The sequence below is a fragment of the Rhyacophila brunnea genome, unplaced genomic scaffold, assembly GCF_057557595.1.
Source record: "Rhyacophila brunnea isolate RB1 unplaced genomic scaffold, BYU_Rbru_1.0 scaffold_23, whole genome shotgun sequence".
NCBI lineage: Eukaryota > Metazoa > Arthropoda > Insecta > Trichoptera > Rhyacophilidae > Rhyacophila > Rhyacophila brunnea.
Window position 1 is genome coordinate 23,664,855 of NW_028232893.1, and position 243,793 is coordinate 23,908,647.

The 243,793-nt window shown below is 34.9% G+C and overlaps 4 protein-coding genes across 6 annotated transcripts; 2 read left to right on the forward strand and 2 right to left on the reverse strand.

Moving 5' to 3' along the window:
• Positions 1-35,467: 35,467 nt before the first annotated feature.
• Rilpl (Rab interacting lysosomal protein like) lies at positions 35,468-47,715 on the forward strand. The gene is made up of 7 exons (XM_085950218.1): positions 35,468-35,862; positions 38,522-38,797; positions 40,907-40,981; positions 43,627-43,725; positions 44,473-44,564; positions 46,184-46,345; positions 46,596-47,715. The coding sequence occupies exons 1-7, from the start codon at positions 35,560-35,562 to the stop codon at positions 46,699-46,701; spliced, it is 1,113 nt and encodes a 370-aa protein (XP_085806344.1). The 5' UTR covers positions 35,468-35,559; the 3' UTR covers positions 46,702-47,715.
• A 23,025-nt stretch (positions 47,716-70,740) lies between these two features.
• On the reverse strand, positions 70,741-124,053 carry LOC147069750 (alpha-tocopherol transfer protein-like). 2 transcript variants are annotated; one of them, XM_085950640.1, is made up of 6 exons: positions 123,766-124,053; positions 84,131-84,456; positions 77,428-77,552; positions 74,737-74,833; positions 73,085-73,226; positions 70,741-71,128 (listed from the first exon to the last, which is right to left on the reverse strand). In XM_085950640.1, the coding sequence occupies exons 2-6, from the start codon at positions 84,421-84,423 to the stop codon at positions 70,880-70,882; spliced, it is 906 nt and encodes a 301-aa protein (XP_085806766.1). In that variant the 5' UTR covers positions 84,424-84,456; positions 123,766-124,053; the 3' UTR covers positions 70,741-70,879. The 2 variants fall into 2 exon arrangements, with proteins under 2 accessions (XP_085806766.1, XP_085806765.1); XM_085950639.1 differs by lacking the exon at positions 123,766-124,053 and adding an exon at positions 110,415-110,542.
• Deaf1 (deformed epidermal autoregulatory factor 1) lies at positions 94,358-96,114 on the reverse strand. The gene has a single exon (XM_085950634.1). It carries the CDS (start codon positions 95,988-95,990, stop codon positions 94,671-94,673), a length of 1,320 nt encoding a protein of 439 aa, XP_085806760.1. The 5' UTR covers positions 95,991-96,114; the 3' UTR covers positions 94,358-94,670.
• Positions 123,630-242,564, forward strand: LOC147069752 (retinaldehyde-binding protein 1-like). Of its 2 annotated transcripts, none has more exons than XM_085950637.1 (5): positions 123,630-123,860; positions 196,549-196,654; positions 232,895-233,086; positions 235,640-235,892; positions 241,252-242,564. In XM_085950637.1, exons 1-5 carry the CDS (start codon positions 123,854-123,856, stop codon positions 241,609-241,611), a joined length of 918 nt encoding a protein of 305 aa, XP_085806763.1. In that variant the 5' UTR covers positions 123,630-123,853; the 3' UTR covers positions 241,612-242,564. The 2 variants fall into 2 exon arrangements, with proteins under 2 accessions (XP_085806763.1, XP_085806764.1); XM_085950638.1 differs by lacking the exon at positions 123,630-123,860 and adding an exon at positions 147,126-147,406.
• The last annotated feature ends 1,229 nt before the right edge of the window (positions 242,565-243,793 follow it).

A 243,793-nucleotide genomic window follows, 5' to 3' on the forward strand; every position in this document is an offset into this window, starting at 1 on the left:
TAAAGTGTAAACCGACAAGAACCGTGTTTTATTTAGATATCAATTTTAATACTATTTATACAATGACATTATTAATGGACAACGCACTCAATACAGTAGCTAGCAAGTAAATTCGCACATTTATAGGTAGACGTCACGCAATTTCCATTATGCGATATCGCGCATCGAGAATTTATGGCAATATCACCTTTATTGTAATGGCGTTAGAACAGTGTTTCTAGTGTCAATGTTCATTTGGGCGAATCCGTTCGAACAAAACCATCCGGCAGACCCGACAAAAAGCAATGGCGTTGGAACAGATTATGCCATTCGGCAGACCCGACAATAAAGGAGTGTCATTTTATTTCCAGATGCTTCGTCCATATTAATGTCATTGGATTCGAACCACCGATTGTTGGGTTATCAGCCGAACGCACTACCATTACCCCACAATATGATACTCCAATCGTGACGATTATACAGTATAATATTACAGTTTAGAATTGTACCGTCGCTCAAGATCGCCTACGGCGCCATTTTTATGGGAATAGCGGCTTATGGCGCCAGTGCCTGGTGCCCGCGCATTCCCAAGAGTGTCAAACTTAGAATCTCTCTTTTAAGAGGACAGCGCAGCGCGCTCCTGTCCATTACCAAGGCCTACCGTACGACATCAACCGACGCGCTCCAGGTCCTGGCCGGTATTCTCCCACTTGACCTGCACATTCAGGTCAGCGGCGCTTCAGTGTTGCTCCTCAAAGGTGAGGAGGCCGACGTTGGTGATTTTCATCTCGTCCCCCCCCCTCGACGAGCCGGCGAGGGATTAGCACTACTGAAGCGCAAAATTAGACTCATGTCGCTAGATGCGGCCATTAAGACCTGGCAGCGAAAGTGGTACGAATCCACCAAGGGCCGGCACACATACAGCTTTTTTCCAGACATTCAGTGGCGAATGGAGATAACCAAGTATTTGACTCCAGACCATTACACCAGTCAATTTGTGACTGGTCATGGTGGTTTCGCTGGCAGGCTCTTTGAGCTTGGACTTGTAAGCCATCCGACATGTCCATGCGGATGGGAGGTACAGGATGCCAATCACATCCTATGGGAGTGTCTGAGTATGTGCTCCGAACGGGAGGAAATGCTCAGGTCGGTCCAACCAGCTGTTGGACCCATCGGCCCGTCCGACCTGGTTGCTACTAAGGCCAACTATCTTGCATTCAAAAAATTTGCGGCGTCTTACTACGGGCGTGAAGATCTCTTCACATAAATTTTGCTGCCTGTATGATTAGCTTCGTTCTTTGTTATATTAAAATAGTAGCTTCTTTTTCTTTAAAGTAAATTCCATGTGCTTTTTCTCTCCCTGGCACTTTGCATTAGAGTAAACTCAGTAAACTCAGTCAGAGCTCACTTTGAGCGTAGCAACCTAAGTCTTGGGCATCTTCTCCCAGGACACTCCCAGGCCAATTTTTAGATGCTTCACATCACCAATTGATGGGTCCCGTGATACTCTCGATTAAGACCGAGGGTGGTACGGGGCGGGTTTTGGTGGAGGGAATTTAACTTCAATGCCTAGGCATCGAATTTATTATTGTCGGCCATTTGCAATTCCTTACGTAAACAAACGATTAAACGTCAGAGTTAGGGATTCCAATCCCGGGATCCCGGGATCCCAAGCTATTTTCGATACTTATGAATCCCGGGATTGATAAACATAATCCCGGGATTTCGGGATTGATTTTTTATCAGTTTTTATGGAACATAAAATAAAAGCGAAAATATAACAGAAAAAATACTTTTAATAAAAAATAACTACATTAGAAATAAACTCAGTTTGAATGAAGTTTGATTTATGCCCATGTGTAAGTTGCCGATTCATTTTATTTTTTAAATTATTAAAAATGAGAAAGATTGGAAAAAAACAATGCTTCGCACTTTTAACAAAGTAATACCACCATGATCTCATACGTTTTACGGAAATTTCATATTTGGCTGACTAATTAGATTTATGAAGCGGAAAGGCCATAAGTAGGTACGCCATGATTATTTGCTTTACTATTTTAAGTCTCGCTTATCCATTCGTTAAGTCTTTACTATCAGAAACAGTAATCTCGTATTAAATTTACATTATTATTTATATATATATTTATTATTATTTACTCCATTAAACTTATGTAATTCCAAGTTTGAACTTATACAATATTAACAATAAATGTCTTAAATATTATTAATTATACTAGATTTATTTTTGACCGATTTTATCAATGTTATGTGTAAATATAAAAATTTTATATTAACAATGGAAAAAAATGCCAATCCCGGGACCAGTCCCGGGATCCCGGGATTATCAAATTGTAATCCCGAAATCCCGGGATCAGAATTTTGGCTCGGGATTGGATTACCTAGTCAGAGTGACAGTTAGTACTTTAAAAATAAAAACAACGAGAAACCATTAATTAATTAATTTAGTAATATAAGTTAAAGTGTATAGAAATAAACCAACGGCGTTCCAATATATCTAGTTTATCACAGGTTTTTGTTTTGTTACGCCAAAGAAGTATAACTTCTAACGCGCGTACATAAGTATGTATACACACACCGATTTTCTTGGTTTGTGAAAATGAGTAGGTACTTCAGGTAGCAATCTAAATGAAATTTTAACATCATATATAAATCGGTACCTGACTTAATACGCCAATCAAACTTTATATTTTACTAGCTACGTAATTAGATTTTTCAACATAAAGCAATATTAATACTATCAACTGAAGGTACTTGATGGAATTTGAATTTAAATTCTAATGGATATATGGTCATTGTGTGTTTACCTCTGGTGAGTGTACACGGCGCCTGAAGATGCCGTGAGGCGAACCCCGGGTCGCAAAAAAAACGACTTAAATGGAATAGTACAAAACTTAAATCCATTAGAATATAAAGCAATATGTTTTGTTATTCAAGTTGTGCGTGCAAGTTCACGTAAGTTACAACAGAAAATATTGGAGTGATCCGTGACGTCGGTTAGTAAATAAAGTAATAAATACTTTAGTTTAGAATACAAAAACCGATCGCCTACCTTAACTCAATTTGGAGAGCACTTATGAGCAGGTATTAATAAGGCCAATTGTTACAATTTGTCGCAATTAAGCATGTCAGTCGTAGCATAGTGGTAATGCACAGAGGGCGATACCCAAAACACGCAGGTTCGATCCTGCCGGGTGTCTTACTTTTTTCAAAAAAAGATTTTTTCTATTAGCTACATATATTTTGTCATGAGTGTTTTCAGAATTATGCATGTTCAATAATTAGAATGGTACATTCTTAAAATCTTGTGAATTATTCGTTGAATAAAAAAATGGCTACATAATTAAAAATATAGAATCTATTTTGGATTTTCTGAAAATTATTCGAAATAATTACAAGATAAAAAGAGCTTTTTATATACCACGTTTTTAAATATTCTGTTGAATCATATAAACTTGACAATTCTGTGTATTAATAATTTAGGACAAATAAGGCAATAAAATTGTCAACAAATCATTTTTTTGCTATTTTGCAACAAACAAACACATATAGAATACTGAAATGTCATTTTGATTTCCATAGTAACGCACGTATATATTTAGTTGCTAGGACCACCCCATTAGAAACCAATAATAGTGGATTGTATTACGGATTTCTTAATGATGATAAAGAAATAGTTAATAAGTAAGTATACCTATATAACTCATTGGGAAGTAGGTGAGTCACACTGAGTGAGGAAAATAGATAATATCTTAAGAATTTATAAAACAGCGTCCACTCAAACACTCACGCAAGTGGAATACATCGATAGTCGAAGAAATTTGTTTGAATACGGCTTATCCTTATCCAGTGACGTCCCTAGACAAAATGCTGCCCGTAGGCAGCGCCAAAATACCGTCCCATTTTTTAAATATAGTATTTTTTATCATCCTTTCATGACTCCAATATCTAAGAAATGTGTTGTATGGATACATTACTAAAATATATATATATATAAGTACAACTAAAACTAATTGAAATGCCATCTCCACTTCAATAGACAGTATTGCGAGTCCTCGGTTTCAGATACATTTAAAAATACACCTGACAACTTTCAAAAGTCGCGAGTGACCGGCAAAAATATTTGGATAAATTAATTAGGTAAGCATGTACCTACATATAATTCAAATATAATTCGCAAATCTGTACGTGTCATTGCTGGTCATCAAGGACGTGACGTCCAAAGACAGCGGAAGTAAACTAGACAAAAAAATTACAGACCTGTTAAACCTTATATGTTGATTAATACATTTTATTTCCAAGTAGTGAGCTGATTTTTTTAATGGAAAGATATTTCCGTTATTGCTAAGTTTGGGTAATTATTTCTATATACCTATACCTAATGATTCTCCTCGATTTGCCGCCCTTCGAGTAACTGCCGACCCAAGCGATGCTCAATTTGCCTACCTCCACGGGACGTCACTGTCCGTACCAATATATTTTCAATCTCAGGGCCCAAAGAGGTCAGTTCGTAAGTGAACGTTAGTGAAATATGTAAATTCAACTAAAATTTGCATTGCTTATCCCTTATCCGGATGGGTTAAAGTTATTTGTAAATACATGTAAATTATTTAATGCATTCAAACGATTCACACCGATGTTACATTACGGGTTTAACTGGGTGTGTATGCCGTTTTGGAAATTTCCTCGTAACCTCGTCAGAAAACTCTACTTTGATTCTAGCGTATATTTAAATGGCATTTTCAGATAGGTGTGGTATATCCTACGTAATTATATACATTAAAATAATTACAAGATAAAAAGGTACAGTTCGTTTATGAGGAATACAGAGGAAAACACATTTTGAAAATACCCGATATACAGGATTATTTGTTAGGTTAACCTAACCAAACCAAACCTAACCTAACCTAACCCAACCTAACCCAACCTAAGCTAACCTAAACTAACAAATAATCCAGTATATCGGGTATTTTCAAAATGTGTTTTCCACTGTATTCCTCATAACCGAACTGTACCGATAAAAATAACTTTTTATATACCACGTTTTTAAATTTTATGTTGAATCATATATACTTGACAATTATATTATGTATTCATAATTTAGGACAAATAACGCAATTGTCAACAAATATTTTTTTTGCTATTTTGCAACAAACAGACAAAAATATAGAATACTGAAATGTCATTTTGATTTCCATAGTAACGCACGTATATATCTATTAATAATTTATATTACACTATATTTGCTCCCATTGGAGGCAGTAGTGAGCAGCTAGTAGGTATTGTATCTTAGTGATACGCTAACTTAATTAGGTAGAAACAATATAAAAAAAATGTCTAATTTAATAGAATTAACGTTTTTATGGCCAGTAATAAAACTTTAATCGTTTGTAGAGGTGCGATTTGATTTGAGCTGGATAGTAACCCTTACCCAAAAGCCAAAGGATACTAAGGATAAGTATCATACACATTGACTCATACCATTGCCGACTGAAGAGAAAGCCGATACATTCACGACTGGTCCTACCTTTCCGCCCCTCCCGTTGTCTATGGATGACCTGTCATTGCCTATCATTGTCTATAGAGTGCTCATACTCACGCGTCTCTAGTGTTCACTTATATATTATATGAGTTAAATAATAATAAATAATACACTAGCATTAATACACCTTCTACAAAAATGTAATGCATAGATCAATGCTACATATTTTTTGGAAATCGATATTACCACCGGTTTTTGTGTGAAGGACTAGTCTGACTTTGATAGCTGATGAATAACAAGAATGTATATTATTTATAAATAACGTGAGGAAGCTGGAAACGTCTCCAGCTATCCTCATAAATTCGGAGGGGGACCTAGAAAAGCTGGCCAAAGGATAACGGCGATATTATGGACATGGATTTTTTTTTCACTTATAATATTCATTTATGTTTTCTGTTTTCTTCATATTACGTTTCACAAAACACACACATTAACACTACGATGTTATTACCCATTTAGTAAATATACCATTATAGATATTATCGTAAGCAACTTAGTGTCACTAATTATTATCTTTACATCGAATACTTATAATCCAATTAGTCACCTACGTTACGTACAATGCTTTTTGATAATCTACTTTGAGCACTGTAATACTTATAATATACACAATTATCATCGGAATCTAAATCATTTATTTACTGGCACTAATTTGCTAATAAATAAAAATAATAAACTATTTATGGCATACCCTTATACTTTTGGCCTAAACACATTCAATAAGACTTTTGTAAAATATGCCTAATCTTATTATATATTATCAAAACACACGTGGACTTCGCTCGAAAACTAACGAATTTTCCAGTAACGTTATGAGTAACGCCTACGACATCATAGGTGTCACTGAAAGTTGGTTGCAACCAGATATCTTTGATGTCGAAATCACTGACAACAGGTACGATGTGTTCCGCTGCGACCGTAGCTTCACTAACTCTGAAAAATCCAAGGGCGGTGGTGTTTTTCTGTGCACCATGCGTACCCTCAACGCTGTTCGTCAATGTTCCTGGCAACCTGAGAACATTGAATGTATTTGGGTAACTATTACCTCCAAATCACTCGGAACTCCTTACAACCTTCACGTCGCATGCGTATACATCCCAGGGGGGACCTCTTACCACTCACAAAAATTATCTATCTTTTTTCAATCGATCTGCAGACTGACTGTAGAATATGCTGCTGATCGTTTCCTCATCATCGGTGACTTTAATATACCCTCTTTATCTTGGACGAAACATATTCACTCACAATATTTCTCGCCATCTCAAACAAATAACTTTACAGAATCTCTGGTTGTCGACAGTATTTCGCTAGCTGGACTCAACCAATATAACGGTCAAACTAATATCCAAAATCGAGCCTTAGACCTAGTTTTGTCAAACAATGACGTAATAGTGCGTCACTCAAATGACCCATTAGTCCCAGAGGATTCATATCATCCAGCTCTCGAGATCGATCTTCCTTATACTGTGCTAACTCCCGGAATTAAGTTAAATCAAAAACAAACACTCGCATTTAGACGGGGCGACTATGCATCCATTAATAACTATTTATCTTCTGTCAACTGGTCTCAATGTCTTAGCACACCTCACATTGATGACGCCGTAGAACGTTTTTATAACATTCTCAACAAAAGTATCGAGCTACATATTCCTAAAAAAGCTACAAAAAATTCAGCATTTCCTCGATGGTATTCGACACCTCTTATCAAAATTATTAAAGAAAAGGACAAGTACCATAAAAAATGGAAAACTCATGGTGACTATCTAGATTATGAATCTTTTAGTATATTACGGAAAAGGCAAAAGAAATTGCAGACAGAGTGCTATAAAAATTTCATCACAATATCCGAACGCTCCATTAAGTCCCACCCTAAATATTTTTGGACCTTCGTCAAAAACAAGCGAAAATTTCATACAATCCCCAAAAACATCCATTACAACGGCGTCACTGCTTCAGATGACATTGAAGTCACCGAATTATTTTCTACATATTTCTTGACAACTTTCAATTCTGATCCCAATCTAGATCCATGCCTATCCAGCATCAACTCAAAAAACAACATCGCCGCGACGTCAAATATAATCATCACCGAAAACATCGTCCTGAAATACCTTAAAACCATTGATGTAAGCAAAGGCACAGGAAGCGATAATATTCCCCCAGTTTACCTAATCAACTGCGCAGATGAGCTTGCATACCCCTTATCCATAATCTTCAAAAAATCTCTCCGAGACGGTACATTTCCGCACAAGTGGAAAGAAGCGTTTGTGATCCCAATTTTCAAAAACGGCTCCACTTCGAGAGCAGAAAACTACAGACCAATCTCGATACTATCAGTACTCAGTAAACTTTTCGAACGTATAGTATATGATCAACTTTACCCTGCTATATGTAAAAACATTAGCGAAAAACAACACGGTTTCATGCAACGCAGGTCGGTGGTAACAAATCTTGCTATATTCTCTAGTTATCTTCTTAATTCCATGGATAAAAAATCGCAAGTAGATACCATCTACACCGATTTTTCTAAGGCCTTTGATAGAGTTAATCATACTATCCTGATCCAGAAACTAGAACTACTTGGTATTCACGGAGATCTACTCCGCTGGCTTACTTCATACATTCACAACCGATGCCAAGCCGTAGTTATTGGTGGACACCGCTCAAACTTTATCTCTATTCCCTCAGGCGTTCCCCAGGGTTCTCATCTGGGGCCACTTTTATTCAACTCATATATCAATGACATTGGCAAGTGTTTTCAACACGCAAACTATATTTTATATGCAGACGATCTAAAGCTATACACGGAGGTGAATAGCCTTGCTGACTGCCATAGACTGCAAGAAGACATAGAACGCCTAACATCATATTGTGTCCAGAATCTCCTTACTCTAAATGCTTCCAAGTGTCAATCTATTTATTTTACAAGAAACCGTACACCAATAAAATTTCAGTATGAAATTAATTCCGCGCCAATCCCATTCACTCCGGTAGTCAGAGACCTGGGTGTCCTATTGGATATAAAACTAAACTTTAATGCTCATATTGATCACATTGCACAAAAATCCTCAAAAGCATTAGGTTTTGTTTTGCGTACAGGTAAGCCATTTACCAACACACACGTCATAAAACTACTTTATTTCTCCTACGTACGCAGCATCTTAGAGTTTGCTTCTACTATTTGGTCACCCACCTATAAATCACAAAAAATCAGACTTGAAAAAGTACAAAAACGATTCATCAAGCACCTAAGATATCACAAATCATCACCTCCAACCCAAGTAACACAACATAATTCCACCAGCACACATAACTACAACATCAACTCCCTGGAATCACGACGCACTGTCCACGACATTAAATTCCTACACCAAATCATACATAACGCCATTGACTCGATCGAAATAGTGCAGTCCAGCATATGTTTAAATGTACCCCAGAAACGCACGCGCTCTCAAAAATTATTCCATATACCTAAACACAACACTAACTACGCTAGTAATGCTGTATTCGTTAGAATAATGACTACGTACAATAATTTTTTCAGCGATACAGACATTTTACACCTAACATTTGACACATTCACAAAAACAATTTGTGAAAAAACATACAAAACTAACTTCACACTACCGCAATAAATACCAAAGCCTACTCCCACGCACTCTCACCCATATATACACACGCACGTAAACACATACCTTATATTATATACTTATTTTAAAGTTGTTTCTTCTATCTCACTTTGTTTTAGTTTAATATAAATGTAATAATAAATGTGGAAACCCATTATTGGTCCTTGTATATTATGTAAAAAGTTGTAATATGTACTTTCAATGTCGACTGTGAGGTTTCCCAAATAAAATAAAATAAAATAAAATAAAATAAATAAATAACACCGATAGTTAATATATTTGATGTGAGAATTTTTTTATAATTCAATTTGAAACGAGAAAGGGCGAATCAATATGTCAAGCAATCTGGAATCTGATTTTGACAGCTGAAAAGTGGACCACTCGTTGCTTGTGCAAAAATTTATGCTCGGGCTTTATTAATCTAAAGATGGCGGTGCTCAACACAAATTGAATAACAATGTGTACTTGCCAGACCCAAGATTCGAACCTGGGACGCACGACGCTATAGGCCAGTGGTAGCAAACCTATGACACGCGTGTCACTAGTGGCACGCGAGATGATTTTGCATGGCACGCGTTTGAAGAAAAAAATACATAATATAATAATAATAAAATGACTAATAAATAGCATTGTATAAAAATTAGCAGGCAAATACTCTTCAAGAATAAGCATTACGTTTAATTTAAATGTATAATTGCATAGGTCGGTCCTTAGACTTTATATGTTACACATAATATTATCGCACTAACTTCATTAGGCGGCGGGAAATGCCGCTCCGCGAACCTCTAATATTGATCGATTTACAATGCTTGCGACCACTGTAGCGCGAGAATGCCCCATCTGATTCGAGCAATTCTGTCGTAAATTTGTGCATAAATGACAAATCTAATTATTATATTAACAAACAATTTCATTTTTACCCACAAAAAATGACTGCACCAAATTTAATAAGAAACAAAAAATCCTGGCAGGCGGTTTCAAAATTGGTAGACCGAAATGTATGGCGTAATTGAAAAAAGTGATAAAGCTATTTATATGTGAGCTATGTTCTGTGAGTGGTATCTAAAACACCATTTAAAAAAAAAAGAATTTTAAAAAACTATTTTTCCCATAACTGCTGGCACTTCAGATAGTTGAGAAATAATATTAGTTAAATTTTGGCACGTGTACGTAAAAAGGTTCGCCAACCCTGCTATAGGTCGTAAAAATATCGTGACTAGGCGATGCGCGGATTGTGCAAATGACGCGTGCCGAACGAAATATAATTTGTCATAAAAATTCGACATGCGTCCTTTTTATGTTATGTTTATTATTATATTCGTAATAATAATAGTATATTCATTGACATGTTTTCTTTTTCAAGTACATGCGGAACGTTTTTTAGTCATCTTTACACGATTTAAAAATATATTCCTCCGACGCCATCACAAAACAAATTGACGTGCTCACACCTCGACTGCCAGTCTTCCATTGGCGACGACTGCGAAATTTCGTTCCACATAGTTCTGAAAATTATTTACCGTTTCACTTAAGTACGCCCTTAATATAATATAGTAGTGGGTATTTTTTTGTCAAAAATCCTGATTGAATCGGAGGATTTTTTTGTTTTTGAAAGGACAACATTAAAAAAACTCTCGACTTTTAATAAAAATATTCGTAGGGGGGCCTTGCTTGATTTTTCCATAAGACGTCAATATTTCTAGCTAGGCCACTGATTTTTGTGAATTGCATTGCTCAATGACTGTATATGTCATGCTTAATATAAAATGTAAGCAACGTACGTCAATGGAATACTTATGGTTTACAATACCTACGCAATAATGTATCTCTATTTTACTGACCGCAAATATTTGATTGTCCCTATCTATATGACGATATATTATTTTGTAAGAATTTTATAAATTACAAATAAAACAATAATAATATAGTAATACAATAATTAACACATGCTATTAGAGTATAGTGATAGAATTAAATATAAATTTATTATAAATTTTGAGTTTAATAATTCCACACTTCGTAATGGACAGGATATAACCTCGCCCCAAAACCAAAAGGGCACTTGTGCATAAAATGAGTTTTGAGTAAAACGCATTTTAAGCGTTTTTGGAGTGAAAAAAAATCGTGGAGAGGTTATTACTTAATATTTTGAAATGAAATTTGGAACACATATGACCTAATTACTTAAGATTGAAATGCTTTTTTTTTTTTATAATTTGTCAATTTTTGATTTTTAAGAGGTTTTATGTCACATGTTACCTTTTTCCTATATGCATTTATGAATAGCTTTATCTTCTTCTTTTGATTTGCGAGCGTCCGCTTTACGCTTATATTGTTCTTCCAAAATTTTCTTCTTAGTTTTCTTTGTCTAATTTTTCTTTTTCTTAGTCTAATTAGTCTTCACAAATTTCACAAGTGCCCTTTTTTTGCAACAAAATTATTTTTTTTTGTACAAAGGCCCTTACTCACTTTTAAATAATTACACTTGTTACCTTTTTCCTATATTATTTTTGTAAACATTGCATAATAGTTCCTAAAATAGTGTACATGTTACCCTTTTCCTATATATTAAATGAAGATCAGTTTACAAAAATACACAAGTAACCTTTATTTTCTTTGCTCAATTGTGAATTCATGGGTTTTGCTTCACAAATGCCGTTTTGCCCGTAAAGTAGAGAAAAAAATTACGAAGAAAACTGCATTCATAACTCAAAACCGTCAAAATTGCACATGTGCCCTTTTGCTTTTGGGGCGACGATAATATTCAACGAAAAATCCAATGTGAATCGTCATGACGTTACGCTGATCTCATTCTTGTGAATAAAACATTTATTATGTACCTACTGTATAATACAGTGCTTCTCAAACTGGGGACGGGGCCCAATATTTCAGTATTTGAAAAAAAATCATACAAATGTGATCAGAGGTCGATTTTCACGCGATCACAATACTTTTTCCGATGTGGATAAATAATCTATCAATTATAAATTATTTTACAAAATTTATATTGACCAATGTGTTCTACCCGTGCTCACGTATGGCTGCGAGACGTAGACCCTCAACACGAGAGATGTCCAAAGGCTAAGAGTCGCACAGCGAGGCATGGAGAGGTGTATGTGTATGTTGGGCATCACGCGAAAGGACCGTAAGATAAACGAATGGGTTAGGAAGCAGACAGGAGTACGCGATGTAATAGACGTTGCCAAACAGCTGAAATGGAGATGGGCGGGGCACATTGCTCGCCGAAAGGACGGCCGCTGGACAAATGCCGTCATCTAGTGATACCCAAAGGGCACAAAACGGTCACAGGGTCGCCCTAAAAGCCGCTGGATTGACGAACTGGTAAAGTTCAGTGGAAATACGTGGCAGCGAATGACACAGGATCGAGACAGTTGGAAGAAGCTTGGGGAGGCCTTCATCCAGCAGTGGATTGACCCCGGCTGATGATGATGATATTGACCTCATTGCGACAACATACCTATGCGAAACAGCATTTTCATCATTACTGGTAATACAAAATAAACACAGGGAGTGTTTTTCAACTGTGACTTTGGAGCAAACCTTGCGAATTATCATTATTTCAAACATTGTAGGTACCTACCGGATATTGATCTATTATGTTAAAATATACAATCATTACCCTCTCATTAAATTGTGTTTGTAGGCTGGTAAATTTTTGCTTTACAAGAATTGTTCTATTATTTTTAATAAAAAAATGTACCTATAATAATAATTAAGGGAATGGGACAACTGGACTCCGGACAATTGGACGCCGCACTGTCGTAGACACATATACAGAACATAGACGAGGGATTTGAATCAGTTTCTATCTACTACTTAGTAGTTTTAATTCATTTTACTCTCAACATAATGCATTGTTTATTGCGGATTGAGAATTACCATGCCTAAGGCTTTATATAAAATAAAAAAAACTCTTTTTTCGTTGGAACTTAAACATATGCACGATTAAATCATTATTTACGTTTGCATATTAACATTCTCACCAACTATTAAATCATAATATAATCATTTAAATATAAATAATAATAATAAATATATTTTTTAAAGTACCTATAAGTAGGTACCTAACGTCTGTTTATTTTCGAATTCCGTGGCGTCGAGTTGTCCCGGCGCCAAATCGTCCTAGACCCATAATTAATGGTAAATAAAGTACTGTTGGTTATTAAAGACTAAAAATTTTGGCCTTGGATTTTTATTTTCTGATTTCGGAAACCGCGGTATGAAAAAGTTTGAGAAGCACTGATCTAATATTATAATAATATTGAAAAAACTTCCAAGGGTTATTAGTTTAATTTTGTTGTCATTTCTTCGTGGGTCCATTTAGAATCCTTCAATACCATATTATCCTCTCTATTATAATACCTACTTCCAGTGGCGAAGGGTGGAGGTAGGCTGTGGAGATCCGACAAAAGTAATGCACACTTTGTCAGTCATAGGTACTTATTTGTTTTCATTGAACTAAGAATAGAAATTACAGATGGTTTTTAAAATTCAAATAAACCCTGCCTAAACGTGTGTAAAATTATGTACGATTATTTAAAATGGCTGGATGTATGGCTGCGAGACGTGGACCCTGAACACGAGAGATGTCCAAAGGCTAAGAGTCGCACAGCGAGGCATGGAGAGGTGTATGTTGGGCATCACGCGAAAGGACCGTAAGAGAAACGAATGGGTTAGGAAGCAGACAAGAGTACGCGATATAATAGACGTTGCCAAACAGCTGAAATGGAGATGGGCGGGGCATATTTCTCACCGAAAGGACGGCCGCTGGACAAATGCCGTCATCCAGTGGTACCCAAGGGGCACGAAACGGCCACATGGTAGCCCTAAAAGCCGCTGGATTGTCGAACTGGTGAAGCTCGGCAGAAATACGTGGCAGCGAACGACACAGGACCGAGAGAGTTAGAAGAAACTTGGGGAGGCCATCATCCAGCAGTGGATTGACCCCGGCTGATGATTTAATATTTAAGATATTTTTTAGAAAGTAGAATATGGTTCAAATGAATTTAAAAAAAACTAACCAATATCATCTGGCATCTTCAATCTGTATTCTAAGTTCAATAAAAATAAAAAAAGTAACAAAGTTTGGTGTACACTATTTATGTCGGAACTCCACATCCTACCTCCACCCTTCGCCACTGAAAGGTAGAAATAACAGCGACAAAATTTTCTTTATTCACGTGATTCAAAATTATCACGTGTTAAGCGTCAATTACATTGAGCTACTTTACGAGCTGTTTGTTGGCGAATTTAAAAGCGGACGATTCAGCTACTGCGATTGTGATGATGACATACAAAACTTTCCATTTGCTGAGAAGCCACAAGCCAGTGACTATTTTGACAGAACGTATGTAGTTCGTTTTTTTTAACGGGAGGTTGCTACTACGCTCTACTGCGCAGACGCAGTAGGCCCACACGCCGGCGTGTAGCGTATAAAGTTGACCGGCTTTCAACTTTTCACGGTAAATTGTTTACAATCTGCTTGTTAGCTTATTCGATGATTACACTGGGCGTCTTTACAGGCAGATTGTAAATTCGCCAACAAACAGCTCGTAAAGTAGCTCAATGTAATTACGCATAACATAATATTGATTAAAACTATCTGTAGCTGTCCAGGAGCGCTCCGAGCTCCGACACCACTACACGTCTCTAGGACGATTCGACGCCGGGACAATTGGGCGCCACGCAATCGAATGAAATTCGAAAACAAATAGACGTTCATGAATTATAATTATAGTGTACTTTTAAAATATATATTTAATATTATTATTTATATTGAAATTATTATATTATTATTTAAAACTTGGTGAGAATTTAAATATGCACATGTAAATAATGATTTAATTGTGCATATGTTTAAGTTCCAACGAGTAGAGAGTTCTTTAATTTTTATATAAAGCCTGAAACATGATAATTCTTAATTCGCAAAAAAAAACATTATGTTAAGAGCAAAATTAACAAAAAGAAATTGATTAAAACTCCTCGTCTACCTTCTGTATAAAATCGTAACTAACGTCTATATATTTCATTCGACAGTGCGGCGCCCAATTATTGTCCTGGCGTCCAGTTCTCCCATTCCCCACTACACCACTGCCTATATCTAACAAAGGATTAAAGAGATAAAGTAGTAAAAAAAGTAAAAAAATTTAGCTCAACAGAAATGAGAGCAGAATAAAAATATTCAAGTATGGAAGTCGTAGGCATGTGGGTACTTATTTTATACACTTCAAGATTTAGTCAACCGTTCACGAACTTCTTATCAAATTCAAATGTGGGACAAAATAGATTCAAAATGGCGTAGCTTGGGGTTTCTTTTTGTTTGTTCGCCCCTGGTGTTTATTCAGAGATAGTTCCGTGACAGTGATGCTCCCTTGGGAGTTTACACGGATTCGAGGGAACATGTTGATGGAATTTATAATAGAAACCATAAACAATCGATTGATGGAAAATATTTGTAATAATGAGACAGGCGCACACGCAACGAGGGGATTTTCCAGGTTTACCCCCTCCTCTAAAGGAACAAAAATAATCTAAATTATGTATGTGTAGGTGTATTATAATAATGTTATGTTTTTGGCAGTGGCGAAGACTCCATACTAGGCGATTATTTAATTAAAGCCCACCTATATTATCAATATTTTTTCGGACACGCTTGTCGTGGTGACGTATGGTTAATGCTATCCTCATCCTGGGACCAACCACTACAAATCGGTGAAAATCCCAGCATTCTCTGCCCACATTACGAGTCGGGCTTACTAATGTTATAATACACGTACAATGATATTGATACTATGTAGGTAGTTCTGGTAGTTACCACTAGGGATTGCCGAACTATTTTCGATACCTATGAATCCCGGGATTGGTAAACATAATCCCGAAACTTTCGGGATTAATTTTTTTATCAATTTTTATGGAAAATAAAATAAAAACGAAAATATAACAGAAAAAATACGTTTAGTAACATATAACTACATTAGAAATAAATTGAGTTTGAATGAAGTTTGATTTATTACCCATGTGTTGCCAATTCATTTTATTTTTTCACATAAATTAATAAAAATGAAAAAGATTGGAAAAAACAATGCTTCGCACTTAACAAAGTGTTTCCACCATGATCTCATACGTTTTACGATAATTTCATATTTGGCTGACTAATTAGCCACAGCTTCCTTACGCAATCGTAACAACATCAGAAAAAACTAACACTTCTTTCTTTGGTATTACTTTGGGCATATTATTCAGAATAACGTTTTATTTACTTAAATCTTTAATTTTTTATATTGTATTCATTGTCAACACAATATGTCATTTTTTATTTTAATTGAACATGTATTTGTTATCTTTTCATAAATAAATAAAACTGTTTTACTCTTATCTTCTTGGCTACGTGTTAAAACTGTGAACTAACATGCTCCGCCAATTTTTAACCGCACTTCCATTATAAACTAACAAGCTCCTCCCATTTAGTAAACAACAGCGCCTAGAAGCGTAGCCAAGAAGATGTTTTCGCACAGTACATTATTATTTATATTACAATATTATTTACTCCATTAAACCTATGTTTTTCCAATATTGAACGTACACAATATTAACAATAAATGTCTTAAATTGTATAAATTTAATTGTACTAGATTTATTTTTGACCGATTTCATCAATGTTTTTTGTATATATAAAAATTTAATATTAACTTACTATCGAAAAAATGCCAATCCCGGGACCAATCCCGGGATCGTCAAATTGTAATCCCGAAGTTCCGGGATTACATCCAAGTATGGTTAAACCTTATACTTTAACCTTTCGGTTTTTCTTTCAGATTCTGTCGCTTTATACCAGGTCTAAAACACAAAATCAATTGCCGTGTTCGTGAATTAATATCATCTGTTGAAAAAAATAATGGACGCGATTAACTTCATTCCCTTTATTACACGATATCGTCATAAATTGAATAATATAGAATCTATATAATTTTGAAAACATTTCTGAGAAAATATAAATATTTTTTAATAATGACAAGATAAAAAGAACTTTTTATATACTTACCACGTTTTAAAATTTTCTGTTGAATCATATAAACTTGACAATTATATGTATTAATAAATATAGAATACTGAAATGTCATTTTGACATTTAATATTGATTTCCATAGTAACGCACGTATATATTAATAATTTAGTTGCTAGGACCCACTTAGCAACCAATAATAGTGAGTAGTAAATATTACGCTTAACGATTTTTTTTCGAAACATACAAAACAGAATTAACTGAAAAAGAATTAATTCAATTCTGCTTAAGAGGGGACATGCTCAGCGTAGGTCAAAATGGAGCTTTTGTTCTATTTTAAAAGCATGATCCTGGACATACCTTAAACGTTGTAGATAATCTATTTATATAATTTTGAAGCCTTATTATTCTTTATATTTATTTTAAACATTTGATGACTGCATAAAGTATTTTTATTACATAAAATAGTATTCTTTTAAACCTCTCGCTCTAATGTTTTAGAATATAGTCATATTTCAGTACATAAATGTGCAGTGGTGTTAAGATTTTTTACATCTATTAATTTTTAAACGCATTTATAAAACCATCAGTATAATTTGTATCGACATTATTATAGTGAAATATTTACGATAAAAAATAATATTGATAATCTCTGTGATCCCAAATTTGACAAGAATTGGGCATTTTATTATTCAAAAAATGGGCAAGATTAACACATTTGAAGATAATTATAAAGATACTCATTATATGCTATGTCTTTGACCATTCAAGTGTAATAAACATCCTACGAATATTGATTGCTATATAATAATTATTGACCTAAGAATAAGGTAGTGTTTTTTTGAAATACGCCATTTCTTTTGGCATTCCTCAGTGGTTAAGCTACAACATACGGCCGTAGCCATAAATTGACAAACTATAATTGAAGTAGGGGGTAAAATGATGTTAACGCGCGTGTTTGAACATGTACCTAACCGATTTTTTTTAACGGTATAACCAAATACGTATGTACCTACTCGTCTACCCATATTGGTAATAAATTGAACCACAAAAAACAGAGTATTTCAAATTTTATTCAAAATATGAAATACTTATTGAGGTATCATAACTTAATGTAAATAAATATTTATATACACGATGGCCGCCTGAATAATGTCTTCAAAAGTAACCTTCCACTGTGCCTAAAGCGCAAAGTGTTCAACCTGTGTGTGCTTCCCGTGATCACATATGCGTGTGAAACATGATCCCTAAGTAAAAGAGAGATCCAGAAACTTAGAGTAGCACAACGTGGTATGGAGAGGTGCATGCTGAGCATAACGCGAAAGGACAACAAGAGGAATGAGAGGATAAGGAAGCAGATAAGGGTTTGCGATGTAAAAGAGTTTATTAAAAGCCTTAAATGGAGATGGGCTGGACACAAAGCTCGAAGAAGAGACATTCGTTGGACAAATCTAGTCATCCAGTGGTATCCAAGAAGTACAAAACGTCCGCAAGGTAGACCTAGAAGCCGCTGGATCGATGAAGTGATAAAGATCAGCGGAAGTACGTGGCAACGCAATGCACAGGAACGAGAGAAGTGGAAGCAGCTTGAAGAGGCCTTCATCCAGCAGTGGATAGATTCAGGCTGATGATGATGATGATACACGATGTTCATTAAAATATCGGGGTGAGTTTTGGTAATGGTCAAGAAGTAAAATATTGAAATAATTATAATGGTTACATGTAAATTTTACGTAAAACATTTCACCGTGGCACAGTTCTTCGTGACTATACGGTATCCAATTTTATTAGATTCAATATGAACATTAATTCAAGTTTCATAGCTGATATCGGCAAAATTCATGAATAATTCAAAAATGAAAACTTAACCTAACCTAAAAAATAATCCAGTATATCGGCTATTTTCAAAATTTGTTTGCTGCTGGCTTCCTGTAAAGTGTAAACCGGCAAGAACCGTGTTTTATTTAGATATCAATTTTATGTGAATACTATTTTATACAATGACATTATTAATGGACAACGCACGCAATACAGTAGCTAGCAAGTCAATTTGCACATGTATAGGTAGACGTCACGCAATTTCCATTATGCGATATCACGCATCTGGAATTAATAGCAATATCACCTTTATTGTAATGGCGTTAGAACAGTGTTTCTAGTGTCAATGTTCATTTGATCGAACTCATTCGAACCTAACCATTCTGCAGGCCCGGCAAAAAGGTTCGGGAATTTATAGCAATATCACCTTTATTGTAATGGAGTTAGAACATATTATGCCATTCGGCAGATCCGACAAAAAAGTGAGTGTCATTTTTTTCCAGATGCTTGGTCCATATTAATGTCATTGTATTTATACGACCCAAAGTGGTTGGACAGTCTTTAATATACGGCCATATATTTCCGATACAACATTTCTCGGTGAAGTGTGATACGGCGAACTGCATACGTACAAGTTTCCGGACACGAATCATAACATGGATAGCACTTTGTTTCTGGTGACGTCACTGAAAAGCTATTATGTATAATGTTATCGTTTTGGCTTGTTAAACATATTAGCGATAATGATTTGCGAGAGATAATTCGATTCTAAAATAATCCAAGCATGGATTATGAATTGTACCCTTAGACTACTAATATAGATTGTACCTATACAACCTTATGCTGAAGCAATAAAAATTAACACTTAGTTATCGACATTATACAAAGCTATCTATTAATAGATAAATAGCCACAATCATAGACAGTGACGTCCCTAGACAAAATGCCGCCCCTAGGCAGTGCCAAAATGCCGCCACATTTTTTTATACAGTACTTTTTATCATCCTTTCATGACTCCAATATCTAAGAAATGTGTTGTATGGATACATTACTAACAAGATGTATACCACTAAATCTAATTTATATGCCATCTCTGCTTCAATAGACAATATTGCGAGTTTACGGTTTCAGATAGGTACATTTAAAAATACACCTGACAACTTCCAAAACTCACGAGTGACTGGCAAACATATTTAGATAAATTTTAAAGTAGGTATGCACGTGTCATTGCTGTTCACCAAGAACGTGACGTCCAAGGACAACGGAAGTAAACTAGACATCGCGAACCCAACAAAAAATATAGTCCTGTTAAAACTATTATAGTAGGTGTAAGTACCTAATTAATATATTTTGTTTCCAACCAGTGAGTTGAATTTTTGAATGGAAATATATTTCCGTCATTACTAAGTTTAGGTAGCTTTCTATGTATACCTAATGATTCTCCTCGATTTGCCGCCCTTTGGGAAACTGCCGCCCCCAAGCGACGCTCAATCTGCCTACCCCCACTGGACGTCACTGATCATAGAGAAGAAAACAATGTAGGATTATTCTTCAAAGTGCCTTCCTCCGTCGATCATAAGAACTTTTATTGCAGTGATTTTTCGTTGCCTTCCATAACTCGCTCTTTTGTCAAAGGCCTACTTGCATATATATAACCTTAAAATGGAGACAAGTATCTTTCCATAAAGGTGACTCCCGATTCATAAGAGTGGTACTAAGTTATCAGTGGAGAACTACAACCCGGTAGCTATTCTCTCTGCACCAGCAAAAGTTCTTGAGATGATCACAGCATTATTTCTCTAAAAATTGAGTCATTTATAATGAATAAACAGCATGGATTTAGAGCAGGCCGAACCAATATGATGGTATTCACTGATTATGTGTCATCAGCGCTGGATAGAGACCGCCAGGTTGACCGTTCCTATATTGACTTCTCGAAAGCGTTCGATAGAGTCGACCATGGCATCCAGCCCAACAGCTGGTCGAACCGACTTGAACAGCTCTTCCCTTTCCGTACACATTTTAGGATATTCCCAGACGATGTGGTTTGCATCCTGTTTCTCTGTCACATGGACACATTGAACGGGTAACAAGACAAAGCTCAAAGAGCCTGCTAGCGAAGCTGTCAAGGATTGACTGGTTTAATGATCTGGAGTCAAAGCGGTTATTTTCATTCGCCATTTGATACTTGGAAAAAACATATACATGTGTGTGCCTACCTTCCAATCATCAATTATTAATTATTGTGTTCCATATTGATTTAAAATTTTCTGGAGTAATATTACTTTCAACACCTTTATGAATTTTCTTTACGCTAATTGGTGGTTCTGTGGTCGCCGCGAGCCCGTAAACAAATTGTATTTTAAATTTGTTGCTTAATGATAAATTATGTCATTGTTGAAAAGTTTCAAACTTTGTGAAAACATTTGAAAATAAACTTTAATAATTGCCAGTCGTGGAAAAGTTTTTTCTGCAAAGTTTTCCGTTTGACGTTATGAAGGCACGATTAAATTTATAAATAATTTTATTTTCCAGTTTGACTTACTCAACCGCATGGAAAGAAAATTAGGTCGTGGCATTTTATAAAACATGGTCAAATAACAAAAAACAAGCACATCGGTCACGTAATACCTATCAGAAGAGGGATGTTTCTTTCCAGCGCATCTATTCTATATACAAGACTAGGGAATCCAATCCCGAGCCAAAATTCTGATCCCGGGATTTCGGAATTACAATTTGACAATCCCGGGACTGGTCCCGGGATTGGCATTTTTTCCATTGTTAATATAACAATTTTATATTTACAAATAACATTGATAAAATCGGTCAAAAATAAATCTAGTATAATTTATACTATTTAAGACATTTATTGTTAATATTGTATACTTTCAATCTTAGAAATACACAAGTTTAATAGAGTAAATAGTATTGTAATATAAATAATAATGTGAATTTAATATGATATTGCTATTTCTGATAGTAAAGACATAATGAATGGATTAGCGAGATTTAAAATAGTAAAGCAAATAATCATGGCGTACTTATGGCCTTTCCGCATCATAAATCTAATTTTTCGACCATGTCCGATCCTAATAGGATCATATGGGCCTCCACAGAGTAGAGGTTTGTATTAACAGATTTTGTTTTTTTTTTTACGAGAAATGGATGTCAGCCACTTGCTCAACCTGCAAAATCTAATTAGTCAGCCAAATATGAAACTGCCGTAAAACGTGTGATATCATGGTGGAATTACTTTGTTAAAAGTGCGAAGCATTGTTTTTGTCCAATCTTTCTCATTTTTAATAATTCATGTGAAAAAATAAAATGAATCGGCAACCTACACATGGGTATAAATCAAACTTCATTCAAACTCAGTTTATATCTAATGTAGTTATTTTTTATTAAAAGTATTTTTTCTGTTTTATTTTCGCTTTTATTTTATTTTCCATAAAACTTGATAAAAAAATCAATCCCGAAATCCCGGGATTATGTTTATCAATCCTGGGATTCATAGGTATCGAAAATAGCTCGGGATCCCGGGATCCCGAGATTGGAATCCCTACACAAGACTTCTATAGACCATCGGCAGCTATCGAGGGTAGTAGTAAGCATGGCCCCCACATCCTGAAGCGGGCCCCCCTACCTATCGCTAAGGGTAAAGTTAATGTGACGCGCTGCTGTAGCGTTATCCAAATGGTGTATTTTTAGCGATTGTTTATATTTTTAATTTATGTCTCGTTTATTTTAATTTTATTTGAATGATGGAATTGTTGAGTACGGGCACACAGTAAAAATTGCATCGTACAACCAAATAGTTTGAATTATTAATATCATATCAAAATAGCGCTGCAGGCGCAAAGAGCAGAGCAAATTTGTGATGTGTTTATCTCACTTATCTGGTCAGCTCGCTACGCCGGGCCCTTCCTGAGCCCGGGCCCCCAGGCTAGAGTCCTGTCAGCCCGCCCCTTATGGGGGCCATGGTAGTAAGTATTAGCACTTATTGTAACAGTTACAATAAGTTAGCCGTCTAAACAGTCAAAACAACTTACTGTCTGACGCTCTAAATTATTAATCACATCCAAAAGAGGTGCTGTTAAAACATAGCACTTATTGTAACAATTATGACTAACTTATTATAATTGTTACAATAATTGCTAATACTTTGATACTTTCCTACCCTAGATAGCGGCCGAAAGCAGTCTTGTGTATATAATAGATGTGCTGAAGGGAGATGTTTCTTTCCAGCGAATCTATTATATACACAAGATTGCTATAGGCCGCTATCGGCAGCTATCGAGGGTAGTTTTTCATTTTTTGTATCGTAGTATTGGCACTTATTGTAACAACTACAATAAGTTAGTTGCAATTGTTACAATAAGTGCTATGTTTTAACAGCACCTCTCTTGGCTGTGTTAAATTGTTGAGCGAGATAGACAGTTTTGACTGTTTAGACGGCTAACTTATTGTAATTGTTACAATAAGTGTTAATAATTCGATACAAACCTACGTAGATAGCTGCCGTAGCGGGCGAAAGCGGTCTTGTGTATATAATAGATGCGCTGGGCTATATTCCCTTTAGCTGTATATGGCCGCACGGCTTAAGCGTCGGCCTATATCACCGTGAGTCCCAGGTTAGAATCCTGGGTCTGGCAAAGTACACGTCATATTGTTTTTCGATATGTGTATGAGTCAGAGTATGTACCTAGGTACTCTAGGTTAAGCAAGTGGCTTACATCCATTTATTGTAAAAACATAATCTGTTAATACAAACCTCCACTCTGTGGAGGCCCATTATGATCCTATTAGGATCCACTGACGTCCCTAGGTAAAATGCCGCCCCTAGGCAGCGCCAAAATGCCGCTCCATTTTTTATACAGTATTTTTATCATCCTTTCATGAGTCCAATATAATGATTCTAAGAAATGTGTTGTATGGATACATTACTAACAACATAATCAGACTGTAATTATTTGCAAATCTGCACGTGTCGTTTCTAGTTACCATGGACGTTGAAGGGCAACGAAAGTAAACTAGATATCGCGAACCCGACAAAACCAATGAGCTGATTTTTTTAATGGAAACGTGTTTTCGTTATTAGGTAGCTATTTCTATATATTCCAAATGATTGATATATTAATATTTTGTAGTTGTGATCCTTATCGTCACAACTACAAAATAAAAGGAGACGACAGTCTCTGGCTAGATAGGAGTAGAGTATAAAAGAACAGAGCATGAGACAAAGGCAAGGCCATGAGTTGCGTGCATCCTTTTCAAGCTGAACAAAATTACTTCCGTAACCTCGCAACTGACAACTGTAAAAAAAATTGAATTAGAAATACCAAAAGGAATTGCACGGCTGAAGGCACGTGCAATCTATGATTAAAAGATGTAGTTATTACAGTCCTGGACGCCACACGGTCTTGATACCGTGAAAGATTACAATTATATAGCAGTGTGGAATAAAGGGGAAATAATAAATGAAAGAGCAATTTATGTACTTGACCGAACTATATTATAGCGAAAACAAGAATATTACATTAAAAGGTTATAAAGGAAATACTATAATAACGGCAAGCAGCTAAGTTTTAAAAGAAACATTGGAAGATAAGTGAATCAAATAATAATAGTTTTACAATACCAAACTTGGAACGAACACAGAGGCCTCAAGCACTGCGGCTGCAATCGTGCTGCTTTAAGTGACGTCCATTATAAATGTTGGTAAAACCAAAGCAGAGCACGACTATCCTGTATGACAGACCGAATCAAAAAAGCCCTGTTGCTACTTTCACACCTCGCGACGTCCGCTGCGGCCGGAAATTCTAACAGCGACATCTGTGGAATCGCGGACGCTCCATGACTTGACCATAAATATTCGACGGGGTTGCCAGAGTATGAATGTTGGTTATGGTCATTTTGAACATAACATGATTCTCCTCGATTTGCCGCCCTTCGAGTAACTGCCGCCCCCAAGCGACGCTCAATTTTCCTACCCCCACGGACGTCACTGTTAGGATCAAACACGGTCGGAAGAAATCTGACCCTGAGGGTAGAGTCATCATCATCAACTGGGATCAATCCACTGCTGGATGAAGGCCTCCCCAAGCTTCTTCCAACTCTCTCGGTCCTGTGTCTTTCGCTGCGACGTATTTCCACCGAACTTTACCAGTTCGTCAATCCTGTGGCCGTTTCGTGCCCCTTTGGTACCACTGGATGACGGCATTTGTCCTGCGGCCGTCCTTTCGGCGAGCTATGAGCCCCGCCCATCTCCATTTCAGCTGTTTGGCAACGTCTATTACATCGCGTACTCCTGTCTGCTTCCTAACCCATTTGTTTCTCTTACGGTCCTTTCGCGTGATGCCCAACATACACCTCTCCATGTCTCGCTGTGCGACTCTTAGCTTTTGGACATCTCTCGTGTTGAGGGTCCACGTCTCGCAGCCATACGTGAGCACGGGTAGCACACATTGGTTGAACACCTTACGCTTAAGACATAATGGTAGGTCACTCTTGACATAGACTTAGACGAGTAATATAATATATATATATGGGGGAAGGGAGGGAGACAATATGATCCCCTGGGAGACTTGTTCACCCACCAAGAACTCGTAATTGTATTAAAAAATTCTTTCAATATTGGTAACACTGACTGCCCGCCATATACCATAGACGTCAGAGTATATTCAGAGCTGTCGAAATCAATTGAGTAATGCTTCAAATACACTCTATGACGATCGGTCATATATATGTCGAAAAACCCGTTTCTTATGTTGGCGTCCTGTGTCATAGGGTGTCACAGAGTGTAAATACGATGTCATAGCTGTCATACAATATATATGTATAAATGTCGGAATGGCATAGATTTGATCATAGACACTAAAACGCTCTTAGCATATATGTGCCCGATCGTCATATAGTCTATTTGAGCCTTTAAGAACACGTCTGACCGAACTCTTTTTGACAATTTAGACAAGTTTTTTCAAAATCTTTGGACTTCAATATCTGCTTTTTACATAACGGTGAGTGACTGCTGCATTTATTCAGTCTATATGTATATATTCAAGATTTATTTTCTGTTAGTAGTTGTTTTAATTTCATTTGAAGTTACCGTTTTAAATAAATAATTTTGATTTTACTAGTATTGGGGACACTTGATCACTTTCACTATAGGACACTAGATCCCTAGGGATCACATCTCCCATAGTTAGTTTCTATAGGCTATTGAGGCAGAATATATGGCCAGGGAACATAAAAGGGACAAAGAAAATAGAATGGAAATCAGAAAAGCAAAAATAAGTTTAAAAACTAAGAAAAATTTGAAATAAATTCAAAATTCCTCGAGTTCATCAGAAGATGATGTTCCCATTGCTCCATCGCCTGATTCACTTTACAACCTAGGTGACGAGTCCTCGAAGCTGATTTTTCAACAGAGTGCGAATCAGACGGCGATGATGACTTTGAGCTTACTGCAGTTGATTGGATAATTAATTGTCAACTTTATTTCACACAAAAGAAGCTACATCGTTACGTTGGGCAGATTCAGCAACAGACTGCAAAGAGATTAAAAGTGAAATTTGCCAGAAAACGTGACCACAAGACATTTAAATGGCCTGCAGTCGAACACATAGGTGATGTAGCAAGATATCAGATTGCAAAGAATCTACTTAAACCAATTTTTAAGTCTATGAGCAAGCGAATTCATTTTTCCGCAAGTCTCTTCGCAATTTTAGTGTTGAATGATGTGCCTTCATTTAATTATTAAAAGCATAAATTATTATGTAGAGTTTAAGGTCAATAAAATATTTACTTTTAATAACTAGAGGTATTATTTATGATTATGACTATCATGAATATGTGGGATCCAGTGGCGAAGGGTGGAGGTAGGCTGTTAAGATTCGCTATAAATAGTGCACACCAAACTTTGTTAGTCATATGTATTTGTTTTTATTGAACTAAGACTACAATTTACAGATGGTATTAGTTAGTTTTTTTAAATCAATTAAACCCTGCCTAAACGAAACCATAATAGATTTGGTCTAATTTGGGCAATACGACAAAATTGTGTACAATTTTTCATTCATAGTTATTTGTTTTCGTTGGATTAAAACTACATATTACACATATTTTTGGTTCTTTTTTTTGATTCATTAAGCCCTGCGTAAACCAAACTATAATAAATAAAAAATATTATTCTATCTATAAAATACTCAAAGTTATGTATGATTCAATTGCATAATTTTAGATATTTTATAGATAGACATGTATTTTTTGACTAATATCTATTATGGCTTGGTTTCTCAGAGTTTAATTGAATTTTAAAATCTAACCTACACTATCTGTAAATTGTAGTCTTATTTCAATGAAAACAAATATGTATGTCTGAAAAAGTTTAATGTGCACTATTTATGGCGGATCTTAACAGCCTACCTCCACCCTTCGCCACTGGTGGGATCCCCCCTAATTCAGTGCTCGAAATAGAAAATCTTACGAACCGGAGCGCTGGATAATCATTCAAAAATATCAAATTATGTTAAATATTTTTCGGATATCATAAGGGCGATATGACTAATAATCCGGGTTTCATTTATACTTGAAGGGACTCTGCGCTAACACACATTACCCCCCCCCCCCCCAATACAACATTAAAATGTAGTTTTTTTTTATTAAATGGGTACCTACTTATTTTTGCAAAATCACTTATTTTTCGTCAATTTTCTTAGAATTGGGCTCTTATATTCAAAATTCTAGAAGCTCGTACATTTGTGTATTTCTTCGCTGCAAGGTTCTTTTGTGATTTCAAATTATTTTTCAGGTTCCGGAAACCTACTAATTTAATGTCCTGGACTTGTAGCCCCTTTAGCTTTTTTGTAAACACATCTGAAGTCCGAAGAGCCTATATTATATTATAGACCTTGTATGACTAATCATTAATCCCACGAATCAGTTCTTACTACTTTAAAAACTACATACCTACATACAATATTATTTCAATAACATGAAACGGAACGCAATTTTCAAAGAAGCCACGAGCCGGAACGGTATCTTTTAGAATTTCACGAACAGGAACGGCGCTTCGGTGCGTTCCGGTCTATTTCGAGCTCTGCCCTAATTAAATCTCCCATATGTAGTGATCAAGTCACCCTCATTGAGGGTGACTTGATCACTTTTCCCTTACCTGACAATTTGTTAAATATATATTTTTAAAACCAATTATCCACATTTTGTGAATTATAAACGAATACCTAGATAAATTTTGCAACTAATAGGTTATAAAGAATTACTACAATCACAGTAGGAGAAAAGTTATAACAACAAATATAAAACGGGGATCAAGTCTCCCTCCCTTCCCCTGCTGTTGTATTTTGATTATAATATTATTCCATCATGAAATTGACAATTATTATTAACAGTATTAAAATTAAAGTGAAGAGAAATTTACACACAGCCATGTTGTAGCTATTACGTACCTATCAAAATTTATTTATGAATTCTGAGTAATTCTGTAAATATTAAAATTCTGCAAATATCATTTTCAATAAGGCTCAACATAATACGAAATATTATTCAAATGTGGAAATGAAATAAATTCAAATAAATTCACGGCGCAAATAATGTCAGTATTGAAATGCTAACGCGGTAAGAAGGTTGGAGCTTCGAGAAAATTGAATTTCCAGTCGCCACTCTCGAGTTTATTTTCTGTACAATTTATTTATTCTAGGGTGTAGGGACCGATTACAAGATCAACTTGATTGGATCGCTGCATGAATGTGTAAACGCGTGTGCGCATCTCATTATGAGTGTCCTAATCATAATTTCAAATTAAATTAATAGTAGAGGATTAAAGGAGTGGCGAATGGTGGAGGTGGGCTGTTAAGATCCGCCATAAATAGTGCACATTAAACTTTGTCAGTCATGCGTATTTGTTTTTATTGAACTAACACTACAATTATTTACAGATGTTGTTGGTTAGTTTTTAAAAATCAATTAAACCCTGCCCAAACTAAACCATAAAAGTTTTGGCATGTTTTGGGCGATACGACAAAATTGTCCACACTTTTCATTCATACTTATTTATTTTCATTGGATTAAAAATACATAATATTACATATTATTACAATATTACATATTATTACATACTATTACAATATTGTTGGTTCATTTTTTAATTTAATTAAGCACACAACCTATATTATTCTCATCATCAGTGGCGCGACAACCCGGTGTAGGTCTTGGCCTCATCCAACAGCTCCCTCCACCTTTCCCTATCCAGTGTGGCCGCTTTCCATTTCGGTACCCCCAGAATACGGCAGTCACTGGTAGCTCCATGCAACCAGCGAATCTTTAGCCTGCCTCTTCTTCTACGCCCTGTTGGATTGCTGGACATCACTCTCTTTGCTGGTTCATTGTCATTCATACGGTGCACATGACCTAGCCATCGCAGTCTCCCAATCTTAATTGATTGAACTGCGCTGCAATCTTCGTACAGCCCGTAGTGATCAGCATTATATCTTCTAAAAAATCTCTCTAAAAAATATTATTCTATCTATAAAATATCCAAAGTCATGTATGATTTAATTGCATAATTTTACATAAGTATTTTATAGATAGACGAGTATTTTTTGACTATTATCTATTATGGCTTGGTTATCGCAGGATTTGATTGATTTTTTTTAACTTACCAACACCATCTGCAAAGTGTAGTCTTATTTAAATAAAAACAAATACTTGTGACTGACAAAGTTTAGAGTGCACTATTTATGGCGGATCTTAACAGCCTACCTCCACCCTTCGCCACTAGTATATATACATGTAGGTACATAAAAGTCAAAATAAGTTTGTTTGATTTCCTTTTCCTTCTTGGCCCCAACTGATACCAACATAATATAAGATTAGCACCAACATAATACAACAGATAAAGATTGCATATTATTTTGGATTCGATTTTACTTCGATGTTCTTTTATTTGATTTAGCTGTCAGAATTATTTTCATTTTGATAATATGTTATTTGAATAGATACATATATTTTAATATTGAAGAAGTATTATTGTTTTGTTAATTAAGATAAATGTAAATCGATTCATGAAGCGGCCTCGTGCGAAGCCGGGCACTTCAGTTAGTTTTTTACCCCTTTTTTACCACCGCTGTGTGCAAGGCGCGAGACAGATTGGTTTAACAAATAAATTCAATACACCCTCTCTTTTCTGAGGTTGGGTTTATAACAGCGCTCGAAATGGAAAAGTTTACGAACCGGAGCGCTCGACAATTTTCTGAAGATATTAACGTAGTTATCAAATTGTGGAGGGCGGCACCGCATTTCGTGGCTTAAGAACCTCCGTGATTGGTACGAGTGCAGCTCCACTGAATTGTTTCGGGTAGCAGACGACAAAGATAAGATCGCCTTGATGGTGGCCGACCTCCGCTAGGGGATGGCACAATAAGAAGAAGAATCAAATTGTATGTGTATTTTATAAAAATAGATGTTAGATTTTCTATTATATTGCCCTTTATTCTAGCTCAGATGGTCAAATTATTTTTCCACGAGACGGAGCAATAATTTTACCGATTTCATGAACCGGATGCTCCGGTGCGCTCCGATCCATTTCGAGCCCTGGTTTATAACTGAAACAGCTGCCAATATAAATAAATTAATCAAATTTTAATGCCATTCTAATAGATTTCTATTACGTAAACGTCGTAAACACTAGTTAAACGGATACATACGTATTATTAAACTAAGCTTTAGAGTGGAAATGGTGATGTCTACCTTTATATTACATTTTTTGGATCCACGCGATGGGTTAATGCCGCTTATGGTACGTTATGTAGTCTCCTATTTCCTCTTTTTATCGTTCTCAAAGAGGATGTATTGTGTCATTACAAACGACCCTCTTCAAACATGTTAGGTTTTCAACACACGTGGAAATCCCACGTACGTACGAAATCAATCGTAGGTTTATGTACATATGTCTGTATGAAAAATATAATACCTACAACTTTACTATCTATCTATTGTACCTTAAGAAACTTACCTACGTATATTATCTATGGTACCTATTTATAACATACATTCTACCAGTGGCGAAGGGTGGAGATGGGCTGTTAAGATTCGACATAAATAGTGCATACTAAACTTTGCCAGTCAAACGTATTTGTTTTTATTGAACCAAGACTACAATGTATAGGTAGGTATATTAAATAGTGTTTGTTGGTTTTTAAAATTAAATAAAACCCTGCCAAATCCAAGCCATAGTAGATAATAGTAAAAAACATTCGTTTAAGTAAAAAACATCTAAAATTATGTCAATAAACCGTACATAATTTTAGATATTTTATAGATAGAATAATATTTTTTTATCGATTACGGTTTGGTATAGTTTGTTGACAGTACCTAAGTTGTTAGCTAATCTCAAAATGGACTTTCAGTTGAATTCAGCATTACAAAACCTAACCTATCCTAACCTAATAGTGTTATATTATATAATGTTATAATTTTATTATATTATGTCCAATTATAACTAATAAAACCATCCGTATTAAATTTACCTTTTCTACTGTCATGTTGACAGTTTAAGAATTCCATACCCTGCCGAATTTATGCACTCTGCAGATAATTTGCCTAATTCATGAATTAGGCAACATTTTGCCGATTTCATGTAATACGCAATTTCACACATTCGGTGTAACATATGCATGGCTTAATGAAATAAAAAAAAACTAATCAACACCACCTGTAGGATGTACTTATTCATAATTCAACGAAAACAAATAAGTATGACTGAAAAAGTGTACCTACACTATTTTTGCTGGATCGCCCATAGTATTCCTAAACTATTAAGGTTTGGTGTAGACAGAGTTTAATTGAATTCAAAATAAATAACCAGCACCATCTGAAAATAATTGTATTCTTAGTTACGAATACATATCTATAACACATGTTGTTTGTTAAGCCCTGCCTAAACCAAAATGAATTTCCCGACTCGTTTTCTTCTGGGTATGCTATCAATGCAATCCCTGTCTACCCGAAGAGTGATTGTTCTTTTAAAGCATTTCTTTTTACTTCTTCGTGGGTTCATTTACAATCCGCATATACTGGCAAATATTAATTTTCATGTTCCCACCAATATCACTCGCAGCTCCACGGTCTTCAAGATACCTCGTCGCAGGACAGATGTTATGTTTCATGATGCTGTGTATCGTGCAATTAGCTTATTTGATGGCACCATAAAGGTTGATTTGTTTTTTATTAATTATATAATATTTGTAGACGTTTTAAATAGGATACATTTATAATTGTATATATTATCATATTTCTTTAATATTTACACATGCTGTCTTTTCCACTTTCTTGTCATATTAGTTGTTATTTGTAATTAAGATATTTTTTATATATTTGTATGTATTATGTATTATGGCGCATTGGCCAAAAGCTGTAATGCCGTAATACTCTTTTTTATAAATAAATAAACATAAACATAATAGATAAAAAATATTGTTATATCTATAAAATATCTAAAGTTATGAATGATTTAGTTGCATAATTTTAAATATTTTTGGATAGACGAGTATTTTTTGACTATTAGATATCTATTTTGGCTTTCGGTTTGGGTTCGCAGGGTTTCATTGAATTTTAAAAACTAACCAATACCATCTGTAATTGTAGTCTTATTTCAATGAAAACAAACACCTACGTATGACTGACAAAGTTTAGTGTGCAATATTTATGTCGAATCTTAAAAGCCTACCTCCACCTCTCGCCACTACATTCTACGTATTTATACCAGTTTAAATAATGAAGATTTAAAAACAAAAGAAAAACACTGATTTATATTTTGCCCTGTTGATAATATGGATGTAGGGCATTTTAGTTTCACCGTTTTCCTAAAACGTGAATATTATACCCAACTCGTAGCGTGGTTTTATCGGACTGATTACGTTCAAGGATTTAGAAGCGGAAGGTTATAGGTTCACAATGCAGTTCATTCCTCAATCATTTGCATATGGATTGTTTTGTATTTTGGTCTGTTATCAACCTGTCTCAAGGTAGTGAGCTGTCAAACAGAGTAATGACATTATCGTAGGGCGGCAAATTTCATAATAAGTACTTTTTTTTTGTTTAGTGTCATTCCATTTTCAAAAAAATCGATAACACATTTCATACAGAACCTTGCAAGTGACATTGAAATAATTACAAGATAAAAAGGACTTTTTATATACAACGTTTTTAATTTTTCTGTTGAATCATATAAACTTGACTTGACTAGCTTAAACGATCAAAAAATTTGTACTTGATAGAAATAACACTGAAATGTCATATTGATTTCCATAGTAACGCACGTATATATTAATAATTTAGTTTCTAGGACCCCAGACCCCTAGCAACCAATAATAGTGGATTGGATTACGGATTTCTTCCGTAATAACTTTTCACACAAAACAGAATTAACTGAAAATGAATTCAATTCTACTTAAAGATGACTAAAAGTATTAAAAATGCATTGGCATCGTGTTCTGATATATTCTAAGAGTTTCAAATGTCTAGCTAGTCGGGAAGTTAGTTAAAAATCGATTGCAAGATGTGTACCGGACAAATAAAAATACGACCTAATAAAAACGTTGTAAAATCGTATGGATACTATCCATGGCTTTATCCAACTGACTTTAGGTATGCTTACATACTGCAGTCTGCAATTTAGAAGAGATCTTTATTTAGCTACCAATTTTTTTCGACTTATACGAGGTATAAATGAGAACTCTGCCATTCTGGGCAGTATCCAACTGTGTGTCCCTGATAACTATCTTAGAAAATAGAGAACATCAGTTGTTTATTCTCCCAAGGTGCAGAACTAACCTGCCACTGGTAATGCCAATAATTGGGAGGGCGATAACTGTGTTCAACCAAATTGCTTCGGGTGTTGATATATTCCACTTGCGTGAGTTGAGTTTAGATAGACATTATTTTATAAATTCTTAAAATAGGGCTTCCTTAGCAAACTCGGTGTACTTCTTTGAACTTCTATAGATGTTTAATTATTGTATTGTCACTGCTTTTGTATGTTTAAATTATAAATATTCTCTTTTTATATTTTCATTTTTATCGTCATTAACTTATAATGTCTAATGTCCACAATATGCTAAAAATATATAAATTGAAATCGAACATTGAAAATGATATTTTAAACATTCTAATCAGATTTTAATGGACTATTCGGGATATTATGGACGAGTCCCATGATGGCCGCGTGGCTTAAGCGTCAGCCTATAGTGTCGTGGGTCCCAAGTTCGAATCCTGGGTTTGGCAAGTAGGTACACATATTATTATTATTGTTTTTCGATTTGTTTATGATTCAGAGTATGGACCTAATAGCTTGAGCAAGTGGCTGACATCTATTTCTCATAAAAACAAAATCTGTTAATAGAAACCTCTATTCTGTGGAGGCCCATATGATCTTATTAGGATCAGACACGGTCAAATAATAATAAATAAATTCTGACGTCTTTAATTCTAAGCAATTTATATGTGGGTCTATTAATTCACTAAACAGATTAATAATATACGGGAGAGCCAGTCGCCATTGAGTAAGTCTTTGATCTTTATATTGGTTTACGACTTAATGACGGTAATAATTAGAAAATAAATATTGCCAATATTAAATTCGCATTTCATTTAGGTGACAAAATTCAATGCATATTATGTTACAGACGTAGATATTGAAAATTTGACATACCTAATTCACTTTAATTCTATTCCATATTTATCCGCACTCGATAATAATTAAATCTTCTAACAGCGTCACCCAGAAAGTAACCCACTTCCCTTATTTTTGTGTTTCCTGGTCATATTGATTTTCAATATGCAATAAACTGAAGTTTATTTGATATTTCTCCACACTGGATAATCGTACTTTCTTACAGCCACACCCAAAAGGTAATCCACTTCCCTTATTTATGTGTTTTCTGATTCTAAGCAATAATTTATATATATTTAGGTTATCACCTTCAAAACCAATCCATTTATACCACAACATTTTTTATAATCCCTCATAGGAGCATTATTAGCCCACAGGTTTCTATATAATTTGGAATAAGACAAATAAAATGATTTCACCGTTTCTACCTTTATTAAAACCATTATATCGTTAAAGCTTCATATATTATGAAAATATTATTAATTTATTATACCTAGGTACATCTTTTTCCGTGGATCTTGGTTTATGGATAATTTTGTTAGAAATATTATCATTTTAAAATAATTAAAAATATTATACTTACATACAGTCTGAAATGAAATTCAAAAAATACATTTTAAGTTTCTCACTCTTAAAATTATCCAAACAATATTTTTCGAGAGCATTGTGCAATTTTTTTTTTAATAAAAACTTTAATGGCCAGTAACTAAAGCAATTTTTGACGCAACACTTCACGCAGCAGCCTAATATAAACAAACAAGCAATCAAATGTAATGGCAATGGCGCCCAAGTGACATCTGACATCTGTGACATAAGGAAGTTTCCCAGACAGTCGTAAATAGTAATTTTTGAAAGCGAATTTATGCCTCTCCATCGGCGGTACGCCAAGATGTCTGATGCGGAGATCGGCGACGACGTTACCGTGGTGGACGTGTACGACATCGCATCGGAAATAGGCAAAGAGTGCGAAATAATCATCGACAAATTCGGGGCGGACGCCATAACTTCGCTCCTGCCGAAAGTGATCAACGCTCTCGAATTATTGGAGAACTTGGCCACCCGCAATGAGAGAGAAAATTCTGCCCTCCAAGATCTGCACGATAAAATCTCCCAGCTGGAAAATGATAAAATGGAAAAGGCCGAATATAGGCAACGCTTCGAGAAGGTATTTACATTTCGCTCAATATTTTGGTGACATTTAGAATTGCGTCTCTGTTACAAAGGTCATCTTTTCTGTATCAATGCTGCTTTTCTTTACTTCATTTTTTACTTGTCTTTTATGTCATGGAATATGCGCAATAAAAATACGTAGGTTTTATTTTCCTATTCCTTCCGACATTGAAGTACTGATCATAGGAAGTTACGAATGTATTATTTATAAACATTGTATCATAACATCCCGGTTTTTGTCCAAAATTTATTAATAATGAAGCATAATTTATTCGCTATGTACAGGATGTAATATATAATCTCGATTCACGTCATTTAGGGTTGCTATTTGGGTTTTTCCAGACACATCCCTGTTTTTTTTTTGTGAAATGCAAAAATGTATCTGACAGGAAACTGTCATATTATAAAACAGTTGAATCTCGATTTTACGTGCCTGGAATTTACGTTTTCTTGTTATTTGCATGTCGTTTCTGCAGTCCCAATTTTAGTACATTTAGTATTTTTTTACTATTATCTACTATTCGCAGGGTTTAATTGAACTTTAAAAATTAAGCGACACCATCTGTAAATTGTTGTCTTATTTCAATGAAAACATGTACGTATGACTGACATAGTTTAATGTGCACTATTTATGGCGGATCTTAACAGCCTACTTCCACCCTTCACCACTGTGACACAGAGAATACAACATATACTTAATTATATATTTGACAAATACATCTTCGTTTTTTTGTTAAAAATTCTTAATCAATACCTACCTAACCTTATATTACGATTTTTTAAATATTATTTGAAAACGTTACTTACCGATAATTAGAAATATGTTATTATGTTAATCACAGGTTCAATAATGTCAAATTATCAAAATATACTGTTGAATTGATCTTAATGCCTGCGCTCCATTGGCGAGCCAAAAGTCCGAGGACAATAAATCGTCCGATTTGTCTATGCTCTGCTACTGATCAACGAACGAATAAAAAAGTCGAGCTGTCAAAAGTTGTGATTATCCTAATGTCTTCCGATAATCCTACAATTTTGTGTTATTTATATGTAGACTTGTATAAAATACTAGAGCAATGAAAACAACACAAGTTTTATGTTTTCTTTTATGAATTTCATAAATACAAATAAAAAAATAATTGATAGATCTCTCATTTTCTAATGTGTAAATTATCAAATCAATCAATAAACAATTACAGATTTTTTTTCGGTCCGAATGATTGCGTATTAATGTCAAATCGAATTTACGTAGTGATCGACGGACGAAGTCTGGCCACTCGTAGAGTAAAATATCAAACATGTTTAAAATCCAACGAGCCTGGTCTGCAGATTAAAAAGTCCGCAGATCAGGGGTGCTCCACGCGAAAAAAAAGTCCGAAGACTGTAAATCGTCTGACTTGCGTGCCAATGGAGCGCTGGCATAAAGATTTTTGATGAAGATAGTTTAATGTCATTACTTGAGTCTGGTATTTTCAATTCTTTTATTTTTGGGTAAGTATGTCTTGAAAAAAATAATGTCAAGCATAAAAAGGCAGTGTACTATGACAACCAAGTGCGCAAACAGCTATAAATATACTAAATCCGCGTTGTTATCCCGCTTCGCGGCACCACTACTGGTTTTGTTTTCACAAAGCGCCAAATGTATGCAGTTTTAGACATTTCGAAGTAAATTAAGTAGCCTGTTCGACGATAAATTTATTATATCCAATCAACTAACACAATAATTCAATAATTGTACTCATTTTATTACAACGTTTTTATTAGCTCGTATTCTTATTTGTCCGGTGGTTGTTTGTCCGGTACAAATCTTGCAATCGATTTTTAAATAACTTCCCGACTAGCTAGACATTTGAAACTTTTAGAATATATCAGAACACGATGCCAATGCATTTTTTTAATACTTTTAGCCATCTTTAAGTAGAATTGAATTCATTTTCAGTTAATTCTGTTTTGTATGAAAAGTTATTTTGGAAGAAATCCGTAATCCAATCCACTATTATTGGTTGCTATTATTGGGGTCCTAGCAACTAAATTATTAATATATACGTGCGCTACTATGGAAATCAAAATGACATTTCAGTATTATTTCTATCAAGTACAATTTTTTTTGATCGTTTAAGCTAGTCAAGTCATGTTTATATGATTCAAAAGAAAATTTAAAAACGTTGTGTATAAAAAATTCTTTTTATCGTGTAATTATTTATTGATAAATTTCAAATATTATTACAGCTATATTTGTGTTTTTAAAAAAATTATACAAAACGCACAGATAATCCGTGGGCACACCAGCGTTCAAAAACACACAAAAATTAAAATATTATTTATTATTTACGTCACTTGCAATAATATAGTACCTAGGTATCTATAGAATATACTTTCTTCGATTTTTTTGATACTTGGGCCACAACATGGGTCTTCAAAACTTCTAAAGATTGGATAATTAAACAAAAATTCCAAAAAATATTAATTCACTGAAATACTTATACCTACTTATTTATTTTTCAAAGGAATCATAATATTTGGTTTAATTCATTATACATTTGTTATGAAAAGTAGTATCAAGTATGTAGCCCTGCAATTTTTTGCATTACCGTTAAGTTTTCTCTTTATATGAAAAATGAATTACATGAAATAAATGATATCGTAATTTTCAGGAGTTGGAAATGATAGAGGAGCAATGGCGAGTGGAATCCGCAGAGCTGGTCTCCGCGGTGTCTCGCTTGCAGGAGGAAAACCGACGGCTCTCCAAAGAGAAAGAGGGGGGTGCCGGTGTGCCCGGCGATGGCAAGATCGACGGAGAGGTCGAAACTGGAGGTGGCGGAGGTGGGGAACAGCTGTGGCTGAGGATGGGCGAGGCCAATGAACAGCAGAGAGTGGCTCTGCGCGAAAAAGACGGCGCTATTATGGAAAAGCAGAAAGTCATAGAAGGGGTATGTTTTACATAATATGTAATTGAAGTCTATTAAAATCAAAGATGTGGAAAAAACCTTCTAGAGATTTTTTTTAATTGGCTATACGATCCTGTGCGGGTTTTGGCCGCGAATTGCGATCAAATATTATAACCAAAGATTTTGACTAAATAGAAGTAGCTTTATACGTTATTTCATTTGAAATTATTCAGTAAACGCGTGAAGCATTGTTAAGTTTGTAAATTTCACAAATATTAACATCGCTCAGTTAGTATTTCGATCTTCTAACACATGCAATGATTGCCATTTTTTATGTTCTCATACGACTGTAGTTATAAATGGTTTTACGCTAATTTTACAGGATTTTTCAACTATGTATCTAGTATTATAAACTGCTTATTTACTCATCGAGACGGATTGTCTTTTTACTTGTCCTGCAAATTGGCAAATAAATGTCATAGCAGTAGTGTGAAGTCACGTGTATTGTACGACAACATCTTCTTGGCTTCGTGAAGGAAGGCGCTGTTGTCGACTAAATGGGAGGAGCTTGTTAGTTTATAATGGAAGTGCGGTTAAAAATGGGAGGAGCATGTTAGTTCACAGTTTAAACACGTAGCCAAGAAGATGTTGTCATAGAGTAGCTAACATAATCGGTGGACCAGTGGTACTTCTTTGCTTCAATTACATACATTTAGGCTCCATTTCATAATGCTTATTCTTATTATAGCAGTGGCGAAGAGCAGAGGTAGGCTGTTAAGATCCGACATAAATAGTGCACATTAAACTTTGTCAGTCATAAGTATTTGTTTTATTTAACTAAGACTGCAATTTACACGTGCTGTTGGTTAGTTCTTAAAAATTAACCAAACCAAAATAGTTTTGGTGCGATTTGGGCGATCAGATAAAAATTGTGAACACTTACTTTTACATTCATACTTATTTGTTTATAATAAGAATACGCAATATTACACATGCTGTTGGTTAGTTTTTTAAAATTCATTAAGCCCTGCCTAAACCAAACCATAATAGACAACAAATATTATTACTATATCTATAAAATATCTAAGATGAGAGAGAGTGTATGATTTAATAGCATAATTTTAGATATTTTATAGATAGTATTTTTTTGACTATTATCTATTATAGCTTGGTTTTCGCAGGGCTTAATTGAATTATAAAAACTAACCAACACCATATTCTGTAAATTGTAGTGTTATTTCAATGAAAACAAATACGTATGACTGACAAAGTTTCATCATTATCAGCCTGAATCTATCCACTGCTGGATGAAGGCCTCTCCAAAGCTGATTCCACTTCTATCGGTCTTGTGCGTTGCACTGCCATGTACTTCTGCAGAACTTTATCATTTCATCGATCCAGCAACGTCTAGGTCTACCTTGCAGACGTTTTATACCTCTTGGATACCTCTGGATGACTAAATTTGAACAATGATTGTCCCTTCTTCGAGCTATGTGTCCAGCCCATCTCCATTTGAGGCTTTTAAGGCTATACTTCAGCTGAGGCATGGTCTAAAAAGATCGTGACTAGGCGATGCGCGGATTGTGAAAATGACGCGAGCCGAACAAAATATAATTGGTCATAAAAATTCAACATGCGTCCATTTAATGTTATGTTTATTGTTATATTAGTAATAATAATAGTATATTCATTGACATGTTTTCTTTTTTAAGTATATGTGTAACGTTTTTTAGTCATATTTATACGATTTAAGAATATATTCCTCCGATGCCATCACAAAACAAATTGACGTGCTCAAACCTCGACTGTCGGTCTCCCATTGGTCGATTGGACGATTTCGTCACACCTACTGTTCAAAAATATTTGCCGTTTCACTTATGTATGCTCTTAACGAACTCTATCACATCGCAAACCCTTGTCTGCGTACTTATCCAGTCATTAGTTTACTGTGCACTATTTATGTCAGATCTTAACTGCCTACCTCCACCCTTCGCCACTGTATTATAGTCATACTGCTTGCTGCCATTACTGTTTGCGACTTCGAAAACTTTGTGATTGAAATACATCATTACTATATAAATTTTAATGAAGTTATTTAAATTCAACCTAAAATAGGATGTAATTAATAATAAACGATTTATTAATTTCCAGCTAACGACTCAGGTGAAACGGTTGGCTGCCTCTAGTCGCGAAGTGCGGCGCAAACAAAAATGCTTATTACTACAGGTGATTCTTATGCAAATTACTTCCAAAATATTTAGGATAAAACCATAATTGAATATGAGATAATTTTAATGTGTTAGTGTTGGGCCAATCGAAGACAATAAAAAATTGATAAAAACTCTGACGCTTAGCCCTTCGGTATATATCAGTGTTCTTCACCCTTTTACCACCCGCGACCCGGTGAACATAGGAGAAATATTCCGCAGACCGGTATTAGCCAGAAACGATAACCATTGTAGATGGAATTTTATTTATTGAATCAAAATTACAACTTTTGGTTAGTGCCACGTCTGCTGCTTTTTTTTTGTAAGCAAATTTGATATACTGTCGAACTTGCTTATTACGAGGAAGATGGGACCGACTGAATTTGCTCCTCATAAGCATTACTCGTTATATCAGAGAATAGGTATTTTTAAATGGGTGGTCACATAACACAAAATGTCGCAAATCAAACAATAATACACAATTAGAATTTTTCCCCGAAGCAAGCATGGCATTCATAAACTACGAAAGAAGTTGTTTATTGTAATGAATGCTGGTAGGTACCTACCGACTTCAGCTTGGATTTTTTACATGAATTTGCGTGGATACTTTTTCAATGATGTCGGTGAAAACACCAATTAGGTACTTAGACACTTAAATAGTGTCGTAAACGTAATCCAATCCCGGCGGCATCGGTCTACGGTCGGATTTTATTGCTTAGGGTCTAAAATGTTTTTAAACGATCGACACATTAACAGTTTTAAGAAAATTTTTGATGATATTTTTGCTCGGTATATCCGATAAGTAGCTCGTTATAAAAGTGATTAATTTATGGAGAAAATCATAAAGTAAAATGTGAACGAATGTTTCCTCATTACATCCGAGAATCGACATGGATGAAAAATTCTTTTCACATAAATAGGAAGTCGAAAAAATTTCCAATAATCTGATCTTTATGAGCTACTGAGCAACATTCAAAAATTCTCCCAGCATTTCATCTAGTGCGAATTCCCCGAATCGTGTAGCGATATAGTCGGTTGATAGCATGGTGAAAGTTTCCGCGGACCGGTAATAAATTCTTGCGGACCGGTGCCTATCCGCGGACCACCGGTTGAAAAACACTGGTCTATATCGAGTGCTTAAAATCAGACAACGTTATCTACAAAAAAGTGTTTTTTTTTTTTTGAGGTAACGTTATTTTACATTTACGGCTACATGATAGTCAAACAACGCTATGTCAATCTTTTCTAATTTCTTATTAAATCGTCAGTAAAGTTTAACGTTAACTACATAAGTTACCCTTGTTTTCATGTTTTTTTAAAACTATCCCTATAAATTTTAACATCATCATAAGCAAGATAAATGTACAATACACAATAAATTATAAAATATTAATATTAGGTTTTAAATAAACATTTCCCTTGTTGAGTTAAAAGAATCTAAAATAACGATTTTTGGCTCTCCTGTAAAGTTGCACTTTTGTAGATAGTGTTGTTTGACACTAAGCCCTCGATATGACGAAGCTGTCACAATTCAATTTTCTGATATTGGTAGGCTACAATGGGTAAATCATGCGTACCATATGAATGATCATGAATCAATGAAGACAGTAATATTTAGCAAGAAGTGAAAGCCAAAAATTCACTGACTCTTCAACGGAGCTATTAATGATCACCAGCAGGCTATTCCAACATAACACTTGACTCTGATGATAAATATGATATGTCGTATTCCACGTTAATTATCACGGGGTATGAAGTATTAGGAGTAATATTTTTTAATACATGCCCCAGAGAGCGATTATATCTTGAGATGCAGATTCGGAAAATTAATATTCACATCGTGACACTAGCATCACCGCGCCTCGCGGTTAAGTTACAGTTGTCATATTACACGCCCGCAAACTGTCGAATGCCATTGATTATGGGAAATATTTTCAACAATAGGCCGAGAATAGGTATTGAAAGTAATCGCAAAGTACAAAATCTCATAGATACCGACTAATACAATAATTGAGTTGTTATGCTTTTTCTACACTCGCGTTTGTTTTTTATGCCGATTCAAATATGAATTACGTCACCTAGTTGTTTCAAACGCGCAGTTTTATTGAACTAAGACTACAATTTACATGTGTTAGTTAGTTTTTAAAAACCTTTGCACAATGTAATATATGTATATTGTTAATGCTATATATAACATGTACAACAATAATTTATTATTTACTTACCAGTATAAAGCACATACATAATTGTAGCTCTTTAATTAGATTAACAAAATGTTAAGTGACTTGGCGGCATAGGCAACAGGTTTTTAGTGTTAACTTGAAGTTTAGATAACCGCCTTGTATACAAAATTGATCTGAGTAGTTAGTGTCTCTGATATTTCAGATTAAAAAAAATAATGGAAATGTGTTATTGTGTTAACTTTCTTTATATCAGCGCATATCGAAAGTTAGTCAACATCAGGGCGATCTTCAGTTTATTGGCTGTTGCCCAGAACAGTTCTTAAACCATGAGATTGCGGCATCTTCCTCTGCCACGTTATGCGTTCGATCTTACCTGTGTTGTTATACTTTAGGCCATGTACTTGATACTCTATGGTTCTTCCTGCACTTATTGTATCATTTTTTAAACACATTATCAATTTGCTCATGAAAATAATTTCAGATGCGTGTTTTATGTGGTCAAAGGGCAGAACTCGAGGCGACAGCTCAAAACCGACAGCGGGAATTGGAAGTCTTGAGAAAGGCATTCGCTGAAGATAAAGTAAGTCTCATATTCTATTTACTATAGTGTCAGTATAACTTGTAAACCTTGTAAATTCACATTTTTTTAAGTAACAGTAAATCACAAAGTATATTATGGTGTATGTCGTGTACTATCAATGTGACGTCACAGTAAGCTGCCGCTATGGTAAACAGTGTGTACCTAATGTCGTTTTTTTGGTGTTTAAATGTTATCAGACTGATCCGCCCATCCCGTACCACATTTTGAACCTTTAAACGAACATTGTTAGTTAGCAAAATCTGTCGAAATCATCAGAACAACAATGAGGTCACCTCACATTGTACTGCACTGCATCGACACCTGCATGACTCAATGAAGGTTTTTTTATAATTGTCTACATGCTTACACATTTTCGACACTATGTATTTTCTATAAGAATGCCTAGAGGCCCCATGACAGTAGTGTATTTAGTAATAGAAGTGAAATGATCACAAACACCCAGGCTTTGAGAAAATCTATTGTGTCGTCACTGGGGATCGAACCCGGAGCTCCCAGATGAAAGGCCAGCGCCTTACGCACTGCACAATGAGAGTCGCATTTCATGTCACGTTTCCATTAGACGGCCAATGGTCACAGCCACGGCTGTCAGCTGTTTTCGGATTTGACAATAAATGCTCCAATGCTAAAAATATTTTAAAACCTATAGTTTTGGCAATATGGATGTTTTAAATGAAATATATAGAATAGTACGCTTAACCGAGATAAAACTATTGGAATTGATTTCAGAATGGGAGTGGCAACGGTGCACAGATGGCCGAACTGATCAAGGAGAGAGATGACCTCAGAAAACAGGTTGAAGCGTTGCAAAAAAAGATTAGGTGAATTGATTGTCTTTTAAAGTTATAATTACACGTAAAGTTTGAGACTTTCACGGTTGGTTTTTGTCATAATAGATTCTTGGGTTTCCACCGCGTGTACTTCTTCCTTCTTTCCTCGCCGTTTCGGGCTCGTTGCAAAGGCCAATATCAAGAGATATGTGTTATGATGAAGTGTAGTGTAGATGTGAGGAATGCCAAACGGAATCCGATTAGCTAAGAGCAGCAAACATTGCTCAGAAAAAGTATATAGGCCAAACGTCTCGAATGGTAAAGAAGCGTGTGAGTGAACACGAGAGGGCATACCGACATAAACACTACACCATGTCAGCAATTGCCGAGCACTCGATGGATACAGGACACAAATTTAACTTCAAAACCAAAGTACTGGGTCAGAATAAATGATATTTTTCACGATTGCTAAAGGAGGCCATTGAAATCCATAGAAACCCTGAAAATATTAATAGGGATGATGGGTGACGGTTAAAAACATCATGGCTTCCGGCACTGTTAGCAAAATCCGATATTCGATCGGGTATCTCTGGTCGTAACGATTGACATATTACTCTGAGCAACGTTTGCTCTTAGCTAATCGGATTATTCCTTTTGGTATCTGACGTTTGCATTCATACACCTACTACACTACACTTCATCATAATACATATCTCTTGATAATGGCCTCTGCAACGAGCCCGAAACGTCGAGGAAAGAAGGAAGAAGTACACGCGGTGGAAACCTAAGAATCTATTACGATATTACATGTAAATTTTTTACTGTATTGTGTCGTTTCGAGAAAACGTTTGTTGGTTCACAAAAGAAAATCATAGGGTGAATGTTTTACCACTGTCTGTAGTTTGAACATGGTCATCGATGGTTAGCAGAAAGACAGCTGATAGTTATTGCTCTGGAGATTGTAATACACGTCCTAACTGGGGCCACTATTTCTTTTTTCGATACCTCCGTGACCAAGGTATGTTGATTGTCTGGTTGGTTTAAACTACAAACTTGTAAGATGATCACTTAAATTATAATAAAGAATATAGGGATGTTAAAAAAGTATCTTTCTTTAATTACTTTCATTAATACTTTTTTTCGATACGATATTAATCTTTTAAAATATTTTTTTGAAAAAATTACTATTATTGATTCTTTGATGGCTCTATATTGAAACTTTTGTTTCAATATGACATCCATAGCTGCAATTCATTTCACATTTCGCTGGCAATGTTTCAATGTGCCAATTTTCAAAATAAATAAAAATTTGTGACCACCAATTTTACCACAATAAAAACAATCCACAAATGCCATTGAGTGCTGTAATACTAAAAGATTATAAGACTCCCTCTAGTATAATTCAAACCTTTTGCTTATATCCTTGTTTCTAGTGTAGTCAAATTTAACAAAAACGTCGATTCACCTTCCATGTTGTGGGTGGTTTATATGTCCCTTCACGACTGAAAATTGTGGGAATGGTGATAAAAGCAACGCTACATGTCGTATGATAACGTGCAGAACATACTGACTGAAAAGCCGTTGAACTTCTTGGTTATGCAGACGAGTTAACACACCAACTTTGGCAGTTCTTCCGATTAAATTATATTGGTCTCTCCGATTACTTTCAGTGACGATGCAAAAGCGGATGACGTATTGGACTCGAGTAGTGCCGATGACGGTGGAACAAGTCTGACTTGTGAAGAAGAAACAGACCCGCCTGTTCAGGGACCGATGCCTTACGAACCCGACGATGCGCCGTGGAAGAGACAACCCTCAGGAATCAGGAAGTTGTGAGTATTTTACAAATTTATAATTTTTCCAAAAAAACCTTTTCATACATGAAAGTGAAGCATACTAAGGCTGATGATTAAATTAGCTACAAGTCATTTCACATTGCAGTCAATTGCATATTTAACTTCGATTTACTCAATGCGATTACCAGAACACTTGGGTTCTTTAAATCCTCAGCTCCTTAATTATGTAACACCTTATGATAGTCGAGTTGAAATGTGAGTTCATATTTGTTTTTATTTATTTTAGTTTTCGGAAGTTGTTCTCCGAGTACGACGTCAGCGTCGGATCATTTCCAGGCCGCTCCTTCTCATCACTCGCGACCAAAATGGCCGCCTCCACAGCAGACAAGTGAGCGCCCCCGGCAGACCGCAGACAGTATCCCGCGCACGTCCCGCTCATCAACATCCACGGCGCCGTCCGAGGAAGAATGCTCGTGCGAGAGAAGCACAATTAGTTCAACCAAGCCAAAAACTCTAGAGAAACAATCACTGTCGAATACCGACAGGGCACTGAATATTTTAGATTTGGATAGTATAACCTTTAAAGGAAAACTAGAAACAGAATGTCAGACCGCAAGTTGTGAGAACTCGTCTAAAATTGACGATGTATCTCTGGAATATTTGGATGCCGTTGAAGAATCACTGTCATATGATTATGAAGATATATCAGAATACGTTAATGATATTGAAGATACGGAGTGCTCTCAAACTCTGACAGATGATTCCGAATATGAGTTTCTATCTTTGGAATACACTGGAAATGTTGAATCAATTACGGAATACGATAGTAATTTTGAATCACATGAAAACGTTATATCGAATCAATTGAACGTCATGTCTGTTTCTGCTCATAATGCTGTTAACTGTAGTTCTGTAGTATTCAATAGGGTTTCATCGACGTCTAGCGTGGTGACCTCGAAATCCGTGTTTGTCAGTAGCCTGCCGGATTACGGCGACATCTGTAGGTTCTGTTTAAAGCGCAAGCCGGACGTTTCGTCTTCCGTGACGGGGAATAATCTAGAGTTAGATTTAGCGACTGAAATATATAATGTATCAATTATTGAGACTAGTCGTAAGGAGGCAGCGGACATTTTGAATGTGAAGGGTGCCATTGTGATTAAGGGAACGTGCGAGACGGAGTTTTTTGTTTGCGTCGTGGCCGCTCTGGAATGTCTGATCGCCCTGTGGCTCAGGCATTTTGATCACTGTCCTTGATTCAATTGTGTTAGTCTATTCTGTACATATTTTAATATTTTTTTATTATTTAAACATTTTGTCTCATTTCATTCCATTGAGATATAAATCCACAGTGAGATAAATTATATGAGACAAGATTGAATTCCGTTCTAAATAAATTATGTAACTTCAATAACAAAAAATGCTACATTCTTAAATCTTATGTATGTATTATATTCATTAGTAGCTTGTTTAAAAATTATTAGCAAGTATTGAAAACCTCCTTCTACAGAGATAGAGCCTAAGGCCATCCGCTCACGCAGAAACTAAAATCTGATGAACTGGTTGCTGATGGAACTCATAAACTGGCCAGTGACTGATGCTTCGCAGACGGCGTTACTGAAGCCTAATAATCTCATAACCTCAAACTGTCAAACCCATTGTCTTTCCTACTTCATTCTAAGCTTTTTCCGTAATATCTTTACGGGAATATTCTGGCAGTCTGTAGATAACACCTCACAGGCATAGTTGTTGGTAAATTTCAACGTGGTTGGTGTTGTATAGATTATTTATTTTGTAAAGCACATTGGCCGATCTGCGATCATTCATTTTTCAGGGGATTCAAAACACATTTTTGCTTGCCTGGCGAGGGCTTTTACTACTAATCAACATACCAAAATGCTAACTTTGCAGGCATTACCTAAAATAACTATCCAATCTGAGGTGTTTTAAAATTAATTAAAATAATTTTATTGCTAGTTACTATCATTGTTATTTTAATCAAGGTATAAAATTACTAACTTGATTCATAGATGGTGTCAGGATTACTTCAAATCCAGTTTTGATATCTTTATACTTGCTAATAACACTAAATATATTATTATACCTGCAAAAATAAAGCATTTTTCATTGAAAAATGGCAAAGTAATATGAATTATATTATATCATGATGTGTTTATGTGACCGTCTCAAGAAGTGAAATTTTAATTGGTAATTTAAAGGTGTATTAATGAGACAATTTTTTTTATTGTAGTTTTTATAATATAATATGAGTGTCTCACTCTAATGAAAATTTGTGCGATCCTCTTATTCTTTGGTATTTGTTCTCAACTCATAACTATCGAAAAATAATCTCACTGTGGAAACGTCTCTTCATTGTTTCATTCATTCCAACGCATAATGCCAAATCTACAGCAAAAAACATAGACAATTCAAGCTGTAGATTTGACATTAGAGTGTGTTCTTTATTTAAAATTTAATAATTAATGTACTTATGATCGATGTGAGTTAGGCAATATTTTGTTTGGTGCTTTTATTTTTTAATAAGTGTAGCTTTAGGCTTCTCGTATAAGCGATTCATGTTTTTGTATTAAGCTTAATTGCTATTGTTGTTCGCTTATTGTCATACAAGTATTATTGAAGCGTAGATTACTTATATTGGCCACTAAAAATGAAATTGCTGATATACAAAAAATATGTTTTTGACCTACGGTGACGGAAGAAAAATATGTAATGTCACATTGCTCATCAGAATTTGAAACTATAGTGTTAAATGATAAAAGTTTAAATCTTTTTATCCAATTTCAAACGGACAGTCTGGATTTACTTTACCAATATAACTGAAATAAAATGCCTGTTCTTTCCCTGATAATAAATATGAAGTAGCTGCTCAATTCTAACGACTATTGTCTTCTTCTTTAAGTGCCGTCAATCATCAAAGTGGTCTCCGTCTTTGAGACCGTTGACTGGAGTAATGTGGTTATGTTCTTATAAAACCATATCCTTATGATATATGAGTTGCCTAGAGTCACAACATAACTCACATTTTGCAATCTTGTCATTTTTTAGTTAAATATACCAAATGATGAATTATTATAAAAATTGTAATTCTTTAAGGCTATACCTCAGTTGAGGCACGGTCTAAAAAGATCGTGGCTAGGCGATGCGCAGATTGCCGGTCGCGGGTGCAAATGACGCATGCCAAACGAAATATAATTTGTCATATAAATCCAACATGCATTCATTTAATGTTCTATTAGTAACAATAATAATATATTCATTGACATGTTTTCTTTTTTAAGTAAATGGGTAACGTTTTTAGTCATCTTTACACGATTAAAGAATTAATACGCCCGTCGCCATCACGAAACAAATTGACGTGTGCCCAACTCGACGTTCTCTCTCAGAATGCCAGCGAGTAGTGAGCGAGTCCAAAATTTCGTCGCGCCCATAGTTGAAAATTATTTGCCGTTTCACTGATGTATCGCCTTAACAGATTTAGAGATATGGCCTAATCGATGGATCCTCATTCAGAGGAGAAGAGGTGATACGACAGTGGGTTGAAGTCAAAGCTTTGGTAAAAAAAGAAGTTTGAAAACCACTATAATTAGCGCTTCTTTATTCGACAACCACATTTGGAGTGCAATATCCTATTAATTATCAGGGCAAAAACAGGTGATTATGATAAATTCAGCCGACTATCTTGATATATCGAATCAAGTATACCTTATCAATCATATATTTTATGATTCGTAATCTATTATATTATGTAATGTTGTCTATCTATTTTGATATGGTATAAATAATTGTCTATGGAATGGACAAAACTCAAATATTTACTAAAGGAACGCTATCCTAAATCAGACTGAATCGAAGACGTGATGAACATAAAAATAAATTAAAACTCAAAATTTTTTTTAAACGCTTATTGATGTTTTTGGAAATATTTTATAGAATACGTTAATGACAAAAAATGGGATTTATGAATACAACGGGGTACGGTATTATAGTCAATTTTAATACATTATTGTTTTGTTGACACGGTCGAATTGTATATTATTAAAGATAAAATGGTAGTACATAATAGTACCGACTAGTGGTTACATAGAGTTAATTTTTCCTGTATAAACAAAATGACATCTCAATAGTTATTAAAACAATTTACACATACAAATAAAATAGAAATACTGTAAGTTTTTATAAATCAAAAAGTCTTTTTGCTAACAGCTGTTACATTGCAAATGTACATCGTTGACCAAAAAGTTCCGGTACTAGTTTTTAAATTACTTGTAGTGACTAAAATTTTTCGTCAATCTTTCCTTGGAACTTTTCAGCCAATCCTACAGAAAAGTATATTATTATTATTATTATCAATTGAATAGATAGTTAAAATACACTTCTTATAGAAAACAAAAAATTCCTAACTAATGAAATAACATAAAAAATATTCATTTTAATATATCTACATTCCATTTTATATAATATATTAATTATATTATATTGTTTAAATCTGCAAACCTTCTATGTCCAAATTAGTAAGCATTTATAAATAATACAAAATTATATAGTATCTGTCTTAGGTGGCTTGCACACAGACATTCGAGGCAACTGCAACTTAATACGATTTCAGATATCGTAATAAAATTGCTTTTCTTATCACGCATACAGACACAATTTATAAACGTCAGTCAACCAAAAATATCAAATACATATTGGGAAATATTCAGTGTCAATTGAGAATATTATTCTGACAGGTTTGCAGTTGCCGGTGGTTGGATGGTTTTTTTTTCAACAAGTATTATTGAGTCACTATGTGAGCATCAGTGCATTAAGTTACATGTGTTTTTTGAATGTCAACTAAATCTAATAGACAAGGATGTTGCATTGGAGTCGTTTCAAGTTTGTATGTGCGAGGGAGCTTGGTATTTGTAATTAATTGGAATGTGCTATCCATTTAAAAATCAAGCTTGAAATTGAACTTTAAAACCTATGAATATACAATCAAGATGGGATTTAATTAATTATATAGACCTCATTATCTCATTTTAATGTGATCGTAATATGTACTTCCAATTTACGCAGTAATCATATCAGAGTTATTACAAACCCTCGATGATGACATGCCTATCACTAACTGATATTTAGTTAACTATTTCTTTATTCAACGAATAATTCACAATATTTTAAGAATGTAACATTGTAATTATTGAACATACATAATTTTGAAAAACACTTTCTGAGAAAAAATATTATAACCAATAGAAAAAATCTTTTTGAAATAAGTAAGCCACCCCGGCAGGGAATCGAACCCTGCACCTCCTGGGTTTACGCCCCGTCCGCGCATTACCTCTATGCTACAAGGCGACGTACTAATTGCGACAAATTTTAACTATTGGCCTTTTTAATACCCACTCATCAGCGTTCTTCTAAATCAAGCTACTTTGGCAATCGGTTTTTGTTTATTTAGAAAACCGCAATCCGTAATCGCAATTAGTACGTCGCCTTGTAGCATAGAGGTAATGTGCGGACGGGGCGTAAACCCAGGAGATGCAGGGTTCGATTCCCTGCCGGGATGGCTTACTTTTTTCAAAAAGATTTTTTCTATTGGTTATAATATATTTTCTCAGAAAGTGTTTTTTAAAATTATGTATGATATTTAGTTATTCAGAGACTTACAAATAAGTGGAAAATCTAACTAAGTACTTCAATTAAAGACAATATATAACAATTAAATCCGTGAAACTGTCACTACAAGATTGATTTCGACTAATAGCATTTTTAATTGGATGATGACGTGTATTCAAATTGAAATAAGTTTTAGCCTAAAAATGGACATAGCAGCTTTGAATAGTAAGAGCCGAACCACACCGGGCGACTCTGGTCTCCTCGTGCGATTTACTCGGGCGACTTGCCGGCGACCATAGAGGCAGCCAATAATAAAAATAATAATGAATGTACACGCAAGTATGCAAAAAAATACGCTCTCAAAAAACTGCATGCAATCGGTCTGGTTTCGGCGACTGGTCTCGAGACCAAAGTCGCCCGGTGTGGCTCGGCACTAAGACAATAATGTGATCAGTATCCCTTCGTAAGCACTTGTCTTGGAAGAATGAGTTAGCAGGTTTCAATAGTAACAATAAATAAATAAAAATGTTAACTAATTATTATTTATTTGCATTTTATAAGAAAGTTATAGCTAAATTACATGAACAGTTTCGATGATACGCATAAATATGATTCAGATAAGAATTGGATCATTGCAATGCTTGTTGTGAATGGCCCATAACATACATAATAAATGTTTATGTTGCTAGTGTTAAAGATTATAAGTCGACTAAAAAAATCTATGGTCAAACTGTCCAAACAGGTTAAAAGTGACGTAAATTTATAATACTGACATTTATTATGTATTGATCTCGTCATTCATGTAATTTGGCCATTATAATCTTAATATACCCACTTTTAAGTATTATTTTGATATTATTACATCTTAAAATAACTAAATAAACTATAAAATCTCAAAATATAAGTATAAATTAGATATGATAAAATTAGTTATGTTCATTCATTTTCATTTTATTACCTAAATGTTTTCATACCAGTGAAGCTAGTGTGTAGTTTTTTAATTTTTGGTCATTACCCATTCTCTCAAAGCACTGATTTCATGTACTGGGGCCTTATGTTATAACTTGTGACATGAAGTCACCCGACGACATGACGTAATTGTGACGTAACCTCAATACACGCATCGAGGCGAGCCGCCCAAGCACACGGCTCACCATAGATATTATTATGCTGAAACACCTATTTGTGTATGGGGACAATGAATAACGCCAGTATTTGAGTAGCGTTAATTACTCGAATGCTATTATCACTCCGGTAGTACGTCACAATGATGTCATATGACGTCATGTCGACCGGGCGACTTCAACTCGCAAGTTACAACATAAGGCCCCTGAATCCAAACACATATATATTGTTATAGATTGCAAAGCCATGTCATTTAGACCGAGTTTTAAATCGATTCGAACCCACAACCCGCAGAACAAATGTCAAGCGTTATTGACAATATTATTATGTGGATGAACATTGTAACATGTTCCACTATAATTAGACCGCGGCACGAAACTGTGAATTTCGAACGTAGTGCTAATAATAATTATTGCTCATACTTTGAATGCAATGTGGTAAACTGTAAAAAATACTGCAACGTGAAGATCTCTTCACTTAGATTGTTCGGCAGTTTTATATTAGCTTTTGTTACTTACTACAATTTTTAATATTGCCTCTACATGCTCATCTCTCCCATGGGTACTCTTAATTCAGTTAAAGCACATTTGAGTGCATGGCGACCTTAGTCTTGGGTAACTGCTCCTGAGGCATTCCCAGTCATAAAGAAAATAATGCTTCACATCGAACCGTAGGGTCTCGTGATACGCCCGATGTGGTTTGGTGAGGCCATTAACTTCAATGTAAAAAATAATGATTGTTTCATATTGAAATAAACGGTAATACGTTAATTAATTTAAATCAAATATGCAATAGAAAATCTTTATTTACTGTAAACAGATTACTGTGTTGCTTTCAAAGTTAATCAATAACTAGCACTACCATCGTAAGTTGTACTTCAGTGCTGCGACCTGACTATAAATGGCGTTGTACTGTAAGAAATTGTTATATGGTATGTACACCCATTTTATGGGTAAAATCATGTTACATAATTCCACGCCGTAAACATGAAGATACCATGTAAAAAGTTATTACATATTTAGTGCCAAATGCATAGCAATCCTTACGTACCGAAGTGGCCTTAAGAATACACGATACAGTACTCTCTCACTAATCCGCCGCTCGATTATCCGACAACTACTATAATCCGCCGTTATTTTACCACGTTTTTCTTAGCTCGTATTCTTGTTTGTCCGGTGGTTGTTTATCCAGTACAAATTTTGCAATCGATTTTTAACTAACTTCCCGACTAGCTAGACATTAAACTTTTAGAATATATCAGAACACGATGCCAATGCATTTTTTTAATACTTTTAGCCATCTTTAAGTAGAATTGAATTCATTTTCAGTTAATTCTGTTTTGTATGAAAAGTTATTTCGGAAGAAATCCGTAATCCAATCCACTATTATTGGTTGCTAAGGGGGTGGTACTAGCAACTAAATTATTAATATATACGTGCGTTACTATGGAAATCAAAATGACATTTCAGTATTCTATATTTGTTTGTTGCAAAATAGCAAAAAAATGATTTGTTGACAATTGCCTTATTTGTCCTAAATTATTAATACATAGAATTATTGTCAAGTTTATATGATTCAACAGAAAATTTACAAATGTTGTATGTAAAAAGTTCTTTTTATTTTGTAATTATTACTGGTTGAAAGCACAAAATCAAGCTCTATAATTCGCCGGTATTCGTATGTCAAATTCAGTAGTCTGCCGCGTGTCATGTTGTCATGTGAGCTAGAATTTTGATGGATGCAATAAGCAGAGAAGGGGACATTTCCAAAACTTTAAAGGAAATTAACATAAAAAACGTCGTATTTAACGTAGTTGATGCATGGATCAACCTACTGGGACTTTGCTAGTACATACAAAATTCCCAATAAAAACTATTTTTACGAAATACCTGTTTTAATTTTGACTATATTTTGTATGTGTGCACTATAATCCGCCGCTTTCACTAATTGGACACTTGTCTGGTTTTTGGGGTGGCGGATTACTGAGAGAGTACTGTATTATATATTTTTTTTAATTTTTTGTCGACTTAATTGATTCTTTTTCAAGCCGACATAAATATTCATTGGTTTGATTTGTTTTTTTCAAAATCTTTGCTATTTGTGTTTAAAATTACTTTCCGGCACATGAAAATGTCTACCATGGAATCAACGCCATGCCGTTTAGCGAGGTGTCGCACGTCTGATGAATCTGACATACAATTGGACAAACATCTTGCAGAGTAATATATTAAAATAGTTGAGGCATTTGCAATAATTTAGGTTAACGGATCGAATTTCAAAGTAAATCAAAATACAAAACAGCTTATCAATCTTTAAATATTATTACGACATGATATCTATAAAAAAACAGACAATTACTGCTTTTATGTCTTCGATATTTTGATTCAAATTTTTGATGCTTTATTTTCATTGCGTTATAAAATAACATCTGAAAAAATAAGAACGTCTTAGTTAGGCTAACTTAACAGTGACATCTCTGCATTTGGCCCTATGTATTTAGATACTGATAAAGTAAGTTGTATTCAGAATGATGGAGAAGCTGGGTAGAAGAGAGGCGTAAGTGCTAAACTAAAGGTTTAAGAAAAGTGCATTGAAACATTTTGATATTGTTTTTTTATATAATATAATATGACGTATCGGTGTATTTACATTTTGACCGATAACTGCACATATTACAGTCATAGGATCGAAACGATTTTTGTAAATATGGTAAAGAAGATTTAGAGAATTGTGAAAACATTCACGATTGAACGCCCCAATTTTACATAGCCCTCTCTTCTATTCATCTCTAAAGTTTATTGTTGAATTTAATTAACTATTTTTTTTATTCAACGAATAATTCACAAGATTTAAGAATGTAACATTCTTTTTATTGTACATACACAATACACAAAGCCGATCGTCAATAGTAACTCAATTTGGAAAGTGCTTCAGAGTATTGTAAGAGCCATTAGTTAAAATTTGTCGCAATTAGATATGATACCTATAGGATTGTGGTCAATGTGCGTGGGTGCGAAACCCGAGAGACGCAGGCTCCATTCCTGCTAGGTGTCGTATTTTTTGAAAAAAAAAAGGTTTTTTCTATTGTTTATATATTTTCTCAGAAGTGTTTTCAAAATTATGTATATTATTGAATTGTTTAAGGATACTGAATGGCAATTGAAAAAATCTATATAATATCTATTCCAGTCTAAAGCCTCAATGACATTGAGCTACTTTACAAGCTACTTGTTGGCGAATTTACAATCTGCTTGTAAACTCACCCAGTGTCATCATCGAACAAGCTAACAAGCAGATTGTAAACAATCTACTGAGAAAAGTTGAAAGCCGGTCAACTTAACACGCTACTACTTAATACCACGAAATACTTAATACATCCTGTCAAAACAGTACCAAAAATGACGGTTGATCATCATCACAATCGCACTAGCTAAATCGCCCGCTTTTAAATTTGCCAACAAGCAGCTTGTAAAGTAGCTCAATGTCATTGAGGCTGAACTATGTAGTCAATTTTTTTTGATTTTTGTTTAGTTGGGACCAATTTTTCCACTTCTATTTGTGAAAAACTTTGTATACATGTATGTATACCTATTCACTTACTTTTACTAGATTTGTTTTTAGAAATCCAACAGTTTTGAACAAAGAATTAATATAATTTTCAAATGTTTACTATTGACTGAATTTAAATTATAATCGATGAGAGTTTTCTACTATTCCATTTAGAATCAGTTTCAGTGACATAGTTTCGGATGTCGGCATCATCAGGCTCCATGTGTACAAAGTGTGACAAAGATATTACTATTTATAAGTTTGTTACTGTTTATACTAAATTAACTATATACATAGTGTTAAATTAACAATATAAATTAACACAATCGTAGGTATACATATTGCCTGAAGATACTGAAACAAGAAACCTGGGTTATCACAACTGATTCTTATGGAATAATACAAAACGGAGCAATCGGAATTTACTGTAAAATGATATTTACTTTAATAGATTTTGATGAAGTTATCATTTTTTTCAGTGAGTGAAAAATTTTCCTTTTATGACCGAATTTTCAAATTACATATTACTAAATTATGGGTAAAACGAATGTCCCTAAGATTTCATACTATTTACCTATTACATATTCTAAATTCGAGAACAAGACCTCATGTATTGAAAATTGTTACATAATTAATAATAACATGGGGTTACTGCAAAAAGTTGATAAGTCTCGAAATCATGTTATGGAGTAAATGCAATTTGAAGTTTGACTCTTGGTCGTACACTCACGGCTGAGGATTGTGACCGCTTTAATTTTGCCATCCTTTGAGTGACCAAGACTTTCCATCCTTCTCGATCTTCCGCTTCTCTCAGGGCAGAATGAATTGTGCCCCCAGTCAGCTCTTTCACTTGGTCGCTCCAGCGCGCAGACGCTCTTCCTCTGCTTCGCCTTCCCTGGAGGCCACCCAAAACCACCAGTCTCTCCAGTTTGACATGCCCTCCAAAATCACGCAAAATACTAATTTCTTTCTGCTTTATGTGCATGTTCTAAATATCGGATGACCTAGAGTTTTTTTCTAGCATACATATTTATATATATATGTTACGCCGAATATGCGAAATTGACTATTACATGAAATGGGCAGAATTTTGCCTAAATCATGAAAAATGCAAGCCCTGAGCTGAGTGTGTGAATTCGGCAGTAATATTTCTGCCTAGTTCATGCATTGGGCAAATTAGATAGTAGCGCTACAGTAGTGTTTTTTTCAACTAATCAAACTAACCAAATGTGTCAAATGTCATTGATTATATAAAAATATACCAATCAATAACTACAATGACGTTCATATCCATTTACTATGCCCAAAAAATCTAGAACTATAATATGATAACGGAAGAATTTTATTAAAAGATATTTTCGCGATTTGATTCGTGCTTGGGTATCAATCGTGCAATGATCGATTATTTGTTTGTGATAGTATGATTTGATAGTTTGTTGACACTTGTTAGCTAACATCAAAATGGACATTCAGTTGAATTCAGAATTGCAAAACATAACCTAACCTAATAATAATAATATTATATTATGTCCAATTATAACTAATAAAATCATTTGTATTAAATTTACTTTTTCTACTGTCATGTTGACAGTTTAAGAATTCCATACCCTGGCGAATTCACGCACTCGGCAGATAATTTACCTAATTCATGAATAAGGCAACGGGCTTGACTATTACATGAATTAGGCAAAATTTTGCCCATTTCATGTAATAGTCAATTTAGCACATTCGGCGTAACATATACACATAATCCGTTGTTAACTCTAAAACTTACCAACTTTTGGCTGCAACCCCACGAATTATAATGTAGAATTTACATTCACTCTTTTAACATTGTTATACATTTAATCAACTTAGTCACCAGTGCACATGTATTCCTTCAATTCTCAGCTCCATTCTTCTTAACATAGGTACATTGTAATTACAATTTTTATTAATTTTGAATTACACTGGTTTTGTTATAGTTTTTGACTTGCCAAAATCGAAGAAACTAATAGTTATTGTTTTCATACATTGTTGTACTTAATTAATTTTTATTGTTTTAATTATAATAATCACTTCGAAATAGCGTTAAGTGCCATTGTTTCATTTAAATCATTTATTACTGCAATGTATTATTTTATATTGTGACATGTGTCTTTTTTTTTTACACTTATATTATTTTACAGAGAATGTGATTTTAATTATGTACAGTCTATTATTGCCAGTGCAATATTGAGAAGTTGTTAATTTGCTGAGAAGTATTTTTTTATCTAATTTCTGGAAGTGTAGAAGTCTGTTTTATCGTGTCAGCAGATTTCTACTTCCGTCGACATAATAATATTACACTTATCTTTAAAACAGATACGTATGTACAAAATCAATTTATTTAAATGTTAGATGAAATAAATGGTAATAATTTGAATGAAATATGCAATCTGCGAAGCCATCTCTTTCAATTGCCTTAAGTTCCGCATCCTTCTTACCTTTACTTTATGACCTACATCCAGTGGCGGCTCGTGGATAAGATATCTGGGGGTGCTGCGGTTGATTAAAAATAAAAAAAATGTTTATTTGGATTATATTTTACTATTAACATCAAAATTAAATATAAATTATTAATTATGTTAATAAGTAATTAAAATAAATAACTTTGCATAAATTGCTTGCAGAAATAAATTTTAACAATGTTAATAAATCATTAAAGCTATATTTCTTTCCTCCGCTGTTGCACGCGTGCGCGTGCTCACGTAAGAACGCAGAAACAGCGAAATACTGTCGGGCCGGCAGTACCGATCAAGCTCTCATCTGCGTGCCCCGCTCTCCGCACCCCACCTTCGCCCATTCGAGCATATTCGTTTGAAAATGGTACTGCAGTACCGCGGTGTATGATAATTATTGGATGTATCGGTGTGCGGGCAAGCTTAATTCACGCTTAAATAATATTGATATTTTCATATAATATACATAAATTTATGTGTATTACATTTTTCTCAATTTGCTTGGGGGAGCTGCAGTTCCGCAGTGCATATGGACGAGCCGCCACTGCCTACATCTAAAACGATATATAAAAATTTGATTTACTGAACTGTTTGGCCATGTGACAGACAGGTACATAATAAGATTTATATTTTTTATTTAGTTTTTCATATTATGAATTAATTAATTTACTGGTAAATTTAGGTAAGGAACGGTTGGATGGTAAAATATGTAATATGTAATTAAATTAATGTACTATATTGTATCAAGACAAAGATTTAATGTGAGAAGTAGAAAAAGGCATCTATTATGATTAAATATTATATATATCAATGATTTTACACAATATATGATAAAACATTATTATTATGAATATCGTAGTTTATATTATGAAAATGTTTGGAAATATATATATAAAAAATGGTAAATATTAATTAATTTCTTGTTTTATTTTTGATTATTTTTTACCCTTCACTTACATTTACACACTCTCGGGTCCAGATTTCGATAGTGTTGTGGTCAATCTGCTGGTGTACACATCGGGCATGTCTAATTTCGAGAAGGCTGTGATCTACTGTCCGGTGTCAAAGCTGGCAGTGAACAACCACACTCACCCATTCAACATGAACAAACATATTTGAGTACACGGCTTGTCAGCAACCATCACAAAGAAATATTTATTTCCCATACGTCGAGAAAATTATATGTTTCGGTTTTGTTTTAGATACTCACTGTCAACTATTAGTAAATAACAGGCACTCATTGTCAACTATTAGTAAAGTTATTCTCCTACCTGACCTCTCGAACCCTTATAGGAGAAAGGCATTGATGTAGACCAGTGGTGGCCAAACCGTGGCGCATTGCATCTTTGCCCTTACTTATTCTTTTGAGGTAGCCATTTCCCAGAGCTAAGAAAATTTGCAAAAAGTTATATAATATGTCGCTTTGGATCGACATACGTGAACAAGCTTTTTCATCCATAAAATCGATTAAAAGAAAAACAGGGTTGCGAATAACTGATTCAAATTTGAAGAATTCTCTGCTGCTCTCAGTAACAAATTTAACACCAAACATTGAAAGTTAATTTTTAAACGCATTTATAAAACCATTAGTATAATTTATGACGAGATAATTTTTGTAAAATATTCACGATAAAAAATTATATTGATAATCTCTGTGATCCCAAATTTGACCAGAATTAGGCTTTTTATTATTCAAAAAATGGGCAAGATTAACACATTTGAAGATGATTCTAAATATATTTATTATAAGCTATGTCTTTGACCATTCAAGTGTGATAAACATCTTATGAATAATGATTAAATAATGATTTAAAGGCATAGTTAGTTATAATACTATTGACATGAAATGCGCGCGAGCGAGGTAGCACTTGAATAGAATTATATTTTAATTTATTTGTCTATGCATGCGAATGACATCATCTTTTGTATGAAGAATATAGGTCATAAATTTTCTGTAGCAGCATATTATTCCCTCGGAAATGTGGTGAGGTGACTGAGGTGACGCAGTTTACAATTAAAAAATCATTTTTATTCATTTTATCTTTACAAGAATATTATAACATAACATAAAAACAACTCATAAATTTAAAATGTGTTTAAAATTTTATAATAAATGGGATATTTCGAAAAGCCCAGCTCAGTGTATATTTAGCGATTCTATTGAAGCCGATATTTCAAATACTAATATGGAGTTAAGTTTTAGTTCCAGTTTAGTATGAGACTTATGTCGCATACGCACGCCAACCGCTCTATATAGTATTCCAAATACTAGTAAGCATTTTGGAACAACTTTTGATACTAAGTATTTTTTTATACTGGTAGTAAGTATACGTAGTCTTCAAAATCAACCAGTTTTCCCACCTCTACTACCAAGTATAACAAATGCGGCGATACATTCTTCTTAGAACAGGTTGTAGGGCTTTTCCATCTGGTATAGACCCATATATCCTACACCACCTTTCTTTCGAATACATCGATGCCCACACTCAATGGCCTCCGTGAGAGTCTAACATTTTGACCTGTAGGTAGAGGGGATACTGGACTTTAGCTGAGTTTGTAGCACCCGTTTGCTATTATGGCTATGTTTTACATCTCCACCAATGACATTTCTTTGTGACTGAGCTTAAACGAGCGTAAGTCGCACCCTCGCAACTAAACTGCCACAACATCGCTGTAGGATTGGTTTGTCGAATAGACCAAATGTAAAATGTTCAGGAAATGAAAAACAAATTACATTATCCTATATTCTGCATAACAAGGTCGATTCCGACAAAAACGGATATTCGACAAACCAATCCTATAGCGACGACAATCCAAAAAACGTTAAACAGAGAAAATCAGCTTTGAAATTTTTACCTTTCGCATTTTTGTACTGTGTTTAGATATTGAATGAAGTTTTGACTTGAATTTGATGACTTAGAGATATGAAATTTTCAGTACATATTATACTATGAACGATAGACAATGAAACATAGTAATTAACTCAAACACGTAAATTTGGACTTGTGGCGGTTTAGTTGCGAGGGTGCGATGTAACCAATGCTGTATTTGATACTCTTCTTCATCTCTTCAATATCAAATCGTTTGATAAATGGGAATAAAAACAAATGAATTCTCTTTTCAGATACTTTATTTTCTTCTTTGAATACCTTCATACATTTGATGGTCCTGTTATCACAATATCTTTATTTAATACAACATTGTCGTACACATTCATCATTTTATGATTTTACATCACTAATACTGCAATATTCATTTCATTACACTTACATAGTACGTATTGAATAAAAATAAATAACAGTTGGGATTTCTGGCATTGGAGTTTTGCATTTTGGAGTATTGAGAAGCACCCAAAGATGGTAGAATTTCAGAAACATATTTGCTTTATTAAGAACCTTTTTGGTAAAATCCAAAAACAGTTTACCACATATTTCGAAAAGTCACAATATAATATGAATACGTGTATTAATTAAGGCTCTAAGTACCAAAAAGTAGTATTGCCTGTAGCTACAAAATACTGAGTCATTGCAGGAAAATTGCATGAAGCAGACTTTTTGAAAAATGTGTTTTCACAGTGTGAAGCGATCTCGGCAGCTTCCATAATTTTAGGAATTAAGAACTCGCGAGTGTCAACACACCGTTGTCAGCCATTTTATATTTAATGCCGTTGACCAATGCAGTGGTACTTACTCCATTATAAATAAAACACGCCAACGGACTTACAACGTCGCCAGATTTAAATATTTTGCTGTATTATTTTGACTCGCTTGACACTTAGAGTACTTAGACCATAGTTGACGTTATTGGCATTGGAATGTAGAACATTTTTCTATAAAAATGTCAGTTTTTATTTTTTTGGTACTTAGCGCCTTAATTAATACACGTATTCAATTATGGTAGGTAACAATAATTCTAATTTATAAGGATTTTAAGGAAGGACACACCAATAGCGAAGGGTGGAGGTAGGCTGTTAATATCCGCCATAAATAGTGCACATTACACTTTGTTAGCCATAAATGTATTTATTTTTATTTGGGAAACCCTGCATTAGATGATCCCAGTAGCATTACACTCCTCTGTAGAAGGTCAATTTAAGTAACATTTTGCTTTAATCATGTTTAGAATACACAAAAAGAATAAATTCCTTTAAGTTGGGCTGTCTATAAAATAACTATCTTCAAAGAAATGGTGGATAGTGTGACTGTGGTACTTCTCAATAGGTAGATATATTTGTTGTCTATTAATGAAATCTATTTACACATAGAGGAAATCTTGAAAACCTTCAATTTGAGCAGACAATCTATTCCTAACTAAAGATTAATAGAACTTTAAAAAATAATTATTGTAGAATTTAATTTATGCCTTTACATTGTAGTGAAATGTGTCCAGAAACTTGTGCGTAACTAGTTCGCCGTTTCACACTTCACTGGGAAATGTTGTATCGGAAATATATGGCCGTATATTAAAGACCGTCCAACCTCTTTGGGTCGTATAGTACTGACATAAAATTCATGTCTAAATAAAACACAGTTCTTGTCAGTTTACACTTTACAGGAAGCCAGCAGCAAACAAATTTTGAAAATAGCCGATATACTAGATTATTTTTATGTTAGGTTAAGTTTTCATTTTTGAATTCATTAATTTTGTAAAAATCAGCCATGAAAACTGAATTATTGTTCGTATTGAATCTAATAAAATTGGAGACCGTATAAGAACCGCACGGCAAACTGTGCCACGGTGAAATGTTTAATATACAATTTAAATAGCGAATTAAATAGAAGCAATTCATAAATTGTGTACCTTGGGTTATGCCGCGTTTTAATATGGCGATTTTTGTCATTCAACTGCATATTGAATGTCAGTGGATAAGTGGGAATCATATTTTAAGTTAAAGTCCTTTCTACCATTATCAATTCAACAGTGAATCATCATTCAAGTTATCTGTTTGTCAAAATTAGCCGCCAGACAATTGCTAATTGACAATTGAATGAAAAAAATCACCAGATGAGAATGCGACATTTTGCATGCCATATTTTGTCATGTTCACAAACTTCACCCTAGATAACTTACATATCAAGTGCCAGATGCATAGTTATAAGAAAATACTCTTAAGTACTTCTTAACTTAATTATGCTGGCGATTAGTGACTCGCGCTGCCACACATTTATTGGTAAAATAGTGAATTAAATAATAAGTTATAATATTATATATTATACAGAAATCAAGCAAATATGGTATATGTCGCCCGTATATGAAATTGATTATTTGTGACAAAGGGTTTACGGTTAAGGGTTGTAGAAAATGTAACATCACAGAACCAACAAAATATAATTAATTTATTTCTAAAGATAAAATAATAAACAAGAACATGGGTGTACGGTTTTGTGATGACAGTTCAGGGAAGGGGGTCAAAATACCCAAAACTGTGCAACATCATGAATGGATAATTGTATCAAGTACTGATTATAGACACAAACAAACAGATTACTTAAATATATTTGCTTAAATTCTGTCGACTATTTAATTATTTGACAGTTCACACTTGTGTTTGTGTTAAATTTTTCCGCAAAATGAATAGCGGTGTTAATTAATTGCCTGATTTCAGCCTCTATAATACCACTCAAGTACACAACTATGACAATGCATCTGGCCCTAAATAATACTTATATCTAATGCAGTGGAGAACGGTGGAGACATGCTGCGGAAATCCAACATAAATAGTGCACACTAAACTTTGTCAGTCATACTTATTTGTTTTCATTGAATTAAGAATACTAATTGCAGATGGTAATGGTTAGTTTTTAAAATTCAATTAAACCCTGCCTAAACTAAACCCACTATTACTGTTAAGTTTTCGTTCCGACGAATTAAAAATTTTGGCACAGAAATGCGTGTTGCGGATTTGCTCCAACTGCGAGACAACGCCATCATTTTTTCAAATGACAACGCAGTTATATTTGAATTAATACTCTCAGCCTTATTACTGAATTAAAAAAAAATACCTAGATGAAACAATTTTTATGTCACCAATAATTTATCAATGTATATATATATATTCTGCTCAATTTAGATTTTAATAAACCTCTGATAATTAAGCTGAAAAAAAATATATACTTAGTCATATTTTAGTTCATCGATTAAAACAGTGTTTTTCCATCTTTCTGAATAACTTAGCACACTAATTAGGATTTTACGACACACCAAAATTGTTAAATTGAAAAAATTCGCTTGAAATAATAACACATTTGCACTTATTATAGTTTTCAGTTGGGAAACACTGCATTAGTTCTTGGCTATGCCAAAAAGTGTCCTTGCGGTTTTTTGTATTTCACTGATGGTTTCACTTAAGGCTATACCTCAGTTGAGGCACGGTCTAAAAAGATCGTGGCTAGGCGATGCAGGTCGCGGGTGCAAATTGTGGGTGCATTTAATGTTCTGTTTATTGTTCTATCAGTAACAATAATAATATATTCATTGACATGTTTTCTTTTTAAAATAAATGGGTAACGTTTTTAGTTATCTTTATACGATTTAAGAATTAATACGCCCGTCGCCATCACGAAACAAATTGACGTGTTTCCAGCTCGACGTTCTCTCTCCGAATGGCAGCGAGGCCAAAATTTCGTCGCGCCTATAGTTGAAAATTATTTGCCGTTTCACTGAATATCATATTCACCTTAATACTACTTAGTGACATTTAATAAATTCTTTGAATTGCTTGAATCGAATTTTGATTCACGACGCTCCATATTACATAATATACCCTAAACCTACACTAATACCCTCATACCTTTTATACTTAGAGAGCATGGTATGTCCATTTCAATATACCTTTCTTTAGAAGAGCGAGGATTTCTAGGGATACATTTATTCATTCTACAATGATACATAAATACTGATTTAATTGGTAAACGGCTAAGCAATGTATTTAACACTATTTATGTAATGTTAATTTCAAATGTTAACAGAATGTTAATAGTTGGCAGACTAAGATGAAACTTAAGTAATTAATGACATATTAGGCATCTCTGGGTTGCGGTAGCGTGTAGGCCAATAAAGTCATTGGCCTAGGGTTCGAATCCCGGGTCTGGAAAATTCACATTTTAAATGTTTGCTTGGATCCAGAATATGAACCTAATAGGTTGAGCAAGTGTCTAACATTTATTTCTTGTAAAACAAAAGTCTGTGGAGGCCCATATGCTCCGTTTAAGATTAAACATGGTAATTTACAATTTTTATTACTGGATTTGGACGCCGAGACAACTGGGCGATATACAACTGGGTGCCTTGATGATTTGAACCAGGAAGAATACAAAAGTTGCTACGTGAACGTATAATAAAGCGAGATTAATTGTTGTTGCAGTCTCATGACGATGGTCGAACCGCAGACTATTGTTGCACAACAATAGTTGAAAATGAAATAATGATTTGCAAAATTGTGCAACGGTTTCGGCATAATATTTGATTGGAGTAATATATCAAAGAACCTTCAATGCAACAATCAAGAAGATTGCGCAATATTTGGTCTAATCAAAATAATATGTTCATTGGAATACATTGTGCAAGTTGTGAAACTATACCAAAGATACGAGTCTTTGTAACAGTTGGAAACCTTTATTCATTATTGATTGATACTTTATATACATTTATGAATTTATTTGCGCATTTTGTTCATCTGTGCGGCACCCAGTTGTCTGTTACCCGTTTGTCCCGACGTACAATTATTGGCGGTGCCAAATTATCATGGACTGGCTTAAATAAATCACATTGACACTAAGAATTATAAATATAGAAATCAGATACAATTACGATACATTATTGGCATGAATATCAAATGCAGGTCTGATTATCACATAAAAAGATAAAAAAAAACTGTGTCAATTTTGTTCTCAGTCTGTCAACTGTCATAATAATAATTATAAAATACTTTTTCTATATTACAATAGGTATACTGGACCGAAATAGAACTATCTAAGTTCAACATTATTAATATATTAATTCTTTAATTCTGTCTTATATCAATGGGTATTTTAAACAGTAATGAAATGGTTAATGAGCTGCTAAGAGATAAAGGGACACAAGCGCATATTATATGAAATAGTTAAATAAATTATCTTCTAAGCAGCGGCGCGTTTATTTGACACAACCGATTTATCAGAAAATTTAAAAGGGTGCCTCCGAAAGTCCGATGAGTTAAAACCAGTCACAAAGTTATTAAATTATATTGAAATTTAAAAAAAATGTATATTTCACACAGTTATCGTATGCGTATATCAGTACATTAGGCCTCTATGTAACTAAACACGTCACTGCCACTAAGACTAAGTCATGTACAGAATGCCGAGTTACATTAAATCGAAATATAATCAAAATGATATGCATAGACTAAAATAGAATGACAGCTATAAAATTATTAATTAGTGACTTAATGTCATGCTCCGCTATCATTATTGTTACTATTTTTTAAATTTCGATTTCACATACGAAAACTATAAAACATAAATTGAATCAACCGACGCATTGCGGATACAGTATACCTCAGTGTTCTTCAACCAGTAGTCCGCGGACTGGCGCCAGTCCGCAAGAATTTATTACCTGTCCGTGAAAGCTTTCACCATGCTATCAACCGACTATATCACTACACGATTCGGGGAATTCGCACTAGATGAAATGCTGGGAGAATTTTTAAATGCTGCTAATAATAACCAGAAAGTCATATTCAACATTATAAGCCAACATTTAAGCTGAAAACTTTAATAAATATTTCTCTGAAAATTAAGATCTATGTAAAGGCGGACCTCTAACCTCTGGATTAATAATCCCTTTTTGGAAGATATTAACTCATGCACACTATTGATCCTCGTGAGAAAGAAAAGCTGATCAAGCTATCTTCTGATGTCACTTTAGTGTCCAGACATAAAATGCAATCATTGTCTCAATTTTGGATATCCCTTGATAAAGAATAATATCCACCTCCGAATTATAAAGATCAGTCGTCACCGTTCAGGCAAAAGTCACCAACCCTAAAATATAGTTTTGAGATATCGCAATTTGAAAGTTTGAAAATGCAGGAAAAATCAGATTTTAATGTTTTTAAGGTTTTATCTACATTAAATTATTTTCTCATGTCTTCTTAATAATTTATTTAAGGTAATTTTACTTTTTGATGCTAATTAAAACATCCGGAAGGTTTTGAAGGAGGCAAGGTAGCTCAATTACAGGATCAGTAAAAGTCACCATCCATAGTATAGTGACTTTTGCTTGTATATTTATAACGAAGGATTTTTTTTTTTATATGGTCAATAATGTCTATTCACCTATAATGACTTTTGCTTGTTAAGATTTTATCGAAAGTCATTTAGTGAAAAACAAATAATTCGGATTTAAGCAAAATTTTACTAACTAATGTACCGTGGTGAGTTTTGCATCTTAAAGAACATAATTTTACGCTTCAGGTGACATACTCAACTCAAAACTGCCATTTTCAGGGTTGGTGACTTTTGCCTGAACGGTGACGAGATTATTGGTAATTTTTTTGACTTCCTATTTATGTGAAAAGAATTTTTCATCTATGTCAGTAATAAAAACCAAATAGAGAAAACGAATGGATGTTAATGCAGCGTTTCGTCTCTCAGAAACAATGCTGCAACCACATATATCAAATTTGCTTACAATAAAGCAGCAGCAGGTGTGGCACTAACCAAAAGTTGTAATTTTAAAACATTAGATTTAATAAATAAAATTCTATCTATAATGGTTATTATTTATGGCTAATACCGGTCCGCGAAATATTTCTCCTATGTTCACCAAACCACGGATGTTAAAAGGTTGAAGAACACTGATATACCGAGTAAGACATTTGTAGCCCTATGTTGTAACTTGTGACATGAAGTCATCCGACGACATGACGTAATTGTGACGTATGCTCAATACACGCATCAAGGCGAGCCGCCCAATGCACATGGCTCACCATAGATATTATTATGCTGAAACACCTATTTGTGTATGGGGACAATGAATAATGCCAGTATTAGAGTAGCGTTAATTTCTTGAAAACTATTGACTCACTCCGGTAGTACGTCACAATGATGTTATATGTCACCGGGCGACTTCAACTCACAAGTTACAATATAAGGCCCCTGGTAGGTATACTGGATTTGTATATTTTTTTATTGACATGGCAAGAAATTCATAAATTGTGCTGAGATGTCGACTGTTTATGAAAGTAATTGTCATCGTTGTTCATAATATAATAAGACGTATTTAATACTGTTAGCCTTTTGTGTTTGTGTATTTAATCAATACTCAAAATATTTCAAATGCTTATAAGGTAACCATAGCTTTTTGGCTGTTGTATGTGTGGATACTTGTAAGTTGCGATTTATATGTTAGCTGTCACTAGTCCTACTCGCATGTTCTTATATGCACAATGTTTGTTCACATATTTTTCGCTATTCGCTAATCAGCTAATAAATGATAAAATAGCGTATAACGATTTGTGACATTCCATTTTTAGGCATTCAATAGTAATTTTTTTACCCGTGTTTTAGGAAAAGCCACGTTAAGACCACTCACATAACTTGCATTGTTACGAAAACATTAAAAATATACTAGACATACTTGTAGTCTAATTCTATAATTAGGAATGCTTAAAATTCTCTTTAGAACAGTTTTCATTTGTGCCTACAAGTTTGACTACAAAACAATGAATCTTTTTTAAATTCTAATGGATTTAAGTTTTGTACTATTCCATTTGAGTCGTTTTTTGCGACCCAGGTTTCGCCTTTCGGCATCTTCAGACACTGTGTACACTAACCAAAAGGCAAATAAACACTGACAACGAATACTATTAACTCTAACTTATATAACAAATCAATACAATAAAGATTTATTATACGCTTATCGAGTGTATTATAATTAATAAGATAAGGGGTTTTTACAAATACTTCAACTGAGGCGTCTAATTCCAAAATCCGTATATTTATTTACTATATCTTCTTCTTCAACCATGTCCGATCCTAATAGGATCATATGGGCCTCCACAGAGTAGAGATTTGTATTAACAGATTTTGTTTTTTACGACAAATGGATGTCAGCCACTTGCTCAACCTATTAGGTCCATATCCTGACTCACACACAAATTGAAAAACAATATGTGTACTTGCCAGACCCAGGATTCGAAACTGAGACCCACGGGGTGATAGTCCAACGCTTAAGCCGCACGGCCACCGTGGGTGTCAAAGTAGATACAATAAAGTAGGTAAAAACTCCATTATCAACCTATCAAGTCAAGGGTCACAATAAAAAAATATAACAAACAAATTATGAATAGTTGAAGTGTTTGTAGAAACCCCTTATCTTATTAATTATAATACACTCGATAAGCGTATATTAAATCTTTATTGTATTGATTGGTTATATAAATTAGAGTTAATAGTATTCGTTGTCAGTGTCTATTTGCCTTTTGGTGAGTGTACACAGTGCCCGAAGATGCGGAAAGGCTAAACCTGGGTCACAAAAAAACGACTCAAATGAAATAGTAGAAAACTTAAATCCATTAGAATTTAAATTCAAATTCCGTCAAGTAACTTCGGTCAATAGTATTAATAGAATATTTTTTATATATAAATTTGGGATGAAAAAACTAACTGCATGGAAATCATATTTTACATATTGTATATCAATTGTGTCCCTTGAATCTCCAGCCTTCCATTATTTTAACTTAAAAAAAATAAAAAAATAGGAATATATTATATATAAACAAAAGTCCCTTATTCATAAAAAAAATATGTATAAATTAATCTATATTTAAATCCTGGAAGTTTCTTTCAACGTTATTTTTCTTCTTGGAGTCTTTGGAACACAGGTGCCTCTGTTTCTCTTCTGCGTCAAAGTACGGCTTCAGGGCGATCAGCTTTTGGGTGTTTAACTTGTTCAACGTCTGCGTATCGGGAAGATCTCCGCCTATATCCGCTGGAAGACATCGTTTCGGTAACACTTCTTTGTAGAACTTTTCCATGTCCACATCGGGCGGGTGAAGAACCATCTGGAAACCATGAAAATTTAATTGTATTCATTCATTTAATTATTCCCACGGTGGAGTAGCACCACTGCACAAACTGGCAAAATTTGTGCAAAACTGTCTTATCCAGAGCATCAATTCTAACACTTCGATACAAACCTACCCTAGATAGCTGCCATAGCGGCCGAAAGCAGTCTTGTGTATAGAATAAATGCATAGAAGCGGTATTGTGACTATATCGAAGATATTGAAGAAAACCTTATAGAGATGGACTCTAAGCCAGTGGCTCTTAACCTTTTTGGAGGTACTGACCCCCACCAGTTTCATATGCGCATTCACCGAACCCTTCTTAATTGGAAAAATAAAATATGATTTTTTTCAAATTCAAAACATAGGTATATATTTTACTGGTGCACAAAAAGCCAAACCCCTGAGACTGACTCACCGAACCCCTGGGGTTCGATCGAACCGAGGTTAAGAACCACTGCTCTAAACATATAAAAGTGAATCAAAAAGTCCCCATTGCATCTATTCTATACATAAGACTGCTATCGGCAGCTATCGAGGGTAGTTTTTCATATTTTTGTATCAAAATATTAGCACTTATTGTAACAATAAGTTCTATGTTTTAACAGCACCTCTCTTGACTTTGCTAAATTTTAGAGCGAGATAGACAGTTTTGACTGCTTAGACGGCTAACTTATTGTAACAATTATAATACTTCAATACAAACATATGATAAACTACCCTCGTTAACCGCCGATAGTAGTTTTGTGTATAGAATAGATGCGCATGTCTCTCTTGTTAAACCGAGCGCATTGACATCTGATAAATTCTGAGAATGTACCGCAATAAAATTTACTTAGGTCGGTCAGGATATATATAGTGACATTGAACATTATGGAGATGGCGTATATCTGTGATTATTTTGTCATATGGCAGTGGTGATTATTTGTTTATTAATTGAATTAGCGTTTCCGTGATAGAAATCCATTATAAACAAAGTTTATAATGGATTATAATTGATTATAAACAAAGTTTATAATGGATTATAATCGATTATAAACAAAGTTTATAATCGAGTTATTTATGTTGGCAACTGTTTCGAGCTACGAATCTATTTTCTGAAAGAATATAGATTTATCTTAGTGTCGTTTTGAAGATGGGTTCATAGCCCGAAATAGCTGTTAATCCTCCCTCACCTTGCAGCGGCGCTACACATTACATGGCGCGACACGTGGCGATGGACCAAGGCAAGCGGCAACGTATGCAATTTGCCATATTACACTTCACCGTGAAATGTTGTATCGGAAATATATGGCCGTATATTAAAGACCATCCAACCTCTTTGGGTTGTATAGTACTGACATAAAAATGTCTAAATAAAACACGGTTATTGTTGGTTTATACTTTACAAGAAGCCAGCAGCAAACAAATTTTGAAAATAGCCGAAATACTGGATTATTTGTTAGGTTTGGTTAGGTTTTCATTCTTTAATTCATGAATTTTGCCAAAATCAGCAATGAAAATTGAATTAATGTTCATATTGAATCTAATAAAATTGAAAACCGCATAGTATACAGTCATCTCTTTCCGATAGAAAGCTCACGGCTAACTGTGCTATGGTGAAATGTTTGACGTACAATTTACATGTAACTGGTCAATTTTATGCCAGAGCAAAACTAATATTTTATATATTGGGGAATAAAAACATGGCAGCTTGATATCTATAACTGTCATTGTTTTCACAGTTTGTTTACAATTTACATGTAAATCACGACCTTGTGCTAGCCCGCCCTATGCCACAATGCTAGAATGTGACAGGGTGAAGTAAGTAAGTAACGAAAAACTTTATTTTAATACAATTATCGAGATTATTTTCATTGTGGTAGTATATTTTTACGATGTCACACAATTTGAAGTTCAACCCCTGGAGATATCCTGAAGAGGAGAAGAAAAGGGTTATGCAATAAGGTCTACCTTCTTTATTAGTTCACCCTTCAAGAACGGCCTGACGAAGGCCATTATCTTGTCGAAGTAGGAGACGACGTTGAGTATGTGTACGGCGACAATTCTGGAAGGCATTCCTTCTTGGACGTACTGTAAATGTTTTGCCGAACCTCTGAAATAATGAAAACAATCAAGTTAAGGCGATACTTCAGTGAAACGGCAAATAATTTTCAACTATAGGCGCGACGAAATTTTGGACTCGCTGGCACTCGAAGTGTGAATACGTCAATTTGTTTCGTGATGGCGACGGGGGTATTAATTCTTAAATCGTGTAAAGATGACTAAAAAACGTTACCCATTTACTTTAAAAAGAAAACATGTCAATGAATATATTATTATTGTTACTAATAGAACAATAAAAAGAACATTAAATGGATTTATATGACAAATTATATTTTGGTCGGCATGCGTCATTTGCACCCGCGACCCGCAATCCGCGCATCGCCTAGACACGATCTTTTTAGACCATGCCTCAATTGAGGTATAGCCTTAACATTCAGAGATGCGTAACAAATAGGAATTAATATTATTCAACATACATAATTTGAAAACATCTCATGCATATACACACTAGAAAAAATCCTTTTTAGAAAAAAATACGATACCCGACAGGACTGGAACCTGTTACCACTGGATTCGCGCCAGTGTGTTTTTCCAATGAATGATTTAATGGCATAATTTTAGATATTTTATAGATAGAAGAATATTTTTTGATTATTATTTACTATGGCTCAGATTAGGCAGTGTTTAACTGAATTTAAATTATTACAAGATAAAAAGAACTTTTTATATACAACGTTTTTAAATTTTCTGTTGAATCATATAAACTTGACTTGACTAGCTTAAACAATCAAAAAAAATTGTATTTGATAGAAATAATACTGAAATGTCATTTTGATACACATATTGATTTCCATAGTAACACACGTATATATTAATAATTTCCTAGCAACCAATAATAGTGGATTGGATTACGGATTTCTTCCGAAATAACTTTTCATACAAAACAGAATTAACTGAAAATGAATTTAATTCTACTTAAAGATGGCTAAAAGTATTAAAAAAATGCATTGGCATCGTGTTCTGATGTATTCTAAAAGTTTCAAATGTCTAGCTAGTCGGGAAGTTAATTAAACATCGATTGCAAGATTTGTACTGGACAAACAACTACCGGACAAATAAGAATACGACCTAATAAAAACGTTGTAAAAATTAACAAACACTATCTACACATTGTAGTCTTAATTCAATGAAAACAAATACGTTTGATTGACAAAGTTTAGTGTGCACTATTTGTGTTACAGTCTACCTCCACCCTTTGCCACTGACTGATACAGATACATAATTGGTTATTATCTGTGGGCGGTATAAGGTACATGGAAACCTAAGGTAGTGCCAGGCTTAAAAGCCACCTCATTAATATTTTGCATGTGAGATAAATTGCCTTAAGAATATAGCAATAGCTATGTTCCGGATTTTTGTCAGTAGGATTGTGAAAAATGCCTTTTTTTAAAGATTTTGATACTTTCTGACGAAACAATCAGCTCATCTGCTACATAAAAAACCGCCACTGGTGATTATTACAACTAAGTAGTTTACTTGAATATGGAAAGACATCTTACCCCAAGGGAACTCTGGTCAAATGACTTAGCTTCACGCCTTTCATGTCTAAAAGAAAAATCAGTCCTTTGTGAGGCCCATTTTCATAAATATCAGCATCTGTAAAGGATATTAAAAAAAGTTAGGCACAGATAGATGTTTAAAAAGGCTCATTTACACACTTTTGCACGACAAATTATTAATTGATATTAATACTATCAATTTTCAATTTATTTATTTTTAACATATTGTGGACATTACAAATTATAAGTTTAAGACGTTCACAACATGACATTTAGAAACAAAGAAATATAAAACAGTATTACATAAAAAAAGAGATAGATAGTATGTTATTAAACAGTAGAAATGTGTAAAAACAAAAAATATAAATTAGATAGGTACAAGGAAGTACACCGGATGAGTTAAGCAGACCCTATTTTAAGAATTTATAAAACAACGTCCACCTATACTCATTCTCACGTAGGCGGAATATATCAACACCCAAAGCAACTTCGTTGAACATAGTTATCGCCCTCCCAATTGGCATTACCAGTGGCAGGTTGGTTCTGCACCTTGGGAGAATAAACAACTGATGGTCTCTATTTCTAAGATAGTTATCAGGGACACACAGGTCAACACTGCCCAGAATGGCAGAGTTCTCATTTATACCTCGTATAAGTCGAAAATCGACTATCAACTATTAACTATCGACCGAAGGTACTTGATGGAATTTGAATTTAAATTCTAATGGATTTAAGTTTTGTACTATTCCATTTGAGTCGTTTTTGCGACCCGGGTTCGAATGAAACATTAAAATCGAAGCATTTCGGGATACTGTTTTGTAGACTAACCATAATACGATTTTAGAAAGTGAGAAATATATTCATCTAACTAAGTAGGTACTTATAATTCAAAAAGACTAACTGTTAACAAAAAAACATTAATTATGTAATAATAATTTTTAATTACTCTTAACTGAACATAACTTCTTATTAAAAAGTTATTAATATTTATCACTTCTTCTTCGTCGTGTCGGGTCTTCAATAGCTACAATGTGTCTCTCCAGAAGTTGGCGAAGGCAACACCATTTTCCTTGGCTTGTAGGATCTCGTCGAAATTGCAGTTTACTGGGCAAGACTTGCATGAAAAAAGGTGCTCCATGCTTTGCATTTCACCGCACTCATAGGTTTGGCGATTGGAGTACCCCCACTTCACCATGTTGTCTCGAGTGCGCCCTACCATCGTTCGCAGTCTGTTTAGGGCTTTCCATGTACGGTACCCGAGACTGGCTCCGGATGGGAGATGTGCAAAATAAGGCTAAAATCCAGAAGAAGCTTTATGGCGTCAACCCGTCCCATCCGAAGAAGATAGACTATCTGCATGGGAGGCGAACCTTGCCTCTGAGGGTCTCGAAGATTGGGTAAAGCCAGCAGAGCATCTCCCACCCGGAGCCAGTCTCGAGTACCGTATATTTATCACTAGTGTGAGCTCTCTTTAAAAATTCAATACAATTTAGTTTACAATCAACTTCATTACAAAAAAAAAGCTTTTACAGTTGATTGAGCCATTCTACCTCTTTCTTCAGCCCATAATGTTATTCATTATTGAGAATATCTTTTCATAACACTGAAAACAAACACCTTCTTCTTATTGTGCCATTCCCTAGCGGAGGTCGGCCACCATCAAGGCGATCTTATCGTTGTCGTCTGCTACCCGGAACAGTTCGGTGGAGCTGCACTCGTACCAATCACAGAGGTTGTTAAGCCACGAAATGCGGCGCCGTTCTCTGCTACGCTTCCCATTGATCTTTCCTTGAATGACGAGTTGGGGAATGCTGTATTTTTGTCCTCTCATAATGTGGCCGAGGTATTGTAGTTTCCTGGTTTTGATACTACGTAGAACTTCTCGGTCCTTCCCCATTCGATTGAGAACTTCAACATTTGTCACCCGGTCAGTCCAAGGAATTTTGAGGATGCGTCTATACAGCCACATCTCGAAAGCTTCAAGTCTCCGTGAAATCTCTTGGTTTAGCGTCCATACTTCCATACCATAGAAAAGAATTGAGAGCACATAACAACGTACCATACGCAGTCTCATACCTAGGTTAAGATCTCGATTGCTAAGGAGGCGTCTCATTTTGAGAAAGGCGCTCCTTGAGATCTCAATTCTAGTTTTTATTTCCTGAGACTGGTCCCATTTCTCATTGACCCATGTACCTAAATATTTATAATGGGTCACACGTTCGATTGGTTTGCTGTTAATGACAAAATTTGTGTTGGTGTCTGGTGTCGCTGTTTTTGATACTAGTAAATAGTTTTGTTTTCTTGAGGTTCATTTTTAAACCATAAGAATTACTGACCTCATTAACACAAACACTGACTCGAGTAAATTATCTACACAATCTGACAGAGCTCAACTAAAATTGTGCATGTGCGGCGGTAGAATGTCTATTTGGCACTTTTATTTTTTTTCCAAATAACCAAGGATAAACTGGACTGGACGTCAGGACTATCTTCAAATCGGGACAGTCCCAGTATGGTAAGCTTACTTAAAAACCTCCGTGACTGATACGAGTGCAGTTTCACTGAATTGTTCCGGGTAGCAGAATGATAGAGCAAAAGATAGGGGATGAAATGCATAATAAGAAGATCACTGTCCATGTATTCTTATTCTTTTGCTGCTACTGTGAATAGATTTAAATTTAATGTACCAACCGATAGTCATGCAGAAAACTCTGCAGCCAGGATTATAGTTGTACTTATCGGGCGAGAAATCGTGAAGTCGATGAAACATGATTGTATATCCTTCATCAGTCTTTTCTGGAAGGATCATGTATTCCCTGTGTAAAAAAAGAATGAAAATTGGATAAGTTGTCGTGGAATTTTGGGTACTGTTCGGTTAGTTATCAGGAATACAGCGGAAAACACATTTTGAAAATAACCGATAAACTGGATTATTTGTTAGTTTGGGTTAGGTTACTGATACACCCCTGTTACAGGCGGGCTTCTCCCGGTGTAAAATAATCATTTAGTAGCTTAAGTCGAAACGTAACCCTGACCTCTAGAAACGGCTTCATAAAACATCTAATCTGATTCCTTGCTCAACCACGTAAGTATTTCTTTTTAATTTAAAAAGTAAAAATGATGATGGATGAAAGAGATAATTTTAAGACTAAATATAAGGATTTAAATATAATAAATTTTGCCGCGCATTGTGCGTGAAATCCTCGCGCGCCGGCGCCAGGGTCAGGCTCGTGATTCGCCGAATCAAAGATCACGCGATAAAATTTGGCCAATCACGAGAGTCCTTTTTTTGCTGGATGGCGTCGGTACGAGGAATTTAAAAAGAAAAGAAAAAAGGATGTTAGTAAGCGTCCCCTTTCCGATAGGTACGGACCTGACGACTACAACTGTAAAAATCCCAAATATAATTTGTAAAACTAAAAATTAAGAAAATGTAAAATATAAACAATATCACGTTACGAGCACGAAGGACTGTGTTTTATTTACACTCCAACCGTTTGAATTTCTTTTTTTTGTGAATCCGGGGTTCGATGGACTCCTGAGCTAGCCGCTGGAACCCCGAGGATCTCAATGGCGCCTGGCAACATGGGGCGTGAAGAATCGCATTAATTCTTCCGAACCCGCGAAATAAAATTTACGCCCGCGAACGCTAAATAAAAGTTTATGATCCAGGAGCCGGAACAACCAAGAAATGGTTAACTAAAAAGCGGACTCCGACGTAACCCTTATCGAAGAAGAAGTGCTGTCTCCAACATCAAACCGGGAGGGCCCTCTGGTGTTCGAAGACAGTCCACATACGGCGCTGACCGCGCCTAGCGTTGTGCTGGAGACCGTAGCACCAGCGCGTCTCCAGTACGACGAATGGCTGCACAAATCCCACCTATGGAGACCAGACACATCATCGACGGTATCCAGCGAGGAGGGCTCGTAGAGGCCACGGCCCACTCGCGACGAAAAACGGCGAGCAAAATGCCGATTTTCCTAGGGTATCACTAACATGTCGTGTACCCTAGTCGACCACGGGATGTTCGGTGAGGAGAGAAAAAGGAAACGCGAGGCTAGGGAGCCTCACAAGAGGGCTGAGAAGGCGCGCAAGCTGAGATGAATCGAAGAAGCTGTACGGGCGCAGGCTCGACCACGAGGAGATGAAGCAGGACCAGTCGCCAACCCTCTAGTCAAGGGTGAACGCCGAGTTGCTGTTGGAAGTTTCAGTGTAAACAGTGTAGTTAAAAGTGAAGATAATAATCGTAAATATCCGGAAATTCTTCTAATTACGGATAAAAAGTTAATTAAGGACCCACTTTCTGAGCCCTATAATCTTAAGTTCGTTAGTAAGAAAAATGTACATTCTAGTTTTAAAAATAACGCTCCGCAAAGTGACGCCAATTCTTTCCGTTCAAATAAAGTAAATATGAATGAATTCGAAAACATTAACATTGAAAATCGCAAACAATTTTATAAACGGGAAAGACGATATTCTACAGTAGCGCGAAACCTGTTTCAAAGTTACGCCGTGTTAATAATTTGAATCCAAAGAGAAACGAGGAAAATAGTACACTACCGTCCCTATTATTTCTTTACAAATTACCAATCGTAAATTTAACACAGCGAAAACGGAACGGGAATAATAAGGCGTCACTCGACAAAGTGTTAGTTGTTATGTTAAATTTTAATAATAAGTTAAAATTAGGTATAAAAGGATGAAAGTAGAGATTGTATGCTTGTGATAAAAAAAAAAAAAAAAAAAAAATGAGTCAATAAGCCGTAAATTTCTCAACGGGGTTTCAATAATAAAAAAAAAAAATAATAATAATAAAACGTGAGAGGCACCGTAAATCGGCGCGGCGCGCCTTGGAATAGGATGTCGGGCGCGTAAAACAAAACAACATTTTTTTTTTTTAATAAAATGGGTTTCACTAAAAATAAAGTTAATTACACAGTTTTAAGTGTACTGATTCAGAAATAAATATAATGAGAGGGTGGAATATTTCAATTTTTAATATCAATGTGATTTATACAGTCAATACAATGTTGCAAAATAATTATGGGTATTAGGGTAAAATATTAAATGTGATAGTAAGTACCATAAGTACAATGGGAAGATTTTATATAAAATTAGTAGCTATTTAATGTATGGGGTAGGAGTAATTAATAAAGTAAATTCGAATAAATTTAAAGTACAGGAAGTCTAATGAACGAATAAATTACTAAAGAAAGAAAAAGAATAAATACAGATGAAGACAATTTGGAAGCACAAAGGGAGCCACCTCTCGAAGTAAGCGCATCCAAAGGCAGCGTAGCCGAAAATTCATGATACCAAAGCTTGATGGTGTGGAGAGTGCGCACTCTCCTTTCTCGCGCAGGTTCATGGAGAGACTAGGGACGTGACGCCTGAAAGATAGTGAAACAACAAGAGGTACTTCCGAAGTGTAACCATCTATAAAAAAAAAAAAAAGAAAGGGAAAAGGATACTTATTGTAAACATCCATCCTATTACCTGTGGGAGAGCCGTGTCGCCGTCAACGAGCCTGGCCGTTGTACCGCTATACGATGCCTTGCCCGCAGTAATAGGAACAGATGGAGACACAGTACCTGTCCATCTATGAGGTGATACTCCAGAGACCAGCAGATCAGTGGAAAACTTTCCACAGGAAGATATCCGCTGCTCGGAACGAGCCTGGCTCAATAGTAACGCCACTACCACGCCCTGGTTGCAAAGGCAGACGACGCCAAACGAGGTACGCTCCTATTGCACCAGAAGAAGAAAAACGTAACACGAAACTATAATTCCGAACGAGGGCTAAACGTCTACAAATGTAGCCTCTCGGAATACAAAAAACTGGACAGCCCAAGAGTCAAAGACTATAGCTCCGCGACCCCTCCGCTGACTAATAAAAACGAATAAAATAACAAGAAAACCTAATTAAAACAAAGTAACACAAAATAAATGTACTACACTGAAATTAAATCAAACTCTGACCTATTCAAAAGTATCGCGAAAGCATTGCTTTGAGCTGAAAATAATAATCCAAAATAAATATAGAAAATAATAAAAATAGAGCTAAAGTATAGAGTTTTATGTTAGAATAGTTAGATTGTAGTTGAATTCTTTTATAAACTGTTTATCATGCCATGTACTTAACGGATGAACAAGGAATTGGATGGGTGGCCGATGAGATCAGGGCGTACCTTTCGACTTTAATCCAGATGGGGCGAATTGATACACCCCTGTTACAGGCGGGCTTCTCCCGGTGTAAAATAATCATTTAGTAGCTTAAGTCGAAACGTAACCCTGACCTCTAGAAACGGCTTCATAAAACATCTAATCTGATTCCTTGCTCAACCACGTAAGTATTTCTTTTTAATTTAAAAAGTAAAAATGATGATGGATGAAAGAGATAATTTTAAGACTAAATATAAGGATTTAAATATAATAAATTTTGCCGCGCATTGTGCGTGAAATCCTCGCGCGCCGGCGCCAGGGTCAGGCTCGTGATTCGCCGAATCAAAGATCACGCGATAAAATTTGGCCAATCACGAGAGTCCTTTTTTTGCTGGATGGCGTCGGTACGAGGAATTTAAAAAGAAAAGAAAAAAGGATGTTAGTAAGCGTCCCCTTTCCGATAGGTACGGACCTGACGACTACAACTGTAAAAATCCCAAATATAATTTGTAAAACTAAAAATTAAGAAAATGTAAAATATAAACAATATCACGTTACGAGCACGAAGGACTGTGTTTTATTTACACTCCAACCGTTTGAATTTCTTTTTTTTGTGAATCCGGGGTTCGATGGACACCTGAGCTAGCCGCTGGAACCCCGGGAGTCTCATTACGTTTGGTTAGGTTAACCTAACAAATAATCCAGTTTATTGGCTATTTTCAAAATGTGTTTTCCGCTGTATTCCTGATAACCGAATAGTACCAAATTTTGTTCACATTATTATATACAAATAAAATACATTACAGGTTAGGTATTTAGCGGGTCTAGTGGTTGAGGGACGAGACCGCTGTGATTGGAGATGACCGGGAGGTGTAGATGGAGAGTCGTCATGAGGAGAGATGAGAAGTAGAGATTTGGTGGTTACTCCGATGGATGGAGGAGCGAGTTTTATTTTCAGCGTAAACAGCGTTATGTTACGATACTTATGATACTGTTCCAAGGTCCGAGGTCGGTGGAATAGAATGTTATGCGGAGCGACTGACACGAAGCTTACTGATTGGCCTTACCGGAGGTTAAGATTGATACTAAATAGGCTTAGGATTTTTAGCTGCTAAAAAATGAATAATAGGTACCTAAAATATGTAGATATAATTGGAAAATATCCTCACTGTTCTGGCAGAAGACACTAATTTAAAAAAAATGACATATTGAGTTAGTTATACCAAAATGTTCCTTATTTCAAACTTTACCGTCTGGAAACCTTCTTAATAAATAAACAGTCTTTACTTTAAAGTCATCCTTTTTACGATTACTTAATAAACTCACATGATAGACCATTTCAAACATTTTAACAACTTCAAAGTCAAATTACTCAAAACTAGTATACCCCAGTTAGTGTGTTCTGCCAGAACAGAGACGATATGTTATTAAAAATTCGTAATTATGTGCTAAAATATTTCAACAGTTATATTTATTATTTATTCACAAACAGAAAACGCTTTATTACAATAAATAATAAAATAATGCTTCAAATTTTCCAAAGTGAATCTTTGACGATTTGATACTACCAAATTTTTATACATGGAAAAACTTCTTACCACTTCTACAGATGTTATTATTGAGTATGTAAATGAAACATTTATCACCCACGGTGGCCGCGCGGCTTAAGCGTTGGACTATTACGCCGTAGGTCCCAGGTTCGAATCCTGGGTCTGGCAAGTACACATATTGTTTTTCAATTTGTGTCTGTCAGGGTATGGACCTAATAGGTTGAGCAAGTGGCTGACATCCATTTCTCGTAAAATAACAAAATCTGTTAATACAAACCTCTACTCTGTGGAGTGATCCTATTAGGATTCGGACATGGTCGGAAAGTAAAACTATTTCTGAAGTAGAAAAAATTTAAACATCTGAGGCATCTGATGGATTTTTAAAAATAGCTTTATTATTCTGCAGCGTTTGAAGTCAAGTATTTTTACTTAAAACACTTTAATTTTGTACTTATTTTTATTCCAATTGGTCCAGGAACATTTTCTTATTTTAGCAGCAGTATTGTTTAAAATATTAATTTGCTCTACTAGTGACTTTGTAGATGATTCTAACATTGCAATTATTGTGTTTATTAATTTTGTGTTTGTGTGAAAATATGTGCTTAAACCTAAAATATGTAAAAATATGTAATTATCCAAAAATATTTAAAAATAGGTGCTAACAAATAGGGCAATTGTTTCAAAGTTGTCTGAAACAGATAAATATTTTTGATATTTTGTTATGGGGCCTGGCCACTCAAAAAAGATATTTAAATACCTAAGAATCCTAAGCCTACTGATGAAGTTTGCAATTGAGAAATCTGCTTGTCTCCGCATTATTGCAGTTTGAACGTTTCGATCCCATCGAATAATGTCACGCGTGAAGAATATGCTGACTGTAGATGCGACGATTGTGCGATAGTTTAAATCAGTACTCCGCAACCGGTGTGCCGCGAGACGATGCTAGGTGTGCCGCGGTGCAATAGCCAACTTTGCGTACATGGCTGGTAATATATTTGAGCACCTGCATGAACTTAATAAAATAATGCAAGGTCAGAATGAAAATATATTGACGTACTCTGATAAATTAGAAGAATTCAAAAATAAACTCAAACTTTTGCAGAAGGAGTTAAGACAAGGATCTCTACAAATGTTCCAAAGGACCTACCAGACCACAATTGAAAATAAGCAATCAATTTTGGATCCCTCTCAAAGACATTTAACTTTGCTGCAAAAGAAATATCATCAGTACTTTCATACAATCAACGCGACTGGATACGAAACCCTTTTGTAACCAATGCCGAAAATTCTATAGAAGCGCTTTTCCTATAAATTCGAGAGGAATTTGTTGAATTGATTAACGACGGGATGCTAAAACTGAACTTCGCCGGTGTTCCATTGGCTATTTTCTGGATATCGGGATTTTCGGGCCGCCAAAGATCTTGACTTGGGGTCCCCCTTCAGGATGTGGGGTCCATGTTTTGGTGTATAAATTGCTTTACGTGTGGTGTGCCGCGGAATTCTGGGAAGACCTTTGGTGTGCCGTAGGTGGGAAAAGGTTGCGGAGCACTGGTTTAAATGACTTGCTAATTCTTACACTGTTGAAATAATGCTGACATGGTCCGAAGTTATTGACCGCTACAGGTTCACAGAAAAGATTTTTGGTAATAGACATACTTATATTATTAATGAATTCACTTACTGTATCTCCTGACATTGCATTAATAGTTCTGACGAAGCATCTCTGTCATCAAACTGCTCCGGCGTCTTATCCCTGACGCTGTAGTACGCCTTGATGCATCTCTTAGTGTCTTCCATCACCAGCTGGCAGGAATTATGGAACACGAGGAGTTGCTTGTCACTGATGTCCTTAGGAATGTTCTTCGACGGGTCGAGGGTCTGCAGCCATTGCTTCAACTCTGCGATGTCTGATTTTTTGAATAACGGATTGTCTATGAAGCATTTCTCGTAGTCGAAGCCTAGATCGACGGCCATTTTGAAGCTTTTTGTCTACTTATTGATTGGCCGCTGAAATAAATAATTCAAGAATAAATAAATAATCTTTCAAGTATCAGATACCAACTTACAACACGGCAGTGGCGAAGGGTGGAAGTAGGCTGTTGATTCGACATAAATAGTGCACACTAAACTTTGTCAGTCAAATGTATTTGTTTTCATTGAACTAAAAGACTACAATTTACAAATGGTGTTGGTTATTTTTTAAAAATCAATTAAACCTTGCCTCAACAAACCATACTAGTTTGGATAATGTTATGGGCGATTCAACAAAAAGGTGCAAACTTTTTCATTCATACTTATTTGTTTTCGTTGAATTAAGAATACTTTTGCATATGTTAATTAGTTTTTTTTTTTAAATTGAATAAGCCCTGCCTTAACCAAACCATAGTGTGTCAAAATTTTACCAACCCCTGCGCATCTATTCTATACACAAGACTGCTATTGAGGGTAGTTTTTTATATTTTTGCATGAAAGTATTAGCACTTATTGTGACAATAAAATTACAATAAGTTAGTTGTAATTGTTATAATAAGTGCTATGTTTTAACAGCACCTATTTTGGCTGTGCTAAATTTTAGAGCGAGATAGACAGTTTTGACAGCTAACTTATTGTAATTGTTTACAATAAGTGATAATACTTTGATACAAACAACTACCCTCGATAGCTGCCGATAGCAGTCTTATGTATAAAATAGATGCGTTGCAGTATATCATACAGTTTTAGTCGTTAGGTCAGATTATCTCAAATTTCATGTTGGCCTTAGAAAAAGTACCGGTCTAGTTAACTTATTCCTTTTTGTAAATATAATGATAGAAAATGTCTAGATTGGAGGCCATATTTAGTAATGGTACTACTTTTCCAAGATAGCTGCTGAAAGTGTAAACATCTACCCTTCCACTATGTCCTACGGCAGTGTTTATGTCAGGTTATTCCGAATTGGTCACATAATATTCTGATTTTGTTTTTCAGAAAGAATTCTTTTCAGACTGCGGCAACATCAACAAAACACTAATGTCATGTGAGTTATTGCAAGTATTAGGCCTGTTTCACACGGAACACCGAAGTGTCCAGCCACTTGACACTACAGTGGCTATTGCAGCCACCGAATAGTTTTGCCACGTTTTTGCATGAGTCACATTTTCTTTAATGTATATTTTCGCATCATAAATTAGAAATACAAATAATGGAGACATAACAACTGGCTGCGGTAATAAAAAGTGTCTCCGTGGCTCGAGGTGATAGCCGCCGATGGGCTGAACGCGCACATTCATTTATGTGTAAATGCAGCCTCTCGAGATACCTTGCTTTTCCCTCCACCACCCGCCACGTCTCCACACCCGTTATGCAGGCGTATACCGTGGCGTAACGAACGATAGGCGCTGTTCAAATTTGTGCCGAAAGTGTCCCAGGAGCAACTTCCCAAGACCTTGGTTGGCGTGCACTAGAGTGTGCGTGATCCCTAATTCCATATAATGTATTACGGTCAATTCTCGATGAGAAAAGACCTTCTCGCTCGCCGTATTATGCCGCAAACTTTTTAAAAGCTGAGAAATTTTCCCTCGTAGATACCAAGTCGCAATGGCCGACCGGTCCAACTGAGGGTCGGACCGACTTGAGAAGCTCTTCCCTTTCAACCGACATATAGGGACACTCCCAGAGGATGTGATCGGCATCCTGCAATTCGCCACATAAGCAAGTCGGAGATTCTATTAGGCCAAGCTGACAGAGCTTGGAGGCAAAACCACCGTGTCCGGTTAAGAACTGAGAAGTCCAATGGTCTGGAGTCAATCTGGTTATCTCCATGCGCCACTTAATATTAGGAAAGAACAAATGCGTTTGTCTGCCCTTGGAAGAAGTGGTCCATCGCCCCTGCCACACACGCAGCGCCGTGTCATACGCCAGGTTGCGTACAATAACTTTTCGAGCGCACCGGCTCATGGATCCAAGACCTAAAGGCGGCGATATAAAGATACTGCCAACCTCCGCCCCCAGACCCCCAAGCAAGGCGGTCGTGGCACCACGGACCTGAATGTGCAGGTCTAACGGAAGCACTCCAGCAAGGACAGGCAACGCGTCTGTAGAAGTCGTCTTATAAGCCTTAGTGAGGGCAAGTAATGCTGAGCGTTGACCGCTGAGAAGAGTTTTCCGGATGGACAATAACTTACATCTATGATACCACGTGCTGGCGGCATATCCAGCGATACTCATAAAGATTGCATCATAAGCTATTTTAAGAGATCTGAACTTAAGACCCCAATTACTTCCAGTAAGCCAGGAGACCCGATGGTAAGCTGCTTTGGCTTTAGCCACCGAAGTTTTGGCGTGGTGCATAAATGATACTCGAGATACCGGTGTCTCGTGAGAAACACCTCTTAAAGTTGTCGCAGTCTATCAATAGAATTGTGAAAACATGTAAAAAAAAAAAAAAAATTGAAACACCAGATAAAATAAGTTTTTGGTTTTATTATTTTAAAAAATAGTTTCAATCACTCAACTACATGGATACATTATTTCAAAACTGCATTGTTTTTGTTTGACATGATTTAATTTATATACGATATATTAACATTGAATAATGTAAGGTATATAGACACCAAGAATTGCATAATTTAAAGGAGGGTGTGTAGTGCTACTGGGGACATCTACTGACGGAATTATAAAATAACAGATAATTTACGTTTAAGTCTTCTAATTATTCAATACATAATAGCGCCTGTACACGTGCATGGATTACACCAATATTGTGAATTTTAAACTATCACAATAATAACTGTTTACACGTAAAAGTGCTGATTGTCTCTCCAATCTCATTCTTCGAGCGTAAGCAAGACGCGACGTTGTCATCGTATGGTGCTATTTGACAGATTCAGATAAGTTCGTAGATAATCGGTACACGTCAAAATATTCTATGCGGTGTAGTTCGTATTTCTTCCAGCAGGTTCGCCACTATCGTTCTAAAGGGCCTAGAGTTTATATGGAAATTAGAGGTACCTTTTTTCTCTCATTTTGATGATGTGTTTAGGCTCTATCACTATTATAGAAGACGCATTTCTTCTACAACTTTGATACAATATACTCTAATAAGGATAAATATTCAGTTAATTGTATTAAATTGTATGTTCCATAATTCCCCACCAGATGTCATTCGCAACACTTTATTTGCCTTAACCTTTTCTATGCCTCACAATATTACTATGGTGGTATCTGACAGGCTGCAGATTTTTAACGACATACGTTGAATGTAGAGCAAACCTTTTACTAAAATCCGTGTAATATCAATAATTTGTGGCTTAGTATTTCATAATTATTCAAGCAGAACTGTGTTTAATTTTTTAGATTATGCAAATTAATCGACAGTGGCTAGTAATTTTAGTTTAAAGTCGGACGAGATAACTTGTGAAATTTGTATGTGCGGCCTGTCGATCACGGCCTCATAGAGCGAGAAAACTCGCTGAAGGCATAGAGCCGGTTAAGTCACTTTAATGGAATAATATCGTCGGTCCCTATTAAAAAAGTCGGATCTGAAATTTTGTGATTTTCGGATTATTACGTAAAAGTTATTTAAACACTTTAAACATTTATACCACAATCACAGTTTTTTTTGTTTGTTTGAAAAATTTCGAGATACTCAAGTTAAAAATGACGGATCTACCGAGAGTGTCCGAATAACAATGTCGGTTCTTACCAACCGACATTGTTGGCTGGGTGTGGGTGAGCAAGATGCGTCGGATCTGACAGTTGCTTTTATGTTCACCGGACAGACGGATGTTTTTATAAACGTTTAGAAAAATTTCTATAACCCGTATTTTTATTCATTATGGTAAACAATAGGTCACAAAGGATATTTGATGAAACATCTTTGATTGCTCGTACTAAAAAATAGCATTTTGCAGATCCGACTTTTTTAATAGGGACCACCGATATCAGACAATCCTAATGCAATAAATAAATTTTACAATAAATTTACATAGAAAATTCTGAATTACTGAATAAAGTTTTTCTTGAATTACAGCTCACATAAATACAATTACGCAAACATAAATGGTACCATGATTACCGCAGACAATTTTATGGACTTTGCACATGGCAAGCACAAAGGATCCTTTAATTACAGAATTACAAGTACTTATTTACATTTTTTTTTTACAAAAGACCATGTACTCAATAAAAGCTATTACCAATTAAAATTTTATCATAGACAAGCAAATCAAGTTATTTAGTACACCAAGTAATGTATTAATTCTTGATAAGGAAATCACAATATGTTATCGAAAATCTCGCAAGCTCTTTACACTGTGGCATAGGTATATGAATAATTTAAACAATGTTTGTATTTACAATGAGCGAGTTCGAATCCCACGCTCCGTTCAATATTTTTTTTAAGATTATTTCTATCTATATATTTACATGCTTTTGAGGTTTTTCCAAATTATATAATATTACAGTCGAACTTGGTTATTACGAGGAAGATGGGACCGACTGAATTTGCTTGTTATAAGCGTTACTCGTTATATCAGAGAATAGGTATTTTTAAATGAGCGGTCACATAACACAAAGTCAAAAAAAAAAATAAAAAATCTGAAAACTATCGCGAAAATCCCCGAAACAAGCATGGCATTCATAAACTACAAAAGAAGTTGTTTATTGTCATAGAGATATTAAATAAAAAGAGGGGCAAGGAATCGGCTTTCTCATACAACTGAATGAAGCAGGCCAACAATAGCCGATAACTTACGAGAAATAGCGACGCTTTACTTTACTACGAGGATTTACTTTGGTCATTATAATGTACTCATATAATATAATGTTAACGTGGAAATATTGCCGCAAATTGATTACCAGGCTGCCTCACCATACTTTCATATAACCTGCCGCCCCTAGTTTATTGTAATGAACGCTGGTAGGTACCTACTGACTTCACAAACCTTGGATTTTTTACTTATTTCAACCATATGCGTGGACACTTTATTAATATTGTCGGCGAAAACACCAATTAGGTAGGTACTTATAAACTTAACTAGTGTCATAAGTGTAATGCGAACCCGGCGGCATCCTGTCCGGTCGGATTTTATTGCTTAGGGTCGAAATGTTTTTAAACGTTTGACACATTAACAGTTTTAAGAAAAATTTTTGATGATATTTTTGCTCGGTATATCTGATAAGTTGCTCGTTATAACAATGAATAAATGTATGGAGAAAATCATAAACTAAAATTTCAACAAATGTTTCCACATTACATCCGAGATCTCGCTATATCCGTGATCGTAATAACCGAGTTGGACTGTATATTCAATAATAAAAATCTAATACTCTTAAATTATTCGCATCATTATAGGATGTCATAAATAAATTTGGTTGACACCTAGTGCCACCTAGGATCATGTAAATAATATTATTGAACTAAGAAATTGGTTGCATTTCATTAGTGAAATTTGAAACTCTCAGATAGCGTAGTTATAAGAAATGATTCGTATCGAGGCAGAGTCGAATCGGCAGCTTAACGGATAAGAGCACTCACCCGGAGCATGAAAGATGTGAGTTTGAATCCAACTACTACTTAATAATGTTCATAATTGAAAAAAAAATTACGTGTTTACATTTGCGGGCTGAAGACGATTTCTTTGGTGCAGTGGAAATGGTCAGGAATATCGTAAGGATGTGAAGAAAACGATGTCTGCCACAAAATGGTTACAATTTGTAATTTTTCTAGATACGCCAAGAATGGATGACAGTGGCTTCGACCAGAAAGAATGGGAGAAAGGGAAATTTATATTCTGGAGTGGAAGAGATTCCACGTTGCCATAGTGACTATTTATTTTTAAAGAATTGACTGAATTGGTAATATTTATAGTACATAATGGATAGGACTCGTCTTCCAGATGCCGCCCAATAGTGTTATGTTCCACATTCATATGGTACACAGACTGCATCGTCGTCACAGACTCATCAGCTTTCAGCGGATCTATGCTCTGCAGCAATGCTACAAAAATGTTATAAGCGCTTCACGATTCAACCACAGGAAATGACACACAATTTTACTTAGTTTATGCTCAGGCTGGAATTGATAGAACGAACTTGAAGTGAGTAATGAGAATAATTCTTATAAAAATATTATGATATAAAAGATGACGGAATTTCAGGGTGGTCACGATCCTCAGCCATGAGGGAACAACCAAGAGAGTTACAAGAAACTGAACCAATATTTAAAATGCATCTCGGACAAAAACACTGAGAAGACTAGTTTGTCATGTATGACTCGGAAAACTGGTGGTTGACCAGAACGAAAAAGACATACAAATGACTTACTTTCAACACCAATGGAAGGAGAGTATACTCAAGTGTAAGCGACAGTAGTTTGCACCAGGTTTTCAGACTATAGTAATACAGAGCAAAGCAAAACCTGCCAAATTATATGTCCGATCCTAATAGGATCATATTATGGGCCTCCACAGAGTAGAGGTTTGTATTAACAGATTTTGTTTTTTACGAGAAATGGATGTCAGCCACTTGCTCAACCTATTAGGTCCATACCCTGACTCACACACAAATTGAAAAACAATATGTGTTCTTGCCAGACCCAGGATTCGAACCTGGGACCCACGGCGTGATAGTCCAACGCTTAAGCCGCGCGGCATAAAAATATAGTGCATTTAATGGCTCTAATGACTAACCAACCAACTCAAGTATCTTTTTTGTAGATATTTCTTAGTATCTACGACAGTTGACGATGTATTTTAGATGTTATTTTTAGTTGGAAAAAGTTTTGTGTGTTTTAAATGCAAAATGAAGGTTTTAAAGACATTTCAACCTGCAATACAAACTTGATAATCAATATAGAATGAATTTATTTGATATTAGCGAAAAATAAAATAGTATGTATTGTATTTTGATAGTTTTAATAGTACATAATAGGACGAATCATCCAAAACTTTCAGTCAATTTGCATATTATAATAATTAATTAAACAATTAAATTTAGAACATTATTTACAATATACATTGGAAAACGCCAAGACTCTAAAAGACATTAGTTTTTTAAGAGACTAAGGAAAATTATATTATATACAACAGTTAGAAGTTAACTCTTTGATAAAATAGATGCCGTTGAATGAATTATAACTACTACATACATAAAATACCTATGTACATTTTAAACATTTTATGCATGATGATGTTTGAATCTATACGTTTAAATAATATTAGTATGAACTGGGATCACTCAAGTGGAATATATTAATTACATTACCATGAACGATCCTTTAAGGAATCATATAAGCCTCCACAGTGTGGATGTAGGCTCTGCATGTGCTCAACCTATTAGGTCCCGTGTCCAAAAACTTGTACGTATGCAGTTCACAGTATCACACTCCACCGTGAAATGTTGTATCGAAAATATATGGCCGTATACTAAAGACCGTCCAACCATAGTACTGACATAAAATTCATGTCTCAATAAAACACGGTTCTTATCGGTTTACACTTTACAGGAAGCCAGCAGCAAACAAATTTTGAAAATAGCCGATATACTGGATTATTTAGGTTAGGTTTACATTCTTACATTCCGATAAGAAAGCTCACGGCGAACTGTGCTACGGTGAAATGTTTTACGTACAATTTACATGTAACCATTATGTCCATACTCTGTTTCCACCATTATGGTTAGTTACAGACAGGACAGGTCACCGCTCATTCGAATACGATATAATATGTCTATTTTACCTTTGATTTCAGATAGATTCGAATCTTTCAAATTAAACTTTCTCAAAACATATCTACAACATATATGCACAACTGAATCATATACAGGTAGCCCACATTCATTATTACATCACAATTGATTTTCAATATTTTGTTAGTTGGACACTAGTTTTGATATGTCCCACATTTCAAGAATCGAGTGGAATCACGCGCTTGCGATCTTTCTCACTCCCTACCATATAAAAAAAGTAATCAGCGCAAGTGAAACAAAAGTAAACCGACAAGTCAAGCAAAGGTAAACTAGATTCTTTTTTGTAACATGGAACAAAATGAATGTTATTTATTCAGTTTATTGCAAGGTTATATTTTATATTATGTGTGTTTATTTTCATATTTACATTTTTTAAATCCCCCGTTGACAACAAAAATTCGTTTATCGCAGTACAAAACGTACCCCCAGCGATCAACAGCACGCACAGATGTGCATCACATTATGTATAAATCTATGGGCATATACAATTAGCACTGAAATTAGTAGAAGACAATTTTTTCATGAGATTTAGCCATCTTAGTAAAATGTCTCATGACAATGAAGTTTGAACGTTAACATATCGCTTACAATATTATTATTTGTAACAGTGAACTAAAAATATTTGGAATAACTAGCAATACTTATTATAAGTATTTGAAAATGATACTAATGTTATCATGTTAACTAGCAGAACGGCCTCTAATTGCAGGTTGTTTCTACTAGTAATTAGTTGGTTGTTGGACCCTTGAAACTAGCCACGTGAACTTTCGAAAATAAAACAACAAAATCATAATATACTTAAGTACAATTATTTAGCTAATAACATAAAGGAGACTCCATTTGGTCTTTGACGTTAGCGAAATAATTGAATATGCCTGGGAAATAACTCATAATGCACTTAAACTTCAGCGGAAAACTGACCAAACATCATTTGTGATCTAATTCTAAGGGCCCTATGCATAGTCATAATGTAAATAAGTGGGCTTATATGTTAGCCGGCTCTGACATCAAAACTCGTCTCGTGTGCCGAACAAACCTTCCGAGAACTGAGATCCAGTGTTGCTTGTGAAAACGGCGCACACCTTGTGACATAGAAATTTGAATGCGATAATCGGCGAGCCGGTATAGGAATCACCAATTCGTATTTGTTTGCATGTGACTTCGACCCTTCGACTCGGAGCCCGAGAAGGATGCTGACTTGTCGATTGCAACAGCCAGATGTTTTTTTCAAACGAAACAGTTGCATTTGGCCAATCTGCGGAGCTCCATTTGGCAACGTGTGTTTTGTTATTTGTGTTGAATAACGATGAGGTCACATCAACGTATTCGACATGATTTAAGGCGAGATGAGTTTTGATGTGTGAGCCGGCTTATGAAATCAAGTGAATATAGATTTGAATTTATTTAAGTACTCATTTTCAACAAAGCACAATAATTGTATTGGGTACTGATTATTTACACAAATATTATGACTATCTGTATTAAAAGTGTCTCATTATATTAATTAAAGTATTGAGACCTGTTTGGCATTTTTGTAAGCATGCGACATCTGACATACAGTACACTCTCAGTTATCCGCCGCTCGATTATCCGACAACTACTATAATCTGCCGTTATTTTTACTAGTTTAAAGCACAAAATCAAGCTCTATAATTTGCCGGTATTCGATTGTCAAATTCAGTAATGTCCGCCGCGTACAAATATACAACGCAGAAGAGACGGGAAACTTCACCTTCGTAAAACGTACGTTCATCGCGAAGAAAGTAATGTACCAGGGAGGAAAGTGCCCAAGAACCGCATCACAATTATACCGTGCTCCAATGCAACCGTGACACACAAACTGAAGCATTTGGTCATAAGGAAAGCCAGGAATCCTAAGCCATTCAAGAATATCTGCCTCACTGAACAACGGGTTGTGTTAAGTGATTTACTGTTTAATATTTAGTTAATAAACTTAGTTTATAAATATGTATAATTTAGTAAATACTTGATTTTGATTATAAATAAAAACGTAAGTAATTTGGTAATACAAATTTCTCAAAAAATTACGAAATACCTGTTTTAATTTTTAACATATTTTGTATGTACTTATGCACTATAATTCGCCACTTTCACTAATTGAACACTTGTCTGGTTTTTGGGGTGGCGGATTACTGAGAGAGAACTGTATATCATTGTAACATAATTTGTATTTGTTGACATAGGAACGAATTATCATCATTTTATATAAACTGGAGTCTCCTTACAGATAAATAGCTAGGCTCAATATAATTAGCAAAAATAACACGGTCAGTTTTGCAGGCCCAATGATAATTTAGAAATAAACTATGAAATAATAAAATTTTTAATAAATTTACATAAATTTAGAAAACATTATTTTACTGTAGTGATTACTAATTGGCTTAAAACTCGCTGTAAGACAAAGTATTATCCTCAACTACACTATCAGGCTTGACTAAAGTGGGCTGCACTTTAATCAAGCCCTGGTGGGTCAGTCATTGGTGCTGATTATCCACTATCAGCATTATGGACTGGCTGTTGGAGTGTTCCGCGACGGCCACTCCTCGTACGCACTCGATCTGGTGCGCCCCCCAGTCCTTCCTCTGGCAATAGGTACTGCAGTACGGAGTCCTCCGGCATAGCGAGCATTCAGCGGAAGCTTCCCGGTCGCAGTTTGCGCATTTTTTCGAGCTGGTCTCCACGCTTTGGAGCTGTTGGCTTTGTTCCACTTCCACGTCGATTAATGCTGAATTTCTGTCCTGCTGTAAACGTTCTGACTGTCGTCCCGCCATCGATCTGACGTCACTGACGCAGCGTTTTAGTTCAGACGAGAATCTAACTAATTGCTGGCTTAATTCGGAGAGCCGTTTTAATACGGGGTTTATATTTATGTCCATTAGCCCAGGGCTCGGCACGGAGTTATCGAGTAATTGATATTCGGTAGTAGCATCGAGGCCATCGGCTAGACTCTGCCAAGCTTCCTCTTTTGTTGTATGAGCGGAAGAGCTCAAATGAAGCGGGTCGTTGTCGCTTTCGTCAGCGCTAGTATTTCGTGTCGATTTACGCCTTTTATGTTCACCGTCGCTTTGACCTTCCAAAGCTTGCCTTCTCCGTCTTTTATACGGGGTGAATAACCGAACGGGTCCCGTAGCTATTTCATCGTCGCAGCAAGCTCCGCAAGTACAGCTTGTCGCATGAGGCGTTAAGAATCCTTCATCGACGAGTGTCTGGATACTTCTGCCTCCGAAGCGGATAGATCGCTTCCAATCTTTACTGGAGCCTCTCCCGCAGTAGTTTTCAAATTCACTCGGAGTATACCACACTTGTCCCAGTTTTATACACCGTCCGCGTCCTCCGGAGCCGAATCTTGACTTGTGGAGTTCCGCTGAAGTATTCTTGCAACGCACCGGCAGCACTGACATATTGGCGGTCTCGGACCATGATGACTGCGGTGGAGAATTAGGCTCCGCGGGGCCTTGTTGGATGACAATATGCGTAGCCTTGATGTCGTCGCCGATGACTTGAGCCCTCGAAATGAACCCATTGTCGACGCACAGATGCGGCAAATGTTCCGATGTGATAACGTTGAAGGTCGACCCGGCGACCAAGGATCCCACGGGAAGAGAAACGGGCACGGTCACTATTTCGTTGGAGTCGGCGGTCAGTCTTCCGTTTCGCGTTGACAGCGAGCCGGAGGCGCCGACCAAAACAACTCCGCCATTGTTTCGGGCGCTGTCGTGTTCGCTCGCCGCGAGATGTTCGGCTTCGGAAATGTCCGGCAGAATTACATTATCCGATGAATCGGTCACGTCCATGGCGATTTGGCGATAGGAAAACGCAATCTTTACTGCGGTGAGCTACGAATTGATACAATATGGCGAGCTAAATGCCCGCTGACGTCTGCGAAAAGAGGTGACTAGGCGACGGGCCGCTCCGTGATTGTAGTTCTGCGCTAACTTGTTATAATATAGACGTCGGGCGAAGCTGTGCGCGACGGCCTACGAAATCGCGGGATTTTCAAATTTTATTCGTGCCATAGAATCGGAAAAATTTTAAAATTGCACCGACTTTTCCTCAATTGAGTCAATAATATCATTCATTGATAAGAAAATAATCGCTTTTTTACGAAAGTGACGTAAAAATAATGTTGAACATTTTCCACTCTCAGTGTTCTGAGAGTAAAAAATATTTAACAATAATTGATTGAGGGATACTTGAACATACATCGATTACATCAGATAAAATTTATTAATATTTTTATTACACGTATAAAGAACACTGGCTATTTTACAACTGGTAATATTGCAAAAATAATATAATAACCTACGTTACCAATGACATTATTGTCTTTTACTGAAAGAATATTAGTATTAGAGTACCTACCTACGTACTAAAAAAAACAGGAATCATCTTCATAATTAATTGAATTTAATATTAGATAATACAATACATAATATATAGCTTTCAAAGCAAAAAAAGAGTCAAGCAAGTAAAAATACCTCCTAGCCTAGATTAAAAACTCACAACATTTTTGTCTATGGTATTGATGCTTTTGTGAATTATTGACGTTGTCTATTCCAATATACACCGCTAACACCGGGAGATTTAAACGTTATGTCAATATAATTATTGAAAATAAATAATAACTAATTATTATAAAATAATATTGCTGTTGAAAATTAAGCTGCCCATGGGATAGTGGCAGAATGTTCGCCTCGATATGTGATTCGAATCTCGTGTCTGACAAAACACAATTATTGAAGACCTGAGAATGAGAACTGGACAAAGATAATAAGAATAATAGTGAATTTTACAGGAGAGCCTATAAACTGATTTTAAATAATTACAAGATAAAAAGAACTTTTTATATACAACGTTTTTAAATTTTCTGTTGAATCATATAAACTTGACTTGACTAGCTTAAACGATCAAAAAAATTGTACTTGATAGAAATAATACTGAAATGTCATTTTGACATGTCATATTGATTTCCATAGTAACGCACGTATATATTAATAATTTAGTTGCTAGGACCCCAGACCCCTAGCAACCAATAATGATGTCGAAATAATTTTTCATACAAAACAGAATTAACTGGAAATGAGTTCAATTCTACTTAAAGATGTCTAAAAGTATTAAAAATGCAATGGCGTCGTGTTTTGATATATTATAAAAGTTAAAAATATCTAACTAGTCGACGAGTCTAACTAGTCGAAAGAACCACCGGACAAATAAGAATACGAGCTAAGAAAAACGTTGTAAAATATGTGTGATTCTATCATTCAAAAAGTGAATGTAACATGATAGTTAAAATGGTTTTGAAAAGTGGTTTTCTTTTTAATAAGAAATTACCGAAAAACCAAAGAGACTGGACTGTCTATGGACTGGACTCTCTTTTTGCGAAAAACCGTTTTTAGACTTTTTGGTTTTTGTCCTGTTGTCGTTCTCAGGTCTTCAATTAAGTATTATTTTTCAATTCAAACTCATCACAAAATAGGAATGTAATGCCAATAGAGTGGAAATTAAAATTTGAAGCCGACAAATCGGGTTACCTAAAAACAAAAAAAGAATTCGAATAGGTATTAGGTAGGTAGGTATTTTATTACGTAATTCATTTATTTTATTCGTTGGTAAATATACCTACTAGGTACACTTAACATAATACCGCATTTAAAACGAGCTATTTTCGTTCTTACTTCGAATTTTAAACGGTTTTAAATCGTAGGTACATAAGACCTACATATTTAATTATACGTTCGCATAATTATAATACATATTACGCTCTGATTTGGTTATATAGTCTCAACCTGTATGAAAAATACAATACCTATAAATTATCATACAAGTCATTAAACAATAAACCGGTTATAAAATTTTGGTACACTTCACTATTATATTTGACATCAAAATACACACACATCCCACACGATATGTTATATAATATCAAACGCAATAGCATCACCATCCAGTCACGGTCGATTCAATGTTGGTTTTGAGGCTTGAAGGTCTCCCCTAGCTCCTTCCACTCTTCTCAGATCGCTGAGGTACATAATGTCGATTTTCACCAATACAGCTGGTTTCAGGACGTCTATAATATTGTGAGCATTATTAGTGTCCCTTTCGTTTGGTCAGCAGAAGGGCAGACCTGGTATCATGGGCCCCATAAGGCTGACAAGGGGCCCGGCGTGATCTTGGTAAAATCGCGGCCAAAAACGGTTATTCGGTAATATTTCCCAATTAGTTATCCCTACAGAAATTTTATCCCAAGTTTAATAATGAAGATCGTAAAATTTTACATTAAAAAATTTTACGTATTTATCGTAAATTAAACAGTTTTACTACAATTTGAGAAACAAATATTAGCAATCTAAAAAATGACATTTGTAAAATAGATATGGACAGAAAAAGTGACATCCGCAGTGACGGCCCCTGGGGGTAGGCAGATTGAGCGTCGCTTGGGGGCGGCAGTTATTCGAAAGGCGGCAAATCGAGGAGAATCATTAGGTATACCTATGTAGAAATAGCTGATACCCGCCGATTGATTGATATTTTATAGATAGAATAATATTTTTATCTATTATGGTTTGGTTTAGGCAGGGATTAATGAATTTGTAGTTGAAAAGTAGTTGAAGTAGCTGAAGTAGTTGAACATAACCAATAACATGTGTAGGTACTATGTATTCTTAATTCAACGAAAACAAAGAAAGTCTAAGAAATGAAAAAATATGCACAATTTTGTCTGATCGCACAAAGCATACCAACACTATTATGGTTTGGTAAGGCAGGGTTTAATTGATTTTTGAATTGAACTAACACCATATTAATAAAGAGTGTAGTCTTAGTTCAATAAAAAGAAATACGTATGACTGACAAAGTTTCATGGGTTTCAAAGAGGCATGGACTAAAAAGATCGTGGCTAGGCGATGCGCGGATTGCGGGTCGCGGGTGCAAATGACAAATGCCGATTGAAATATAATTTGTCATATAAATCCAACATGCGTCCATTTAATGTTATGTTTATTGTTTTATTAGTAACAATAATCATATATTCATTGACATGTTTTCTTTTTCAAGTAAATGGGTAACGTTTTTAGTCATCTTTACACGATTTAAGAATTAATACCCCCGTCGCCATCACGAAACGAATTGACGTGTTCCCAGCTCTCTCTCCGAATGCCAGCGAGTCCAAAATTTCGTTGCGCCTATAGTTGAAAATTATTTGCCGTTTCACTGAGGTATCGTCTAAACAGCCCACCTCCGACATTCGCCACCGGATACGGTCATTTCTTTCCGAAAAGAATCTCACGGCGAACTGTGTCACGGTGAAATGTTTTATGTACAATTTACACGTAACTCTGTTTCTAACTACAATATAACAACGTGCATTAATGGGTCATTATGAAAATAGTTTTCTTTTAATCTGATTACTGATTACAGTCTGGTAAATGGTTGCATTATCGTAAACAGCGGATAGGCAATTTAATATCGATTTTCGTTAGCGGTTGTTAACAACTTACTCGCGGGGCGACGTCGATTGTTGACATGTCAACATTCACACAACATGATACATTGACTAGTTAATTGTTAATATGTATAATGGTTTTCAAAGATGGTGTTTGTTAATTTTACAATACGTAAGATATAGGCCTGTTTCAGACGGGACACCGGTGTCGCGCTCGATATAATATAGGAGGCCTTTGTATTCGAATAAAGGGGTCTTTGTATTATGTTTATGAACGCCCCAGAGCTAATGAGTCAACGCGTGTCCGGTACACTTTTCCGTCGACCGCTACATTCTCAAGCCGCCGATACACTTGTTTTTATTACCGCAGCCAGTTTTATGTTCTAATTTATAACGCGAAATTATGCGTTGACTCATTAGCTCTGGGCGTTCATAAACATAAAACAAAGGCCCCTTTATTCGAATACAAAGGCCTTATATATTATATCGAGCGCGACACCGGTGTCGTGCTCGATATAATATAGGAAACCTTTGTATTTGAATAAAGGGGCCTTAGTATTATGTCTATGAATGCCCCAGAGCTAACGAGTCAACGCGTTATAAATTAGAACATAAAACTGGCTGCGGTAATAAAAACAACTACTATATCGGCGGCTTGAGAATATAGCGGCCGACGGAAAAGTGTACCGGACACGCGTTGACTCATTAGCTCTGGGGAGTTCATAAACATAATACAAAGGCCCTTTTATTCGAATACAAAGGCCTCCTTTATTAATACGAGCGCGACACCGGTGTCCCGTCTGAAACAGGCCATAAACTATTTTTCTTTATTCAATGAATATTGTTATTCATCAGCTTGACGATTCAATTCAATTCAATTAATTTTTTTAAACATATTGTGGACATTACAAATTATAAGTTTAAGACGTTCACAACATGGCTTGAAACATTATTATAAAGAAGAAGAATGAAAATATTAAAAGAGAACATAATATAAACATACAAAAGTAGTGAAAATTCAATCACACATCTATAGAAGTTCAAAGAAGTACACCGAGTTTGCTAAGGTGACCCTATTTTAAGAATTTATAAAATAGCGTCCATCTAAACTCACCTAACGCAAGTGGAATATATTGCATCCATACACTTCATCATAACACATATCTCTTGATAATGGGCTCTGCAACGAGCCCTAAACGTCGAGGATAGAAGGAAGAAGTAGACGCGGTGGAAACCCAAAAATCTATTACGATAATTTTGTATCGTGAAGCATTGTGGTCGAATAATTGGGGTAACGATGCGCTGCACAGTTTGAATATCACTGATATATGGGATAAACCACCACTAATGCGTCAATTACATTGAGCTTCTTTACGAGCTGTTTGTTGGCGAATTTATAATCTGCCTGTAAAGTCGCCCAGTGTAATCATCGAACAAGCTAACATGTTTTGGCAAAATTTGCCAACAAACAGCTCGTAAAGAAGCTCAATGTAATTGACGTTTTAGGAAACGTTGGCAAATAGTACCTACTTTTAGACGTGCTAAAAAATTAACACTTTTATGTTAATAACAAAACAAACACGAGTTTTATTAAGCAACAACAAAAACATGAAGGAAAAAAAACTATCAAAGGTAAAAGTGTTCGGTAAATACCTTCTTTGTAATGTATATTTATAAGGTCAATATTATTTATTAAAAAAAACGAAATAAAAACACAATTCATATTTTCAATGACTGTGCGTGGATCGATGTCACAGTGTTGACTTATAAAAAATGATAGTCATACTAAACCCAGCTCACGGTCATGCAGCCGTATTAAATTAAGTGCATCTGTAGACGTCATATATGCCTACATGAAATATAATATATTCGGAATCATTATATGATCTGATATTATACTGAATACCTACTCGAAGAAAGGCTTGACTTGGCACTGAAAAAGGCATTCACAGCACTAGAAGCCTCTGCCTAAAGAATGGGTTTACAAATAAACGAAGGAAAAACTAAATACATGCCTGTCTATGTCACACCACGAGAAGTCGCACCAAAGTTAGATATTGGTGCATACAAGTTTGATACGGTCGACAGTTTCATATACATTGGTTCTCTTGTAACTCGACATAATGATATTACAGATGAAATCAACAAGAGAATCATGTCTGCGAATAAATGCTACTTTGGTCTGTTAAGACATTTTAATTCCCGCATACTATCTCGCCGAACTAAAAGCACTCTTTACAATTGTAAAGCCAGTGCTCACCTACGCATTGGAAACCTGGACATTAACTCTGCGAAATGAACGAGCCCTGAACATCTTTGAAAGAAAAATTATCCGCCGTATATATGGACCGATCAGGGATGGCACCAATTGGAGGAGAAGATATAATGCTGAGCTCTACGGGCTGTACGAAGATTGCAGCGCAGTTCAATCAATTAAGATTGGGAGACTGCGATGGCTAGGTCATGTGCACCGTATGAATGACAATGAACCGGCAAAGTGAGTGATGTCCAGAAATCCAATAGGACGTAGAAGAAGAGGGAGGCCAAAGATTCGCTGGTTGGATGGAGCTGCCAGTGACTGCCGTATTCTGGGGGTACCAAATTGGAAAGCGGCCACACTGGATAGGGACAGGTGGAGGGAGCTGTTTGAGGAGGCCAGGACCCACACCGGGTTGTCGCGCCCCTGATGATGATGATGACCCACTCGAAGAAGAGAAAGCCTACTAAAGATTTAGAATAGTGATGAGCAACCTTCCTTTTTAACAAAATAATTCCAAAATAAATAAGATATTTGTCGCACAAGAATCGCAACTATTTAATTCAGCGGTTTGCAAACTTTATCTTACTACGCCTCCCTTTAAAAAAATCTAGTCTTAGCGCCTCCCCCCTCCCTTTATTCCATTAAATAATACAGACACATTTTTACGCCTACAAATTAATGTACTAATACAAAAAATGAAAAAAACTTAATTAAGAAAATAAACAAGGTTTTACTACATATTTATTTATAATTTTGATTGATGTGCTTCCTTATTTATTAGCACAAAGTGCTCCTTTTCTACTCAATGGGTATGCATTGATTTATTCACTCAATTTTACCCAAATAGTAGGGCTCGAAATGGAACGGAGCGCACCGGTGCGCCGTTCCGGTTCATGAAATCCCGAAAATTATCGCTCCGTCTCGTGGAAAAAATAAGTTGGCCATATGAGCTAGATAAATTATCTATTAGCTAGGCTAATCCATATAACAAAAAAATCGAACACTAATTTTTATAACATATACATAAAATTGATAACTATGTTAATATTTTCAGAAAAAATATTGAGTGCTCCGGTTCGTAACATTTTCCGTTTCGAAGACTGCCAAATAGACAAATCTAGCAATAAAGTTATCGTTTCTAAACAAATTTGTCTCTTCAATATGATTTGACCATTTTCTATATTTTTTTTCATGATATAGCTAGCGCACTTCACAATAGTATAGAAGTGAGGTATAATAAAATTAGTCTCCATATCTTCAGACAGGTTTGCAAACAACCTAAATTTTATAGGATTGTTTTTTTATGTAGTTTATAACTAGCGGCCGTTTTATGAACAATGCACTTGCAAACTGCAAACATGTGGCTAATTTGTGTTAAATTTTTCGCGCCTCCGTCACCGACAGTCCGTGCGTCCCCCCTACCTCCCAGTTTGAAAGTAGCTGATGTAATTCAATTCAAACCGGGGAAACTTTTGGAATATTTTCTAATATCTACCCCTTCGGATGTTAATCTGTCTTCAGGTAGGGGCTTCCAAAAATTTAACAAAATGCCCCAAGAGTTCCGTTATCCAAAAAGGTTTAAAACCACTGGTTTAAATGCATTTTTAGATAGGTATATATATTATAAGCAAATACGTTGAAGAAACCTGTCTCTATATCGACTATAGACGCATGGTATGGACTCAAAGTAGATTAGTCTATAGTCTATGATGAAGTCAAAGTTGTTGTATGTGTTGGCATGCACTTATCTGTAGGTATACATATTATAATCCACCGTATCCTTATCTATACCCACTTATCCTATAAAGATAATGAACTACCAGCAAAAATCCGGGGATAAGCATTAGATGTGTGTATAGATAACCATGTTAAGAAAATCAACTTCAAAATTAAATATGCAATATTATAATAATGTCACATCACTGTCCGCTTTCATACCAAGTCCCTTTTACGCATAAAAAAGGTTTCGTATCTATATGAACCATTGATATACTACTGGATGAATCATATGCTTCTTAAAATGACGCCCGATTTTCAGCGACTCGGCCAGTGTTAAAACTTACTGTTTTAATATCAGCGGACTTAACTCGATATAAGCTCACTTAATATTTGTCTCGAAAGCGACCTGGCAATAATTATGAGTAAGCCCGATCTAGCTTGCATCTTACTCTAACTAATAGTCAGCGCATGAAGACTTGCTCTGTCCGCTCAGACATGAATTTTTGGTAGCTTGCAAGCTTTGGGTTGCAGACACCCTTAGGGTCACTACACGATTGGTTTATATAAATATTTTTCTAGTATTCAAATTTCATTACTAAGGTGCATGGTTGCAACATCAGTCCGTGCAGCATCGCTTCGGGAAAAGGAAGTGTGGCACTAAAATCTTTGCATTCTGACATGTTTATAGCGCCATGGAAGGCGGCCGTGCACGGATCGTGGCTGCATATACATGGCGGATGGAGATGGGGTAATTAAATCGTGTTTTAATTACATTCGGGATTTTGGCTATCGGTGTTTCAGCCATTCGGAATTCCGGTCTTTGTGATAAAATGTCCGCCAGATCTTTTTAAAATTTAAAATGTATTATATAATAATAATATTGCATACGATTGCTGCAACCAATTAAGCAATGAGAATATAAAATAATAAAAATGTTAATTAGTTAAGTTAAGTCTTGTAATCGTAAAATGTTAACGTAGGATGTTATTTCACAAACCTTTTCTAATTCCACAGTAAGTGTGATTTCAACGGCAACCTTGACGATTGTTGACAAATAATAGAAACCTCAATTTATATACAATTAATACAATCGGCCAAGGGTACTAGATGGAATTAAAATTTACATCGATATATGTACATTCAGAATTTAGTGATATTAGTCAATTAAATTGCAAGAACTAACTGATTTAATTTACGAGTATGTAGGTATATGGCAATATTTAAAACTATCAAAACACATTACGAAGGTTTTGTGATTTGTAAACATTTAATAAGCTCGCCGATTCATCCAAATTTTCTATTGTAGTAATAGTGTCAGAAAAATAAGACGAAAAACTAATATACTCGTACGTAGAGTTGGGTTTCGGGAATTCTCGAGAAATTTTCGAGATTTTCCATCCCGAATCTCGAGAATTGAAATTTTAACATTTCGGGAAATCCCGGATCTCGAGAATCTTTTCTCGGGATTCGGGATTTCTTTATTATCAAATATTAATTGAAAAAACGAGAAAAAAAGTGTACAGGAAACACAAAACGTTCAAAGACTGATCGAGGCATTTAACACAATTAAGCCAACGTTTTATACCCACGGTGGCCGCACGGCTTAAGCGTTGGACTATAACGCCGTGGGTCCCAGGTTCAAATCCTGGGTCTGGCAAGGACACGTATTGTTTTTTAATTTGCGTGTGAGTCACGGTATGGACCTAATAAGTTGAGCAAGTGGCTGATATACATTCCTCGTAAAAACAAAATTTGTTAATACAAATCTCTATTCTGTGGAAGCACATATTATGATCCTATTAGGATCGGAAATAGTCGAAAAAAAAGCCAACCTCGACTCAAAATGAGCGCAATTTTTGCAAATGCAGCGTTTGACAGTCTGTTTTTTGAATTTTTATTTTAATAAATAATGATTTTAATTATTTTTGTTTTCCTCCTTCTATTTTGTTACGTAAATAAAAAAAATCATATTTTTTTAGAATTTGTTTGTTTTTACACTGATTTTATGATTTTTACTAGTTTTTTTTTAAATTTCCCGATATCTTGAGAATTCTCGAGAATTCTTTTCTGGAAATCCCGAATTTCGAGAATTCAAAATTTCATCATTCCGGGAAATACTCAACTCTACTCGTGCGGTCGTACGCCATGCCCAGCAAAGCCGAGCTCGTTATGTCCGAGAGGGAATTTCTCCATGGGGTAATCTCGAGAACAGTCACAGTAGGGACTGTAGTGAATCGAAAGTTTTTTTGCACATTTTTGATGTACCGTAATAACATATTTAGAAATTCGGACCCTTAACCCTTTCGCTACTAAGAATATTATTTAACTAGGTGGGATACGTCATATAGGCCAGCTATTTTTGGAATAAAATAAATAAGTTTAATATAAATACGAAAAACGCATGTTTCTCGAGTTTTTCAGTGAACATTTTCAGACTAATATGATACATATTTTTAATTGAGTCAGTATTTATATTATCATGAAAATATATATGGATAAATCGAAAATATACGCGATGTTGACTCTTATTGCATTACTCATTAAGCCGCGAGTTATCTCGCTTGTGGCGTGACAGTAGGTACGAAATTTGGCGAGTTAGCTCTTACATGTCACTTTATTATTTATGGCCTGCTGATTTTCAGTATGTAAACATGTTTATCCAAACGCAATCATTGTCGAGGTTTTATTGTATATGGCAGTGGTTTTAAACTGTATCGTGTCGCGGCGCCCTCGTGTGATTGGGGAGCCCTTTGTTCTTCATTCGGTTTATCAAATTTAATGTCGATATCAAACTATACACCTAATCTGTACCTATCTATTAAGTAGGCTCAAAGTCCCGCCCTATATGATAGTTAGCCTCAAAATTGATGTAGAGTTATTATATTACCTACTGGCCACGATCCAAACCTGGGTCTCAGAATGATAATGGTTAGATGCCATGTACCTGATTTTAGTCCTATTATGTGGTGGACGAGGTAAGCGAGGCCCTGGTAGAAAAAGAACATCCTGACTTAAGACGATACATCAGTGAAACGGCAAATAATTTTCAACTATAGGCGCGACGAAATTTTGAACTCGCTGGCATTCGGAGAGAGAACGTCGAGCTGTGAACACGTCAATTTGTTTCGTGATGGCGAGGGGGGTATTAATTCTTAAATCGTGTAAGGATTGCTAAAAAACGTTACCCATTTACTTGAAAAAGAAAACATCTCAATGAATATATTATTATTGTTACTAATAGAACAATAAACAGAACATCAAATGGACGCATGTTGGATTTATATGACAAATTATATTTCGTTCGGCACGCGTCATTTGCGCAATCCGCGTATCGCCTAGCCACGATCTTTTTAGACCATGCCTCAACTGAGGTATAGCCTTAAATAGTGTGAATTAGAGATGGGAAAACTGGTTGATTTTGAAGACTAAGTATACTTACTACCAGTATAACAAAATAATTAGTATAGAAACTTGTTCCAAAATACTTACTAGTATTTGGAATACTATATGGAGCGTTTGGCGTGCGTATGCGACAAAAGTTTCATACTCAACTGAAACTAAAACCATCTCCATATTAGTATTTGAAATACGTATCGGCTCAGGGAACTCAGACTGTGTATCGGCTTCAATAGAATCGCTAAAAATACGCTGAGCTCTGCTTGTCGAAAAGTACCATTTATTATAAAATTTTAAACACATTTTCAATTTATGAGTTGTTTTTCTGTTAGATTACAATATTCTTTTTAATAAAAATGAAAAAAAGTGTTTTTTTTTTTAATTTTAAACATGTTTTGAGCGGTCATATAACACGCCTAAGCCTGGGCGTCATCTCACCACTGTGCTGCGACATAAAATTTATGACCTATTATTCATACATTAAAACGAAATAGACTAATAAATTAAAATATACCTATATTCAAGTGCTATCTTGTTCGCGCGTATTTAATGTCAATAGTGTTGAAAGTCTACCAACTGGCGAGTGCACAGAACAGCGACTCGCGATGATATCATCACAAGTTTTTTGGAATAAATTTATTGGGCCACACATACTGAGTATGGGTAGTTTCATCCGAAACTTGAGTACACAAACTGGTGACAGTATTTTCAAATCACCTCTAGTGTGAATTATTGAATGTTTCAAACAGCTTGCGAAGTCCTAGGCCGCGGCGCACAGTTTGAGTACCACTGGCTATGGTCACAATCGATAATTTTTTAATCTAGTCTTATCGGATAATAAATATATATCGGATAATGAAAGTAATCTATTTAAATACGCAATGATAACGATATTACTTATAATACATTGACAATACTCTGAAGATCAGTATGGCATATCAATAATACAACTTACAATGAATATGCACCTACTGGCATTGAAATTGGACATTGGGAAATTGAATTTTGAACTTAGTACGGTGCATATAACATGCTGTTACGTCATTATGGTAATATTCAAGTAGATATCTTATAAATGGGAAAATTAAACAACAGATAGGCAGGTAAGATGGTGTCAGATTCTTCTGGCAGTGTAGGCTATTCATTTGGGTATTGCTATAGTTGCTTTCAAATGACATTTATACCGTTCCAAAGTGATTTCGTCGTGGCCGCAATGCCAGAGGGATTTTTCCGTCCTCTATTTCTGGAATGGGACAACTGGGCACCAGGACAATTGGGGGCCGCACTGTCGAATGAAATAAATAGACGTTCTTTGCGATTTTATACAAAAAGTAGACGAGGAATTTTAATCAGTTTCTATCTACTTCTTTTTAAATTCATTTTGCTCTTAACTTAATGATTTTTATTGCGGATTGAGAATTATCATGCCTGATCATATATAAAAATATTCGTTGGAATTTATACATAATAATAAGCACAATTTAATTATTATTTACGTGTGCATATTTATATGCTCACCAAGTATTAAATAATAATATAAATATGTAATTATATTAAATATATAGGTACCTATTTAAAAAATACCTCTATTAAATAATCTATAATTCCGTCTATAATTCACGGACGTCTATTTATTTTCAAATTTCATTCGATTGCGTGGCGCCCAGGGGGCCTTATGTTAGAACTTGCGAGTTGAAGTCGCCCGGTCGACATGACGTCATATGATATCATTGTGACGTACTACCGGAGTGATAATACGAGTATCATTCGAGAAATTAACGCTACTAAAATACTGGCGTTATCCATTATCCCCATACACAAATAGGTGTTTCAGCATAATAATATCTATGGTGAGCAGTGTGCGTTGGGCGGCTTGCCTCGACCGTGTATTGGCTTACGTCACAATTACGTCATGTCGTCGGGTGACTTTATATCACCAGTTATAACATAGGCATGCAGTTGTCCGGCATCCAAGATCCTCTATTTCATAGTATTGTTGTCATAAGGTAACTGTAGAGCAGTGAATTTCAACCTTTTTTGGTTGGCGGAGCCCTTTGAGCATTCTGTAAGATCTTGAGGAGCCCTACCTGGATGATACATTAAGATCCAGAAGGGTAGATAATAATATATACCTACATAATATACATCTGTAAGAAGTGAGATACGTAAGCAAAGGGCCACCGATGATCAGGCTCAAATTACCGCCCCTTGCTATCTGTTTGTAGCTTCAAATGTTGTCCTATCTAATTTCATTACCTTCTCCATTTTATTATTTCTGCTAGGCTATTTTACAGATATATGCATAAGTATTTTTTTTACTATTCTAATACTTTACATATTCATACATTAAAAGAATATTTCGCACCCTTGCAACTAAACCGCCACAAGTACAAATTTATGTGTTTTGAGTTAATTACTACATTTCATTGTCTATCGTTCATAGTGTATGTACAGAAAATTTCATATCTCTGTCATCAAATTTGTTACGCCGAATGTGCGAAATTGACTATTACATGAAATGGGCAAAAATTTGCCTAATTCATGTAATAGTCAAGCCCGTTGCCTTATTCATGAATTAGGTAAATTATCTGCCGAGTGCGTAAATTCGCCAGGGTATGGAATTCTTAAACTGTCAACATGACAGTAGAAAAAGTAAATTTAATACGGATGGTTTTATTAGTTATAATTTGATATAATATAATATTATTATTATTATGTTAGGTTAGGTTAGGTTTTGTAATTCTGAATTCAACTGAATGTCCATTTTGAGGTTAGCTAACAAGTGTCAACAAACTATCAAATCATACTATCACAAACAAACAATCGACCATTGCACGATTGATACCCAAGCACGAATCAAATCGCGAAAATACCTATTAATAAAATTCTTCCGTCGTCATATTATAGTTCTAGATTTTTTTGGGCATAGTAAATGGATATTAACGTCATTGTAGTTATTGATTGGTATATTTTTTATATAATCAATGACATTTGACACATTTGGTTAGTTTGATTAGTTGCAAAAAACACCACCGGAGCGCGACCATCTATTTTGACCAATGCATGAGCATTTGACACATTTGGTTTAGTTGCAAAAAATACCACCGTAGCGCTACTATCTAATTTGTCCAGTGCATGAACTAGGCAGAAAAATTACTGCCGAAACCACGCACTTGGCAGATATTTTGCCTAATTCATGAATAAGGCAACGGGCTTGCATCACGATTTAGGCAAAATTTTGCCCATTTCATGTAATAGTCAATTTCGCACATTCGGCGTAACACATATAATATCACAGAACAGATTAATTCTGAATTCCCTGGTATATACATAGGTACCTAATATGTAGTATTATCTAATTGTAGTATAAGGTATTCAGCGAGATAGTAAGAATTTTATTACCTATATCTATCTATAGACAGAATATTAGTACTGCGCACTGGTAAGCAACGTAAACAAAAACAAACACTTTACACTACACAGGTTATTGTAACCTCGCGACTGTCTCGAGTGAATGTCCAATGTAAACTAACTGACTTGAATTTCGGTAGGTACAGTCGATATGAATTTCACAACTGCAAGAATTATGCATATTGATTAAAAAAATCTTGATTCTTGCATAATCAAATAAGTATATTAATAAACTAGTAGCTTGTTGAGATCCCCAAACTAGATGTTATACATAATCCAGTGCTTCCCGAACTTTTTCATACCACGTATGATTTGGTAATTATTACTGTACATACATGTGTCGCTACATTTCAAAATCAGCCAAGTCCACCTTTAGGTATTTTTGACTTTTTTGTGAATTGCTGAAGAACTACTGCTTTATAACATTTCTGCATTATCGAAATGTGGAATTTATTAATTAATAGACGATGACGCAGACGATGCGCTGCTGCTGGTCCAGGTCGACAGCAGGGCGAAGATTGAGAGCACTGTTGGCGAAGCCTTAGCATCAATTGAGGCTTGTGGTAGATTAACTAGACTATCATTCGCACCTTCTAAGACAGAAGCCATTGTCCTCAAAGGACCAAGACGACTTAGCTGTTCGAGACCACCCACAGTCCGATTCGGTGACACGAGAGTGAAAGTGTCGAAGATCGTCACCTATCTAGGCGTCAAAATGGACACAATGTTAAATTTCCAACACCATGCCGAAACCCAAGTCCATAAGGCTGGGGTGGCCTTCCAGAGGGTCGGCCGCATGGCTGGTGAAGGATGGGGCTTAAAAGTAAGGGCGCTCAAGATTGCCTACGGCGCCATTTTTATGGGAATCGCGGCTTATGCCGCCAGTGCTTGGTGCCCGCGCATTCCCAAAAGTGTCAAACTTAGAATCTCTCTTTTAAGATGACAGCGCATCGCGCTTCTGTCCATTACCAAACCCTACCGTACTACCTCAACTGACGCGCTCCCGGTCAAAAATCATCTTCAAATGTGTTAATCTTGCCGATTTTTTGAATAATAAAATGCCTAATTCTTGTCAAATTTGGGATCACAGAGATTATCAATATAATTTTTTATCGTGAATATTTTACAAAAATTATCTCGTAATAAATTATACTAATGGTTTCATAAATGCGTTTAAAAATTAATAAATGTAAAAAATCTTAACACCACTGCACAGTTATGTACCGAAATATGACTATATTCTAAAACATTAGAGCGAGAGGTTTAAAAGAATACTATTTTATGTAACAAAAATACTTTATGCAGTCATCAAATGTTTAAAATAACTATAAAGGATAATAAGGCTTCAAAATTATATAAATAGATTATCTACAACGTTTAAGGAGTGTCCAGGATCATGGTTTGAAAATACAATAAAAACTCAATTTTTACCTTCGACGAGCATGTCCCCCCTTAAGGGCGAGGAGGCCGAAGTTGGTGATTTTCACCTCGTCCTTCCTCCTCGGCTAGCTGGCGAAGGAGTAGCATTATTGAAGCGCAGAATTAGACTTATGTCGCTCGATGCGGCCATTAAGACCTGGCAGCGAAAGTGGGACGAATCGACCAAGGGCCGGCACACATATACGTTTTTCCAGACATACAGTGGCGAATGGAGATAACCAAATATCTGACTCCAGACCATTACACCAGTCAATTTGTGACTGGTCATGGTGGATTCGCTGGCAAGCTCTTCGAGCTTGGACTTGCAAGCCGTCCGACATGTTCATGCGGAGGGGAAATACAGGATGCCAACCACATCCTATGGGAGTGTCTGAGTATGTGCTCCGAATGGGAGGAAATGCTCAGGTCGGTCCAACTAGCTGTTGGACCCATCGGCCCGTCCGACCTGGTTGCTACTAAGGCCAATTATCTTGCTTTCAAAAAATTTGCGGCGTCTTACTACGGGCGTGAAGATCTCTTCACATAAATATTGCTGCCTGTATGATTAGCTTCGTTCTTTGATTTAATAAACAAGTAGCTTCACTTTCTTTCTAGTAATTTCCATGTGCTTTTTCTCTCCCTGGCACTTTGCATTATAGTAAACTCAGTAAACTCAGTCAGAGCTCACTTTGAGCGTAGCAACCTAAGTCTTGGGCACTTTCTCCCAGGACACTCCCTGGCCAATTCTTAGATGCTTCACATCACCAATTGACGGGTCCCGTGATACTCTCGATTAAGACCGAGGGTGGTACGGGGCGGGTTTGGTGGAGGGAATTTAACTTCAATGTACATACATGTGTCGCTACATTTCAAAATCAGCCAAGTCCACCTTTAGGTGAATTAGTGAATTGCTGAAGAACTACTGCTTTCTAACATTTCTGCATTATCAAAATTTGGAATTTATTAATTGTAAATATTCTATGGGGGGCAAATGGTTGGCTAGGGCCTCAATGAAATGCACTAATGCCAATAGGTATACTTCTTTTAAGTGTTGAGACGCTACCCTACAGATAGCCAACAAATCCTCATCTGGTAAAGTTCGGTGGAAATACGTGGCAGCGAACGACACAGGACCGAGAGAGTTGGAAGAAGCTTGGGGAGGCCTTCATCAAGTAGTGGATTGACCCCGGCTGATGATGATGAAATATTCTATACTCGAAATAATATAAACTTTCACCCTTGTGGCACTGGCGGTTAGACGCCGTTCGCGTGCCAGCACGTCAGTGGCGTCTAACAGATTTATTATTTTTTTGATGTTATTACGATTGCGTAAGGTAGCAAAAATGGTTATTTATTATCCGCTAGCATCCGGCGATTCCCCCTGTGACATGTGTAGCCTGTGTAGGTACATACACGTCACTAACATAATGATTTTGTACACATACAAATTGATTATGATTGATAAAAAAAATCAATCCCGGAAGTTTCGGGATTATGTTTACTAATCCCGGGATTAATAGGTATCGAAAATTGTCCGGGATCCCGGGATTGGATTCCCTACTTGTAATTACAATATAGGTAGAGCATGCCTGATCTCAAAAGACATCGCGTCCCAGTGATACATAATATTATCATAAATGTATATAAAGTACACCCTCAGTAATCTGCCGCTCGATTATCCGACAACTACTATAATCCGCCGTTATTTTTACTGGTTGAAAGCACAAAATCAAGCTCTATAATTCGCCGGTGTTCGATTGTCAAATTCAGTAGTCCGCCGCGTACAAGTTAGTATAGAACGCAGATGAGACAGATTTATTTTTTGGAAACTTCTTTGTAAAACGTACGTTCATCGCGAAGAAAGTAATGCAAAAGGGAGGAAAGTATCCAAGGACCGCATCACAAATTATGCCGTGCTCCAATGCAACCGGGACACACAAACTGAAGCTTTTGGTCATAGGGAAAGCCAGGAATCCTAAGCCATTCAAGAATATCCGCCTCACTGAACAACTGGTTGTCACAAGTGATTTACTGTTTAATATTTAGTTAATAAACTTGTTTACAAATAATTACAAGATAGACATTTTTTTTATATTCCACGTTTTTAAATTTTCTGTTGAATCATATAAACTTGACAATTCTATGTATTAATAAAAACTTTTTATTGTACTTGATAGAAATACTGAATAAATATTATAGAACACAGAAATGTCATTTGGACATTTCATATTGATTTCCATAGTAACGCACGTAATTCCACGTTTTTAAATTTTCTGTTGAATCATATAAACTTGACAATACTATGTATTAATAAAAACTTTTTATTGTACTTGACAGAAATACTGAATAAATATTATAAAATACAGAAATGTCATTTTGACATTTCATATTGATTTCCATAGTAACGCACGTATATATTAATAATTTAGTTGCTAGGACCCCCTGAGCAACCAATAATAGTGAGTAGTAAATATTACTTTTAACGATTTTTTCCGAAACATAGAAAACAGAATTAACTCAAAATGAATTCAATTCTGCTTAAAGATGGCCAAAATTGCACTTGAAGCGAATTATCTGATCTTATATCAATTAATTATTCTTCATGAACTGCCCACATAACATGACGCGTGTCCGGAAACTTGTACGTATGCAGTTCGCCGTATCACACTTCACCGCGAAATGTTCAATTCAATTTATTTTTTATCATATTGTGGAAATTACAAATTATAACTTTAAGACGTTCACAACATGATGTGAAACATTATTATAAAGAAAAAGTAGGCATGAAAACTACAAAAATGAAAATACGAGTATAATAATTACAAGATAAAAAGAACTTTTTATATACCACGTTTTTAAATTTTCTGTTGAATCATATAAACTTGACAATTATATGTAGGTATTAATAATTTAGGACAAATAAGGCAATTGTCAACAAATCATTTTTTTGCTATTTTGCAACATACAAACAAACAAATATATAATACTGAAATGTCATTTAGATTTCCATAGTAACGCACGTATATATTAATAATTTTGTTGCTAGGACCACCCACTTAGCAACCAATAATAGTGGATTGGATTACGGATTTCTTCCGAAATAACTTTTCATACAAAACAGAATTGACTGAAAATGAATTCAATTCTGCTTAAATATGGCTAAAAGTATTAAAAGAATGCATTGGCATCGTGTTCTGATATATTCTAAAAGTTTCAAATGTCTAGCTAGTTGGGAAGTTAGTTAAAAATCGATTGCAAGATTTGTACTGGATAAACAACCACCGGACAAACAAGAATACGAGCTAAAAAAACGTGGTAAAAAGAGAACACATACAAAAGCAGTGAAAATACAATTATACATCTATAGAACTTCAAAGAAGTACACCTAGTTCGCTAAGGAGACCCTATTTTAAGATTTTATAAAATAGCGTCCAACTAAACTCACCCTCACGGAAGTGGAATATATCAACACCCGAAGCAATTTGGTTGAACATAGTTATCGCCCTCCCAATTGGCATTGCCAGTGGCAGGTTGGTTCTGCACCATGATAGAAATGATGCTCTCTATTTCTAAGATAGTTATGACACACATGTCAACAATGCCCAGAATGGCAGAGTTCTCATTTATACTTACCTCGTATAAGTCGAAAAAAATACGTAGCTAAATACAGATCTCTTCTACATTGCAGCTGTATCGGAAATATATGAGCAAGTGGCTGACATCCATTTCTCGTGAAAAACAAAATCTGTCAATACAAACCTCCACTCTGTGGAGGCCCATATGATCCTATCAGGATCGGACATGGTCGAAAAAAAAAAAAAAAAAAAAATATTAAAGACCGTCCAACCTCTTTGGGTCGTATAGTACTCACATACAACTCATATTTAAATAAAACATGGTTCTGGTCGGTTTACACTTTACAGGAAGCCAGGAGTAAACAATTTTTGGTAAAATAGCCGATATATTAGATTATTTGTTAGGTTAGGTTAGGTTTTCATGAATTTTGCCAAAACAGCTATGAAAATTGAATTAATGTTCATATTGAATCTAATAAAATTGGGGACCATATACCTAGTATACGGTCATCTCTTTCTGATAGAAAACTCACGGCGAACTGTGCCATGGTGAAATGTTGTCAAAATTCATGAATTCAATAATGAAAACCTAACCTAATCTAACCTAACAAATAATCCAGTATATCGGCTATTTTCAAAATGTGTTTACTGCTGGCTTCCTGTAAAGTAAATTGACAAGAACCGTGTTTTTTAGATATGAATTATATCTCAGTAGGTACTAATACGACCCAAAGAGGTTAGACGGTCTTTAATAAACGATCATATAATTATTTCCGATACAACATTTTACGGTGAAGTGTGCATACGTACAAATTTCCGGACACGCTTAAATATACCATTCTCTTTTTAAAATTACAATCTCGCAGTCGTGTTACCATTTGAATTAATTCCAATGCCAAACAACGATAATGGAACTAGTATTAGGTATGCAATACAATTAAGTATATCCACAAAAAATAGTACTCAAGATGTATTCAAGTTTAATGCAATTAAACACCGAAAAAAGAACGAAGCTCACGAAAAAAAATTGAATAACAAACATGTAAAATATATTTGTGCATAACTACATACAAGTATACTTACATAATATTTTATGCTTCTATTGGGAATATACCTAATATTATTATGAAAATTACACATGGCCGAATAGTTATGTACCTAAGTATAAAAAGGCTTGTTAGTAAAGTAAGTTATATAATGTTGTAAGTATAATATTATCTAGTCACTAATGATATTGACTCGAGATCATTACGAAGGCATTTTTTTTACTGCCAATCCTTGATAGAAGGCTATGGATGTTATGTGTAGTGTGTGCCAAACTTTTTTACTTCACGGCACACTGGTGAATGGGAGTTGTTCCGCGGCACACCAAATAAAAATGCTTTAAAAAAGGAAATGTATCTTATTAATATGAATAAAGGAAATCATGGTGTAGGACGTAGGTAACAAATTTTTTTAACATTTTAATATTTTATCAACATAATATATAAAAGGTGGTAATAATTATATTAGTGAGAAGGACGCAATTGATTTTTAGAAAGAATTCTGTCAAAACGCGGCTCTAAATTAGATAAACAAACACGTGACTTCTCATTTCCATCTGTAAAGTGTCAATTACGTTGAGCTACTTTACGAGCTATTTGTTGGCGAATTTACAATCTGCCTGTAAAGTCGCCCAGTGTAATCATTGAACAAGCTAACAAGCAGATTGTAAATACACTACCGAGAAAAGTTGAAAGCCGGTCAACTTTACACGCCACACCCCGGCATGTGGGCCCACTGCGTCTGCGCAGTAGAGCGCAGTAGCAACCTCCCGATAAAAAAACGAACTACGTTCTGTCAAAATAGTCGCTGGCTTGTGGTTTCTCAGCGAATGGAAAGTTTTGTGTGTCATCATCATAATCGCAGTAGCTGAATCGCACGCTATTAAATTCGCCAACAAACAGCTCGTAAAGTAGCTCAATGTAATTGACGCTTAACCGTTCTCGTTTTTTTTTGGTTTCATTTTCATTTCCACGAGCGCTGAAAAACCAAATTCACAAATATACAACGATCCAAACGGCAACAGAGATTTAATTGTTGTTGTAGCCAATTGAGGATATTGACTCCAAAGCGATATCCAAAATGCTTATAACTCTAGGTCAGAAAATGAGGCTTTGTGCACAGGGTCGTTTTTTAGATCTATTAAAATTTCCTCCTCTGTTAGTGTCAGGTATGTACCGTCGAATCTAGCCAATGGATTGATGACCCACTGGTACATTTGATAATCAAGTGATGGAAAATGATACAGAAAGGAATTCTAATGTCCTCTGCACTTCTCGCAACATTTTAAATTTGTTTGAGGAAGCGTCTACACTTGGGAAGCAATCAAGCTGTGAGTTTTTAACTTTTCTGGTCCACAGGTCTAACTTGTCAGCGAAAGAATTTAATGTTCATGTAATTGTAATGATATTTTCGTTCGCTACTTGCAAGCTTAAATTTAAAATGTTTAATTTCTCATCACTATTCCTCTGTGTCGCGTCGACCACTATGCACTAAGGTGACAAATATTTATTTGTATATTATGTAGAATCTGTACGACATTGTAGATGTTGAATTTATTTTAAATTGAAGAAAATTTAAATGAATAGGCATTATTTAAAATGAATAATTTTAAGGCTTCTTCCTTCGTGGCACACCCTGATGCAGCACACTAGTGTGCCGCGGCACACAGTTTGGCAGACACTGTGTCACACGAAAACAATCAGCAATCAGTAATCTTATGAGATCCTGAACTACCTACTACCTATACAAAGTAGGTATATGACGTCTTATTACGATATTATGACGTGTGTAGGAATAATTGACGTGCTGAGGATTCTACGAATGTACCAAGTACACCGGTAAGTCCAGCACCGCGATTTCCTAACTATCGACTCGTGTGTCACCAGACGACATGACGTAATTGTGACGTCAGCCAATACACGCTTGAGGCATGCCGCCCAGCGTACAGTGCTCACCGTAGATATTATTATGATGAAAACCTATATGTGTATGGTGACAATGAATAATGCCGCTGTCTGACCAGCGTTATTTTCTCGAATGCTATTATCACTCCGGTAGTACGTCACAATGATGTCATATGACGTCATGTCGACCGGGAAGCTTGCACTCGCAAGTAAGAACATAGGGCCGCAGCGCTTGAAATAGAATGGATTATGAACTGGAGTGGTTGATGATAAAATTTACAGAAGTATGTACCCTATACTTCTACTGTAGGGCGAAGGGGTGTACTTTGTATTGAATATCGTACCCCCAGATTATGCGTATAAATGCATTATAATCTCTGCTTCTTCCTCGGGAACATTTCAATTAACACGTGTTTTTTAATTTACAATAAAACATCGTTATACAGGTTACAGCGTACCCAATAAAAACAAAAAAAAAAACTTAATACATAACAATCAACCTTGATCTTATTTCTATGAGTCTGTCCGATAGCGATTTCGGTTTCTTTAGGCGTAAAACCCACTTAACGGAGCGAGTGAGGCTCTCGCGCCAAATTTCACAAGTGGCGTGTAAATCATCGAAAATACAACGTAATCGAATACGCGAGCGCACACTGGATTTGACGACGCTTTGTGCCCGCCTGCCCCATGAGTCACCGTTGGTGGCTTTTCAGCCGGACGAATTAACGAAAATACAACGTAGTCCATTCATTGAACACGGCGAGCAAAATCACGCTCTGGAAGCGTCGTCGATAGAAGCCGTCGTCGTCGGCGAGAAGAAAAGTTGAAAGCCGGTCTACTTTACACGCTATATGCTGGCGTGTGGCATGCGTCTGCGCACGTCCTGTCAAAATAGTGGCTTCTGAGCGAGTGGAAAATTTTGTGTGTCATCATCACAATTGTACTAGCTCACTCACCCGCTTTTAAATTCGCCAACAAGCATTTTGTAAAGTAGCTCAATGTCATCGAGGCTTTAGTTCAATAAAAACAAATACGTATAACCAGCAAAGTACATAATATCCAACCCACCCACATATTGTGGTGATCGCAGTGGTAAAATTAATAGTGTCTATTATTGGAATTGTGTGTAGTGTTCAAATATTTGCATCGCCATGCAAAAAAACATTAGAATATAAAATTTATGTAGATTGGACTTTGTAACTCCAGACATTTTTTTTATTAAATCACTATGCCATGCGTCAGTTTTCATTTCGTTCGTTATGTAGGTAGGTACCTATTTTCTATTAATGTATTAGGTCTGCAGCAGTGATGCCAACCGTACTATAATTATAGTACAATACTATCATTTTAATTCTGAATACACCAAAATACTATAATTTTAAAGGATTCAAGGCGAAAAATGTTCCTGTACTATATATTTTTTAGTAATACTATAATTTTAACGCCTTTGTACTATAATCAGCATAGAAAAAGATGGCAACACTGGTCTGCAGTAGCTTACTGAACAACAAATTTACTACTCCAGTTTTATTAATGGCTTTATGAGTATAAACAGGAGTGAGTCTAGTACAGAGGTAAGGCCCCCAGAGGCGCCAGATTTGAATGATTATGAGGATCTATGGCTAAGACCAGTGTTTCCCAACCTTATTTGTGCCATGCCCCACTTCAACACTTCAAAAATTTCATAGTTAACTAATAAATTCTGAAAAAAATGAATTGCTTAAAAAAAACATGCAAATAGAATACAACGCTCTTGTCCGGTACAAATCTTGCAATCGATTTTTAAGTAACTTCCCGACTAGCTAGACATTTGAAACTTTTAGAATATATCAGAACACGATGCCAGTGCATTTTTTAATACTTTTAGCCATCTTTAAGTAGAATTGAATTCGTTTTCAGTTAAAATTCTGTTTTGTATGAAAAGTTATTTCGATACCATTATTGGTTGCTAGGGGTCCTAGCAACAAAATTATTAAATAATATATACGTGCGTTACTATAGAAATCAATATGAAATGACATTTCATTATTCAGTATTTCTATCAAGTACAAATTTATTTGATCGTTTAAGCTAGTCAAGTCAAGTTTATATGATTCAACAGAAAATTTAAAAACGTTGTATATAAAAAGTTATTTTTAGCTTGTAATTATTTAATTTAAATTTCGTAAGTAATGTACTTATGTATTTTATATTAGATGTACAACTCGCAAGAAAATTAGTATGATCCTTGTGTTTGATGTGAGCTGCAAAGAGTTTTAATGTGAGGTACTAATTTGGTAAATTTTAATCTTAAATCTCCACAGTTTGTGATGTCAAAACGATTTCTTTTTTTTGAGTAACAAATCATTTACAGCGCTAAAGCGCCGCATTCAACTAACTATTATGATGTGAATGGCAACAGTAATTTTCTCGGAAAGTCATGGTTGCAACATAAAAAAATGTACCAAATATTAATGATTTGCACATTGCCCTCCAAAACATTCAAATTGCCCCCCGGTTGGGCGTACGCCCCACGTCGTTGAGAAACACTGGTTAAGACGGATAAAGCAAGAAACCGAGGACATAGGAACGAGTCATGGTGAGGCCTTCATCGTGCAATGGATCCACGCTCTTTGATAAAAATATAAACCAATACCTACTTAATTTTGATATATTGTCTTTAATATGGTCGGTATCAGTGGCGAGGGGTGGAGGTAGGCTGTTAAGATTCGACATAAATAGTAAATAGTGCACACTAAACTTTGTCAGTCATACTTATTTGTTTTCATTGATCTATGAATACAATTTGCGGATGGTGCTGGTTAGTTTTTAAAATTCATTAAACCCTGCCTCAGCCAAATCATAATTGATAAAAAATATTGTTCTATCTATAAAATATCTAGAATTGTGTATGGTTAAAACTTTAGAGGCATAATTTTAGATATTTTATAGATAAACGAATATTTTTTGACTCCCATCTACTGGCTTGGATAGGGCAGGGTTTAATTGAATTTTAAAAACTAACAAGCACTATATATACATTGTAGCATGGCCCCCCACAAGGGGGGGCTGACGGGGCTCTAGCCTGGGGGCCCGGCGTGGCGGATCGAGCAACCAAGTGAGATAAACACAAATCATAAAATTGCACTAATAGTAAAAAAAATGTCGCTATTTCACTTCAAGCATGATAACATTTTAAAATATATGATTGTGTGAAGCAATTTTTGATTATTGTTTGTCGATATTTGACAACTCAATAATAATTATTCAAGTGGGTGTATTAAAAATACAAAAAAATCTATAAAAAATACCTTAGCGATAGGTAGAGGGCCCCGCCATAGATCCTAGACTGGGGGCCCGCTTCAGGTTGTGGGGGCCATGCATTGTAGTATTATTATATAAACACATAATATTCAATAAATACAAATACGTTTGATTGACAAAGTTTAGTGCGCACTATTTGTGTCGGATCTTAACAGCCTACCTCCACCGTTTGCCACATGTACATTAATGCATTTTACAGTTGTCGTGCAAAAAATTCCTGCAATTGTCATTATTTGTGCAATATGGTGTTATCATAATATAGAAAAAAATCATTAGCAGGTAGGTATTGATAACATAAATAGATTAATTAATAAAAATAATATGACAAACGATTACATAAAACATCAAAATGTTGATTGTACATAAATCTGTAGTGATAATTTGATAACTGATCGAACTGGCGTTTTAGTGGAAGACCAGAAGTGCTATGAATAACGGTGAGAAACAAACATTAATTTATTATTGTTTTCGCGAAATGTAGAGCCTGAACCCACTAAGACGACACGTCGCAGCGTTTCCCCCCTTTATACACCGCGCGGGGCATGCTCCACCTGCTGGCTTCTGAAAGGTCGACAGGCGTGCGGGGGGTCGAACGCATCCACGACCGCCGTTATGTCACTGCGTGGTGTATAGAGAGGAAAAAACACTGCAACGTGTCGGGGTAGTGGGCTTTGGCTCTTAAAAGTAGTACTTACATATTATTATATGTACTGATTTATTAGTTAAATGTATATTTTAATCCTAACTTTCTTTAATCACACGGCTATACTATATACTAGATAAAATCAGACGTTTTCAAACTTTTCCGTCCCCCGGCACCCGTAGTGCATAAATATTATTATTGATATGACTGCGCTCAAACAATATGAATTAGTAGAATGAGTTAGCCTAGTGGCGCAAAAAATTAAAAATATTATCGAAAAAAGTTTGCCAACTGAATTGATTGGGTGTTAAATATATTTTACAATACCGTTGGTATTTAATTTATTTGTAATCTTAAATATTATATCTACCTACCAGTGGTGAAGGGTGGAGGTAGGCTGTCAAGATCCGCCATAAATAGTGCACATTAAACTTTATAAGTCGTAGGTATTTATACTGAACTAAGACATATTTTGAACTAAGACTACAATTTACAAAAGGTGTTGGTTAATTAAAAAAAATCAATTAAACCCTGCATAAACCAAACCATAATAGTTTTGGTATATTTTGGGCAATATGACAAAATTGTGCATACTTATTCATTCATACTTATTTGTTTTCGTTGGATTATGAATACATACAAGTATTACACATATTGTTGGTTATTTGTGTAAAATTCATTGATCCCTTTTTAAAAATCAATTAAAACCTGCCTAAACCAAACTGTTTTTTGTGTTAAATATAAAGTTAGTGATAATTATTTTTTAGTTATTTGAGTAGAACATAATATTATGGTTAATTATGTTGTGTTGAAATTTGGTAGCCGTACTGAGAAGCAACACGGATGTTATAAATAACGTTTCGTAGTTAAGTTGATAATAATAAAATCGAGATCGGCTTCATTTTACCGAAAAATAGGCGCTCTCTATATAAATTATTACCTTCTCTGAGGTCGCAGGTCACTTGACCTAGGTATGTAAACGGGGGTTATGACTTGAAAAAGATTGGGAATCCGTGTTATATCACTTTCGCCCTTACCTGATTTTGATTTTAACCATTACCTTCCTACCTAATAAATAAGAAAATGTAATTTTAATAAATATTCTATCGTTAGATAATAAAACAAAAGATTGATATTTAAAAAAAAGCACACAACTCTCCTTACATACCTACTTCAGGGCGTGTAATTTATTGTATCTTTTTAATCTAACATTATTTACTTGTGTATGTAACTTGTGACACATGCAAGAAAAATAAAGGACTATTTTTTTCCTTTGATTTGACAGGCGAAAAGATAATGACACCATCTGTCGAAATAAGTTTCGCGAAATGTCAAAAATTTGTAAGTACACAATAGTTTTTATACTCAGGTTGTATTTTACTTGTAATACAAAAATGTGATAAGAAATACACAACAATGCATTAGATTAAATAATGTAGTACAAAATAACTTACGTTTGAAGCGAATGCGGAGGAATATTTCACCGGAACAACTCCTTTACGACGAATTCATTTTTATTTAGAAATTTACACTTGACGCATCATGGAAGGTAAGTTTAATGCTGGTTTATATTTTAAAGATATTGTTTGAATGCATGCAGGATAAATTCGGTTAGTTTTATTTGGGTATTGATCGTTTTGACCTTATTAACCGGTGAATATTCTTGTCTGTGTATGGTAATTTGGTTGAGATAGGTCATTGTGTAAGTAGGTATCGTGTATATGTGCCGTTAAAATTTGTACAATGTATTGACGTTTGTATGAAAGTAACGGAATTACGTACAACGACATCTATTAAACGAAGTTGTAAGCTTGAAGTAAAAATATTTTGTAGTCGTATAACTAATAAATTTAAAGGATTGTCGATAGATGTCATAAAATTTTATAATAAAATCTCAATTCAAAAAATATTATATGAATATTGCAGACATTGTTTGTTCCTTATTACTGTAATCCTGTAATAATGGAAAAAAAACAATATTTTTTAAAATTTTGTCCCGAACTTATTGCTTAAATTAAGGAAGATGTTTTTTAAAATTTTCTCTCGAATATTAGCATATTATTATAGGCAGGGTTCGAACTGGACTAGGGTGCCGTTCCGGTTCATGACAAAATTTTCCCAAATTATCGCATCGTCTCGTGGAAAAAATAATTTGATCATTTGAGCTAAATAGTCCACATAACAAAAAATCTAACACACTTATTTTTATAGAAATATATACGTACCTACTTACATATTTAGATAATTATGTAACTATTTTCGTAAAATTATTAAGCGCTCTGGTTCATAAAATTATCCATTTCAAGCGCTGATTATAGGCCTTTCAGCCCTCGAAATTCTAAATTACCATGCATACTACATATCTACCTAGGTATCTAATTTTATGTATATTTTATAAAAACAAGTGTGTTTTTTTCGACCATGTCCGATCCTAATAAGATCATATGGGCCTCCACAGAGTGGAGGTTTGTATTAACAGGTTTTTTTTTGTTTTTATGAGACATGGATGTCAACCACTTGCTCAAACTACTAGGTCATACTCTGACCGATACACAAATTGAAAAAAAATATGTGTAGGTACTTACCAGACCCAGGATTCGAACCTGGGACCCACGGGGCTATAAGCCGATGCTTAAGTCCCGCACCCATCGCCTATAGCAGGGATAGTGAACCAAAGGCACGCGAATGTTTTACAAATAAATTAAAAAATAATGACGATATAACCATGCGTATTTTCTTAGGTTTTTAATATTATTTTTACGAATGATACTTACCTATCGATGCGCAAACGAAAACAACGAAATGCGTAAATGATAAATCGCATTGTATAAAAAATAGCATGGAAATAAAGAATAAGCATCACGTTTTTATAAAATGAATGTAAATATATAATTTTATAGGTCGGTCTTTACGCTTTATGCGTCACACATAATATTATCGCACATACCTCATTAGGCGGCGGAAGAAGCCGTGTCGTGAACCTCTGATTTTGATCGAATTACAATGCTTGAAACCAATGAGGCAAATAAAATGTTTGAAAATATTCAAACAACCAACCTGATGAAATTTATTGACAGTCATTCAAATACAAATAGTTGATTGTTATTTAGCCTCAAACATAATCGCTAAAAACGGAAGAGAAAAAGACGAATATATTATGAAGGAAACGTGGTAAAAATGCTTCCACGATCTCTTTGACCATGGAAAAAATTATTCAAAGAATAAAAGATATAAAAAGGCTAGAAACACGGCGACAGATAGAATCTCAAGAACTCAATTGTAATTTTCCAACTTAACAGAATTCTTAAAAACATATTTTTTTCATTTTCCAGTCAGACAGTCGAAAAATAATATTTGGGAAATTTTGGCACGCGTACATAAAAAGGTTCGCCAACCCTGTCCTATAGCCTATCTACCTCATTCGGTCAAATTATTTTTTTCACGAGACGGAGCAATAATTTTGCCATTTTATGCTCAGGAACACGGCGCTCCGGTCATTTCGAGGCTACTAGCTTTCCATATCTAGGAATGTCCAAACACAAACCGAACATTGTGTAAATTTGAGACAGCCGTGAGATTCAAACCCATGGCGTAAGAGGCGATCGTTATGCCACTACTCCACTGCGGACACAAAATAACTACAAACCGGAAATTGTCCGATATATCCAGGAAAGTTTTTGGAAGTCGTGAAAAAATATTGTTCCAATATTAACTAATACTCACAGTCTGTTCGGATCCATAACCAATTCCACAACTTAACTATACTCTGTGTATCTCTAACCAGAGTTGTATCTCTTCAGTCGGTCACACTTGGCTTTGTTGCATCACTATTGATCCAGGGCTCGAAATGGACCGGAGCGCACTGTAGCGCCGTTCCTGTTCGTGAAACGATAAAATTATCGCTCCGTCTCAGATAGGCCATATAATAGAAAAACGAACACACTTATTTTTATGAGATACACATAAAAATTGATAAATATACTAATAACCAGGAAACTGTCGAGCGCTCCGGTTCGTAAACTTTTCCATTTCGAGCTCTGTACCCGTCTCTGACGGAGTGCTTGCCAACTAGGGTTCCATTATGGGAATCAAAAGATCCATTGCACCTACCATTACCATCACCTTGTACATTTTGTCTTCATGTCATTTATTACGAAACATTCTTGAATATAATATATTTAGTTTATGTGTATCTACTGCACGCCATGTTGTTTATTTTTCCTGCGTTTTTTTTGAATCGGCGATCGACCAACAATAATAGGTATAACAATGGAACCTCCGGAACCACTTAATTTTTAAGGGGTTCCGGTTTCAGTTCGAGTTTCGAAAAATTCAGAATCCTGTTTCTATTCCATTTCTGCAAAGAGCATGCATATCCGATGTTTGAAACCGTCAGTGACGTCCCTAAACAAAATGCCGCCCCTAGGCAGCGCCAAAACGCCGCTCCATTTTTTATTCAGTATTTTTATACAATATTATCCTTTCATAAATAACTCTAATATCTAAGATGTTGTATGGATACATTTTAGATACTAACAAAATATATAGATACTGTCACCAAAAGAAAAAGAAAGGCCCTGGTGCCCGACAGTTTCAAATTCCAGATCAGCGATTTAATCAAAAACACCATTGCCCCTGACGAATGTTTAGAATCTCTGACAAAGCTAAGTAAACAATAACACCCTCGTCGAGCGAAAAAAAAATTGTACCTGCCGACGAGAGCGTCATCCGGTCGAGGTGACAGAAAAATCACCGTTAGGTTTTGACTTGACCCAAAGATTCCCTTCGTACCTCTCCCCGCTGTCTCACCACCGATAGGGTCGTTGCAGATAAATGAGACAGTATTCATTCTCCTGCCAAAGTGGAAGCGGACATCCGGGGTTGCACCTTCGGTGCGGCCCAGGGTCTTTACGATGTAAACTGTAAAGTCGCGCTCGTTTCATTATTATAAATCAGTGAATTCCTTTTGTGTAAGCGGCCCGATAGTAATCCCTATAACCACCTAAAAACCATGTGTCGCGTCCTCGATAAAACGCCTTCGCGCCAATTCGGCTAATGTGTTTAAACACGTGTTCCCATATAATGACTGTGCTATAGCTAAATCTAAGACTCCTGTGCAAGTGTAATTAATGATGTAATCCAACCAATGTCCGAAAAGTTAATGTAATTAAACGTCCCTGCGCAGGGAAATTGTTAAATCAAAGACGTGTTTTATCTTGAATTATATGTCCTGATGTCCACACAACCCTCAATCAAGGTGATACTCGTGAAGAACGCTGCCAGCATACATGTGAGTCCTCCACCTTTTCTTCTCGGTATCATTCTGTCGCCCATGCGTGAGGCGAACGAAGTCAATGCGACTTCGGGAACCACGACCCTGAGAAACCCAAGTGTGTGACATCAAACCCATATTTTTGTGAATTTTAAAAATAAATTCTCTGGCGCCCTATTAAGAACCCTAAACAAGCATACAAATATAAACTCGCCCACGCTACATACCGATAAAACATAGTGAAAATGAAGAGACAAAGTAATCCAATAAGAACAATTTCGCGCGTAAACCAAACAAGATAAAAATCAAAACCAGGGGCGTTCAACCTAATACACAGTGCTTTAAGAAAAAATTATTGCGAGCTGCCAAAAATTAAAACGACGTTAATGTCCATGATGAGAAATCAGTGCAACGAAACCCGAAAATGCCACGAACGTGGGTTCTCACAGAACGGACGTTCCTACGATGCTGCAGCCACCCCGTCTACTGGCAGCTGCCGGGGACCACCGACACCGGAGGTCCTGGAAAAGTCCAGGGTATAACCTGCCTGTCAAGGTCGCCCCCCTCTGCCCGACGACCCCTAGCACGAGAACTCAGCCCTGTCTTCGCATCCCCGCGTCAATCTTGCGACGGCGTCGCCGGACCCGAGCACACGTCCAAATTGCACCTCCCGCCGAACGACACCTGATCTCCGCAACCCTCCGCCTACCCCTGAATAGGCAACCCAGCCCCGACCACTGCAGCAGTCCGAAGAAGCCGATCATGTGACGACACCCTACCGAAACCGGCTACCCCCCCAGAACCGTTGGCACTTGCTGAGGGTATCTCGCAAGACGAACTAGAAACCTCGACGACACCCACCCCGTAACCACAAAACGTGCCCCATGATAACCCTATCAATGTATTACCAACGCAAACCCGCCTAACTCGCGCGCTGTATTAAAAAAAATTTCTTTGCCCTACAACCACATTCCATTCGCTTTACATGATCGCTGATATAAAATTTGAAACAAATTGGAGTAGGGAGGTTTGTCACCAAAAGAAAAAGAAAGGCCCTGGTGCCCGACAGTTTCAAATTCCAGATCAGCGATTTAATCAAAAACACCATTGCCCCTGACGAATGTTTAGAATCTCTGACAAAGCTAAGTAAACAATAACACCCTCGTCGAGCGAAAAAAAAATTGTACCTGCCGACGAGAGCGTCATCCGGTCGAGGTGACAGAAAAATCACCGTTAGGTTTTGACTTGACCCAAAGATTCCCTTCGTACCTCTCCCCGCTGTCTCACCACCGATAGGGTCGTTGCAGATAAATGAGACAGTATTCATTCTCCTGCCAAAGTGGAAGCGGACATCCGGGGTTGCACCTTCGGTGCGGCCCAGGGTCTTTACGATGTAAACTGTAAAGTCGCGCTCGTTTCATTATTATAAATCAGTGAATTCCTTTTGTGTAAGCGGCCCGATAGTAATCCCTATAACCACCTAAAAACCATGTGTCGCGTCCTCGATAAAACGCCTTCGCGCCAATTCGGCTAATGTGTTTAAACACGTGTTCCCATATAATGACTGTGCTATAGCTAAATCTAAGACTCCTGTGCAAGTGTAATTAATGATGTAATCCAACCAATGTCCGAAAAGTTAATGTAATTAAACGTCCCTGCGCAGGGAAATTGTTAAATCAAAGACGTGTTTTATCTTGAATTATATGTCCTGATGTCCACACAACCCTCAATCAAGGTGATACTCGTGAAGAACGCTGCCAGCATACATGTGAGTCCTCCACCCTTTCTTCTCGGTATCAATACTTACCACTAAAATATACAAAATTAAATTTATAAATATTTTTTACGAAAAGTGGGTTTTGTTACCTTGTATCACTCCCCTCCATTTTGGTATGTGTGAAATTTCTCAACTGTCACTTTGTGTTTTGTTTTCTTTTTTATCGTCTGTATTTGGGATGAAGGTGGATAATTAAGGCACCGGAATTGTGATGGAAGCGGCGAGTTTATTTACGTTTATTATACTATATGGTTACATTTTTTAATAATTTAATTCTACGGAGGGCGAAATGTACGCGTTCGCGATTTTGCTGCTTGTCGCGATCTGCGCGCCATCTTGAAAAATCATTCCCAACGGTTTTTTTTCTTGGGCGACGTTGCATATCTCCAACGGTCAAAGACAATGTTGCCGGCCGACTTTTAACATTATTTATTTTCGTAATCAGCGCTTTATTATTTGTTGGCTTTGATACCGATTCGGGCGTCTCCAGATACACAAAGACATCCCCAAATGGGGACCATACGGGGGTGTCACACTTGGTAATACAGTCTTACATATCACGAACCAGAAAAAAATACAGTCCTGTTAAACATTTTATGTTAATTAATAGATTTTGTTTCCAACCAGTGAGCTGATATTTTAATGAAAAGATATTTTCGTTATTACTAAGTTTTAGTAGCTATTTATATAGAACCTACACGAAATAATTATCCTCTATTTGCCGCCCTTCGTGTAACTGCCGCCCCCAAACGACGCTCAATCTGCCTACCCCCACGAGACGTCACTGGAAACCGTTTACTTACAGATTATTTTTGAATTTTTGATGATTTTATTAGAGAATCATTAGAAACAGAAAGAATGGTTCTCGAATGTCGTTAAATTGGGTTCATATACTGATAAATTAATTCAAATATAATCTATTTTTACGTCCGGGGTCAAGTAGTTGGTATTAATTCCTTGTAATATATGCTAGTGTTATTATTGTCTACTCATTTTTCTATGCAATGTGGAAACTGTCGACCAATCAAAGTTTAATATCCAAAAAATAATACGGGTATATACTATTGTAGGATGTACCCACTTAGAGTATAATATGTTTTATAACTTTGAACTTTTTATTACACTGTTCTTTTATTACACTTATTCACTTGTAATTGGACGTATTTCTGCAAAAAAGATACAACCCACACGTGTAGCATGTTGAGAAAATTCAATATTTGAGTTAGGATTGATTTAAAATGATGTGTGATTATTTGATTTTATTAAAGTATCCCATCAGATAATTAAATGAAATAATCACAAATCATATATTTTAAATCAATCATCCCTCAAATATTGAATTTACTCGATATGTAACACGTGTGGATTGGATCTTGTTTGCAGAAATACGTCCAATTATATATCTAGTACTAAAGAAGTAAGAAATACATAATATATGTAAAAAATATATTTTTAGAATATATTATGTACTTACCTACATCATTTTCATCCTAGAGCCGGAGTGCAAAGTTATAACGCATATACCTACTCTACATTGTACACCATTGAAAATAACTAAAAAAAAGAAAACCAACGTCGTGTCAGGCGTGTCTTCATTGCCTTGTTTTAGCCCCATCGCACAAATAAACTTGTCTCGATTGCAACACGTCGTATTTGTCAATGTGATTTTGTTGTCGTTCACAAAACACATGTAACTTAATGTAGCTACATATCTCTCTTCTTGGTAGCACACTCATGACTGAGAATCGTGACCACTTTATAATTTTGCCATCCTTTGAGCGACCAAGGCTTTCCATCCTTATCGATCTTCCGCTTCTCTCAGGGCAGAATGAATGGTGTCCCCAGTCAGCTCTTTCACTTGGTCGCTTCAACGCACAGACGCTCTTCCTCTGCTTCGCCTTCCCTGAAAGCCACTCAAAACCACCAGTCTCTCCAGGTTGTCCGGTCCGCGCCTGACAATATGTCCAAAAAACTGCAGAATGCGTCTCAGACATATTGTCGCGAGACGTTCCTTTATCTGCAGTCTCTGGATGATTGACTGGTTCGTCCTGTGTTCTGTCCAAGAAATACGAAGCATTCGGCGCCAACGCAACATCTCAAAGACATCAATTGCCTTCCGATCCCGTCCATGACTCGACTCCGTATAAAAATATAGAGAGCACTAATGTTTGCAAAGGCATCATTTTTGTGGACATCGAAATTCCCCGATCCTTTTGCAAACCTTTTGCAATCTGTCTGCGCCTTCTTATATCCACCTTTTCCACTAATGGTCGATCCCAGATATACAAAATTATCCACTGTTTCCAAGTTTTGGAGTGTACTAGCTGTTGGTAGAAGGTTAACCGGATCGACAACCATTAACTTTGTCTCATTCCTATTAATAAGGAGGCCGTATTTGCGACTCTCTTCCTTTACCCGGTGTAGCAGCTCTGTGAGTTCTCTTTCATCAGCAGCGATTAGTGTGGTATCATCTGCGAATCTTAAGTGGTTTATTTTCTGGCCACCGATTGTTATTCCGCCCTGACAATGATCTAGGGCTCTCCGGATTATATAATTAGAGCCATATTTTTCGTATAAAAAATCTGCTTGTCGCATGTAACAAATTTCACCTCTCACGGGCCGGGCCGCAAGTAGACTAGCAAAATTTTATATAGGTGCATGTGCAGATACCATTTTTCATTCGGCATTTCGGCTAGCCGACCAACCTCATTGTCCGGCATGTTCTATCCTGTGCGCGTGGAAGAGTGTTATGGATCTGTAACTACCCTATCTATGATATCTCCCCAATGACAAAAAATTGTCTTTTGTTCAATTCATCGACACTCTAAGTTACTAATAATGTACTCTTGTTAAGGATATTCGATCGGTGTGATTTCGACTATAACAATGTACCTACTCAATATTATATTATTGATCAACCCCAATTTATCCACCCTATCTAGCTGTATTACTACACACATATATACCCTTGTACATGAACTAAGCGTCACTAATTTTACTTACTTACTATTTCATATTAATACTATTGTAAATCATTTCATCGATCCAGCGGCCTCTAGGTCTACCTTGCGGAAGTTTTGTACTTCTTGGATACCACTGGATGACTAGATTTGTCCAACGATTGTTTCTTGTTCGAGCTATGTGTCCAGCCCATCTCCATTTAAGGCTTTTAATAAATTCTATTACATCGCAAACCATTGTCTGCTTCCTTGTCCACTCATTCCTCTTTTTGTCCTTTCACGTTATGCCCAGCATGTACCTCTCCATACCACATTGTGCTACTCTAAGTTTTTGGATCTCTCTTTTACTTAGGGTCCATGTTTCACACGCATATGTGATCACGGGAAGCACACAATGGTTGAACACTTTGCGCTTTAGGCACAGTGGAAGGTCACTTCTGAAGACATTATTCAGGCGGCCAAAAGCACTCCAGCCTAGCTTTATTCTGCGAACAATTTCATCAAATATACATCCATCTATAGACACTTGTTGTCCCAGATAGATGTAGCTTTCCATCTGTTCGAGCTGAGTGCCATTGATGAAGATCTCTTTTTGGCCTGCAAAGCAGTTGAACATGACTTTCGTCCTTGTTACATTCATTTGCAAACCTACTTTGTTACTTACTTCAGCGAGTTCCTGCATTCTGCTTTGGAGGTCTTCTGAGTCTTGCGAGATGATCCTTGGATTCATTCAACTCGGACCATTCAACTTGTTCAAACATAATTCAGCTATGATCGCCAAGTTGTTTCACTGCGGATCGAACTCTATTGAGTTCTTTCCCTTTTATTTATACATCATGTAATTGTAAATTGAGTATTGACGAATAAACATCACTGAGGATTAACATGCATCGAGTCTTATTACTGACATAAACCTTCCACTGGACCACGTGAATGATCGTGGGTCGAGAGAGTTGCAACCATTGCCGGCGGTTTTGATTTATGACCATGTTCCAATCGAGACGATTTTGTATGTGCTACCGAACTTAAGCAGCCGAATTCGACAACTTAGCGATATACCCGTAGTTTAATTTTAATTTTATTGTATTTAGCTATTCCTAAATTTTTATTATTTATTCATTAATAATATACAGGTGAACAACGAAGTTATGAATAATAAACTGAAATTACCACACAATGGTCATCGGATGAGTGAGTGTTGTCACAGACAAAATGTAGGCATATCTATTTTGATTTGTGATTGAAAATATAATATATGGTAATTTTTTGAACTGGAAATTTTCCGACCTTTGCCGCATGGGGTCGTTTCTATTAGGTATATATTATTAGGTATTGTCTAGCAAAAGATTCGATAAAATATTTTTTTGATATTTCATATTAATTTTTATTATCAGAGTAGCAGATTAAAAAAAATCATATATGTATTGATACCCACTCTCCCGGTTACCCCTCAAAGAGTAGGAATGTCCGATAATGTTTATGGGCCGTATGTATGAGATTCTGAAATTCTTTATAGGCTACTTAACCGATTTTCCACCATATAGCGTATAACACTGTTTGTGACGTAAGCAATCTGAGGTCACACGTCATTCAAAATGGCTGCTTTATATGCCACTCTCAAATGTCATTTTAATAATGCATTCATTACAACAAACGTTTGCCTGAGGCCCTCGTTCATTTTGTAGACTCTGTAAAACATTTGCCTAGTCGTGCTGTTTATTCATTTTATTCATTCATTTATTCTTATTCCGTTTTGACATCTCATAATAGAAGTGATTGAAATGAAGTTAGTCATAATATAACTGTATGTATTGCCACCAAATGGAAATGTTTACTGGGAATACTTTATCCTTTCGTACAGTAGAATTATAAAATAAATGTGATAAAATAACTGATAAATTATTTAAAATTCATAATAATTAATTTATAATTATTAAATTTATATGGTACCATTCGCACACTTTCAGATACATTTACAATTTTAAATTAATGATCGGTGAATGAAATTTTATAAGTTTGCCATTATATGGACGCCATGACACATTATGACGTCACATCGTGACGTCGCTAACCAACGGATTACATTTGCACTCATGCACACAAATGAGCAGTATTTAGCCTATAAAGTGTTTGGGAATCTCATGCATACGACCCTATGTCGATACGAACGAGGCACTAAATTACGGAGTTTATTGAAAAAAACATACGAGATTTGCTATGTTATGTTAGATGCAGTATACTTTGCTTTTACTGGTTTTAAGATAATTACCCCCCCCCCCCTGGACAAAAACCCCCATATAAAAATAAAAAAGCCCTTTAACTAAAATTTCATATCTACAACATATAGATACATTATAGATACAAAAAAATAATTTAACCTACACAGAAAAATATGGATACAAATTAAAAATTGTACTAACATTTAATATGCACATTTTAAAATAAGAATTATTTTGTTCGACTGAGGTATAAATGAGAACTCTGCAATTCAGGGCAGTGTTGATCTGTGTGTCCATCTTAGAAATATAGAGCATCAGTTGTTTATTCTCCCAAGGTGCAAAACCAATCTGCCCGTGGTATTGCCAATTGGGAGGGCGATAACAACTATGTTCAACCGAATGACTTCGGGTGTAGATATCTTCCACTTGCGTGAGAGTGAGTTTAGGTGGACGCTATTTTATAAATTCTTAAAATAGGGCCTCTTTAGCAATACTTCGCTCGGTATACTTCTTTGAACTTCTATAGATGTATAATTGTATTTTCACTGCGTTTGTGTGTTTATATTATGTTCCCTTTTTACAACATTTTTCTTAGCTCGTATTCTTATTTGTCCGGTACAAATCTTGCAATCGATTTTTAACTAACTTCCCGACTAGTTAGACATTTGAAACTTTTAGAATATATAGGAACACGATGTCAATGCATTTTTTTAAATACTTTTAGCCATCTTTAAGTAGAATTGAATTCATTTTCAGTTAATTCTGCTTTATATGAAAAGTTATTTCGACACCATTATTGGTCGCTAGACGTGCGTTACTATGGAAATCAATATGACATGTCAAGTACAATTTTTTTTGATCGTTTAAGCTAGTCAAGTCAAGTTTATATGGTTCAACAAAAAATTTAAAACCGTTGTATATAAAAAGTTCTTTTTATCTTGTAATTATTATATTTTCATTTTAATCGCTTTTATTACTTTTTTATTCATTTTTATAATAATGTTTCTTGTCATGTTGTGAACGTCTTAAACTTATAATTTGTAATGTCCACAATATGTTAAAAAATGAATAAAATAAAATAAAAATTGAAATTCTATTGCGACTACTTCGCCGTGAGAATAAGGGTGTTTAGTGAAGCTACGGGGGGTGGTGGCATAAATGTAAAATCTTGGAAGGGTCGGGTCGCATGGTATCAACATGCTCCAACAAGGAAGCGAACATTGATAAGAATATATCGTCTCTGTTCTGGAACAGAAGACACTAACTGGAGAATACTAGTTTTGAGTAATTTGACTTTGAAGTTGTTAAAATGTTTGAAATGGTCTATCATGTCAGTTTATTAAGTAATCGTAAAAATTATGACTTTAAAATAAAGACTGTTTATTTATTAAGAAGGTTTCTAGACGGTAAAGTTTGAAATAAGGAACATTTTGGTATAACTAACTCAATATGTAATTTTTTCGAATTTGTGTCTTCTGCCAGAACAGTGACGATATTTACTTATTTAAAAATTGTCGATCCCGTTCAATAGAACTGGATTTCACCCAACACCTTGAAAGACAGTAGAAACGTCAAGTTATAACAGTTAGAAGTACAAAAAATCACATGGTATCTAATAATTAATGTAATAGCCTCGCCATCTTTTAATAATTAAGCTTATCTGACAATACAACCTACTTTACGACCCTGAGTGATGTTTTATCATATTAATTTTGTTTAATAGTTGTTTGCAAATGGTCTGGTCTGTCTACGGCGCGGATGTGCGATATTTCATGCGATGAATATTTATACTCCGTACGTCGAATTGACACGTGCCATAATAATATTATGCCACTCTTTTTTCTATTGTTTCAATTTATACTGCAATATCTCGATGCAGTAATGATTCACACGACGTCGGCTAGTAACTAAGCCGATCGCCAATATAGTAGCTCAATTTGGAAAGCGCTTCAGTGAGTATTAAAAGCCATTAGTTAAAATTTGTCGAAATAAAAGTATGACTCCTTTAGCATAGTGGTATATGTGCGTGGACGCGATACCCGAGAGATACAGGTTCGATTCCTGCTTTTTTCAAAAAAAGATTTTTCATATTGGTTATAATATTATATTTTCTCAGAAGTGTTGTCAAAATTATCTATGTTCAAAATAATATGTTTGTTTGATTTCCTTTTTTTTCTTGCCCCCAACTGACACCAACATAATATAATATAAAAAAATGTTCAAAACATGGTACATTCACGTACGGATTATTACAGCCATTGAACGCCTTAGATTTTTATGACCTGCCTTTGAGAACGAAATATATAATACTACGCAGCGTATTTGTAGATAGATTGATATATATCGCACCCCCAGTAAAATACTGTAGTAAGTCAAAAATTGGCATTTTGCAGGAGAGCCATTTGAAGTTTCAAATATTCTTTGTAAATACAGGAAAAGTCTGAATGTAAAAATTATTACTCATTTTTATGGAAAAACATGATCTATTTTCAACTGTATTCATCATTTTTCTCTAAAGCATATACAAACGGAGATATTTGAATATTTCTGAGTTACGACTGTATTTTATTAGGATATTTGACAATTTCATGGTAAAATTTGAATCAACTCAATACTTTCTATGTAAATTTCCCTACCATCACTCTAATAATTTCAACTAATTTGTTGGGCACTGTAAAGGAAGGTTTTCAAAATATTAAGTTATGGTACAATCTTTAAAGATTTATTGAAAAAATACAATTATTAGTTCAAAACAACAAAAAAATACTTAATTATTTAATTTAATGGGAAAATAAATTTTTTACATACGATTTTTAATTTTTAAACATCACTTGGAAGAGAAGCAAAAAATCATAATAAAATTCATGATGTTTAGCGGTGCAGAGGAAAGCAAATCCTTCTTTTTAATTGTCGTTATTTTTGGCCACTCTTGATATGCTTTGGATATATTGAGACCATCCATTGGTAACGGTTTGCCTATTTGCTGTTGTCGAACATTCAATTTCCTACATTCTTCATGATAACTGGTTTTTAAAAAAATAATGTATGGATAGTCTCTGTCTACTTTTATAACTTTAATCTTCTGCCACAAAACTTTTTCTCCATTTTCATCCGTGTTGTAATTTTTACCGATTTCATCTGCTAGTTTTTTCACGTTGAGAAAATTATTTGTCGTCATGGGTTTAACTATGTATGGTTGTCCTGTTTTCTTACTTGTTTGTACAATGGTAATCATTTGGCTGGGCACAAATATTGGTCCACTTTTTAGAGCCCTGGTTTTCTGCTGCTCAATTGTAGAATGGACGATATCGCCTTCATTTTGTTTATGCCCGGTGACCAAAAACTTATGAGAGATCGTTGTATTTTTTTGTGAATTCCCGGTGGCATATAAATACATTGCTGTAATGTATTTATTTTTATTCTGCCCGGCACAATTGTCACTGTAAAAAATAAAATGCTCATTGTGGTGATATTTTTTACATGCATTGTAATCGTGTACACAGCTACCAATTTTATTGGATCCTCATGCAGCTTGACTCTCGTCCCACATGTATCAGTTTGCAATATTTTCAGTGATATTATAGACTGTACGATTGTACATTGCCAAACTTTCGTTTATAATAGAAAGTTGACACATTTCCGCAAGGAAGCGGTAAAACAGCCTGCAAATCATATACAGCTACATTAATGACGCTATTTTGGCCATTAGTTCGGGACTCTGCTACGTCTTTGATCTTTTCATCCCTTGCCTCTTTTTTCCAGGTTGATGTGTCTCATATTTTTCTTGAAGTTGTTTTTTTTCATCTGGTGGTGAAGAATTATTGTATAGGTCGCATTCAACGCACAAATCTTTTTTTAGGCTTAAAGAAGCCAATATTAAATTCGTCATTAAATATAGATGCGTATAATAGTGTTCTTTTCCAAATGGCATATTGCTGTCAGCTTGTTGTTTTTTGTATAACCGATACATTTCAGCAATTGTTAATTTACCATCTAAATACAATTTGGACGTCTGTGCACGCAAATAATGTTACTCGATCACTGGGAAAGACTTAATGTGAGCTCTTATATCATTTTTTTAAACATCACTAATTTTTTTGTGATTTTTGTGATCTCTTTGTTCTGGAATTGGCGTTCCGGAAAGAAGATCTCTTGTTTTCCATGCAGTGGAGCAGTACCTTTCACTCACCCCAAATGTGTTGATAAAGTATTTTTTGCATACTTCTTGTATTTTACTTCCATTTAATTGTTGATAACAAAAATTGTTGCCTCTGCTGCTTCCAGTTTTTTTTGTTTGAATACTTTGGAACAATAATATCCTTGCAATTAGTGAGAAAATTATGCTGTATATCAAGATTTTCCTGTAGTAACAGAGTTACAACAGTATTTTTAGTTTTTTAGTATTGTTTTAGTTTTTTAGAAAGCTTCTTGTAAAATACTGTCGTAACTTAGTTACAACACTATTTTATTATCTATTCAACAGTTTTCGGAAAGTAATGTACTGTATTAATTGCTTTCTCTCCGACACTATTTGAGTTTGAGATACGATAGTATTTTATTAAAATAGCAAAAAAAAATACGAATCCAACCACATCCATAACTCGAAAACGCCCATTTCAGACTTACGACAGTATTTTACTGGGTGTGCGATATATATATCAGTGGCGAATACTCCATACTAGGCGATTATTTAAAGCCTACCTTCTTAAGAAAAATAATTTTTATTTTCATGTTGACGTATTTATATAATCACAAATAATAATATATTAAATATCCCCAAAGACATCTATCGTATAATTGTCATAATTTTACGATCTTTTCCCATATTTCAATAACCACCATCTATGGCATATCTCGAAAGTTTAAAAAATAGAACACACCGCGTTTCGCTTATATTGTATAGGATTATTTTCGCGTGAATCGACGGGTTTTTCAATATGAAGTTTTTTTCCCATTATTTCAAAATGTCTGGCGTCCCGCATACAAATGTACAAGCTGTTTCGTTAGCGCTTACGTGACGAGAGCACATTTATTCAAAATAATTAATAAGAAGATAATTTAAAAAATAATTTCTATGGGATTCAATCTCATAAATAATAGGTATGTATTGATTGTTGTTAAAAATATAAAATAATTTATCTCGTGATTTTTATTTATTTATTAGTTCACTCATTAGACAATTAAGTTATCTGATATTGTATCTACCTAAGTCTGTGTTTTAAATATAGAAGTATTTTAAAATGTCTAGTTTTACGGGTTAAATTATGAATTGTTATGGAACATAATACATATACAACAACGGATATTGTCATAGATGATAGGTAATATATTATTTTGAGCGTATGTTACGTTTATAAATGTTTAGGAAAATACATAAGTAATTCAAATTAATTTTTATGAACTAATTATAACAAACCAATTAATCTTTTGAAATTTCTTCGTTTTAGCGTACCTATTCATCAGTAGTAATATTGGGTTATCTTCTTATTTCCCGCAAATATATCTGACAATCATGGTTACTCCCACAGCCTACCTCTTTCAAAAAGTCACCCTTCGCCACTGATATATATAGCGACAACCATTACATTATATTAAGCATAGATGCCTCTGTTAGTCTGTTATATGTATTATTATAATGTAATATTAAATATGTTTACTAAGGTAGGCTTTAAATAATCACATTCACTGCTGACCAGATAATTATTTATGAATTACCATATTTAAATATCATGCTAATTATATCTAATTGCCAACTAATGGACACGCGCCTAGCGCATCTTTAGCGCTGAAAGAATTAATAAGGAGTCTTCGTCACTTGTATTGAGCATTTTCCACCAGTGACGTCCCGTGGGGGTAGGCAGATTGAGCGTCGCTTGGGAGCGACAGTTACTTAAAGTGCGGCAAATCAAGGACAATCATTTGGTATTATAAGTATACCTAAATAGGTACCTAAACCTTGAGTACTTAATAACGAAAATATCTTTCCTTAAATAAAATTCAGCTACCTGGTTGTAAACAAAATGTATTAATTAACATACAATGTTTAACAGGACTGTAATTTGTTGTCGGGTTCGCGATGCCTAGTTTACTTCCGTTGCCCTTCCACGTCCTTGGTGACCAGAAACGACACGAGCACGGATGATAAAAATATTGTTAGTACTTATAAAAAAAATATCGATTTTCAATAGCGTATATCTCAGAAACCGTTGGGAATTCGACAAATATGTATAAAAACAATTTTATAGGAAATTTAATTAACTTTCATTTTTATTTGAAACATTTTTTTGCACCGTTTCCGAGATATAAGCGAAAAACCAAAAAATGGAACCTTTCGACACCCTCCCGCCTTAAGCTCACCTCCCAGGGGCGGGGACTCTTAGTATATTTACCTACTAACTACTCCTAACAAAGTCCTGAAGACAAAAATTCTCGCATATTCCATGCACTTTACAATATATTCATTGACTGGACCCAATGACATTATTAATGTCATTGACTGGACCCCAACTGGAGCCCAATGTCAGTTGCGCTTATCCGCCGTAGACAGACACTGCCTTAATGCGTAATAATGATTAAGTATCCAATGTCAATAATAAATAATATGAAGAATATGAAAAAGTACTTATAATAAAAATGATGACGTTGCGATATTATGAATTATGTTATGGTCTATGATTCTGGTGTATTTATTGTTAATCACTAAATTAATCTCTCGTACGTCAGTAACTAAACAACAAAAATTACAATCTATTATTTTGTTGCACCAATCGCATAGTCAGTGTTTGTCAAACTTTCGACATATGTGTACCCCTTCTATAATTTCCGTAACACTGAGTACACCTCGTCAAAAAAAAATAATTGCATATACTTTAACAACATTCAAAACATATGTATTTTTTCTCTTTTTTAGTACATACATAAACAAAATAATAATAAACAAAAAATAAAATTTATTCATAATAAAATAAAAGTTGTATTATAAATAATATTCATTATAATCAATGGGAAGAATGAAATTGTTTATGTTAAGACAGATCATCATAATTTGGTTCCTTAGTTGTTAATTTTAATCTGCGATGCGGTTCTACTTCCAAAAGCCTGTTTCTTTTTTTTGACAGTCTACAAATGCTGAAAAAGCAACTTCACATAGATATGAAGTTGGAAAAGGCAAGTTGTATTTCAGGACTTTCTCTGTTAACACTGGAAACACATGTTGCATTTGCAACCAGAATGATGTTAAAGTACACTCCTTATATTTATTTTTCAAGAATCCGTCTGAAGCTAATTCCAATAATTGCTCTTCTTCCACATTCGATAAACCTTCTCGCATGAATGCTGCATTAATATTGAACGGATATCCCATCTATTCAATATTTTTTTATTTAAATCAGAAAAATAGTTCTTCAGGCCCACCTGTAAATTCTCGAAATGCTATCTTATACATTTCAAAGTAACCACACATACGCAATACTAACAAGTACCTAACGAAGTTTTTTATTCATCGTAATAGATTTTTGGGTATCCACCGTGTGCCCTTCTTCCTTTTTTCCTCGACGTTTCGGGCTCGTTGCAGAGGCCATTATCAAGAGATGATATATTTTTATGATGAAATGTAGTGTAGGTATATGAACATAAACCGTTATGACCAGAGATACCGGCTCGAATATTGAATTTTGCTGATAGTGCCGGAAGCCATGATGTTTTTAACCGTAATCCATCATCCCCATTAATATTTTTAGCGTTTCTATGGATTTCAATGACTTCCTTTACAAATCGTGCGAAATATCCTTTATTCCGAACCAATATCTTGGTTTCAAAGTCAAATTTGCGTCCTGTATCCATCGAGTGCTCGGCAATTGCTGACATCGTGTAATGTTTAAGTCGGTATGCCCTCTCGTGTTCACTCACACGCTTCTTTACTGTTCTAGAAGTTTGACCTAGGAAGAAAGACACATGGTGGATACCCAAAAGTTTTTTTATAATTTTTCTGTAATCGAAAAAAAGGTACCTATAGTACTTTTTGCACCAGGCGCAGCCAAAGCCCGGTTCAGCGCTTACCACCACCAAACTCTTCCCGTACCCCAGGAGGTACGCGTACCACACTTTGGGAAACACTGTGAGATTGACATGCACTTTAAATTCTGTAAGCCCAATGAGGGTCAGTGGCCAAGACATCTTTGACATGAAGAAAAAACGAACCAACACGTCATACATTTACGTACATCAACCTCTGCCACTCATCTGGTCCGTACAGCCATGTTTCTGTTGCGTGTTACGAAGGTATCAAGCAGCCATTTTTTTCGAAAGTTTGGCGACACAATAGTGGTAGTACCTATGCCTCTCTATCAGTGGCGAAGGTTGGAGGTAGGCTGTTAAGATCCGCCATAAAGAGTGCACATTAAACTTTGTCAGTCATACGTAATTATTTTCATTGAACTAAGAATACAATAATTTACAGATGGTGTTGGTTAATTTAAAAAAAAAATCAATTAAACCCTGCCTAAACCAAATGATAATAGTTTTTGTATATTTTGGGCGATATGACAAAATTGTGCATACCTTTTCATTCATACTCATTTGTTTTCTGATTATGAATACATACCAGTATTACACATATTGTTGGTTATTTGTTTAAAATTCATTGATTCCTGCCTAAACCACAGTGTAATCGATAAAAATATTAATCTATCTATAAAATATCCAAAGTTATGTATAATTTATTTTTTTATAGTTAGACGAGTATTTTTTGATTATTATCTATTATGGCTTGGTTTTCGCCGGGTTTAATTGAATTTTAAAAACTAACCAACACCATCTCTAAATAATTATTGTAGTCTTATTTCAATGAAAACCGATACGTATGACTGAAAAGGTTTAATGTGCGTTATGTATGTAGGATCTTAACAGCCTACCTCCACCCTTCGCCACTGTAGCGTGAGTGACTCTACCTATAGTTATGTCAAAATTATTTGATCATTTCATTTTCTACTTCGTTTCAACTTTTTAATTCTGGTTTTAACACCAAATAAATTTGGGCATGCTTTACGCGCAAAGCGTGTTTAAGCCCCGTGTCAACTGTCTACACTTTTGTACATAAAATAGTTGTCATTTTTTACAGGAAGCAGTGTCATATTTTTATAATACTGATTTTAATACAGATACAGATACATAATACAGATAATATGTAAAAAAAAATGTAGTGTCTAAAAAAATAATACACAGTTTTTCGTTTTGAATCCTTTAAAATTATAGTATTTTTGGCTTATTTTGAGTAAAATTGTAGTAAATAATATAATACTATTATACATTTTTCGCTGAATCATTCTGTTGACAACACTGACCTGATGTTGAACGTAAATATCTATCGGTGATGGATCTACGTGCGCCAGCACTTTCATGACGAAAAACGGTCACTTTGAAACCGGTTTGAGGCAGGCAATGCTTAGGCTACGCACGCACTGTGATGCGTGCATCTACCAAACGAAAAAATGCCTGAATGTTCACAGGGCTTATCACCCGCATCGATTATCCAACTAATGATAGAAACACATTTTAGTCATTACTCATTACCATCACGTCATAACATGAGGTCGTGTGTTATAACAATTATTAGAACATTCAATATAAAATGACAACCTACAAAAAATATTGTGTCATTTACCCGTCATTTGTAGCTCCCTTCCAAACTGCTCAAAAATACATGTGAGCACGTGACTTGAACTGACACTTTTCGTTTTTGAGTGTCTCCCACATGCTCTTCACATCCTGAAGCGGGCCCCCAGGCCACGATTATTGGTGGGCCTCCTTACCTATCGGCAGTGACGTCCCTAGACAAAATGCCGCCCCTGGGCAGCGCCATATGCCGTCGCATTTTTTTATACAATATTTTTTATCATCCGTGCTCGTGTCGTTTCTAGTCACCAATGACGTCGAAGGGCGACGGAAGTAAACTAGACATCGCGAACCCGACAAAAAATTAAAGTCATGTTAAACCATTTATGCTAATTACCTAATACATTTTGTTTCCAACCAGTGAGCTGAATTTTTGAAAGGATAGATATTTTCGTTATTAAATAGGTACTCAATTTAGGTAGTTACTTCTATAAATAGGTATACCAAATGATTCTAATCGATTTGCCGCCCTTCAAGTAACTGCTGCCCCCAAGCGACGCTCAATCTGCCTACCCCCACGGGACGTCACTGCCTATCGATAAGGTTAAGGGTAGTGTATTGCTACAGCAGCGTTTCCCAGATGGTATTCTGCGGAACCTAATGGTTTCGCGAGGTAAAATAAAGGATATTTCGTGTATTTTTTAGTATTTTTTTCTATTTTTAAATAAATTCACTTAAATTTTTGAGTTGTCGGCACTCGACATCATATGAAGCACTGATCGCGACCTTCTTTTGTGAAAGCCACGTACTGTTATGCATTAGATCGATACGTCGATAAGAGATTCTAATTAGAGAAACCGCAACTTCCTGTGATAACAATAGCATCCTCTGATATCAATAATATTGTCAATTTAAATATTGATTCATTTTATTCTAATTAATTCTAGAAAACCACAAAACAATAATATCATGTTATTTGTGTTTGATAATTGGAAACATCTAGAACAATATTCAATCTATATATGAACCATTGTACACGTAATTAATTTGTTAGTTCTTTGTCGACCATTGTACCTATAGTATGTAAGTTGGCTTTCTGTCAATTGTAATAAATCTGTATTACTTGTAATTTATCACCGTTTAATAAATCAAACATCTATCAAAAGTTCTTCTATTTTCGATTTGATATCTCCTGTGAATATTTCCGCCCTCTTTCGCTATTCCTGACAAATCAAAAGAGACTTTTACAGAGTCCTATTTCATAGTCCTCTGTATAATAATAATAAAATAGCAAATAATACCTTACAAGTATAAAGACTATTTAATTTCGTATATTACGAAACCTAAAAGACTTAGTGAAAGTGATTAACTATCTTACTTAAACTATTCCACTTTTTGGGGACGTAACAGTACCATGCGTTCTCTCGCAATTATATAAGTACGTTAATTATCATTTAAGTATATCAATCATCATACTATCATATCAAATTGCATCGCACAATCACATATTTGATGATGTTAACATTTGTGAAGTAAAATTAGACCCTTTGTGTTTATCTCATTTAACTAGTTGAGCCACCACGCCGGACCCTGTCAGCCCCCCTCCCCTTGTGAGGGCTATGGTCAGGGAATGTCACATTGACAAACGTCCTAGTGTATTATAATATTATTATACACAGAAGAAGTTTACTTACTTTGATCGTCACTTCCAATTATTATTAACACATAACCACTAAATCAGATGAACTCCAAGGTCTCCAAGATGCGTTAAAATAATCTGAAAGAAATCTGAAACTAAGAATACTCCGACAAGTGAATACGACATACGCGTCCGTATGAGCACTATATAGACAATGACAGGTCATTTATAGACAACGGGAGGGGCGAAAAGTAGGACCAGTCGTATAATGTATCGGCTTCCTTCTTCAGTGGGTTCCATTGCCCACACACAGCCACAGCAATAAATTAAAATTAGAAAACTACGCAACCACATAATGGATGGTAAAGAACCACATTATTGTTTATTATAATAAACTTTGACATTGTTTTGACATAATCGTCGTCAGAAGTGCGGTTTTACCATTAAGCACAGGTAAGTACGGAGGTAGATGCTTTCGACACCTGAATCAAAATACTTATAGTGATGCTGTTGCCCATTGCCGACTCAAGTAGAAAGCCGATATATCCACAACGACTGGTCCTACTTTTTCCGCCCCTCACGTTGTTGTCTATGTATGAACCAGGGAACTCAGAAATAATGGGAACTGAAATACATAACGGGTAAGGCGATAGCAGGTAACCGACTCGAGTAAGGAAGAATCTGGGTTAAACTTACACACGTGTCAAGAATACGTTTTACTTCGAATACTGAAAACATTTATGATCAAACGGTTTATGCATTTACGCTCATTTAATGTTGGTGTATTACACACACTATTGCACGTGCATAATGCGTGCTTCATTTTCGTAGGACACTCACACATTCAAAACCCTGCATCAAGATGCGGCGTATTGAATATAGCCTATCGGTATTCTATTTATTATCTGTTCTGTGGCTATGGTCTTCTGCACCTATGTAATAAGCCGTCACTGCTAATCTGTCGATCTACCAAGTGGTCTCAACGACCGACAAAACCAATGCAACCACGGTATAGTTATAAATAATGCAAAACATATGAATAAAGGAAATAGAGGAAAAAGTTCGCTATTTCACTAACATTTACTAATGAGCAGTTTTTCTGCGCCGGCTTTCATGACACGCTGACCGCTTATCGTTTTTTCTAGCTCACGAAAAAAACTGAGTACGCCAAGATATTTATTTCATTATTATTTATTACCTCTCGAGCTCAATTATTTGTTTATTTTTTCGCTGCGTCAGGAGTGGACAATGAGTGGCCGAAAACGCCACGGTTTCCATATGTTCGGCGGCGACCATCTTTTGCCGAGCTGTCAGTTTGCTAGGTCCGGAGTTGCCAGTCGAAACGAGGATTGCGCGCGCAATGCACGTCGCGGGAACCAACATTCCAAAATCGAATTAGATTACGTTCGCGAATTTCCAGTAATTATCCACAGCACTGAGGCATGTAAAATAAAAAATATAATAATATGATGTGATAAATTTAATTCTATAGTGTGTTGATTGCAGTATTTTTCGTTCAATCAAAATATAGTGCGTATACCTATAAACCGTATTTTATATTTTAATAATATTGTGTTAGTGATAACTTTATTAAAAGACAATCAGAAGATTTGAAGGTAAATTTACACTGTTTTTTATCAATCTATATTAAAAACATACCTTGTCATAAATAACTAGGCAAAATAATAAGCAGCCCCTGCTATATATATATACTTTATTATGCCCTAAGACTTCCCAATTAGCGGGTTCTGGGACGTGGAGGCTCGAGGCACTGTCTGATCTTTATGCATCTGCGATAAAAAACTACAAATTCCACGTACCAAAATAGTAAAAATAATCACAACTCGCATATCATTTTTTACTACATTTTATTAGCCATATAGTTACCATTTGTAACAAGGTGCTTAAAATGTTGGGCTTCGTCTTGCGTACTTCCCGGGTCTTTTCAGATGTAACGGTATTAAAACTTTTATTTAATTCTTTAGTTCGAAGCAGACTTGAGAGTGGGTCTATTGTTTGGGCGCCGCATCAGTTGAAGTATGGCCGTAGAAGAAATTCTTGAGACTCCTTTACTTGAGGTTGTATGGATACTATCCGTGGCTTTATCCAACTGACTTTCTCTTAGGCATGCTTACATACTGCAGTCTGCAATTTAGAAGAAATATTTATTTAGCTACGTATTTTTTTCGACTTATACGATGTATAAATGAGAACTCTGCCATTCTGGGCAGTGTTGACCTGTGTGTCACTATCTTAGAAATAGAGACCATCAGTTGTTTATTCTCCCAAGGTGCAGAACCAACCTGCCACTGGTAATGCCAATTGGGAGGGCTATAACTATGTTCAACGAAATTGCTTCGGGTGTTGATATATTCCACCTACGTGAGAATGAGTTTAGGTGGACGTTGTTTTATAAATTCTTAAAATAGGGTCTGCTTAACTCATCCGGTGTACTTCCTTGTACCTATCTAATTTATCTACTGATCTATCTCTTTTTTTATGTAATACTGTTTTATATTTCTTTGTTTCTAAATGTCATGTTGTGAACGTCTTAAACTTATAATTTGTAATGTCCACAATATGTTAAAAAATAAATAAATTTAATTATGGTGGCACATAATATTTAATATTAACTGTTCATTTTTTGAGTGCATGTACGTATCTCAGTGGCGAAGGGTGGAGGTAGGCTGTTAAGATCAGCTATAAATAGTGCACACTAAACTTTGTCAGTCTTATAAGTCAACTTTATAAGACTTATTTATGTTCCCAAAATAGACATTTGCGTTTTACCTACTGTAATATTGTCAATATCGTATGGCAGTGGCGAAGAGTGGAGATAGGCTTTAAGATCAGCCATAAATAGTGCATGCTTAACTTTGTTAGTCATACGTTTTTGTTGTTATTGAAATAATACTACAATTTACAGACGGTGTTGGTTAGTTTTTAAAATTCAATTAAACCCTGCGAAACCAAACCATTATAAATAATAATCAAAAAATACTAGTCTTTCTATAATATATCTAAAATTATGCAATTAAATCATACATACCTTTAGATATTTTATAGATAGAATAATATTTTTTATCTATTATAGCTTGGTTTAGGAAGGGCTTAATGAATTTTAAAAAAAATGAACAAACAATATGTGTAATATGTATTCTTAATCCGACGAAAAGAAATAAGTATGGATGAAAAATGTGCTCAATTTTCTCGTATCGCCAAAAATATACCAAAACCCTTGTGGTTTGGTTTAGGCAGGGTTTTATTGAATTTAAAAAAACTAACCAAAACCATCTGTAAATTGTAGTCTTAGTTCAATAAAAACAAATACGTATGACTATGCACTATTTACGTCGGATATTAACAGCCTACCGTCACCCTTCGCTACTGAGTTGTATCTAGTATGATAGAATGTTTATTTTATACACTCCTTGGATATTATGCTTCAAATACACTCTATGACGATCGGTCATATATATGTCGAAAAACCCGTTTCTTATGTTGGCGTCCTGTGTCACAGGGTGTCACAGAGTGTAAATAGGATGTCATAGCTGTCATACAATATGTATGTATAATATGTCGGAATGGCATAGATTTGATCATAGACACTAAAACGCTCTTAGCATATATGTGCCCGATCGTCATATAGTCTATTTGAACCTTTAGTCGCAGGCATTTTCGTATGCTTTGGGCAAACTCAATTTGTGAGAAAGAAATTCGCATATTTTTCAGATTCTGTTATAGTTAAATTTAGCAATTGCATGACTGGTTTGGACTGTTTCGAGGCCCCATTTTAAATCATCCGACGAATCAATTGCGTCAAAGAAAATCGCCACCGGCTCCGTTTAATACTAATTGGTCGACTCCAATTCAATGAATACTTAATATGAAAATTTGAACATTTTTTTGGGGTCTTGAAAATCAAATCATGCTTTTGCTGGTCACAATGTGATAGCATGCTAGTTTTGGTTTGGTCAAGTGATGAATTCATATACCGGAACAAGTATTGCGTGGATGGAAAGCTATCATGGCATTACTAAACACTTATTGATTATTTTATAAATGATTTTTAATACCACAGAATAAAGACAAGTATTTCCTTCATAATTTTTAAGAATTGTGTCGCTAAATTTCAAAACCAGCTATAACACTTTTTTTGAAATAATTAAGATATATATATCGTTGGATTCGTTATTAAAATATCTACATGAAAATTTTATCGCCTCTTTCAAAAGCCGCTACGATTAACTGTCATTTGTGAAACAAAATCAATGTGTCTATCAAATCCCGCTATAACACTACTGAAACATTCAAAAAGTTCACAAATTGATTTTCTCTACATAATAAAAAAGTGTTATAGCGGATTTTGAAACTCAGCGACACAATTCAAACATATCTACATACAAATCAATCGGTTGCATCAGTGAAATATTTCCGAATAATGTATAAACCACAAAGTTAATAATATAATGACTAAAGATCTTTTTTATTTAACAGTGGTCAGTATTGCCGTGTGATCATTTTATCCATGGATCCAATGTAAGGTACCTATCTACATAATATGAAGCGCCTAATTTCAAAACCCTCTAAAATAATTTCAGGTAGTTTTGAGAAATGAGAAAAACTCATATCTATTAAATCTGTGAACTTTATGTACCTATTTATTATTTAATTCGTACATTCTAAAGAGTATTTTGGCTTATCTATTATAGGGGTATTTGAAAAGCTCACCAAACCATTTTAGCGGGTTTTGAAATTTACCCTAATTTTTGAGTATTGACGGTTTTTGGTGTTTTTTTAATCTTTGACCATCATATTATTGGTAACAAAAATATCCATCTGAATATATCGTACCGTGAGTGTAAAACCAAGGCATCTGCAACATACATATTTTGGATATATTAGGGTTTGAAGTCTTCGTTTTGTTAGGAGAAATAGAGTTTCTAAAAAAAACCATAATATTTGGTTTATATCTACATTATATTGCATGTTCTTTCAGTTACTTCACTTTAACATTATCAAGTTCACGACTTTTTCAGTAATTGAAAAATTTGCAGATGCGTTGGTTTTACACTCACGGTGCGATATATCTAACTCAAGTATTTTCAAAAACCATTTTAGGGGGATTTGAAATAGGCGCTTCATATTACGTCATTATAGGATTGGTTTGTCGAATATCCGTTTCTGTCGAAATCAGAAATCTGTTCTATCGAATATAATCAAATCGAATTCTTTTAATGCAGAATCATTTTTTGTATCTAAATGGACCAGAACCATCCATTTCTTTAAATTGTTTTGTAATGAATACAGCATTCACATGTTGTAAAAACAACAATTTAAATACTTACCTCCATGTGGGATAATGATTTTTTTTTCGTCTCCTGAACATTTGATATTTGGTCTATATGATAAACCAATCCTACAGCGACGATTAGTTAAAGATAAAAACAAGATTTGTAAATAAATTAATAAATTAAATTAAATAAATTAAACGATACTTCAGGAAATGGTTGAATAGGTACCTATCACTTTATTCTTTTGAAACTAAATTTTAACTGTGTTTAATATAATATTAAATATAATAGGATATATACTACTTGTATTATAATTAATTATTATTGTTTTCACCGACATCCAAACGTGCACTGAACTGAAGGTTTTTGTATACAAATCGTCTAATTTATGAAGTCTACCAACCTGTTGAACCGCGCAATATATACATAATGTCATATACCATATATTGTGCAGTATATCACCAGGGACTGTAAACCGCTGGATGTAGAGCGTATCTACTTAATATTATTTTGTATTTTATGCCAATAAAATTTTGAATTTTCCACACTATTAATGTTTTAACAACGTATTAAATGTATAACTGTCACTACTAGGGAATCCAATCCCGAGCCAAAATTTTGATTTCGGGATTTCGGGATTACAATTTTTACAATTTGACAATCCCGGGATTGGCGTTTTTTTTCGATAGTTAATATATTTTTTTTAAGTACCCATACAAATAGCATTGATAAAATCGGTCAAAAACGTCTATTATAATTAAATTTATACTGCTTAAGACATTTGATGTTAATATTGTGTACGTTCAATCTTGGAAATACATGGGTTTACTGGAGTAAATAATATCGTAATATAGATAATAATGTGAAAGTAAAACAGTTTTTTTTTATTTAATCCATTAGATGCTAAAGACGCATCCAGCGCGTAACGATCAGGTGGCCATTCGATATAATTAGCATACTATTTAAATATGGTAATTAAAAAGTAATTATCTAGTCAGCAGTCAACGTGTGAAAGGATAAAATTTTACATAGAAAAAAGTGCTTGCCGCATGTCCGTGGGACTGTCGGTTAGACGCTGTTCGCGTGCCAGAACGTCAGTGACGTCTAGCTGGTTAAATGAACGAATTTACAAAAAATGGTTATTTATTTATCCGTGAGCATCCGGCGATTCCCCCTGTGACATGTGCAGGTACATACACTTCACTAACATAATGATTTTGTACACATACTAATTGATAGTGATTGATAAAAAAATCAATCCCGAAGGTTTCGGGACTATGTTCACTAATACCGGGATTCATAGGTATCGAAAATTGTCCGGGATCCCGGGATTGGATTCCCTAGTCACTACTATTGGACCTGGAGTTATAAGAGCACATAACCTGCCAATTGACAGAGGCCCTAAGACATGAACAATCTCTATATCTTTTTACAGATTTCTGCAATAATTAAATTCATTTATACCAGTGGTGTCGGCCACCCAGTAATTTTTGTACATACCAATAATCAGGTTTATTAATATGTATAATATTTTAAAAGCGAACAGCCCGTTCAAGGATAACTCCGTTCCCAACTACAGTATTTCAATGAACAACTGATATAATATTACATAATATACAGCGCTCAAAATGAAAAAGTTAACGAACTGGAGCGCTCGACAATTTTATGAAGATTTTAACATAGTTATCCAATTTTGTGTGTATTTTATGAAAATATGTGTTAAATTTAAATTCTAATGGATTTAAGTTTTGTACTATTCCATTTGAGTCGTTTTTTTGAGTACCTTCGGTCGATAGTATTAATATTGTGTTAGATTTGATGTTATATTGCTTATCTACCTCAGACAGTCAAATTATTTTTTTCCGCGGGACGGAGCGATAATTTTACCAATTTCACAAACCGGAACTGCGCTCCGGTTCATTACGACCCCTGAAATATAATATGTCGATATGCAATTAAAAATATTTTTCTTACGAAGGTAGGCTTTAGATCAGCGATACCCAACCTGCGGCCCTTTAAGCTTTTATGTGCGGTCCGAAACACATTTATTATCAGGAATTTCGTATATCTTGAGATTCGTTTCGACTTTGATGCACAGATAGTGACACTCGAAGAGGATTGTCATTATTGTCCACATCAGATCTGATATAAGAGTGTTGCTATTGCACACGATTAATTAAAAAAAACACGCATAATTTTTAAAATCTCAAAAATGTTTTGTAAAAAAGGGAGGTTTCATGATTTTTTTCGTCACACCAGTAGTGATGCGGCCCGCGTTACTTTACAAATATATGTATTTGGCCCGAAGCAAAAAAAGGTTGAGTATCATTGCTTTAGATAATCGCCTAGTATGGAGTCTTCGCTACTGCTGGATACACAATACATTATTATTTTAATAATGAAAACTATTATGTACCTATTATTAATCTTTATTAACCTTTTTTAAAGCATTTCTTTTTACTTCTTCGTGGGTTAATTTAAAATCCGTAGGTATATACTGGCAAATATTAATTTTAATGTTCCCACCAATATTACTCGTAACTCTACGGTCTTCATGATACCCCGTCGCAGGACGTATGTGATGTTTCACGATGCTGTGTATCGTGCGATTAACTTATTTGATGGTACCATTAAGGTTGATTTGTTTTTTATTAAATACTATGTCATGTTTGTGGACGTGTTAAATAGGTTAGATTTATAATTGTATTTATCATTTTACTCTAATATCTACATAAGCATATACAGTCTTTTCTACTTTCTTGTTATACTGGTTATTATTTTGTAATTAAGTCATTTTTATAATTTTGTATAAATTATCTATTATGGCGCATTGGCCAATCGCTGTAATGCCGTAATACTCTTTCTAAATTAATAAATAAGTTGTAATTAATAAATAAAAATGTTATCGACTGCTGTCAGTGACGAGTAATCAAATAATTTGACTTCAATCATATTGAACGTATCGGATATGTAATAAAATACTATCGTCGGTATATAAATGGTCGTATCTGACATACCTACGCAATGAGGTGTGTCGAATACCGACTGCTTGTAGTGCACAAGTGCTGTAAGTGACATTGATGTGTGAAAGTGGGCTTAAAATCGTATAAGCCATCCGCTGGACTAATCATTTTAGAGTTTAGACGGAATTTGTCAGTGCGAAAGTATATTGTATATTTACACTATGTTTCAAAATTATCGGTTTTGCTCGTTGAACAGACCTCATTTTTTGGGATCTGATCTTAACCAAGTGAAAGTAAAACGTCTCAAAAGTACTGTCTTCCTTTTTTACTTCTCTCTCTCTTTCGTTGATATTCTTTATGTTGAAACTAAAACCTATTTTGAAGAACGAAAACATTAACAAATTTAATAAAAAATGTAGACACCATAGAACAGATTGAATAGATAGAAATGTGAAAGCCAATCACCATTGATCGAGATTTAGGTTTACTACTTAATGACGGTCAGGCCTCGCGTCCTCAGATTGAATTCACGTTTAGTTAACTTGACAAACTTTCAAATATTTCTCCACACTCAATAATTAAATCTTGTTACAGTCTCATCCTGAAGGCAACCACTTCCCGTAAAGTAAAATTCAATTCTCATCTATGCCAATGGCGTATTGCGATGGGTTAAGAGCATACATAAGTGAAACGGCAAATAATTTTCAACTATAGGTGCGACGAAATTTTGGATTCGCTGCCATTCGGAGAGAGAACGTCGAGCTGAAAACACGTCAATTTGTTTCGTGATGGCGACGGGCGGATTAATTCTTAAATCGTGTAAAGATGACTAAAAACGTTACCCATTTCCTTATAAAGAAAACATGTCACTGAATATATTATTATTGTTACTGATAGAACAATAAATGGACACATGTTGGATTTATATGACAAATTATATTTCGTTTGACATGCGTCATTTGCACCCGCGACCCGCAATCCGCTAGCCACGATCTTTTTAGACCGTGCCTCAACTCCGGTATAACCTTAAGAGCGTACATAAGTGAAACGGCAAATAATTTTCAACAGTATGTGGGACATAATTTCGGCCGCGTTGCCAGTCGGAGAGCGATAGTCGACCTGTTTGCACGGCAATTTGTTTTGTGATGGCGTCGGATGAATATATTCTTAAATCGTGTAAAGATGACTAAAAAACATTCCGCATGTACTTGAAAAAGAAAACATGTCAATGAATATACTATTATTATTACGAATATAATAACAAACATAACATTAATAGGACGCATGTTGCATTTTTATGACAAATTATGTTTCGTTCGGCTTGCGACATTTTCACAATTCGCGCATCGCTTAGTCACGATCTTTTTAGACCATGGCACAGCTAAAGCCTTAATCATTGGTATATATACCTATTCAAAGAGTCTAGACTCTAGACTTCAGTGCTTCAAATGAAAAAATTTACGAACCGGAGCGCTTGATAATTTTACGAAATTATTAACCTAGTTATCTAATTTTATATGTAGGTATTTTATAAAAATAAGTGTGTTAGATTATTAGTTATATGGCATATTGAGCTCAGACGTTCAAGTTATTTTTTTTCCATGAGACAGTGATAATTTTGGGGATATTACGAACCGGAACGGCGGTCAAGTCCATTTCGAGCCCTGAGACTGCTGAGACTGTTTTCATTTATTATATAATATAGATGAAATCATATAATGACTTTTTTGCATTATAAAAATTGAAAGCGACTACAGAACGATTTTAGTACGGTTGAAATTATAACCATAGAAACACCAATTAATTATCTCTGCGTTTGCAGTATTGTTTCGAAATAAAGATTAAAGTGTTCTCTGTGTTGAATTTTTGCTTTGGTTATTTACTTATATAATATTATTTGCGATTTTACGTGAGTGTTCATCTAAATATTGATGAAACATATAAGTACCTACGTGTTTTACATAATATGTGCGCTCCGGGAATTTCAATTTCTTCTTCTTTTGCCATATGCCATATCCGCCCCTTAACTGGAGCATATGGACACCACGCGGCGCCTCCAAGAATCCCTGTCGCTCGCCAGTCTTCTTGCTTCGTTCCAGGTCAAACCAGCATCACGTAGCTCCGCCGTATACATTCTGTAGATTGTATTTAGCGGCCTTCCAGGACGCCGGAATCCGGTCGGCTTGAAGAACAGGCAAGCCAGGTTGAAGTTCTCTTCTGGTATCCGCAGCACGTGGCCGAGCCAGGTCCAACGTCGCCTCTTCACTTTCAGCGTGATGAGAGGCTGCTTGGTGCGTTCTCTTATCTCCTCGTTGCTCCTAAAGTCATACCACCGCACACCCAGTATTCGTCGCAAACATCTGTTTTCGAAGCTCAGTATACGGTTGCTCTGAGCCTTCGTAAGGTGACATGATTCGCTACCGTAAAGCAGCACCGTCAGAATGCAAGCGTAGAATAGGCGGCATTTGGTTTTGACCGAGTACAATCGTGAGTCAGCCGAGTACAGCGCGATAATTTTAAATTTAAAGATGGCCACAAATAAACCTACAATGTAACACAATTTGCATTTAATTTTATAATTAACCTAAGTCTTTAAATTTATTATTGCATATACATAATTTAGAAACATGAAAAATACACTGATACACTTTTTGCATTAACAGTTGAACAAACAAAAGAAATTGAAATTCCCTTACGATAACTAAGTAACAGAATTTGAAGTTCGGTCATCTTGGTTACCATCTTTTGTGACTTTGAATCAAAGTATTAACAATAAGGACTTACTACGAGTATTAAGCTTTAAAAGGAAACAATTTTAACGCATTGGACTACGATATATTAATTCATAGACGTTGTCAACAAATTTTAGTTAACATTCTGGCACTTACGAATATTTTTGAAAATTGAACTACAGTCGAACTAGGTTATTACGATCACGGAAATAGCGAGATCTCGGATGTAATGAGGAAATATTCGCTGACATTTAATTTATGATTTTATCCATACATTTATTCACTTTTATAACGAGCTCCTTCTCGGGTATACCGAGCAAAACTGTTGATGTGTCGATCGTTTAAAAACAACATTTTCAAAACTAGGCAATTAAAATCAGACCGATGCCGCCGGGATCGGATTACGTTTATGACACTAGTTAAGTGTCTAAGTACCTAATTGGTGTTTTCGCCGAAAACCTTGAAAAAGTATCCACGCATATGGTTAAAATTGCATGTAAAAAATCCAAGCTTTGTGACGTCAGTAGGTACTTATCAGCGCCGGCCTCTTTTGTAATTTATGAATGCTATGCTTGTTTCGGGGATTTTTACAATGGTTTTCAGATTTTTATGTTCTATGAACGTGGCGCGAAAAATGCTTATAACGAGCAAACTCAGTCGGTCCCATCTTCCTCGTAATAACCAAGTTCAACTATATTATGTTTTTATTCAATGGATAATCCATTGAATAATAAAAAAAGATTAATTAAAAAATACTTTACTATTATCTTCAACAGCATATCAAAGAAACCGTCTCCATAGAACACGGATTTAAAAATTCTAAACATATCTTTATAAGAAATAATGTCTTTGTCAATTGACGCCGGTGATCTCAGTGATAGGTCCAACAGACGTGACCAATTAAAACAGATTTCTCATCTCAAAACGTGTACATCCGCATTCAAGTACAGGTGGTGCCTACCTGCTTACGGCAACACACCGCCATCTTTAGATTAATAAAGCCTGAGCATTACTTTCTGCACAAGCAACGAGTGGTCCACTTTTCAGCTGTCAAAATCAGATCCCAGATTGCTTGACATATTGATTCGCCCTTTCTCGTTTCAAATTGAATTATAAAAAATTCTCAAATCAAATATATTAACCATCAGTGTTATTAATAAATAATATACATTCCTGTTATTCATCAACTGTCAGAGTCAGACTAGTTCTTCACACAAAAACCGGTAGTAATATCGATTTCCAAAAAAATATGTAGCATTGATCTATGCATTACATTTGTAGAAGGTGTGTTAATGCTAGTGTATTATTTATCATGTAACTCATGGTTTCCCAAACAATGGGTCGCGACCCACCAGTGGGTCGCGAGCGAATATTGAGTGAGCCCTCGCCAATGTATACATAAATTAAAAAAAAGGGATAAATTTGATATTTCATTCAGCTATTTATAATTCATAAAAATTGAAATAAACTTAAGTTACGGAAAATATTGTGATAAAATAATAATAATTTGAATTTCCATTGACTTACCAACCAGTATGTCAACAAAAGCAAGTGAAGAACTCACTGATTTATCAGAAGATACGTTACTGAAAAATAGTTTCAATCGTAAACAGTTAACGAAATTCTGGCTCTCAGTTGCTGATAATTATCCTTGCCTGTTTGATGAAGCTATGAAAGCCCTCCTCCTCTTTACTACCTCATATATATGTGAGGTCGGATTTTCGGCTATGGTTAACATTAAGACTAAATACCGAAATAAATTGGATATATCAAACTTACTGCGATTAAAAGTAACTAAAGTTGAAGTTGATGCTAAAACTGTAATGAAGAAAAATAAGAAACATATACATCCTTCCCATTGAAATAACTTTGTAAAAAAACCTTGCAGGTATAGGTATTTAAGTAATATTTTTTTTTATTTAAGTTGTGTTTCTTATTTCAACAGTCTTTCATTCATATTGATAACACTTATAAAAAATATTTTTTTATTTCAATTAGAACAAATAAGACAGCATTAAGTAGTTCCACGACTCGCCACTAGAGAATCTGAGCATTACCAATATGTATGCCCTCTTTTCTCTAAGACAGCTAAGAGGTGGGTCCCAAGATTGGAAATTTTTGTTAGATGGGTCGGAGCCCAGTCAACTTTGGGAACCACTGTGTAACTTATTTATTCAAAGCAAACCATTTCCTGTGTGAACACGACAGATGCGTCAGTATGAGCACTCTATAGAACAATGACAGGCAACGACAGTTCATACCATAGAACAGATAATAAATAGAATACCGATAGGCCATATTCAATTAGCCGCATGGTGAAGCAGGATTTTGAATGTGTGAGTGTCCTACGAAAATGAAGCACGCATTATGCACGTGCAATGGTGTGTGTAATACACCAACATTAAATGAGCGTAAATGCATAAACCGAGAGCAGTTTTCAGTATTGGGCGTAAAACGTATAATTGACACGTGTGTAAGTTTAACCTGGATTCTTCCTTACTCGAGTCGGTTACCTGCTATCGCCTTACCCGTTATGTATTTCAGTTTCCACTATTTCTGAGTTCCCTGGTTCATACATAGACAACAACGGGAGGGGCGGAAAAAGTAGGACCAGTCGTTGTGAATGTATCGGCTTTCTACTTGAGTCGGTAATGGGCAACAGCATCACTATAAGTATTTTGATTCAGGTGTCGAAAGCATCTACCTCCGTACTTACCTGTGCTTAATGGTAAAACCGCACTTCTGACGACGATTATGTCAAAAGAATGTCAAAGTTTATTATAATAAACAATCATGTGGTTCTTTACCATCCATTATGTGGTTGCGTAGTTTTTTAATTTTAATTTATTGTTGTGGCTGTGTGTGGACAATGGAACCCACTGAAGAAGGAAGCCGATACATTATACGACTGGTCCTACTTTTCGCCCCTCCCGTTGTCTATGGATGACATGTCTATTGCCTGTCATTATCTATAGAGTGCTCATACTGACGCGTATGTCGTATTCACTTGTCGGAGTATTCTTAGTTTCAGATTTCTTTCAGATTATTTTAACGTATCTTGGAGACCTTGGAGTTCAACTGATTTAGTGGCTATGTGTTATTAATAATTGGAAGTGACGATCAAAGTAAGTAAACTTCTTCTGTGTATAATAATATTATAATAGACTAGGACGTTTGTCAATGTGACAGTCGATTCTAAGCGACAATAATTAATAACTTATTTATACTCTTCAGTCATTATAGAATATCAAACTCTGCTTGCAAGTACGTTATCAATAAATAGTATGGCAGTGGACCACTCGTTGCTTGTGCAAAAGTTATGCTCAGGCTTTATTAATCTAAAGATGGCGGTGTGTGTTCCCATCTTGGCCTGGACTTAACCGGTTTTCCGATAACTCAGCTTTTCCGAGAGGATACCTGATTATTTATTAGACTAGCAATATTTGTATTTTCATATTTGTATTTATATTTGTATCAATATTTATATTTGTATATATTGCCTGAAAAAAGGAATGAATACAAATTCATTCCCTTTTTCGCCGCCTTTTATAATGTGTCGCCCTTATGCAACAGATGACCTGCCTACCCACACGGGACGTCACTGAGTTGACAGAATTGTTAGTTAATAAATAGCTATAGAATGTGTGAAAGGTTCAAGTCCCGTCGGGATGTTTTTCTAGAAAATGATTTTTTTTATTGTGTACCTATATGCATTAGATGTTTTCAAATTATATATATTCAATATATAGAATGTTACATTCTAAATACTCGTGTCTCATTCGTTGAATAAAAAATAGTTTATTCAAATTATTAGCAAGTCTAAGTACGATATAAAAACTAAATAATGGAGTAATCTGCGACGTCGGCTAGTAATTAAGGAATCAATTGATACCTACCTTAATTTAATATACTAACACTGACAGCCAACATTAATAATTTCATGTGACAACTACTAGTTAAAATTTTTGTAATTAGATAAGATGCCCCTAGTTTAATAATTGGAAAAGTATACTAGCGCGAATCCAGTAGATACAGGTTAAGTCCCGTCGGGTGTCGTATTTTTTCTATAAAATGATTTTTTCTAGTATGTATATGCATGCGATGTTTTCAAATTATGTATTACAAATCGTGGTAACAGTAGTGGAACTTCTAAAATGAACAACCCAGAAAACAACCTGTTCCGATAGCGATACCGACACACACCAACAATTTAAATTGTACATGGCGGTCAGTGTTATACAAAAATGTTGCTAGATTAAAAAAATACATATTTATAGTGGAAATTTCTCGCAGTCATGCTAAAATTGTGGTAACGGAATGTGGAATTCCACTTTTTCAAATATCCTGGGACACACTTTAAACGTGATTTTTTTCAATATTGGTCCAAATTTACGGAAAAACTGTATATTTTCCAAAAATACTTAATGTAAGCTGTTGAAGACACTACAAATTTAATTTTACACACTCAAAATTAATGACGAAATCACACTTTGTTTATTTGAATTTAGGGCTTGGGAGTAAAAACACACTATCTTTCGATCTAAATAACCAATTAAAAATATATACAGACAGTTGTATTTGACTGACCAAATAAACTTAATTAATAAATTTGCACGTTAAAAATACATAACTTTCCAATATTCTGTTATATAATAACTATGAAAAAATCAATCGAAGTCATGGGACGTCATGCCAAAAACGCAATGTACAAACTTTGGCGAAAATGCCCATGTTTTATTAGTAAGTAGTTGTAATTCTGTTACTTGCAGATAGAATAATAAATCAATTTGTGTTATTCATCGCAATTGCTTTTACTTAGAATTTTCTATGAGCCTCAGTCACTACTTGATGCAGACGGGTGTGGAGTCGTTTCCTGGATGTGACCAAGACCCACATTGGGTCGATGACGATGATGATGATTAATACAATTTATGAATGGCAAAAATACGATAAAAACTATACTACTAAATCACGTGAATTTTAAAAATTAGGCAAACGTAACACTCCCAAATTGAATGGAATCCAAATGAGATTTCAATCAACACAGTTTATTACTATTATATAACCATTTATTAAAATACCGGTTTCTTCTAAAACTTAACCTGTTACATCACGGTCACTGTTTATGGATTTTAAAACAGCAACTGTTAAATTAACTAGATTTATATTTTTCTATTACGATACTTTCCGTTTTTTATTGTTACTTAAGGGGGGACATGCTCGTCGAAGGTCAAAATTGAGTTTTTATTGTATTTTCAAACCATGATCCTGGACACTCCTTTAACGTTGTAGATGATCTATTTATATAATTTTGAAGCCTTATTATCCTTTATAGTTATTTTAAACATTTGATGACTGCATGAAGTATTTTTGTTACATAAAATAGTATTCTTTTAAACCTCTCGCTCTAATGTTTTAGAATATAGTCATATTTCGGTACACAACTGTGCAGTGGTGTTAAGATTTTTTACATTTATTAATTTTTAAACGCATTTATAAAACAATTAGCATAATTTATTACGAGATAATTTTTGTAATATATTCACGATAAAAAATTATATTGATAATCTCTGTGATCCCAAATTTGACAAGAATTAGGCATTTTATTATTCAAAAAATCGGCAAGATTAACACATTTGAAGATGATTCTAAAGATACTTATTATAAGCTATGTCTTTGACCATTCAAGTGTGATAAACATCTTATGAATAATGATTGCTTTATAATAATTATTGACCTAAGAATAAGGTAGTGTTTTTTTGAAATACGCCATTTCTTTTGTCATTCCCCAGTGGTTAAGCTACAACATACGGCCGTAGCCATAAATTGACAAACTATAATTAAAGTAGGGAGTAAAATGATATTGACGCGCGTGTTTGAACATGTACCGTTTAAAAAAAATTAAAAAAAAATTCGGTTAGGTACATGGTCAAACACGCGCGTTAACATAATTTTACTCCCTACTTTAATTATAGTTTGTCATTTTATGGCTACGGCCGTATGTTGTAGCTTAACGACTAGGGAATGACAAAAGAAATGGCGTATTTCAAAAAAACACTACCTTCTTCTTATGTCAATAATTATTATAAAGCAATCATTATTCATAAGATGTTTATCACACTTGAATGGTCAAAGACATAGCTTATAATAAGTATCTTTAGAATCATCTTCAAATGTGTTAATCTTGCCGATTTTTTGAATAATAAAATGCCTAATTCTTGTCAAATTTGGGATCACAGAGATTATCAAAATAATTTTTTATCGTGAATATTTTACAAAAATTATCTCGTAATAAATTATAATAATGGTTTTGTAAATGCGTTTAAAAATTAATAAATGTAAAAAATCTTAACACCACTGCACAGTTATGTACCGAAATATGACTATATTCTAAAACATTAGAGCGAGAGGTTTAAAAGAATACTATTTTATGTAACAAAAATACTTCATGCTGTCATCAAATGTTTAAAATAACTATAAAGGATAATAAGGCTTCAAAATTATATAAATAGATTATCTACAACGTTTAAGGAGTGTCCAGGATCATGGTTTGAAAATACAATAAAAACTCAATTTTGACCTTCGACGAGCATGTCCCCCCTTAATATAACTATGATGTTTCGTAATTGCTCTACTTACAAAAATAAGCCGTTCAGAATAAAAGTGACGCATTATTTTTGTTTGTGTAGAAAAATTTTAAAGGCTATACCTCAGTTGAGGCATGGTCTAAAAAGATCGTGGCTGGGCGATGCGCGGATTCGGAGTTTGAAAATTACGAGTAACCTAGAAGGATTCGAACTTGTTGTATTACAATAACTGACGGCAACCCAAAAACGATCATAGTGTGATTGACTTATTGTTAATTAAGTCTATACCTCAGTTAAGGCATGGTCTAAAAAGATCGTGGCTGGGCGATGCGCGGATTAGGAGTTTGAAAATTACGAGTAACCTAGAAGGATTCGAACTTGTTGTATTACAATAACTGACGGCAACCCAAAAATGATCATAGTGTGATTGACTTATTGTTAATTAAGTCTATACCTCAGTTGAGGCATGGTCTAAAAAGATCGTGGCTGGGCGATGCGCGGATTCGGAGTTTGAAAATTACGAGTAACCTAGAAGGATTCGAACTTGTTGTATTACAATAACTGACGGCAACCCAAAAACGATCATAGTGTGATTGACTTATTGTTAATTAAGTCTATACCTCAGTTGAGGCATGGTCTAAAAAGATCGTGGCTGGGCGATGCGCGGATTCGGAGTTTGAAAATTACGAGTAACCTAGAAGGATTCGAACTTGTTGTATTACAATAACTGACGGCAACCCAAAAACGATCATAGTGTGATTGACTTATTGTTAATTAAGTCTATACCTCAGTTGAGGCATGGTCTAAAAAGATCGTGGCTGGGCGATGCGCGGATTCGGAGTTTGAAAATTACGAGTAACCTAGAAGGATTCGAACTTGTTGTATTACAATAACTGACGGCAACCCAAAAACGATCATAGTGTGATTGACTTATTGTTAATTAAGTCTATACCTCAGTTGAGGCATGGTCTAAAAAGATCGTGGCTGGGCGATGCGCGGATTCGGAGTTTGAAAATTACGAGTAACCTAGAAGGATTCGAACTTGTTGTATTACAATAACTGACGGCAACCCAAAAACGATCATAGTGTGATTGACTTATTGTTAATTAAGTCTATACCTCAGTTGAGGCATGGTCTAAAAAGATCGTGGCTGGGCGATGCGCGGATTCGGAGTTTGAAAATTACGAGTAACCTAGAAGGATTCGAACTTGTTGTATTACAATAACTGACGGCAACCCAAAAACGATCATAGTGTGATTGACTTATTGTTAATTAAGTCTATACCTCAGTTGAGGCATGGTCTAAAAAGATCGTGGCTAGGCGATGCGCGGATTGCGGGTCGTGGTGCAAATGACGCATGCCAAACGAAATATAATTTGTCATATAAATCCAACATGCGTCTATTTAATGTTCTGTTTATTGTTCTATTAGTAGCAATAATAATATATTCATTGACATGTTTTCTTTTTAAAGTAAATGAGTAACGTTTTTAGTCATCTTTACACGATGTAAGAAGTAATACCCCCGTCGCCATCACGAAACAAATTGACGTATTGACACCTCGACGTTCGCTCTCAGACTGCCAGCGAGTCTAAAATTTCGTCGCGCCTACAGTTGAAAATTATTTACCGTTTCACTGAAGTATCGCCTTAAGTAATTGGTAAAATTCCATTTAATATAATAAATTACATGGGTGTTTCATAATAATTATGGATTAAGTCCAAATTTCATAAAATTCGATTTTTTTATTTCAGTGGCTAGATAAAACAGATTTCTATGTTTTGTGTTAATATCACAATCGTAACTCTACAATTAACGGCATAAATGGCAATACTAGTAATAATTGATAAGACATAAAATTGAATGTGAATCATTTCCATTTTGACAGTCATTCAGCAGTATTTGGTATATCACTCTCAGACACTCAGTATCAAGAGGTATTTGCTAATATTAATAAAGCTTGAATATACTTTATGTTTCGGCTATGTATTTAAATTGATCCATGTACTATCAAAATATGGTAAGTATATACAGTGACAACATCCCTGAATTTTAAAAAAAGGAGTTTTGATTTTCAGCCCGATCGCACATAGAAAATCGTCTCGACTGGGTTGTGAATCAAAACTGGATGCAATGTTGCAAGTATCTTCCGCGTGCACATATAAGATCATGACGCGACGTAGCGCATCTAGCCATGAATGAAAAGCAGCATCCGCGCATGCGCCGATGCTACATTTTACTATTCTACACACAAGTAGATTTTTTTTACCAAAATTATCGCACCGACGCTATAGGAGTATATTAAATTAGGTGTGTTTTGTGAATGCGACGCTTTGTTTGCAATGTTTATTTATAATTATTTATGACAGGTAAACGAAATCTGAAGAATATCTCTCAATTATATCTATTTACTGGATAATGCCATAGATTTTTAAATTAATAACATTTTAATTAGATGTACCTAATATTGACGATTTTTTTTTTGAATTATTATTAACCATGTCCTTGCTTTATCGTACAAGGTGGTTGTTAGTAATTTTGAACAATCACAAACACCCAGGCTTTGAGAAAAACATATAAATATTGTGTCCTGACCGGGAATCGAACCCAGAACACTCGGGGGAAGGCAAGCGCCTTATGCACTGCACCAATGATTGTAGGAATAGCTGAAATATTCATATTTCAGCTATTGATAATGACGACTTGTACATTAACTGAAATATGTTCATACTGTTGGGCTGGGTAACCTAAGGTGACATTCAGTAATGGGAGTGTTAATAGCCATTTGCTCAACTTCCAATCCAATAAAATATGTACTCAGTATTAAAAAATAATTCACACAGAGATACTATCTTTTATCAGATTCGTTTAAAGTAATTCAAATTTGTTTCTCTGCGACTCAATTTTAAAAACGTAATTCATGACCGCGTATTTGTATGTAAATTTATTATTTAAAAGTTTCAAAACCTTTGCTTTTTCATTTAAAAATGACCTTGTCCGTATAAAATTTATCAAAAATGTGCAATAAGCAACGAGAGGCTGAGAACTCAAGGAATCCACGTGCATGGAAAGTGTGTCATACCAAAATCATCATCATCAGTCGGTGTCGATCCACTACTGGATGAACGCTTCCCCATAGCTCCCTTCATTCAGCATGGTTCCTATATTTTCGCTGCCACGTATATCCGCTGAAATTTAAGAATTTATCTATCCAGCAAATTTTAGGATGGCCCTGTGGTCGGTTAGAGGGCTCGCACATCAGAACTCGCCGCATGTGTCTTACGACGAATTCGTCGATGTGACGTCATCGTAAACCAAAAAACAAACGTTATCAAATGGAGCTTCGCAGATTGGCCGATGCAACTGCGACGCTCCTGCATGCGACGAATTGCGTTTGCTAGAGCCTGCACGTCGATATCGAAAAATGTCGACTCCGCGCAATGCGCACAGCCGCACAATCGGCCATTTCTGTCTCTGTCTACACTGTCATTGCTCGCTCATCGCTGGTCACCGCGTTTGACGTTTGTTCATACAATCAACACAATAAAAATGGCAGACGAGAGACTTCTCCTTAAATGTCTCCGGTACCAATACATAATTATCGCTGTTTCCGCGTCTGATGACATATTTGCGCAATGGCGTCGTCTAGCTAGAGTATATTTTGATGTTTCGGGAGATTACGCGCGAATGTCGATGTCGCTAGGCAGATGTGCGAGGTTGTAACATGCAACATTCGCCGGTGGTCTCGGAAGTTTTGATTTATGGCCGTCAGGCACACAAGGCGAGTTGTGATGTGCGAGCCGGCTTAGTGTCCCTTGTGTACCACTATATCAGGGGTGGCCACACATTTACATTCTAGGATCGACTAGTTGGTAAAATTATTTATGGCGATTGATTGATATCACTTGTAATTATATTATCTTGCGAGAACAATAAAAACCCATTTTTTATAATTCAAATATGTATTTTGAAAACAGATATTTTATACATATAAAAAATAACGATACAAAAAAATCGAATTAACGACAATATTATATTATTAAGTATGTATTTCAGTTCCAAAAAAAAAAATAAGTAGGTACACATTAACTGTAATTTCGACATAGTTACACAATTTACCTGTATATCGAATATTAGAAATTTTGTAGTAGCCAAGTAACATGCAACCCTTCGCCAGGAAACATACTTAAAATAAATTCTATAAGTACATGAATTATCATTTAATTACATCAATAATCATACCACATTAAATTGCATCGCACAGCCATGTATATTAAAATGTAAATTCATTTTGAGGAAAACAGTGCCGCAGGCATTGATATACTACTGGATGAATCATATGCTTCTTAAAATGGCACCCAATTTTCAGCGACTCGGCACGTGTTAAAACTTACTGTTTTAATATCAGCGGACTTAACTCGATATAAATTCACTTAATATTTATCTCGAAAACGACCTGGCAATAATTATGAGTAAGCCCGATCTAGCTTGCATCTTACTCTAACTAATAATCAGCGCATGACGACTTGCTCTGTCCGCTCAGACATGAATTTTTGGTAGCTTGCAAGCTTTGGGTTGCAGCACCCTTAGGGTCACTATTCCAAGAACGCAAATTTAGTTTTACAGCCATGGCAATACGGGTAAAATTCGGGAATCCATGTTAACGGTCTTAACGCATTATACCTACAAGGAAATATTATAAGACGATATTCCTAATATCTTCTTTTGTGTTACATTTTTAAAATGACACTTGTATGGGAACTCCTCATCTAGTAGTATATCAATGGCCGCAGGCGACTTTTTTTTACTATTCGAGCAAATTTGTGGTTTGTGGTTTTCTCACTTAACTGGTCGACCCTCTACGCCGGGCCCCCCTCAGGCTAGAGCCTTATCAGACCCCCCTTGCGGGAGCCTTGCCTGCTGGTGTATAATGCAATGATAACTGATACAAGTGGGTATTGCTTCCTAATTTTTACATAAAGTAATAAACCCAATATGATTCCCAACCATATCAGGAGCTCCATCAGTCGTTACCGATACTGGTTTATAAATAGGAAATCGAGAACGATTAATATAATACGACTTAAATGCATTAAATATATTATCTTCTCTTTTGGATCGTTCCATCATTGGTAACACTGTTAATAATTCTTCTGAAGCGCGCGTTAACATCATTTTACTCCCTACTTCAATTATAGTTTGTCAATTTATGGCTCCGGCCGTATGTTGTAGCTTAACCACTGGGGAATGCCAAAAGAAATGGCGTATTTCAAAAAAACACTACCTTATTCTTAGGTCAATAATTATTATAAAGCAATCATTATTCGTAGGATGTTTATCACACTTGAATGGTCAAAGACATAGCTTATAATTAGTATCTTTAGAATTATCTTCAAATGTGTGAATCTTGCCCATTTTTTGAATAATAAAATGCCTAATTTTTGTCAAATTTGGGATCACAGAGATTATTAATATTATTTTTTATCGTAAATATTTCACTATAATAATGTCGATATAAATTATACTGATGGTTTTATAAATGCGTTTAAAAATTAATAAACGTAAAAAATCTTAACACCACTGCACAATATAATATGTACTGGAATATAACTATATTCTAAAACATTAGAGCGAGAGGTTTAAAAGAATACTATGTTATGTAATAAAAATACTTTATGCAGTCATCAAAATAAATGTTTAAAATAAATATAACGGATAATAAGGCTTCAAAATTATATAAATAGATTATCTACAACGTTTAAGGTATGTCCAGGATCATGCTTTGAAAATAAAAAAAGCTCCATTTTGACCCATGCTGAGCACGTCCGCCCTTAAGCTCATTACTTGTGTTCTTCGCCTGACTGTATTTCTTCATACTGATAATATGTAAGAGAAGAGATAAGAACTAGTGGATTTTAAGAGCTGGAACGTCGAGTAATTTCGACTGGTTTGAACAAGAAATAGTATAATAATATATTATTATGTCCTGGATCGACGCACTGGCCATCCCTGCACTATATGATGGCATTTGTCCCGCGGTTGTCCACTCGACCAGTGACATGTCGCTCGCCTTGCCATTTAATCTGCTGAGCGATCTCTATAATATCGCGTTCTCTTGTCTACTTCCTTATCCATTGGTTTCTTTTGTGATTTCTATGCAGTATGCCCACCATGCACCTTTCAATGCCACGTTGCACTACTCGTAATTTATGGATTTCTTTTTCATTAACAGTATATGTTTCACACGCATACGTGAGCACTGCTAGCAAACATTACCTATTCCATAATCGATATAATATTACCTTATTTAAAGTCGATATTTATTATCGTAAAATTTTCTGAAGATTTGCCTACTTTTCCATAAAGTAAAACGAAAAATGCTTTCAAATGGCTTTTAAATCACGACAGAAATCTACTAATATATTTTACAACGTTTTTCTTAGGTCGTATTCTTATTTGTCCGGTACAAATCTTGCAATCGATTTATAACTAACTTCCCGACTAGCCAGACATTTGAAACTTTTAGAATATATCAGAACACGATGCACAATGCATTTTTTAATACTTTTAGCCATCTTTAAGTAGAATTGAATTCATTTTTAGTTAATTCTGTTTTTTTCTTAGCTCGTATTCTTGTTTGTCCGGTGGTTGTTTATCCAGTATAAATCTTGCAATCGATTTTTAACTAACTTCCCGACTAGCTAGACATTTGAAACTTTTAGAATATATCAGAACACATTGCACAATGCATTTTTTAATACTTTTAGCCATCTTTAAGTAGAATTGAATTCATTTTTAGTTAATTCTGTTTTGTATGAAAAGTTATTTCGATACCATTATTGGTTGCTAGGGGTCTGGGGTCCTAGCAACTAAATTATTAATATACACGTGCGTTACTATGGAAATCAATATGACATGTCAAATTGATATTTCAGTATTATTTCTATCAAGTACATTTTTTTTGATCGTTTAAGCTAGGCAAGTCAAGTTTATATGATTCAACAGAAAATTTAAAAACGTAGGTATATAAAATTCTTTTTATCTTGTAATTATTCACTGTAACATCACAGATGGAAATTCTGTGTTGCCTGTTTATAACATTGTTAGGCTAGTGAATATATTCGAAATAATACTCATTGTTATGTACCTACTTAGTATGATCGCTATGCAAGTATATGTCCTTGAATGTATTTGAATGATTTAATATATTGTTATGTAGTACAATACAAACAGAGAAATAATTGTAATTCAATTTTGCAGTCATGGTTCAGTTCTAAAACTTAAATTGTCTTATATATTATATTACTATACCGACATTTAATTTTTAATTGTCGTGACATATCAATAGACAATAAATTGACCGATACCAAATTTTAATTTGGTACTTGTAACTTGCCATAAACAAAAAAGTGTTTTGTTTATTATAGTCATGTTTTATTATCGTTATATCGTTTACATTGAAAAACATATGTACCTAGTGTTTACTTGTATTTAATTGGGGGGAGGGGTGAAATAACAACTTGACAATGATTTGAGTACTTTTTAGTGTGTAGGTACTACTAGAGTTGGGTATTTCCCGAGAAAATCTCAATCTCGAGATTCGGGATTTCCCGAAATGTTAAAAATTTCAATTCTCAAGATTCGGGATGGAAAATCTCGAAAAATTCTCGAGAATTCCCCAAACCCAACTCTAGGTACTATGACTTTCGCAATATGTCACGGACATACATATTGTTAATATATATATATTATAGAAAATAGAAAATTTGGACATCGCTTAAAACTACAGACGCTGTGATTGACCGTTTAAACTACCGATTAAAAAACCGAATTAAAAACAATTTCTCACGCTTGTCCTTGTAAAGATTTTTTGAAGGTTCCATGACAAAACTGAACAGTGACAAAACAGAACATGACAAAACAGAAAATGACAAACAGAACAGTAACAAAACAGAACAGTGACAAAACAAAACAACGATAAATATAACTATGACCTTTCAGGAAAAATATAAATTTAATATTGAAATTGTCCTATCTCTATTATGTTGATAGATTTTTAATAGCACATATTTTCAATACACCATAATAAATCAAATTATATACTTAATTTCTGCATTCCTAATCGCTAGAAAGCCTCAAATAAACGGGAGCTCGGTGTTGCCGGCAAGCTTAGGATAGCTCATCTTAATCAATATAATATGTTCAAAATGATTGGGTGACTAGGTACAATGAAATAATGACCTAACCTAACCTAACCTAACCTAAATAGATTCCACAAAAATTAATGTTTCATTTTTCCCCTGGCTGTTCTGCTTTGTCACTGTTCTGTTTTGTCCGGTTACCTTTTTGTAACACCCCGATCGAGATGGGATATTCATTGGAAAACTATAAATATACGACTGAATCGTGTAAAACAGACTTTTCATGAACACGTTCCGACGTTAACATGCCCGAGTTCAGGGATATACTCAAATCTATGGATATACTAATAATATTATAGATCCCTACTATATGCGCACGAAAGGAGGTGTGCTTCTGCGCAGGTCCGCGCTTAGGTTGTTTAGCTATAATCACACCGAAATTTCCTAACAATACGCAACTGAGTTGTTATTTTAAATTCCGATAACATTGACGACCACCTTTTGTAATTATTTTGAATACTTCAAAGTTTAGTTTTAACTTTGTTACCTACTTACATTTTCACGGGCGGTCTCTGACACATGATTTAAATCAGTCTTACATAAAAGACGCAATCATAATTTATCGTCGCCCCAAAAGCAAAAGGGCACATGTGCAATTTTGACGGTTTTGAGTTAGGCATAAAGCCCACCAAAAAAGCGTTCGGTGCGCTCACTACTGAGTGGGCCCCCTCCCACCCGCGCATTACCCTTCACCTATGTAATAAGGGGCCCAAGAAGCACAAAATAATTATTAATATCAGCGTCTCTCATAACAAGGCAATATAAATATTTTATTATTTCTCGGGGCTTGTAATTACGCATTAACTAAACAATGAGTTCTCTGTTATTAAATAATGGCTTCTCGCCCGTCTATCGACGACGCTTCCAGAGCGTGATTTTGCTCGCCGTGTTCAATGAATGGACTACGTTGTATTTTCGTTAATTCGTCCGGCTGAAAAGCCACACAACGGTGACTCATGGAGCAGGCGGGCACAAAGCGTCGTCAAATCCAGTGTGCGCTGGCGTATTTGATTACGTTGTATGTTCGATGATTTCCACGCCACTTGTGAAATTTTGCGCGAGGGCCCCACTCGCTCCGTTAAGTGGGTTTTACGCCTTATGAATGCAGTTTTCTTCGTATTTTTTTCTGTACATTTTGGGCAAAACGGCATTTGTGAAGCAAAACCCATGAATTCACAATTGAGCAAAGACAATAAAGGTTACTTGTGTATTTGTAAACTGATCTTCATTTAATGTATAGTTGTACACTTAACACGATTTTAGGAACTATGTGCAATGTTTTGTTTGTGCAAATCCAGTTTTCATATACATGTCACAGCTCATTATCTTCACTCATTATTTGACCTTATAAACAATTTGTATTTACCATTTCGTATTCTGTATGCAAATAAACGCACTGGCTCATTAACATTCAGACATAATGACATAAATCTCCGTAAAAGACAAACTAATTAATTATTTATTGTTTTGTAGATACGCTTAATCATAATATATATTATTACATATTATTATTATTATGGTGAATAGTCTTGAAGAATTAAAATTAGTCATTCGACCTTTAGGTAATGTAACCGTCTACCCATTGCCCACTGAAGAAGGAAGCCGATACATTACGCGACTGGGCGTACTAACGACACATAGAGTGTACGTAAAACAGTTGGGTTCTTGAATGACTTGGCTTGTCTCATGACGAACATGGTTGAATCCAGATATCGCTGGAGAGGCATACTTAAAATGAGTTACGATCCACATTAGTAATGGACATCAAAAAGACGAGATTCAGAAGAGTTGTTTAAACAACCAATAAATTATTAATTGTTTAAATTTACGACGATTTTGCAGTTATATTTATGCACATTAATGATATAATGTTGTAAACAATCCACGCTTATTTTCAAACTCGACTTCGTTCCATAATAACAACGCAGTTTTCCATTGTATAATTTTATTGTTATCTATGGTTTGAATGTATTTATTGAAGGTGTCAATGTAGGAAATATTCCATAGAATAGAATTCGCGGAAATGTTAGATAATTAGCACCCTGCAACTAATACAATATAATATTATAATGCACAGTACCACCGCCATCTTTAGATTAATAAAGCTTGAGCATAAATTTTTGCACAAGCAAGGAGTGGTCCACTGCCATACTATTTATTGATATCGTACCTACTTGCAAGCAGAGTTTGGTATTGTATAATGACTGAAGAGTATACTTAAATAAGTTATTAGTTATTGTCGTTTAGAATCGACTGTCACATTGACAAAACGTCCTAGTGTGTTATGATACTATTATACACAGAAGAAGTTTACTTACTTTGATCGTCACTTCCAATTATTATTAACACATAACCACTAAATCAGATGAACTCCAAGGTCTCCAACATACGTTAAAATAATCTGAAACTAAGAATACTCCGACAAGTGAACACGAAAGACGCGTCAGTATGAGCACTCTATAGACAATGACAGGCAATGACAAGTCATCCATAGAAAACGGGAGGAAGTAGGACCAATCGTGTAATGTATCGGCTTCCTTCTTCAGTGGGCAATGACACACACACACAATACACATGGTGACGTTACATTATTTTTGTGGCAAGGCTTATCGTATTATTTTATTTAAGTACATAATATATAGTCGAACTCGGTTACTACGATCACGGAAATAGCGAGATCTCGAATGTAATGAGGAAAAATTCGTTGACATTTTAGTTTATGATTTTCTCCATAGGTACATTTTATTCACTTTTATAACGAGCTACTTATCGGGCATTTCGAGCAAAAATATCGTCAATTTTTTTCTTAAAACTGTTAATTATTGTCCATCGTTTAAAAACATTTTCGACCCTAAGCGATAAAATCCGACTGGGCAGGATGCCGCCGGGATCGGATTACGTGTATGACACTAGTTAAGTGTCAAAGGTGTTTTCCCCGACAACATTGAAAAAGTATCGTGTACGTGGAGTAGGCAGATTGAGCATCTCCTGGGGGCGGCGAATCAAGGAGAATCATTTAGTATAGATATTATATATTATCATATGTACAGTGGACGAGTGAGGGAGATAGGGAGTCAGGCAAGGCTGTGTACTTGGGTCCTTTATTGTTATTACCACGATGATTTATATACTACGGAAGATGGTTAGCTGGGTCGATCCGTGACTTTTTCCACTACGTTATAATGTTATAATCAGCCTGAATCTATCCACTGCTGGATGAAGGCCTCGCCAAGCCTAATCCATAGAAATATCTACATAAACTTAATAACAACGAAAATATCTTTCCATTAAAAAAATCAGCTTTTTGGTTGCAAACAAAATGTATTAATTAACATAAAAGGTTTAACAGGACTGTATTTTTTTTCGGGTTCGCGATGTATAGTTTACTTCCGTTCGACGTCCTTGGTGACTATAAATGACACGTGTAGATTTGCGAATAATTATAGTCTTAGTCTAATCACTAGTTTACTGATATTTGATATATATGCCTTATAATAAATAAAATTTGACCGGAACTGGCTTCTGACGGTCTTTTAACCAGGAGTAGACCACAGTTTAGCTAAGATTAGTATTATTTTGTATTTTATATTCCTGTACATATTTTATTAGCTGTAAGATTGCTGATCACTGTTCTGCCAGTGAGCCACTTCCGGTAAGGTCATACTGGCCCATGTCGTCGGAAACGGACGACGATTAGATTATATCGCCAATTGCTGTTGCTTGATCTTTAAATTATAAACCGTCCTCGACCAAACTAAAGTTAGACTTGAATGCCCGAGGCACTGACTGATTTTGAGACCCTCACGATAAAACATAATATAACAACCATAAATTCTAACTACTAACGTACCTAGTAAAAATATTAATATAATATGTCGTTTCTAGAATTAGAATAGTCACTAGTCTTACTAAGCTTTATTATTAACTGGTTAGACATTTATAATCATCCACAAGCATAGCCCCCACATCCTGGAGCCCAGGTCAGGATCGTTGGCGCCCCCCCCTACCTATCGCTAGGGTTAAAGGTAGTGGGAATCTCTATCTAATATATGAATATCTATTTAGCATTATTTGTATTTTTGAATATGAACACACAATAATAAAAATTTGTATCACACAACCACATCTTTTTAAATGTTAAGATTCTTAAAGCTGCAGGCGACTTTTTTACCGTTGAAGTAAATTTGTGATGTGTGTTTATCTCACTTATTAGGTCGATCTGTCACGCCGGGCCCCCAGGCTAGGACACTGTCAGCCCCCCCCCTTTGTGGAGGCCATATCCTCAGGTAATTAATAAATAAACGTCAAAAGTTAAAAATCACAGAACAGATAATAAATAGAATACTGATAGGCTATATTCAATACGCCGCATCTTGATGCAGGATTTTGAATGTGTGAGTGTCCTACGAAAATGAAGCACGCATTATGCACGTGCAATAGTGTGTGTAATACACCAACATTAATTGAGCGTAAATGCATACACCGACAGCAGTTTTCTGTATTAGACGTAAAACGTATTCTTTACACGTGTGTAAGTTTAACCCGGATTCTTCCTTACTCGAGTCAGTTACCTGCTATCGCCTTACCCGTTATGTATTTCAGTTCCCATTATTTCTGAGTTCCCCGTTAAAAATCCTTCTGTAAAAATATAGTAGTTTGGTTAGTTCGCCCTTTTTACAAAACACCGACGATATAAAGGAAGCATTGTGGCCACCTGTTTGGTAATAAAGACGTGATACACTCGTATCTACACCTTCCAAGCAGCTTCATAAATATTGTAAATCGATCGAAAGTGACAACAGGAATGCTCGACAGAGTTTTAACATCAGTTTACAAAGTACTCCGAACAAACGGTACTCTTTGGTTGGAGGTTTTTTCTTTTAAAGAGAACCTGTTCTCAGAACAGAAAGCGGTGATTATCGGCTTACCTGTAGTAAGCGTGATGTACATTTTTCACGGGTATTTACGAATGATTATCTATTATTTTGATACACTGGGTTGGATAATAAATTAAGCCATGTTTTTGAACATATATATAGGTAGGTGTCTAGCAGTGGCGAAGGGTGACTTTTGGAAAGAGGTAGGCTGTGGAGATCTGATAAAAAGAACACACTTGTTAGGTATACTTACGAGAAATAAGAAGATAATACGATATTATTACTAATGAATAGGTACACACTAGTCACAACGACACACTAATTTAATGAACCTTCAAAAACTCACTGACGACATAAAATTAAGCGATCAGTTTAAATTAAGTATTTTTTCAAAACATTTATACACACCAAAAATCATTAGATAAAAGTACTTTTTATTTTATAAAACAGTCTATATTTATTAATATTCGATTAAACACCATGGAATTTATTATTTTTTAAATTATCTAATTGTTTAGTTTTAGGCTCTGCGATCGGAGCTTACCTTAGTTCGTACAATTCGATAGACTGGGCGGGGCTACGTGACGTAAAGTCCATATGAAAAAAAATGAGAATTATTTGAAACATAATCCGACCTTCATTTACGTCAAGACAGATGGCGCGCTGTTATATATATTTTAAAACCTTTGCAGATTGTTTTGTGTGTAATACATTCCTACACATATATCATCTCTCGTTGGCAAAATAAATTATTTTATAGAATATATAATCAAGTGAAGTAAATAAGTCAATATGGAATTAAAAAATATTTTTCGTAAGAAGGTAGGCTTTAAGTATCGTACCTAGTATCGTGTCTTCGCCACTGGTGTCTAGATATTAGGTACCTATATTAAAATATTATTTCAATTATTTTGACCGCAAAGAAGAGCAATATAATCATTATATTTTCCGTTGGTACACCTATTGGCTTTTGGCCGCCTGAATAATGTCTTCAAAAGTGACCACTGTGCTTAGAACGCAAAGTGCTCAACCAGTATGTCCTTCCCGTAATCACATATGCGTGTGAAACATGAACCCTAAGTAAAACAGAGACCCAGAAACTTAGAGTAGCACGATGGTATGGAGAGGTGGATGCTTGGGATAACGCGAAAGGACAAAAAGAAAAATGAGACAGACAAGGGTTTGCGAAGTAATAGAATTCGCAAAAAAAAACCTCAAATGGGCTGGACATATAGCTCAAAGAAAGGACAATCTTTGGATAATTTTAGTCATCCAGTGGTATCCAAGAGGTACGCTCCGCAAGGTAGACCTAGAGGCCGCTGGATCGATGAAATGATAAAGTTCTGCGGAAGTATGTCGTTACTGTGAGATGACTAATTAATAATTAATTAATAGGTATATGAAAAAGTCACTGTGAATAAAAATATTTGATAAACATTGGTTGCCATCTACAACGAAGATTAAATCCCAGACTATAGGATTTAGATCAGGATAAAGATGGCAAGAAGCTGAAACATCTCTTTTATCATCGTGAGACATCGTGCTCCAGCGACGTACCGTGGGGGTAAGCAGATTGAGCATCGCTTAGGGGAGGCAGTTACTAGAAGGGCGGCAAATTGAGGAGAATCATTTGGTATATATAGAAATAGCTACCTAAATTTAGTAATAACGAAAATATCTCTTCATTGAAAAAATCAGCTCACTGGTTGAAAACAAAATGTATTAATTAATATAAAAGGTTTACCAAACCTGTTGTCGGGTTCGCGATGTCTAGTTTACTTCCGTTGCCCTTCGACGTCTATGGTGACCAGAAACAACACGTGGTTACTGCAAAAGCACAGAAGAGTTGCATAGAATAAATATGATTTACTCCAACTTATAACGCAGAGGAAGGTAGAAGGAGGAAGGAAGGCATGGGCCCCACAATGGGGGGGGGGGGGGTGGCAGGGCTCGAGCATGGGAATGTTACTCGTGACATCATTAAAAAAGAATTTAAGCCGGGAACCTCAGAAAGTATAATATATCAACATTAAAGAGTTATACCGGGAACACTTTACTGCGAGTATGAAATTAAAATAGTTTAATTTGTTACGGATATACGTATATAATTTTATAATATTGCTTTTAGAATAAAGCGACTTTATATCATGTTTCTACACTATCCTCTGGTATTTTTTTCAAGCATCAATAACTTCTGCGCCGATACAAATCAACCATGATTACGTTCTCGTAGCTGCGTTAAACTTTGACGAGCAAGAAACCAACCGTGTCGATTGGAAATTTCCATCCATGACATTCGAGAAGGACACAATATAAACACTTAGAGCGGAATGCAGAAACATTTGTCATAACTAAAATTTCCTTAGCATAAAACACTATGCAGAAACATTGTCCTTAGTTAATTAAGATCATGTTGTTTATGGTTCACCTCGTCTTAAAGCTTCGTTCGTTTTTTCTATTGAAAATAATACCATATTTAAAAATTCTCTTTCCTATAGTTTAGGTAAATTATTTTATAATTGTTAAACGATCACAAAAATATGACAACTGCACTTTATAAATGCAATAACTATAAATATATTTTAATATTTATATATAATACTCTTATGTTTCCGTTATAAGTCATTATACGTGATTCCATAGGCACCGCAAGATATTTTTTTAACATGGTAACACTAGCGTCAAGTGTCATTCTATCATCTGGCATCTTGTATTTCTGCGGGCTGGCGTATAAAAGTAAAATAATATTCTGCAAGTACTTGCCAAACAAATTAACACTATCAATATCCATATTGATATACATTGTTAAATGAATTTGAGTGTATGGACTGTTTTATAGATATGCGAATTCATTTTGACAGCAGCTGTCAGTGGTAAATGGTAATACAGAAGGGGGCGTGTTCATAACAAAAGTAGTCTATGGTTAGGGATTCCTTAACTCTATACTAAGTATAGTTTATAGTTAAGTCATGCTTTTCGGCAACTTATCCTTAAGATCGAAATCTTGGATTCTGCATAGGGCTCTTAGTTTGATTGGATAAAAAGAATTATCGTGGATTGAGCCAGTGCATCAGGAGATAGCATTTCGTACGATTATTAAAACAAGTTGTGGGTGTCAGTTATGATGAGGTGGTTAAATGAATAAATGCAAACAATCGTCAGCAGAATGCAGAACCTAACTTACATTATTGAATTTTTTTAGGAGAGAGTTCTTTGAATCAACTTACTGAAATTATTTTTATTGATAAATGGACGCATCATATTTTAGTAGGATTATTGATGAATAAAATTGTGCATTAATTTGTATAAATAGTAAATAACTAAAGTAGACCGTTTAAAAACTCTTCTTCAAAACATTTCAAATGTGAGTTAGAATAGTTCTGCACTAAATTTCAAATGGGACTCACCTCCATGGCCCCCATATCATGAAGCGGGCCCCCAAGCCAGGATCTTTGTCGGCCCCCCCACGTATCGCCAAGATTAAACGCACTCTGACGCTTTACAGTGGTGTTTTCTAAATGGTGTTTGAGGTAAAATAAAAAAAAAACACATCGAATTATGGGATCAAGACAAGACAACAAAAAATTGCATCGCACAATCATATATTTAACAATGATAATAATGCTGAAATAAAATAGCGCCGCAGGCAACTCTTTCACTATTAGAGCAAATTTAAGATGTGTGTACCTCATTTATCTGGTCGACCCACCACAATGGGCGCCGCCTGAGCCCGAGCCCCTAGGCTAGAGCCCTGTCAGCCCCCCCTTGTGGGGGCCATGCTCACCTCACTCACATGGTAAAGTAACCTCATAATACAAAATATAGAGCTATAATGTAAGGCCTTGTCCAAATGGCATGATTTCACTCGCGCGCATTCCAAGTACATGTGACCTCATTGAGCCGTCCATATGCACTCGTGACGTATCGCGGTGAGACAAGTTCTAAGCCGGCTCTCACATCAAAACTAGTATCGTGTGCCGAACAAACAGTCCGAGAACTGAGATCCAGTGTTGCTTGTGAATACCGCGCACATCTACCTAGCGACAGTCGCGCATAGCCTTTGAAACGTAAGTATAGATATTTGAAAGCGGTGATCGGCGAGCCGGTATAAGAATGACCAATTCGTAGGTGTCTGTATGTGACTTCAACTCTTCGACTCGGAGGCCGAGAAGGATGCAACTTGCAACAGCAGATGTTTTTGTCAAACGAAACAGTCGTATTCGACCAATCTGCAGAGCTGCATTTGGCAACGTGTATATTGGGAATGACGATGACGTCACATCGACGTATTCGACATGTTTTAGGCGAGACGAGTTTTGATGTGAGAGCCGGCTACGACAGCCATGTCCTACGGGTCCAACAAAATGCAAATTCAATTGTAATATAATATGATTTCATTGACATTTTCAACGGCAAGAATTGATAATTTCTATTTTTTTCCTTAACCAGCTTACGTGAAAATCTTTTTCAAATTAACCATCACGAAGTTCGCATAACTTTGTGGTATCACATAATTCGTATTGCATCACTCTCGGCGTGCCCCAGAAGTGAGGAAAAGAGAAGATGTGAATTCTTGCGTTTGAAACTTAGGTGTGGTTTCCCTTTAGGTAGTCAAAAAAGGCAGTGGCCCAGAACGAAACCATTTAAAATACGACTAAGACACGCCTAACTAAGTCGAGTAGTAATGGTGTTTATTATTAACAAGTGTGACTTTAGTTAATCCAGATGGTTCTGCATCGCGGTCCTAGATGATAATTAATGATGCCTTAAGCCTCGTACACACTGTCGACTGGTTTCCGGCAACCAGAAAGTATGGTTCGATGCCGCAACCACGTGCGTAAACACTGATATTCTTTCATCTACTCGTGGTTACTGTCAACTTGGTTGCCGAAAATTAGTCGGCAATGCGTAAGAGGCGTTGGTTTATTTGTATTTCCATTCTCCTAAAAAAATAAGTATTCATATTATTTTTATGTTATAATTTAAAAGCGGTTTTTTTATTATAGGCTAATCGCAAGCCAGGCATGCCTACAATAAAAAGAAAATAACAACATTGACATTGCAAACATATTAACATTATTACCATAAACAAAATATTTGCTTACATTAGTATACAATTGATCAGTGGCGAGCGGTGGAAGTAGGCTGTTAAGATCCGAAATAAATACTGAACACTTGTTTTCATTGAATTATCTCACAGGCAAAATATTCATGAGGGGACCTCTAAACCTGGTACTGCCATAGGTTTCCATGTAAATTATACCGCCACTGATAATAACCCATTATGTATCGGTATCAGCCAGTGGCGAAGGGTGGAGGTAGGCTGTTAAGATCCAACATAAAAGTGCACATTATACTTTGTCAGTCAAAGGTATTTGTTTTCATTAAACTTAGACTACAGTGTGTAGATAGTGTTTGTTAGTTTTTAAAATTCAATTAAACCCTGCCTAATCCAATACATAGTAGATAATAGTCAAAAAATATTATTTTATCCATAAAATATCACAAATTATGCCATTAAACCATACATAATTTTAGATATTTTATAGACAGTCGAATATATTTTTTCGATTATGGTTTTGTTTAGGCAGGGCCTAATGAATTAAAAAAACTAACTAACACCATCTCATATAATATTATGTATTCCTAATTCAACGAAAACAAATAAGTATGAATGAAAAAGTGTGCATTATTTTTTTCGGATCACCCAAAGTATACCAAAACTATTATGGTTTGACTTAGGCAGGGCTTAATTGAATTTAAGAAAAACCAACACCATATCGATGGCTCAGTTCCATAGTGGGATAACTAGAAATTAGTAGTTTTGAGTAATTGCTGATCAAAGTTTTGACTCACCTAAACTGGCTTGTAGAAAAGTGACAGTTTATTATTTGTATTATATTTTAGTGAAATATGTAATGAGTAGTATGTAGTTTTAGGGTTTAAGTTGTTTATCCAAATTATCATAATGATTTTAATAGTTTTGAGCAATAATCGGACATAACCTTCTATGGAGCTGGCAACTCTGTATGAATACTGAAAATAATTAGACATATCACTCTATGGAACCGACAACTTTACAATATTGAGTTAACATAATGTTCTTTATTGGCGTCATCTCAAAACATCAGTCACTGATAACAGTACATCCACATATTGGGTAACCACCAATGGTGAAGGGTAGAGGTAGGCTGTTAAGATCGGACATATTATATGTAAATCATAGTCTTAGTTCAATAAAAACAAAAACCTATGACTGACAAAGCTTAGTGTGCACTATGTATGTCGAATCTTAACAGCCTACTTCCACCCCTCGCCACTGCAATCGATAGTTTCCATTAGACTAATACTCGAATTAATTTGAATATTTTACATAAAAACTTCATGAATACAGATTTTTACTTAATACCAATATAAAAACTCATCTCGACCTTGCAGAAGTCAAAACGAGATAATAGTGTATTAGGTATAATGAGCCATTAGCTTTAACAAAAAATTAATACATATTGAATGACGTTTTTTAACCATCATCGGTGAATTAATTTATAATCTGACGGTGTTAGTGTGTTTTATATAAAGCGACATATAAAACGTGAGTTATAAATATTATGAAATCAAGGAAACTATAATATTTGACAGTCCAAAATATTGGTCCATGATATTTTGAGAGAGTTTTGAATCAAGTGCCATTATCTTGAGATAGGACAATTATTAATCATACATCAATGTCATTAATTATCCCAGTTATGCTCGTATAGAAATTGACATTCAGAGATATTGTGTCGCTAGATTTCAAAATCAGCCAAGTCCATAATGGATGAATAGGAGAAAAACAGCTTTTTTGGGTACTGTTCGGTTATTAGGAATACAGCGGAAAACATATTTTTAAAATACACGATATACTGGATTATTTGTTAGTTTGGGTTAGTTTAGGTTAGGTTAGGATGGGTTAGGTTAGGTTAGGTTTGGTTAGGTTAACCTAACAAATTATCCAGTTTATCGGCTATTTTCAAAATGTGTTTTTCGCTGTATTCCTGATAACCGAACAGTACCCTTTTTTGTTTTCTCAGGTACATAGTCACGAAGGTGAAAGTTTATATTATTTCGATTATAGAATATTTAAAATGAATAAGTTCCACATTTCGATAATGCAGAAATGTTAGAATGCAGTAGTTCTTCAGCAATTCACAAAAAAGTCAAAAATACCTAAAGGTGGACTTGGCTGATTTTGAAATCTAACGACACATATATCATTTTCAAGATCGTGTTTCCTATCCGACACCATACTTATTTATACCTTTACGTCAATATGTCACAAATTAATTATGTTATTTAACACGTTCTGTTTACTTAATATGCTAGTACCTACTGCACTGTTTTTAAAGTATGGTTTATGTTTTCTGTCACGACCCGATTAAAATGAACGATTTTTTTATTTGGATGTCAGTTTATTTTTTCAATTACCAATTTTCGTTTACGTATAAGTTTACTCTCATATTACCCCTTTTAATACGTCTTGTCCGTCTCCCGCGGGAATGGGACGACTGGACTCCGGACAATTGGACGCCGTACTGTCATAGACACGTATACAGAACGTAGACTTACTTACTTACTTATCGTGTCCGGGATCACACCGCTCCTTTCCAAAACGTTGCAGCGGAGACCGCTCTGTCATTGGCCTTCAACAGGTCCTCCTCAACACACTCAATCCCAATTCGAGGGCAAACCAACATATGCTTCGCATCCTGCACCTCCCCACACTCGCATGAGACATCCTCGCCGGTTAAGACACCCCACTTCTTGAGGTTTGTCTTGCACCTTGTGAGACCGACTCTTAGTCTGTTCAGTGCCTTCCAGACATCGAAGGGAAGTTCGTGTCCCGGCGAGGGTTCCTTTGTTGGCTCTATCCAAGGATTGCAGAGTCTTTCTTTCCATTTCTGGATACGACTCTCTTCTGGGAGGCAATCCACTTCCGTTGTCCTTAAGGAAGCTTTTTGTGGTAGGAGGAGTCGGTCTGGTGGTGGTGGTCTGGTGAACGTAGACGAGGTATTTTAATCAGTTTCTATCTAGGTACTACTTAGTAGTGTTAATTCATTTTACTCTTAACATAATGTATTCTTTATTGCGGATTGAGAATTACCATGCCTAAGGCTTTATATAAAATAAAAAACTCTTTTTTCGTTGGAACTTAAACATATGCACGATTAAATCATTGTTTACATCTGCATATTTACATTCTCACTAACTATTAAATCATAATATAATCATTTAAATATAAATAATAATATTAAATATTTTTTTTAAAGTACCTATGAGTACCTAACGTCTATTTATTTTCGAATTCTGTAGCGTCCAGTTGTCCCGGTGCCAAATCGTCCTAGACCCGTCTCCCGCTGTCTCCTACATATTTAGCTATACATATATGTTTTCTCTCATACGTCACAGATATCGATAAATTCAATCAAATATATATAAGGAAATTACATATTCTTTAACACGTTTTTAAGTTTATCCCATATTTCTCCGCCAAACGAAAACCAAAAATCCCGAAAGCCGAAATCCCGAAAGCCAACATCCCGAAGACCGAAATTCCAAAAAAAAACATTACTTTTATACCTCTCACTATCACACCCAAAAGGTAACACACTTTACATTATTTTTGTGGCCAAATGGCGTACAATCACATTGCAATATATAAATACATGTTAAATAATAATATTATCCAACTGGCTTTCTCTTAGGTATGCTTAAATACTGTAGTTTAAATGCTAGAAGATATCAATATTTGGCCACGTATTTTTTTCGACTTATACGTGGTGAAAATAAGAACTCTGCCATTCTTGGCAGTGTTGACCCGTGTTTCCCTGATAACTATCTTAGAAATAGGGAGCATAATTTGTTTATTCTCCCAAGATGCAGAACCAACCTGCCACTGGTAATGCCAATTGGGAGGGCGATAACTATGTTCAACCAAATCGCTTCGGATATTGATATATTCCACCTACATGAGGTTGAGTATAGGTGGACGTTGTTTTATAAATTCTTAAAATAGGGTCCACTTTGCTCATCCGGTGTACTTCCTTGAATCTATCTAATTTATATTTTTTTGTATTAACACTTTTTTACTGTTTTATAACTTAATACTGTTTTTTTTGATATAATACTGTTTTAATAATATTTCTTTGTTTCTAAATATCATGTTGTGAGCGTCTTAAATTAATAATTTGTAATTTTCACTGTATGTAAATTTAAAAAAATATATGAAGTAATATTACTTATTAGTCTTATTACAATATACAATGGTTCATTGTTCATGGTTCATGGTTCATCGACGTTAATGCAGCTGTTAATGGGCCCAAACCACTGACAGCTCAAAAACACTCAAAGACCCGTGCAACAACTATAATAACAAGATCACAAAAAAATGCCGGAGATTTGAAGGACACAACTCGTGCAAAGGAGACTTCAGCGGGAAAGCGAGATGTCACTCCCAAGGCCTCGACGTCTCAGAAATCTGATGGGACACCGGTATCAGCAAATGATGTGTCTCTTGAAAACGCCACTACCGGTGAAGAATGGTCAACGGTAGTGAAGAGGAAGAGGGCAGCCATTGCGATTCGTGGTAGCTTTGGTGGGGCGGTGAGGGGGGCGGAAGTGGTTAAAAATTACCACTTCTACCCCTTTCATCGCGACACCACAGTTGCGAACTTGAACGACTATATTAAAAAAATTACTAATTGTACTGCTGATTTCATAGTAGTTAAACTGGAGTGAAAAGGTGATTACGCTTCATTTAAGGTAGGGATCCCTACTAAGCTAAGTACGTTGGTTTTGAAGGCGGAAAATTGGCCCCGCCATTCATTTATTAAAGAATGGGTTGCCAGGATGGAAACACCACGGCTACCGAGTAGCTGACTTAATAATAACAATAAAAATAAGAATTGCCCTAAGCAATTATTATTCTACTACCAGAATGTTCGGGGCTTGAAAACAAAATCTGTCGATTTTTTGAGCAATGTTTTGGCTGATGACTATGACATCATAGGGTTAACTGAAACATAGCTCAATGATAGTGTTTTTAGTCGTGAATATTTTGGAAGTGAGTACTCAGTCTTTAGGAGGGATCGAGACTCCGGCGCAGGCCACAGGCAGGGTGGGGGTTGTCTTTTGGGGGTTAGAAGTATGGAAGGGTTACAGGCCAAACGTTTCCGTGCTTTGGAGACTCAAAATGAGGACCTTTGGGTGAAACTGACCTACGACGGAGACACTATTTACGTTTGCGTCATTTATTTTCCACCAGCAAGTGACTTGGAGGTGTATAAGTGTTTTATTGAGAGTATGCTATCTAATATCAACTTAATTGGAGATAGAAAGATTATTGTAATGGGAGATTTTAATCTAAACTCAGCACGTAGTGGTAAAAGAGTCAACGATGACCTTGAATTTCTATCTTCTGTTTTTGGATTTTCTCAGCACAATGATGTCTCTAACTCTAGCAATGGACTTTTGGATAGGGTATTTAGCAATATCAACTTATCGCTTTCACGATGCACATCTCCTCTTGTACGCGAAGATGTGTATCATCCAACTTTAGTTTTTCTGCTCAGGTTTCGGTCGACTCGTCCGCTTCAGACTCCAATTCCCTCTTACAAAACCAACCAATTCGGCGGGTGGAGGTTTGAAGGCGGAAACTTCAAGCTACTTTACTCATTGATGAGTGAAGTGGACTGGAGTGAGTTGATCGAGATTTGTGATGTGAATGAGGCGGTACAATGTTTTTACAATATTGTGTATAATATTTTTGATCAATGTTTTTCGAGGAAGTCGCCATGTCGTGGTGGAAGGCGATACCCGAGGTGGTTTTCTCGGGAGATTATTGGAGACATTAAGGTCAAGCATAACTATCATACAGTATGGAAGGCTGGGCATGATCAGACTGACTATATCATGTTTAGCATCTATCGTTCGAAAGTGAGACAAGCTGTTCGACGGGCCTATCGAACATATATGGAAACGGTAGGAGATTCCATTCGCGAAAATCCTAAATCGTTTTGGAATTACGTAAAATCGTTAAGAATAGATGGTGGGTTTACTGATAGGATGAGTTGGAAGGGCGAAGAGGTGACCGGACATGGAGTGGCAGAAGCATTTGCTGGTCATTTCAAGTCTGTCTGCGCAAGTAGTATTCCAAATCTGAATGTTGCCTCAACGTCAGGAAAACCGTCATGTGGTGCCCAATCCGTCGATATTTTTTCAATTAATGAGGGCGATGTACTTCAGTTTATTAAAAAACTGAAGAATACTCGCTCTTTGGGACCTGATTATGTTCCTACATTTTTTTTAAAGGGTTGTATTGACTTAGTTAAAGGCCCGCTTTCATATATATTCAATCTCGCAATGGAAACAGGTATCTTCCCGGAAACGTGGAAGATGTCGAAGGTTACTCCAATCCATAAGAGTGGTACAGAGTCATCAGTGGAGAATTACAGGCCGGTAGCTGTTCTCTCTGCACCAGCAAAAGTTCTTGAGATGATCATGCGCAACATGATTTATCCAAAAATTGAGTCATTCATAATAAATGAACAGCATGGATTTAGAGCAGGCCGATCAACGGAAACTAACCTGATGGTATTTACCGATTATGTGTCATCGGCACTGGATAGAGGCCACCAGGTTGACTGTTCTTACAATGACTTCTCGAAAGCATTTGACAAGGTCGATCATGACATCCTGATGGAAAAACTCCAACTTATTGGATTGTCGGATCGATTTTTGAAACTATTCGGGAGTTATTTTAGGAACCGTCAACAATACGTATCGTACGGCCTTTATCAGTCACAGACCTTTTACACATTTTCTGGTGTCCCCCAGGGCTCAAACTTAGGGCCGTTGCTGTTCACGATTTTTATAAATGACATAGCATTGGTAATAAAAAATGCTATGTTTTGTTGTTCGCTGATAACTTGAAACTCTTTTTTTGGAAGTTGTCACCTTGGACGATTGTCGTCAGCTTCAACTTGATATAGATAATGTATTAAATTGGGGCAGGCGTAACAAACTAGAATTCAATATTGATAAATGCAATCTTTTATCGTTTACCAGAGCCTCAAAAGTGTTGTTTTTCCAATACTCGATGCATGGCAGAGTTCTGTCACGAATATCATCTGTAAGGGATCTTGGCATTACGTTTGAGAGTAAAGTGACATTTATTAGCCATATAGTTACCATTTGTAACAAAGCCCTTAAAATGTTGGGCTTCGTCATGCGTACTTCCCGGGTCTTTTCAGATGTTACGGTATTAAAACTTTTATTTAATTCTTTAGTTCGAAGCAGATTTGAGAGTGGGTTTATTGTTTGGGCACCGCACCAGTTGAAGTATGGCCTTATGGTGGAGAGGGTACAGAAGAAATTCTTGAGACTCCTTTACTTGAGGTTGTATGGATACTATCCGTGGCTTTATCCAACTGACTTTCTCTTAGGCATGCTTACATACTGCAGTCTGCAATTTAGAAGAAATCTTTATTTAGCTACGTATTTTTTTCGACTTAAGGTATAAATGAGAACTCTGCCATTCTGGGCAGTGTTGACCTGTGTGTCCCTGATAACTATCTTAGAAATAGAGACCACCAGTTGTTTATTCTCCCAAGGTGCAGAACCAACCTGCCACTGGTAATGCCAATTGGGAGAGTGATAACTATGTTCAACGAAATTGCTTCGGGTGTTGATATATTCCACCATAGAATGAGTTTAGGTGGATGTTGTTTTATAAAATCTTAAAAAAGGGTCTGCTTAGCTCATCCGGTGTACTTCCTTGTACCTATCTAATTCATCTACTGATATATCTCTTTTTTTATGTAATACTGTTATATTTATATATCTTTGTTTCTAAATGTCATGTTGTGAACGTCTTAAACCTATAATTTGTAATGTCCACAATATGTTAAAAAATAAATGAATTGAATTGAATGAATTGAATTGAATTGTCACGTTTATGTTATTGTTATTACCTATTGGATTGGTAGGTAATTAAAATATTTTACACGGAATATAAGACCTGTCAATCACCGTTCAGGTGTTTTGTTTACACAAATTAAATGCATATAAGTGCATAACACATTTTACGTTCGTGATAATGCTCTTTGTTCGAGTGAGTGTGATCAATTAATATTAAATAATATATTAATTGCAAGCATTTACTTTCCGGCAATACCAATATACTAACCTAAATGCCTTTAGTACAACTCACGGCAGATATAACACTGGCAGCGACTAGCAACTATCGACACGCGTGGTTCTAGTCCAAAACATTAACTTTATTAAAAATTCAGGTGAAAGGTTTAGACATATAGGTATGATGCGTATATTTTCATAAACCGATAAGACCAATTAGTGTTCTATAATATATTTGTATTTAATTATCTGTATTTTCCAACTAACTTTCTTCAAGGTATGCTAGCCTTTCATTCTCTTAAAGCTCGAAGGTCACTCCTGCTCTTAAAGCATTTTTCTCTGCTCTCACATGGTATAGTTTCCAATCTCGATATTCTAGAAAATTTGAATTTGTATACACCCGTCAATCACATGCGTAGTCGAAGCCATGACCTATTTTGGGTGGAAGCTGTTTCCTCATGTCAGGCTCACCAGGCACCAATAGCGAGGGCTGTGCGGCTGGTCAATGCGCTCCCTAGCGATGCATTATGTTTTTAAAATTCTATTTTATTGTTTAATTTGTATTTTTTTTTGAATTATTGTTATTTTTACAACTATTTTTGTACAAATCTTGCTATCGATTTTTAACTAACTTCCCGACTAGCTAGACATTTGAAACTTTCAGAATATATCAAAACACGATGCCAATGCATTTTTTAAATACTTTTAGCCATCTTTAAGTAGAATTGAATTCATTTTCAGTTAATTCTGTTTTGTATGAAAAGTTATTTCGGAAAAAATCCGTAATCCAATCCACTATTATTGGTTGCTAGGGGTCTGGGGTCCTAGCAACTAAATTATTAATATATACGTGCGTTACTATGGAAATCAATATGAATGTCAAAATGACATTTCAGTATTATTTCTATCAAATACATTTTTTTTGATCGTTTAAGCTAGTCATCTCAAGTTTATATGATTCAACAGAAAATTTAAAAACGTGTTATATAAAAAGATTAAGAAAGACAAGAAATTGATTAAGCCCTGCATAAACCAAACTATAATAGATAAAAAAATATTATTCTATTTATAAAATATCTAAAATTATGTATGATCTAATGGCATAATTCTAGATATATTATAGATTGTCGAGTTTTACCACTACTATTATCTATATTATTATGGTTTGATTTTTGCAGAATTAAAATTTAAAAATTAACCAACACCATCTGTAAATTCTAGTCAATCAGTTTAATGAAAACAAATACGTATGGCTGACATAGTTTAGTGAGCACTATTTATGGCTGATCTTTACAGCCTACCTCCACCCTTCGCCACTGATATAATATACTATTTTATTTTCCGTCATTAAAAATAGTTTTCTATACCTGGCTCCCAATTAAATTATTGGCTTAGCCATAGGCCCTGCAGACATATTTCAACACTATCATCGAACGAAGGAGGATGCATGGCCTTATAAATAAACGCCGATCGCGAAGGTCAATTACACAAGTTATATTACTATAATACACGTGTGTACTAGAAACTCGTTTTTCGTATTTGTACAATTGCCGTGCTAATTATTGGGCACATTGTACCTATATTGAAAGTATTTAATACAAGGAGACTAATCTTGCATTATACCAATGAATTTGGACACTTGATCGAAGAGGTCTTATACGCATTTTGTAAAACAGTTTGATTTTTGATATTGCAAAAACAAAATGTCGACTCGCGTTCTGGTTTAAAGTTTGTTGCTTTGTTTACAGTTTTTTATGATTATTCATTTTAAAAATAATGGTCAATGTCTTGTTTTTGGCTGCCTGCAACGCGAAGAAAACCAACGTCTTGTGTAATAGGACCTGTCCTGATCCAGATTTCCCTCTGATTAGCGACGGACAAAACATCGAGAGCGTCGACAGCTTCAAGTACCTGGGGGAATACATCACGGGAGATGGTATTTTGCAGAAAGAGCTCGCTATCCGAATGGGAATGGCTGGAGCAACATTCAACTCGATGCGGAATGTCTGGGACTCAGGATTTCTACTCGGTCAAAACCAAATGCCAGGCTATTCAACGCTTGCATTCTGACGGTGCTGCTTTACGGTAGCGAATCATGGCACCTTACGAAGGCTCAGAGCAACCGTATACTGAGCTTCGAAAACAGATATTTGCGACGAATACTGGGTGTGCGTATGACTTTAGGAGCAACGAGGAGATAAGAGAACGCACCAAGAAGCTTCTCATCACGCTGAAAGTGAAGAGGCGACGTTGGACCTGGCTCGGCCACGTGCTGCGGATGCCAGAAGAGAACTTCGACCTGGCTTGCCTGTTCTTCAAGCCGACCGGATTCCGGCGTCCTGGAAGGCCGCTAAATACAATCTACAGAGTGTATACGGCGGAGCTACGGGATGTTGGTTTGACCTGGAACAAAGCAAGAAGACTGGCGAGCGACAGGGATTCTTGGAGGCGCCACGTGGTGTCCATATGCTCCAGTTAAGGGGCGGATATGGCAAAAGAAGAAGATAAAATAAATGACAGAGTATCTTCTCACAGATATTTATAACTAAATTTGATAGTCAAATGTATGCTTTGATTCAGCTATATGTTAGATAAGTAAAATATGAAATTGAAAATTATTTTAGTTACATACTAGAAAATCATATGAATTTAAGTATTTAAGGCTTACAAAATCTTCTTTCATTCCGGACGATCCACCGCCGATACTCTCCAGTTACTTTGACTGAGCATTTTTAAATCTCCCGTGGGCGCAGTTCAGCCATCTCAATTTCGGTCGTCTAGGTCTTCTCTTACCATTGGGGGTACATAGCCCGCCTTGCCGGTATATCCTCCGGCATTCTATGCACATAACCGATCTAGCGGAGTCTCATATGCCACGTGGTTTTTTCGCCCCTATACAGTGTGTACAGCTTCTCATTTTACCTTTACCTCCAAATGGCATTTTCTTGAACAGCTCCAATGATTCTTCTCAAAACTCTTCACTCAACGATATCCACATTTCTCTCATCCTATTTCCCGAGTGCTCAGTATTCTGATGAAAAGATAATCATCAGTCTGAATTTATCTAATGCTGGATGAAGGCCTCTTCAATCTGATTCCACTTCTCTCTCCCTGTGCATTGCGTTGCCACGTACTTCCGCAGAATTTTATCATTTCATCGATCCAGCGGCCTCTAGGTCTACCTTGCGGACGTTTTGTACCTCTTGGATACCATTGGATGACTAAATTTGTCCATACATGGTCTCTTCTTCGAGCTATGTGTCTAGCCCATCTCCATGTTAGGCTTTTAATGAACTCTATCACATCGCAAACCCTTGTCTGCTTCCTTATCCACTCATTCCTCTTTTTGTCCTTTCGCGTTATGCCCAGTATGTACCTCTCCATACCACGTTGTGCTACTCTAAGTTTCTGGTGTAATGTAAATGTAGTATAATGTAAATGCGAAGTCACTTGCAGCTATCTTAATCAGTATACCAGCGATGTTTTTTTGCTTTAATTTCATACATTTTGGCTCCATATTCTCTTAGAATAGTTTTATTTCAACATCTTTACATTAATAAACAATAAGACAATCACACTACAATCGTTTTTGGGTTACCGTCAACTATTGTAATACAACAAGTTTATATTACGAATCCTTCTAGTTAAATTCCGATCTCTTTGATTCTGTGTTATTTTTGGCGGTAACTATGTATTGAGTAGGTATCTGTGTACGAAGGTTTTTGAGGTGGTCTTTGAGTCAGTTGACCAAACCGCAAGACTACGTTTGCATTAAGCATCACAAAATATACGATACTATAAGGCAGCGATACTTTCTTTCGATATGACGGCCCTACCTACGGACTTATCATAAGGTTTTGTGTTTACCCATGCGTTGAATAAATAAGTTTTTGTATTATAAAAAATACCTTACTGGTGAACTATGTCATAAAGAATTGCTTTTTTGATTCCTACCTCCAAATCTCAAAGAAATATGTTGTTCTTGTGTAGCTATTCTATACACAAGGCGGCTATCGACGGTTAAAGTGATAAATATTATCACTTTATCATATTTACGTATTGAGGGGGTTAATTGTTACAATACGTGAATCGTACAACTCTCTATCTCGCTCTTACGGCTCGTCCTAGGTAGGCGCGTTCAGCGGCGCGTTGAGCGGCGCGCGCAACTCAAACGTATCACCATATAAACGTATAACCAAAAAAAGACGAACATTTTCACCCACGGTTATACGTTTGAGTTGCGCGCGCCCCTCAACGTTTCGCCGACTTCGCCCACGTATGACGCCCAGTAAAAGGTAACACAGCAAAGAGAGGAGCTGTTAATTACTTCAAGTAATTTAATTAATTGATTAATTAACACATTTAATTATCATGCTAATAATATCTAATGGCAACGCGCCAGTCGCATTGTTAGCGCTAAATGAGTTAAACATAGACAGTTTTGACAGCTTAGACGTTTAACTTATTGTAACAATTAACCCCCTCAGTACATAAATATGATAAACTACCCTCGATAGCCGCCTTGTGTATAGAATGCCTGAGTTAATTGCAGAGATAGCGGGAAATTACAAATCAGTGAGTTCTTCGCCGGGGTCGATTGACTGCTGGATGAATTTATCCATTAGCTTATTTCTCTTCTCTCAGTCCATAGCACCTAATATTTGTTGTCACGTAATTTCACCGAAAATGTAATATATTGATCAAGTGGATTTTACACGGGTCTGTAGTTATTCACTGCCACTCAGTAGCGAAGGGTGGAGGTAGGCTGTTAAGATCCGCCATAAAAATTGCACATTAAACTTTGTTAGTCATATGCATTTGTTTTTATTGAACTAAGTCTACAATTTACAGAAGGTGTTGGTTAATAAAAAAAAAAATTAAACCCTGCCTAAATCAAACCAAAATAGTTTTGGTATATTTTGGGCGATATAACAAAATTTTGCACACTTCTTCATTAATACTTATTTGTTTTTGTTGGTATAAGAATACATATTAGGTATATTGTTGATTATTTTTTTAAATTCATTAAGCCTTGCCTAAAATAAACTATAATAGATAAAAAATATTATTCTATCTATAAAATATCCAAAGTTATGTATGATTTAATTGAATAATTTTACATATTTTATAGATGGACGAGTATTTTTTTACTATTATCTATTATGGCTTGATTTTCGCAGGGTTTATTTGAACTTTTAAAACTAACCAACAGCATCTGTAAATTTGTAGTCTAATTTCAATGAAAACAAATGTGTATGACTGACAAAGTTTAGTGTGTACTATTTATCTTAACAGCCTACCTCCACCCTTCGCCACTAAGTCTGCCACTTAGATATCAGCGTACCCCTAATGGATTTTTAAGCGTTGTTAGTGTTTGTAAGATATGATTTTGAAAAGGGTTTGAAAAAGATAACTGAGTTTAAAATATTTCAATCACACTTATCTACTGTTATAGACTAAAATTCGACTATTTTTTTTAATGAAATCTTCGATTAATTAAAAATTACATCAGTATTGGTAACTAATCCCGGTTGCTATCATGAGGTCATCGTTAAAATGTTTGAACTACGATTAGAGTCATTTACATATTTGTGATTCGTGGTCACCTAAAATTCATTTATTGCTGACATATTAACAAAATTAAATGATATGAATACGTGTGTAAATCTAATAAACACATTTTTTCGATTTTTTTTTGGCGCATTTGACGCTTTTGATGAAACCAATCATTGCCCACTGAAGAAGGAAGCCAATACATTACACGACTGGTCCTACTTTTCGCCCCTCCCGTTGTCTATAGATGACCTGTCATTTCCTGTCATTGTCTATAGAGTGCTCATGCTCAGTTCTTGTCGGAGTATTCTTAGTTTCAGATTATTTTAACGTATCTTGGACACCTTGGAGTTCATCTGATTTAGTGGTTATGTGTTATTAATAATAGACGATCAAAGTTAGTAAACTTCTTCTGTGTATAATGATATCATAATACACTAGGACGTTTGTCAATGTGACAGTCGATTCTAAACGACAATAACTAATAACTTATTTATACTCTTCAGTCATTATATAATATCAAACTCTGCTTGCAAGTATGTTATCAATAAATAGTATGGCAGTGGACCACTCGTTGCTTGTGCAAAAAGTTATGCTCAAGCTTTATTAATCTAAAGATGGCGGTGAACCAATTCGTCAGAACCAAAGCCGGTCAAACAATTATTGAATTATAATATTAATACTATCGACCGAATATACTTGATGGAATTTGAATTTAAATTCTAATGGATTTAAGTTTTGTACTATTCCATTTTAGTCGTTTTTTTCGACCCGGGTTTCGCCTTTCGGCATCATCAGGCGCCGTGTACACTCACCAAAGGCAAACACACACTGACAACAAACACTCTTAACGCTAGCTTATATAAGAAAATCAATACAATAAAGTAGGTAATACTCCATTACCTACCTATCTAGTCAGAGGTCACAAAAAATACAACAAACAAATTATGAATACTTGAAGTGTCAGTAAAAACCCTATCTTATTAATAACAATACACTCGATAGCATATTATAATAAATCGTCAAAGCCTAATAATAGATCATTATTCTTTATAATAAATAATAAAAATACTCGCAGTGTGCAATATACGCAGTGCGCACTCACTAATTCCGATACAATATAGTAATTACGGCGTGCGTTTGTAGTAAGTACGCGTTTAACGCAACAAAAGTATTATTATCGGGATAATTCTGTTTTAATAATATTTTTCATGTAAATAGTTTATCAAATATACAATAATTTGATGCAGTCTCTCATTTCACAGGCAAATAACTATCATTTGTATTATAATGTGAATGTTTTGGATTCGGTACAAGTCCATCATACTTTTTGTTAAAATTGGTCAATGCATTTACCTACTTATATATATTTTTTTTTCAGACCAAGAAGAAAATCACACCATGAACAAGTTACCTCATCCATTCTTAAATGGCCTCAAACAGATTCCTGTGGGGAAGGAAAAAGATTTGACAGTTATCAGAGACTGGTAAGAATTTAATTATTTTTCTTTGTGTTCGTTCCCAAGATGTAGCATATGGCCACCATGCGAAATAAATATTACATGATGGCTTCTTTCCCAAGGTGACAAATTGTACATTAATATAACAACGTATGTAGTTGGAATTAGACGATCGAAGATTCGAAAGTAGTCCCTACGAAGGTAGTATCGAAGTATATTAGAAAACTGTAGTGGTTTATAATAAAATGTATTTTGTAAGTTATTACTTATTAACAACTACTAATTTTTGTTTTTGGATAGGCACACAGTATATTAAAAAACGGGACTTATCTTTTTACGTCGTCTTTATTGTTTCACTTGATATTAGAGACGACATCACGATATAATATATAAGTATATGTATACAATTTTATAATACACTCAGATAAAATTAATTAGTTTTACATCATTCGCGGATGGACGACGTCTATGTGTACAGACTGTTTGATTACGTGTTTTTAATATCGACCGATACAGTTAGTTTTATTTTCTGCTTATAGATATTACTATAAAGTAGGGATTGCAATACCGAATGAAAATATCAATACCGATTTTTCTGTATTCCTTAAGGGCGGACGTGCTCAGCGTGGGTCAAAATTGAGCTTTTTTTCTATTTTCAAAGGATGATCCTGGACATACCTTAAACGTTATAGATAATCTATTTATATAATTTTGAAGCCTTATTATCTTTTATATTTATTTTAAACATTTCATGATTGCATAAAGTATTTTTATTACATAAAATAGTATTCTTATAAACCTCTCGCTCTTATGTTTTAGAATATAGTCATATTTTAGTACATAAATGTGCAGTGGTGTTAAGATTTTTTACATTTATTAATTTTTAAACGCATTTATAAAACCATCAGTATAATTTATATTGACATTATTATAGTGAAATATTTACGATAAAAAATTATATTGATAATCTCTGTGATCCCAAATTTGACAAGAATTAGGCATTTTATTATTCAAACAATGGGCAAGATTAACACATTTGAAGATAATTCTAAAGATACTAATTATAAGCTATGTCTTTGACCATTCGAGTGTGATAAACATCCTACGAATAATGATTGCTTTATAATAATTATTGACCTAAGAATAAGGTAGTGTTTTTTTATTGTAAAGATTTCACTATAATAATGTCGATATAAATTATGCTTTACGCGTTACATGCGTTTAAAAATTTATAAATGTTAAAAATCTTAACACCACTGCACATTTATGTACTGAAATATGACTATATTCTAAAACATTAGAGCGAGAGGTTTAAAAGAATACGATTTATGTAATAAAAATACTTTATGCAGTCATCAAATGTTTAAAATAAATATAAAGGATAATAAGGCTTCAAAATTATATAAATAGATTATATACAACGCTTAAGGTATGTCCAGGATCATGCTTTGAAATTAGAACAAAAGCTCCATTTTGACCTACGCTGAGCTTCGTTGAAACATAAAAAAATACTTATCAGTAAATATAGCTATTAAAATTTCTTTAAAACATTATTTTATAGCAAAAACCTACCTACCTACATTTTTATTTTATTACGACATTGACATTCAAAATATGTATTGATGATAATATTGTAGAATTGGTGACTTTTTACAAATAATTTGAATAAATTGATAAATTTCACAAACACCCTCAAAAAGACTAGTTCAGTTAAGCGTCAATTACATTGAGCTTCTTTAAGAGCTATTTCTTGGCGAATTTAATAGCGGGCGATTCAGCTACTGCGATTTGATGATTACACACAAAACTTTCCATTCGCTGAGAAGCTGCAAGCCAGCGACTAGTTTGCCAGAACGTAGTTCGTTTTTTTACCGGGGGGTTGCTACTGCGCTCTACCGCGCAGACGCAGTAGGCCCACACGCCGGCGTGTAGCGTGTAAAGTTGACCGGCTTTCAACTTTTCTTGGTAGAATGCTTAAAACCTGCCTGTTAGCTTGTTCGGTGATTACACTGGGCGACTTTACAGGCAGATTATAAATTCGCCAACAAACAGCTCATAAAGAAGCTCAATGTAATTGACGCTTTAGACGTGAAAATAAGTGCGTTTGCAGGAAATGATTCTTCAATTGAAAGCTTGTACAGTCATCAATAATCTTCAAAATTATATAAATAAAGTATCTACAACGTTAAAGGAATGTCCAGGGTTATGCTCTGAAAATACCATAAAAGTTCCATTTTGACCTACGCTGAGCATGTGGGCCGTTAAATCATAACGAATTTTTTTTCAATCCTTTCAAATACCAGGAATCGCTGTCATTTTGTTTATATAAACAGTTCATTTGTTTTCTTTTGTTTTAAATTTCGAATTTCGTTTTATAGCGAAAATTAGACGATCTTTACTGTATCCTACCGCCAAAATGTATTTTGGATTTACAACGTTTACAGAATAAAGCAAGGACATTTATTATTTTGTTCGTAAAAAGGGCATACCTATTACACAGGGCACCTTACAAGGTTAGTTCAAAATGGTAGCGAAGGGCGGAGGTAGAAGATCCGCCACAAATAGTGCACATTAAACTTTGTCAGCCATGCGTATTTGTTTTTATTGAACTAAGACTACAATTATTATTTACAGATAGTTTAGTCAGTTTTTAGAAATCAATTAAACCCTGCCTAACCAAACCATAATGATATTTATATTAGGCGATACGCAAAAATTGTGCACACTTTTTCATTCATACTTATTTGTTTCAGTTGGATTGAGAATATATATTACACATATTGTTGGTTTATTAGTCAATTATTCAATAAAATTATTCATTAAGCTCTCTCGAAAACAAACTATACCTAATAGATGAAACATTAATATTATTCTATCTATAAAATATCTAAAGATATGTATGATTTAATTGCAAAATTTGAGATATTTTATGGATAGATGGGTATTTTTTTGACTATTATTTAATATTTATGGATGAGGAAGCAGACAAGGGTTTGCGATGTGATAGAATTCATTAAAAACCTCAAATGGGGATGGGCTGAACACATAGCTCGAAGAAGAAACAATCGTTGAACAAATATAGTCATCCAGTGGTATGCAAGAGGTACAAAACGTCCACAAATGGACCCAGACCGCTGGATCGTAAGGAAGTACGTGGCAACGTAACGCGCAGGACCGAGAGAAGTGGAATCAGATTGGAGAGGCCTTCATCCAGCAGTGGATAGATTCAGGCTGATGATGATTTATTATGGCCTGAAATTTTTTCAACTCAAGTTGAAAATGTCCCTCTGAGGCGGACGAAACCGGTCCTAATCTATTGATTAAAAGTGGAATAACGCTACAAAAAAATGCGTTTTATTATATTAAAACAACAATACAATGCAGTTCCACCATGAATTGACAGTTAACAAAATAAAAGAAATTGTTATAGTATTATTTCAATGAAAACAAATACGCATGACTGTGTATGAAGTTTAATGTGCACTATTTATGGCGGATCTTAACAGCCTACCTCCACCCTTCGCCACTGGTTCAAAATGTATAATATTAAATTACTTGTCAAACCTGTATCCCAAATTGAATTGGTACACCTGCTTGAGTTTAATAAAATATAGGTCCCGACGCAAACGCACCGATACATGTATATATTACATAAACAAATGAATGTTGCGCAATTTGTAATGTCTGTTCAATTTTCTTCGCGTGTGCTCTTTCGTTTACTTACCTTTTATACTCCTCTATCTATGTGGTGCACAACCAGTGACACACGTATCTGTTACGTAGTTCTGGCTTTTTAAATGTCAATGAGTGTATCTATAAAATATTAATACAATCGACCGAATGTACTTGATGTAATTTGAATTTAAATTCTAATGGATTTATGTTTTGTACTATTCCATTTGAGTCGTATTTTGCGACCCGGGTTTCGGTTTTCTACATTTTCAGGCACTAGTACACGTTGTGTTAAGTTCGTTGAATTAAGAATACATATTACACAATATGTTGTTAGCTATTTTACAACGTTTTTCTTAGCTCGTATTCTTGTTTGTCCGGTGGTTGTTTATCCAGTAAAAATCTTGCAATCGATTTTTAACTAACTTCCCGACTAGCTGGACATTTGAAACTTTTAGGATATATCAGAACACGATGTCAATGATTTCTTTTAATACTTTTAGCCGTCTTTAAGTAGAATTGAATTCATTTTCAGTTAATTCTGTTTTGTATGAAAAGTTAATCCAATCCAGTGCAATCCACTATTATTGGTTGCTAAGGGGGTAGTCCTAGCAACTAAATTATTAATATATACGTGCGTTACTATGGAAATCAAAATAACATTTCAGTATTCTATATTTGTTTGTTGCATAATAGCAAAAAAATGATTTGTTGACGATTGCCTTATTTGTCCTAAATTATTAATATATAGAAATGTCAAGTTTATATGATTCAACAGAAAATTCAAAAACATGGTATATAAAAAGTTATTTTTATCTTTATCTCTACTGACTATAATAGTGGAACAACTTATCTTTGAAATTGCGCGGATTGAGATTTTTTATACTGCGCACGAATTTTAATTAATGCTACCGTTATTATTTCCTACTGCTCTTACATTAAACTCATTGCATAGTTTTCTCTCGCTCGGCGTCGCCCTAACTACGTCATATTTTCAGTCAAAACTATCGAACGATTTATGTTTATAGTACATAAATCAACTTATTAAATAAGCAATACTCTACACAGTGCCTGAGACTCTGCGATAGGAGAACGAGATCAATATAACGATTCAATACAGTTCATCTATTCTATACACAAGACTGCTTTCGGCCGCTATCTAGAGTAGGAAAGTATCCAAGTATTGGCACTTATTGTAACAGTTACAATAAGGTAGTTGTAATACTTGTAATTGTTACAATAAGTGCTATGTTTTAACAGCACCTCTCTTAGCTATCATAAATAGTGATATAAGAGTGAGATATACAGTTAAGACAGCTAACTTTTTCCAATAAGTGTTAATATTTCGATACTTTACTACCCTCTTTAGCTGCCGTAAAGGCCGAAAGCAGTCTTGTGTATAGAATAAATGAGGTGCTCATTATTATTATTATATACACAATACTGCTAACAGCCGCTGTCGGCAGTTATCGATGGTGGATTAGCATTTGTTTGTATTGAGGTATTATAATTGTTACAATAAGTTAGCCGTCTAAACAGTCAAAACTATCTATACAATATAGCACAGCCAAGAGAAGTGCTGTTAAAACATAGCATTTATTGTAATAATTACAACTAACTTATTGTAAAAATTATAATACTTCGATACAAAATATGAAAAACTACCCTTGATAGCGGCTAATAACAGTATTGTGTATAGAATACATGCGCAGGAACATTGCCGACTCAAGTAGAAAGCCGATACATTCACAACGACTGGTCCTGCTTTTTCCGCCTCTCCCATTATTGTCTAAGGATGACCTGTCATTGCCTGTCATTTTTCTATAGAGTGCTCATACTGACGCGTCTGTCATGTTCACACAAGGAATGGTTTGATTTGAATAGATAAGTTACATGATAAATAATACACTAGCATTAACATACCTTATACAAATGTAATGCATAGATCAATGCTACATATTTTTTGGAAATCGATATTACCACCGGTTTTGTGTGAAGGACTAGTCTGACTTTGACAGCTGATGAATAAAAGGAATGTATATTATTTATAATTTATTAATATATTTGATTTGAGAATTTTTTATAATTTAATTTGAAATGAGAAAGGGCTGAATTAATATGTTAAGCAATCTGTGATCTGATTTTGAAAGCTGAACAGTGGACCACTCGTTGATTGTGCAAAAAAATATGCTCAGGCTTTATTAATCTAAAGATGGCGCTGGCAGGAATCATTTTAGACTTATATAATCTTGGTTTTTCCATCACTGGCGCGTAATTTCCGCTTGAACCTAGAGTCATCAACCAGAGAAAGTTCTCCATTGCGAGTCATTGCGAGGAATTCCGCGAGTCAATAATAATAATTCATTTTTATGTACTCTGTGATGCAATTGTGGTGCTATTTGTTAGCACTTTTCCACCATATTACTCTGCAGTTTGCAAACAATTACGATTTTTAAAATTGCTTATCACGCTTTTGTAATTCCGAACCTGACCAGTAAGGCGGAAATGGCAGCTCAACCAGTGACTATGGTTACATGTAAATTGTACGTACAACATTTCACCGTGGCACAGTTCACCGTGAGCTATCTTTTCGGAAAGAAATGAACGTATACTATACGGTATCCAATTTTATTAGATTCAACATGAACATTAATTCGATTTTCATAGCTGATTTTAGCAAAATTCATGAATTCAATAATGAAAACCTAACCTAACCTAACAAATAATCCAGTACATCAGCTATTTTTTTGCCGCTGGCTTCCTGTAAAGTGTAAACCGACAAGAACCGTGTTTTATTTAGACATGAATTTAATGTCGGTACCATACAACCCAAAGTGGTTGGACAGTCTTTAATATACGGCCATATATTTCCGATACAACATTTCACGGTGAAATGTAATACTGCGAACTGCATACGTACAAATTTCCGTGCACGGTCGCCACCACAGAACAGATAATAAATAGAATGGTGAAGCAGGCTTTTGAATGTGTGAGTGTCCTACGAAAATGAAGCACGCATTATGCACGTGAAATAGTGTGTGTAATACTCCAATATTAAATGAGCGTAAATGCATAAACCGAGAGCAGTTTTTAGTATTCGACGTAAAACGTATTATTAACACGTGTGTAAGGTTAACCCGGTTCTTCCTTACTCGAGTCGGTTACCTGCTATCGCCTTACCCGTTGTGTATTTCAGTTCCCATTATTTCTGAGTTCCCTGGTCGCCACGGACCCAATTGTGCTTTGGCTGAATTAATTTAGGTAAAGGCGACCCATTTTTTGGATCGTGGGTTCTATGATACGCCCGATTAAGACTTCAATGACAAAATACGAAGCTCCTTGACTGACATGACAATATTCATCATCAGAGTTTAACGAATGGATGATCACGTCTATGTAAATCGGATAATAATTAATACCATACGTTCAGCCGTTACTCTTGTCATTCTAACTTCCAACCATAGTATTGATGTTAGCAGTCGCGCACCCAGGATTTAATATTGGGGGGGGGGGGCAAAAAGAACAATGTAAATTAGTCCCATTGGCTCTTTTTCTTCTTCATATAATTATTTTTACATATTCACAATACACGGCGGTATATGTGTACAGTTTCTCCTAGTTTTTAATAAATTGGAGGCATAACGGCGGTAACCGTTGAGACCGACACATAATAATCAGAAAATATATTGCACAATTATATAATCTAAAATGTTAATGGCTATGAACTATAATAGCACCGCAGGCGACTTTTTTTTACTATTAAAGCTAATTTATGATGTGTGTTTATCTCACTTATCTGATTAACCCGACACGCCAGGGCCCCCACAGCCCGGGCCCCCAGGCTAGAGCCCTGTCAGCCCTCTCCAGCCATGACCTACACCACTCCGGAATTCGGGGGGACACCGAGATTTTTTTGACAGTTCCATTAAGGATTGGGTTTCTAAAAAAACCCGACATTAGTGTTTCGAAATTTTTATGTTAGAAATTAAAATCATTTTTTTGCCGTGTTTTTATTTGTCTAAGCAGGAGGTCTAAGAATGTATAGTTTATTGGCTTTCAATTTGAATGTTTAAGTCATTCTGATAATTTTCAAGTTTGGGGGGTGCCAGTGCCCCTTGCCCCCCCCCCTGGGTGCGCCACTGGATGTTAGCAGTATATTAATTTTCTTCATTCTTAATCTAAATTCATCTGACATAGATTCCGCTTAAAAGTTCACTCAAATAAACGTTATTTTGGACTGGCCATATTATTTTTTAACTGTAATGTGAATGCCTATGTTAATTTTAGACCGCGCATTCACGGTTACTTGCGTTAACATATATATTAATTACAAGGTACTTCAACGTAATTTTATATGTAGGTATTAATTGAAAGAACGGCTCGTGATTGTCGCACAGTTATTATTAATTAAATAGTATAGCATATCGTCTCTGTTCTGGCAGAACACACTAACTGGAGAATAATAGTTTTGAGTAATTTGACTTTGAAGTTGTTAAAATGTTTGAAATAATGGTCTATCATGTGAGTTTATTAAGTAATCGTAAAAAGGATGACTTTAAAATAAAGACTGTTTATTTATTAAGAAGGTTTCCAGACGGTAAAGTTTGAAATAAGGAGCATTTTGGTACTAACTCAATATGTCATTTTTTCGAATTAGTTCTGCCAGAACAGTGAAGATATAGTGTCGTGTGCATGCCCCCCACAAGAGGGGGGGGGGGGCTGACAGGGCTCTAGCCTAGGTGCCCGGGCTCAGGAGAGGCCCGGCGAGGTCAGTCGACCAGATAAGTGAGATAAACACACAGCAGAAATTTGCTTTAATAGTAAAAAAAGTCTTCCTTCGATAATCTTATTACTTAAAATTATATGGTCAAACGATACAATTTTTAATTATGTATCGACACTCGACAACTCCTTAATTCAAATCGCACCGTGAGTGTAAAACCAACGTATGTGCAAATTACATAGTTTGGAGATATAAGGGTTTGAAGTTTTCATTTGGTCAGGATAAATAGAGTTTCTAAAATAAAACCATAATATTTGGTGTATGTATACATTATGACATGTTATTTTATTAATTTCATTTTTTTTCATATAAATCCATCAAGATTACAAGTTTTAGCTGTTGCTATGGTTTTACACTTTCATGATGCATAGAAAATGTTGATATTTCGCAGTTACCTGAATTGCAGTAAGATTTTTATTGGGAACTTTGGTAATACCATTATAATATAATATATTATATTATTATTAAATAAATCAAGAATGATATTTACCTATAATATTTTGATATTTTAAGCTTACTAACTATAATTTATTAAAATAGATGCATACAATTTTAAACCAAAATAAAAATAGCAAATTACAATAATTATAATGTTTTTATAATTAATTTTATCGACGTCAATTATTATCTGAATCTGTATTTAAATGTGTAGATGAAGGTTTTTTTTTATAAAAATTGTGGTGTATTTCTGGTATCACTTTTGATGAACATAGGGAAATCAAGTCATTTAATTTTGCTTCGGAGATCCGAGGTGGTTTTATAAATGCTTTGTGTAGTTGAGGTTGTACTGATTGACGTCCGCCCTAACGTTTTCTAATATTTATTATATCAAACACTTCTGTTTCATACTTGCAATAAGGGTTATTACAGGCAATAAGGATTGTTTTTCCTCACTTCAATAACGCGAATGTCTACCCAACTAACCTTTTTACTATTTTCGTTGAGTTGAAAATTATTGCCCATTTCATTTGCTAACTTGTGAAAATCAAAAATCTCGTCAGTGCCAATTTCCAGTGATTCACTGGAATCCACTGTATTGGTATATAAATTGGACCTGACTTCAAGACTATTTTTTTGTTTCTCTATGCAAGAGTGTTATAGAGTCACCCTCGTTCCAGGTGTGTCCTACGACCAAAAAGTTGTGTGTGATTTTTGGGATATTAAAATTCTGGACGGCGTATAAATACATTGCTGTAATAAATTTATTTTTATTCTGTCCGGCACAATTATCCGAATAAAAAATGACTTCCTTCCCAATTGATTGGTCTTCCAAAAATTTTACAACACAAGAACCAATTGCATTGGCCCCTTTGTTTGTAGTCCCTTCATGCTAAACAAAACAGTAACCATTTTTATTATTAATGTGTGTAAGATGGTAAAATTATAGGTTGAAAGCTTTCTTTTATAATATAGCACTGATATCTGGGCATTTGGTGTAGATAATATTATGGCCTGCAGATTATAGCAACATACTATTTTATTCGTCTTTCGCCTTCTGTGTTCTCAATAATTGTTTATTTTTTTTGATGAATGTCATATATTATTTAACTTGAATTATATTTTTCTCTTCGCTACTGCAATTTTTATATTTTTTACAAAAGTCACATAGGTCCTTGTTTGGTTGAAAAAAGCCTATGGGTATGGGCAAACCAGCAGCATCCTTATCTATATCCAACATGGGTTCTTCAGCATCAGAAAATGTACTTGTCACATTTTTGAAAATCTGTAACATTGCAAAAACAAAAATATCATAGATCTGATTGATATACTGTTGTGTTAATTGAAAGAGTTTATTATTATAGGTGCATAAAATAAATACATAGGTACATAAGATAAGTCGATAATAATAAGTTTCATAACAATAATAATATTAAGGTTAGTTTTGTATATCATTTTAGTATAATATTTTATCACAAAGTCTTACCTTTTTAGAAGTTTTTCAGCTTTTAAAGCTAACTCCACCATCATTCGAATCCTTAAACTCATATTTGATAAAAAAAAATACACTGCACTACATTACTTGAATCAAAGGAAACAATAATGTGTTGTAGAATACGTCTAGATGCGTTATCAAAGTCTTAACACTGAATCATTTCAATAATTGCCTGCTATCACAATAATAAAAACAATGCCTCATTGCATACACCAAAAGAATGCGTCTGATGGTCGGGTTTCACAATTAGTCATGGATAATCATTTGCAGATACTATGGTTTTACATTAACAATGGAAGTAAATCTTTGTATTGTAAAACCCAAATATCTGTCTTTTTTAATGAAAATTTTTAAGTTTGCAGTAACTTCAATTTTACATTATCAAGTTTATGACTTTTACAGTTGTTTTGCATTTAAATCTCGAAATTGAAAAATTTGCACTTGCTATGGTTTTACACTCACGGTGCGAAATGGATATTATATTAAAATATACAACAAAATACACATTAATTTTACCGCGTACACCATTTGGAAAACGCTACTGTACAGCATCACACTGCCTTTATTATTAAAGATAGGTAGGGGGCCTGCCAAAGATCCCTGGTATAGGGGCCCGGTTCAGGATGTGGAAGCCATGGTCGTGTGTCCCAGGTTCGAATCCTGAGTCTGACAAATAGGTTGGGAAACACTGATTTAGACGGTTAACTTATTGTAACAATTAACCTCCTCAATACATAAATATGACTAACTACCGTCGATAGCTGCAGATAGCTGCCTTGTGTATGGAATAGACCCACAGGACCACAGTATAAAACAAAAACAAAAAATTGGATTATTGACATCATTGGAGATGCAGGTAAATAGACCCACGATGGTCGCGCGGCTTAAGCGTCGGGTCGGTGTCGTGGGTCCCAGGTACGAATCCTGGATCTGGCAAGTACACATATTGTTTTTCAATTTGTGTTTGAGTCAGAGTATGGACCTAATATGTTAAGCAAGTGGCTGACATCCATATCAAGTAAAAACAAAATCTGTTACTACAAACTTCCACTCTGTGGAGGCCCATATGATCTTATTAAAATCGGACATGGTCGAAAAAAAAATGAAAGTAACTACAAGGGCTGTTTGATGTAAGGTAAAGAAAAAAGAAGACAATTAGTCGAGTTAAAATTTATTTGCTATTCCGCGCATCTATTCTATACACAAGACTGCTATCAACCGCAATCGGCAGCTATCGAGGGTAGTTTTTCAAAGTTTTGTATCGAAGCATTAAGCACATGTAACAATTAAAATAAGATAGTTGTAATTGTTAAAATAAGTGCTATGTTTGAACAGCACCGCTCTTAGCTGTGCTAAATTTTAGAGCGAGATAGACAGTTTTGACTGTTTAGACTGATAGACAGGGAGGTAGTCAACCTTTTTATTCCTATAGCCCACTTTTGTATTTCTATTAGTAGTAAAATTTTCTAACCGCCTACCGGTTCCACATTAATGTTGATTTATAAAGTATGGAAGTAACTTTAATTTATAACATTTATACAGCAGATTTACAGCAAGTTAAAGCATATAATAATAATTACTTACCAAATATTTTATGTCAGATTTCGCTAAGTTTGGCAGAATAAATCTCTATAAAACAACTTACTGTAGTTAAATCTATATTTTTATTTATACTTTGCGTACATAATATAAGCATGAAGTCTGATGAGAATATATTTAATTACATAATTAAATTTTTAATGAGATCCCTGAGGCTGATGCTGCGAAACTAAATACTGGTTATCTGAACATTAAATTGTCACGGGGAATTTTATGAAAACATAATGAAAATGTTTTTAAAACCCCTGCCGCCCACCACGAAAGCTGGAACGCCCACTAGTGGGTGGTTGGAACCAGGTTGACTATACCTGGTTTAGACGGCTAACTTATTTTTACAATTATAATACGACGATACAAACATATGAAAAACTACACTCGGTAGCTGCCGATAGCAGTCTTGTGTATAGAATAGATGCGCAGGACTTAGTTATGGAATGATGAATTATATTATACTTATTAGTTACTAGCTGAAGTACCCGGCTTCGCACAGGGTCGCTTCGTGGTTATATTTATCTTAGATATTTGAAAAATAATAAGAGGTAATTATTTTTTTAATATTAAAATATCTGTGTAATACAATATGGCAATATGAAAATAATTCTAATAGGAGTAAAGGTCAAACATAAGAACACTAAATTAAAATCGAATCCAAAATATGAAAACGTTATTAATGTTATTAATATGTAGTAAAAAAAAAATCAAAATTGGATGGAACAAACAAACAACAAACTTTGTATTTTATATAATAATAATTTAGAAACCTTCGCAGGTGTGCGCACAACAACTGACAAAAGTTTCATCGCAATCGGATGAATGGTATAGGAACGCATACGAATAGTAGAAGAAGATGATTTTCTAAATTAGAAATCTTCGTGGACATGCGCATGACAACTCACCAAAGTTTCATTGCAATCGGATTAATGGTATAGGAACGCATACGAATAGAAGAAGAAGAAGATGGTTGTACTAATTCAAAAACCTTCGCGGGCGTGCGCACAACAACTGGTCAAAATTTCATCACAATCGGATGAATGGTATAAGAACGCATACAAATAGAAGAAGAAAAAGATGATTGTACTAATTCAGAAACCTTTGCGGGCAAGGGCACAACACTTGATCAAAATGTCATTGCAATCGGATGAATGGTATAGGAACGCATAAGAATAGAAGTAGAAGATGATTTTCTAATTCAGAAATCTTTGTGGGCATGCGCACGACAACTCACCAAAGTTTCATTGCAATCGGATGAATGGTGTAGGTACGCATTCGAATAGAAGAAGAAGATGATGGTTTTACTAATTCAGAAACCTTTGCAGGCGTGCGCACGACAACTCACCAAAGTTTCATTGCAATCGGATGAATCGTATACGAACGCATACGAATAGAAGAAGCTGGTTGTACTAATTTAGAAACCTTCGCGGGCTTGCGCACAACAACTGGTCAAATTTTCATCGCAATTGGATGAATGGTATAAGAACGCATACGAATAGAAGAAGATAGAATGAAGAAGAAGAAGAAGATGATGATTTTTCTAATTCAGAAACCTTCATGAATGTGCATACAACCACTTACCAAAATTTCATTGCAATCGGATGAATGGTATAGGAACCAAGGAAGAAGAAGAAGATACTTGTACTAATTCAAAAACCATTGCGGGTGTTACCACAATAACTGACGAAGGTTTCATCGCAATCGGATGAATGGTATAAGGACCATACGAATAAAAGAAGATAGAATGAAGAAGAAGAAGAAGATGGTTGTACTAATTCAGAAACCTTTGCGGGTGTTGGCACAATTATTGACGAAAATTTTATTGCAATCGGATGAACGGTATAGGAACCATACGAATAAAAGAAGATATAATGAAGAAGAAGAAGAAGATGATGATTTTTCTAATTCAAAAACCTTTATGGATGTGCATACAACCACTTACCAAAATTTCATTGCAATCGGATGAATGGTATAGAAACCATACGAATAAAAGAAAATAGAATGAAGAAGAAGAAGAAGGTGATGATTTTTCTAATTCAGAAACCTTCACGGGTGTGCATACAACCACTTACCAAAATTTCATTGCAATCGGATGAATGGTATAGTAACGCATACGGGACAGACACACAGACAGACAGACATACAGACAGACAGACATTCATTTTTATATATTAGTATAGCCTATACTCTTCCCGCAAGTGCAAGCAATAAGTTTACAAAGTTTTATCGCAATCGGATGAACGGTATGGCTGCGCATTAAATACGAACAAACAAACACACAAATAAATTTTTATATTAGTTACTAGCTGAAGTACCCGGCTTCGCACAGGGTCGCTTCGTGGTTATATTTATCTTAGATATTTTAGATTAAGAGGTAATTATTTTTTTAATATTAAAATATCTGTGTAATACAATATATCAATATGAAAATAATTCTAATAGGAGTAAAGGTCAAACAAAAGAACACTAAATTAAAATCGAATCCAAAATACGCAAACGTTATTAATGTTAATAATATGCACTAACAAACCAAAATTGGATTAAACGAACTTTGTATTTTATATAATACTAATTTAGAAACCTTTGCAGGTGTGCGCACAACAACTTACAAAAATTTCATCGCAATCAGATGAATGGTATAAGAACGCATACGAATAGAAGAAGATAGAATAGATGAAAAAGAAGAAGAAATAGTTGCCTCAATTCAGAAACCTTGGCGGGCGTGAGCACAATACTTGATCAAAATTTCATTGCAATCGGATGAATGGTATAGGAACGCATACGAATAGAAGAAGAAGAAGATGGTTGTACTAATTCAAAAACCTTTGCGGGCGTGCGCACAACAACTGGTCAAAATGTCATCGCAATCGGATGAATAGTATAAGAACGCACACGAATAGAAGAAGATAGAATTGAAGAAAAAGATGAAGAAAATAGTTTTATCAATTCATTAACCTTTGCGGGCGTGAGCACAACACTTGATCAAAATTTCATTGCAATCAGATGAATGATATAGGAACGCATACGAATAGAAGAAGATAGAATATAAGAAGAAGATGGTTGTACTAATTCAGAAACCTTCGCGGGTGTTGGCACAATTACTGACGAAAGTTTCATCGCAATCGGATGAATGATATAGGGACCATACGAATAAAAGAAGATATAATGAAGAAGACGAAGAAAATGTTTGTACAAATTCATAAACCTTTGCGGGTGTTGGCACAACCACTGACGAAAGTTTCATCGCAATCGGATGAATGATATAGGGACCATACGAATAAAAGAAGAAATAATGAAGAAGAAGAAGATGGTTGTACTAATTCAGAAACATTTACGGGTGTTACCACAAAAACTGATGAAGGTTTCATCGCAATCGGATGAATGATATAGGAACCATACGAATAAAAGAATACATATATAATAAAGAAGAAGAAGAAGATGGTTGTACAAATTCAGAAACCTTCGCGGGTGTTGGCACAACCACTGATGATCGGAATCGGATGAATGATATAGGGACCATACGAATAAAAGAAGATATAATGAAGAAGAAGAAGAAGATGGTTGTACTAATTCAGAAACCTTTACGGGTGTTACCACAACAACTTATGAAGGTTTCATAGCAATCGGATGAATGATATAGGAACCATACGAATAAAAGAAGATAGAATGAAGAAAAAGAAGAAGATGGTTGTACTAATTCAGAAACCTTTACGGGTGTTACCACAACAACCGATGAAAGTTTCATCGCAATCGAATGAATGGTATAGGAACAATACGAATAAAAGAAGATAGAATGAAGAAGAAGAAGAAAACAATGATTTTTCTAATTTAGAAACCTTCATGGGTGTGCATACAACCACTTACCAAAATTTCATCGCAATCGGATGAATGGTATAAGAACCATACGAATAAAAAAAAATAGAATGAAGAAGAAGAAGAAGATGATAATTTTTCTAATTCAGAAACCTTCATGAGTATGCATACAACCACTTACCAAAATTTCATCGCAATCGGATGAATGGTATAGGAACGCATACGGGACAGACACACAGACAGAGAGACATACAGACAGACAGACATTCATTTTTATATATTAGTATAGCCTATACTCTTCGCGAAAGTGCAAGCAATAAGTTGACAAAGTTTTATCGCAATCGGATGAACGGTATGGCAGTGCATTCAAAACGAACAAACAAACAAACCCACAAACAAATATTATTTTTTATATATTAGATATGAACAATCATAAGATACTGTAAGTCCCAAAGACTACGATGGGCGCGACATGTGGAGAGAATGCCTGAAGTTAGAGCGCCAAGGATCATGACGAAGTGGCTACCCCAACGGAAGAGACCCATAGGCCGTCCAAGAAGGAGATGGGCTGACGCCGTAGAAGTGCACTGGCTTCATATAGGAAGACCCGGTAACTGGAGAAGTGTGGCAAGAGACCGGAGTGAGTGGAGCGGTTGTGGAGGAGGCCAAATCCCACTCCGGCATGTAGCGCCGTGGAAGAAGAATAAGAAGAAGAATTATATGAATTATTATAGGAATAGTGACGTCAAATAGTATAATAATGTCTAGGTTAATGAGGTCAGCAATTCGCATGGTTTGCAATGCGATTTAATCTGTCTTTCAGCTTTCAGCAGTTTTTCTTAGCTCGTATTCTTGTTTGTCCGGTGGTTGTTTATCCAGTACAAACCTTGTAATCGATTTTTAACTAACTTCCCGACTAGCTAGACATTCGAAACTTTTAGAATATATCAAAACACGATGCCAATGCATTCTTTTAATACTTTTAGCCATCTTTAAGTAGAATTTAATTCATTTTCAGTTAATTCTGTTTTGTATGAAAAGTTATTTCGGAAGATATCCGTAATCCAATCCATTATTATTGGTTGCTAAGAGGATGGCCCTAGCAACTTAATTGTTAATATATACGTGCGTTACTATGGAAATCAAAATGACATTTCAGTATTCTATATTTGTTTGTTTGTTGCAAAATAGCAAGAAAAATGATTTGTTGACAATTGCCTTATTTGTCCTACATTATAAATACATAGAATTGTCAAGTTTATATGATTCAACAGAAAATTAAAAAAACTATTTATAACTATTTATAATATAACTATTTAGGCGCAATCTTCATTCACCTTCATGTCAATCTCTTTGATATACGCAAAGCTGCAAGATAATAATTTATTACAATCTGTTAATACTAAACTACAAAACATTTTTGGTATTGTATACACAAGCTCGTATGTCGTATTAATAAGGAAAGTTGGTAATATCAACAAGACTTGAGCCTTGCGCAAAAAAAAACAAGTATTTACCGAATACATTCTCGAGATAATTTCTCTTTACTGAACAGCCAACATGACTAAGTAAATTATATTTATTATAATAATATTAGTCAGTCAACGAGCGGTCATAATGACTTGCGTTTTGGTCAACTCAGACCAAACATAATACAATTATAATTATTATTGGCGAGTGTAAAATTTATGTCACTCAGACTATTCTATCAGAACGTTTCGTAATAGGAAAAAGCTTCACTGAAACACAACAAAATCGCAGTCACACAACATATTTTTTGCGTAGAAGATGTTAGTTAGATGTATACAGAGCCAAGGGTAGTTGCCGTCCGGGTACCAACCCAAAATAGCCGTCACCTCCAAATATATAATATAAAATATTGCAAGATAAAACGAAATTTTTATATACCACGTATTTAAATTTTCTGTTGAATCATATAAACTTAACAATTCTATGTATTAATAAATATAGAATACTGAAATGTCATTTTGAAATTTCAAAATGATTTCCATAGTAACGCACGTATATATTAATAATTTATTTCCCGAAACATACAAAACAGAATTAACTGAAAATGAATTCAATTTTGCTTAAAGATGGCCAAAAGTATTAAAAAATGCATTCCCGTCGTGTTATGATATATTCTAAAAGTTTCAAATGTCTAGGTAGTCGGGAAGTTAGTTAAAAATCTTGGACAATCAAGAAAAAATCTGTACGGGACAAACAAGAATACGAGCTAATAGAAACATGGTAAAAATGGAAATACTCAAGAAAATGATAATAAATATACTTGCATAATTTGAAAACATCTCATGCATATACACACTAGAAAAAAAATCGTTTATGTAGAAAAAAAATACGACGCCCGACGGGAGTTGAACCTGTATCTGCTTGATTCGCGCCAGTATGCCATTTCAATTTAATTTCAAATTATGTATATTCAGTATATATATAATGTTACATTCTGAAATCTTGTGCCTTATTCGTTGAATAAAAAAAATAGTTTATTGAAATGATAATAGTATTAATATTATCGACCGAAGGTACTTGATAGAATTTTGATTTAAATTCTCATGGATTTAAGTTTTGTACTATTCCATTTGTGTCGTTTTTTTGATACCCGGGTTTCGCCTTTCGGCATCATCAGGCACTATATTGTGCACTCACCAAAAGTTAAATACACACTGAAAACGAATACAATTAATTCTAACTTATATAATAAAATGAATACAATAAAATAGGTAAAAACTTTATGACCCACCTATTAAGTCAACAAATTATGAATAGTTAAAGTGTTTGTAAAAAAAACCCCTATCTATAGTCTAAGCCCCTATCACTAATAATACAATCAATGGACGTATACAAGCGTCAAACCCTAATAATAAATCATTAAATAACAATCAATAAATACTACATTCAACGGTCTAAAATCGGAAATAATAGGAATTTAATGAAGTTAACTAATGGGATATATTAATTATACTTAAAAGACTGATAAGTATCATTAATATATCGTCGCCCCAAAAGAAAAAGGGCACTTGTGCAAAAATTGAGTTTTGAGAAAAACGCATTTTAAGTGTTTTTGGAGTGAAAAAAAAACCGTGGAGAAGTTATTACTTAATATTTTGAAATGAAATTTGGAACACATGTGACCTAATTACTCAAGATTGAAATGCAATTTTAATTTTTTTTATAATTTGCCAATTTTTCATTTTTAAGAGGTTTTAAGTCACATGTTACCTTTTTCCTATATGCATTTATGAATAGCTTTATCTTCATCTTTTGATTTGCGAGCGTCCACTTTACGCTTATTGTGATCTTCCAAAATATTTATTTGGGCTTCTTTGTCCGCTGCCAACATGTTTTTAAAGTGCCCCTTTTCTGCAACGAAATTATTTTTTTTGTACAAAGGCTCTTACTCACTTTTAAATAATTACACGTGTTACCTTTTTCCTATATTATTTTTGTAAACATTGCACATAGTTCCTAAAATCGTGTACATGTTACCTTTTTCCTATACATTAAATGAAGATCAGTTTACAAATACACAAGTAACCTTTATTTTCTTTGCTCAATTGTGAATTCATGGGGTTTGCTTCACAAATGACGTTTTGCCCATAATGTAGAGAAAAAAATTACGAAGAAAACTACATTCATAACTCAAAACCGTCAAAATTGCACATGTGCCCTTTTGCTTTTGGGGCGACGATATTATTATCTCACTGTTCCGGCTTGTGTCACGAATTGGACAATCTTTTAAAAAAGGATTTTAATCAAAACACGTTTTAACATAGATATAAAATACCTACATAAAATCTTAAATAACAAATAAGAGCAAAATTAAATAGGTAACAAATTTTAATGATAAACTTAATCACACAAATAACAAATTATTATGTAAGTAATACTATGATTATATCCCTTAAATAATTCAATTTTATAAGGTTTTTGAAGTTATACTTCTTTTGTGACGTAGTGAAATTGAGAAACCGTTACGGAAGTGGAAATGACCTCGTCATAAATAGCTTCGGTCCGTTTTTCTATTGAAAATAATACCATATTTTAAAAATTCTCTTTCCCATTATTTAGGTAAATTATTTTGTAATTGTTAAATGATGACAAAAATATGAAAATTATACAAAATAAATTCAATAACTATAAAAACACAATTAATATAATTTAATGTCTCTGCAATTAGCGAATAAGTGATTTTTAGATACCGTGATTTTTCCCGATGTGGTAACACTGGAGTCTAGTCCGACATTAAAATTTTCTTACTAAACGTCGTAAACGTCAGATGATGTTTACAATTTTCAGAGATGCCATCATGGGATTAGAAATATTAATATTAAATTAATAATCAATTATTATTTTATTTAACAATACAACAACAATAACTATGTATAAATACAAATCATTATAATTTGATTAGGCTTTTTAATCAAAACTTTATTGATTTTATTCAATATCTTTTATCGTATTTTCTACTTACGTTTTTTTGTTTTGTTACGCCAAACAAGTATAACTTCTAACGCGCATACATAAGTACACACACCGATTTTTTTTTAAATTGTGAGTATATCTTTATTTTCAAAAAAATTATAGTCTCTGTCTTGAAAAATATTGAAATATTTTTAACAATCGACCAGAATATTCAATTCGAAATTACAAATTACTAATTATAATAAAGAATTACGTAAAGTAACGAAATAAATGGTTAAAAAAACTGACATTAAAACGAGGAGAGCATCCACTTTGGATAGCGATGGTTGAAAAAGGTCATTGGTGAAAGAGTTTAATGTTTAAGAAACAAAAATATATCTTCGTGAGTCAAATTCTTCCAGTATGTTCAGTCCAATATATTATATGTACTACTGAAGTACTTCTCACATCTCACAGAGCTTTTTACAGAAAGTGGTTATTCTCGTTTTGTTATATAACTCCTGAGAGTCACCGTGCAGGTATTTTTGTAATGATTTGTACAATTTAACTCTTTCAATACCTACAATCATCTAAGAAGCATCCCACAGAACAGATAATAAATATAATTCCAATAGGCTACATTTTGATGCAGGGTTTTGAATGTGTGAGTGTGCTACGAAAATGAAACACGCAATATGCACGTGCAATAGTGTCTGTAATACACACATATTAAATGAGCGCCAATGCCTAAATCGAGATCAGTTGTCAGTATTCGACGTATGACGTATTCTTGACACGTGTTTAAGTTTATCCCAGATTATTCCTCACTCGTGATCGGTTGCGTGATTCTCCTTACCCGTTAAGTATTTCAGTTTCCATTATTTCTGATTTCCCTGAAGCATCCATATTTAAAATTTAGATAGTATTTAGAAATTTACGGTTGCACAATATACACGACAGCTTCGTTTTCATGATATATTTAGATTCCATCGTTGGTCGTAACAGTTCACCGTTGTATCGGAAATAGATGAATGAATACAGTATTAAGATAAAATTCATTTATAAATAAAATACCTAAAATACGTAATAAAAAACCAACAGAATACAAGGGGAAGATTGAATAAAATAGATAGGTAAGTAAATAAATACAATCAAATCGTATACTTATATTTATATAAAATTTTGGTTAGGTGCTCATAAGTATCAAGGCGTAACTATTAAATACCAATAAATATCAAATTAATATTCTAATTAAATCTTTACTCTTCTTCTTCTTGACTTGACTTTGGATATTCCTAGGTTATGGGGTTCCTGCACTTTCGTAGCTGATCCCCTTCATCTCTGGCATTTCATCTCTAGTATAGGTTTAGCTGAGTTTACGTGTGCGATTTTAGTTCGGATCTTGAGGAGATCTTTGTGAGGTTTTTTTTTTGTCCTCATGAATGCAATTGGTGTTGTTGTAAGTAGTCTTCTTCTTCTTCGATGGCGCTACAGCTTAAGTCGATCCCTGGCCTCCTCCACCGCCGTCCTCCAGCCGGAACGGTCCTCCGCACGTCTTTTCCAGTTCATTATTTTTAGCAGCTGGTTGGCATCTTTTGTAATGTTGTCACCCCATCGTGTGCGTGGCTTTCCCATTGGGCTTTTCCCCCCTGGGTTTCCTTCTAGGATCTTCTTCGGTATCCGTGACTTTTCTTTCTAAATCTTTAATTACTGTCTGCAATACTCAATGAACAACGCGTCATTTTTAATCTCAATATTATACGGCCATCTATTCATGTGATACGGAGAAATGCAATACATGTAGCCTTATCGTTAACTTAATCTTAACCTCATGATATCATACCGAGACATTAAGTTGTTGACTGTTTGATGTGATTGGTTCCTGCAATTCGCAAAACAATATATAAAACCAGGTACTCATTAGCGAGCCGTAACTGTGACACAAAATATATTATAACCAATAGAAAAAATCTTTTTGAAAAACAGATACCCCGCAGGAATCGAACCTGCATCTCTCGGGCATTGCGCCCACGTACATAGACCACTATGCCAAAGGAGCCATACTTAATTGCGAAAAATTTTAATTAATGGCTTTTAATATTCACTGAAGCGCTTTCCGAATTGAGCTACTATTATTGGCGATCGGCTTTTGTATTTTAAATCAATGTAGGTATTACCTTAATTACTAATCGTTGTCACGGATGACTTCAAGTTTTTTTGTTGTAACTTACTCGAACTTGATAATAATTATTAATTAACTATTTTTTTTATTTCTTCAAAAAGATTTTTTCGGTAAAAATCGGTTATGGGGAAGCCAGCGGCAAACACATTTTGAAAATAGCCGATACACTGCATTATTTGTTAGGTTGGGTTAGTTAAGGTTACGTTAAGTTAGGTTAGGTTAGGTTTTCATTCTTGGATTCATGAATATTGCCAAAATCGGCTATGAAAATTAGCGCGGTTCCCGCCTGGCTTACCCTATAACCGACGTGTACCATTTTTTTCTATTCGTTATAATATATTTTCTCAGAAGTGTTTTAAAAATTATGTATGTTCAATAATTAGAATGTTACATTCTTCAATCTTGTGAATTATTCGTTGAATAAAAAAATAGTGACCTTATTTAAAAAATCGGTGTGTGTACTTGTACGCGCGTTAGAAGTTTTACTTCTTTGGCGTAACAAAACAAAAACAAAACTTGTGATAACCTAGATTCTTCGACTAGCATTTAATTATCTTGTTAAATTACACACTCAATAAAAAGGACCGCCTATTGGAACGGCGTTGGTTTATTTCTATACACTTTAACTTATATTACTAAATTATATAATTATTTATCGTTGTTTTTATTTTTAAAGTAACAACTGCCACTATGACGTTTAATAGTTTGTTTACTTAAGGAATTGCAAATGGCTGACAATAATAAATTTGCTGCCTAGGCAACGCAACAATTCTAAACTATAATATTATACTGTATAATCGTCACGATTGGAGTATCATACTGTGGCATAATGGTAGTGCGTTCGGCTGATAACCGAACAATCGGTGATTCGAATCCAATCGAGTGCGTTTATTTTTGTGTGAAAAAATAAATTATGTGTTACATGACACGCGCCAAAAATACACTCTGATCTGATTTTCCAAACGCGCCTAAAGAAGTGTAACTTCAAAAATATAATTGTATGGTTTATGCTCTGGTAGAGCAGGTGTTAAACGGATGCAATATGAGTGCAATGAAAGTAAGATTACAAATGCTGGTTATTGTAATATAGCTGCATTTCTCGGCTTGACACTTTTCCTAACAGGTAGTAATTACAGGTGTGATTAATGAACTGATGTTTAACGAATGTAATAATAAAATTAATTGTGTATTTTAAAAATTCGTTGATTTTCCATCATTTGTATTTCTTGATATCTAACTGCTGATGATTTGAGTTTCCCCATCTCCACCCGCCGTGTATATTCAGCCGCGGTTTGTGCACGGCCGCATTCCATGGCGCTATAAATGTGTCAGAATGAAAAGATTTTAGTGCCGCACTTCCTTGTCCCGAAGCGATGCTGCACGAGACTAATGTAGCAACCATGCACCTTAGTGCTCAAAGAAAGAGTTTTAGAAAATAAAAAGAATCTTGACTTGCTCTGCCGTTATTTATCTTTAATGACATGACACACTTAGTATCCTCTGTACTAGGGAATCCAATGCCGAGCCAAAATTCTGATCCCGGGTTTTCGGAATTACAATTTGACAATCCCGGGATTGGCATTTTTTTCCATTGCTAATATAAAATTTTTATATTTACAAATAGCATTGATAAAATCGGTCAAAAATAAATCTAGTATAATTTATACTATTTAAGACATGTATTGTTAATATTTTATTCTGTTCAATCTTAGAAATACATAAGTTTAATGGAGTAAATAATATTGTAATATAAATAATAATGTGAATTTAATATGAGATTGCTGTTTCTGATAGTAAAGACTTAATGAATGGGTTAGCGAGAGTTAAAATAGTAAGCAAATCATTGTGTACTTATGGCCTTTCCGCTTCATAAATCTTATTAGTCAGCCAAATATGAAACTGCCGTAAAACGTATGGTGGAATTACTTTGTTAATAGTGCGAAGCATTTTTTTTTTCCAATCTTTCTCATTTTTATTAATTTATGTGAAAAAATAAAATGAATCGGCAACTTACACATGGGTATAAATCAGACTTCATTCAAACTCAGTTTATTTTTAATGTAGTTATTTGTTATTAAAAGTATTTTTTCTGTTATATTTTCGTTTTTATTTTATTTTCTATAAAAATTGATAAAAAAATCAATCCTGAAAGTTTCGGGATTATGTATATCAATCCCGGGATTCATAGGTATCGAAAATTGCTCGGGATCCCGAGATTGGAATCCCTACTCTGTACTCTTGTACTGAAACTCTGCCGAAACAGAGAAGTCAGGAGTTGAAAGTGATGAATATAGGGAGGGATCGGAATTATTCCGTCCACCATTTGTACAATACTATTTTTACGAAGGAACACTGACCGAAACCATAAAGTCGATTCACAAATGACAAAAAAGCATTCAAGCCGAATAAACTTTCATTGTTCAAAAAGTATTAATTTGTACGTCTTTTAAAATTAAAATATGTAGTATTTTTACATTTATTATACTTAATCAATTACGTTTCACTTTGACTATTTTCCCTGTCATTCATTGGCGAAGGGTGGAGGTAGGCTGTTAAAATCTGCCATAAATAGTGCATACTAAACTTTGTCAGTCATACGTATTTATTTACATTGAAATAAAACTGCAATTAATCTAGCCATAATAGATACTAGTCAAAATATATTCGTCTATCTATAATGAATCTAAAATTATGCAATTGTATCATACATAACTTTGAATATTTTATAGATAAAATAATATGTTTTATCTATTATAGTTTGGTTTAGCCAGGGCTTATTGAATTAAAATAAAAATGAACCAACGATATGTGTAATAATATGTAGGTATTCTTAATCCAACGAAAACAAATAAGTATGAATAAAAAAGTGTGCACAATTTTGTCGGATTGCCCAAAATATACCAAAACTATTACGGTTTGGTTTAGGTAGAGGTTAATTGATTTTTAAAAACTAACCAACATCACCTGTAAATTGTAGTCTTGGTTCAATAAAAACAAATTCGTATGACTAACAAAGTTTAGTGTGCACTATTTATGTCGGATCTTAACAGCCTACCTCCACCCTTCACTACTGATAAGCAGGCATATTTACGATAAACCTTTTATTTTGTACATGGTCATTGCCGACTCAAGGAGAAAGCCGAAACATTCACAACGACTGATCCTTCTTTTTCCGCCCCTCCCGTTGTTGTTTATGGATGATCTGTCATTGCCTGTCATTGTTCTATAGAGTGCTCATGCTGATGCGTTTGTCATGTCCACACAGGGAATGGTTCGATTTGGATAGATGAGTTACATGATTAATAATATACTAATATTAACACACCTTCTACGAATGTAATGCATAGATCAATGTTTTTTTGGAAATCGATATTACCACTGGTTTGTGTGTGAAGGACTAGTCTGATTTTGACAGCTGATGAATAACAGGAATGTATATTATTTATAATTTATTAATATATTTGATTTGAGAATTTTTTATAATTTAATTTGAAACGAGAAAGAGCGAATCAATATATCAAGCAATCTGGGATCTGATTTTGATAAGCTGAACAGTGGACCACTCGTTGCTTGTACAAAAAGATATGCTAAGGCTTTAGTAATCTAATGCCGGCGCTCCATTGGCACACAAGTCAGACGATTTAAATACTTTTTTTTCGTGTGGAGCACCCCAGATCTGTGGACTTTTTAATCCGCAGACCAGGCTCGTTGTATTTCAAACATGTTTGATATTTTACTCTCCGAGTTGCCAGACTTCGTCCGTAGAACACTATGCAAATTCGATTTGACATTCATACGCGACCAATCGGACCGAAAAAAAAATCTGTAATTGTTTTAAACATTTTCATTGATAATTTACACATTAATAAATGAGAGATTTATCAATTGTTTTTTTTATTTGTATTTATGAAATTCATAAAAGAAAACGTAAAACTTGTGTTGTTTTCACTGCTATATTATTTTATGCGAGTCTATATTATATAAATAACACAAAATTATAGGATTATCGGAAGACATTACGATAATCGCAACTTTTGACTTTTGACAGCTCGACTTTTTTATTCGTTCGTTGATCAGTAGCAGAGCATAGACAAATCGGACGATTTATTGTCCTCGGACTTTTGGCTCGCCAATAGAGCGCTGGCTTAAAGATGGCGCTGACATGGTTCATCCAGTTATTACAGTGACGTCCCAAGACAAAATGCCGCCCCATTTTTTTATACCGTATTTTTATCATCCTTTCATGACACCAATATCTAATAAATGTGTTGTATGGATACATTACGAAAAGAGATATATACCTACCACTAAATCTAATTTAAATGCCATCTCTGCTTCAATGGACAATATTGCGAGTCCACGGTTTCAGATACATTTAAAAATACACCTGACAACTTCCAAAACTCGCGAGTGACTGGCAAATATATTTGGATAAATTTAAAATTAAGTAAGTATGTACCTACCTATAATTAAATTGTAATTCGCAAATCTCCACATGTCATTGCTGATCACCAAGGACGCGACGTCCAAGGACAATGGAAGTAAACTAGACATCGCGAACTTGACAAAAAATTACAGTCCTGTTAAACCTTTTATAGTAATTAATACATTTTGGTTCCAACCAGTGAGCAGATATTTTTAATGGAGAGATATTTCTGTTATTACTAAGCTATTTAGGTATATATTTCTATATAAGTATACCTAATGATTCTCCTCGATTTGCTGCCCCCAAGCGACGCTCAATCTGCCTACCCCTACGGGACGTCACTGAGTTGTTATAATTATATCAATGGTTACGACAAAACAAATAACGCAAGGTGCTCTGTTTTTTTCTAATGTATGTTTGTCGTCGGTGTCGAAAAATGAGTCATTTAATAATTATTACATATAAATTATTGGCCAATTCTGTAAACTAAACGGATTTTTTTTTGTTTGTTGTTAATTAGCAAATAATTGCGATTGTTATTTTGCAGTGTGCTCCAATAAAAATATAAAATTAGTGTCACGGACATTTCTGTAAAAAAAATGTCATCCGTAAACCGTTTATTATTATAGAGCGTTATATTATTATTATAATCCTGCGTTTTTTGTTTCCTTTTGCTCTAGAAAAGTGACAAAACACTTGTGGTTTTTGACATTTTCAAAATTATGTACTTACCCATTAAAAATCGGTAAGAACAAAATGGATAACAAAACTAATAAATTCGATAGGTATTGGTTTATATTGGCAAACGGAATATGTGTGAAAAGTATAATATTGATAAAATCGTGGGCGTACAGGCAGAAGTCACTAACTCCAGTTGTGACGAAATTGGGATTTTAATGACATTAATATGGACGAAGCATCAAAAAAAAAAATGACACTCACTTTTTTGTCGGGTCTGCCAAATGGCATAATCAGTTCTAACGCCATTACAATAAAGGTGATATTGCCATAAATTCCAGATCTTTTTTGTCGGGTCTGCTGAATGGTTCAGTTCAAACGGGTTCGCTCAAATGAATATTGGCACTAGAAACACTGTTCTAACGCCATTACAATAAAGGTGATATTGCTATAAATTCCCGATTCGTGATATCCCATAATGTAAATTGCGTGATGTCTACCTATACATGTGCGAATGTCGCTATGCGCGAATTTACTTGCTAGCTACTGTATTGAGTGCGCTGTCCATTAATAATGTCATTGCATTATATAGAAAAAGTAATGCTGCTTGATTGGCAGAAGTCACGATTTAAGGTCATTGAACATATAAAAAAATAAAGTAATGAATAACTCGAATAAAGATTTTACAACCATTTTAAAAACACCATTAACACAAAACATTGATTATCTCAGAACTTGTATATTCGGAGTTAGTGACTTCTGCCTGTATGCCCACGAAATAATACCTACGTACTTAATTGTGTAATTATTTACAATATATTGTGATTATAACTAATTATTAACCCTTTAAATTCTAATACATTTAAATTTTGTACCATTTGAGTCGGTTTTTTGCGACACGGGTTTCGCCTTTCGACATCTTTTTTTTTTGAATTTTTTTACATTTCAATTCATTTATTTTACATATTGTGGACATTACAAATTATAAGTTTAAAACGTTTACAACATGACATTTAGAAACAACGAAATATTATTAAAACAATATTATGTACATAAAAAAAGAGATAGATCAGTATTAAGTTATTCTACAGTATAAATGTGTAAATACAAAAAAAATATATAGGTATAAGGAAGTACACCGGATGAGTTAAGCAGACCCTATTTTAATAATTTATAAAATAACGTCCACCTATACTCATCCTTCAGGCATAAATTCAGGCTATAAAATAACGTCCACCTATACCTACTCATACTTTAGGCACTATGTGCACTCATCACGTTTGTGTGTGCCTTTGATGAAGATGCCGAAAGGCGAAACCCGCGTCGCAAAAACGACCCAAATGGAATAGTGCAAAACTTAAATCGATTAGAAATTAAAACAACAAAATGTTGTCAATAACTACTGATACCTACCCAATGTCCGACAGTTTTTTTTTCTATTCCGCGTGTCCAACGTTCATAGACAAGGTGACTTGCGTGTCAAGCAAATACAATCGACACAGAAAACGAAATCGTAGTTTAATTAAATTAAATTAAAAATTAAATTACCCATTATTGTTTTAATATTATGCGATTATTGTAGATTTTTTTTAAATTTACAGTTCATTATATACTGTTAAACTTCCGGCTTGCAGCGACATCACAATGAGGGTGTAAAAGGAGGGGGGGGGGGGTCGTTTAATGAATTGTATCATTCAGTTATTTATTCAATATTTAGAAAGAAACTAAATTATGAAATTGCAGTGATTTGCCAAAACACCAGAATACACAGTAAAAGTACGAAGTAATCATAGTATAATATAAAATAATTACAAGATAAAAAGAACTTTTTATATACAACGTTTTAAATTTTCTGTTGAATCATATAAACTTGACTTGACCAGCTTAAACGATCACAAAAAATTGCATTTTATAGAAATAATACTGAAATGTCATTTTGACCACTCATATTGATTTCCATAGTAACGCACGTATATATTAATAATTTAGTTGTTAGGACCTGCAACCAATAATAGTGGATTGGATTATGGATTTATTCTGAAATAACTTTACGTTACAAAACAGAATTAACTGAAAATGAATTTAACTCTACTTAAAGATGGCTAAAAGTATTAAAAAAATGTATTGGCGTTCTGATATATTCGGGAAGTTAGTTAAAAATCGATTGCAAGATTTGTACCGGACAAACAACCACCCGACAAATAAAAATACGAGCTAATAAAAACGATGTAAAAACTAACCAACACCATCTGTAAATTGTAGTCTTATTTTAATGAAAAAAAATACGTATGATTGACAAAGTTTAGTGTGCATTATTTATGGTGGATCTTAACAGCCTACCTTCACCCTTCGCCATTTGGATGAAATAACTGTATATTTTGATAGAAAACACGAATATAAAGATGAATGCGTGTAACGTAATTTTAAGCGTTCCGTTTGAAAACGATTGCATTACCTAATTATAATATAATTAAATTACTGTAATAAGTATCGCATCTTCTTGGATATATCTCGTTTTGTCGTATAATGTTTTCAAATGCAGACAACGACCGCTGCATAACTCACTAAGTCTATATACAATATTCAAAAGAAACGTGCTCGTAAAAATCTCGGAGCGATCGTACATCTTGGATAAAATGGCTGTGCCAAGGGATTTATCTGAATACGTAATGGCCATACGATCTTTTAAACGACTGCATAGTAATATTATAACAAAAAGGAAGGGATTGATGTTTCTAGTGTAGTGCGGTATCAGATTTTTAGGCCGCGTTCTCACGTGGTGAATTTTGTTGATCAACGGTAGTTGAACGTCAATTAATAACTGGAAACCACATTTCAACAAAGTTAATCAACTTGTAAGTTAATCAAACTAAGTTAAGGTCATTTATATTTTAGTCGTTCAATATGAAGTTTTAATTTTCATGTTCCCTCCAATATTATTTATTTATGCATTTATTAAAAAAACACATATTGAGTAGGTACATAACGAATTATTAATTCAAGACGTTCACAGCATGATATTTAAAATGAAAAGAACAGGTAAATCAAGTTAATTAGTAGAAAAAAAAGCCAAAAAAATAATCTTATAGCAAAAAAAACAACGATGAACATTAAAGTGAAATTTAAAATAATTACAAGATAAAAAGAACTTTTTATATACAACGTTTTTAAATTTCCTGTTGAATTATTATGCTCAATATGCTCAAACTTGTACTTGATATGAAGTAAATAAAAAACAAACAAACAAACAAATATAGAATACTGAAATGTCATTTTGACATTTCATTTTGATTTCGATAGTAACGCACGTATATATTAATAATTTAGTTGCTAAGACCACCCCCTTAGCAACCAATAATAGTCTTTTACTTTTTACAGATTTTTCTGAAAAAACTTTCCATACAAAACAGAATTAACTGAATAATTCAACTCTGTAAGATAACTAAAAGTATTAAAAGAATGCATTGGCATCGTGTTCTGATATATTCTAAAAGTTTCAAATGTCTAGCTAGTCGGGAAGTTAGTTGAAAATAGATTTCAAGATTTATACTGGACAAAAAACTACCGGAGAAACAAGAATACGAGCTAATAAAAACGTTGTAAAATAAAATACCTAGGTACATAGCGCATCACTAAACAGGTCTACGTCTCCAGGGAATGCATTGACCAGCTGCATAGCCCTCGCTATTGGTGCCTGATAAGCTAATAAGGAAATAGGTTTCACCCAAAATAGGTCATGGCTGCGCTGCGACCACGCTTGCAATTGACCGGTGCACATAAATTCAAAATTTCCAGAATATCTGGATTGGAAACTATACCACGTGAGAGCAGGGAAAAATGCTTAAGAGCAGAATTGTAACTGTGCAGTTCTCATGATACCCCGTCGTGATATTTCATGATGCTGTATATCGTGAGAATAACCTATTTAATAGCACCATTATGGTTGATTTTTTTTTACAAGGGCGTGTTAAATAGGTTAGATTTATAATCGTTTTTATTATTTTATTTTAATATTTACATACGAACATACTTTCTCTTCTTCTTTCACTTTTTACAACGTTTTTCTTGGCTCGTATTCTTATTTGTCCGGTGGTTCTTTGTCCGGTACAAATTTTGCAATCGATTTTTAACTAACTTCCCGACTAGCTAGACATTTGAAACTTTAATAATATATCAGAACACGATGCCAATGCATTTTTTAATACTTTTAGCCATCTTTAAGTAGAATTGAATTCATTTTCAGTTAATTCTGTTTTGTATGGAAAGTTACTTCGAGACCATTATTGGTTGCTAGGGGTCTGTCTGTTAATATATACGTGCGTTACTATGGCAATTAATATGACCTGTCAAAATGACATTTCAGTATTATTTCTATCAAGTACATTTTTTTTGATCGTTTAAGCTAGTCAAGTCAAGTTTATATGATTCAACAGAAAATTTAAAAACGTTGTATATAAAAATTTCTTTTTATCTTGTAATTATTATATTGGTTTTTATTGGTAATTACGTCTTTATTCATTTCATAACTATTTTATAATTTCATATTGTTTTAAAAATTGTATTGTATTTTACTATCTATTATGGCGCATTGGCGCATCAAACTTGTGTGTCTCACTTGCCGCCATCTTGATTAAACAAGTTCAACTTAAATCGATACGTGGGAATATTCTTTTTGATGTATTGTTCAATATTCAACATATAGTTGAACGACAAAAATCGGCATGTGAAAACGCGGCATTAGCTGCATTTTCTTGGCTGAACCAGTACAAAAAATGACTGGTGACAATAATATTGTTAATAGTTGCATTTTGATTTAGACAAAAATCACCAAATATGATTGAAATTGATTCAAATGGCTCAACAGTAGATTGCATTATAACTAAATTTAATTATTTCATCGGTCTATCTTAAACTATGATTATAATTATATTTTTATTGCACACGTGGCGATTTTTGTCATTCAACTGTCTGTTTAATATATATTTTTTTTAATTTAATTGTTATTAACACAATATTATTGGATGGATAATTCAATGGATTGGTAGATTATTTGTGTCATCTTTTGAATTTGTTTTGATAAATGTCTGTTATATAAAGAGTATTTAGTTGGAAATGTTACTCTGAGGCGGACGAAACCGGTCCGGAATTATTTATTAAATATGTTAAAGGTAGGTACCTTAATATGTTTGCGTTTTATTAAATTAAATTAATAACACAACGCATTTTCACTATGCAATAATATAATACACCACCAGTAATATGTATACAGACATTTGTATAATCTTTTTACAGGCATATTATCTTGATCTGGACTAGGTGTACTATACAAAGAACACTTAAGGGGGGACATGCTCGTCGAAGGTCAAAATTGAGTTTTTATTGTATTTTCAAACCATGATCCTGGACACTCCTTAAACATTGTAGATAATCTATTTATATAATTTTGAAGCCTTATTATCCTTTATAGTTATTAATATCAAAAGAAATGGCGTATTTCAAAAAAACACTACCTTACTCTTAGGTCAATAATTATTATAAAGCAATCATTATTCATAAGATGTTTATCACACTTGAATAGTCAAAGACATAACTTATAATAAATATCTTTAGAATCATCTTCAAATGTGTTAATCTTGCCGATTTTTTGAATAATAAAATGCCTAATTTTTGTCAAATTTGGGATCACAGAGATTATCAATATAATTTTTTATCTTGAATATTTTACAAAAATTATCTCGTAATAAATTATACTAATAGTTTCATAAATGCGTTTAAAAATTAATAAACGTAAAAAATCTTAACACCACTGCACAGTTATGTACCTAAATATGACTATATTCTAAAACATTAGAGCGAGAGGCTTAAAAGAATACTATTTTATGTAACAAAAATACTTTATGCAGTCATCAAATATTTAAAATAACTATAAAGGATAATAAGGCTTCAAAATAATATAAATAGATTATCTACAACGTTTAAGGAGTGTCCAGGATCATGGTTTGAAAATACAATAAAATCTCAATTTTGACCTACGACGAGCACGTGGGCCGTTAATACATACGCACGCATTAATACGGTGGAAAAAAAATCTGTTGCATCTATCAGAAGATCCTGAAAAACTTCTTAATGGAAATAAATGTATTACAATTGGCTGGACAGAAAATCAAAAAATTCTCAATTATTATAAAAGTCTTGAATCTGACTTCGATGTAGACATATTGTATGATTGGCTGGTCACGATAGATAAAAAAGATTCGTTTTCTAATTCGGCACACTGAAAAAAACTCAATAATGTCGGATTATTTATACTATTTATAGTAATAAATTATGGTAACCGTACCTACTATATTTGCAAACAATTATTTATCCAATTCGTATGTTAATATTCATTACATTATTTAAAAAAATATACAAGTCGAAATATGTAACCTCGAATCTTATGGTAAAAATACCCGTTTTTGTTATTTTTTTTTTAATGAAAGCAATCAATAATTGTTTTTATATTATGTAAATCACAATTAACCAATAAATTCATATACTGTGGTGAATCTTAGAATGCAAATCACACCTATGAGAATGTCGACACGTGTCGGTTTAAAGGTAAACGCTACTCAAGTCTTTCCGACCGATCCGATCGGCTATTGCGAACTACTTTTTACGAGTGAAAATAATTATTTAACGTAAAACAGTGGATTTTCATCCGGGAACCTCCGTGTTCGGTTACGTTTGAAGTCAACCTAATCCTAATATTATATAGATGTGGTTTTAATTTTGGGTGTTTCTGTAATTACTGTTTAGCTGCTACTAGATCAAATACTGCAAATACAATGCACTTAGGGATTGCAATACCGAATGAAAATGTCAATACCGTTTTTTCGGTATTTCTACATACCTACATTTATTATGTTGGCATTTAAAAATATGTATTGATCATAATTGTAGAACTAGTAATTTTTTACAAATAATTTGAATATAATGATAATTTTAACTAAAGCCCTCAAAAGTTCATCAAGTGCAAATACGTCCGGCTGCAGGAAAAGCTTCTTAAATTCAACGCTTGTATAGTCATCAATAATTATATAATAATTGAATATTTTTGTCACGGATGTTTTATATTTCTAAATAATATTATGATAATTCATCGCGACAATTACATATATAAATATATTTGATGAAATTTGTTTTATTATTTTTTCACCTGTGTTGGATTCACTCAATATATTTGCATTTTAGCAGCACATAACTTATAATTCATTTTCAAAGACGTAAACGAGCGTGCTTTCTTAATACCGAAAATTCCGGTATTTTGGATTTTTAAAACCGGTATTTCGGTATTGATAAATACTGTAATACTGGTTTTGAAATACCGGTATTGAAATCCCTAAATGCACTAATAAAAGTCGGACTTATATATTTTATATTAGTAAAAGTTATCAGTAAAATATATTAAATAACGGTTTTTACTAAAAACCCGACTTTCGCCTCTAACAATGTACCATTATAAAATATCGTAACGACATTTTCTGTCCTGGGTATCATGCAACGGGGATCTTGAATAAGAATTTATATTCCAGAATTGTCCTCCAGTCAACCCCGAAATGTTAGCAACCATAATAGGTGGAGGATATAATATATATATGTGGAACATGATTGAATTTCAATTTCAATTTTAATTTATTTTACATATTGTGGACATTACAAATTATAAATTTAAGACGTTCACAACATGACATTTAGAAACAAATAAATATTATTAAAACAGTATTATGTAATACTGTAATTATGCAATATTAAGTTATTCTACAGTATAAATGTGTAAATACAAAAAATATGAAGTATATAGGTACAAGGAAGTACACCGGATGAGTTAAGCAGACCCTATTTTAAGAATTTATGAAATAACGTCCACCTATACTCATTCTCACGTAGATGGAATATATCAACATCCGAGTTATAGCGCCTGTATACGTGCATGGTTTTACTGGCAGCAATAGTGTGTATTTTAAACCAATAACTGTTTACACGTATAAGTCCTGGCTGTCTCTCCAATCTCATTCTTAAAAAGTAAGTGAGACGCAATGTTGTCATTTAATGGTACTATATTTTGACAGGTCGTAAAAATTGGATAACCTCAAAATGAGACTCTGTTGAAGTGATTTAGTTCGTTTTTTTGCCACCAGGTTCGCCACTATCTACATGAAAATTCAGAAGCTTCCGAACTTTTTTGATTCATGCCTGCAATCTTGGCAACTGAATGATAAAAAAATATGTTTACACGTACATTTTCTTGTTACGGCCATGGTAATACGTACTGTCAGCAGTAAATCCATGTAAGTGTAAACGGGGTATTAGCCTGGTTTATGCATTTACTTCTTCTTTTGGTGCTGTCTTCTGTCGGAGATTGAAAACCAACTCGCAGTACATCTCCGTATCCTGGGCAAGTCGTATCAGATCCCCAACGCTTTGGTCATTTATGGAGGTGGAATAACCAAATTTGAAACACAAACACCGATAGTCAACACTAACACAATTTGACAAGCATTTTCTTTTAAGAACTACTAGTTAAATTCGTCGTAATTAAGTAGGATTCCAGTACCTAGCTTAATTTGGTAAAAACGCATTGAAGTGAATCCAGCGGTTACAGGTTCGTATTTAAAAAAAGTAGTAGGTATATAATCTGAGGTCTCACGACTTTCTAAAATCATAAACTGGTTTTATGTCATTAAATCATAATAATAATTGTCTTTTTCTTCTTCTTCTTCTTCCAGGCTTGCAACTCAGCCCCATCTACCAGCGATATCCGACGAGTATGTTTACCTCTTTCTCCATTCCAACTACTACGATGCCAAGGCAACCAAGGATACGATCGAGTGCTATTTCACACTGAGGACTGGAACACCAGATTTGTTTGGAACTAGGAATCCTGCATCAGCGAAGACGAAAGGGGCTCTTGACATCACGTAAGGATCACAAAAATTATTTTGGGGTGAAAGGATATGAAAATGAGATTGAAAATTATATTGCAAAGTATCAGGGGAGCATGATATCCGAAGAGTTAAACAAACAAAAAAAATACAGCCGAACTTGGTTATTACGAGGAAAATGGGACCGACTGAATTTGCTCGTTATAAGCGTTACTCGTTATATCAGAGATTTTTAAATGAGCGATCACATAACAAAAAAGTCGCATTTCAAACAAAAATACACAACTAGAATTTTCCCCCGAAACAAGCATGGCATTCATAAACTACAAAAGAAGTTGTTTATTGTAATGAACGCTGGTAGGTACCTAGTGACTTCACAAACCTTGGATTTTTTACATGCAATTTCAACCATGTGCGTATATACTTTTTCAATATTGTCGGCGAAAACATCAATTAAGTAGGTACTTAACTAGTGTCATAAATGTAATCCGATTACGGCGGTTTGCTGTCCGCTCGGATTTTATTGCTTAGGGTCGAAATGTTTTAAACGATCGACACATTAACAGTTTTAAGAAAATTTTTGACCATATTTTAGCTCGGTATAACCGATCAGTAGCTCGTTATAAAAGTGAATAAATATATGGAGAAAACCATAAACTAAAATGTCAACGAATGTTTCCTCGTTACATCTGAGATCTCGCTATATCCGTGATCGTAATAACCATGTGCGACTGTATACACAAATTTAAAAAATAGAACATTTGAAACAAATGAAATGAATTTTCCTGTCAGATCAATGAAACAATTATTGATTATAACACGAATTTAACATTGATATTTATATAGGTATACAATGAAAAATCAATATGAATTGTTTGTGGTTACTCAGACTGGTTAGGATTGAATAAATACAAGTGCGTCGATGACCAAGATGTGTTAATCGCCTTCAAAGTTAATTGTATGCTATTGGAAATTCTACATATTATAGTATCTACATAAAAATATTGATTAATAAAATCATGTAAGTATGCTATTTTACAACGTTTTTATTAGCTCGTATTCTTGTTTGTCCGGTGGTTGCTTGTCCAGTACAAATCTTGCAATCGATTTTTAACTAACTTCCTGACTAGCTAGACATTTGAAACTTTTAGAATATATCAGAACACGATGCCAATGCATTCTTTTAATACTTTTAGCCATCTTTAAGCAGAATTGAAATCATTTTCAGTTAATTCTGTTTTGTATGGAAAATTATTTCAGAAAAATCCTTAAAAAGTAAAATACTATTATTGGTTGCTAAAGGGGCGGTCCTAGCAACTAAATTATTAATATATACGTGCGTTACCATGGAAATCAAAATGAAATGTCAAAATGACATTTCAGTATTCTATATTTGTTTGTTTGTTTTTTATTTACTTCATATCAAGTACAAGTATGAGCTTATTGAGCATAATAATTTATCAGAAAATTTTAAAACGTTGTATATAAAAAGTTCTTTTTATCTTGTAATTATTTAGTATGTATTTGATAGATACCAAACCAAACCAACATTGTTATGAACATATTAACGACATGTTATACAACATTCCTATGGGATATAAGTACTCCAATGTCAGAAATAAAATGCTTATATATTTGTATACAAAGTAGTTTATTATAGCATATTTTTTGTCACTTAGACATGTACAGACCTACAAAATTATCTGTAGAATGACCAAAAATGGAACTACAAACTACCATAGGACGCCATTTTGATTAATTTCATTCGAATGTCAGATTTTGTCCAGTTACGAGTCTTGATTGGGTAGTTTTCGACAGTGGCTTCCCCATCCCATTATTCAGATAAGTTTGTATGTCTGTATTTAGGATATTAACGATGGCATATAGAACATTTATGCATACTCAATTTTTTCGATTTTTGGGCACTTAGTGCCTATTTTACAACGTTTTTCTTAGCTCATATTCTTATTTGTCGGGTGGTTCTTTGTCCGGTACAAATCTTGCAATCGATTTTTAACTAACTTTCCGACTAGCTAGACATTTGAAACTTTTAGAATATATCAGAACACGATGCCAATGTATTTTTTTTTAATACTTTTAGCCATCTTTAAGTAGAATTGAATTCATTTTCAGTTAATTCTGTTTTGTATGAAAAAGTTATTTCGACACCATTATTGGTTGCTAGGGGTCTGGGGTCCTAGCAACTAAATTAGTACGTGTGTTACTATGGAAATCAATATGACATTTCAGTATTATTTCTATCAAGTACAATTTTTTTTGATCGTTTAAGCTAGTCAGGTCAAGTTTATAATATGATTCAATAGAAAATTTGAAAACGTTGTATATACAAAGTTCTTTTTATCTTGTAATTATTATTTCGTATTCAAATGGTAAAATGAAATAGTAATATAAAAAACCAGGGAAGCTAGTTATCATGTTGAAAAAAACGTTCTTACTAAAAATGCTGTTCATTCACATTCACCAAATCTGGCCACCAGATGAAAATATGAAAAATTAAAAGACCTTCTTAGTGACACCTGTAATAAGTATTGGTGTACAATTATAATGTTTCTACTCTCAATCTTCCAGACACATGGTAGCTCTTCCTAACAAAACTGTGGAAGGCTACAACATCCTAGTCTACCGCCTGTCCGATAGCGACTACACCAAAATGAACTTCTGCGAGCTGGTGAAGACCTTCTGCATGTTCAACGACGTCCGGCTGTCGGAAGACGGGCTCAGCGAGGGGTACATCGTCCTCTTCGACATGAAGGGGTGCACCCTTGGCCATCTGACGAGGGTGTCAATACCGGCGCTGCGGTCTTTCATGATGTACATACAGGTGATTTTAAAACGATGGATATGAATTCGGCTTGAGTGTTTTTTATCATTTGTGAATCGGCCTGATGGTTTCGGTCAAATTTTCTTAGTATAAGTGTTTTCGTACAAATTACATTAGATATAAATGTGCTTATAAATCTACTCTATAATATTTGTTATGTGGTAGCGCTTTTTGCAGTGGACTGTGCAGTTTTAAGGATAATGTGGATTCCGGATCTAGGGGTGAAGATGATGCAACAGGATGCCGGACACTGACCTTTTATGATCTTGATGATGGATCCGTGGTCTAGTTTCACTATCACTTGCGCGGTATTGTTTATTTTGGTTACCAGGTGCGCGGCACTTGACGGTACACTATTTATGGATGATAATGAGGTTGTATAATATAAATGATGAGAGCCGGTATCAGAAGTATCGCTTGTACGACTGTCACACTATATCAAGCTGACCTGGCCGTGACCCACGTACAACTTCTGAATCAGTCTGTATAACGCAATGTGAAGAGATCTTCACGCCCATAGTAAGACGCCGCAAATTTTTTGAAAGCAAGATAATTGGCCTTAGTAGCAACCAAGTCGGACGGGCCGATGGGTCCAACAGCTGGTTGGACCGACCTGAGCATTTCCTCCCGTTCGGAGCACATACTCAGACACTCCCATAGGATGTGGTTGGCATCCTGTATTTCCCCTCCGCATGGACATGTCGGACGGCTTACAAGTCCAAGCTCGAAGAGCTTGCCAGCGAATCCACCATGACCAGTCACAAATTGACTGGTGTAATGGTCTGGAGTCAGATATTTGGTTATCTCCATTCGCCACTGTATGTCTGGAAAAAACGTATATGTGTGCCGGCCCTTGGTCGATTCGTCCCACTTTCGCATAAATTTTGCTGCCTGTATGATTAGCTTCGTTCTTTAATTTAATAAACAAGTAAGTTCATTTTCTTTTTAGTAATTTCCATGTGCTTTTTCTCTCCCTGGCACTTTGCATTAGAGTAAACTCAGTAAACTCAGTCAGAGCTCACTTTGAGCGTAGCAATCTAAGTCTTGGGCATCTTCTCCCAGGACACTCCCAGGCCAATTCTTAGATGCTTCACATCACCAATTGATGGGTCCCTTGATACTCTCGATTAAGACCGAGGGTGGTACGGGGCGGGTTTGCTGGAGGGACTTTAACTTCAATGTATAAACCAATGCGGCAACACGCACTCGTTTGTTCGCTTGAGCTGACTACGCGCAACGGCTGTCTTGAAGTCACTCAATGTTGTTTGCAATTACGGTATTATTATGATCCTTAATTGCTAATTGTCTGGTCTTGTGACAATAGTACTGGAATTTGAGGGACGTGGGAAGTAAGGATTACGGCCACCGCAATTTGGCGCAACCAGTTATGTATCCGCAACTCCCCTCTCTGTTACTACACACATATAAACCCTTGTACACGAACTAAGCGTCACTAATTTACTATGTCATATTTTTATACTATTGTAAATGATTCTAATATCATTCAACTCGGACCATTCAACTTGTTCAAATTTAACTCAGCTCTGCCGAGTTGTTTCACTGTGGATCGATCTCTCCTGAGTTCTTTCCCTTTTATATTTACAACATTTAACTGAAACTGTAAATTGAGTAAATTGGTTTAGGCAGTGCTTAAGACGATGCTTCAGTGAAACGGCAAATAACTTTCAACTATAGGCGCGACGAAATTTCTCGCTGGCAATCGGAGAGCGAACGTCGAGGTGTGAATACGTCAATTTGTTTCGTGATGGCGACGGGGGTATTAATTCTTAAATCGTGTAAAGATGACTAAAAACGTTACCCATTTACTTGAAAAAGAAAACATGTCAATGAATCTATTATTATTGTTACTTATAGAACAATAAACAGAACATTAAATGGACGCATGTTGGATAAATTATATTTCGTTCGGCATGCGTCGTTTGCACCGGCGATCCGCAATCCGCGCATGGCATAACCACGATCTTTTTAGACCGTGCCTCAACTGAGGTATAGCCTTAATGAATTTAAAACATCTAATAAACACCATCCTTAATTCAACGAAAACAAACACGTACGGCTAAAAAAATTTGCACATTTTTTTAGCATACTGTAGGCAGGGTTTAATTGAATTTTAAAAACTGCAGCATCTGCAAATTGTATTCTTAGTTCAATGAAAATATATAAGTATGACTGACAAAGTTTAGTGTGCACTATTTATGTCGAATCATAACAGCCTACTCTCCACTGCTTCTCATCCTGGTGCTTCGGGTTAGATTTTTTCAAAGCCTGTGTAGTTTCTGTGATTGTTTAACCATACTATCATGCCACTAGTATTAGTACCACAGAACAGATAATAAATATAATACCGATAGGCTATATTCAATGCGCCGCATCTTGATGCAGGGGTTTGAATGTGTGAGTGTCCTACGAAAATGAAGCACGCATAATGCACGTGTAATAGGTACACCAACATTAAATGAGCGTAAATGCATAAACCGAGAGCAGTTTTCAGTACTCGACGTAAAACGTATTTTTGACACGTGTGTAAATTTAACGCGGATTCTTCCTTACTCGAGTCGGTTACCTGCTATCGCCTTATGCATCAATTACATTGAGCTACTTTACGAGCTGTTTGTTGGCGAATTTAAAAGCGGGCGATTCAGCTACTGCTATTGTGATGATGACACACAAAACTTTCCATTCGCTGAGAAGCCAACGAGCTAGCGATAATTTTGACAGAACGTAGTTCGTTTTTTACCGAGAGGTCGTTACTACGCTCTACTGCGCAGACGCAGTAGGCCCACACGCCGGCGTGTAGCGTGTAAAGTTACCGGCTTTCAACTTTTCTCGGTAGATTGTTTACAATCTGTTTGTTAGCTTGTTCGATGATGACACTGGGCGACTTTACAAGGCAGATTGTAAATTCGCCAACTATCCGCTCGTAAAGTAGCTCAATGTCATTGACGCATTACCCGTTATATATTTCAGTTCCCATTATTTCTGAGTTCCCTGATTATTACCATTCGGCCTCATGACCTGTTGTAATTTTGTGTTCGTGCGCGGAACGCTGATGTCTGCAAATAATAATATGAACGTACATTTACCAGTTTTCAACAAGCACAATTATATATTTTTAGCTAGATAAATGTAAGATAAATATAATTTCATTCACGATCTGAGATGACCATGTAGGTCAGTTGCCATTCGGTAAAAAAAAACGCAAATGGAATAATACACTTATTTGAGATTTCTTTTTCGTTATATTGTAACAAAAAAAAAAACCGCTTTTCGTGTGTAATACAGTACTTATCTGTTTACATTAAATACGAGTCTTGAATAATAATTATTAATATATTTCATCTTTCACTTACCAGCCATAACGGATGGTTGGGCTCGTTTTACTTTTACAGTAAAAAAAACCCGAGTGAAAATTTTACGTAATGTGACTATTATAATTGATTTTTTTTTTTTTGAAAGGTGATTAATGATTAATCTGTCATTGCTCAGTGAATAAACAACTTTCCCCTTTAGCTGCTTTAAAATATTCCAGCTTTTGGCTGCTGTATACCTACATCTACATAATCTGCCCCTTGAACACACTCCGTCTCCACACCCGCGTCTCTTCTTGGTCTTACCTTCATGGTTGAGGATTGTGACTAGGGAATCCAATCCCGAGACAAAATTTTGATCCCCGATTTCGGGATTACAATCTGACGATCCCGGGATTGGCGTTTTTTTTTCGATAGTTATATTTTTATTTATTTATACAAATAGCATTAATAAAATAGGTCAAAAATGTCTAGTATAATTTTTACTATTTAAGACATTTAATGTTCATATTATGTACGTTCAATCTTGGAAGTACGTACGTTTAATGGAGTAAAAAATATTGTAATATAGATAATAATGTGAAAGTAAAACAGTTTTTTTTTTATTTACCTATTTAAGAAAATATAACATTCATAAAATTCGGCGTAGAAACAAGTGCCTGTCGGACCCCCACGTTTGGATGTTAATATCATTTGTATTTTTATGACGGGAACGTCTCAGGACCAGTTACCCAAGACTAAAGTCGCACAGGAACTCAAATGTGCTTTGACTGAATTTAAATGACTTTAAGTTAAGGTACCCATGGGAGAGATGAGCACGTAGAGGCAATATTAAAAATTGTGATAAGTAACAAATTAAAGCTAATACAAAACTGTCGAACATTTTAGGTGAAGGGATTTTCACATTAGCAGTATAACGTAATGTAATATTATTTCATTTAGTCGTTCAAGGCACACCTTATTGTTCCCATACACATTGTCTGGTATAATATTTAGTAGGGTAACGGAGATAAAAGATTTGTGTGTATTGTATGATGCAAAGTTCACTTTCAATCAGCATATTCTTAACATCAGTACTAGATCTAGCAAAATGCTTGGTTTTGTTATGAGGGTTTCAAAATCATTCGAAAACGTCCGAGTGCTACATACATTATACGTATCATTTGTGTTGAGTATTCTTGAATATGCCAGCATTATTTGGAGTCCTAAAAGGTACATCCACACAATTTAATTGGATCGAGTCCACAATAGATTTCTTAGATTTCTCTACTTAAGAACATACGGGTTCTTTCCTTATGACAATGATAATAAAATGAATTTCCCGACTCGTTTTCTTCTGGATATGCTATCACTGCAATCCCTGTCCACCCGAAGAGTGATTGCTCTTTTAAAGCATTTCATTTTACTTCTTCGTGGGTTCATTTACAATCCGTATATACTGGCAAATATTAATTTTCATGTTCCCACCAATATCACTCGTAACTCTACGGTCTTCAAGATACCTCGTCGCAGGACAGATTTTATGTTTCATGATGCTGTGTATCGTGCGATTAACTTATTTGATGGCACCATAAAGGTTGATTTATTTTTTATTAACTATAATGTTTGTGGACGTGTTTATATAAGATAAATTTATAATTTTATACATTATCATGTTTCTTTAATATTTACATAAACACATGCTGCCTTTTCTACTTTCTTGTTATATTAGTTGTTATTTGTAATTCAGATATTTTTATAATTTTGTATTGATTATGTATAATGCCGCATTGGCCAACCGCTGTAATACTCTTTTCCTAAATAAATAAATTTTCTAAATGCAATAAATGTGGCGACCAGGTCAGATGGTCCGATGGGCCCAACAGCTGGTTGAACCGACTTGAGCAGCTCTCCCCTTCCGTACATTTTTTTTATTAACATTTTATATTCACATTTTAGGAAATTCCCAGAGGATGTGGTTTGCATCCTGTATTTCTCCGTCACATGGACATGTAAAAAATTGAAAAATAATGAATTCGTTCCTTTTCCAGGACGCCCATCCAGCGCGCCTGAAGCGAATCAACGTGGTGAACGCCGCCTCGCTCATCAACCAGGTCATGTGCCTGATAAAACCCTTCATGAAGTCGGGCCTGATGAGCGTACTCAACCTCACCTCCAACGGGCCTGCCTCGGTCGTCGACATCGAGCTCCTGCCAACGGACTACGGCGGCCCCCTGCCGACGCTCGAGGAGATGCACAAGGAGCAGAGGATCATATTCGAGAAGACCTACAAAGAATGGCTGATCGACTCCGAGAGCTTTAAAGTCGAGGAAAAAAAGAGGATCAAGAAACCCAGCCGAGGGATTTTTGCCAGTCTTACAGGGAACAATAAGGGCTTAGAAATAGATTGATTTTTATTTACTTATAGCTCTTGTACTGTTTAAGTTTACTGTTATTTTGTGATGTGGTTTTTTTAATTGTTGAGGGGCTTAGTTTATTAATAGGTACTTAATAATAAATCAGTAATGAAGATTAGATATATTAATATATGCGACCTCGTGCAACGCCAGGTACTTCAACTAGTACATTATTATAAAATGAAATCTTTCATTTTCGACCGTTACTTGTATTTTTTATGTAATTAAGTAGGTACTTAGTATTGTTAATATCAAAGATGTTATGAAGATGTACCTATATGGCCACTATTGACCACTGTTTTTATTGCGCCTGTTGTATCGGCTTATCTCACTCGGTGCTCGTCTCATGTTATCTTGTTTCGGTAAATGTGCCGCAGAGGTGGACATGAGATTTTGCAACTTTCTTTTTAGACCAAACCAAACCTAACCTAACCTAACATAACCTAACCTAATCTAACCTATCCCAACCTAATATTACCTCATATAATCTTAGTTTGTGATAATGGTGTATCAAAATGTATGAAGATTTCAAATTTTCAATGATCGAAAAGCCGATGCGCCAACAGAAAAAGTTATTTATTATAATTGTCTACATTGAATAAACTGTTTTCGTAAAAAAAAAAATATAAAAGCTCGTGTCCACCTCTGCAGCACAATTACCCTCGTTTCTAGAAAAAAATAATATTGTGATAGGTACATTTAAAATATAATGTTATCTTTCATTTTGTGTTATTCATGAATTGGGTACTGTCAACTAAAAGTTATGTAAATACAGTCAAAGCACATTTAAGCAACCTCAGTCTTCGGTAACTGCCCCTGAGACGTTTCAGGTCATAAAAAATGTTGCCTTACACTAAACGTAGGGACCTTTGATCGTCCGATTAAGACTGGGTGTTGTTTGGTGCGGCCATAACTTCAATATTTATTTTAATTAGTAGAAATTCTGTAAAAAAAAATACATTTTTAGGCTAGCGAGGCTTGGCAAACAAATCCGGTCATGATGCTCGTTATAATCAATCTGCAATGCGAAATGACTAAATAATCGCTATCTTTTTCATCTTCATTTTAATATATCTGGACTCTGGAGCCTGATCATCATTAAGGTTTCCTTCGACATCTTTAGTAAATAAATAAAGCCCCTTACAATGACCACGTTGTTGGTGTCAGTAAGTAGGATAAAATGTGCTCAATACTGAATGACTGTACATATTATTATGAATTAAAATAAAATATAATTAAGTTTAATTTTTGAGGTAGGTATTGTTAAAATGATTTAATTAATTGTTAAAATTAAAATAATAACATTAATACATACAGTTTTAACTACAGACATTTATGTGATAAGTGATACTTACTCAACAATTTTAAAAAGTCAATTTTATTTCAAGACAAGGTAGAAATAGAATTAGGTATCATTATGTCTTTCTTACATTATGACTTTCTCTTTCTTTCCCTCTACTATCAAAGTAACGTGTTATATTGTTATAGTACTTTTTAAAACTTTTTTTGATAGTGTTCTCTTCCCAATGTTTACAAAATAAACGAAATACGTGTCGTCTAGTAGTAATTTCACACGGAGGATTTTTGTATCTAAGAGTTTTCATTGAAACATATAGAGGCTTTCACGTGGAGATAGACGTGTCTAGCAGTGGCGAAAGGTGGAGTTAGGCTGTTAAGATTTGCCATAAATGGTGCACAATAAACTTTGTCTTATAAAATTTGAAATAATACTACAATTTACAGATGGTGTTGGTTAGTTTTTAAATTCAATTAAACCCTGCGAAAACCAAGCCATAATAGATAATATAGTCAAAAAATATTCGTCTATCTATGAAATATCTAAAATTATGCAATACAATCATACATAACTTTAAATATTTTATGGATAGAAGAATATTTTTTATCTATTATAGTTTGGTTTTGGCAGGGATTAATGAATTTAAAAAAATGAACCAACAATATGTGTAATATTATTCTTAATTCAATAAAAACAAAATATAAGTATGAATGGAAAAGTGCACACATTTTTTTCATATCGCCCAAAATATTCCAAAACTATTATGGATTAGTTTAGGCAGGGCTTAATTGATTTTTAAAAACTAACCAATACCATCTGCAAATTGTAGTCTTAGTTTAATGAAAACAAATACGTATGACCAACAAGGTGTAATGTGCA

What these genes read in the sequence shown, in the direction of transcription:
- Deaf1 (XM_085950634.1), bottom strand. Translation starts at nt 95,990, where the DNA reads ATGGACGTGACCGATTCATCGGATAATGTAATTCTGCCGGACATTTCC.
- LOC147069750 (XM_085950640.1), bottom strand. Translation starts at nt 84,423, where the DNA reads ATGGCCGTCGATCTAGGCTTCGACTACGAGAAATGCTTCATAGACAAT. An exon ending in ATGCAATGTCAGGAGATACA is followed by an intron (nt 77,553 to 84,130) that starts GTAAGTGAATTC and finishes TTTTTTACACAG; the next exon opens with GGAATACATGATCCTTCCAG. An exon ending in AGTTTTCTGCATGACTATCG is followed by an intron (nt 74,834 to 77,427) that starts GTTGGTACATTA and finishes TATCCTTTACAG; the next exon opens with ATGCTGATATTTATGAAAAT.
- LOC147069752 (XM_085950637.1), top strand. An exon ending in AAAGGGGCTCTTGACATCAC is followed by an intron (nt 233,087 to 235,639) that starts GTAAGGATCACA and finishes TCAATCTTCCAG; the next exon opens with ACACATGGTAGCTCTTCCTA. An exon ending in CTTTCATGATGTACATACAG is followed by an intron (nt 235,893 to 241,251) that starts GTGATTTTAAAA and finishes TTCCTTTTCCAG; the next exon opens with GACGCCCATCCAGCGCGCCT.
- Rilpl (XM_085950218.1), top strand. Translation starts at nt 35,560, where the DNA reads ATGCCTCTCCATCGGCGGTACGCCAAGATGTCTGATGCGGAGATCGGC. An exon ending in AAAAATGCTTATTACTACAG is followed by an intron (nt 40,982 to 43,626) that starts GTGATTCTTATG and finishes AAATAATTTCAG; the next exon opens with ATGCGTGTTTTATGTGGTCA. An exon ending in CCCTCAGGAATCAGGAAGTT is followed by an intron (nt 46,346 to 46,595) that starts GTGAGTATTTTA and finishes TATTTATTTTAG; the next exon opens with TTTTCGGAAGTTGTTCTCCG.